Source organism: Macrotis lagotis, chromosome 1 (assembly GCF_037893015.1).
Source record: "Macrotis lagotis isolate mMagLag1 chromosome 1, bilby.v1.9.chrom.fasta, whole genome shotgun sequence".
In the NCBI taxonomy this organism is placed as follows: domain Eukaryota; kingdom Metazoa; phylum Chordata; class Mammalia; order Peramelemorphia; family Peramelidae; genus Macrotis; species Macrotis lagotis.
The window spans coordinates 904,693,259-904,947,912 of record NC_133658.1 but is presented as its reverse complement, the minus strand read 5'-3'; the positions used below and the strand labels follow the sequence as shown (position 1 = coordinate 904,947,912).

At 46.3% G+C, this 254,654-nt stretch overlaps 9 protein-coding genes and 1 non-coding gene across 19 annotated transcripts; 4 read left to right on the top strand and 6 right to left on the bottom strand.

Moving 5' to 3' along the window:
• Positions 1-19,118: 19,118 nt before the first annotated feature.
• Positions 19,119-139,450, top strand: IGFL4 (IGF like family member 4). Its single transcript, XM_074217389.1, is given in 10 exon segments — positions 19,119-19,123; positions 30,273-30,311; positions 30,313-30,430; positions 30,603-30,680; positions 30,682-30,814; positions 30,817-30,878; positions 30,881-31,090; positions 31,092-31,350; positions 76,949-77,120; positions 138,886-139,450. Coding segments are annotated over 10 exon segments (1,641 nt in total).
• A 593-nt stretch (positions 139,451-140,043) lies between these two features.
• On the top strand, positions 140,044-146,108 carry CALM3 (calmodulin 3). Of its 4 annotated transcripts, none has more exons than XM_074219203.1 (7): positions 140,405-140,429; positions 141,958-141,974; positions 143,837-143,867; positions 145,140-145,283; positions 145,404-145,510; positions 145,702-145,837; positions 145,928-146,108. In XM_074219203.1, exons 2-7 carry the CDS (start codon positions 141,972-141,974, stop codon positions 145,954-145,956), a joined length of 450 nt encoding a protein of 149 aa, XP_074075304.1. In that variant the 5' UTR covers positions 140,405-140,429; positions 141,958-141,971; the 3' UTR covers positions 145,957-146,108. The 4 variants fall into 4 exon arrangements, with proteins under 4 accessions (XP_074075306.1, XP_074075304.1, XP_074075303.1 ...); XM_074219202.1 differs by lacking the exon at positions 140,405-140,429 and adding an exon at positions 140,666-141,217; XM_074219205.1 differs by lacking the exons at positions 140,405-140,429; positions 141,958-141,974 and adding an exon at positions 140,044-140,233.
• A 2,899-nt stretch (positions 146,109-149,007) lies between these two features.
• PTGIR (prostaglandin I2 receptor) lies at positions 149,008-153,246 on the bottom strand. Its single transcript, XM_074219200.1, has 2 exons — positions 152,217-153,246; positions 149,008-151,173 (listed from the first exon to the last, which is right to left on the bottom strand). The coding sequence occupies exons 1-2, from the start codon at positions 153,003-153,005 to the stop codon at positions 150,940-150,942; spliced, it is 1,023 nt and encodes a 340-aa protein (XP_074075301.1). The 5' UTR covers positions 153,006-153,246; the 3' UTR covers positions 149,008-150,939.
• A 17,112-nt stretch (positions 153,247-170,358) lies between these two features.
• LOC141510587 (U6 spliceosomal RNA) lies at positions 170,359-170,467 on the top strand. The gene has a single exon (XR_012475043.1). It is a non-coding gene; the product is annotated as a U6 spliceosomal RNA (small nuclear RNA).
• A 10,072-nt stretch (positions 170,468-180,539) lies between these two features.
• Positions 180,540-185,302, bottom strand: GNG8 (G protein subunit gamma 8). The gene is made up of 3 exons (XM_074192641.1): positions 185,228-185,302; positions 183,196-183,304; positions 180,540-180,668 (listed from the first exon to the last, which is right to left on the bottom strand). Exons 2-3 carry the CDS (start codon positions 183,277-183,279, stop codon positions 180,540-180,542), a joined length of 213 nt encoding a protein of 70 aa, XP_074048742.1. The 5' UTR covers positions 183,280-183,304; positions 185,228-185,302.
• Positions 185,303-191,079: 5,777 nt separating this feature from the next.
• On the bottom strand, positions 191,080-204,258 carry DACT3 (dishevelled binding antagonist of beta catenin 3). The gene is made up of 4 exons (XM_074219199.1): positions 203,907-204,258; positions 197,676-197,772; positions 197,369-197,518; positions 191,080-195,191 (listed from the first exon to the last, which is right to left on the bottom strand). The coding sequence occupies exons 1-4, from the start codon at positions 204,195-204,197 to the stop codon at positions 193,807-193,809; spliced, it is 1,923 nt and encodes a 640-aa protein (XP_074075300.1). The 5' UTR covers positions 204,198-204,258; the 3' UTR covers positions 191,080-193,806.
• A 2,912-nt stretch (positions 204,259-207,170) lies between these two features.
• On the bottom strand, positions 207,171-218,832 carry PRKD2 (protein kinase D2). Its single transcript, XM_074219189.1, is given in 19 exon segments — positions 207,171-207,659; positions 207,798-207,883; positions 208,409-208,676; positions 209,151-209,249; positions 209,595-209,756; positions 209,899-210,005; positions 210,872-210,944; positions 211,557-211,609; positions 211,730-211,991; positions 212,264-212,341; positions 212,465-212,582; positions 213,704-213,857; positions 213,959-214,033; positions 214,580-214,802; positions 215,178-215,332; positions 216,633-216,764; positions 217,070-217,208; positions 218,607-218,736; positions 218,738-218,832. Coding segments are annotated over 19 exon segments (2,664 nt in total). The 3' UTR covers positions 207,171-207,404.
• A 683-nt stretch (positions 218,833-219,515) lies between these two features.
• STRN4 (striatin 4) lies at positions 219,516-232,162 on the bottom strand. The gene is made up of 18 exons (XM_074219190.1): positions 231,893-232,162; positions 228,325-228,428; positions 226,737-226,810; positions 226,542-226,620; positions 226,013-226,192; positions 225,460-225,601; positions 224,801-224,951; positions 224,154-224,267; positions 223,813-223,928; positions 222,904-223,079; positions 222,750-222,797; positions 222,318-222,439; positions 221,938-222,108; positions 221,611-221,751; positions 221,181-221,279; positions 220,973-221,059; positions 220,525-220,754; positions 219,516-220,319 (listed from the first exon to the last, which is right to left on the bottom strand). The coding sequence occupies exons 1-17, from the start codon at positions 232,145-232,147 to the stop codon at positions 220,585-220,587; spliced, it is 2,229 nt and encodes a 742-aa protein (XP_074075291.1). The 5' UTR covers positions 232,148-232,162; the 3' UTR covers positions 219,516-220,319; positions 220,525-220,584.
• On the top strand, positions 231,592-241,078 carry FKRP (fukutin related protein). Of its 7 annotated transcripts, none has more exons than XM_074219194.1 (5): positions 231,592-231,824; positions 233,575-233,622; positions 233,757-233,911; positions 234,241-234,379; positions 235,328-241,078. In XM_074219194.1, exon 5 carries the CDS (start codon positions 235,372-235,374, stop codon positions 236,860-236,862), a length of 1,491 nt encoding a protein of 496 aa, XP_074075295.1. In that variant the 5' UTR covers positions 231,592-231,824; positions 233,575-233,622; positions 233,757-233,911; positions 234,241-234,379; positions 235,328-235,371; the 3' UTR covers positions 236,863-241,078. The 7 variants fall into 7 exon arrangements, with proteins under 7 accessions (XP_074075295.1, XP_074075294.1, XP_074075297.1 ...); XM_074219193.1 differs by having other exon boundaries at positions 233,572-233,622; XM_074219192.1 differs by lacking the exon at positions 231,592-231,824 and adding an exon at positions 232,517-233,062 and having other exon boundaries at positions 233,572-233,622.
• SLC1A5 (solute carrier family 1 member 5) lies at positions 237,255-246,687 on the bottom strand. Its single transcript, XM_074219191.1, has 8 exons — positions 245,662-246,687; positions 241,375-241,417; positions 241,219-241,281; positions 239,668-239,834; positions 239,270-239,503; positions 238,704-238,898; positions 238,264-238,398; positions 237,255-238,095 (listed from the first exon to the last, which is right to left on the bottom strand). Exons 1-8 carry the CDS (start codon positions 246,162-246,164, stop codon positions 237,855-237,857), a joined length of 1,581 nt encoding a protein of 526 aa, XP_074075292.1. The 5' UTR covers positions 246,165-246,687; the 3' UTR covers positions 237,255-237,854.
• Between the last annotated feature and the right edge of the window lie 7,967 nt (positions 246,688-254,654).

Genomic DNA, 254,654 nt, shown 5'->3' with positions numbered 1-254,654 from the left:
GATAGGGGATCTCTGAATGAAGGACCATGTGTAAACCGGGAAAAGTTAGAGGGAGTGGGCGAGCTCTGGGCTCCTGGTGCAGGGAGAAGGATGGGTTCCCGAAGGACCCTGGGCCACAGCCCACAGAATGCCTTTCACTGTCGGGGTCCCCTGAGGATTTGGGCTGGTTACCCAAGCCTGGATGTGTTGGGACCAGAGCCCGGACATCCCCCCTCCTGGGTCTGGGTGTCCCTCTGAGCAGGTCCCTTCCCTCGCCTGGGGCCTGCCTTAACCCTGCCGCATTTCTCCAGCTGACCAGTCAGCCCCTGAGTGATGAGAGATGGTCAGCTAGGACCCACTGTGGAAGGGGTGGCATTCTCTCTATTCCTGCAAGAGAGCATCTGGCAGAGGCTGGGGGACTCCCTAGGGGAGGGGCTGGGGCTGGAGATGATGAGGCCATTATGCCCTTGTCCCCAGCAAGTCACCGTGGCCTGCATGGTTGGTGGATGGCATCTTGGAGCTTGTGGTCTGCTCAGCCTCCGCCTCTGCTTCAGGGCTCCCAGACAGGTGACTAGGTGGACCCTGTTGTCTGATTCCTTATCTGTGCAGGGAGAGGAGACCTAGACTATAGGATCATGGAAGGGAGGGCCTGGTCCAGACCCCTGTTTTCAGATGAAGAAACAAGGCCAAAGGCAGCCTTGGGACTCTGACTAGTGTGTGGCCGTGGGTGGGAGCTTCCCTTGCTGGCCCCCCCACAGGTCCTCTTCTGTAAAGTGACTGGATGGATTCCCTAACCCCCAAGCTCCTGGCCAGCTCCAAAATTGATGATTGAACAAAAAACATGGCTAGCATTCCATGCCTGAGCCCATTGCAGGGAGGAGAACACTGATTTGCCCCCAGGGTCACAACTGGTAAGGGCCTGGGGTGGAATGTGAACTCGGTCCTAATTGACTCTATAATCCAGTAGCTTTTGAGAAGGCCAGATCTCCTTGGACGGAAACTTGTCCTGATCTCAGACTTAAATAGAGCAAATAGGCAGGAGGGCAATTCTTCCTCCCAGATTGGCCTTTGAAGTCCTGGGAGTCTGTTAGTGTGGCGCTGCCCACTCCCACCCCCATTTCTGATTCAGGCTCCTTAGGGTCTGAAGATCTGTCATCTGACACCCCCACCCCACCCCCCAGCTTGTCTGGCAGCCTCCTACAAGGGACAGTTCGAGAGCCAAAGTCTGTAATTCTCAGATTTTTTTCTTAAATTGTTCCAGGGTCCTAGATCCTGTGACTTAGAGATTCCATAATCCTGTAAACTGAGCAGCATGGTGGGAAGCCGGCAAATCAGGCCCAAGAGGGGCATCATCTTAGAAAAAGGAATGTCAGATCTGGGGGACCTTAGAAGATGGAACCAGGGAGCTAGGGGGACTTAGAACAGAGAATGGCAGAGGTAGGAGGGGCCTTAGAATGGAATTTCAAACCTGAGGATACCAGAGCCAGAGGGGATTTCAGAGATCTTTTTGGGAGGGGAACCTGAGGCGAAAGAGCTCATAGATGAAGTTGGGCAGTCCTAGAACTATGACACCCTCCTCCCAAGACTTGGAAGTCCTTATCCCCAGGCAGGGATTGTAGAACTCCTGGCCTAGAGCCATTTAGAATTTTTTTTGTTGTTCACAATGACTATTTGGAAGAAGAAATATCCCAAACACCCAGACCCCTGAACATTCCTGAGTGAAAGGCAGGAAGGGGCACAAGAGCCACGGTGGGATCCAGGATCATCCTATGTCATTTCCAAAGTGCCTGAGAGCTCATGGAATCCAAGCCTCCAGTCCCCCAGAGAAGAAGAGGAGGAAAGGGGTGGACCCAAGGCACCCCTCTCTGAGCAGTCTCAGGTCTGACTTGTTAAGAGAGGGAGGAAGGAGGAGGAGGGGGTTAAATGAAGGGAGTAGGAGACCTCAACCCACGTTTATGAAGCCCCTCTTGCATGTGATGCACTTGGGTCGGTTGCTGGTGTGAGGTAGAAGCAAAGCCGGACCAGACCCTCTGTCCGTGAGCTTCCCGTCTGGCCTGGAAGGCCACAGGTCCTTGTGCATCAGCAGCTGAAGGGTAATGGGGAAAAGTCTCCCATGGCAGCCAGTGCCCCAGCTGATCCTTGAAGGAAATGAGGGGCACAAGGAGAAGAGTTGGGAATGTTTTATCTTTGTTGTGAACCTCTGGCCTCATCATGCCAACCCACGGGGAGGGGGGCAGTCGCCCCTTTTTGTGTCTTTGCTCATATGTCATTTGGTCCTTTCAGTCTTGTGCCTCCTTGACCCACTTGGGGCCTGGAGTGGTTTGCCATTTCCTTCTCCAATTGCTTGGGGTCATACATTAAGGTCAAATTTGAACTTGGGTCCTCCATCTCTAGGGCCAGCACTCTTATCACTGTACTGCCTAGCTGCCTTTCTTTGTATACTACAGGAGAGCTTAATAAGTGCTCGCTGATGGATTGAATTACCAGCGAATCTTGGCAGGACAGGGATGGAGACTGGGCCTCCTTCCCATGTTTTCAGCCCCAACCCTTTGATTCCCCTTCAGAAAGAACATGGCAGCCCTGCCCAGGCAGAGCCTCAGTGGGGCCCATGCCCTGGGCTGCCCATCTTTGGCTAATCTGATGGAAAGTTGGCATTTCCTTGTGTTAGTGTAGACAGTGAAGGTGGATCCATACCCTCCAGAATATCAAACCTGCAGGGACAGAGACCTCTGCTTGGAAAGGGTGCCCAATTGGGACGAAGGCCTCTGCTCCTCACTCTCTGACCAGAGCTCGCGCTTACGGAAGGCTTGGTGGTGTGCAGGAGCCTCTCCAAATAGACCCTCCTGACAATCCTGGGAGTTAGCGTCTTAGCTTCACAGATGGGGAAACTGAGGCAGGCAATCACAGCTGGTAGATGGAGTTGGATTTGAATTCAAATCCACCATCTTTCTTCTCACCCCGGTACTTGATTGATGAGAACGACTAGTACCAGAGATAAGGAAGTGGGACCTTTGATGTGTCTATACAAACATTCTCTGACTCCGCGTATCTCAGTGACCACGTTGGCTAGTTTTGCTAACAAGCTTTCTTCTCCAATTTTATTTTTGAAAAGACAGTGGGGCTAAGGGACTTGCCCAAGGTCACATAGGTAATTAAGAGTGAGGCTGGATTTGAACTCAGATCCTCCTGACTCCAGGACCAGGGCTCTATCCACTGCACCACCTAACTGCCCCCTCTAATTCTTTATTACAAGAGGTAGATAGGTGAGTGAGTGATGCCATAGTTTGTATCGGTCACATTCCACTCTTGACTCATTGGGGGTTTCTTGGTGGAGATACAGGAGAGGTTTGCCCTTTCCATCTCCAGCTTATTTTACAGATGAGGAAACTGAGGCAACAGGGTGCCATGACTTGAGCGGCTTAGTAACTGTCTGAGGTTGGATTTGGACTCGGGTGAGTTTTGCCTCCAGGCCCAGCCCCCTGCACAGCTATCAGCCACGAAAACACACACACACACAAACACACACGGAAGGCTAAACTGGTAAATGTTTCATAACCAGCTCTCCTCTCTGGAAGGAAAAAGGGACATACAACAAACTGAAGTTTCACCTGCATAGTGAACATTTTCCTTGGGTTCGAGCTGGCCCCTGGTGTGATGTGGGAGCTGGCAGCCCCATGTCCCAAAGAATGTTTCTTTAGTGCTCCCAAGGCACTAAACTGGGGATATAAGCACCAAGTTCCTGCCCTCTGAGAGCTTCCATTCTAATAGAGGAAGATGGCTCATCAGAGGGAAGTGGAAGGTGGTAGGGCCATGCTGTGGAGGTCAACAGGCAGGCCAAGAGGAAGGAGAGCCTGGTGGAGGGATGGCCTACGGTGAAGGCCCAGGTAGGGAATCGCCACCCTGGACGGAGGTTTCTCTGAGTGATAATGTAGCAGGTGAGGAAAGAGTCCAGGCAAGGAGAACTTGAGGGAGTGGGGTGGGGGGAAATCAATGGGATTCAAATGTCTAGATTAAAAGTTGTTTCAAACTAACATCCAAATTTGGAGACCGCCCTCACCTCTCTCATCACCCTCCCTTCCATTGTTCCCCCAGATCCCTTTAGGGCCAATCACCTTCATCTTCCTCCTATCGGCCTATCTCATCCTTCCATCTTGTTGCCATGTTGGAAATCTGTCCCTGGGAGACCACTCAACCAGCTTGACTCTGCCTGTTCTTAGCAACTTCACCCCTCAAGGTCCACTGCATCCGTCTCTAGCCCTCTGGCATCATCATCTTCCCAGCTCCCAGGTCTCTCTCCTTTCCCCAAGGAGTGCCACACTGGCTGCCTGCCTCCCTCTCCACCAATATCTTCTCAAACACCCTGTCCTCCATTCCCAAGAGCTCACCCTCCCTCCTGTCACCCCAGAGGGGCATCCCCTTGATTTTCACAAATGAGCCTACCATGTCCTCAGTCCTAAACCTCCTGGAGGCCTCTGGCCATCTCTTCAGATCCAGCAGTGCCTTGCCCCTCCACATCCTCTCTGGGTCCACCCTCCCCTCCCACCTCCACAAATCTCATTCTTCCTTTCCAGTTCTGATGCTTGAATCAATCACTTCAACTTTACCTCATCTTCAGGCCCTGAATCCGATGCCTCCTTTCCCTTGGCTGCTTGGTCCTTTTCTAACCCTGACCCTGGATTACTCCCATTGTCCACAGGCTCCTAAACAAGAAGGGGGCGCACAATCGCCTCTTGGGCTAGTTGGGCTACAACTCGGCCTCAAGCTTCTCTTCCCAGGACCAGGTTGGCCACTCATTAGTAACTTGGCCATAGTTTATAACTCATTTCTGTGCTATAAATGGGAGAAATTAGTCCAGTCCTCTGGAACCTGGTAGCTGTCTAGATGCCTGGATGGGCATCATGGGGATAGTGGGTACAATACTCCCTAGGAGTGAGGAGGAGCTGGGTTTGAATCCTGCCACAGCCACCTAGAGGGTGCCCCTAGAACCTCCTGCCAGCTCCAACTATGTGATTTGCTCTATTATCTGTTTCCCCAAGGGTTTCGGTAGTTTACAAAGCACCCTTTGCTTGCCTCTAGTTAGAGGCGAGAAACAGTCAGTCCCCCCCCCCCGCCTTTATAATGTTTTGTCCTTCATTCTCAAAGACCATGACATCAGAGAGGGTGATGCCATGACAAGCACATGAATTGGATATGAGTGAGGAGAGGTTGTGCTAAGTCCCCAGCCTCACTTTCTCCTCCAGAGCCATCTGGGTCCAGTGGCCAGATAGGAATCAGGACAACTGGAGATGGCCCTGGTTGTGAGGTATTCAGGTTTGAGTGACTTGACTAAGGTCACACAGTGTCTGAGGCTGTATTCGAACTCCCATCCTGAGCCAGTGCTCCTTCCACTATGTCATCTAGTTGCCCCCAATAATAATGCCTACAAATAGCATTTGGGTCTCAGCAACTGATGGTGGTTGTTGATTAGCTGTATCTGACCCTTTGGGATTTTCTTGGCCAAGATACTAGAGTGGTTTGCCACTTCGTTGTCCGATTCGTCTTATGGATGAGGAAACTGAGGTAAATAGGGTGAAGTGACTTGTGCAACAGGGTCACCCAAGCTAGTAAGTGTCTGGCTGGATTTGAACTTGGCTCTCCCTGACTCCAGGCCTAGGGCTCTTCTCACTGTGCCATCTAGCTGCCCTCAAACGAGACTAGGTTTGGATTCGGGAGAACCTCAAACCAAATCTCAGCTCTAGCCTCTCTGGCTAAGTCACTTCCTATCGCTGGACCCCAGGTTCTTCATCTGTTAAAAATGAAGGAATTGGATTAGGTGGTTTAGGTCTTTAGACTGTAAGCTCCTTGAGGGCAGGGACAGTCTTTTGCCTCTTATTAAAGTATTTAATTGAATTTCTAGCTCTAAAGTCCATGAACCCTGTGAAATGGGTCTCCATTTTACAGGTGAGAAAATTGAGTCTCAGAGAGGTTTAAATGTCCTTTTGGGGGTCTCAAAGGGAGCACATATCCCACCATAAGGATCCTCCTGGGACAATTTGGTCCCAAGGAGAAGGGATCACACTCCAAGCTCAGTCTCTGGCTAATCAGAACAGCCAGAGAGGAGTTTGTCTGGGCAAAAATGGGGAGCATGACCAGGTGATGAAATAAACTACATAGGAACAGGGACCCTGGGTTACAAGGAGGGAGCAGGGCCAGACCCCCTCTCGGGGAGGGCTGGGAGGGGAGCCTGAGAATCAAGCTTAGTCTTAGAACAGCACCCTGGGGCCTTTGCTGGCTGCCATTGCTCTGCTTGGCCCCTGAACAGTGCAGTCTGGCCGGGAGCTGGGGCTCCCACGCTTTCCGGGCCTATAAATAGCTCCTTTCTGGATGAGGAAGCTTGCCTGGAGAGTTTAATCTGACCAGATTCCTGTTCATCATTCCCTCATCTTAACTGCTCCCACGCAATGCTAAGGAGGAAACTGTAAGAAAGGAGAAGTGAGTTAGATTGTGGTTTGGCCATTCACTCTCAACCAACATTTATTAAGCACCTACTATGTACCACTGTTACAGTCATATCTGACTGACCCCATTTGAGCTAGAGATCCTGTAGTGGTTGGTTCTTTTCCTCTCCAGCTCATTTTACAGATGAGGAAACAGGCCAATTAAGTGACTTACCCAAGGTCGCTGACCAATAAGTGGTCTTCTGTCTCCAGGCCATGGCACCACCTAGCCGCCCAGTTCTGTGTCATACACCATGTCAGGAGTTGGGGACCCAGAGACAACCGAACCCATCCCAGGAGCTTACCTGCTCCTGACCAAAGAACTCATAGTCTACCAAAGGAGACTTTCATCAATATTTAGGTTGGGATTTAGAGCTCAGAGGAGGCCTCAGAGGCCATGTTGGCCAGTTCTCCTGCTCCCCTTCTATGATCCTCTGGAAGATGGGGAACCACTCCACTAAAGGTTTTTTGTTTTGTTATTACAGGCCTATAAGAAGCTTTTTGTTGACGTTCCTGGGCAGATCATTTCCTTATCAGAGGCTACACGTACAGGGGATGGTAGTCATTCACCTCAAATTGTTCAGTTCTGCTTCTGGAGGTCTAGTCTCAAAAGTCTCCTCTGACCAGCTGTGTGACCTTGAACCTCAGTCTCCCTATCTTTATGAAGATCATAATGTTTGCAAAACCTAACCTTGTAGGGTTGGGGAAAAGCTACTGGAGAAGTAGGAATTAGTTTGGCTTGGATTTAGGGGTTTTTAGCAAAACCCATGACTTTATTGATGTGGGGAACTCCTGGTATGGAAACTTCCTCACTCATTGCAGAGCAGCTCAGGAGTGCCATAGTGCATAGAGTGCAAGTCTAGAGGACATATCTCCCTGAGTTCAAATCTGGTCTCAGACATTAATTAACTGTGTGACCCTGGGCAAGTCACTGAACCTCATTTGCCTCGATCTTCTCATCTATAAAATGAGCAGGAGAAAGAAATGGCCAATAACTAAAGTATCGCTGCCAAGAAAACCCCAAATGAGGTCATGAAGGTTCAGGAAGGACTGAACATTTGTTCTCTATTTTACAACATTAGACATATGCCATTTTTTTTCTCCAGTTCATTTTCCTGGTGACAAAACAGACAACCTGGGTTAAGTGACTTGCTCAGGGTGACACATCTAGTAAATGTCTAGATTTGAACTCAAGAGGATGAGTCTTCCTGATTCCTAGCCACCTAACTCTAATAGAAGGCATAATTTCTTTCTTAGTTGAGTCCTCTCGTTCTCTCTTTATTGGTACAGTCTAATCAGCATCACCTCTCTAACTTCTCTTTACCATCTGCTTGAATAAATGGGTTCAATCACTTCATTATTTGTGATGGTTTTTTGTGTAATTAGCATTTTGTGGGAGTAAGACTGCAGAGTACCCTCCCCCTTTACAAAATAGTGACTAGGGAAGATAGAAGCTTTTCTGATTTTGTTTTGAACTTTAAAAAATACGTTCCAAGATCAGAAATATTTAGGTGAGTGTGTGGGTGCTGTGTGGGTATATATATATATATATATATATTATATTTAATATATATAGCTATAGATATAATTCTGTCCTATACCACTCTCTCAGATGAGAAAGCTTGTCTAGTAACCCCTTCTACTCCCCTTTTGGACAAATCACAGACACCCTAAGAGCGTAGAACAAAATTCCAGAGATAGCTATCCCTGCCTCCCTGAGCTACATTTATATTTTTATTATTTTTTTTACAAGCCATTGGGGTTAAGTGACTTGCCCAAGGCCACACAGCTAGGTAATTATTAAGTGTCTAAGGCCACATTTGAACTCAGGTCCTCCTGACTCCAGGGCTGGTGCTCTATCCACTGCGCCACCTAGCTGGCCCCAAGCTACATTTAAACAACCCATATGAACATATATAATCTACAAAGTCAACACACATTTTACATAAAGGAAAGTAAAACAATTAAAACTCCATGAGCATCAGCAGCACTACTAATGAGGCCTAAATGCTCAGTTTATCCATAAATTCATTTTCCCAAGGTGAACAGAGCTTTCTTTCCAGAATCTTCATCAGGGAAGAGTTAGCATCGTTCCGCCCCACTCATATCCTTTCTATGTCATAGAGAGAGAAAGGAAACAGGCCTGTGATCTTATTGGTACAGGACTCTTCTGGTTAAAACCATCAGTGTAGGGTAGCACCTTGTCTACAGCTAATCTTGGAGAGTTGACCAGAACAATGAGAGGTTGTGTAACTTGTCTGGGGCCACAGTGCCAATACTGTGTCTGAAGTTGGAATATTTTGAATTAGTGTGACTGCCCCACTGACCACTTCTACTCATGGAGGGGCGGAAACTCAAAAATCCCTTGGGGATCCCCAATATTTCCTAGTGTTTCCCTTAGGTCTGATGTCCCATGGACTGTTTGCCCAATCTTCATCCTCAGGCAAGGTTTCCTGGGCATTGTGCTGGCAGCTCCATCTTGGCTGGCCCCAAATTTCCAGTCAGCCAAGATGAAGGTGAAGAAGGTCATCTCTTTCTACGTCCCTGGCAAAGTTGGTCCCACCCAAAATCTCTGGGGAGTTGGCTTACTGTCATCAGGAGCTTTCTGCCCCAGCTGACTGGCTTGTTTCCCAGACTTGCCCTCTTGGCATGGTGCCACAAAGGCAGTCCAGTTCTTTGGATTTGCCACTACGTAATTCTCTTTGATGTCATCAACTTATTCCAGGTCTTTCCTCCCAACCTTTGCATTTCTGGTTCCTCAATTGTGATGTCTGGGTATCAGTATCCCTACTCCCCACTACCCACAGAAGTATCTAGGGCACAGAAATAGAGAGGGTACTACCGGTAAATACATTCCCACATCGGCTAGAAGAGCCTGCCTCCTGGTTAGCAGGAATGATTAGATAAAATGGAAAGTGCCCTCTAAGTAATCCATTTCCTCCCTTATGCCCTCTCCCCCTCCTCATGGGGTGTACCCCCATTGAGTTCCTCATTCCCCTCATCATCTGGGTCTCCAGTTCATTCTAGCCGAGGAAATCGAGGCAAGCAGAGGGAAATGACCTGCCCAGGGTCATACAGTTTAGTCAGATTAGTGGTCCTGATACTCTATGCGCTTTGGTGCCACCTAGCGGCCCCACCTTTCATTCATTCACTACTTCTCAGGTCCCGCCCACCCTTAGGAGAGAAGCGTGATGGCCAGGACCTTGGAGAGCGGCATCCAGAGAGGAGATGGGGCAGATGCTTCACATCGGGGAGAAAGCATCTGCCCCCCCCCCCCATTATCTGTCTGGGAAAAAGTCCTGGTTCTCCTGGGCTATTTCCAACTTTTCTTAGAAATTGAATGCTAGCTCTGGAAGAGAGACTTAGGACACAAAATGTTAGTGTTGGGACAGACTGTAAAGATTAAATCTAGTCATCTCCTCCCCTCCAATCTACAGATGAAGAAACTGAGGCCCATGAGCTAGGTGGAACTGGACCAAGATCTATAGGAAGAGAGAGAGAAAGCTTGGACAAGAGCCATCTCCTGGCTTTGCATCTTCCCGTTATACCAAATGAGCCAGTTTCTATAAAGTGCCTGACTCATAGGCTTATTAGATGACTGGTCTCCACCCCCACTTCCCACCAGCTCCATATGCTGGGCTCTACATCAACAGATGGGCCCCAAGAGAGAATATCTCCCTTCTCTCAGTGTCCAAGCTCTCATCTCCCTAAAACTCTAGGGAGCAAGTAGTAAATGTTTGAGAAAACATTTAAAGATAATTCAAGACACCTTTGTATATATTAGGACCCAGCATCCACCTGGCCAAGCTGGCAAATGCCTCTTATTGCCCCTGGGATTTGAAGAAGAGACTCTGTCCACCATCTTTGAGTATAGGAGTAAATCTGGTCAAGATAGGTAAGCCTACCTCAGGGAGCACAGCAAAGGGTCAGGAGTCAGTCTCCTAGGCTCTGCTCTGCTTGCAAAAGGAAGCATAAGATATTTCTATCTGCTAAGAGTGAGGGAGGTTGGGGGGGTACTAATTAGGAAGAAATTCAGTAGAGGAGAGATTGTCTTCTTCTTTGCCTCTCAGTCCTGAGGGTGTAGGACCCTCAGGATCACAGATGTTACAACTGGTAGTAACTTTAGAAACTATCAGTTCAATCCCTTTGTTAGGCCCGGAAAAGAAAAAATAATTTGTTTAAGGGCACAGATCATAACATAAACCCTGATTCTAAGCCCTACACTTTTCCCTCCTAGCTTCTAATTTCTTCTAGATTGGGATGATTTGATAATCAAGATTATTCATCCATTTTCACACACACACACACACACACACACACACACACACACACACACACACACACATACACACCCCTAGATAAGTTTATCAGTATAAATACTATCTTCCCCAGTCCCAATCAGAATTTCTGAAAAAACATCTCAATATTAATTTTCCTCTTTTTTCCAGGATGCTTCTCCTTAATTGCCTCCACCTGATCTCATTCCCAATTAATAAATAAAAACCAGCAAGCATCTATGGTTAACTGTTTGTAAAGACAAAAATAAATGTTTATAACAATCCCCTCCCAAAGACTTCTCTTGGGTATAGAGGGGAAAGGCTTCAGATTCTAATGAGAAAATCCAAGGAAAGAAAGGAATGAATTGCTGTGGGAGTTTTTGAGTAAGTTGAAGCCCAGAGGATCTATGACAATGAAGTAAGGCCAATGCCAGGGACCATCCTAGGACCCTGAACAGTGCCCGAAGTCATCTCTTCTGACTTTAATTGACTTGGACTCAAGAACCATGAAGAAGAAGAATCCCAGTCATTTTAAGCTTGAGGCTTAAGCCATCACAGCCTATGAGAAAAATCAGGCCACTGTGGCTTCAGTGAGGAGAATGACCTGTGTTGAGGTCCAAGGCAGAGGAGATCAGGCTGTGGAGAAGATCAAGGGCTCATTGATGAAACCAGGCAAGTTTCACTTGGAGAATTACCTGGGACATTTTCCTTTGACTTGGAGTCAGAAACCCTGGGTTCATATTCTGGCAGGTCATTTCAGTTCTCTGGACCTCAGTTTCCTGATCTACAAAATGGGAAAGGGGTAATGGATCCAATCTCTAAAGTCACTTCCAGTCCTGAATCTTAGTTACTGCCAATACAGTCGCTCAGGGTTTCTCTTTGCTGCATTTGTCTCCTTCACCCACAAGAGGGCACCTCATCCCAATTGCTCAAAGCAGGAGGTTCTAGCCAAGAATGAAACCCTTACCTTGCCAGAGAAGGGTTTGACCTGAAGGCTAAGTTTTAAGCAAGACTTCAAACCCAGATTCTCTGATTCCAAATGAACCTAAGACATCTTAGAAGTCACCAAGTTTCAGGTCTTCATTTTAGAAGTAAAGTGTTGTAATGGAGGACAAGGAGGAGAGGAAGGGATATGCTCAAGGTCATACAATGGATTAGCCCTAAAACCCAAATCTCCAGTTTGCCTGTCTTCCTCCACTGTCTCTCCTATGCTCCCTAAAGCCTCTCTGGCCCAGGGTCATAGAATTTCAGAGTTGGCAGCCAAGTAATCCAGCCCATATCCCAAATGTATCACTATCTCATTCTAGAGAGATTTGAGACACTTATTAAACATTGACTATTACACATTTGACACTATGTGAAATGCTGGGAATACAAAAAGAAGACAGCCCAGGCTCTCAGGGAGCTCACATTCTAACAGGGGAAAAGGTTTCAGCTGCAAGTCAGATGGAAAGATCCCATGATCCTCATAGGCCAGCAGCAAAGCAAATAGGAATGCTTCTTTTTTAAAAACTTTATTTTCACCCATACACACATGCATATTTCCAAGTTACAAAATTTTCCTCCACCCTCCCTTCCCACCTTCCTCCCCTCAGTGGGGAAACAGTCAAGTTAGCATTGTATATACATATTTTGATAAACATGTTTAAAAATTAGTAATTTTGGCATGAGGAATTAGGATTAAGAGAAAGGGTTACATGAAAGATGATTTTTATAAAGTGTTCAACAGATTCAGAGGGGTTATTTTTTTTTATTCTGTATGTTTTGTTTTATTTTGTTCCGCTAGATGGGGTTGCTTCCAACAAGGTTGTTCATCTCATAACGTTGATGTGTAAATTGTTCTCTTGGCTCTTCTCCCTTTGCTGAGCATCAGATCCCTAAACCATTCCATACTACTCCAACCATTCATGGTTTTTTTTTGCAAGGCAATGGGGTTAAGTGGCTTGCCCAAGGACACACAGTTAAGTAATTATTAAGTGTCTGAGGCCAAATTTGAACTCGGGTATTCCTGACTCCAGGGCCAGTGCTCTATCCACTGTGCCACCTAGCTGCCCCCATGGTTTCTTAAAGAGCAATAGTATTCCATAGTATTCATGTACCATAACTTATTTAGCCATTCCCCAACTGATGACCTTCCCCTCAATTTCCAATTCTTTGCCACTACAAAAAGAGCCACTAAAAACATTTTGTAATATGTAGAACTTTTCCCATTTTTTATACTTTCTTCTGGATATAGTCCTAGAATTGGAATTGCTGAGTCAAAGGGTATGAACAGTTTTATTGCTCTTTGAGCATAGTTCCATATTGCTCTCTAGAAAGGTTGGATCCATTTGCAACTCCACTAGCAATGCATCAATGTCCCAATCCTCTCACATCTCCAACATTGATTATCTTCCCTTTTTCCTCATCTTGGCCAATCTAATAGGTGTGAGATGAGAGCTCATTATTGTTTTAATTTGCATTTCTCTAATCAATAGTGATTTGGAGCATTTTTCATATGATTATATATAGCTTTAATTTCTTCATTTGAAAACTGTTCATATCCTTTGACCATTTATCAATTGGGGAATGACTTGTGATCTTATACATTTGATGCAATTTTCTATATATTTTGTTGATATGTTTAATTATGTTGAGTGTTTTCCTAATGTTGAACCATCCCTGCCTGCCTGGTATAAATCCAGCCTGATCATGGTGTATTATCCTGGAAGTAACTTGCTGTAGTCTCATTACTAAAATTTTATTTAAGATTTTTGCATCATTAGGGAGATTGGTCAATAATTTTCTTTGTCTGTTTCAATTCTTCCTAGTTTAGGTATCAGTACCATATTGGTGTCATAAAAGGAGTTTAGCAGAACTCCTTCCTCTCCTATTTTTTATTATTTATTTGTTTGTTTATTTATTTAGCTATTTATTTTGTAGGGCAAATGGGGTTAAGTGGCTTGCCCAAGGCCACACAGCTAGGTAATTATTAAGTGTCTGAGACCAGATTTGAACCCAGGTACTCCTGACTCCAAGACCAGTGCTTTATCCACTATGCCACCTAGCCGCCCCTCTTCTCCTATTTTTTAAACAGTTAATGTAGAATAGGAATTAATTGTTCCTTAAATGTTAGGAAGAATTCACTTGTAAATCTATCTGGACCTGAAGACTTTTTTCTTAGGGAGTTTATTGATGGTTTCTTCAATTTCTTTTTCAGAAATAGAGTTAAGTCATTTATTTCCTCTTCTTTTAATCTGGGCAGTTTGTATTTTTTAAATATTCATCTATTTCACTCAAGTTATCCAATTTATTGGCATACAGTTTGGCAAAGTAGTTCTGAATTATCTTTTTAATTTCCTCCTCATTGGTGGTTAGTTCACTCTTTTCATTTTTGATACTAGTAATTTGGTTATCTTCTTTTTTTAAAAAAAATCAGATTAATCAAAGGTTTGTCTATTTTACAAGCTTTTTCATAAAACCAACTCTTGTTTTTATTTATGAGATCAATGGGTTTTTTTGCTTTCAATTTTATTAATTTCTCCCTTGATTTTCAGAATTTCTGATTTGATATTTAATTGGCAATCTTTAATTTGTTCTTTTTCTAGCTTTTTTATTTGCATCCCCAATTCATTGCTATCATCTTTCTCTATTTTATTCATATAGGCATTTAGAGATATATAGTTTCCCTTCAAAACTGCCTTGGCTGCATCCCACAAATTTTGGTATGATGTCTCATTAGTATCATTTTCTTGGATATAATTATTGACCATTTCTATTATTTGCTACTTGATCCACCCATTATTTAAGATAAAGTTATTTAATTTCCAATTAGTTCTTGGTTTATCTTTCTCTGCTTCTTTATTGCATGTAATTTTTATTGCACTATGGTCTGAGAAGTGAGTATTTATTATTTCTGCATTTGATTATAAGGTTTTTTGTGCCCTAGTTCATGGTCAGTTTTGGTAAAGGTGCCATGTACTGCTGAGAAAAAGGTTTATTCTTTTCTATCCCTATTAAGGTTTTTCCTATCAAATCTAAATTTTCTAAGATTTCATTCACCTTCTTAACTTCCTTCTTGTTTATTTTGCTGTTAGATTTATCTAGTTCTGAGAGAGAGAGAGAGAGAGAGAGAGAGAGATGAGGTCTTCTATTATTAAAGTTTTGCTCTCTATGTCTCCTTGTAATTCACTCAGCTTTTCCTCTAGAAATCTGGATGCTATACCACTAGGTTGCATATATGTTTAGTAATGATAAAGCTTCATTACTAATGGTGCCTTTTAAGATGTAGTTTCCTTCCTTATCCCTTTTAATGAGATTGGTTTTTGCTTTTACTTTGTCTGAAATTAGGATCACTATCCCATATTTTTTTTACTTCAGCTGAGGCATAATATATTTTGCTCTGACCTTTTACCTTTATCCTGTGTGTATCTCTCTGTTTCAGATGTGTTTCCTGTAAACAAATTATTGTGGGATTCTGGTTTTTAATCCATTCTGCTATCTGCTTCCATTTTATGGGACAATTCATTCCATTCACATTTACAATTAAGATGACTAATTCTGCATTTCTCTCCATGCTATCTTTCTCCATTTATATTTTTCTCTTTCCTTTTCTCTTATTCCTCTTCACCAAAGTTTTACTACCTTTCCCCTTTGACTTTTCTTTAAGAAATTAACTTTCAGTTTATTTTCACTTATACCTTTCCTTTCCTTCCCTTCCCTTTTATCAGTCCCTTTTCCCCTTATCTTTCACTTTCCCAGTCTATACCACACCCCCTTCCTGACAGATTAAGTTAAATTTTTAAACCCAAGTGAGAATATATTCTATTCACTGGAATAAATCTATTGAATAGAATTTACTCAGCATTCACATTCTCCATTCTTTTTCTCTAAAATTATATGCCTCTTCCCTTGGTGTTATTTATCACTCATACTATTAATCAGGTATCATCAATCACAGTTTGATTATTTGACTGCTTGATAAGCTCAGGTCCTCTTGATTCCAAGGCCAGTGCTCTATTCACTGTACCATGTAACTGCCCCCAGAAGTAAAATTCTAAAGAATTAGAAGTGTTATATTTTCCATTTTAGGGTTGTATACAGTTTGATAGTCTTGAGCAACATTTGTTTTGTTTTGTTTTGTTTTTTTCCTTCCCCTTTTCATTCACTTTTTTTAAAATACAAATCTTGAGTTGTGTATTTGGTGATTGAATTCTCTATTTAGTTCTGGTCTTTGTATCAGGAAATTCAGGAACTCCTCTATTTCATTGAGCATCCATCTTTTTTCCCTAACAGTATATGCTGAATTTTGCTGGGTACTATATTCTAGGTTGTAATCCCAGGTCCTTTGCTTTCCAAAATATGCTATTCCAGGTCTTCCAATCCTTCAGTGTTGAGGCTAATTGTTACTGTGTGAGTCTGATTTTGTTTCCTTTATATTTGAATTGTTTTCTTTTTGCTGCTTGCAATATTCTCTCCATTATTTGAGAGTTCTGGAATTTGGCTATTACAGACCTTGGAATTTTTATCCTGGGGGTCTCTTTCTGAAGAAGTTCTGTGGATTCTTTCAAGGGTTATATTGTTATCTTATACTAGTAGATTTGGACAGTTTTCCCTTATAATTTCCTGCATGATATTTTCCAGGTTCTTTTCTTGATCAAGGCTTCCTAGTAGTCCAATGATTCGTAAATTGTTTCTCCTGGATCTATTTTCCAGGTCATTCATTTTCCTTAAAAGGTACTTTACATTTTCTTTAATTTTTTCAGCCTTTTGATTTTGTTTATGGAATCTTGTTGCCTTGTAGAACTATTGGTTTCTATTTGTTCGATTCTAATTTTTAGGGTTTTATTTTCTTCATTTAGCTTCTGTGTTTCCTTTTCCAGTTGGTTATTTTTACTTTTAAGAGAGTTGATTTCTTTGGTCAATTCTTCATAATTTTCCTGCATGACTTTCATTTCTTTTTTCCATTTTTCTTCTTCCTCTCTTCTTTGGATTTTTTAAATTCTTTTTTAAAACTCTTTGATGAGCTTTTGTATTTGAGTCCAATTTACAGACTGTTTTGATACTCCCCCTGGAAGTGATTTTTCACTGCTTTCTTCTTCAGATATGGCATTGCTGTCATCTTTGTCTATAAAGTCATTCTCTATAGTGACTGCTCTTTTAGCTTTTTTGTTCATCTTTGCTGTCTTAGCTCTGCTCCTGGAGTACAGGGAGTATAGATCTGAACTTTTGTGTATATGTGTGTGTGTGTGTGTGTGTGTGTGTGTGTGTGTGGCTAGGGTCTGATCCCTGTCTTGCCTTTGGCCAAGATGTTACCTATGCAATTGAGGTCTTGCCTTTGCAGAGATTTTATTTTTCTCCTTTTTGTCCAGGTTCTGACTCAACAGTTGTTCCCAACCCAGTCCTGTCTTTTACCTCAGTGTTCTCAGGGTTAAGACTTTGTTTGGGGCTGGAGTCCTCCCTGCTGGCTTGCTATCTAGCTGCTGGGGCCTCTGCTATTGTTAAACTTTCGGATTGCACTGTGGCTAAAAGCCCTCTATTGGTTTTCCCACTTTTCCACCTCCTGGACTTTACTGGCACTTTTCCCCTCAGAGACAGACCTTCATTGAAGATCCTTCACGATGTGTACAGTTGAAAACTTCTTTGAATCTTCTTTTTTACTTTGTGGGATCTGTAATTTGAATGTCAGAGTAGAGGCTTCATTTATCTTTGGTGAGGAAAAGCTCCAGGAGCATGTTTGCTTCATGCTGCCATCTTGGCTCCTCCCCAGAAGTCCAAATGCTTCTTCTTTAAGGTAATTTCCACTGAAAAAAAATCAGCCACTGAATATCGACAAAAAATAGCAGAGGTTCCAGCAGCTAGATAGCACAACCAGTTGACAATGCCGAGGACTACCAACAAGAAAAGCTGGATGGGGTGGGCTTCCCTTCTTTTAGGTCTTTTCTGAGTCTTCAGTAGCTGTAGCTGAAGCCTCTGCAGGGGCAATGACCAGACTGTATCTCCACAGGAGCTACTTCCCAGTATGATGGTTGAAGGCATTGGACTGGGAGCCTAGCTCCCAGGTTCTTGGATTCAGCATTCTGCCCTATTTCCAGGGGTCTGAAGGCAATGGTGGTAAAGGTGTACTGACTTGATTCACCTACCACATACTGCCTGCTGCTCTCTTGTTTCTGCTAGGAGGGCTTGTAGTTGGTGCTGGATGATTAATCCTTCTCCACAGATGGGCTGAGTGAGAGATAAGACTGTGGGGTGCTGCCATTCCCAAAACTCTTGTATTTATCTCCCTGTAGGTAGCAGTAGGTCAGCAGATGTCGTTGGTGGTGAGCCCCTTCTCCACAGTGATTTCTCCCCTCAAGGACGGCTGCCAAGACCTAAAAGAAGGGAAGCCCACTCCATCCAGCCTTTCAAGCTAGCACTTGGACAGCTCCGAGAGGCTGGGCATTTATCCAGACGCAAGTGTCTCCCTGCTACTCCCACCCATTGCTCTCGGTTCAGCCCTCTGGGGTCCTGGAGAGCTCTCCTGCAATTGCCATTAAAGGGATTGACCTGTCTCTCACCCTAAACAGAGGCAGTTTTATTTCTCTAATGATTTTCTCAGACGTAGAAAAGATGCCTGGAGGGAGTGGGCAGGGCTGAGAAGAGACACCCAAGGAAGGGGGAGAGGGGGAAAGCTGGGATGATTCAGGAACTCAAAACCCAGCCCTAGTTTGCTTTCCCAGCTATGAGCAAACTTGGCCACCTTTACCTATTATTCCAGGATATAACCATGTATATGTAATGAGGGTCTGATGTATATGCAAATCTCATCAGCTTTTTCAAATGAGGCATTCTTTCAACAAACTGTACCTAAGCACTGGGAATTCAAAAATATTTTTAAAAAATAACAAAGCACTGTCTCTGCCTTCAAGGAGCTTGCAGCCTAAGGAGGGAGACAACAGGCAAATGTATACACAAAGCATGCTATATTGTTGTTGCTGTTTGATCTTGGCTCTCTAAGATGCCCATGACACCAGGGAGATGGTGCCACAACATGTGTGCCAACTGAATTTGAATGAGCAGGGCTGTGCAAAGTCACCAGCCTCACTCTCCTCCAGAGTCATCTGGTCCAGTGGCCAGATATGGATCAGGACAATGGAGATGGGCTTTGGATGCCGAGGAAGCCTTTGACCTTTTGGAGCTAGGGGCTTTAATAGCTCTCAATTTGACTAAGACAATACTGATTCAGGATAAATCAGAGATAATTACCAAAGGGAGGAACTCAAATTGAGAGGGGTTGGGGATTTCCATTAGGGCTTAAAGGAAACTGGGGAGATCAGAAGTCAAAGTGGAGGAGGAAAAGAATGCTAGGAAACTGCTTCCAGGGAACCATGATGAATCTAAGGAGAGAAATTGGGAAGCATGTGTCGACATGCCGTAATTCTTCTGGTGAATGTGAGTTTCAGACAGGCCTCAGAGAAGTTCACAATTAACCTGACAGTATAAATTAATCCCTCTTCTTTTCACTGGAGGCAACTGGAGGCAGGCACAGGTGAGAGTATTGGACCTGAAGTCAGAAGATCTAAGTTCAAACCTAGTCTCAGATGCTTACTAGCTGTGTTACCTTCAAAAAACCCCTTAATTTCTCTCTGCCTCAGTTTCCTCAATTTCAAATGGGGTAATAATTCCAGGTCTCCCAGGGTAATTGTGATGATCAAATGAGATATTTCTTAAAAGCACTTACCAAAGTGACTAGTACACAATAGGTGCTGTATAAATGCTTATTTTGTTTTCTCCTTTATTTGGTCATTCTGCTCACAATAACTGGAGAATGCCCATGATATGAGGAGAGAAGCCCCTGATACCAGATGGAGTCCAAAAAATTGGGTCTTTGCCAAGACTTCAAAACCTAATGAGTTCTAAAGGCCATCCCATATTCTAGAGAAGGGGCAGGGAATGTCCTGCTTGAAATCATTTGATCTGGTGTTGCCATAGCAACCCCAAGTGGGACTCAAAATTTAAAAAAATCTAGTCACTTTTTAAGGGTGAATTAATTAAATGTTTGACCACGTACAGCAGGTGAATGATGTTATAAATATCCAATGGCCCTTTGCAGAGAAAAGTTCCCCACTCCTTTTCTAGAGCCTAAGTTCTAGGCTGAATAATGCAGCTAGCATCAAAACTACTTTTGAGTTACCTCCTGGTATCTTTACCTGCTTGGCTCTGGGAGAGAGGGCTAGAGTGATAGTGCTAAACCTTGATGCCTCTTGGCTCCCTGGAGGGATGAATGGTAACTTAATCTTGTGGGGGAGGCCTAATCCTCTTTCTTATTTAAATTCTGTGTAACTCAAACTAATCACAGGTATTCCCCATTGCCCTCATCCTGGTACTCTGCTGGCCAAGTGGATGAAGTGCTGGGGCTAGAATCTTCCTGAGTTCAAATCTGCCCTGAGACCAGCAGAGTGGCCCTGGGCAAGTCACTGAACCTTGTTTGTCTCTAGCTTCTCATCTGTAAAATGAACTAGAAAAGGAAATGAAAAACCATTCTAGTATCTTTGCCAAGAAAATCCCCAATGGGGTCACAGAGAGTCAAACAGAGCAGTACACAAATAAATTAAAGGCATACATCCTAAAGTCATCAAGATTGACCACAGATATTTTAATATAAAACTAACATCAGGAACCAGAACAACTTAATGAAATAGAGAAAATTATATATAAAGCACCTGTTAACTAAGAGCCACTGGGGAGCGGGAGTTGGAAGGAATTGACCTTTTGTGGTCAGATAATTACAGTAGCCTCTAGTCTCAGAAGTTGAAAAGCAGAGATCTTAAGAGGTTTTCTCTCTTTAATGTCTCTTTGATGCCTCCTTCTCTGCTTCTGGCTGTCACTGGACCAAAGTCCCAGTGCTCTAGCTTGAGAATGTGACTGTAAAGATTTATGGGAATTGTGATCCAAAGAGATAATAAGCATTTATTCTCAAGAACCACTTTCCACGTCTTAGATCACATGAGGCTCATATTGGCCTAAAAATGTTAGGTAAAGGAACTTGGAGGCTACAGGCCTAGAGGTGGGAAAGATCGTGAGAATGAGCCATTCACATTTAGGGGAATAATCAGTACCGGTGCATAGCCGTTGATTTTGACTTTGAATTCCTGATGATGGAGGAATGACCCTGCCCCGCCAGAGTTCATTCAGTAGCATGCTGTATAACTGGATAGAACAATTATAAAGAAACTGCGTGACATGTCTGACCAAAGTGAGACAGTGGAGAGTGTGTGCCCTGGGTGCTGGAGAGGGAGGAATGGAAATGTCTGGGTTTCTCTTCTTCAAAGGAAATATACCCCCAGTAAAAGCTAATCCATGGCAATCCATTCAATGGCACTGGGGCCTTATTATTGGCATCTAGGGGATGGGGGTGGGGAGAGAACCACAGCATAACGGAGTCTCAATACCCTCAGCCACTCAGGGGAACCCTTAGAACCCAGCCAAGTCTATGTAGCTAGCCTTAACTTTGGAAGAATGATGCCAGAGCTCATTCTACACTGTGACTTGGCAGGTTTCCACCAACTAGAGACCTATCCCAGATATTACCAGATCTCTGACTCATTAAATAAGTTGCAGAAAGTTGCCAAGGCAATAAGGCCACAGTGTTTTCCAGAATCCAAGTTTAGCATTCCATCCAACACACACACACACACACACACACACACACACACACACACACACACACCCCTATTTATGTTTATGTGAATATTTTGTTTCTTTTTTCTGTCTAGATTTCTCCTTATCTCTGTTTCTGTCTCTCTCAACCCTCTCTTTCCTCTCTCCTCTCTCCTTTTTTCTTTCTCCTATCTCTTCACCCTCTGCCCTTTCTTGTGTCTCATCTCATTCTCACTCTCTCCTCTTTCCTCCTCTCTCCTCCTCTCTCCTCCTCTCTCCTCCTCTTCCTCCTCCTCCTTTCCTCCTCCTCCTCCTCTTCCTCCTTCCTCTTCTTTCTTCATCATCATCATCATCATCATTATATCATTCTTTCTGTCTCTGTCTCTGTCTCTGTCTCTGTCTCTCTCTCTCTTGGGTTTATGGACTCCTACAAAACAGAATCCAATATCTCAAATAGACAAGACTGCCTTTCTACCCTAGGATAGCCTCTCTCCAGAATAGGCACAGGATCATAGATTGAGAACTGAAAAGAATTTTAGAGATCATCAAGCTCAACTTTTTATTTTACAGATGAAGAAACTAACTTGGTAAATGACTTGCTTAGGGTGACATAGCTGGTGTCTGAGACAGGATGCAAACTCAGGCCTTCCTGATCCCAAGTCTAGAATTCTATCTTTCTATAACCTAGCCAGTTCTTGCTATAATGATCCACTAGCGATTATCACAATTTTATACTAATTTGATTACATTATGCATTATGACCATGCATGTAGCAACATTATGTGAATATGTGGTATATTCATCAATCAGTCAATGTGGAGATTAAAATTGTCTCACCTGACTGAGGCAGAGCTCTGAGCCAATGGCGCTTTATGCAGGTCTGTGGTCCCCCTCTAAAGAAGTGAACCTCAGGTCTTCCTCATGGTCTAAGATTCCCCCTTCTTCAGGGACTTTGTTTTTATAGAATTTGATACCAAAATATGCAAAAGAGGCATGCTACAGAATCTCATTGGTTGATAGACCTTGCTCTTGAGGGTCAAAAATGACATATTAGCAGGGGGATCATAGATTGGGTGAAGCAGAGGGCATCTTCACCAACTAAGTGGTCATAAGATAGTCACAAGATGGATAGACTACTTCTTAGATTAGGAAGCAGGAAATGGCACAGGCTATATATATATATATATATATATATATATATATATATATATACATATATACATATATACTGTCAAAAAGTTGTCACTACAAAATTAAACCATCAAGAGATGGATTAGACAGTTGAAAGTTTGTCACTTGAGGATACTGTACTGCTGAAGAACCTTGCTGATAATGGGTGACTCTAAAAGGTCAAGGTCTCTAAATGATCACTAATCATCCTGATCTTATTATGTCAGATCTTTGAGTTCACATTAGTGAGAATGCTGTCTTTGCACAGTGCCCCTCCACTTTAATAAATCTTATGGGCAAGTCATGATATCACCTTCCTGATGTCATGGCTTTCTTTGAGATCAAAGGACTACCACTGCTACCACAACTACTACTACTACTGCTGCTGCTGCTGCTGCTGCTACATCTGACTAGGTAGTCAACTTACTTGGTCTGGAGGTACAAAAATAAATTGGGACTTTTCAGGCAGATGAGTCACCTCTGCCATCTGGGACTTGGTCACCAAGACAAGGAAAAACAAGGGTGGAGGGCCTCTAGTTAGCTTCCTGTGATTGCACAAGTGATCTTACCATCTGCAAGTCATAGCTCTAGGAGCCAGTACAGAGTTTAAAATCATATGAGACTGATTGATACTAAATAAAATTTGAGTAGGGGTCTTCATTCATTAAATCAACTTTTTCATCAACAAGTAATGAGTAAGCACACACTGGTTGCTGAGATTACAAAAAAAAAAATCAAATAGTCTCCAACCTCAAAGAATCTATATTCTATTGGCGGAGAGACAAGATGTAAATGTGTAAAGATAAACAAGAAAGATGTATCAGGAATAAATTGGACAAAAGAGGCTCTGGGGGTAGAGGGGGAGGATCAGAAAGATCTCATGGAGAAGAAAGGTTTGGAAATGAGCCTTGAAGAAAGCAAAATATTCCAAGAGGGTAAGGGGGAAAATATTTTAGGTACTTTCCAAGATTTTGAGGATAAGATTTTAAATGCACAGAATCAGGAAATGGAGTATCCAATGAGCAGATTTAAAGAGTTCAGAGTCATTCTATGATGAACCAATAGAACTGATAAAGGACTCATAGTCCATTACAGGGCTTGGAGCCAAAGCCTTGCTCTAACTCGTTTGAACCTATCAGAGGGTGAGCTTCTTTGTCCTAACCTGACAGAGTCAAGCATCCCTTCCACCCCATGGTGAAACATCAGAAGTCTAAGGTGACTGCTTCCATTTCTCCTGGCCTCCTTCAAGTCAAAATTAAAGGAAGTCTTTTTCAATCCTCCCCTAATCCTAGTACCTACTCTTTGAGATCAATCCTGTATCTAGCTTGTTTTTACAGTTATTTTGTCTCTAATGAAACTTGAAATAATTGATGACTTTGTGAAATTCTGCCTCATTTAAATCCAATTCATGACATCACTCAATAATGTCATTGATCCTTTTCAAAAATGAAGGATAAACAATTGAGAAAATAAAGGTTCCTGCTTTTGATTATATCAATTTATTAAACAATGTACTCCAATGACATTAATAAATCTGTACCAGACCCCCTCATCTTGGCAGTGTACCTCCAAATAAAGGAGACAGATTTTATACATGAAAAGAAAGCAATTAATGGGATATAAACCAGAATACAAGATTAGGTCATCAGATTTCTAATTGAAGAAAAGATTAGGATTTTCTGTTTTGGGAGATGGATGAGTAAGTTTTAATGATGATGTTAGTTCTTCATTCTCAAGAAAACCATGACAAGTAAGTAAGTTGGATTTTAGTAGCAGGGGAAAACCATGTTAAGTCACCAGCCTCACTTTCTCCTCCAGAGTCAGTGGCCAGATATGAATCAGGATGATTGAAGATGGCCCTGGAGGTGAGACAGTCAGGATTAAGTGACTTGCCCAAGGTCACACAGGTAGTCAGTTTCAAGTGTCTAAAACAGGATTTGAACTCCCCTCCTCCTGACTCCAAGGCCAGTGCTCTGTCCACCACACCATGTTGGAAGAATGAATAGGTGCAATTCCCTTGAATCAATTAAAGAACTATTCCTTTCCCTTCTATCTTGCAGATTTCCATCATCTCTTTTCTTAAGAGTAGTATGCTGTAACTAATGTTTATCTTTATGTTTTCTTTAATTAACCTAAATACTGAAATGTTGTCCAGCAAGGATCACTGTGGCTGGTTCAGAAATGACCTTCTCTTGAGGTCTTTATTCCTCTTACCCTCTCTCTAGTGGAGAGAGAAAAAAATATCTCAAAGGTCCCTGGCACAAATGTACCAGAATGCTTAGAAATAATAAGAGTAGGAGCAGCTAGGTGGTGCAGTGGATAGAGCACTGGCCCTGGAGTCAGGAGGACCTGAGTTCAAATCCAGACTCAGAAACATAATAATTACCTAGCTGTGTGGCCTTGGGCAAGCCACTTAGCCCCATTGCCTTGCAAAAGCTAAAAAAAAAAAAAAAAAATTTGAACTCCCAGGCAATCTCTCAATTGCCAAACCAGGATCATGATCTCCCAGTTAGGTGAGCTTCAATCGTCCAATAACAATTTATTAACCACTCAGATAAGTTCTGGGGACAAAAGGCTATCCCTGCTCTCAAGAAGCTTACAATCTAATGAAGGAAAGCCTCCATCCAATCTCCTTGGGTTTCCTTCCATCTTCCATTCTCACTTTCTATAGTTAGACAAACTCTAGTTGCCTCTAAAATGATCTTATCTTTATCAAGTCATGGTTAGAAAAAGTACACAGTAGGCAAAATATGAAAGGGATCACTAAAGATTAACCTTGTCACTTCAAGCGTCAACAAAAAGGAGATTCACCAGTTGTCGGGAATACAATCTATCTCTATAGAATTCTCTTAAATTGGGTTGGAGTTGCAAGCCTAGACAAGAACTGACTCCAGACTGTTAAGAGGTTGCCAAGTCTCCTTGGAAGACTCCCCTTTCCACTTTTTCTTTCCAGATCTTTGAAAAGTTTCCATTGAAATAGGAGCCCACAGTGAGAGTCTTCTCTGTTCAGCTTGGAAGACATGCAACTCCTTTTGTCTTCTGCAACTTGTGCCTCCAGGGAGGTAGGTGTTCTGGCAGACATTTGGATAGATGAGAAGATAGTCTAAATCCATACATACATGCATATATTTAATGATGACCTTTAAGAATTTGACTTAATCAAGAAATAAACTGACATGTGTTAGATTCTAGAGTTTGGTCTCAAGAAAGAACAAATGAAATTAGGCTCATGTACACATTTATTGGGTTCTCTAAGCTTGGGGATTGTGCATGAGTGGGGTCTGGTCTAACTGGACCTAAAATGGGGTTTTAGGGAATGATATTTATAAAATTCCATAATCAAAGGATGGGATCTGACAAAGCTGTTTCTAGGCTTGTCCATCAAAGCAGTGGCATTCAACCCAGATTGTGCTTCATGTCATTTCTCCTTCATTCTTGAAGAAGGTCATGACATCAGGTAGATGATATGGTGATGCCATGACAAACAAGTGAATTGGATTTGAGTGAGAAGATGTTGTGCTAAGTTCCAAGTATCACTTTCTCCTCCAGAGCCATCCAGGTCCAGGAGCCAGAAATGAATTGAGATGACTGGAGATGGCCCTGGATGTGAGATAATCAGGGTTGTGACTTGTCCAAGGTCACACAGCTGGTAAGTATCAAGTGTTTGAGGCTGATTTTGAACACAGGTCCTCCTGACTCCAGGGCCAATACTATATCCACTGTGCCACCTAGCTGCCCTCATATAGGACATAGCTTCATGGCATAGTCACTAGGAGTGAAGGGTTTGCTATCAGAAATTCCATTAGAAGGACTGCTTCCTCCCAACTCAGGACCTTTATGTCTTACAGTTCTGCTAAAGACCTCTCCCAAATATGGGAATCTTCCCTCTTCAGAATATCAGCACCATCCAGTGACCATCAATACAATGAGAAGAGTCATATTTGTGATTAAAGAAAGACAAACATCCATCCCCAGACAAACACACACATATGCCCAGAAACATACATACACATTAGCAAATCAACAATTGTGTTCCCTGTCTCCATAATATGCACGCTGATTTTTTTTAGATATATTTCCTACTACTACTACTGCCACCACCACTACACACACATATACACACATACACACACATTCTTAGGGGACCCCCTCTATCTTAGGTAGAACCTTCACAAATATCAGAATCACAGGATTGTTTTGTCTGTGTTGTTAATATTTCTCCTGCATTTTCTTGCTAAACTACTCTTGTGAAATGCAAGAGAAATAATCTGTCATTACTTTCCTCTTAAAGATATATTTTACTAATAGTCATTAACAATTAATAAAAAAGATTTCTTCTTGAATATTGAACTAATGAATTCTTAGAGGACACATTTCCTGTGGAGCTGGATGCCTTGCAATCTATATAATTTGACTTAGAAACTATTTGTATTAAGAAAAGAAAAAGTCTTCTGCCATCACAAAGGAGTCAAAGTAAGCCAACCCCCAAGAAAGGAACAGGCCATGAGACCTGGTGGGATGGGGCTTGGCTGAGAGTAGCTGGAGGCTCAATGGTTGGTTATACCCCAGATGTTACCATCACGGGGGCAGCACTTTGAAATTGATCTTGGACATGATTCACTCCACATGTCATCAAAACATACATAATTTTCTTCTCATCTGGATAATTTTTATTATACCACAATGCAACAATCTTAAGAATTAGCTTTGTATTATGTGGAGTCTGTCATTGAATGTGTCCTTCAGAGACCTTCTATGTGAAAATATTTATCTAGTAGAAGGTAATATGTATTCCAGAAGCAGTTTGACTTAAATTAGAAGAATGCGAAAAAGAATCTGGGATAAAGAAATTATCTAATGCTATAGAAACATATTGTGGGGGCAGAGCCAAGATGGCGACAAGAGAGGAAGGGGCTCTCTCATAAAACTTATAAACTAAGGACTCTAACTAAATTTTCAAGAGACAGAACCCACAGAGGGACCCAGTGAGGCAGTTCTCCTACTCAAGGTAACCAGGAAAAGAGCAGAAAGACTCTGCTCCCCGGGGTTGGAGGGGTGGCTGCCAGAGGGATGGCCCACCAGAGGGGTGGCCCACCAAAGCGAAAGAACTTCAGCCTCTCAGAGGCAGCCCCAGGGTGCTGGGAGCCATGACTCACAGCAGCAGGGGAGTTTCCTGAGCTACACCCCAAGGAGCACTGAGCACAACCTGGGGGAACAGTGGGGGACCTCTGCCAGAGAGAGCACGTGAAGCCCAGCCCTCAGGGCACACAGCGAGCAACTTGGTCTTGCCAAAGCCCAGATCCAGGAAACAGAAGCAGATGGAGCCAGTAAGCAGGAGCCCCCAGGGCATGAGCCCATTGATCCTAGGGAGGGGAGTGAAGAGAGAGACTGCAGAGCTCTGCCCCTGGAACAGGAATCTGGGGCTCTGACCACATTCAGATCCTGATCACAGTCTAGGCTTCCCCAATAGAACAGCAGGGGCCCCCTCCACCTCAGCCCCATAGCAGAGGGGGGCGCATATGGTCATCCACAGACCAGGAGAGAGGACAGAGCCTCACACACTGAGATCCTTGTGGGAATGTCCCAAAAGCTCAGGAAGCACCCCCCAAAACAGGCTTAGGCTGGGGAAATGAGTAAGCAGAGAAACAAGAGGAACACCATTGAGAAATATTTTGCCTGTGAGCCCAAGAAGGATCAAAACACTCAGTCTGAAGATGAGGAAGCACAAGCTCCTAAATCTAAAGACTCCAAGAAAAACAGAAATTGGGCTCATGCTATGACAGACCTCAAAAAAGACTTTGAAAATCAAATGAGGGAGATAGAAGAAAAACTGGGAAAAGAAATGAGAGAGATGCAGGAAAAACATGAAAATGAAGTCAGCAGCTTAGTCAAGTAAATCCAAAACAATAGCATACTAAAAACCAGCTTAGGTCAAATGGATAAAACAGTTCAAAAAGTTATTGAGGAGAAGAATGCTTTAAAAAGCAGAACTGGCCAGATGGAAAAAAGAGATAAGAAGGCTCTCTGAGGAAAACAAATCCTTCAGACAAAGAATAGAACTCAGGGAGATTGATGAATTTACGAGAAACCAGGACTCAATACTTCAAAACCAAAAGAATGAAAAATTAGAAGAAAATCTGTAACATCTCATTGAAAAAACAACTGATATGGAAAACAGATTTAGGAAAGATAATTTTAAAATTATTGGAATAACTGAAAGTCATGATCAGGAAAAGAGCCTTGACATCATTTTCAAAGAATTACTACAGGAAAATTGCCCTGATATCCTAGAAGCAGAGGGCAAAATAGAAATGGAGAGAATCCACCAATGCCCCCCAAGAAAGAGATCCTAAAAAACCAACCCCCAGGAATATTATAGCCAAGTTCCAGAACTCCCAAGTCAAAGAGAAAATATTACAAGCTGCCAGAAGGACACAATTCAAATACCGTGGAGCTGCAATCAGGATCTCACAGGACTTAGCAGCAACTACATTAAAAGCTCATAGGGCTTGGAATATAATATACCGGAAGGCAAAAGAGCTTAGAATGCAGCCAAGAATCAACTACCCAGCAAAAGTGAATGTCCGGGGGCAGCTAGGTGGCGCAGTGGATAGAGCACTGGCCCTGGAGTCAGGAGTACCTGAGTTCAAATCCGACCTCAGACACTTAATAATTACCTAGCTGTGTGGCCTTGGGCAAGCCACTTAACTCCATTTACCTTGCCAAAACCTAAAAAAAAAATGTGTGGATATGTAAAATAAAACCTGTTATTTGACCACACTTTCAGAAGTATGTGTGGAAAAGTATGCTATTAAGAAAAATCTTTTAAATTTGATGATTCACAACTGTCTGTCTAGCACATGAGATAAAAGAAGATGATGTTTTTGAATAGGAAGTTGACAATCAATTTCACAAAACAATGCTAGCCATTTTTTGATTACTTGGAAATCCACTTCACTATGGTAAAATATAATCTTATAGAAGTGATGAAGAAAATTGAAAACCTGATGACACCAATTATAAATTTGTTTAATTAATCAGTACCTATGTCAAAAGGGAAACAAAAATGTGCATACCCTTTGATCCAGCAACACTATCACTGGATCTGTACCCTGAAGAGATGATGAAAAAGGGTAAAAACATCACTTGTACAAAAATATTCATAGCAGCCCTGTTTGTGGTGGCAAAGAATTGGAAATTAAGTGAATGTCCTTCAGTTGGGGAATGGCTTAGCAAACTGTGGTATATGTATGTCATGGAACACTATTGTTCTATTAGAAACTAGGAGGGATGGAAATTCAGGGAAGCCTGGAGGGATTGGCCTGAACTGATGCTGAGTGAGATGAGCAGAACCAGAAAAACACTGTACACCTTAACAACAACATGAGGGTGATGATCAACCTTGATGGACTCGCTCATTCCATCAGTGCAACAATCAGGGACAATTTTGGGCTGTCTGCAATGGAGAATACCATCTGTATCCAGAAAAAGAACCATGGAGTTTGAACAAAGACCAAGGACTATTACCCTTAATTTAGAAAAAACCTGGTATCTTATAGCTGATCTTGCTATCTCTTATACTTTATGTTTCTTCCTTAAGGATATGATTTCTCTCTCATCACATCAATTTGGATCAGTGTATACCATGGAAACAATGTAAAGACTGACAAATTGCCTTCTCTAGGGGGTGGGGGACATAAGTAAGATTTGGGGAAAAGTTGTAAAACTCAAAATAAATAAAATCTTTTTAAAAAATTGATCAGTACCAAGAATTGATTCAAAATAAGCTAAATTTCCATGAAGAAGTCTTACTCATTTAGATCTGGAAATCTTAGTCAACTTTTTCCAAGGAAAGAAATAGAATTAAAGACCAGCCAAGATGGTGGAGTAGAAGTAAATATGACTGGGGCGGCTAGGTGGCGTAGTGGATAAAGCACCAGCCTTGGAGTCAGGAGTACCTGGGTTCAAATCCAGTCTCAGAGACTTAATAATGACCTAGCTGTGTGGCCTTGGGCAAGCCACTTAACCCTGTTTGCCTTGCAAAAAAAAAAAAGAAGAAGAAGAAGTAAATATGACAGTCAAGTTGTCTCCCATCACTATTCCACAAAGATCTAGAAGACATATCAGACCAAGTCCTGATTGGGAAATTCAAGGGAAAATTTACCGACTAGAGCTGATTGATTTAGTAATCAGTTTTGGGAAAGGTAGTAAAATGGCCCCTACCCATTAAACCTCCTTCAAGTTCAGGAAGTATCTCTTCAGGTAGTATTTTTAGTCCACAGTGATAAGATAGCCATATAAGTCACCACTTCCTCCCTCTACTTCTAAACCACCTGGCCTTTCTCAAGAAACCTTCCATGGAAGCCTTCTCTGGCTCATCTGTCACCTGTCAATTCATCACAAAGTTCTGGAACTCCTAAACCACCCATTCCTACACCAACCCCTTCCTCAACCTGACACCTTCCTGATGCTCAGAACTCAACTCCAGTTACCCTTTGTGCTCCCCCAGATTCACCCTCTCAGCCCACTTTGTTCACCCCATTTGCTCAATAGCAAATGTCTCTGAGCCAAGGCAATGCCTATGATGACCATCCTTCTTTCCACCATGGTAACAGGAACCCAAGTCATGACAAATCCTGCAGGATTAAACTTTCATCTATGTAGTAGCTCTGTGTGTGAAGCACACACATCTATGAGCAGTTCAAATGCCACACTTAGGTATAACACTGGTGCTGGAGCCCCTTAATGGTTACATCTGAGTGGCATTTTATCCTCAGGAGAGCTGGTATCAGATACACTGCCAGCTGGATTGCAATCAACCTCTCAACCAGGTTTAAAAATTAGTTCAGAGGGGTGGCTAGGTGGCTCAGTGGATAGAGCACTGGCCCTGGAGTCAGGAGTACCTGAGTTCAAATCCAGCCTCAGACACTTAAAATTACCTAGCTGTGTGGCCTTGGGCAAGCCACTTAACCCCATTGCCTTGCAAAAACTAAAAAAAAAAAAAATAAGTTCAGACCTAAAGCCCTTAAATCTATTCCAGCTTCCAGGTGGTTTACTCATTTTCAATCCAGGCCAGTAGCACCACCAGCAAAACAAGAGCAGAACCAAAAGCATCTCTCTCTCCCTCTTCTCAAGCAACACTCCCAATCCCTTACAACTGTCCTCAGTGGCCAAGAGAATAGAGTTCTGAACCAGGTGTAGCCAGTCCAGACCCAAGCCTTGTCTCCTCACCAAACAGATGTTACTAACCTGACTGGAGTTGGGAATTTTATACAGTCCCAAGAAGCTGAAGTAGAGCTTCTTAGAGCATCAGATGGTGATGAACACAAACAGCTCAGCAGCAGCCAATCAAAAAGTAAAATGACAATACATCAACTCCTCCAGAATTCTGAGATACGAATTATTTAGGTTTCTTTTTCTTTTTTTTTAAAAAGTCAGTATTTTTACATGGCCAGAGTGGAGGCAGAAGTATCAAATTAATCTGGGAACCCAGCCCTGAAATTTTAAAAGTTAGGGCATTCATTTAACAAATTAGGGTTGGTTAAGAAAACCACAACCTCTTAAACAGTTACTTTAGGTACATTTTTCCACTAAGGAATACTGTATGTGGTATAAGGAGGTAGCATTAGAAATTCCAGGGAGAGAAAAGGGATTTTGTAAATGTTGTACTGCTATTTATTTATTTAACATAAAAGATTTATGAGCACTGGAACAAATACAAATTTTACAAATCCAAAAAAAGACAAGAAAAAGTAGAATAGAGAAGTGGATAGAAAGTTGGGCTCACAGTAATATGTACTAATTCTCTACCTTTACTGTTTATCATCACTCACTCCAGATTTTTCCCAAACACATGAACTACATCCCAATCAGTGTAAAATCTTACCTTCCCCTTGTTTAGTTATTCTAAAGCTGGATTAAGCCCATAACTCACAAGTCTGGCCTGACTCCCATGACTCTGGAGGGACCATAAAGCATCAGAACACATTTTCTTTTACAAATCCCTTAATTCAGTTTACATGTATCTTTAGATTAGCACATTATAGAATCAATAATAACATAATAAAATTAACATTTACCTAGCAATCGTTTTCATATCAAACTTTTCACTTTATGGGGTTTATTACTTTTCTAATCAATTCATTGCCAAACTTGCAAAAAAGTACCAATTTAATGCAATTTGAAATCACCCCAACCTCATAGAAACTCAGATCTCCCTATAGACTTATAGTTCTATACTTTCTTTTTTTTTTTAACAATGATTTGTAATTCACAGGTTTCCAAAGTTCCCAAAATCCATCTTGGGTATACAAAGTGAAACCTGCTCAAACCTTCTGTCTACATGCTTTAACCAATTTCCGTACTTAACAAATGGTTCAAAAATCCCAATTGTCTCTATGTCTGGATTTTTCTTTCCAGTTCTTTCCAAACCTTTGACTCAGACTATACGGCTCCTCACAGTTTCCCTCGATATACTGTTCCACCATTCCTTTTCATTAACTCTTCTGAACTAGAATTACATAGCTTATACATCTATATAAACCACACATATGATTCCACTTTTCACAAAACATTTTCCATTCCAAGGTTTTAATATTTAACATTTCTTGATTATAACTGCTAAAATCCTGGAGAAGGCAGTCATTCAAAAATACTTCAGCCTAATTAGAATATTCCCTGTCCCCTCTTCTTCAAATAGAGTAAACAGTCATAGATCCTTTCTGGGGGGTTGAGCTTCTATTCTTAAATCCTTACATGTCCCATATCATTCTGGAAAAAGATTAACTATTTAGTTTCCCCTATACAGGCATATCTGGGTAACCACATTATATACTTTAGGATTACTCTCTCTTGTCTTTCTGAAATTTATTTTCCCACAACTTTTTTTCAAATTAAAATAACATTTCTTTCTATGATTTTTTTGTTTAACATATTTAGTAAATATTCATTGTGTCTTTCCTGTTTCTTTAACTACAAAATAAGGTCCCTTTTAACACTTACTTTACTAATTCTTCTTGATGTAACTCTCTCTCTTGAAAGGGGGAGAGAGGGGGAACACTCTGGCAGCACAGAATCATGGAGAATGAGGAAGAGAAGGGAACATAAACAAGGAATGAGGGGAGGCTCTTCTCATAATAGTAAAATAACAGGGTGACTAGTTTGGCCTCAGTCAATTTAACACCAAAATCCATTCCTTTTTAAATAAAAATTTTAAAAATCCCTCTTGGAAGTGCTCAAGAGACAATGCAGGGGTGAGGAGGGAGGGATCATATTATCCATTGTAACACAGGCAGAAAGCAGGTTCAAGGGGAGAGGCCTTGAGGGCATTAGATGAATATTGCCTAAAAATAAAGAGCAGCAATTTAAATGAGGAAACCCAAGGACATTTTTAGGAGAATTCACTGACTCCCCTTTTCCCCCTTTTAACAAATCAATAAAGGAACCACACACACAAGTAAATAGACAATCTAAACACATAAAGACAGACAAGACACAAACACAGACCACACAAATGCAACAGAACTTTCCAAACTGACAATTTAAGCATATATCAACAGACACAGGCCAATGGCAAGTTCCTGACGTCTCAAGAATGCCTTGAGGGGAGATTTCAGTGTAGTGTCCAACAATTTCTCCCTCCCAAAGGCAGACCAAATGTATTCCTTCTCCTATATCCTTATTCTCCCATACAAGACAACAATAAATCATTTTCTTCTTACTTTTCCCTTATATTTTAGTCTTATTTACCTTATTTACCACAGGGGAAGGCTAGGACTGAGCTCTTCCCATTTTAAATATTGACAGAGACCTCTCAGGATCAAGTGCCCTTAGATTCAAATCTCTTATATCCAATATGGCGGGGTCACCCCCCCCCAACTCTCAGTCACCCAAATAGTCCTGACCCTCCAGGAATCTAGCAGATTCCAAGGCCCCCGTGCACAAAGTTACCAACTGCTGTACCTACTGATCAATCAGTTTTTGCCTAGGATTTGATTTTCTCTTCCTACAGAGTCTCTCCTCCACTTCAGGTCACTTGCACCAGAGGAGAAATCAAGACTCCCAGGAAATGGCAAACTGCTGAATTTGGGTGGGTGCACCTTTTTGCCAAGTTCTCAGAAGGCAGTGGTCCCCAATAGGCATATAAATCTCCAAAACGAGCCCCCAACTGTGTGGGATGAGTCTACCCACTTAAATAAAACTTGGAGATTTCTCCAGGTATGAAGAGACCCCCCCCCACTCTGAGAGAGAGGTATGGAGCAAGGAATCCAAATCTCTTTATCCTAAAGCTATTCCCCCCCCCCCCACTGATTCATCCTCATTAGTGATGAATGTGGTCTTCACAGTCTAGATGCATAAATTAATCTAAAGAAAAAAGCATATAATTTAAATCTCAAAAAAAGAAACAGGTTCTACTCCCCCTCCAAGACAAGGAATGTAGAACCATCTGGACTTCAGTCCAGATAAGACAGGGTCAGTTTGCTCTTTACATTCTGGTCAAGGTAACATTAAGTTGCTTGTCAGGGGAGGAGGGGCAGAAGAGACATAACACACAGCTCAACTATTTCTACTCTATAATATTCTACTGAAGAAATCTCAGACTTTATCCCATTCAAACATTACAAACTTACAAACCTCAATTAAATGTTGATAGAATAACTTTTGATTATAAATATAGATCAGAAATATTTAATTCTAAATTGAAGAATATCAGAATGGGGGGAGGCTGTTCCATGTTTACTTATTTTTAAGAAGCAGAAAGAGAAATGGACCTCAAAGTCAGTAAGAACTGGATTCAGATTCTACCTATGACATGTCCAAGATTGTTGCTCATGGGAAATTTCCTCGGTATCTCAGTACTCTAAGCAAGTTTCCCTGTTGTTTTTCATCCTTCATTCTTATAGAGAGTAAATGACATCAGGAGGTTGATGTCTTGACTTGCAAGTGAATTGGATTTAAGTGAGAGAGAGCTTACAATGTCACCATCCTCACTCTCTTCTGGGGGTTCAACAGTAAGATATGTCAGGATGCCTGGAAATTACTCTGATGTAGTGGGAGACCTCGACCTTTTTAAGGTTTTTTTTTTCCACATGTCTCTATCAGTAATTAAAGTTAGGTAAGAAATGAGGCAAGAGATGGCCCAGTTTGCCTATTCAAGAGTATTTTTCTGGTAGGGAAGACCCTCAGGGTTTCTATTTGGAACAAAAAAAAAAAATTGCTATTTTACACTCACTCTGAGTCAACAAATCTGATGCAATGACTAAGTGAGGCTTGTGGGGGGAGGCTATTATTGACCAATCAGTGAGAACCATAGTGATTTAAGTTTAAAGACATATCCAACTGAATCCCAATGGACTCTTCCAAAACCTGATTTTCCAGAGTTGCATTTCAAGAAATGATAAACAAACACTATGCAAGACAAAAGAGATAATTGTCCCAATTTTTCCAAAAAACAATGATAGAATAAATAAATAGGAAGGAAAAAATCAAACCCCTTAATCCAAAGATATCTTGAAGCATATCATCCCCAATATATATACATATACATACATGCATATATATATATATACACACCCATATATATGCATATACCTACGTCCATATACAAAATATTTGGGAGATACCCTATTTCCCAGAGATAAGTCTCAGCAAGCAGACTCTGCCTGGAGCTTGGCATAACAATAATTCTTTGTGCTTTGGATAATCTCAATCCCTGGCAAAATACATTGCTTTAACCAGCACCAAGTGTTCACTGAGAAATTTTCCCTTATTTCCCAGGGACCTGAGAGTCAATGTGTGTCAGCACAATCCCTGTTCCTCAGAGTTGCCAAGTGAATCGAACCAGTTACTGCACTCCTGTTACCATCATGGAACTCTGGTTCTGTACCCCACAGAGTAATCAGGACCCCTGACACTTGAAACAATCAACTTAAGAACTGTTCCCATAGGACCCAGGAACACCAGCATTGAGCCTGCCACGGGAACAGCAATTCAAGTCCTAAAAATGATTATGCATAGTCCATCCCACTTGCGATTTCTGTATATAAACTCTGCCTTACCTTCCTCCTCCACCGAGATAAGCCCTCCTTCTTAGGAGATGGGGGGTGGGGGGCTCCTTTTGTAAGCTTTATTTTCCTCACTCTGAAATTCAACTTCTATTTGGTCTTGACTCTTCTGTCTCTGGTATACACACATACACACACATTTCTGGTACACATTTACATATATTCACACATATCTGGTATACATATATTTATTGTTAACCATTATTTCCCTTCAGATAAAATGAAACTACAAAGTTAATTTCATAAATGAAGTTTAATTCTCTAGGATCTTACCAAAACCCATGGGTGGATGGCATCCTTACAAATGCCAACACTGACCCAGCATTTGAGGGAATTTTTTTAAAGGTGGAGATAAGTTTATTTTGTTATTTTCCAATTAAGCTTTAATCTAGTTAGGACCATACCTTTTTTAAATTTTAACATTTTATTTGTTTTCCAATGATATACAACAGTAATATGTACCTATCATTTTTTGTAAGGTTTTGAATTTTACAATTGTTCCCCCCTTCCCTCTGTTCCCCCCCCACAGAAGGCTGTCTGACAGTCTCTACATTGTTTCCATGCCCTACATTGATGTAAATTGAAGTTATAAGAGTTAACATAAGCATAAACATAAACCCCCCCCCCGCCAAGAAGATGAGTAATCTCTGGGAGGCTAGGTGGCACAGTGGATAAAGCACTGGCCTTGGAGTCAGGAGTACCTGGGCTCAAATCTGGTCTCAGACACTTAATAATTACCTAGCTGTGGTGGCCTTGGGCAAGCCACTTAACCCCATTTGCCTTGCCAAAATCTAAAAAAAAAAAAAAAAAAAAAAAAAAAAAAAAAAAAAGATGAGAAATCTCAAGAATAGAGAGAGAGAAAAAAAATGTACTTCACTCTATGTTCAGCAATGGCTCTGTCTCTGGGGTTAGTTGCTTTCTTTATCATAAGTCCACCAGAGAAGTTGCTTTAATATTTTTCCCTTAGTTGCTATTACTAGCTGTACCTCCACTCTATTCCTCCCCACTCTCATTTATTCTATTCTCTCTCTCCTTTCATCCTGGCCTGTCCAAAGGTGTGTTGTATCTGAGTACCCTTTCCCTCGATCTTCCCTCTCTTTTATCACCTACTCCCCCCTTCCCTCCTCCCATTCCCCCTTATCCTATCTCTTTCTTCTCATTTTTCTCCAGGGTAAAAGACAGATTTCCTCACCCTATTAGGTGTGTATGTTATTTCCTTTCTGAGCCATTTCTGATGAGAATGGAGGTTCACTCATTTCCCCTTGCTTTCCCCCTTTCCACTTCATTGAAAAAGCTTTTTCTTGACTTTTATGTGAAATCTCTCAGCTTCTTCTTCATCTCCTTTCCCTTCCTCCCAGTACTTCCCTTTATCACCCACTGACTCCACCTTTTTACTATATTATACCATTATATTCCGCTCCATCCTATGTCCTGTCTATATATGTTCCTCCTAACAGCTCTTATAAATGAGGAAGTTCATATGAGTTATCAGTTTCTTCTTCCCATGCAGGAATACAAACAGTTCAATATCATTAAAGTCCTCATAGTTTGGAGGAATTTTTAATACAATTTAGACAAAGAGCAGTAAAACTTTAGGTGGCCAACCAATGAAAGTTCACATAGATGACATGATTTTACAAATTATAATTCTCTCCAATCTTATAATATTTACTGAAAATTCCTATTGACAAGAATTCCACTTTTGCTGAAGAGCAAATGTTTACAATAACAAAAGGATTTTCTCTCTGCTCATCCAGGATGTCTCTTATCTTAAAGTTTGTTGATCAAGGTACTAACATTGTGACCACCACATAGTAGTGACACAACTGTAGTCAACATTGTTTGGAGACAGGCCTTACATAGCAGATTGCATCATATAACCCTTAGTTAAAGTTTAAGAGACAAACTTCTGATCAGAAATATATTACTCAAGAAATATATTCAATTCAATCGTAAAGAATATCAGGTTAGACAGTATATGCATATACACACATATGTATATAGATTTATATTTATATTTTGTTCTTCAAAGATATTTTGCCATGTCCTTCTCCAGTTTATCTAAGGAAACTGAGGCAAATAGGGTGATATGATTTGCCTGGGATCACCCAGCTAGGAAATGTCTAAGCCCTGATTTGAATTCAGGAGGATAAGTGTTTTTAACTCCAGACCTATCGCTCTATCCGTCACAAGATTTAGCTGCCCATAATATACATAAAGTACATTTTTTGTGTGTATTTAATGTCAACTGGACTGAAATTGCCTCTAAGATGGAAAACTGGAGCTGAGCAGAGCAAGCAAGAGATAGGAGAGGCAGGAATCAAACTGAAGCTTCATTTCAAAGGGAAAGAAACAAAATTGCAGACAAGGATACTGCCAGTGACCCACCCCTAGTGATGGGACCCAAGCTGGTGTGGGAAGATCTCAGCACTCAACGTCAATGATTACGCAGAAAACTGTATCCCTGACAGTGAGGGATAGCAGCAACGATGAGACAAGTCTGATTGATAACCGGGTTTCTCAACTGAACATTGATAAAACAGGTGCTTGTCTGAGCTCAGAGATCACTTGGTGTGGGTCAAAGCAATACAAACAATTATGAGATTTTGCCAGAGGATGAGATTATCTAGAAAGTGAGCACAAAGGTTTGTTAAGCCAAGTTCAAATTGTTTACCGAGTCTTAGCTCTGGTTAAAAGGTGTCTGTCTCCTAATATCTTGACAATATATGGATATTGTACATATAAATATATATATGTACTGATACAATTATATCTCACTTACATTTATTATATGAATATCTATCTATATATAATTAAATTTGTTCAATAAATCTCAGAGTAAATGATAATGTAATATAAAATTATATCATATATAATGTATAATAAAATGCTTTGTACTTTTTTGCTTCTGTTCATTTGAAAATATGTTATTGATTTTTTTCATATATATCTATCACTCTCGCTCATCAACCACCCCCATCCCCTACTGCCTGAGGATTGGAGCACAAAGTCCGATCAGAGCAGTCAACAATAGTGACCTAAGATAAATGCATTTTTCTGCAACACATAGAAGAAAATGTAAAACTATTTTGTGGCCATTGTTCAAATCAAGTTCACTGGAGTGGGGGAGTGGGGAGGAAGCTTTCCTAAAGAAAATATCAAGTATTGTGATGGCAGAATGAACTTGGGGAAACTATAATTGATCTGCAGAAAGATGTAGGATATTATATCATTATATGCCGGGGGAATCACTGGAGAAAACTTGAAAACCACATCTAATACAAACCAGAAATAAAACATGAATCATCAGAATGGATTAAAAAAAATCTATCAGAAATTCTACATTTCTTCAAGGAGTTTTTTGACACAGTTGAAAGAACTTAGGACCTGTCATAAAGATCTGATCTTAGACACTAATTGTATGACCCTAGGCAAGTCATTTAACTTCTGGTTGCCTCAGTTTCTTCATCTGTAAAATGCAGATGATAGTAGCTATATTTAAATGTATACAACTTTAAAGGATGGTAAAAATTTCAGTTATTCATTCTTGAAGGGGACCAAAATGACATTACTATGTTGGGTTCAAGGTTGAGGATGTCTGACTGTGGTTGATCAGACCAATAAAAGTGCAGAAGTATCTACCACAAGTTGGGCAAAAATAGTCTATATATTGTGATATCAAATTTCTTTTAAAAAACTCATCAAAATTTTCAAAACAATATCCTGGTTCCATATTCCTGAGATTTTGTTGAGATGTGAACTTTCACAGAGTTAGCTGAATTAGGATCATAAGCCCGCTGTCCCTTTGAAAGTGGTCTTCATGAATTGCCAGGTGGCCATTCTGATGACACCCCTCCCCTCCCCAACTTTTAACTATACTAGTTCTACCTCTGTAGGCGCATAGTTTGAGACAGTGACTGTGACCCAAAGCCTTTCCAGTTTGCGTCAACCTGCTTGTGGGAACACTTCCTTGGACAACATCACCTCCGAGTCATCATGAGACAACAAAATACCTTATTAAGGACATGATATATTACAGCATGATAGCTGGTGAGTTTAAAAAAAGGAAGGCTCCTCTCCTTTCCTTCCTCCCTAACTTCCCTCCAACTCTCCCTGAGTCAAATGGCTGCCCCAGGGGCTACAGGCAGGTAAGGAAATGTGAGAAAATTCCTTCTCTTTACTTGTTAGCCATCATTTGTATGTCCTTTCAGTTTCCTCACCTGTAAAATGAAGGTACATATCTTCTTATAGACTGCCTAAATTGGGCAGGTAAATCAAGGGACTTTGTTCTATACTCAATATGTATCACATACATAATGCCACTGTTGTGCTTGTAATCTTGAAATATTTTATTTAGCCAATCCAGAAATCTTACCCAGATATTCCCTAGACCCAGCCAGACCCTACCACCAGAGCTCTCTCTCTTGACTAACCAGTGTTGTCCTAAGGACAGATATTCTGTAAATAAAGCCCATCTAGGTGGTGCAGGATATAAATCACTAGATCTGGTGTCAGGAAGACCTTGATTCAAATCCAGACTGATACTTACTAATGATGTAACCTTGGGCAAGTTATATCATCACAGTTTGCCTCAGTTTCCTCATCTGTAAAATTAACTCCTTTGTTCTTTTTTAAATTTTTTTTAATCTTTAAGGCAAAATGGAGTTAAGTGACTTGCCCAAGGTCACACAGCTAGGCAATTAAGTGGCTGAGGCCAGATTGAATTCAGGTCCTCCTGACTCCAGGGTTGTGCTCTATCTACTGCACCACCTAGCTGCCCCCTCCTTTGCTTTTCACAAAAACTTTGTGAGGTGAGTGCTATTACTATTCCCAATTTACAGATGAGTAAACTGAGGCAGATAGTCACACAATTAGGAAGTGTCTGAGCCAAGATATAAGGTTAGATCTCTCAGCTTCCAAATCCTACCCATCTATCCACCGCAGTCTAAGTTGTTAAAGTGCGACATCTGAAAGCACTGATGGGTTCCTGCTGTGACCACCAGGAGACCTATAAGAATTTAGTTTCACAATGGATGACAGGGATGATTCACTCAACTAGGCATCAGTGATTGGACTGATGTGTTCTCTTTTAATTAATTACCAATTCAAAACTGGCTGTGATCAGAGTCAGGTGAACTGCGGGCTTGCATGGCTACATAGGGACTGTCAGCTGAGGACTAAGAGATATCATTAACCCCAATTGTGACAGTATTCATTGTCTAATGATGCATCCTGGTTTCCTTCCAGGACACCTTTGTGTAAGAGGACCCAGGTTAAAATCCAGGCTCCACCACTCACTTCCCACGTGCTTTGGAACAAGTTGCTTAACTGCTCTTAGCTTCCTTAGGGCTATTCATCCCAGGGAATAGAGTGCCAAGCTAAGTAAAATTCATCTTCACAAGTTCAAATGTAGCTCCACTGACAAGCTGGGTGACATCGGGCAAGACACTTAACCTTGTTTGTCTCAGTTTCCCTAACTGTAGAATGAGCTGGAGTAGAAACTGCCAAACCACTCTAGTATCTCTGTCAAGAAAACTCCAGGGGGCAGCAAGGTGACCCAATGGATAGAGTACCAACTCTGGCTGGAGTCAGAAGAACCTGAGATCAAATCCAGACTCAGCCACTTAATAATTACCTAGCTATGTGACCTTGGGCAAATCACTTAACCCCATTGCCTTGCAAAAAACAAAAGAGAACCCCAAAACAGAGTCGGGAAGAAGTGGACCGGACTGAAAAAACAGTTGTGAATTCTGAATCCTCTGAAGTGGCTGTAAAAATTCATACACACTATTTAAAGTTATGATTATGTAAAATATGGTCTTTCATTCCAGTCCAGTGGAACAAATTCAAATAACTGGGACCCAGCTATGCATTAAAAGAGACCAGATATTATAGAAAAGCACTCAAGCTGATAAGATTTCTTGACTTGGCTACAAGGGTGAGACACAGTCACAGCGTTCATTAAGAGACTTATTGCTAATTTGAAACAAAGAAAGAATAGATGGAAATAGGATGCAATGCTCCTCAGACCCATATGAAATGTTTGGATCAAGTTCATAAGGCTTCAGGGGTTTGGTGTCTCAGATCAAGCTATTAAAAAGGAAGGAGGTAAAGGATAGAGGGAAAAATGATATCTTCTAGGTGAATGGTAACTCTTAGAGACTGCAAACCTAAAGATGGTTTTTCACCACCTATCCAGACAAGATTAAGCCCTTCTATCTCAGATCAAATGGTGACTTGGAGCTGAGGGAGAAGGTAGCATCTCAAAATCTGTACATGAGGGCAGAGCCAAGATAGTGGAGAGAAGCCAGGAAGTTGCCTGAGTTCTTTCCAGTTTCCCTTGGAAACAATGTTAAATCAAGTCTCTAAATGGATTCAGCTCAAGATATTTTAGAAGGACTTCAGGAAAAGTCTGTTTCATTTGGATAAAAAGGGAACAGAGCCCAGCATGGGGCAGGATGGATCAAAGCAGTGGAAAAATCTTAACTACAGTAAAGATCAGCAACCAAGACCCCTCAGTCCTGCTACAATAGGCCAGCAGCACAGTAAGTTAGATGTGAGGCCTCCAGACCCAGTAGAGAGGGTAAATTGGGAGCCCCAGAACCTCAACACAAAAGGCTGAGCTACCCCAGCCCAGTGAGCAAGCTGCCAGCACCTGAGACATCTCAGAGTTGCTTTAATTTGCATATCTAATCAATGTTGATTTGGAACATTTTTTCTAATGACTATAGATAGCTTTAACCTCTTTGTCTGAAAACCAACTGTTCATATCAATGACTTGTATTTTTATAAATTTGACTCAGGTCTCTATATTATTTGAGAAATTAAGTTTTAACAGCTACTTGTAAAAAAATTTTCCCGTTGTCTGCTTTCCTTATAATTTTAATTGCATTGGTTTTGTCTGTAGAAAATACTTTTGAATTTAATATAATTAAAATTATCTTTTTAAATTTTGTAATGCTCTGTATATCTCTTTAGAACTAAAGTTTTAATTTTTTAAATAATTTTCTCAGCTCTAGTAAAGAGGCCTATAGGGATTGGGCAGGGTTGGGAAGTGAAAGCCAAGGATGAGAGGGCAAGAGACCTGGGAAGAGATAGAATGATTCAGAAGCTAGACTCAAGGTCCTGAGGATGCCAAAGACCTGGGATGATTCAGAAGCTAGGAGGCCAACCCTAGTTCACTTTGCCAGAAAATATGATTCCTAAAATGCTTGAGCCACCAGGCAATCTGTGTGTGTGTGTGTGTGTGTGTGTGTGTGTGTGTGTGTGTGTGTGTGTGTGTCCCTCTCTCTCTGACTCTCTGACTTATCTTTTTCTCAGTCATTTAAATTTTTTTTTGTAATTTTTTTTATTTGAAACTTAAATATAAAATGAGAAAAGGAAAACGTTTCCAAGTACACAGCAACCATAAGTGAGAATTCAATATAAAATAATATATTTCCAATTCAAGAAAACCTATATAATAAATACCACACCTTATTTTCAGAGTTGCCCACCTTTTTCTTTTGTTCTCTGCTGTGCACTTGATCTTTCCCTTCCCTTCTCCACCACCCTAAAGAAGGTTACAATTAAACATGGGCATTTATATATGTATAGCTATTTTATTATGCATATTTCCTCCTATCATATTTCTCTGAAAGTGGATAGCATCTTCCTTCAAAAGTCCAAATCTTACCATGTTTATCTACATTGACCAGTTCATCATTTCTCATAACACAGCAATTATTCCAACCCAAGCACATCTATCTGAGAAACCATCTATGAAAGTTTTTTCCCCCAATTTTCTACATTCCATCTATTCTTGGTTACATTGTCTTTATTTATGCAATAAAATTTTAATTCAAAATAATTTAAATTATTCTTTTTACACATTAACAATGCTCTCACTTTATAATATAGTTTAAGGTCTGATACTAATAAATTATCTTCCCTTACATCATTTTCCCTGGTTTCTTTGAAGTTCCTGAGCTTTTGTTTTTCCAAATGAACTTGGTTATGATTTTTTCTAACAGTAAAATAATTTTTAGTAATTTAATTGGGATTACATTGAATTAAGAAATTTGCTAAGTAAAAATATCATTTTAAAAAATTATATTGGGGTGGCTAGGTGGTGCAGTGGATAGAGGACAGGCTGGAGTCAGGAGGACCTGAGTTCAAATCCAGCCTCAGACACTTAATAATTATCTAGCTGTGTAGCAACAACACATTCTTTGGGTACCCCTCTACCTCAGGTAGAACCTTCACAAATGTTAGAATCCCATGGAATTTTTTTGGCTTTGTTGTTAAGATTTTTCTGCTTTTTTGTTACACTAGTATTGTTAAATGCAAGAGAAATAAATAAAATTTCTTTTTTAATTGATATTTTATTTTTCCAGTATTTTATATTTCCAGTATTTTATTTTTTCCAGTATTTCATATTTCCAGTATTGTTAAATGCAAGAGAAATAAATAAAATTTCTTCTTTTTTATTGATATTTTATTTTTCCAGAGATACATGTTATAAAAGTTTTCCATATTCATCCACATGCATATGCATAATTTTAAGTTACATAATTTCTTCCACCCTCCCTTCCCACCCCCTCCCCTCAGCAACAACGGTCTAGTGAACATTGTATATTGTTAAATGTTTAACATATTTATATATTAGTCATTTTCAGTATGAGGATTAGGATTAAGGGGAAAGAAAGAAAACCACAGGATAGGAAAGAAATATATGAGAAATTTTTTAGAAAGATTTTATTTATTTTGAGTTTCACAATTTCCCCCCCCATCTTCCTTCCCTCCCCCCATCCCCCACAGAAGACAGTCTGTTAGTCTTTACATTGTTTCCATGGTATACATTGATCTAAGTTGAATGTGATGAGAGAGAAATCATATCCTTAAGGAAGAAAAATAAAATAGCAAAATTACATAATAAGATAAGTGGGTTTTTTCTAAATTAAAGGTGATAGTCTTTGTTTTTTGTTTAAACTCCACAATTTTCACTCTGGATACAGATGGTATTCTCCATCACAGACAGCCCAAAATTGTCCCTGATTGTGTCACTGATGGAATGAGCAAGTCCATTAAGGTTGATCATCACCCCCATGTTGCTGTTAGGGTGTACAATGTTTTTCTGGTTCTGATCATCTCGTTCAGCATCAGTTCATGCAAATCCCTCCAGGCTTCCCTGAATTCCATCCCTCCTGTTTTCTAATAGAACAATAGTGTTCCATGACATACATATATATTACAGTTTGTTAAGCCATTCCCCAACTGAAGGACATTCACTTAATTTCCAATTCTTTGCCACCACAAATAGGACTGCTATGAATATTTTTGTACAAGTGATGTTTTTACCCTTTTTCATGATCTCTTCAGATTATTGGCCCAGGAGTGGTACTGCTGGATCAAAGGGTATGCACATTTTTGTTGCCCTTTGAGCATAATTCCAAATTGCTCTCCAGAAAGGTTGGATGAGTTCACAGCTCCACCAACAATGTATTAGTGTCCCAGATTTCCCACATCCCTTCCAACATTGATCACTGTCCTTTCTGTTCATAATATAAGAGAAAGTTTTTTAAAAAGTGAATGTTGTTTTCATAAGATACTGAAGGGTTTTTTTTGTTTGTCTATTTATTTTGTTATTTTGTTTTTCCTCCTTTGGATGTGGACACCATTGTCTATAATAGATCTCCCAAGGTTGTCCTAGTTTTCTGAACTGCTGAGAAGAGCTGCTTCCATCAAGGTTGATCATTTCATAATGTTGTTGATGTGTAAAATGATCTCTTGACTCTACTCCCTTTGTTCAGCATCAGATCCCATAAGTCATTTGATGCTTCTCTAGAGTCTGACCATTTATGGTTTCTTATAAAACAATAGTATTCCATAGTATTCATGCACTTGCTTAGCTATTCCCCAATTGGTGGGCATCCCCTCAATTTCCAATTCTTTTCCACTACAAGCAGAGTTGCTATGACTATTTTGGAACATATGGAATTTTCCCCATTTTTTAATGATTTCTTCTGAATATAGACCTAAAATTGGAATTGCTGAGTCACAAGGTATGATCAATTTTATTGCTCTTTAGACATAGTTCTATATTGCTCTCCAGAATGGTTGAATCAGTTCACAGCTCCACCAATAATACATTAATGTCCCAATTCTCCCACAACCTCTCCAACATTGATCATTTTCTCTTTTTCTCATCTTAGTCAATCTGACAGGTGTGAGGTGATACCTTATAATTGTTTTAACTTGCATTTCTCTAATCAATAATAATTTGGGGCATTTTCATATGGTTATATATAGGGTTTTTGTAATTAAAGATTTTATTTATTTTGAGTTTTACAATTTTTCCACCAATCTTACTTCCTTCCCCCCACCTCCCCCCACAGAAAGCAATTTGTCAGTCTTTACATTGTTTCCATGTTGTACATTGATCCAAACTGAGCTTGATGAGAGAGAAATCATATCCTTAAGGAAGAAACATAAAGTATGAGAGTTATATATAGTTTTAATTTCTTCATTTGAAAACTATTTGTCCACATCCTTTGACCATTTATCAATTGGGGAATGACTTGTGACCTTATAAATTTGATGCAATTCTCTGTATATTTTAGAAATGAGACCTTTATCAGAACCTCCACCTGTGAAAATTATTTCCCTGCTTTCTTTTTTCCTTCTAATTTTGTCAGCATTGGTTTTATTATTTCAAAAACCTTTTAAATTTAATATAGCTGAGATCATCCATTTTGCAATTTATAATGTACTCCATTTCTTGCTTGGTCATAGATTTCTCTCCTTTCCATAGGTCTGACAGGTAAAATATTTCTTGGTCTGTTACTTGATCTGTGGTGTCACACTTTATGCCTAAATCCTGTACCCATTTTGACTTTATTTTGGTATAGAATGTGAGATGTATGTTTATGCCTTGTTTTTTGCCATACTCTTTTCCAGTTTTCCAACAATTATTATTAAATAGTGAGTTCTTATCCCAGAAGCTAATGTCTTTGGTTTTGTCAAACAATACATCATTGTAGTCATTTGCTATTGTTTCCTTTGAGTCTATCCTAATCCACTGATCCATTACTCTATTTCTTAACCAGTACCAGGCAGTTTTGATGACTGTAGTTTTAGATCTGGTGGTAGAGCTAGTCCACCTTCCCTTACATTTTTTCCCCTTCGGTTCCCTCGATATTCTTGTTGTTTTGATGCACCAGATGAATGCTGTTACTATTTTTTCTAGCTTGGAAAAAAAAAGTTGTTTGGTAGTTTGATTGGTAATTTAATTTGGGGAGAATTGTCATTTTTATTATATAAACTCAACCTAACCATAAGCAATTGTCATTTTTCCAGTTCTTTAGATCTGACTGTTTGGGTGAGAAGTGCTTTGTAATTGTGTTCATTCAGTTTCTGGATTTGCCTTGAGAGCTAAATTCCCAAGTACTTATTGTTGTCTGCAGTTATTTTAAATGGATTTTCTCTTTCTATCTCTTGCTCTTGGGCTTTGTCGTTCATATGAAGAAATACTGATGATTTATATGAGTTTATTTTATATCCTGCTAATTTGCTGAATTTGTTGTTTCAAGTAGTTTTTAAGATGATTTTCTAGAGTTCTCTAAGTATACCATTTTATCATCTGCAAAGAGTGAAAGCTTTTCTTCCTTATTGCCAATTCTGATTCCTTCAATTTCTTTTTTCTTCTCTTATTGATAAAGCTAACATTTCTTACATTGTATTGAATTGTAATGGTGAAAATAGGGGTCCTTGTTTCATCCCTGATCTTAATGGAAATGCTCCGAATTTATCCCCATTACATATAGTATTTGTTGATGATTTTAGATAGATACTACTTATAAAAACTCCATTTATTCCCATACTTTCCTAGTGTTTTTAACTAGAATGGATGTTGTATTTTATCAAAGGCTTCTCTAGCATCTATTGAGAGACATTTTTTCCTTTTTTAAAAAAATTTATTTATTTTTTTTGTAAGGCAATGGGGTTAAGTGACTTGCCCAAGGTCACAAACTAGATAATTATTAAGTGTCTGAGGCTGAATTTGAACCCAAGTCCTCTTGACTCCAGGGCCAGTGCTCTATCCACTATACCACCTAGCTGTCTCCCATGGCTTCCTTCTTTTTTTAATTAATATTTTATTTGTTTTCCAATTATGCACCATAGTAGTTTCTACCTATCATTTTTTGTAAGGTTTTGAATTTTACAATTTTCCCCCCACCCTCCCTTCCCTCCCCAACCCCACCCACTAAATTTTACATTGTTTCCATGCTATACATTGATTGAAATTGAATGTGTTAAGAGAGAAATCATATCCTTGAGAAGAAAATAAAATATTAGAGATAGCAAAATTATATAGTGCAGAAGACATTTTTAAAAAAAATATTGAAAGTAATTGTCTTTCATCTTTGTTTAAACTCCACAGTTCTTTCTCTGGATACAGATAATATTCTCCATTGCAGATGCTTTAAAATTGCCCCTGATTATTTCACTATCATTATTGCTTCCTTCTTAAAGGCATATTTTGCTAATAGTCACTAATTAATTAATGGATTCCTTGTTTAGTATTGAACTAATGAATTATTGGCGTCTGTACTCTCTATGGGCCTGGACAATTCACAATTCCTATTATTTGAATTAGAAACTATTTGTATTAAGATAAGAAAAAGTAGGATGGAGGAGTGGATTGAAAGTTGGCCCCAGAGTTAAGAAGACCTGAGTTCAAGTCTCACTTCTGACACATCCTGGTTGATGACTCTGGAGAAGTCACCAATATCTTGATGGTCCAGAAACTCTGAGTTACATTGTTAACAATGAATTCCAATGTACATTCTGTACATTGAATGGTAGTTGCTAATTTGCACTGGTAGAGAGGTTTTCTTTGACAACTTTCGTATTGTGACCTCCCCAAAAAATCATATATTTGTAATTATATGCGTGTGTGAAGTCCACAAATGTATTATCCACATATATTATCACACATTAATGGGCCAGGCATAGTGCTGAGTCCTGGGAATGCAAATATAGGCAACAAGAGAGATAATCCCCCCATATGGAAATAGGTTGAACATGATCGTATATGTACAATCTACATCAGATTACTTCTTATCATGGGAAAAGACAGTGATAAAATGTGGAATTCAAAAGCTTACAAAAAGAATAATGTTGAACACTATCTTTACATGTAATTGAAAAAATAAAATGACATTCAAATGTCAAAAAAGAAGACTGCCCTTGCCCTCAGGGAGGTTACATTCTAGTATGGAAAGAAGATATGAATGGCCTACATAGTCTTCTTAAAATGGTGGTTCAAGTTGGAACTAGACAATCAGAATCAGAGACTTCTTTCAATGGAGTGAAAGAAATAGTCCAGGGAAGGAGTGAACTTCCAGATTGGAGAGATATCTAACATGGCAAAGTCCTATGAGAATCAGCCTGCAGGAGTGTGTGTGTGTGTGTGTGTGTGTGTGTGTGTGTGTGTGTGTGTGTCTGTATGTGTGTCTGTGTGTCTGTGTGTGTGTCTGTGTGTGTGTGTGTGTGTGTGTGTGTGTGTGAGAGAGAGAGAGAGAGAGAAAGAGAGAGAGACTCTATTTCTCCTAAAATCTCTCTGTGCTCTTTTGTTAATGATTATTCTAAATCTTAGGGAACCTCAAGCTATGGCACCAAAGTTAGGCTGATTCCTCCTCTTAAATTCCTCCCTAAAAAAAAAATCCTCCCAGCTACCTTGAATCAGTGGGTATATATAAACTTATATACCTATACCTACTAGTATATTCTGAAAGTCCTAGGGATAGTTTCTTTGAAAATAATTAGTACAAATGCAACCTGAATCCCCCAACCTACCTCTACACAAATGTGGAGCATTCCTCTCCATCAGCAGAGAAAGAGTTCTGTATTGATGGACTTTTGGACTCTGATTAAACAAAGATGACTTTAAGTTTGAACCCTGAATTCCCAATCCCCACATAGTACTGAAAGTGAAGAGAACTAAGAAGAACAAGATAGTTCAAGTGAAGAGGCAAGTCTTATTCTGTATATAAAGAGGCAGCCTTAGGTTGCCTCCATATACCCTCATAGTAGGGTACACACCAGTTGGCCACATAGGCTGACCACATTGTTAGAATGACAAATGGAGGGGTGGCTAGGTGGTACAGTGGATAGAGCACTGGCCCTGGAGTCAGGAGTACCTGAGTTCAAATCCAGCCTCAGACACTTAATAATGACCTAGCTGTGTGGCCTTGGGCAAGCCACTTAACCCCATTGCCTTGCACAAAAAGAAACAAAAACAACCCTAAAAAAAAAAAGAATGGCAAATGTAGGCTTGCCAAAAATATTATCTTATGGAGAACTCATACAAGGAAAGTGCTCACATGGGTGTCAGAAGAAGCAATACAGGGACTCTCTGAAGGTCTCATTGAAGAACTTTAGAATTGATTGAACAGATTGGGAGACACTGGCACAGGACGTGCCCTCATCAGGGCACTGCACTCCATGAGGATGGCAGAACTGAAGCAACTCATAGGAAACTTGACAAAAAGTAAGTTTAGATTACCCACCCCAAGTGTTCATGTGGATTATTTGTACCCAACCTGCAGTAGAGCATTCCAAGCTTGTATTGGTTTGATCAGACACACTGTCATTTGTCTCTAACGCAGTGTTGATGTTATGGTCTTCTTCAATATCAAAGGACAAGTAACAATCCTCATAGGATCATTGATGACCTTAAAATCAGATGTGAAAGAAAGTATGAGAACCAGCTGTTTCTGCTCCTTGGTCCCACAACTCTGAAAGTTAGCTAATTTTATCCCAATGAATTGGTTTTTGGGAGGGGTTGTCATTTCCTGGTATGGTTGTAGATTTACAGTACCACAATAAACATTTACAGTAAGCACTGAGTACTGTGAAAACAAAATAAGAAAAAGAAATATTCCTGTCTTCAAGTAACTTACAATCTAATAGGAGAAGACAATATACAAAAAGGAGGAAAGAGATGAGGGGACGTAGGGAGTATCATATTCTACTGCAAATGGAAAGTGAAAAGGTTAACTTAAAAGTTCAAATACCTCCCTCTATAAAGAAAGGCACTGGGAGGATTTTAGGGATCTATCTTCTAGTCCTCTAATCAGAGAAAAGAAGAGGCTGAGGGAGATGGAAAGTCCTGAGTTAGTAGCTTGATGGGGAAATCCACCACAAAAAACAGTCATTTGGAACGGATCTGTTGCTAGCAAATTCAAATAGGAGAAGTTTATCACTTCTCTTTCCTCTAACAAATCCCTCCCACCCCCACCCCAGTTTCCCCCAAAGCAGTGGTAGCAGATTTTGTAGAGATCCTTTTGAGAAAAATTTCAGTGAAATTTACTGGAAAGGGGGGGGGGTGTATTGATTATTTATGGGCTATTATTTATGTTATTTCAGCATTTGGAGGGAGTAATAAAAATTGTCCTATACCTAATAGTTTTACCTTGAAGATTTATGTGGAAACTAAGGACCCTTTAACCTATACTTATGGAGACTTTGATTTATGAGGTATATTTGAGCTATATTCTGACATTTTCTAGGGACAATTCTCAGCAGGAGTAAAATGAGCTAAATAGTTATGATTTTTGAAGTCATCCCTCCAAGACTGGACCTAATCCAGGTAATCCATTGTCTAGTTTTGCCTATGAGTTACATTAACATTCATCTGTTTAATTTAATTTTCAGCTATATTTGGAAAGAACTGATATAGTAGTTTCTTATAATTTTTTTAAAATTATGAACTTGACAGATTTGATATTCAAAGAATAACAGAAAAACAAAAATATGAAATTATTACACACAATACATTTTAAATAAGTTTCATTCTCATTGATTTATTAGCTTAAACTCAACTTCTTTCTAAAATCTTAGGTAATTTCAATCTTTTCCCCTATCACTCACCTCTGGTTACTTCTCCTCTGATTGTGGTTTTCTTAGGGGATGGATTTCAAAGTGTCTAAATTTCCTCTCATGCTGTGCAACTCATGGTTCCTCAGCCTAGTTCTGCCTCAATTGAATTTTGGGTGGTCAGAACTGACCCTAAGTGAATGTATTGAATGTTGTGTTCTTTCACACACACACACACACACACACACACACACACACACATGTCCTGCCATGTCTTCTCTGTTCCTATGTTCTTTGGTAATCACTAGGATCCTGGAAATTTCCAGCCCTGGTGCTATAAAGCTATATTTTGATCTCTTCTCCAGAAAAAACCTCCTCTAGTTCTTCATCTTATTCTCATAGAATATCTTTCAGTTCCAGGCATTTCTTTGTCTATCCCTCATTCTGGAATAGACAACTCTCCTCCATAATCCTCTACAGACCTTCTTGGAAACTTTTAGTGCCAAGATACTTTCTAAATGATTGTTTTTGTGGTGGATCTTGGCATCTTTGGCATTTCAACTTTTTTTCTACAGGAATCCTTCCTCAGCCCCTCAATGCCAGTGCCTTCCCCCTCTTTTATTTCCTATTTATCCTGAATAGCATGAAGGTTGCCAAACCTTTTTCAGGACTGCTCATCCACCTTTGGTATCCATCTGGCCCTCAACTCTTAACTGTGGATCCATGAAGTTATAGCAATGCACAGCAGCTCCACCCTATATACTGGACTAAACTTAGTTAAGGGTAACTAACTGGTTAGAGGAATATCTACCCCAGACATATGAGGACTTCATCTGATGGAATGGATAGATCAAAACAATTTAAGCAGATGATGTGTAGCAATTAGAACTTAGACACAAAGTCACCCAACTGCATCCCCAGGACCATCTACTGTATCCCAGGGCCAGTCATCCTGACTTTTATCTTGCCACTAGACTTTGATGACTAGAAGAATGAAGCTAACAACTTTGTACAACTCTACCTCACTTAAACACCAGTTCTGACACTCTTCAAAAATGAAGGATGGGGGCGGCTAGGTGGCACAATGGATAGAGTACCAGCCCTGGAGTCAGGAGGACCTGGGTTCAAATCCAACCTCAGACACTTAATAATGACCTAGCTGTGTGACCTTGGGCAAGCTATTTAACCCCATTGCCTTGCAAAAACTAAAAAAAAACAACAAAAAAGTAACTTTAAAAAATGAAGGATGGGCATCAACATCTTGTTTTTAGCTCACTTTATATTTGTGTATGTGTTATAATGTGTTATAAATAATGTGTTATAATCTTCCATTAGATTATAAATTCCTTGAGGGCAGGAATTATCTTTTGTATCTTTTTGTATCCTCAAGTCTTACTACCTGAGATATTTTATGTTTTTATCCTTCCTTTTCAAAGAAGACCATGACATCAGGGAGGCGATGCCATGACAAGCACATGAATTAGATTTGAGTGAGGGGTGCTATGCTAAGTCCCCAGCCTCATTTTCTTTTCCAGAGCCATCTGAATGCAGTGGTCAGATATGAATCAGGACAACTGGAGATGGCCCTGGATGCGAGGCAATCAGGGTTAAGTGACTTGCCCAAAGTCACCCAACTTATAAGAGTTAAATGTCTAAGGCTAAATTTGAAATCCCATCCTCCTGACTCCAAGGTCAGTGCTCTATCCACTGCATCACCTGGTTTATTGATTCATTTATTGATTGAATGGTATGAAACTCTGAGTCACTGAAGTGTTATGTTTCAATGGAAAGCCCCAAGCTTGTCACCCTCAGCCCCCCCATACATATCAGCACCACCATGGAGTCTTCAGACCAATGACACTGACCTCTTGCTATTTATCAAACAAGACACCCCATTTCTTACCTCCCATCATTTTCACTTGCTGGAGACAGATTGCCTTCTGTGTACCTTCTCTCCATTCCCATCCCCTTCTCTTCCCCAAGATACAGGAGACAGTAGAGTATTTAAAATTCATTTGTTAGTATTTAAGCCAAAGAAAAGAAATCAATCAACAAAGAATTCCTTTGAGATTAGTCAGTCACTGAACACTGGAACATTCTCCCAGGATATCCCACAACTCGCCTCATGGAAAGAAGCTAATACTTCTGGACAGAGGGAACTCAAGGCTTGGAGAAAGGCCTAGGCAATCAGAGATGGGATCAATTCTGAGAAAGTAAATGATTATGGTCATGGAGGAGTTTCCATGAGTTTCCACAACTCAGTTATCCAAAGGAAAGGAAGGAAAGAAGGCATCTTGGAGGGAAGTGTAGTGTGGTACAAAGATCCCCAGATGTAAAAATCAGAAGTCTTGTCTCAACCTCTTAATGGCTGTGTGACCTTGAAAAAGTGAATTCCTTTTTTGGCCTCCAAAGTATCAGAGTGGCGCCTAGGAAGCCAGCTACCCAGTGCCCTTCAACACCCAGATGGAGAAACCAGGACTTTGGGAAGCATCTTGGCCAAAGCAACACAACCAATGTCTCCTAGCACTTAATCTAGAGTTCTTTGCCCCCAGGAACGCACACACATACAAGCAAACACACAGACAGACACATTCACACAAACAGACACATACAAACAAATAGACACATACACACAAAAAAAAACACATCTACAAATACCAATGTACACATAAAAATATAATATACACACCCAAATGCACACACTCATACACTCCCTCTTATAATTTTACAATAACAAATGAATCATAAACTGCATAGAACTCTAACCAGAGGAAACAGAAGGAGATTTCTTGACACCATCTGAGAGCCATTGATGTCTGGAGGAGCCATCCCTTTATTCCCAAAGAATGACAGCTTTTCTCTTTACCTGGAGACAGAGAACCCTCATAGTTACTCTCATTTGAAAGGCCTCTGGGAAAAGGACTTCCCAACCCTCCACCCCTCCTGCTGCCACCACCACTACATAACCCTGGGAAAGGAGAGTTTAAAATCATCATTGCTTGAAGGAAATCTTAAATCAGGGTCTGGGCTAGAAGAGGACCCTAGAACAATGACTGTCAGAGCTGGAGGGGCCTTAGATCTTGACCTGTTAGAGTTGGGAGGGACCTTAGAACAAGGAATATCAGAATTGAGAGAGACTTAAGAACAGGGAATGTCAGAGCTTTGGACAACTGAATTGTGCCCCCACTCCCCTCTGGGAGGCATCTTCTAAAATCTATGCATTCTAATCTTTTCATTTCATGGATATTAAACCTGAGGCCCAAGCAGGGGAAGATACTTGTCCAAGATCATACAACTCAAAATGGCAGAGCAAAGTCTTTAAGCTTAAGTCCAAATCCAGGTTTGATTCCACAGTGCCGGCCTGCCTTCCATATTCTTCGGGGAGGGATGGGAGGGGGCCATAAGCAAAGAACTCTACAGGGGATTGGGTGTAATGAGCCAGATCCTTTACCTTATCATAATATCTCATACAATCGTCATGCTCATTCTTCATCTCATCCTTCCAGATGACAAAGAATTTCTTCTACTTAGGGTGATAGCAGCATCGTGGATGTCTCTGTTGAAGATGAAATGACCACTCCAGGACCTCTCAGGGGTGGGATCCCTGCCACAGCACTGGTGGGTTTGAACATTGTAAGCCATGCTTCCACAAAGCCTCCACTTCTGTATTAACCACACCAACTTAAAGTCTGTGAGAAATATGGGAGAAGCTTGTCAGTCCTTAACTGGACCTTGCCATCTAAGAGCAGAGCCTCTGATTTCCTGCCTTCTGATTTTTCTAACTCTCCCCACCCCATAAGGGGGGAGGGATAGAGACTGTCAGAGCTAAGAGGGTCCTTAAAAATCTACTATTTCAGTCTTGTCATTGTACAGATGGAGAAACTGAGATCCAAAGTCACTGTTGATCCTGGCTCCCTGGCCCCTCCTACTCCTTATCATTCATCCCATTGACCTGTATCCTTAGGACTTCCTGTAGAAATTTCTTCCTCAAAATCAATCAGATGACCCTCTAAGAAAAATGAGAAGATGCATCCAGCTAGAAGGGAAAGAGAAAGGAGTGAGGACCAGGATGGTGAGGTGTTAGAGTTGGTCCTCTGGGGATAGGGAGTACCAGGGGAAACCAGGTAATTAAAGAAACAAAAGCCTTTCAATGCACATAAAGTAAAGTGGACTGGGGGGGGGACCCCCACTTCAAAGAAACAAGCCCTGGATTTCAGTTGATTTCAGTTTATTATCTGTTCTACTGCTTTTGATTTGACAGCCAATGAGCCCCTTCATCTCTCTATTTGAATAGAAGAAAGAAAGGAAGAGAGAGGAAATCTATGATCACAGCAGGATCCTTATTCTCTTCCTCCTCCTCCTCCTCCTCCTCCTCCTCCTCCTCCTCCCTCTCCTCCTCATCATCCCCCTCCTCCTAGTCCCCATAACCATCTCAATAATTTTCTTTATTGAATTGTGGTGCATGTGAGCAATGTTTGGCTCATCTTCTCTAAGGATCATAAAAATTCTCAAAGACCATCGAGTCCAACCCCCTCCTTTTTAGACAAGGAAGCCAAGACCCAGAGAGGTTTGTCCAAGGCTTCCTTGGTATGTGGCAGACCTAGGATTCATAACATCATGGAATCACAGCTTTAGAGCCCAGAGAGAACTCAGCGGTCATCTCATTCAACCTCTCCCTTTACAAATGTGACTCTTGCCAGAGAGGTTAAGAACCTGCCCCAGGTCACACAGGCTCTCTGACTCTCAATCTAGCCTTCTTTCCATCACACCACCTTATTTCCTGCCTAGCTCACCACAGTCCCTACATCTTGAGTCCCAAATCCAAGACCACCAGAGAAACACCTTCTACTTTTGCCTTTTAAAAGTTGCCCCCCTCTACTATGGAGTGTACTACAACCAAACCCTAAAATCTCATATTCTCCTGGACATCCCCCCCACCTAGATCCCCCAAGGCACCAGGTAAGACATCCCAAATGTCACAATAAACTGCAAAATGAATCATGCAGCCCATAATCCAAATTTTCTGTAAATGGTCAATGCCTGCTAGAAGTCCATTCTGACCCCAATCCCAGAACTCCTTAGCTTGCCAAGATTGAGAAACCCTGGAATGAGTCCCTACAGCCCTAGTTTACCCAGGAAAATAAATGGAAGAGCCATGGAACTAGGAAGAGGATCCACCACTTCAGCTTGTAAAGACACCCTTGGATTTAGGCCCAGATCAGAGCATTCTGCCTGAACCACTTTGAACAATGCTTTTACAGCTTTCCCCTTCTTCCAAGAAATCATCTAATTCCATCTAAATTCTGACGTTATTACCAATCCCCAAACTTTGAGTCTGGCCTATCTACCTACACATCTCAAATATTTTTAGAAGGAGAAGGAGGGAAGATTATGAAAGATCTACCAATTGTCATAACTAATGACTATTCCTTAATCTTTATCCTTCTTGAGTCCCTAGAGTATTTAATATTATCCTCCTCCAATACAACCTCTCTTTATTGGACTTGCTTGACACTTTCTGCTGGTTTCCCTCCTACCCAATCTGGTCGTTCCTTCTTAGTCCCTTTTGGAATGGAACATCATTCAATCTCAACCCCCAATTATAGGTGGAGCCCAGGTCCTGTCCCAGCTCTCTTCTTTATCTACATACTTTCTCTCAGTGATTTCTTTATAGAGACTGAGATATTTATAACCAGCTCTAATGTCTCTCCCGTAACATCTACTCTCTTTTGGATATGTCCAACTGGATATCTTGGAGAAGTCTCAAATTCAACATGTTGAGAAAAACAACAAAGTCTTTCTCCAAGAACACTTCCAACCTCCTCCTAAATTCTCCATTTCTGTTAAGGGTGCTACCAATATTTCAGTCACTCAGTTGATAACCTCAGAATAATCCTTGATTCTTCCTCATTTTGAACATCCAATCTTCCTAAACAATATATCTTGCATCCAACCCCTTTATTTCAGTCACTCCTCAACAACCCAAATTCAGACCCTAATTCTGTCTACACTGTTTCAATAGCCTGCTTATTGGATTCCCCCTAGAAACTTCCATATAGCTGCCATCCTGATATTCCTAAAAATTACAGTGGGGGGGGGACAGCTAGGTGGCAGCATGGATAGAGCAACTGCCCTGGAGTCAGAAGGACCTAAGTTCAAATCCTACCTCAGACACTTAATTCCCTAGCTGTATGACCATAGGCAAGTCACTTAACCCCATTGCTTTAAATAAATAAAAATTTTTTAAAAGATTACATGTGACTATGAACTCCCTAGTTCAATTACATTTAATGGCTCCTGTCCTTCTAGAATGAAATAAAAACCTCTCTAACTTTTAAATCTCTTCTCATCTGGCTCCAGTTACCTTTCCTTGAATCCTATATTCTAACCAAATTGGTTTGCTTACTATTTTCAGACATTTTTCATTTCCTACCCTCATGCCTTTGATGACCTGTGAGCAAAAGGGGGAAAAGGAATTTTACCAAGAAAATGAATGATCAAAAAATGAAGTAGGCCTGTCATTTGTCAATAATGAGAGATAAAGGTAGAAAGACTGATCTGTTTAAAAAAAAAACAGAGGTGGCTAGGTGGTACAGTGGTTAAAGCACCGGCCCTGGAATCAGGAGTACCTGGGTTCAAATCTGGTTTCAGACACTTAATAATGACCTAGCTGTGTGGCCTTGGGCAAGCCACTTAACCCCATTTGCCTTGCAAAAACCTAAAAATAAAATCTCAAGGAAAGTCAGTATGTTGAACAAATGTTCTCTAGAAAACATTCTTCCCTATTCTCTTATGGAAGAATGTGGACAAGAACTATATAGGATGAGAAAGCCCATTTAGGTTAAGAACTATACCTTAGAGATAATCCTTTAATTGAAATACACTCAGGACAAGGCTTGTCACACATTTGGGTGTGAGATGTAAGAATGTGTTTGGGGTGTGCAAAACTTGGAAAATATGAAATGTTCCTTAATGAAAGGTGGCTTGAAATTTACTTCCATTTTTTTTGGTCCCCCCTTGGAATTTAGACTTAGGGTTCCTCGAGGCTGAACTGATTCATTAGTTTGTTTACTAAGATAAGACAAGAGAGATAAATGGTTGTCTTTTCAGGATGATGCCAAGGTCTAAAATAAATATTTATTCATAGACTAATCGTTACTTTTGGGAGCCAGCAACTAGAGGTAACATGCATGAATTAATGAATTAAAAATATTTTATGCTTTATATCTTCCTGTAAAAGGCAGAACTAGATAATATGGACTCATCAGTTTGGGCACTTGCTCATCAAAATAGTGCAACTCATCCTTGGCTTCCCATGCAAAAGGATGCCCATCCATGGCCTCTCACAAATTCTCCTCAACAAATCCATTTGTGCTGGGAGCCTTCTTCTAGGGGCTCCTACATTACATGAATATCCATGTTACACACGGGTCCCCTGTCTATCACTGCTCTTTTCCATACATGACCAGTCCATCTTCAAAAACAACAATAATAACAGTTTTGTGGCTATATTTTAAAGTGCTCTCCCAATCATTTTCGTTCTTCCTATTTAAGTTCTTTTGTTCCATCTGTTCTAGAAAGCAATTTGGAGCTATGCCCCCAAAAACAATTTAACTGAGCCTATATTTGTGTCCAATGATACTATTCCCTAGATCTATACCCCAAAGAGATCAAAGAAGAAGAAAAGAACTCATATGTGTAAAACATTTATTCCATCTCTTTTATGTGAACAAAGAATTATAAACTGAGAGAATGCCCATCAATTGAGGAATGGTAGAACATGTTGTGATATGATAGTGATGGTGCTATAAGAAATGAGGAAGGGGATAGTTTCAGAGGAGCCTAGGAAGGAGAATGATTCATAGAATAATAGCAATATTGTAAAGATAATCACCAATGAAAAACTTAGGAAATCTGAGCAACACAGTAACGATCCGCAGTTGCAAAGGACTAATGATGAAACTCCAGATAGAGAGCTGATAAACTCAGAGTGCAGAATGGAGCAGATTATTCTTTCTTTCTGATATTTTTCTTTCTTTCTTTTTAAATTTCTCTTTTTTCTTCTTTCCTTTCTTCCTTCTTTTATTTCTTCCTTCTATCCTTTCTTTCAGACATGACTAATGCAAGAATATGTTTTACATGACTATGTTTGTGATGGTTTTCATATTTATTATCTTCTAAATGAATGGAGGTGGGGAGTGAGAGAGAGAGAGGGAGGGAGGGAGAGAGAGGGGGGAGGGAGGGAGGGAGAGAGAGAGAGAGAGAGAGAGAGAGAGAGAGAATCAGACAGTGAAAGTAAAATAAAATTTAATTTGCAAAAAAAGAATTTACAAGTGAGGGTCTTTTGTTCTTTGAAATTGCATCCCCAGAATTTGTATAATGCCTGGCATATGTAGTTACTTAGGCAATGTTTTTCAATTAATTGATTTATTAATCCAACAAAGTCCTATTTCAGAGCATCTCCTTAATGTTGATGCAACAGAGAAGAGTTGATACAGAGTAAGAGAAACCCAGAACTTATTTTTAGACTTTATTAAAATTTCTCCTGGAGGAACAGACTCAAGATGATGGACTGGATGCCAAATTCTCCCAACATTACCCTCCAAAAAACTTTTAAAAAACTCCTTGTCAAATTTTGGAGTTACAGAGTCAACAAAAGGTCAGAGTAAGACATTATTTCCAGTCTAAGACAAGCTAGGAGATCTGGAGAAGATGTCTGTGACACTGGAAAGGAGCCTGGCCCAGAGTATACATGGTGGAAGCATCAGCAGCAGGCTTTAGAAGTTACTGAAACAGAAGCTACAGCAACTTTGAGATCTCTAAACTCAAAGGTAGTAAAATGACCAAAAACTTGGTCAAAAAAGAGATTACTAGGGACCCATCAAAATGGAAAAAATGGGGCAGTTGGGTGATGCAGTGGATAGCACACCAGCCCTGGAGTCAGGAAGACCTGAGTTCAAATCCAGACACTTAATAATTGCCTCAAATAACAACAATAAAAATTGCCCCTAAAGATATACTGTGATGTCAGGGTAGATCAAGACAAACTCAGAAGAAGATAACAATGTGGAAACAGCTACAAACAAAGCTTGCAAGAAAATTGTTAATTTAACATAAGCCAAATAAGAATTTCTGAAAGAATTAAAGAAAGATATAAGAATGGTAAAGGGGAAAATGGGAGAAAGTGAAAGTTATATAAGAAAATTATGAAAAGAGAATTAACAGTTTGGTAAAAGAGGAACAAAAAATACTGGGAAAATAACACTTTAAGAAACAGAATTGGTCTAATGATTTTTTTAAAGGGTACAAAAATAAAGAAAAGAACATAAAAATCAAAATAGGCCAAATGGAAAAGGAAGTCTAAAAGCTCACTGAAGAAAATAATTCCTAAAAAAAGTAGAGTTGGCAAATGGAAGCTTAAAAACTCCATGAGACATTAAGAAGCATAAAACAAAATCAGAAGAATGAAAAAAAAAAAGTAAATGTGAAATAGCTCATTTGAAAATCAACTGACTTAGAAAATAGATAGATCTAGATGCGATAATTTGAGAAGTACTAGACTACCTGAAGTCCATTGGGTAGGGGGGGAGAGCTTAGACATTGTATTTCAAAAAATTATCTTAGATCCAGAGAGCAAAATAGAATTTGAGAGGCGGTTATGTAGCACAGTGGATAGAGCACTGGCCTTGGAGTCAGGAGTACCTGGGTTCAAATCCAACCTCAGACACTTAATAATTACCTAGCCATGTGGCCTTGGGCAAGCCACTTAACCCCATTTGCCTTGCAAAAAAAAAATAGAATTTGAAAGAGCCAATTGGTCACCTCCTAAAAGAGATCTCAAAATTAAAGTTCCCAGCAGTTTCATAGACAAATCCCAGAATTCTTAGGACACAATGAAAATATATCAAGCATCCAGAAACAATTTAAACAATGTATTGCCACATTAGCATCATGCAAGAATTTTCAGTTTCTGTTCCAAGGGCTTGGAACATGATATTCTGCAAGACAAATAAACTAGGATTATAACCAAGAGTAATCTACTCAGGAAAATTGATTATATAATCCTTTGGAGAGGAAATAAATATTTAATGAAATAGAAGATTTTCAAGCATTCCTAGGGAAAAGCCCAGAGTTAAATGGAAAATTTGGCACTCAAAGACAAGACTCAAGGGAAACATAAGTAGATAAACATGAAAGAGTAATCCTAAGGGTCTCAATAAAGTTAAACTGTTTAAATTTGTCTATGAAAGGTGACACATGTAACTCCTAAAAACTAAGGAATTAAAAGAAGTTTATATAGACAGAGACTATGGATGTAAGTTGATTATGTTGGAATGATCTACCCCCAAAAAATGGCAGGGTGAGAAAGAGGGCTATATTGCGAGAAGGGGGGGAGGGAAAGGTAGAATCAGGCAAATTTTCTCACATAAAGAAGATGTACAAGTAAAAGTTTTTTAGAATGTAGGAGAAAATTGGAGGGAATGGTTGGCAATGTTTGAGACTCATTAGAATAAGATCAAAGAATTCAAAGAAGAATTTATATAAAAATTCAGTTTTATATAGAAATATAACTTATGTAATAGAGAAGTGGAACAGGAAGAGGATAAGAGAAGGGCTAGAGAATGATAAAATGGAGGACAGATTAAGGGAGGCAGTGGTGTGGAGCAAAATGATTTTTGAAGGACACTAATTGTAACCGTGAATGTGAATGAGATGAACTCATCCACAAAACAGAAGCAGATAACTGAATGAATTAGAAACCAGAATCAAACAATATGTTGTTTACAAGAGATATACTTGAAACAGGAAGACACACAAAGAGTTAAAGGGCTGGAGAAGAATCTAAAAGGTATCAGTTAAACTAAAAAAAAAGGCATGATCTCAAACAAAGCAAAACAAAAAGTAGATGTAATTAAAAGGAATAATCAGAGAAATTTAGCAAAATTAGCATTTTGCTAAAAGGTGCCATAGACAATGCAGTAATATCAAAAAAATTATGGCAAATTTTCTTGATAAAAATTCATTTCTCGGGCGGCTAGGTGGTGCAGTGAATAGAGCACCAGCCTTGGAGTCAGGAGTACCTGGGTTCAAATCTGACCTCAGACACTTAATAATTACCTAGCTGTGTGGCCTTGGGCAAGCCACTTAACCTCATTGCCTTGAAAAAATCTAATAAAAAAAATTCATTTCTCACATGCATATATAAACAGTTTAGAATTGAATAAAATTTATAAAAATAAGAGCCATTCCCTAATTGATAAATCATCAAAGAATATAAACAGGCAGTTTTCAGAAGATAAATCAAAGCTATCTGTGATCATATGAAAAAAAATTCCTTAAAAAAAGTCTCTATTAATTGAGTTGTTATTCAAAAATCTCAGAGATTTCTGACTCTTTGTGACTTCATTTGGAGTTTTCTTGGCAAAAATACTAATATGGTTTGCCATTTTTTTATCCAGCACATTTTGCAGATAAGGAACTAAGACAAACAGGATTGAGTGACTTGCCCAGTATTACTCAATTAGAAAGTGTCTGAGGTCAAATTTGAACTTGAGTCTATCCACTACCCCACAGAACTGTCCAACACTATTGATTAGAGAAAGACAAAATAAAACAACTCTGAGGCACCACCTCACATCTATCAGAAATGGCAAATGCGGGGCAGCTAGGTGGTGCAGTGGATAGAGCACCGGCCTTGGAGTCAGGGTTCAAATCTGGCGTCAGACACTTAATAATAATTACCCCTAGCTGTGTGGCCTTGGGCAAGCCACTTAACCCCATTTGCCTTGCAAAAAAAAAAAAAAACCTAAAAACAAAAGAAAAAAAAAAGAAATGGAAAATGCTGGAGAAGAGAGAAACAACTCCATTATTGGTGGATTATTAAACTGATCCAAATATTCTGGAGAACAATTTGGAATCAAGTCCAAAGGGATACAAAACTGCATTTCCTTTGACCCAGCAATATCATTACATCTTTATCCCAAAGAGATCAAAGGAAAAGAGGGAAAAATGCATATGTACAGAAATATTCATGGCAGCTCTTTTTGTAGTGGAAGAGAATTAAGTATTAGGTAATAATCATCAATGAGTGAATGACTGAACAAGTTGTTGCATATAATTGTGATGGAGTACGACTCTGTTATGAGAAATGATCAGGGGGCTGGTTTCAGAAAAAGATGGAAATCCTATATGAACTGATGAAAAAAGGGAACTGAGAAAAACCAGAAAATCATTGTGCACAATATCAGTAACATGATAATCAACTTGGCTACTCTGATCAGTACAATGATCCAAGACAATTCCAAAGAACTCATGATGAAAAAAAAAAATGCTGGCCACCTCCAGAGAGAAGAACTCTAAGTGAAATTGAAGTATAATTTTCTCACTTTTTTCTTGTTTAAGAAAATGACTAATATAGAAATCTGTTTTGCATGATTCTCATCTATAATTGACATATTGTTTGCTTTCTCAAAGGATGGAGGAGATGGTAGGAGGGAGGGAGAGAATTTGGAACTCAAAATTTTTTAAGTGTTAAAAAATAAAAATTTTAAAAATTAATAAAAGGAGAAATTCAAAGCATCCCCAATCATATCCTAAAAGAAATTCAAAAATAAAAACTTCCAGGAATCATATGATCAAATCTAGAGCTTTCATGTCCGGGAGAAAATATTGCGCACAGCCAGGGAGAAATCACTGGATGTCCACTCTGTTCCAATCAGTATCAATCAATCTGATATGATTCCATAAAGATGCATCCCAGAGCTATGAATGCAGATAGTAAAATCACTTGTGTAATCATAGCAAGCTAGCTAGAAGCCCTCCACCCTTGTTTTTTCTTGTCTTGGTAACAACGTGGGAGTGGTGATTCAACTACATGGATAGTTCTCCAATTTATTTTTTTAATTTATTTATTTGATATTTTAATTTTCCCTAGCCACGTGTAAAAATAATTTTAATGTTTATTTTTAAAACTCTGAATTCTAAATTCTCTTCCTTTATTCCTCCCCACCCTACCCTTTACTGAGAAAGCAAGCAATGTGATGTTATTAATGTCGTCATGAAAATTTTATTTCTGTAATAGTCATGTTGTTAAAAACATAGACTCCCCCCCAAAAAAAGCTTCGAGTAATAATATTTAAAAAAGTATGTTTCGATCTGTATTTTGAAAGTCATCAGTGTTTTTTTCCCTCTGGGGATAGATAGCATTCTTCATCATAAGCGGTCATTGATTGCTGAGAAAAGCTAAGTCATTCACAGCTGATCGTCCTACGATATTATTGTTACTTTTGTACCCAAGACATTTCACTCTGCATCACTCATGTAAGTCTTTCCAAGTTTTTTTTAAAGCATCTGGCTCATTATTTCTTAAAGTAGTTTAGTATTCCAACATAATCACATGCCACAATTTGTTCAACCATTCCCCAACTGATGAGCATCCCCTTGATTTCCAGTTTTTTTGCCACCAGAAAAGAGCTGCTTATATACTTATGTATTTTTGCGCATACAGGTCCTTTTCCTTTTTTGGTTTTTTTAATATCTTTTGACATACAGACCTGGTAGTGACATTGTTAGGTCAAAAGATGTGCTTCCTTCAATTTATGTTTGTATCTTCAAACCATCCTCTGGTGTCCATCATAAGCAAGTAAACATCGTATGATTATCTTATGACCACTGAGTCCGTATGTATAGTCCATGCATCTACTGCAAAGATATTTTTGCCTTGCATATCTGGTTACCCTGTTGAAATACTTTTCTTATTTTAGTCTATGCACTTTATGTAAACTAATGGAATTAATCTTTGTTTGAGATATTAGGGCTTTTAAAGTAGGACCTGGAAAAAGAGGGGATTTTGTGGGGAAGATCTGAGATCCGCTTCATTAGAGGGGATCACAGACCCTTTAATAAAGTGCCATTGAGGGGCAGCTTGGTGGCGTAGTGGATAAAGCACCGGCCCTGGAGTCAGGAGTACCTGGTTTCAAATCCGGTCTCAGACACTTAATAATTACCTAGCTGTGTGGCCTTGGGCAAGCTACTTAACCCCGTTTGCCTTGCAAAAAAATCTAAAAACAAAAAAAAATTAAATTAAATTAAAATAAAAACAAAATAAAGTGCCATTGGCTCAGAGCTCTGCCTCAATCTCTTTTTAGTGTAGGTGGGACAATTTTAGTCACCGCATTATTCACACTCTGAGGTCAGATAGCAATACATGGACCTCAACGTCTCTTGGCCAGCTCCTACAAGAAACACAAAAAGGCCCATTTCTTCTCCACAGACACCAGCCCTGAGAGTTTGAGTCTACTCTCCTTCTCTGTAACCAAGTTCTCTGAGCCTGAGGTAGGGCTCTTCAAGGTCGGTGAATCTACTTTTATTTACCCTAAATCCATTTTCTTTAAAAAGGATCCCTGATTGGGCTAAAAGGGGCTGCTTGAATTTGTGAAGAATCTGTTTAAATTTATAAGTTCTGGAGAACTCAAATTCTATTTTCATAAAAATTATATGGCCAAAATTTTAATTTTTTTAAACATAGGTAACTTTCCCCAACTCCTCTTTTTTCTCACTTTTATTTTTTAAGATCAGGAAGACTCAGCAGTGGAATTGCTAGTTTCTCATTTTCAACCAGCTTAAAACTTCTGATGGAAGGATTAAAGTAGATTTTTTTCCCCTTTAAATTCTTTTAGCAAGGAGTAACTAAATCATTTTTGTCATCAGGAGAGAAATCTCCTAAATTGGTTGAGAGGGAACTTTCAGTGACTCACAACAAGCAAGGAACTCATCTAGAAGACCCCACGACCAGTCTATGAATGAGTAAGTAGGGCTGGGGGAGTGATTTCCCACTCAAGTGCTCTGTTTATTTTTTTTAATTTTCCTATTATATATAGAGATGATTTTCAACATTCATTTTTTTCTGAAGGAAAAGATAACTATTGTTTTTAGAAATCAAAAAATTGGAACAGGGTAAGATTTCCAAATTCCATTAATATTTCAGTAACCAAATAATAAGAAATATTTCTGGGTCTAGGCACAATGAAATTCTCTTTTTTATATTTTTATTTATTTATTTACTTTTTTAAGGCTTTTTTTGCAAGGCAAATGGGGTTAAGTGGCTTGCCCAAGGCCACACAGCTAGGTAATTATTAAGTGTCTGAGACCAGATTTGAACCCAGGTACTCCTGACTCCAAGGCCGGTGCTTTATCCACTACGCCACCTAGCCACCCCTTATATTTTTATTTAATATTAACTTTTAAAAAAATTTCTCCAGCTACATGCAAAAACAAATTTCAACATTTACTTCCAAAATCTTGAGTTCTTACATCCAAAGGGCAACAAAAATGTGCATACCCTTTGATCCAGCAATACCACTACTGGGTCTATACCCTGAAGAGATGATGACAAAGGGTAAAAACATCACTTGTACAAAAATATTCATAGCAGCCCTGTTTGTGGTGGCAAAGAATTGGAAATCAAGTAAATGTCCTTCAATTGGGGAATGGCTTAACAAACTGTGGTATATGTATGTCATGGAACACTATTGTTCTATTAGAAACCAGGAGGGATGGGAATTCAGGGAAGCCTGGAGGGATTTGTATGAACTGATGCTGAGTGAGATGAGCAGAACCAGAAAAACACCATACACTCTAACAGCAACATGGGGGCAATGATCAACCTTGATGGACTTGCTTGATGGAATCATCAGGACATCAGGGACAATTTTGGGCTGTCTGCAATGGAGAATACAATCTGTATCCAGATAAAGAACCATGGAGTTTGAACAAAGTTCAAGGACTATTCCCTTTAATTTAGAAAAAAATAACAGATATCTTATTGTCTGATCTTGTTATCTCTTACACCTTATGTTTCTCATCACACTCAACTTGGATCAATGTACAACATGGAAACAAAGTAAAGACTGACAAATTGCTTTCTGTGGGGGGGGTGGGGGGAGGGAAGTAAGATGGGGGAAAAATTGTAAAACTCAAAATAAATAACATCTCTAATAAAAACAAAAGAAAATCTTGAGTTCTAAATTTTCTCCCTCCCCCCACCCCTCTTCCCCTCTTTGAGAAAACAAGTTACTTGGTATAGGTTACTACAATAGTCATGTTATAAAAGTACACATAAATCCCACCCCACAAAAAAGAAACCTCAAGAAAAATAAAATGAAAGAAAAAAAAAGTATGCTTCAGTCTGTATTCAGACACCATCAGCTCTGTCTTTGAGATGGATAGCATTCTTTATCATAAGTCCTTCAGAGTTGTCTTGCGTCACAGCATTACTGAGAAAAAGAAAATCATTGATCATTCTGCAATATTGCTGTTTCCCATCGTATCTTCTCATGTAAGCTTTTCACTGAAAGCATGTTGTTCATCATTTCCCATAACAGAAGAGCATTTCACCTCAATCACATAGCATAATTAGGCATCCCTTCAATCTCCAGCTCCCTCCCACCAGAAGAGACCTGCTATAAATATCCATATATATACATATATATATATGTATGTATGTATATATACATATATATATATGAAAGTATATTCTTTTCTTCCTTGTGCTTTGCTCATATTCAGACCCTAGTAGTAGTCTGGGACCCTCATTGCAATAGAGCAGGGACCCTCTTCACAGCTCCAGGGCAGAGGGGTGTGCTTGTGATCATCCACAGACCAGAGTATAGGCAGGAGAGTAGTCAGAGTCTCTCATAAGACCTTGAAGTAACTGAGGTCCTTATTGGGGGGGGGGTCCCAATAACACTCGAAAGCTTAAGAAACATCCCAAAACCAGGACACAGGCTGGGGAAATGAGTAAACAGAAAAAAAAAAGAAACCTGACCATAGACAATTACTTTGGTCCCATAGAGGATCAGAACACATACTCAGAAGATGACAAAGTCCAACCATCTGTATCCAAAACCTCCAAGAAAAATAGGAATTGGGCTCAGGCTATGACAGAGCTCAAAAAAAGATTTTGAAAATCAAGTAAGGGAGGTAGAGGAAAAATTGGGAAGAGAAATGAGAGAGATGCAGGAAAAACATGAAAATCAAGTCAGCAGCTTAGTCAAGGAGATCCCAAAAAATGCTGAAGAAAAACACATGTTAAAAACTAGTTTAGGTCAAATGGAAAAAGCAGTCCAAAAAAGTTAATGAGGAGAAAATATCCTCAAATCAGCTTAGAACAGGTGAATTATTGATATTATTTATTAATTTATATTTATTAAGATTATAAATTCTTCATTGTTCTTAATTTCATTAAAGGAATGCAACTTTAACCAATTTTTCTATGTATTAGGGACTTATTCTAATTATAAAATGCCCTTTAAATTGGTGAACTCAATTGGCAAATTAGATCAAAGTGATTTGTATTGTGACTGGAAGAAATGATGAATGTTATTAATACAATGAAGCATGGAAAGATCTCTACAAACTAATTCAGAAGGAAGAAGACAGAGCCAAGAAAACAATATACACAATGAATACAATCATATAACTGGAAAGAACAACCACACAAAAAAATCAAAAGTGAATATTGCAAAACTATAAAGAAAAAGCATAAGGGGCAGCTAGGTGGCACAGTGGATAGAGCACCAACCCTGGAGTCAGGAGTACTTGAGTTCAAATCTGGCCTCAGACACTCAATAATGACGTCGATGTGTGGCCTTGGGCAAGCCACTTAACCCCATTGCCTTGCAAAAAGCCTTTAAAAAAAGATGTCAAGTAAAATCATAGTTCTAAAGAAAACTATAAGAAGACACTTTCATCCCCACCCCTTTGTAGAGATGAAAGGTCCATAAATTTCATACACCCTGCCCATTACCCAGGTTTGAGTCTGAAATGATTCTTGCCTCATCTTCCTCTCTGCAATCCAAGAGTTTCCAGAGGTTCTGTGGTAACCCCAAATGCTTCCATCTCTGCTCTGTTTCTCGCAGAGAACACTCCCAGGTTTCACCTCAATCCAACAAAGGCTTCCTCAAGAATCTCTGTCCACTAATTGGTGCAGGGAACATTAAATATATATATATAATATATATATATATATGAATATAAATGTATCTTTAATGCTGTTAAATCTTGTTAAGGGATGGAAGATCTTTGCTCTTGAGAATACATTGACTTCTATTCTTTCATTGTTTAATATAAAATTTATATCCTGTCTCCTCATTCCCAACCCCCAGCTTCCAATCTTCTACCTGTTTCAGTCATGTAAGGGGCAGAGGGATTTCTCCTTTTGCCCTCAGTGCCCAGATAATGGGCAAGGCTATAAAACTTGAGCTGGACACCCACTGTATCCCAACATTCTCCCTGATTGTCTTGCTTCTTCTTTTTATCTCCCTCTCTCTGTGTCTCTGTCTCCTTCTCCCAAGCAACCTCCCCTACCTTTTGTTATTCACCCTGTCCTTAAAGGGATTTCTGACTCTCAGGGAGGAGGAAAAGTTTTAAACTGTTTACTTTGTACTAATTTGTAATAAAATTCTGAGTAGTTTTAAAACCCCAGGGACCACACTATTCCTTTGTCTTTCAGTAACCCTTGATTTCTATCTTAATTCGTGATCCCAAGATCCCAGTGGCAATATAATGTGGCAGCAGAGTATAATGTTCTGTCAAACTCAACTAGAAATGAATCCCTACAGGCAATATACTGACTTCTTGGAAAACTATATTAGCATTATCTGCATTGTATTGTATTTCTATTTATTTTGTTAAACATTTCCCAATTACATGTTAATCTCATTCAGGAGTTTGGCAGGATGAATGAGAGTTTGACACCTCAGTTGTAGTGGGCAGACAACTGACCTTGGAATCAAGAGGGATCTGGGTTCAATTCTCCTTCCCGGTGCCTTACTATATAGGACCTCAGACATGGACCTTATGTCCAGAGGAAAGGAGGTGATTTGGCTCCTGTGCTCAGACTTCATCAGACCCATCTAGCATATTGTATTTCAATCTGGGAGTCACACTTTAAGTTGGAACATGCAGTTATGCCCTACAAAGCTCAATCATTCAACAAACATTTATTAATACATTCCAATCACTGTACTAAGTAAGTACTGAAGATTCAAAAACAAGAAATCGCAGTAACTTTCTGATTGATTTCCCTGCCTCAAGTTTCTCCCTCACATTAGTCCTCAGTTTGTCAAATGAACTGTCAAATGAACTGGAGAAGGAAATGGCAAACCACTCCAGTATCTTTGCCAAGAAAACCATGGAGTCAGACACAACCGATAAGACTAAAAGACAACAAAATTAAGCTGGGGGCAAGAGAGCAGTTAGAAATAACTTTCTCAAGGTCACAAAGGGAGTTGGGAAGAACTTGGATGTTTATTCCAGTCTCCTAAACCCCAACACAGGACACATTACACTATACCAGAAGACCAAAAAGTGTCCTAAGCCCCCTTTTCCTCAGTGGAGTCAGATTAAAGTGGTGGCATTCCCCACTGCCAGCCTTGGGTCCAGACTTTGTCCAGACTTTCTCCAGATGGTGCTTTGTTTAACATATCAGGCAAGAGAGACCTAGGGAAGACTTAAAGGAACTTATTTGAAGTGAACAGAACCAAGGGAGCTATTTATCTAAGAACAGTCACATAATTAAGGAAAATAGTTATTTTTAAATTTTTATTAATATTTTATTTGTTTTCCAATAATTTACAATAGTAGCTTCCACCTATCATTTTTGTAAGGTTTTGAATTTTACAATTTTTCCCCAACCTCACTTCCCTCCCTTCCACCCCTCCACAGAAGACAGTCTGATGATCTTTATATTGTTTCCATGCTAAACATTGATCAAAATTGAATGTGCTGAGAGAAATCATACCCATGAGGAGGAAATAAAACATTAGAGATAACAAAATTATGTAGTACATAATACACTTCTTAAAAAAATTGAAGGTAATAGACTTTGGTCCTGTTTAAACTCCACAGCTATTTCTTTGAGTACAGATGGTATTCTCCATCACAGGCACTCTAAAATTGTCCCTGATTGCTGCACTGATGGAATGAGCAAGTCCATCAAGGTTGATCATCACCCCCATGTTGCTGTTCTTCTGGTTCTGCTCATCTCACTCAGCATAAGTTCATACAAATTCTTTCCAAGCTTCCCTGATTCCCATTCCCCCCCTGGTTTCTAATAGAACAATAGTTATTTCATCACATTCATATACCACAATTGGTGGTATTTCCCCAATTGATGGACATTCACTCAGTTTCTAATTCTTTGCTACCAGTGATGTTTTTACCCTTTTTCATGATCTCTTCAGGGTATAGACCCAGTAGTGGTATTGCTGGATCAAAGGAGATGTACATTTTTATTGCCCTTTGGGCATAATTCCAGAAAGGTTGGATCAGTCCACAACTCTACAACAATGTATTAGTGTTCCACAGCTCTACAACAATGCATTAGTGTTCCAGATTTTCCACATCCCTTCCAACATTGATCATTGTCCTTTCTGGTCATATTGGCCAGTCTGAGAAGTGTGATATGATGGAAAACAGTTTTGAAAGACTTCAGGGGGGCAGCTAGGTGATGCAGTGGATAGAGCACTGGCCAGGAGTACCTGGGTTCAAATCCAACCTCAGACACTTAATAATTACCTAGCCGTGTGGCCTTGGGCAAGCCACTGAACCCCATTGCCTTGAAAAAAAATCTAAAAAAAAATACTTCAGAACTCTGACTAGAACAGGGACCCACCAAGATTTCAGAGGTCCTGGAAAGGAAGCATGTCATCTATCTTCTGACAAAGAGGTGAGAGTCTCAAGGGGCAGTTTGAGACAGACCTTGTCAAAGGACTACTTATCCTTGTTTGCTATGACTTTTTAAGTTGGAAAGTAGGAATTTGAAAGAGAAAGGAGAGGAAAATAATGATAGTAATTCCCCCAGTATCTTTGCCAAGAAAACGTTAAATGGGGTCTTGGAGAACTGAACAAATCTTAATCAAACAACAACATATTAGTTAAATTGCACCTAATTATAATAATTACTGGACCGGCTGTCTCAAGATACACAGAATGTCAGCTCTGTAAGGACCTTAGGAGAATATGGGAAATGGGAAGGTCTTTTGAACAGCGAATGCCAGAGCTGGGAGAAACCTTAGGCAGGGGATATCAGAGCTGGGAGGGGTCTTAGGACAGTAAATGTCAGAGCTAGGAGGGGCCTTGGGACAGCTGATGTCAAATCTGGAAAGAGTCTTAGGAGAATGAATGTGAGAGCTAGGAGGGGGCAATTAGGGAATCTATATCAGAGCTGGGAGGGCTCTCAGACCAAATCATTCCCCTACTCAAAAAATCTTTAGTGGTTCCCACTAACTTCTAAAATAAATATAAATTCTTTATTCTGATATTTTGGGACCCTTCAATGCTATTTCCATTCCCTGACTTATTTCCAATCACTGCCCTTGTGCCTTCTAAGTTCCGGCCATACTAGATGACTAGCCTCCATACAGGCCATTCCTCATGTCTGGTTGGGCATGAGTGCCCACTTCCTTGTCTTCTTGCTCCATCCAGACCATTTCTCCTCCATGAAATCTTCCCTGATTCCACCAACTGAAAGCCTTTTTCTCCCTCTTTGTTTTCCAAGAATGTACTGAGGTCTTCCTTTCCCTTGGCTATTCCATGCTCAGTCTTACATGGTACTGCTCTGTGCATGTGGTCAATCCATCCCCTTCTCCCCCAGCAGGAAGGAGCCTCCCTGCTGACCAGCATCTTTATCTTTCCATCCCTGGTCTGTATGACAGTGTCTTACACATAGTAGGCACTTAGTCAATGTTGAATTAGAGTCCACTTAGCCCCAATCTCCCAATTTTACATCTGGTTAAAATGAAGCCCCCCGAAAGCAAATGGTTCAGACATGAAGCAGCCAACCAAAGTGCGTCCCTTCCCAGGCTGGCCTCTGGGCTCCTGAATCCTGTTGGCTTTTCTCGTGGGCCCTGTCAGTAACTTCTGATTCTACTTCTGGGCTAGTATCCATTGTCCTGAGGCACTGTCTCCCAAACCAACATCTCTCCTCAGATCCAGGGCCCTATATTTTTTTCCTTGCAAGGGCTTTCCTTGTCATCCCAAAATTCCATACCTTTGGACTCCCTACCCACCTGAGCTCCAGATTCAACCTGAAGTCATAGAAGGTGGAAAAATTTTGACTTAAGGAGCCATAGAGGATAAGATTAGTCAAGGAGAGTGGCAGAAATAATTCAAGGGGAATATGGAATAGATCCTGCTGAGGGATAGGGAGAGGGTCATGATGCTTCTCTCTTTCTTGGAGCTACTAGCCAACTCAAGGGGTTGGATAGGTAAAAACTTATTAGCAAAGAAGAGGTTTTCTCCCCTTCACCTCTCTTCTCTTCCCTCCTCTCTAGATTCCCCTCCTTCCTAGCTTCTCCCCTATCCACTACTCTATGCTCAACAGGGCCTGACTAGTCTCTACTAGTGAGGACTCTTACTTCACCTACATCCAATACTGATAAAAGCCCAAGATCCCTGAGTTAAGAATATATCCACTATCAAACTCTCAAGCAAGTTAGTAGCTGTGGCATTGGCACCAAATCTTCTGAGCCCTATTCAGACAAAAGCCATGGCATCAGGAAACTACATCGGTAAGACTCAAGGGAATCTTTACCTCCTAGGCTCCAGCCCCATTATAGCCCCCTTGCCTCCCCATCCCTCACCTTGATCTCAACTCCCATTCTAAATCTATCCTTGCTATTTCCAAGCTGCCTATACCAATCTTATCATCCCCCCTACTCTCAGCCCTAACCTACAGTCTCCAATACTCATCTCAATTCCAACCCCAACCCAAAGAGGACCTTGCTGCCTTCCCAATGCAACCCAAATCTAGACTGTGATCATTACACCTGTATGCTATCTCTTTGACTTCTCCGGGACTCAACTTCTCACTTGTAAAATCAGAGAGTAGGACTAAAGCACTGTCAACTGTGATCCTATGACAATGCCCCAAATGTCATTCTAACTCTTATCTTCCCCATTCAAATGCTAGACTAATCATCATCTGATTCTCACCTCAAAAGCCTGAGCTTGATGCTAATGCTATCCTTAGCCCTAAATCAAAGCCCTCCACCACTTCTGCCTTGATTTGGATTCACTCTGACTCTAGGTCCCCCAAAGTTTCCTTCTAAATCCTCCTAGAATCCTGAGAATAAAAAAAGGAAGGAACTCCACATACCTGCTTATTCTAGGGACCTAGTATTGCCATCCCACCTCCCCCCAAACTCAGGTATTTAGAGATGGAAAAAGTCATAGCGATGATCTATTCTAACTTACTCATTTGATAGAAGATGAAAGTGAGGACCAGGACAGTTAAGACATTTGTCCAAAGTTTTAAAAAAGAAAGTCCTAGGGGCAGCTAGGTGGCACAGTGGATAGAGTACTGGCTCTGGAATCTGGAGGACCTGAGTTCAAATTTGACCTCAAGACCCTACTAATTACCCAGTTATGTGACCTCAGGCAGGTCACTTAACCCCATTTGCCTTGCAAAACCCTAAAAAAAAGTCCTAAGATGTTACCCTATGAACCTAGATTCCCATATTCCAGACCTCAACCTACCATAACTCACTTGTCACATGGACCTAGGAATTTGACCTGAGCCCCAGACCCTGCTTGGTCCCAACCCTATCTAAAAATGTCAAGGCTGCCATTTGCATTGTAGCCCTGAGGAAATCATGGAGCTAGAAAATAGCAGGTTCTCCATCATCTAGCCCAGGCCAGTGCTAGCTCCCAATCATTTCTAATTGCCAGGTGCCAAGAGGCAGGAAAGGACACCAGAAAATACCCTGGAGTTGAAGACTTGGGGTTCAATTCTAGTTCTGCCAATTACTAGCTGTGTGTCCTCTGAAAAGTCCCTTCTCTGGGGTTCATCCTTCCTACAAAATGAAGGGATTGGACACTTCCAGCTTAGGTGGTCATGAAAAGACCCTAGTGCCACCCCTTATTGGCACCTTGGTGTCACCAAGTGCTGCCTTCCTTCCTTTGTCATTTTATAGGTGAGGAAACTAAGGTTCAGAGAGAAGTAAGGACTTCCCTAGCCTTTGACTCCATTTCCCCAGCTTAGGTCTCTTTTTTCCCTGCACCCTAGTCCTTCTTCTCAGTCTCCTGAGGTAGCCCACTCTGATGCCCACAGGTCACCACAATTGCCTATACCTTCTGTCTCCTGATCACAAACCTAATCTGAATGATCCCTAATCCTCCAAGAAAGACTAGAAATTCAAACCAACCCATATCCTATCTATCTCCATCTTGGTTCCAAGTCACCATGTCCAGGCTTGCCTTATTCTTTCTCTTTCTCCTCAGGTCTCACCTTCTTCATTTTCATCATGGCTATCCTCTCCTCCTTAGGTGCTCCAGGGAAGGAAGAAGAGGCAAATCATGGAGGAGCGTTGTAGAGAAGAGGAGAGGGAAAGAGTCAAGGGAGAAGGGGAGAGGGAAAGATGGGGGAGCAGGGATTGGTCAGTTCTGGGAGCCTTCTTCCTGAACCTGTAGACCTAATAGTCTGTATAATTCCCCCTGCACCCAGTGACCCCCACAGACTCCCAGGTGATCGTGTGCCAGCCCTGGGTTCTGTGTGGTACTGTGGCTTACAAGCCTGAGAAGGACCAGTACTGTGATGATGGCAGTGTCCAGTCCTTGATCCAGTGCTGTGGTTCTACCATGTACAACCCTTACTTCCAACATTGCTGCACCGAATCGTACAAGAAAGAGTACAATGTGGTTGATAAAATCAAGGGAGGCACTGAGATAACAGACTGTCAAAATGCCAAACTCCAATGAAGAGCTGACATCAGGTAAGGATCTTCTCCCTCAACCCTTGAGTCTCTTGTCTGCTCTCCTAGAACACTAAGTATCCTGGGAGGCTGGAGTGGGGGACACACCGGAACTCTGTCCTTGGGGTCATACCTGGCTACATAGAACATCTAAATGACATTGAATCCTGAGAATCCTAAGAACACAGTGGTTCTAAACACAGTTCTCCCTCTGACTCCCTATGAGAGCCTGGGTAAGACTTTACCTTCACTAGACCTCAGTTTCTTCATTGATGAGGGTCCTCCCAAGCTCTGGCATTCCATGTTCTAGGTTCTGAGATTTCTTTGAGTTCTAAGTTCAATGATAAAATTTTCTCCTTCCAGGTGAAAGTTGGTCAGAAGACTTCTACCTCCAAAGGCACTTCCAAGTCCCCAAGAGATCAAAGGACTTAATGATGACCTCAAACCTAAGGTTTCTTCAGTGGATAGAGTTTGAGGAACCATGGGAGGGAGAAAACAGGGAGAACCCTTTTTGGGCAAGGACTCTTGGCTGTACTTCTCTCCCCCCAATGCCTTTGCTGGACATTGGCAAAGGGACTTTGGGGGGGAAGTGTGCCCTCAGGGAAACTCTCTACCTCATTACTTTCTGGGTTGGGAAGACCAGGTGCTGAGCTCTCTCTTTCTTCTCATTATGAGTATTAATAATTAAACATAATCACCTCTTTATTTGAGGCCACATCTCCCATTCCATTTACACTTTCATTAGAGTCTTCACAAATAGCCTTGAGGGGGAGATAGTGCAGGGCAGATCCTTTTTACACATGGGGAAACTGAGACACAGAAAGGGATCAGGACTTGCCCAAGGTCACACAGTGAGTCAGTTCACATTACATATATGAAATACAGTCACCCACATTCACTTGCAGAGCTTCCTGGCTTTTCTACCTCTTTGAATCCTGGTTCACAGCTTGGTATATGCCAAGCCCTAGATTTGGGGGAATAGCAAATTGAATTGTGAAGCCTCAGAGTCCCTGGGAATGGAGGTCCCTGAAGACCCTATATCTCAGGCTGGTTTCGCTCTGGGTGGGAGGAAGACAAAAATAAAACTGCTGCCTTAGGTTTTCCAGTTTGACTTCTTTTGTCACCTTTGTTCCCAAGGACTGGGAGGAACTGGGGTCATGCCCCTTGTAGGAAGGGATTTCCCTTAGTTATTTGAACCCTATCCAATAGCCCTAATCCTGGCTGAGAGGCTGGTTTCACCATTAGCCCATATAAAATGAGCCCAGAGCTCCCTCTTGAGGGCATAGAGGGAAGGAGCAATCTGGTCACTGAAAGGGACTTGGTGAAATTTAGTCACTGGAAATAAGAGTTGATCTTAAGAGCTCCTATTTATAGAGGATTTTCATATTTTACAAGTGTGCTCAATATATCATCTCATTTTCTATGGAATCTATTTCTGGGAGGTCCTTGAGAGGTTGTCCAACTCCTTTATAGAGAAGAAAACCAAGGTTCAGAGGGAGACAAGAGCAGAGAGGGGATTTGAACCCACAACCTCTGTCTCCAAAGGGAGCTCTCCTTTTACTGCCTCTGCACCATCTCCCTTCAGAGAAAATGAGCTGGGGGCGGCTAGGTGGCACAGTGGATAAAGCACCGGCCCTGGAGTCAGGAGAACCTGGGTTCAAATCCCGTCTCAGACACTTAATAATTATCTAGCTGTGTGGCCTTGGGAAAGTCACTTAACCCCATTTGCCTTACAAAAAAACTAAAAATAAATACATTGTTCCAGAGAAAATGAGCCTCAGGAATAGGAAGGAATTAATCCAAGATTAGCAAGGGCATCACTGACCAAGCCACAACCAACCCTTCCTTTCTGGTGCTGTGCCCTGAAGTCAAGAAGTCACTCAATCAATAAACATGTAAAAGTCTACTGGGGCTACTAAGAAACAAAAAAAGTCTCTGCTCCTCAGGAACTCCCAACTTATAGGAGAAGATGGCATGGAAACAACTGTGGGCATAGTTCATTAGCTAGGAAGGGGAGGAGGAAAGGAGGAAGAGGAGAAGGGATGGGGGGTGGAGAAAGTGATAGAGAAAGGGAGGGAGGGAGGGAGAGAAAAAGGAGGAGGGGGAGGGAAAGGTTAGAAGGAGTGAGAGAGGGATGGAGGGGAGAGAAAGAGAAAGGGAGGGAAGGAGGGAGAGAAAAAGGGGGAAGGGGAGGGAAAGAGGAAGAGGGGGAAGGGGAGAGAGGGATGAGGGAGAGGGAGAGAGAAAAAAGGGGGAGAGAGGGAGGGGGAGAGAGAAAGAGAAAAAGAAAGGAAGGGGGAGAGAAAGAGGGGGAGGAGGGGAGGGAGAGATGGGTGGAGAGGAAGAGGGGAGAGAGAAAGAGAGAAAGGAAATGAGGGAGGTAGAGGGAGGGGCAGAATAGGAGAAAGATGAAAAATGACTCCTACAATGTGGGAAGATAGTGGTAGCAGTAATAGTAATAAGGGATGTTCAGAAGATGGGAGGGTTGGGGAGAGGGGTGAGAGAATTTAGTTTTGGGAACATCGAATTTAAAATCTGTTAAGAGATATTCATTCAAGATATAAAAGATGGGGTTGGAGATGTGAGGAGGCAGCTTTGGTGACTCAGTGGATAGATGCTCCAGATTCAAATCTAGAGACTTCCTTCCTGGGTGACCCTGGGCAAATCACCTCACTCTGTTTACCTCAGTTTTCTCATCTGTAAATGAACTGGAAAAAGAAATGGCAAACCACTTCAGCATAACTGTCCCCCAAAAAAACCATCACATGGAGTCAGCAAGAGTCAGACATAATTTGAAGAATGATAGTAGAGATAGGAGACTTTATGACTACCAGTCTGATGAGTAGTTTTTGGAATCAATAACACTGAGATGAGCTGATAAGATCATCACAGGAAATATTATAGAAAGAAAAGAAAAACAGAATGAAGTCCCTTCTGTCTTCTACATCAACAGCCTTTGGAATTCAGTCAACCAACCTTTAACACCTCCTGTCCTCTATAGGCCAAGGGTCTTCCCATTTCCCACTTAGATGCTCATCTAATATTTGTCCTTCATTCTCAAAGAAGACCATAGTATCAGGGAGGTGATGACATGACAAGCAAGTGAATTGGATTTGACTGAGGGAGGGACTGTGCTACGTTACCAGCCTTACTTTCTCCTCCAGAACCATGTAGGTCTGGTGGACAGATATGAATCAGGACAACTGGAGATGACCCTAGATGTGAGGCAATCAGGGTTAATTAAGTGACTTGACCAAGGTCTTACAACTTCTACTTATCAAATGTCTGAGGTCAAATTTGAATTCAAGTCCTCGGGTTCCATATCCACTGCATCACCTAGCTGATCCTCATATTGTATGATCTTGAGACTCTCCATCTTGGTTACACATCCCTAAACCATCTCCAGGTTTCCCATGGCCTTCCTAAAGTGTAGTAGTGAGAACGAATCAGGACATTCCAGTCATGGTCTGAACAATAATCTTAGCTTTCTTCCTTCTGTACTCTCTCCCTTTTCAAATATAGCCCAAGATCACATTCTTTTTTTTTAACATACCATATCATTCTGTAGATCTTTTTGGAGCTTGCAGTCCACTAACATTCCCAGATCCTTCTCTATTGCTTAGTTTTACCTTTTACTTGGAAAGTTGATTTTTTAACCCTAGCTGAAGATTTTCAGTAGTCTGTTAAATCTTCTTGGATGGGTAGTTGGTTGATGCAGAGGAATATGAAAGCTGTTAAGACCCCACAGGTCATGTTTGTCCCCTGGGTTCCTCTAATGGAGAAGGTAAAAGGACATATAGTCAAATTGATACTGAATCACCTACTCAGGAAAGGAAACTTGGAGCAGAGAAGGCAGCAAGGGGCCCAAGCACAAGTTTAATTCCTTAGATACTTTATCCGTGTGACTGGAAACTATCCCCCTTTCTCTCAAGGGAATCCAGAGACAACTCACCACTTCCCGGGATGATTCAAACCCATAAAGAAGGAAATGGAGGTATCTGTTACTCAATTTGCTAAACTGAGCCATGAGCTCTTCTAGCTCAGGAACTAATCAGGGGATTCCTGATCATCTCATAGATGAACTCAAAGTCCCACAGGAATCTGAGAAAAACAGAAAGGGCAGTTCTGAGTATGCTCCATATCAAGAGTTCTCAAACTTACTGATTTCAGGACATCTTCATACTTAAAAATTATTAAAGATCCCCAAAACGTTTGCTTATGTGGGACATATCTACTGATATTTGCCTCATTAGAAAGCAGAATGTATTAGTATTGTTTTAGAAATAACAAATTGTGGCCCTTCTAAAAGGTCTTGGAGGCGCCCTAGGGGTCCCTGGACCACACTTTGAGAATTGTTGCCCTATGGGATGTTCTAATTATAGACCCAGACACCGAATTAAATGTAACCTGTTACTAAGAAAAACACTAAGCAAAACACAATAGAGAAAGTGAGGAAATCCAACAGGCACATGGAATAGTCTGCCCCCAGAGAACATGGCTACATTTTATTTACTATCCATAAGGCCATAATTCTTCCCCAGACTTGCGGTTTGACTTGAGATTGCTATAGCTTTACTCCAGATACTGGTGTCCTGGTAAATTTAGAAACTTAGCTGATATCATGCAACAGCCTGGGGAATTGAATCATTTCAGTTCTGGATTTGTTTGGGGTTTGATAAATTTAGTGAGGGACAACTACTAATTATGGTCTAATTGATCTGTCCAATGGATATGCCAACCTGGTAGCTGTGAAATTAAAAGTGGCATCTACTTTATTCTCATTTCTGATTCCATCTAGCATAGGAGGTTGCATAGAACATCTTTGCTTTCTGTATGGATGACTTTCAGACCCATTCGAAGGGATCTTAGTGATTAGGTCAACAATGAGTTTTCTTTCAGATTTTATATTTTAAGGTCATTGCATTTTATAAGTTTATAAATCACTGGTATTATGATTTTAGAAAATCTCATAGACAAATGGCAGTACTGTTATTCTTTAGGAATGACTCGAATGTGGAACATTTATAACAGCAGGACCCTCAATTCCCTCCAATCTGAATGTTGGGATTGATTGACAAATGAGTGCTCTCACAAAATAGGCACATTAGGCTGGGAAACATGGCACTCTTCCTCTGGTTAATGACGGTGTTAAGTATGGCAATGTATATTTATATTTCAGTGTGTCAAGACTTTGTCAAGAGTTTCCTGAACAGTACAACAAACATTGGGAAGTTAGAAATTCTATTATTAGTAAAGTTCCCAAAGACAAGGAATATGTGGAAGGTAATCAACCTGTGAAACGGGCTATCTCTGCTATATTTAAGGGATACAATTGAGTGATTCCTAGAAATATGAATCACATTTCTACCCCCAGCCAAGAGCCTTTCCTGGATTTTCTTTTTTGTTGTTGTTGTTTAGTTTTTTGGTTTTGGGGGTTTTAGGCAAAGCAATGATGTTAAATGACTTGCCCAAGGTGGCACAGCTAATTAAGTATTAAGTGTCTGAGGCCAGATTTGAACTCAAGTCCTCCTGATTCCAGGGCCAGTGCTCTATCCACTGTGCACCTAGCTACCCCTTGTATTATCTTTAGGTAGTATTTACAACCTTTCAGAGTCCACAAGGTCTCAACCTAATTTGATTGTCCTTCACTTAAGAGTAGTACAGAACAAACCCAAAGAGATCAGAGAGCCATCTTCACAGATGACATGTTAGACTGGGTGTAGATAGTATAGTTCAAGACTCCTCTCCGTGCCCCAATGTTTAAGTGCATCTTACTCACTGAAACTATTCAGGAAAGAAAGAGAATTGAGTAATCTAGCTCATGACTTTCCAGAAGCAGACTCTCCATTTTTTTCCATGAAGGTCAGCAGTAGGCAGATCAAGCCCAACATGGTCTGGTCACAAGATTCCCAATGGTCATTTGTCATTTCCATTGTTTGCCTCTATGGTTTTTAAGTGATACATTTGATGATTCCTAGAAATCTGAATCACATTTCTGTCCCTTAGCCAATAACCTTTACTGTATTACCTTTTTTTTTAATTGAGGTAATTTCATGGAGTGGTGCATAGATTTTTGAACTTGAAAATCAGGAAGACCTGAGTTCAAATCCTTGCTCAGACACTTGGTTAGCTGGTTCTTGCCCTTCATTATCAAAGAAGACCATCACTATCTAATATCACTGTGTTGGAGATGAGTGACAGTGTGTCCAACTGTGATTGATCAGACCAATAAAAGCTTGGAAGGCTCTTCCACAGGTTGGGCACAAATAGTCCATGTGAACACCTGGGGTGGGTACTCTAAACTTATGTAACTCATGTTTCCTTTGAGCTGCTTCTATTCTGCCTTTCTCATAGCACCCTCTCTGATGAGGGTACATCATGCTGTGCCAGTGTCTCCCATGCTGCATAATGACTTAGGAAATTCTTCAATGAGAATTTCAGGATCTCAGTATCATTTCTTCTGCCCCCTTGTAAGCATTCACCCTGCATGAGTTCTCCATAAAATAGTTTTTTGGGCAAGTGGACAAGTGGCATTCTAACAACATGACCAGCTCATCATAGTCGCATTCTCTGTAGTGATTTTGGAAAGCTAGACATTTTAGCTCAAGAAAGATCTTCAGTTCCTGGTATCTTCTCCTACCGGGTGATCTTTAAAATCTTCCTAAGGGGCAGCTACGTGGCGTAGTGGATAAAGCACTGGCCTTGGAGTCAGGAGTACCTGGGTTCAAATCCGGCCTCAGACACTTAATAATTACCTAGCTGTGTGGCCTTGGGCAAGCCACTTAACCCTGTTTGCCTTGCAAAAACCTAAAAAAAAATCTTCCTAAGACAATTTAAATGGAAACAATTCAGTTTCCTTGACAGGGTTTGTCATGTATGTCAAAGACATACAACAATGAGGCCAGCACAATGGGCTCTGTAGACCTTCAGTTTGGTAATCAATCTTCTCTCCCACACTGTTTTTTGAAGCCTCCCAAATACTAAGGCAATGCTTGTATGAACCCCATTATCATTGTGTACCTCCCTGGAAAGTATACTGCTAGGGTAAGTTATATGATCCATGGTACTCAAAACTTCTCCATTTGCTATAATCAATGGTTCCACATCTGGGATGATGTGGTGCTGGCTGATGGGTTTTCTTAGTGTTAATTGTAAGGTCAAAATTAGCACAATCAACAGAAAATCTATCCATACCTTTTTGCATCTCAGTTTCAGAGGCTGCATTGAGTACACAATCATCTGCAAACAGAAGATCATGTACCAATATTCCCTCCACTTTGGTCTTGGCTTGTAGCCTTTTCAAGTTGAAGAATTTACCAGCAATATGATAGCTGACTGAGGATGCCGTGATTATCCTCAGTGAAGGCATTTGATAACATGATCGAAAACATCATGCTAAAAAACGTAGGAGTAAAGACAGTCTTGTTTCAGTCCACTGGTGACCCGGAAATCATGAGAGCATTATCCACTATCCAGAACCCAAGTAAGCATGCTGTCATGCAATTGATGTACAATACTGATGAACTTCTCCGGGCAGTCAAATTTTGACATAATTTTTCATAAACTCACGACTGACGGTATCAAAGGCTTGGTCAAATCTTCAAACGTTGTACATAGACCTCTGTTCTGCTCTTAGCATTTTTCCTGGAGATGATGAACAGCAAATACCCTATTGATTGTTCCTTGACCCTCTCTGAAGCCACACTGGCTCTCGGGGAGGTGACCATCTTCCAGGTGAAGGATCAGTCTATTAAGAAGGACTCTTCCAAGAATCTTATCAGCAATGACTAAAAGAAAAATACACCTTTGATTGTCACAGGACAATCAATTCCCTTTACATTTATAGAGAAGGATGATGGAGGCATCCTTGAATCCTTGGGGGATAACTTCTTCATGACAAATACAAGTATTGGACCCCACACCTTGTAAATCTCAGCTGCATTACGATCTGTTAAGAACACTATGGAAGCTTTCAGCCCATCTCTCTAGGATCTTGTCCCCATCACTAATCAATGAAGCTCCATCAGCATTGAGTAATTGAGATGTACTATAGGTCTTTGACCTATAAATAGCCCTTGGGGCATCATAAAAGCACCTTGGTTTGTTACTATTTGCATAAAACTAAATTTCATCCACTTTTTACTGAGCAAAGAATCCTGCATCTCTCTAAGCTTCACTTGTACTTTATTTTAATGGAATTAAATACTGCCCTCTTAGAAATGGATGAATTATTCAACTGGTAAACCTTGTAGCATTTTCTGCAAGCTGCCCACTCCTGTTCTGCTCTACTGTTTCCACCTATATGTGGACTCAGTTTTCCCTCCAAGTTAGCAGCAAACAGTTCCTGCTCAGAGAAGCACTCTAATCTCTTGACATTAATTCTTCTGGTAATCACTTTGCCTTGGGGTCACTGCTTCAGTTGAATATGAATATTTAACTTGGAGAGGATGAGTCTTTGATCAGTTCAGCATTCTGCACCACACATTGCCTTTGTCACTCTCGTTTCTGTCTGTTTTTTTTTTCCTTACAATCACATAGACTATTAGATGCCAATATTTGCTAAGAGGGTGCACCCAAGAAGTTTTACTGCATTTAGGTTAACAGAAGACCATGTTTATGATAAGGTCATTCCTCCCAAGGACTCCCTATCATATCTGTAGTCTGAGCCTACTCTAGATTTGAAGTCACCCAAAATTATAAGCTTATCCTCTTTCAGTATGTTGATGATAAGTATGTTGATAATAATGTTTATTCTCATTAGGGTTCATTATGGTGAGAACATAGGCACTGCTGATGATGGCATGGCAGTTTTCTTTCAAGTACCAAATGCATTGTCAAGAGACTGTCACTCACTCCTTTTGGTAAGCATTCAGGTTTATTGACTGGATTAGTTTTGATGGCAAAGACTACCCCAGTTTCACAGCAGTCTTCTTCACTGTGGCCACTCCAGAAAAATGTGTGTACAGCTCCAACTTCAGGAAGCTGGTCTTCATTTGCCAGCCTTGTTTTACTCAGGGCTGCTGTTTGGATATGCTGCCTTGTGGCAAAAGCTGTTCATCTTTCAGGTCTATTGGATCTTGTGTTTTCTATGAGTATGCACACATTCCACACACCAATGGTGAATGGAATCTTCTTTGAAAAAACTTTTGTACTTTTTTTGTCTTTTGAGCAGTGTGGGATTCCCACCTGCTATGGTAATCAGGTCAGGGTTAAGTGAGCAGACAATTTTTAGGACACCTTTTCTAAGCCCTTCCTCACACCAGTAGTTGAGCAGTGTGATCCTTAAAAGGGCTGCTTAGACACCCAGAGGGCTGCTCAATTCCACCACTGCTTCCAGTGAGGAAATGGCCCTGTGACCTGGGCAACCTGTACACAGGTTTGTGACTACAGCTCCCAGTGTATTCAAACCTGTGGCTTCATCATTTGCTTGTCACTACAGGACTTTGAGATAGGAATGGTAAAGTGGTATGGGTAATGTCTTTTGATTCGTGCATAAAGTGGATTTAAGTGAGGCAGAGTTGCATAAAGCTGTCAGCCTTACTCTCTCTTCCAAAGTCATCATTGGCCAGTGGCAAGACAACTGATGATGCAGTGGATGACCTTGGGGTCTTCCATAGCTAATCAAGCTCTAGCCTCTCCACAATGTCTGCTTCGGTCGCCTTCATGATCATTGGAACAGATTGCTCTCATCTGCCCATTCTGCCAGTGGAAGACTTCACATCCTTGGAGTAGACACCCCCACAACTCACTGATGGGTTTGAGACCCCTCAGTTTACCTCACCTGATTTAGCCCATCTACTGAAATGGTTTACTGTAGTGTGGCCACTGTGCATGCTACAGTTTGTTGGAGCCACAAGTGAGAGTTAGGTGGCTCAGGTAAACATCAAAAGTGGAAAGCAACTCTGAAGGACTTAGCAACCCTCATACCAGAGATTCTAGTCTTCCTTGAACATACTCTACATCCCTGCTCAGACCAAAAAAGTTCTGGACACTGATGATCTGAAGGGACTAGGAGCATATTACCTTCTAATTTGAGAATGTAAAGCCAGGAAAGAAGGTAGCTGCTTGGAAATGCAATACCAAGCATTCTTTAGTAATCTACTGTTTCACAAGCTCTCTAAGAGTTAGCTGTCTGATTGGCATGACTTGGGACCCTGGCTAGGATGAGACTGAGCTTCCTGCCTAAGAGAGGTGAGTAAGATTAAATAGGGTACCCCAGGTTAGTGGGGAGAGCCAAGATAGACAAGTATCAGAGAGAAATACAGCAGAACTCACCAATACAGTGCCTCCACAATGATCTAAAAAATGCACCAGATCAAATTCTGCTTGAGAAATCTAAGGGAAAAAATCACAGAGGGTTATGTTTCCAGCCCAGGTCAGTATAGGGAAAATAGAAAAGCCTGCAGATACTGGGGATGGCATCTGGCCAGGTATGTGCCTCAGAACATTCCAACCCACAGGGACTTAAAGAGGATTAAGATGATATCAGGTTCCAGACCCATACAAGAGGACTCTGACCTTGTGAAGGATGCAACAACAGGTGTCCACTGGCAGCTCTGTTCCACTTCTTTTGTTATTCCACTTTTTATAGATGGAAAAACTAAGGTCCAGAAAAAGGTCAGAACTTTTCCAAGGTGAGTAAAAATTGAGACTGGAACCCGGATCTCCTTATGCAAAGTCACATATTCTCATGCATACAGATCCAGAAACACACACACACCCAAACACACACTCTCACCCACAGATCCTCCCTCCCTGATGCTACTTAAGAGTGTGGCAAAATGGAAGTGGAGTGGAAAGAAGCAGAAATAAAACTCCTATTCTGAATTTGCAGATTCAGACTTCTTCTGTTAACTGTTGCCTTGGAACTGGAGCCCTTTCACAGATGGGGAAGGAAACTGAGGGGGGAGTCTTCTGAGGTTCCTTTTTCTATCTGATGGTTGAGACCCTGGTTGGAGGGCAGGGTTGGAGTGGGCACAGAGCTCCCTCTTGTGGGCCCAGAGGGGAGGAGCAACTCCAACAGTCATGTTCAGTCATTTCCTACTCCTATCCGACCGACTCTTCATGACTCCATTTGGGATTTTCTTGGCAGAGATACTAGGATGGCTTGCCATTTCCTTCTCCAGGTCATTTTAAAGCTGAGGAAACTGAGGCAAATAGGGTTAAATGACTTACTCAGGGTCCCACAGCTAGAAAGTGTTCAAGGACAGACTTGAACTCAGGAAAATGAGTCTTCCTGATTTCAGGCTACCACCTGGCTAAATATCAAACATTTAAATATTGAGCAAACATCAAAAGAACTGAGTATGTTTGACCTGAAGCTGAAAAGACTGGAGAAAGAGTGGAAGTATATTAGTTGACATCACTGATTAGGAATCATCTGGTAATCTTTACTAGAACAGTTTCAGAACCTTTGTGTGGACAGGGACAAATCAGGAGATGACTACAGGATCCATCCATCTCTATTGCTCCCCAGTTACAAATAGATGACCACATTCTGAAGCCAAAGTCAAGAAGGTGTCTAGGTGGAATTCTCCTTTAGCAGGAAGAAAAAGCCAATTAATAGACAGCTGCTAGTACAGCAGATAGAATGCAGGACCTAGAGTCAGGGAGACCTGAGTTCAAATATGAATTCTGATACTAACTGCATCCCTAGGGGCATATAATTAAACCTCTCTTAGCCTCAGTTTACTCTTCTTTAAAATGGGAATAATAACAGTACTTACCTCTCAGGTTGCTGGGAGGATAAAACAGGATAATATCTGTAAAGCATTCCAAAAACCATTAAGCTAAGAGGCTTAACTAATACATATAAACGTATATATATAGTGTGTGATTGAATATTTAATTATATATTATCTTAAATGCCAGGGATCATTATTATTATTATTATTATTATTAGCTACTCAGCTGTGTGAGCTTCTTCCCTTCCCTGCCCATTCCCTCCAGGTCCTTTTATTACCTCTAAGGAAATCTCATTAAATCATTAAAACCACAACAGTCAGGATGAGGTACAGTTTAAGCAAATTAAACTCTTAATTGCAATAGCAGAATTTGTTCTGCTTGGCCTCTGAAGGTAGAATCAGAAGCAATGGGAGAGTTGTAAAAAGATCCACTTAAGTCTGCGGTCAAGACAAGCAGTCTAACAATTAGAGTAGTCCAAAAGCTATTCAAATGATTGCCTTCGGTCTCCCTCCAAAAAGGTCTTCACAGAGAGGTTGAATGAATACTGTTAAGATTTTATAGTGGATATTTGAAAATGTAAGTTAGAATAATTTGGGAATACGGGCCACTTAGTGGCACAATGGAGAGAGTGCCAGGCATGAAGTCAGGAAGACCTGAGTTCAAATCCAGCCTCAGACTCTGTGTGATCCTGGACAAGTCATTTTACCCTGTTTGCCTCAGTTTCCTCATCTGCAAAATGGCAAAATTCCAGTATTTCTGCCCAGAAATTCCCAAATGAGATCACAAAAGAATTAGACACCGTTGAAAAATAACTGAAGAACAATAAGAAAATTGTCTGATGAGGCCCCTTCCAGCTCTGAGATTCTATGAACTTGTCCAAAGGAGATTACAGAGAAAATGGGAAAGATAGTCCAGGCTGAGAGGCCTGGAGGAAATCTGGATTCTAGAAATGAACTTAGCTTCACTTAGCCAAGTCTGTATCCCATTCTATAAAATTAGGATCTTGATTGATAGAATCCTGTTTTCTTTGTTACTGGAATATGAAATGCCCCTTTTACTTAAGTTCATAATTTTTAATATTTAATAATTTTGGTAATGAAGGACTTGAACTGGATTGGTTGGTTTTTGACCTTCATAATCAAAGAAGACCAAAATGACATCACTATGTTAAAGACAAGTTATAGTATGTCCAACTGAGGCTGGTCAGATCAATAGGAGCTCAGAATGTTCTACCACAGGTTGGACACAACTAATCCTTGTGAACCCTAAACTTACACATTTCATGTTTTCTTTGAGTTGCTTCCATTCTGACCTACTCATAGAGTGCAGCACCCTCTGATGAGGGTCTACCACACTGGGCAGTCTTGTGCCAGTGTCTCCCATGCTGCACATTCCAAAGTTCTTAAGAAAGACCATTAGGATGTTCCTGTATCACTTCTTCTGCTCCCCTCCCCCAGCGTGACTACTTGCCCTATATGAGTTCTCTTTGGCAAGCTTAAGTATGGCATTCAAACAATGTGGGCAATCCATCACAATTGTGCTCTGTATGGATACTGTTAACAGATGGGTGGGGGAAAAATTGCTAGCTCCATCATTTGAGGGAGGAGAAAGATGATGATGATGATGATGATGATGATGTTTGTCCATTTACCAAGGTGGTATAGTGGATATAGCACTGGTCTTGTAAATCAGAAGGACCTGAGTTTAAATCTGGTCTCAGACACTTGACACCAGCTGCGTCAAGTCCCTTAACCCTGATTACCTCTCATTCAGGGCCATCTCCAGTGTTCCTGATGTGTATCTGGCCACTGGACCTAGATGACTCCAGAGGAGAAAGCACAGCACCCCCCTCACTCAAATCCAATTCACATGCTTGTCATGACATCACCTCCCTGATGTCAAGGTCTTCATGGAGAGGAGAGAGCTGTGTCTACTAAGGCCAGATGATCAGACTATTCAGACCCAGCTCCATCCCTCAGGACTCCCTTTACCTTACCGTCCATTCCCCTAGTTCAACAACTGGCTTATGGTTGTCTGTTGGGACAGATTTATCTCTTTTCTCCATAGTCTCCCCAACCCTCCTTGGTACCAGAACAATCCACCACCCTCAAAGCAGCCAGGACCCAAACAAGGCTTTATCTATTGATCCCAGACAGTTTGAGCTTGGCCTCAAGCTATTTAGAGGCAAAACTGCTGGTGAGGAAGGTGCACCCCCTGGTGGGGAAAGGAGGCAGGTGCAGGGAAGAGGTGCTTCTCTTTGGGGGTTCCACTCCTGTACTCTTCATTCCCAGGCTGTCTCAGTTCTCCAGTGACACTCCCCGCCAGAGATTAAGGACTGCAAGGGACTTAGTCTATCCAATCCACCTCTTCCAACTTCTAATGTACAGATGTGACAATCTTAAAGAAAGTAATGATGGACTCATCCCAGGGCCTTGCCACAAGAGAGGCTTAATAAATGCTTATAGACTGACAGATGAACAAATCTCAGTCTGCCGTTTGACTCATTGATTTTATTATATATATATATATATATATATATATATATATATATATATATATATATATTTAATCTTATCCTTTTGAGCTCCATAGAGATCTAGGAATATGTTGAATAATTTAGAGATTCTGCTTGGAAGTGTTATAGGCTCATTTATAAAACTCAACTCTAACCCAAGAGTCCCCAGGGAAGTCTTTTAACCTTCCACTTCAGAGAGGGGATGAAATAATACATAACTGATCAAGGCTGCCAAGACCAGGCAGATCACTCCTTCAGTGGATCAGGAAGGCAAAAGAGGCTCATTACTATCTTTAGTCAATATAGTGATATAATTCTCTTGCAATCCATTCAACCTGGCAACTCCCAATCCTCCAGTCCTCTGGAGAGCTCCCCCAGCCCATGACATCCCTACCTCCATACCCCCAACATCTCCAAGCACCTCCTGTCTCTCACAGTCATTCAGCCCCCCCCCCCTTTTTTTAGTTTTTTTTGCAAGGCAGTGGGATTAAGTGACTTGCCCAAGGTCATACAGCTAGGTAATTATTATGTGTCTGAGACCAGATTGGAACTCAGGTCCTCCTGACTCCAGGACTGGTGCTCTATCTACTGTGCCACCTAGCTGCCCCATTCAGCCCCTTTTTCTACCTAAAAAAAAACAAAACTATGTTTCTGATTTTCCCCTCTGTTAAGATGCAGCTACAGAGGTCTGGTTCTCCCTTTATGACTCCCCTTCTGCAGAGCACCTCTCTTTAACTCTCATCACCGGACACACCAGCTAACCAATCTGCTCCCCACTGGCCTTTCTTGACCCTTCTTCTCCTGCCGCCTCCCTACAAACTCTCCTTCTTGGAGAGTCAGTATCACTTGGGTCAAATTCTCTTGGCCATAATCTACTGATCTTCAGGTCATTGGTCCTCCTTGATGAAGAATTCATAGATCTGATTTCACAGTCTTCTCTTCCCCATCAATATTGCCAAAATAGCAATAATAATAACATCCTGGGCAGGTCACTTCATTTCTGTCTGTATCAGTTTCCTCACCTGTAAAGTGAGGCTAATACTAAAGGCACCTAATGCCCAGGGTCGGATGAGAGACTGTAAAGTGTTTAACAAAATATGAGGCGCACAAACGCTCGTCATTCACAATATACTGCAGAGCAATAGTAATAAAACAAGTGACGTGAATAATGGTGATTTTAGATTGGCTAAGTCCTACACTGTCTTGTTTGCTATTTACACTCTACATTACCTATATATTATCTCATTCAGTCCTCATCATAACCCTGGGAGGTGGGTCTTCAGGATCTCTATTTGACAGATGGGGCAAAACGAAGCTGAGAAGGTTTAAGTGACCTGCCTAGGATCTTCCATGTGGCCAGGAAGCAATCTGAAGTAGTATTAGAAGTCAAGCCTTCCCAATTTCAGATCCAACACACTGTCCACTTCCCCATCAAACTACACCCTGATAAAAGATTGATTTCTTTAGAGGATACTCCAAAGAACTCTACCCTTATAAATGGTTGATATATTTAGAGGATACTCTGACTTCATATCAGTCACTTTGCCAAACTCATAAGAAATGAAGACTCCAAGGAATCTCTTCCTATGTTATTGGATAAGCTTAGGAAGACAATGAACAGGAGGCTAAGGCTGTCTTTTCAAGAAAAGACAAGAGTTTCAGATAATATTGTATAAGGATATTAATCTTTGAAGAGCAGTTTTAAGAATATCATGCAACTATTCATGGTTAGATTAAAAAAGATTAATGATTTTCCTTATTCTCTATTTTTTGGGGTTTTTTGCTTAAATGTTCAACAAATTCCCAGTCCGAATGTGGTCATTACCATAATGGCCTCCACCTTAAGGTTTAGAAGATCTTAGAAAATAAAACAGAAAAATGTCTAAACTATCTTTTCCTCATTTTATTGTAATCCTATATTGTTTAGGTTTTAGGGTCGACAACTTTGAGGAATGGGTATTGTCAAACCCTGCAGCCACTGAAACGGAGAGACTTTCCAGCTGTAGTTGGGATAAGTCATCAGAGGCAGGTTGGCAGAGAGATACAAACCAGAGGGGTGGCAGAGTCATAAAATGTTGGTCAAGGGGCAGCTAGGTGGCACAGTGGATAAAGCACCGGCCCTGGAGTCAGGAATAACTGGGTTCAAATCCGGCCTCAGACACTTAATAATTCCCTAGCTGTGTGGCCTTGGGCATGACACTTAACCCCATTTGCCTTGCAAAAACCTTAAAAAAAATGTTGGTCAAGACTGTGGGGAATATTGCTATCGAGGCAAATCCCAGCTGGCCAGTCTATCAATTCTCTGATAACACAGAAAGAAAATGGGGAGCAGAGGATGGGGAGACAGGCCCTTTATATTTGCCTCACACTTACCCTCCTGTTTAAATTCCAGGGGATCAGACCAACAATCACTTCCTCTCAGCCTTTCCTAGTCCTGGAAGACAGAGAGGACTCTGAGAGAAGTTTCAGTCTGGTAGAAACATTATAATGAAGTTCTCCTTTCCTGGATAGGTTTTCCATGCAATTTTGCTGTGTTTATTAAACCAGATAATCACATCAAATGTCACTTGTCTCATGGATTTGGGGGTTGGTTTGAAGAGAACAGGAATTCCCCAGATATGGTCTTGATCCATAGCAATCTGTAGATTTTAATCATCCTTAGCCATTTCACCTCATATTACTTCTAGATTAGTCATGAAGCTGGTTTGGTGGGGGATTATCTGAAGTGGATGACTGGCACAAACCAGTAGGGAGCGTCTCCTGGATTGGTTAATTTATAGAGTCTCTTTTTTTATTTAACGTTTGGTTTTTGGTTTTGGGGGTTTTGAGGTTTTTTTTGGCAAGGCATTGGGGTTACGTGGCTTGCCCAAGGCCACACAGCTAGGGAATTATTAAGTGTCTGAGGCCGGATTTGAACCCAGGTAGTCCTGACTCCAGGGCAGGTGCTCTATCCACTGCACTACCTAGCTGCCCAAAGAGTCTTTTTGTCTCTTTTTGATCAAAGGAATGGCCTTGGGACATGTCCCTTGCCTAGTACTTTGAAACCACACCTTCCCCATGATGTATTTATTGCTAGCAAACAATGTTATTCACTCACTGGAAGAGGCATCAAAATTTAAAAGACCCCAGAAGCAGGTGGCGCTGGGGAAGTAGCCAGGCCGAGCTGTCAGTCTGTAGCCCTACGGAGCATGCCAGGACAAGTCACCGCCTCCCTTGATGTGGGTACACTTCCTTATACATCAAAACCCTTTGGGGTGCTACTTTTCCTTTCTATACAACTCGTTGCCTTCCTCTTTGCGGAATAAAGCTTGCTTCTCAGAAGTTTACCAGGGGAATTAGTCAATACCAAGATAACAGAAAGAAAAAGGAAACACAATATTCATACTTTACTCTCCCCCTAAAGCCTTCCTGGTTTCTTAACTCCCTATTGCTGTTATTGTTTGTGCTTGTCATTTTTCCAAGACTAACAATGACATCACTAGGTGATTCTTGACTTGACGAGTTGAATTGGACTGAATGAGGTAGAGTTGCAAAGTTTTCAGCCTCACTCTCTCTTCCAGAGTCATTCAAGTCCAGGGCCGGGACATCAGGACAGCAGGAGATGGCCCAGGATGCAATGGATGACTTGGCATCTTAGATAGCTGACCAAGCTCCAGGCACTCCCCGGCTTCATCTTCAGCCACCCGAAGCTACTGTAAGAAGTTGTTCACAAGCATCCATTCAGGCAGGGGAAGTCTTCACAGATTTCTTATTGGTGCCATATTACTGTCTCTAGCACACCACCATTCTTCCAGTGGCTCAGGCTCAGGGCAAAGAAACATCCTGAGCTCACCAGGGTCAGTTACCTGGGACCTGAAAGTTCCAACTGATCAAAGTGATGGTAACAATCCTTTATCTGTCTTCTTCGAGTCCTGAGGGATGACAGAGAAGGCCCCACTCTGGATACAGTATTGATAGGTCCATCTGTACAAGGTTTGGTGAGGCCCATAGCAGAGCCTATCTTGGGGCAGCATGGAGAGGAGTCCCAACCAAAGTTTGTTTAACCACATCCCCAGATATTCTCCATCTTTGCAATACCCAAGGCATGATAGAGATAAAGAATCGAGAAAGTACCTATCAACTATAACTAGACCCGGATATCCAAGCTACCAGTCTGGGCTGCCCTGGGTCCTGCCACATTATCCTATGTCTCTAGGCCTGTGACTCTCCTGAGAGATCTTAGAGCAGCAAATAAATCAGAAATAGGAGAGACCTTAGAATAAGGAATGTTTGACCTGGGAGGAATCTGAGAAGCTATCTTTTAAATCTCTACATATTTTACTGTAACACTAACGACCAAGGGACAAGGTCAGAAAGACATTTTATTCCAGGTCTATGTCCACCAATCTCCTAACCCTCCCATTCCCCTTACCACTTCCCTCACCCTGCTTCAATGGTCTCATCATGAGCAACCTCCTGGCTGGCAGGAATAGGATTCTCCTTTGAGATCGGTATGAACAGGAGGCCTGCAACTACAGGGGAAGAGAAGAAAAGAAAATGCCACCTGGATGTCACTTGTTTCTACTCATCCAGGAGCACTATTCAGAATTTGCATCCTTGGATCAGTATGGTCCTCCTAACCTGAGTCCTGGACCATACCTCTGTCTCCCCCAGCCCAATATGCTGCCTGTTATTTTTTCCCTTTCAGCTAAAGCTATTGACTCATAGAACATGGAATGCCTGTTCTGGATGGTATCTTAGAACAAAAGATCTAGAATGTTATTGCTGAAAGACATATTATATGAAATGTCTAGACTAGAGATTATTTATTCCTCTCATTGGAAAACTGAACCCCAGAAAGGGGCAGGTCTTCACCTAAGGTGAGAAGGCTGATAAGCAAGAGAAATTAGGCCATCTAACTTTCTTCCCACCCTAGCCTTGACCTCCTCTACAATTCCAAATTAAACCATAGGAAGTATTGAGGGATAGCTGAAGAGGAGGCTAGGCATGTGGTTGAAGTTTATTCTAAAAGACAAGTTGAATAGTGATGAGGTCAGAATTGAGTCAAAGCTGAAACCAGAATTGTAACCTTTACCTGGAAATTAGAACCAGTATTAAAGATTTGGGGAAATGGAAGATTTCTCTTTTCCCTTGATATTACATTGGAGTTCACCCATGACTGAGGTGTTATTCTCTAATAGAATTTTCTAATAGATTTTCTGTCATCTTTTGGCTTCTTATATGAATAAAAGAAAATCTATTTATTCTGTAGAGTAATGTTGTTTCTTTCTCTCAGGTTACATTAATACCAAGGCTTGATGTGTTGTTTATTCATTAGTCATACCTCAAAACAAATTACTTTCTTCATTTGCCAATACTATCATATTTATGTGATACCTGGCAAATAGTAAAAGTACCGAGAGGCTTCTCTTAACTCATAGGGTCTATCCTTCAATGAGTCTTCCTCCCCCAACCTCTTGTTCATGAGACCCTACCAATGTATTCACTTTTAGCAGTCAACCAGAGGACACAATTAGTTCAAGATAAATTCAATGTAATAGCCTAGTAAGAAAAGCAGAAGCAAAGTTGAAATACCATAAAAGCAGGCAGTATTCACCCCAAAATAATAACCAGTATGTATCTAGCACTTGAAGGTTTGCTCATCTTTTACCTCACTGGATCCTTACAACAGCCCTGAAAGGAAGGTGGTATTATTGTCTCCATTTTACAGATGAGAAAACTGACTGATCAGGGTAAGTAACTAATAATGTTTCAGTCAGTCTTGGAACTCCGGTCTTCTTGATTCCAAGTCTAACATTCTATATTCTATACCACTTAGTTATCTCAATATGTTTTTAGAAAATATGTGTGACCAAGGTCCATGCAATGGAGAGGAAATTCGTGTCTCAGTGCTACAGGGCCCTTAATATCATACTACACAACCAGTTCACTTCTTTTTCTTCTACTGTGAGTGGTCCTCATTCAACATGCATTTCTTAAGCTTCTAGTACGTGTCAGACTCCTCAGTCCTAGATCGCTATATCTGAGGTCCTTTTGAGCTAAACTGCCTAGCATTCCAACTTTACTACAGAGAGGGCAACCACGATGGGATGGTCACGTTGTTAGAATGCCAGACATACGCTTGCCCTAAAAAACTATTTTATGGAGAACTCACACAAGGCAAACACTCATAAGGGAGTCAGAAGAAGCAATACCAAGACATCCCAAAGGTCTCATTGAAGAGCTTTAGATTTGATTGTACAGCATGGGAGACACTGGCACAGGACCACTGAGCCTGGCATGCCCCCATCAGTGAGGGAGATGCATTCTATGAGGAAAGTAGAATTGAAGCAGATCAAAGTAAACATGATATACATGGAATTACAGAGGAGGCCAAGGCTAGAGTGGGAAGAAAGTTAGATGGACTATTTGTGCCCAATGTATTGGTCTGATCAGCCACAGGACACTGTAATTTATCTCAAACATAGTGATGTCATTTTGGTCTTCTTCAATAAAGGACAAGAACCAACCACCAACCAATATGAAAGACACATAACAGCATGCCAAACAGACCTTTTTATTCTAAAGGCAATGGAGAGAGGCTGAACATTCAAGAGAGAGGGAGGACAATTGTGACAATCTGCTGGAGAAGCTGGAAAAGAGTGAGATTAAGCGCACATTTGTCAAGGAGAAGGGCTACCTCTGTTGGATACTGGAGAAAGGAGGAGAGAATGTAGAATTTTGAGTTTTTGAGTTGAGAATAGAAAAAAAGAAACAGGAGCTCTTGACAAATGGGATCCATTTTCTCAACTGAGGGAGTGTGGAGCTTGAGGAAATCTCTTCAGAAGATTTGGAATAGCAGTCTTCTCAGTCGATCAAAACTTCCCACTATGGGGGGTTTTAATTTTGTTTTGCTTTTTTCTAATTTTTGGAACCATGTAAAAGCAATAATCTAATCTGTATAAGAACAGAGAAAACTTCAACTAGATATGGAAGCCATCACTGCATCTTGCAACTTGCTCAGACCTGTACTTGAGGAAAATTACCATGGCACTTGTGTGGAAGGTATCCAACAGACTGGAAAGATTGGAGATGGAACCCAATGGGGAGACTGTGCTAGAAGACTAGGTAAAAGTTCTGTGGTATATACCTAGATAGAAGCAGATGGGTGGTAGGATGGTTGAGGTATAGATTTAACAAGATTTAGCAACTACATCCTTGGATGTGAGACAAGAGTCAGAATGAAGAGGTTATGAGCTTGGGTAACTGGAAGGATGAAAGTTAGGAGAAGGGTGTTTAGAGGGAATGGTAGTAAGTTTTGTTTTGGACATGTTGACTTTGAGGTACTTTTAGAACATCAACATTGACCTCATAGGGCTAAAAATAAAGAGCTACAAGGGACTTCAGAGACCATTATGTCCAGTGCTTTCAATTTAGGGATGCTGGAAACTTTGCATAACACTGCCTACACATGTCTTCAATTCTCCCAATAACTCTGTGAAGTAAATACCAGAGGCATTACCACTTTCCCTATTTTCCTGATGCTGGAAGATGAGGCTCATGAAAGGAAAGTGTCCTTCCCATCATTATACAGTTAGTAAACTCTCAGACTCAGGACGACTAAAACCCAACCTCTCTTTCCCCTACCATGAACTGCCATTCATAGAAATAGGGATGGAGTCAAGGATAAGACTGGGTCTTTCTTTTCCTCATTTCTATATAGATATAGAGAGAGCTTCCTGTTTTAGATAACTATCCAATCTGGGACTAGATTCTCTCTCTCTCTTTTTTTTAAGGTTTTTGCAAGGCAAATGGGGTTAAGTGGCTTGCCCAAGGCCACACAACCAGGTAATTATTAAGTGTCTGAGGCCAGATCTGAACTCAGGGCCTCCTGACTCCAGGGCTGGCACTCTATCCACTGCACCACCTAGCTGCCCCTGGGACTAGATACTCTTAAATATTCCCAAGACCTTCTCTGAATTTGAACCAAGACAAATCTTATATTCTTATTAAGAAGGCTAGGTCAATATTCTCAACCAATCTAGCCTCCATTTCTATTGCATGTTCATCTGTCCAATGAGGATAGTTCATTAGTACCTCCCAGGGTTGTTCTGAGGATCAAATTAGATAATAATTATAAAGTGTTTAGCACAATCTCTAGCAGTAGTAGAAGCAACAGTACTTGTCAAAAACAAACTGCCTTTGTTTTGGTGCTCTGTTTTGACTAGTGGAAAAAATTCAGTCTCTGCATATGTCAATTTGGCCAAAGAGGGATATTCTTGGGAATATCCTTGGACAAGTAATTCCCCCAACAAGGGCAACATGCTCCCTAAATGATATTATCCCAAACTTGGGACAGACTTCTTCCCCACCCCAGAATCTAATACAAAAGACCTAATTAAATATAACACATGACTTGACCCATTAAGCATCTGATCTTTTCATCTTTGCATAAGCCAATAGGAAAACACACAGATGTCTCTGTTTCGTCACTTAACCTTAAGGGAATTGGAGCTGAGCTCACAGGGGTTGTAGTCTCACATCATTTCCTATTCTCTACCTAGGTATTCAGTTCCTAGATGGGATTAAATATTCTAATTAGGGAGATTGGGCTTCCCATTCTCACATTCACTGACTCATTAACGAGTCCAATCCTAGTAAACTAAGGATAACAGATTCTCAAAGATGAGAAAGTGAAGGGAGGGGGGAGGAGAAGGGAAAAGAAGAGAAAGGTACTCATCATGGAAATACGACTTGAGAAAGTGGCAGGCAATCAATTCTAACTCAGAAAGAAATAATAAACATGGAAAAAATCACAGTGTACATTAACTGAACAATTAGAACAGAATTCGATAACAGCTTTTAAGCATGGTTACAACTAGATAGGAGGCTAATATTTTAGAATCATCACAATGTTAGGCAGTTTGGGGAAATGGCTAAATCAGGCATTTTACATGTTATTTCATTTGCCAGCTAATCAAATTACCAAGCTTGATCTTGCTAGCAGCCTCCCATTCTAATGCTGAAGCTTCCCTTATCAACAATCCTTTCCTGCTGGTGCCACAATGCTACTAATTTCCCCAGTGGAACTTGCTGCCACATTCATGGACATTTCAAACTCACAAGGCTAAGACTGAAATTAAGGCTCCCTTTTTGGTGGTGATCCTTTCCTGGTCTTAGGTGAATGTGTATCCTGAGATAGGAGTATCCAGGCTTGGAGTTAACCTTATGAGTTAAAAAAGTACAGAAGTCATGGAGTTCCAAAGGGTTGAAGTTGAATGGTGACAATGAAAGGAATCCCTAGCACCTACTCAAATATTCTTGGAGAAGAAGATGGCCACCAACAAGAAAACTGGTCCAAGACTGGCCATTTTAACGGCAGACATATTAGGAGTTGTTTGGACAATGCAATACAAGAAGCAACTATCAGAGTAAGTTAACATATCAGGATGATAATAAGTATAAATATGTTAATAGATTATAAATTCAAATGTGTCCTTTCTTATCCCTTTAGGAAATATTATGTTTTCCCTAATAGAATTAAAGGGAAGGTGATCAGTGATTAAATAAGAAGGGTCAGGTAATCTCATTATTTACCAAGTCAGGGTCCTAATAGTAGGGCAACTTTGAGGTGGTACAATGAATAGAGTGCCAGGCCTAGAGTCCAGAAGACTTGAGATCAAATCCATCCTTAGACACTTATTTGCTGTGTGACCCTGGGCGAGTCACTTCACCCTGTTTGGGTTGTGGGACACACAACTAGTAAGCATCTGAAGTCATATTTGAACTCAGATCTTCCTTATTCCCAAGCTTAGTGCTCAATCTCCAGAGTCACCTTGGTAGGTGTTCCCTATATTAATAAATAAATAATAAAATATTAATATATTTTTGTACTCACTTTCCCATGAATTCTCTGTAAATTTCTGAAAGAGCATAGCCCCATTTGGGGTGGGGAGGAGAGATGATGTTTTAATGCTTTACTATACCGTCTTAGTGAATACCTTGAAACAACCCAAAGGAAACGTGAGATGCATGAATTTAGAGTAACCAGGTGTTCACATAAGATTATTTGTACCCAGTCATCAGCAGAGCAGTTGGAGCTCTGCAAGTCTGATCATCCACATCGAACACTGTAATTTGTCTCTAACATTGTGATGTCGTTTTGGTTTTCTTTAATAATGAAGATTTTCTTCAAAAAACAACCAGTTTTTACAAAGGATACCTACTTCAAATATATGGATATAGCAAGAATAAAATATATACATTTTCCCCCGATACTTCAGGAGTATATTGTCCCCCACATGACTCTTAAGGGAACAGACTTAGTTCCTACATAGCACTGATCCTACCATGTTGACATACAAAGGTGGAAATGTTTCCATATGAATCCTTGTCTCCATTACTGACAAATAATACTCCCAAAGGTTACTCTTGCTCCTCAGGGCTTCAATGCTAGATTCCCCATGGAACCTAGCTCCTAGAACAAGGGACCCTAGAGCACCTTCCTGACCTTTCAAACTCATAAGGCTTGAGGTTCCATCTCCTTTGTCTAAAAAGAATATATGTAGAAGCCAAAGACTCAAATCCTTTCAAAAGATTATATGTTCCTGTAAGAGAGAGTTCTCCAAAGCCACTCCTACAGCCTTGTCTCCCATTGGATACCATGAGTGAAGGGGTCACCAAGAGCCCTCAGAAGCAAATGGATCAAAGAGGACATAGTCAATGCTGAGAGTCTTTTTTGAATGCCTCCACAGTCCTAGAGTCTCCTCTTTATTAAATAATTAACCATCCAGAAGCAGTTGCAAAATCTACACATCCTCCATTGTGTCTCCAAGGCCTTTGGTCAACCAACCATCATGACTCTCCCTGGTGTAGGCACCCTAGTCTCTTCCACAAGGAAAGACTCCACATGAAGCAATCATTGAATATTCATTACTCTATTCCCATAGTTTGAAAAAATTTACATTCTTGAATATACAGTCATGCTACACCTAGACCTGAACTTGATGGAATCAGTACTATGTAGGAATTGAGCTAAGTTGTGAACCTACTTTCCCCCAGAACTTACAGTGATTTAGAGGAAAGCATGCCCCTGAGGTATTGAGGAAAATGTTTGTTCTTTTTTCTTGACTTATTTTAAAAATAAATATCTCTTTGTAAAAGTTGGATGGAACATGTGTAGTCAAGATGGCAGCACTACAGTGAGGTCCATCCTGCAAATTTCTCCAAACAGATCTAAAAAATGTACCAAACTGAATCCTGATGGGGTCATCCAGGAAAAAGTCATAGTATAAGAAGATAGACAGGGAGGTCTGAGGACACTGGGATTGAAACCTGACCAAGAATACACCATCCACAGCATGCCAGCATCTAGGGAGACATTGCACACCAGGTCAAGAGGAGATCCTCGACCCATGCTCGGAAACTACCAAACTCACATTGGGTCACTCTGCAGCAAGGATAGGTATGAACTGGCAGCTTTTTTATCCACCACCCAGTTCCAGGTCCAAGATCCAGGGTAGAACAAAAAAGTAGCATTCTGTCCAGGAAGCCTGAATAGCATGGGAAAGGGAAGAAGTTCAGAAACTAGTAACTGTGTGGTTCAGATACCAGAGACAGATCAGGGTCTCACTGCCAGCATCGGCCTAGTTTACAAAAGAACAACTAAGGCAAGAATCTCAGAGCAAAGGGGGGCCTACAATTCTGCCACTTTAAGTAGCAGAGCCTCCCCGCAACAGATTTAGAGTCCAGTCTTGCTCAGACCCAACCTCAGATCAAGAGCATGTTCAGATCAGCTCAGACCCACAGGATAGCAATCCGACTTTTGCCTGGATCAGATCATTTGGGGAGCATTGCTAATTTACAGGTCTCTGAGGACTAGAATAACACAAAACTTGAATCCTCAAGAAAATAGCAATAGGATGAGTACAGACCTTCCCTCCAAATATGTGGAGTGGCTAGTCCCAATATTCATTCCAAAGACGGGAAGTAGCCTGGAAAAATGAGAAAACACAAATTGAATCCCTCCAAAAAGAGCTAATATCATGTCAGGAAAATTAAAAACTAACCCAGAAGAGAAGAATGACTCACTCCAAAATATCTAAAAGCAAAGCCTCAGAGAAAAGCAACTTGGGCAAAATTCAACTGGACTTCCTGAAAGGGAAAAAGATGAAGCAAGAATTTATTTTTTTAAAGTTTAAATATTTTTATAAATGAAATGAGTGTGTTTGATGGGGAAAAAATAGAAAAGAAAAAAATCCATGGAAGGAAGAATTAGAAAAGGTATTAACAGTTTGACACAAAAAGATGCCAAACTTTGCCTAAGCAACAAACTCTGAAACTTAGGGTGGACCAAATAGAATGACTCAATGAGACAAGAAGAAATATTAAAATAAAACCAAAGGCTGAAAATATACAAGAAAATGGAAAGCATCTCATAGCAAAACAAATGATCTGGGAAATAAATCAAGAAGAAAAAATTTAAATATGCTCCCAAAAAGAGCCTAGACATCTTTTTTTCTTTTATTTATTTTTTCTAGATATATGCAAAGGTAGTTTTCTATATTCATCCTCTAGCAAGTTTTTGAGTTTCTACTACCCTCCCTCCCCTCACTCCTTCTCATGGCACTGAACAATCTTATATTGATAGGACATGTATATAACTGTGCTTAACATATTTTCATATTAGGTAGACAATTTTTTTCAAGCAATCTTAAGAGAAAATTGTTCAGATCTCTTAGAAAGAGAGGGCAAAGCGGGGCAGCTAGGAGGCACAGTGGATAGAGCACCAGCCCTGGAGTCAGGAGGACCTGAGTTCAAATCCAGCCTCAGACACTTAATAATTACCTAGTTGTGTGGCCTTGGGCAAGCCACTTAACCCCATTGTCTTGCAAAAAAAAAGAAAGAAAGAAAGAAAGAAAGAAAGAAAGAGAGGGCAAAGTAAAAATAGAAAGAATCCACCAGCACCTACTGAAAGAAATTCTGAAGTGATTCAAACAAATATTTTTTTAATTTAAACAAAAAAAATTAATTCATAATATGTGGTTAAGTAGAACTGCATTGTTTAGTCATTGGTCTCTAGCAATGGAGAAAACATGAGCAGTGAGGATTAAAGCTGTTAGAAGCAGAAAATAAGCATCCCACTAACTTCTCAGAGTACCCTAGACCTATGGGCACATGAACTAGCATGACTAAAAGATGTGCTTATTTTACATACACACTCATATATATGCATTTACATGTAGCAAGGACCATTCATGTTCACACCCAGAAAGTAAGCTCAAAGATTCCTCATTGGTTCCATTCGATAGATTAGGAACTTTGAGGCTGACTTCCAGCCTTGTATGACTCAAAGTTAAAGAGTTTGAACTCTGAGATGACAAAGACTCCTCTAATTGGCTACCAAACTGGAAGAATTGATGGCTTGGTGGATACTCAAAAAGGAAACAGTGTAGCCCCCCCACCTTCTCTCTTTCCTGTTATGAATATAACAAGACTATTTCAAACTGCTTTCTCCAAGAGTTGGATGGGGTGTGGGAGGCAGCACAAGAATGATAGCCCAAACTCAGACTCAGACTTGCCCAAGTTGGACATATGTTTTAACTGATCTGTGCTCATAGCTACCATATGGATGAATGGGGTAGAGGCTAATCTCCTGAGATGTAGCTTGAAAATAATTCAGTCATAATTTGGCCAGAAATGGAAAGGGCACAGATAGGATGAAGGAAATGTTGACAAGATGCTCATAAGTCATTTCTCCAAAGGTCTCATGATTTTAATAGGGAATACGTTTCAACTTTGTTTTCAGAACTTATGGAGTAGGAAGAGACTTGGAGTAAAGTGCCTCAGGTTCTAATCCTATCTGTGAAATATGTAAGATATGTAAGTGTACCCATGAAAGATGTGAATATCCACATGGAATAGAGGCAGCCCAAAAGGAGGAATTGATATCTCCCTCTGGAATCTTGTCTCTTCCCCCTCCATGGTAGATTACAAATTCTACCTTGAAGGGAACCGGACATAAGACTGCTCTGATTTCTTCTCATAGAGGGATAGAATTATTTCTTTCTCTGCCATCAAAAAAATAGATTCAAAATAATAATTAGCTTCCCTAATTGCTAAAGAGGGGAGGATAGCCTCCCCTTGCTGTGAGCTCTTTGAAAGCAGGGACTTTTTTTCTGTCTTTCTTACAAAATAGATTCTTAATAAATTCTAATTTAATAACTGATTCCTACCTATCTAATGCCAGTGATACAAAAGACCATCATAAATAGGGAATGGTGATCACGTAAACCCATTTATTGAAGAAGATATCAAATGGAAAGTGGCAGTGCAGTTTTGTTGTTCAATCATGTCTGATGCTTCATGATCCCATTTGGGATTTTCTTGGCAGAGATACTGAAGTTGATTGTCATTTCCTCCTCTGGTTTACTTCACAGATAAGGTAGCTGAGGCAAACCGAATCAAGTGACTTGCCCAGGATCATACAACTTATAAACATCTGAGGTCAGATTTGAACTCAGGAAGAGGAATTTTCCTGACCCCAAGCACAGTATTCTATCCACTGTGTTATCTAGCTATACAGATTAGAATGTACTAGGGAAAAAACAGACTAGGCTCTGCTCCAGGAGCAAGATTTCTTGGCTCAAGTTGATCTTACCCCAAGAGGAAAGTCCCTGAAGCACATGTTAGAAGTCAGAGACATAATGAAGAGCTGACTTTCTTCTACAAGAGAAGTGATGCACCTGTAGGAATCAACACAGTGACAAAATCCAGTAAAATGCACAAATGAAAAAGAATTCATAAGGGTTTATAGAAATAAACAGGATATATCTGTTATGATCTTCATAAGTAAAGAAAATACACATATTACAAGTCATTTTCCATTAATTCCTCAAGGTCTATTCATAGCTCTGCAACTCAGTAATTTTCCTTTCTATAATAGGGAAATAATTTTTATATTAAAGAAACCAGAAACAAAGTTGATACACATTGACTGGAGAATGACCAAATAAATTGTGAACCATGAATGCAATGAAATGTTTCCAAGTCTTATCAAAAATCACACATGTGAATAATACAGCAAAACATGGGGAAACGGGTAGGAACAAATGCAGAATGAAAGGAGTAGAATCAGGAAAACAACAAAAGCATCACAAATGGAAAAGGCAGCACAGGAAAAGGAACTGAACATCAAAAAAAAATCATTCTTATTCCAAAAAAGAAATGAGAGGGGCAGCTAGGTGGCGCAGTGGATAGAGCCCCTGCCCCAGAGTCAGGAGGACCTGAGTTCAAATCTAACCTCAGACACAATAATGACCTAGCTGTGTGACCTTAGGCAAGCCACTTAACTCCACTGCCTTGCAAAAAACCTAAAAAAGAAAAAAAAAAGAAATGAGAAAATGGACCCCTTCCCTTCTTTGCAGAAGTGAGGAACTGTAAGTATGGATCTCTAGCTATTCAATAACACTCAGTTGATGTGTTGGTTAGTTTGGCAATACTGATATTTTTTCCTTTTTCTTTTTTCTTCTTTGCCAAAGGAGATGTTAAAGGGTAGCAAAGGAGGAAGGGATATATTTGGAAATTAAGGCTCTAGGATTTCCAGATAAGATGTAAATGTGAAATGTCCTAGAGGTGTCCAAGACCTTCTCCAACACCTGAACAAAGATTTAAAAGGCACCAAATGAAACAATATTCAAGAATAGGGGTCAGCAAACTGTAGCTAAAGGGTCAGATTCAGCTCATCATCTATTTGTACAACTCCTAAGCTAACAATGGTTTTTAATTTTTAAATATGACAAAACTTTATTTAAAATTTTAGATCACAACAAAAACAGATGATGGTACAGATTTGGCTCAAGTACCATGGTTTACCTACCTCTATAAAAAAATATCAAACAGAAAAGCCAATAAGCTCTTCCATTCACTCCTGGAAATCACAGGAAGTAAATAAGAAACCTTTGGAGGTTTAGAGACTTCTAGCTGAGGTCTGTTAGAGGAAGCGTCAGAATTAGAACAAAGCTAGTCATGTTGCTTGTCTTCAAAGCTCGTCAAAAAGTCCCTATTACATTCAAAGGTGCCGTTCATAATGAAATGTCAGTACCTAAAATACATACACTAAATGGTATCAAAGTACATAAAGGAGAAGCTAGCCAAATTTTAGGGAGAAGCAGTCAACAATACTATAATGTTTGGGAACCTCTATGTGGTCCCATTAGACCTAGACAAATCTTTAAAAATATAAATAATGAAGAGGGTAAGAATCTAAAGAGATTTTTAGAAACAAACAGGATACATCTCTAACTACTATTTAATGGCAATCTAAAAGAGCATATCTATTATTCAGATGTCTATGGTATCTTTACAAATGCTATGGAATAAAAGCCTCATAAACGAGCACAGAAAAGTGGATACCCAGCCTTTACTGACTAACATGCAATAAAATGTATAATCAATAGATGTATCTGAAGAAAAGATTCAAACAAATGAAAACTCAGTACCACAATATTAAAGAATACAAAGGTTAAAGAATAAATCATAGCAACAATAACTTCAGCAAATAAAATGACATGGTGAAAATATACTAAATTTTTAAGACGCAAGTAAAAAATGTTCATGGGGATAATTATAACACTAAACAATTTCATCAACAAAAGAAAGAATACCATGAAATTAGGAAAGTAATAAAATGCTCATTTGCAGAAGTGTAAAGTACATGGATGTGGAACAGTTTCAGATTTCTTTAATATATTAGTTGGTTTTGCTGATTTTATTTCTCTTCCTCTTTTTTCTTTTTTCTTTAAAAATACTATTAATACAAGAAAGAACAATGATCATTGTTGGAAGGGATGTGGAAACTCTAGGACACTAATACATTGTTGGTGGAGCTGTGAATTCATCCAACCTTTCTGGAGAGCAATCTGGAATTACACCCAAAGGGCAACAAAAATATGCATACCCTTTGATCCAGCAATAACACTACTGGGTCTATACCCTGAAGAGATCATGAAAAAGGGTAAAAACATCACTTGTACAAAAATATTCATAGTAGCCCTGTTTGTAGAGGCAAAGAATTGGAAATTGAATGAATGTCCATCAATTGGAGAATTGGCTTAACAAATTGTGGCATATGTATGTCATGGAACACTATTGTTCTATTAGAAACCAAGAGGGATGGGAATTCAGGGAAGCTGGAGGGATTTGCATGAACTGATGCTGAGTGAGATAAGCAGAACCAGAAGAACACTGTACACCCTAACAGCAACATGGGGGTGATGATCAAACTTAATGGACTTGTTCATTCCATCAGTGCAACAATCAGGCACAATTTGGGGGCTCTCTGTGATGGAGAATACCATCTGTATCTAGAGAAAGAATTGTGAAGTTTGAACAAAGACCAAAGACTACTATTACCTTTAATTTAAAAAAAAAAAAAACATTGTCTTATTATGTAATTTTGCTATCTCTTATACTTTTTTCTTCCTTAAGGATATGTTTCCTCTCTCATCACATTCAACTTTGATCGATGTATGCATGGAAACAAGGTAAAGACTGGCAAATTGCCTTCTGTGGGGGGTGGGGGGAGGGAAGCAAGATTAAGGGGAAAATTGTAAAATTCAAAATAAATGAAATCTTTTATTTAAAAAATACTATTAATAGGTGATGGGTTTTTTGGTAATGGAAGAGAGAATACCTAAAGAAATTTTGATGATATAAAAACAAAAGTTATCAATAAATTTTTTAAATTTAAATTTGATTTTAAAAAGAAAAACAACAAATAAAAAGTACCCATTGTGATACAAAATTCTAGCAGGGAATTTTGCAAAAGTTTAGTTAAATAAATCCTAAATGAACAAAAGGACCCTCTTGTTTTCAGATATATAATGACCTCTTAATGAACCCAACCATTAGAAACCCCTATTTATCCTTATGTGTTATATAACATTCAAATGCCAAACCAGTGAATGATGCCAACTGTGCACAATTCAATTGCTGAACTGGTTCCCAGACAAAGAATTCAATTTTATTTTTTTTAAATTGTTCCAGACTAGCTCAGTGAGGCTTTTAATGTAATCAAGGCCATGACGCTAGGAGTTCCCTGTACTGTTCGGCTAGGATGCTATCTTAGTCTCCCTTTGCAATTAAAGGTGTAAGCTCCCATTCAATTATCTTTTCTAAAGTTTTAACAAACTTCTTTTTATTACAACATTATGGTTCACATTGTCATGGTGCTCCTTACAGTCCCTCCAATTTGACTGTACATGACTCTTACACAATAAAATACTTGAAAAGAAAAACAAAAATATTGAAATGATAAATAAAGCTAGATCCTTATTTTTGCAATAATAAAAAAGCTAAAATGTTCTGTAAAAGAAGAAAATAAATTGATAAATTAAAAAAACAACAAAAAGAGAATCTATAATAGACGAAGAAGAAAGGAAATTGTAAGAAATTGTTTTATTCTAGCTGATGAAGCTAGAAAAGAGGGACCTACCTACGGGTTGTGTCCAAATTAAACAGAGGTCTCATGTGTGGCAAGGGTATTTGAGTGTATGCCTTGAAGGGAGATAGAATAGACTTCTCCCTACCACACTTCTCCAAGGAAGACTTTCTTTGCTCCAAGGAGGATTCTGGAGGTCTCTGCTCTCCTCAAAGAGAGGTGGGTACCAGGCTAGAATTCTATCTATCTTCTACTTTAAATATCACTAGTCTAGAGGGCCTGATTAGATTCCATTTCACTTCTGATTGCTTTATCAATGGTATACCCTAAGTTTCACCTCTTTCCCACTCAATACTAGGTCCATCATTAATACACATGACAAATAGCAAAGAACTTTATTTATCCAAATGCTAGCAAAATAGAAATCAGAGAAGTTATACATAGGAGAGTATATACCATGCAATACAAAGTGAAGGAGCTCAACCATTGGGAGCAAGATGACTCAGATAAACCAAGAGGGAGTATCTTGGATCTCACCCAAAGGGAAACTCCCCAAAGTCTCTGGTGTAGCAAGCTGGGAACTGAAACATGATAGAAGCTGCCCACTCCTCTCATACTGGTTTCTTTCCAGAATCAGCAACCTAAAGGGGGGTTGGCCCCTTTCATCTTCCTTCTCCACAATGGAAACCAGAAATGTTCAAAGTGACTCAACTCTTGAAGAATCTCACAAAAGACTTGAAGCCTGATGAGTCCCAAAAGGGGAACTCTAGAGGAATGACTCTGAAGACTTCTGAGAGGGGGAAATGATAAATTCTGGCCCTCTCATACCTCTCACCAACTCTTCCAAAGCATTTGTCACCAATAAGGAAAAAGTCCCATGCCATTTTGTTTTGGCACAGGGGGCTATACCGGAAACTACTTTGAATCCTGTTTTCAAATCAGGGAAGGCTGGGGGAGAATCTCATCTATCTCCTTTGTGAGTGGGAAAAAAAATCCCTCTTTTCTCCTTCAATTCAAGTCCACATGCTCATACTTGGGAATTTTCCCCAACCACATATAAGTTATGATAGGAAAGAGGACTCAAATGAGTCAATTAGTCAAATAGCTTTTATTAGGTGCCTATGAAGTACAACTCACAATGACAGGTACTAGAGATACTAAGGGAAGCAAGAGATAATCCTTGCTTTAAAGGACCTCAAAATCCAATGAAAATAAATTCATGTAAAAATATATATGCAGGGGTGGCTAGGTGACACAGTGGATAGAGCACCAGCCCTGGAATCAGGAGTACCTGAGTTCAAATCCAGCCTCAGACACTTAATAACTGCCTAGCTGTGTGGCCTTGGGAGAGCCACTTAACCCCATTGCCTTGCAAAAACCTTAAAAAAAAAAAGATATACAGCACAAATTAGAGATTATCAACAGAGGAAAGGCACCAACAATAAAGGTGTGGGGGAGGGGAGGTCAGGAAAGTTTTCTTGAAGAAGGTGGAATTTTAGAAGGGAAAATGTTCGGGAAGCAGAGGTTTGAAAGGAGTGTATTGAAAGCTTGAAGAATGGCCAGAAAATAAACACTTGGAAGATGGAGCATCTTCTTAGAGTAATGGCAAGGAGTGAAGGGGAGTTGAACATAAAAAGACCAGAAGGATAGAAGGGAGCAGGTTTTTGTAGAGCTTTAAACGACAAATAGAAGATTCCACATTTGATCCTGGAGGTTAAAGAGGAACACTGGAGTCTATCAAATGGGAGGATGATGTGGTCAGAATTGCATTTTAGTAAGATTATTTTGATAACTGAGCAGAGGAGAGAATGGAACAGGGAGAGACATTAAGGTTCTCTTTGGCATGGAGATGGATTATTGCCCTCTGATATGAGGTGATAAGGGAGGAATGAAAATATCCCAGAAGAGAAGGAAGTAAATATGAGATCTTATAAAGGTGAAATCCAGAAGTCTTGGCTATAGATTGGATTTAGTGGGTGAGAGTGAGGAGTTAAGGATGGATAATGACCACCTAGATAGCTAAAGAAAAGGTGGCACCCTTGACTGTAATAAGGAAGAAGAGGCAGAGGCTGTGGAGACATATAATGACCTTGGGGTTTGGACATATTGAGTTTAATATGCCAATGAGACATCCAATTTGAGATGTCCAGGAAATTAGAGACTGAAGATCAGGAACGAGGTTAGAGCTGAATAAATAGATTTTAAAATCATCTGCAAATAGATTATAATTGTATCCATGGCAACTGATTACAGGCAAAATAAGATAGAAGAAAGCCCAGGACAGAGTCTTATGGAACATTCTTGGTTAATAAGCAGTATGTAGATGCAGCAAAGGAAACTGAGGAGTGGTCAGAAAGGTAACAAGAAAACCAGACGTGATTGAGCAAAGTTATGAAAACCTAGAAAGAAGAAGACATCAAGGAGAAGGGTATCAAAAGTTTCAGAGAGGTCAAGAAAGATGAGGAATGGCAATCAGAATTTGGAGATTATGAGATCATTGGTAACTTTGAAGAGAGCAATTTCAATTGAATAAAGAGGTGGGACATCAAACTGTAAAGATTTTGAAAAGAGAATGAGAGGAAAGAAAGTGAAGGAAGGGGGCGGCTAGGTAGTGTAGTGGATAAAGCACCAGTCTTGGAGTCAGGAGTACCTGGGTTCAAATCCGGTCTCAGACACTTAATAATTACCTAGCTGTGTGGCCTTGGGCAAGCCACTTAACCCCATTGCCTTGCAAAAATCTAAAAAAAAAAGTGAAGGAAGCAGTTGTAATGGCTTTCCCAAGTAACTTAGCCACAAAAGCAGGGAGAAGATCATCATTATTATGGTTGAATGAGTGAAGTAAGTATTCTTTAGAGATGGAGGAAACCTGGACATATTTGTAGGCAGCAAAGAAGTAGCCAATAGGCAGAGAGTAAAGAGTAGGAATTATAAAAGAGGCAATTTGCTGGAAAAAGACAGAGTAGAATGGAATCAAGGGAGCAGTTAGACAGGTTTTCGTTTGAAACAGGTGGAGAGAAAGTATCTGAGGAATGTAAGATAAAGATCAGGAGAGAAGAAGGAACTTTCACCAAATGACTTCTACTTTGAGACAAGGTTGTCAACCAAAAAGATAGAGGGAGGAGAGGTTTGGGAAGGAATAAATAGGACTATAAAAACTGCTAAAGAGAGTGGGAAGGGCAGCTAGGTGGAGCAGTGCATAAAGCACCAGCCCTGAAGTAAGGAGGACCTGAGTTCAAATTTGACCCTAGACAGTTTTTACCTAGCAGTGTGACACTGGGCAAATCACTTAACCTCACTGTCTTACCAAAAAAAAAAAAAAAAAAGAGAGAGAGAGAGAGTTGAGAAAGTGAATCAATCAGGGAGGTGTAAAAACCACAGTTGAGGTTATGCAACATAAATTTGTCATAGACCCAGGGAGCAAGGTTTCATGATTTTCTTCAATTTTGTTCGGCAGCTCAGGAATAAGGACAAAAATGCAGAGGGTGGGAATAATCTGGGGATAGGGTTTGGCAGGGCAAGTTTGTCAAGAAGATAATAAGGCAAGGGACTTTAAGGAGAAAATAAAATGAAACTGGTTTACCAAGGGATTAGGATGAGAAAGGTAGGAGACTGTAGCAGTACAGGGATGATGACCTGAGAAGAGGGTAGAGAAATAGAAGGTCATAGTGAGGATGAAGAGCAGGGTTAGGGGTTTCTAAGTGCTGGTGACACAAAGAAAGGCAAAAACCATCCCTCCCCTTGAGGACCTTATAGTCTAATGAGTGAGCAACATGAGAATAAAGAGATACAGGCAATGGTATAATGGTATAATGTCACATGTGTTTGCTCAGCTGATACAATAGTTCCATATGGAGGATGCTAGGCTTTCTGGGGAAATCACAATTACCTACAAGGGTGAGGTGACTGCAAAAGTGCAGAGCATTTTGGGACATTCTATAGTGGTTCAAGTTGGCCATCCATCCATATTCCATTGGCTGTGTAGTGGAGCATGTCAACACCTTCAAAAAGATGGATTCAGCTCTTGATGGCCCTCGCTTTTTTCTGAATTCACATAGAGGGCTGGGGGGATAGGTGATTCCTCTACTCCCATATCCTGGAAAACACTATACTATGTTTCATTTGAAAATTAAGGTAAATTGAGGGACAAGGATTCAAGCAGGATCAATTTTTTTGCTACAAAATAAAGAACCCCTTTATTAAGACAATGCCACTTAACTATAATCTTGAAACAGCTTATGTGGATTACAAATATACCTAAAATGACTTTTCCCAACTATCTTCTACATATCATCTGCCATAGTCAGTGAGCCCCACACACAATGCAACAGGCAGTTTAAAAAAATTTCTAACCCTTAAAAAAACTATCCATCCAACACCCTACTTATTAGTGATATTTAAGGGCTTGTTTTGCGGCAGTTTAACAAAGCTGGAAAATTCCAAGAAATCCATTAATAGGGATATTCATCTTTTAAGGAAGCCTGTCAGATTTAGTTCTAATATTCCAAGTTTTGGTTCTAAAGTGAACTTGAGGTAACTTACTGTAAGAGGTAGTGAAAAACTCCTTAGAAAGAATGTTATCTTTCAGTGCTAAAATTAATCTTCTAAGTTGGGAACTTTATTGCTATCACATACTAAACAAGAATTAAAGCACTTTGTATGAACAAAGTAGTTAGCATGGCAGTTTTCTGCTAGCGGCACCATTTATAGCTTTAACTTAATTCACTAAATTACCTTTACCCTCCTAGACACAAGCATAAACAATTTATCAGTTAGGTTAGCAGTAACCAATAAATTGAGTCAATGGCCTCTCTCAGTAACCCGAGTCCCCAAGGTTGGAATCACCAGCCTTCATATAGTTTTGAGTATAGAAACTGGTATTTGAACATAGAATGGGGAAGACAATGTGATTGGTTTGAAGATAGTCAGCATCTTGGGGTTGGGGACAATATAACTGGTTATACCAGAGAAAGCAGGCAACACCCACAATAGGCACTACCCACCCTTCTCCATCATTAAGGAACGCTTGTGCTGAGGACACTGTTAGTTGACCTGGGTTAGCAGACTTCCTGGCTCCTGGAAGACCCTCCTTCATTTTACAAGGACAGGCAATGATATATAATATTCCTTGTTTCCAGATAAGCTTGTAAGCCTTTAAAGATAAGGCATGGTAGATAATAGTTTTTCTTATAATTATAACACTAAGTTAAGAGAGAAAATTAAATTCCTGAGCTCAGTTCAAAGATAAAGCAAGATGGATTTAGGCAGCTGCAAACTCGGTTATAAAATAAATATAGCCTAAAGTCAAATACATTAATACAGTAGAAATTCATATGGCAGAAACTAGATGGTATTAATTTGGATTTTTTTCTTTTGAGTGATAAAAAGAGACTTCCCTTGGGGCAGTTAGATACTGCAGTGGATAGAGCACCAGCCTTTGAAGTCAGGACCTCAGTTCAAATCCCAGCTGAGACACTTAATAATCACCTAGCTGTGTGGCTTTGGGCAAGTCACTTAACCCCATTGCCTACAATGTCAAAAATAAATAAAGTTTGTTAATTTAAAAAAAAAATGAGAACTTTCTCTGGCCATATGGCCCCTAAGAAACAAGTCTGACTAGTTGAAATTTTTACTCATTCTCTTTCTAAGTGCAGTCTCCAAGCAAGGGAGAGAGAACCACTAGAACTCAGAAGTCAGAATCCAGGTTGGGCATTACTGCCAGCCCAAAAGAGCAAGGAGCAAGCCTCAGGGTCCCAGCTCAGTGAAAGTATTCATCTAGCAGAAGTGCCACAGCTGGACATGAACTTGGTGGGACCAATTCTATCTAGGAATGGAACTAAGTTCTGAGCCTACTCCCCAAAGTGTGGGGTGATAGAGATGAGAGTTTGACCTAGAAATATTTGTGAGAATCTTATACTTTCATCTTTGCTACATTTAAAAAAAAAACAACTATTCAATATAAATTCATTAAATGGAAATGGGTGCCAGTCACAGTCCTTTCAAACAGAGTGGTACATGCCCATGAGTGTCTGACCCAAGTACAGCTACACATCTTACACACTCTGAGTGCAATCTGAGGAACAAGGTAGCAGATCTGGCTCTGAGAAACTGGAGCTAAAGCATGTCATCTTACAACACAATAGACAGACATCTGGAGCTCTAGGGGATGGCCCTGACTCTTCTGTAGAAATAGAAGTATGGATAAAATAAATGGATAAAATGGGCCCCACAACCTTCCCTGTGTCTCCTTAAGTTGTTAGACATTCAGCTTAGGGAGCTACTAAGAAGGCACTTAAGCTTCATTGAGATGAGTCATGTCCATGGAGGGGGAGGATAGCCCAGGTCAGAACTCATAGGGATCTGGGCTCCATTTTAGGAAGGACATTGATGATCTGAAGCATGCCCAGAGGAGAGTACCCAGGATGGTGATGGCACTGGAGATCATCCCATTCATAGATTTGCTCAAAGTCTTAGCAATGGTTTAACCCGGAAATGACCAAACTGTATTGTTGCTGTTGTTGAATAAATTAGTTGTATCTGACTATTCTTTCTACAGATGAGGAAACTGAGGCAAAGAGGGTTAAGTGACTTGTCCAGGGTCACTCGGCTAGTAAGTGAGGCTTCATTTGAACTCAGGAAGGTGAGTTGGCATGTCTCCAGGCCCCACACTTTGAATACTATGGTGCCACCTGGTGGCTTATATTCCTAAAATAGCTGCTACTGATAAGACTTAATGGAAGGACACAATTATCAACTTAATTATTGGAAAGGGGGTCACATGAAAGGATTAGATTTGTTCTCCTTGAAGGACCAATGCAGTGGACAAAGGTTTCAGAAAAACATTTTCTAGTTCCAAAATAAAAACAAAAACCTGCCAACCATCAAAGTGATCTTACATTAGAATAGGTTGCCTTGGAAAGAGGTGAGTTCCTCATTACTAGAGGTATTCAAGCAGAGGCTAGAAGATCCCTTGTCATCAGTTTCCACATAGAGGGCATGCTTAATGAGGCACAGGTAGAAATAGATTCCTTCCCAGTTTTCTTCTACCTCTGCTAATTTATCAATTCTCCTGTCTACTTGAGTTCTCCAAAATCCATAGCTATGAATTATATTGTAAACTTGTGTAACTGCTTCTGACTCTCAAGGTCTCTTGTTTGCATTTCTTTGTATCCAACCTGCTTAACCCTGTTATCTTACACGTGGTAAGTATTTAAGAAATGCCCAATGATTGATGGACTGATTGAATGATTGATTGTTCTCTTCCTGTCTCATCTGCTCCCTATAAAGACTGATTACTCAGGAAGATTGCCTTATACTGGAATCAGGGCTGGCGCTGCCTTTAGCCCTAGACCTGAGAACTCCTCTAATGGGAAGGCTGCCCACCATACTCTTTTATCAGGAGGATCCAGGAACTACTCAGTTGGATCAGCAGCTGGCCCACACTTCTGAACAAATACCCACCCCCATTTAGGGAGGAATGTTCAAGGTCCTGGAAGTCCTAAATTTCTGGCTGTCTGCTCAAGGAGGCAGCAAGCCCTTGCCCCAGGTAGCACTGATTCCCTGGAACTTAGTAACTAGACAAGTAAAGGACATCCCCGGGCTCCTGACTCATTGCATAGGTTCCTATGCCCAGCTGTTTCTCACGTGAAGGTGACTTTCCACCAAGAAGACAGAAGAGGAAGGAAAGAAGGAAGAAGAAGAAGAAGAAGAAGAAGAAGAAGAAGAAGAAGAAGAAGAAGCACTGAGCTTGGAATCAGGAAGACTCATCTTTATGAGTTCAAATCCAAGCCTCAGACACTCCCTAGCTGTGAAACCCTGGCCAAGTCACTTAACCATGTTTGCCTCTGTTTCCTCAGCTGTGAAACGACCTGACAAACTGAAAATGACTAACAATAAAATATTAATAATTAACATCTATATAACATTTTAAGAATTGCAAAGCATTTATGTAAAAAATTTATTTCATTTGATCCCTAATACCTACTCTGTGTAAAGTATTATGATGATCCCCATTTTACAGATGATGAAACTGAGGAAGAGAGAAGTTAAGTGGTTTAGAGTCCAAGGTCCTGGAATATAATCCTAGCTCTGCAACTGAGAATTACCTAAATTATAAGGAATTATAAGAAAATTATAAGAAAACTTTAGAGTATAGGATTAAAATAACATAATAGAAAAATATAGATTAGACATGAAGTTTTATTCTCTGGGAGTTACCAATAAACCTATAGGTGGAGACCATTCAAGATGGTCACACATGGCAGTGAGACAGGCAAATTTATCCAAAAACAAAGAATAGAGAAAAATCGTTAACCATCCTTAGTGGCCTAACCATGGAAGTTGAACAATATCTCTGCCCAAAACTGTTCAAAAATTAACATAAACTTTTGGTTATCTCTTCCTGGGAGGGCAGGCCTCCTAGCATCCTGCCTATAGTCCTCCTAAGTTTGTAATATAAAAAGGGGAGATACCTTGGAGTCTTAATTTCTTACTACATTTGGCAAGGTGATTGATATAAAGCCTGGATAGCTCTAAAGGAAATTAATCTTTTATCACAAAATAGCTTTTAGAAGTTATTCTTTCACAGAGATTACTTGTAAATGAGAGAATTGATCTAAATCTCCTATTCTAGCTCTAAAATTATCATCCTAAAACTGACCTCTGGGCTGTTCCCTCACACTTTGATCATCAAACCTTTTGTGATCATGCACCCAAATAGTCTAATATTTAAATATTATAATATTCTAAGTCATGTATTCTTTACCTTTTCAATAGTCTGGTGAAGTCTATTAACTCTTTCTCAGGATAACATTTTTAAATATATAAATGAAAATATGCCAGATTAGAAAGAAAACTAAATGTTGTTGAAAATAAAGCTGTAGGGTGGCTAGGTGGTGCAGTGGATAAAGCACCAGCCCTGGAGTCAGGAGTAGCTGGGTTCAAATCTGGTCTCAGACACTTCATAACTACCTAGCTGTGTGGCCTTGGGCAAGCCACTTAACCCCATTTGCCTTGCAAAAACCTTAAAAATAAATAAAGCTGTAAATTTCTTTTCTCTTTCAAGTTCACAGACCCCTGGAAATCTATCCAGGGAACCCTTTTTGTAGTAGTGAGCCTCATGTTAGAAATTCTTGACCTAAGGATAGCAAAACCAGTCAGTTAATGGAGGGGGGGATGAAATAATAGGAAGAGCATAAAAAAGAAAGTTTTTTAAAATTCAAAAATAAAATTTCAAGGTACAACCATTTCCAATTCTAACAGCAATAGTGCAGGGGGGGGGGAATCTGTTTAAAAGGAGGAAAAAAGAACAAAAATCAGCAATTAGACTCCCAATAAATAAAAATGAAAAGTTAAGGGGAAATTATCCTAAAAGAAATCTCCATTTGTAACCAGAGCTGAGGTTAGAGGTGTGTGTGACTTAGCAAGGGACTGTCCTTTCTCCTCTCTCCCTTTTTTTCCCTCCCTCTCTCTATTCCCTTTTTTCTTCCTTTCTCTTTCTTCCCTTTCTCCCTTCCTTTTCTTTCTTTCCTCCCTCCCTCCCTCCCTTCTTTCCCTCTCTCCCCTCCCTCTCTTTCCTCCCTGCTTCTGAATAGACTCCAGCTCTTCATCTCCACAGATGAGGGGTCTTCTGGAGCCTGCCACAAAATGGAACAATAGAAAGCGCTATGCCTGAGGACACCAACCCAACTGCCTCCAAAAAGAGTTCTTCCATCTCCTTATCAATTCTCTAAGCTCCAAATCCCAGGGGAATAAATTTATTCATAAATCGTCCTGGAAAATACCAGCTGGTCCAGTCCTCTGTCCCTCACCCTTCCCCCAAGGTCCAGGGATGGAAAAGGATCACTTAGCAATCTGAGATATTATTTCCTCCTTTGTAAAATAATATCAGACCTCTCAAATCATGTGAAAGGTTTTTTACCTGACCATCTCCCACCCCTGCTTCTCGTTGCTGCTAGTGTCTTCCCCCTCTGGTATTCCTTTCTATAGACTCTGTATAGACTTTCTTTTTTTTTTAAGGTTTTTTTCAAGGCAAACGGGGTTAAGTGACTTGCCCAAGGCCACACAGCTAGGCAATTATTAAGTGTCTGAGGTACGATTTGAACCCAGGTCCTCCTGACTCCAGGGCCGGTGCTCTATCCACTGTGCCACCTAGCCACCCTCTGTATAGATTTTCAATGTACCTCATTGCTTAGCTGCTGTCTCCCCATTATAGAATGTACTTTCCTTGAGGACAGGGACTGTTGTACCCCTTTTTGTACCCTCCCAATCCTTAAGCATAGAGCCTGGCTTATGTTTGTGTCCAGTCATTCAATCATGTCCCACTCTTTGTGACCCCATAGACCAGAACACGTCAGACCTTTCTACCCCCCACTGTCTCCCAAATTCTGTCCAAGCTCATGTTCACTGCTTCCATGACACCATTCACCATCTCATCCTCTGCCATTCCCTTTTTCTTTTGCTTTCAATCTTTCCCAACATCAGGGTCTTTCCCAATGAGTCCTGTCACCTCATCCTATAGTCAAAGTGTTTAAGTTTCATCTTCAATATTGGACTTCCAGTGAATAGTCTTTTGTTAATATTGACTGTTTTGGGGGCGGCTAGGTGACACAGTGGATAGAGCACCGGCCCTGGAGTCAGGAGTACCTGAGTTCAAATCTGCCTCAAACAGTTAATAATTACCTAGCTGTGTGGCCTTAGACAAGCCACTTAACCCTATTTGCCTTGCAAAAAAAAAAACCCTACAAAAAATATATTGACTGCTTTGATCTCTTTACTATTCAAGGGTCTCTCAAAAGTCTTCTCCAGGACCACCATTTGAAAGTATTAGGGGCACTCAGCTTTCCTTATAGTCCAACTCTCACAGCCATACATTGCTACTGAAAACATCATAGCTTTGACTTTATGGATCTATGTCCATAAGAGGTGATGTTTTGACTTTTTCCTATGCTGTCCAGATTGGACATAGTTTTCCTTCCAAGGAACAAGCATCTTTTAATTTCATGGCTGCAGGGGGCAACTATGCAGTGCAGTGGATAGAGCACCGGCCCTGGAGTCAGGAGTTCCTGAGTTCAAATCCGACCTCAGACACTTAATAATTGCCTAGCTGTGTGACCTTGGGCAAGTCACTTAACCCCATTGCCATAAATTTAAAAAAAAATTTCATGGCTGCATTCAGCATCTACAGTGATCTTTAAAACCAAGAATATAAAATATGACACTATTTCCATTTCTTCTTCCTCCATTGGCCAAGAAGTGATAGGGCCAGTTGCCAAGATCTTAGTTTTTTTATGTTTTCCAGATTTCACTATCATCTTTCCCCTTCATCAAGAGGCTTCTTAATTTCTATTTACTTTCTGCCACTACTCTACATCAACTGATGCTTTCCCTAGGGACAGTGAAATAAATTCAAGTGAGCCAGGATACTGACTTCCCAGATCAACTGTCACAGCAAGATGGAGAGAAGCCTACAGTGGTGGAGATGCTGGTCCACTAACTGAGGCTGCTACCAAAAAAGGAAAAAGAAATAGGGGGACATGAAATCCAGGTGCCTTCTAATGAAAGAAAGAGGCAGGGATGGAGGGGAGAGGCAGCATCTGGGAGAGGTATAGCCCAGGTCCAGTCTAACAAAGGGACCTCAGGGCCAGGGCCACTAAAAATGACTCACCTCTCCAGGATTCCCTCCATCCTTCACCCAAAACCCTCCTGTCTAGCCTGATGGCCATCTCCAGAAGTAATTCTGAGAGTCCTCTAGCCATTTGTTTACTGGGCCTGATGATAATGGTTCAGACCAGCAAAGAGACCATAGAGATCATCTCCTCCAGCCCTCTCATTCTACTGGTGAAGAAAACGAGCCCCAATATTTCAGAGACTGCAATTGCACCCAATTTGATTGGCTAATTGGGATCCAGGGAGATTCAGAGCTGAACAGAGGGGCCACAGAGAAGGGATCCCTCTGAGGTCAGCTATGAATGAATGAATGAATGTTAAAGGAACAGCAACAACATCACTGGATCATAGAGTGTATGTAGTAGAGTAAGGTGTAAGAAAACTGGGAAAGTAGGAAGGGGCCAAGTTAGGAAGACTCTAAAAACCAAAGAGCACTTTATATTTGATTCTGGAGGCAATGGGGAACCCCTGAAGTTTATTGAATGGGAACTTACTGCTAACATAGCAAGACTTGAGCTTTAAGAAATTACTTTGGGGGCAACTAGGTGGTGCAATGGATAGAGTACCAGCCCTGAAGTCAGGAGGAACTGAGTTCAAATCCAGCCTCAGACACTTAATAATTTCCTAATTGTGTGACCTTGGGCAAGTCACTTAATCCCATGGCCTTATTAAAAAAAAAAAGCCAAAATCCAAAAAAAAAAAAAAACAGAAATTACCTTGGTAACTAAACGAAGGAGGACTGATGTGGAGGGAGAGAGATTAGAGACAATAGCAGTTGTCCAGGTGTGAGATGGTGAGGGCAGGACTGGAGGAGAGAAGGGGGCATATTCAAGAGATAGTATGAACTGATTGGGGGGATGGGGGAGGGATGAGAGAGTGAGGCTTTGAGGAATTGTCTTCCACTTATATTGATGACCCTGGCACAACGTAGACACTTGATGAACTCTTGGTGATGGACCAGTCTAGCTGTACTTTCCCTCTTCTCCCATACACTACTATAGGGAGCTATCTGGAGAGTCAGATTCAATGGGGGCTATCTCAAAGCCCCAAAAAGTTTCCCTCTAGAACAGTCCACACCAGCAGAGTTGGTTATAAAAGGTCTTCTAATGCAATTCGCAGTCATTTCTCTTCAACTCCTTCCATGACCCTTGGCATCTAGGATGCCAAATTACTCCTAGGAAATGAATGTCTGGTCTTTAAGCAACACTGGAGAAATATGATAGAACTAGCTAAGTCCCCTTTGTCCTTCATGACTGAAGTTATATTCAGATTGTTACCATCTGACTTTACCACCAAAAAAATCTCATTCAAGAAAATATCTGTGACAACTAATCCATAATGCCCACTTTCTCAGATCTTCCATTAAACTGCAATCCCCCAAGATCAAAGATTACCTTTTGCCTTTCTTTGAATTCCAAGAACTTATCATATAGCATGAGATTAATAAATGTTTTTGACTGACTCCATAAAATAATTATAAGCTAAATCTACAAATGTTATCAAGGGCATCATTGATGAAGTTATAAGAAGTGAACAATTCATTTCTACAAAAGATATTCTATGGGAGCAGCTAGGTGGCGCAGTGGATAGAGCACCAGCCCTGGAGTCAGGAGTACCTGAGTTCAAATCCGACCTCAGACACTTAATAATACCTAACTGTGTGGCCTTAGGCAAGCCACTTAACCCCATTGCCTTAAATAATAAAAAAAAAGTTTAAAAAATAAAAAATAAATTATAAAACAAAAGATATCCTATGGCAGACATCTTTTAGTCACACAGTTGAGAGAAAAGTACAGAAAACACAAGACTGGTGTTGGCTTCTGTGATTGTCGTCTGGTTATTATTTTTTAAAGCATTGGATTTTGTAGAGCAAGATGCTATTTTAATGTTCTCCTCCAAGAAGGCGTCCTTGAAAGATTTAATAGAGAGAACTTTGTTTGATTTCTCTTAGGACATTTACGTCAAGTGAGGCCTGGAAAAGAGAGAGATATGTCCACCAAAGGTGTTAGTCCACCATCATGTAATACAGAGCCCAAATAGAGGACAATGAAGTCCTGCAGATGCTTCTGACTGAGCTGATTGTATCCAGACCCAAAACATAATAGAGCCTCTTATGATGCTTGTCCTTCATTTTCAAAGAAGTCCACAACATCAGGGAAACGATGCCATGACAAGCACATGAATTGGAGTTGGGGGGTGGGGGGCAGTGCCTGTGCTAAGTCACCAGCCTCACTTTCTCCTCCAGAATCATCTAGGTTCAGTGACCAGATCAGGATGACTGGAGATGACCCTGGATGAGAAGTAATCAGGCTTAAGTGACTTGCCCAAGATCACACAGCTAATAAGAGTTCAGTGTCTGAGACTGCATTCAGACTCCCATCCTCCTGACTCCAAGGCCATTGCTCTAACCAGTGTGCTGCCAGCTGCCCTAATAGAGCCTCATAAATGAGATCCCTAGTTATTCAAAAGTTTGACCCAACAGGTAGGAAGGTGGTACAATGGATGATGATGATGATGATGATGATGATGATGATGATTCTCAAAGAAGAGCTTGACATTAGGGAGGGGAGGCCATAACAATCAACCACCCCACTTTCTTCTCCAGAACCAACTGAGTCCACTGGCCAGAAATGAATCAAGACAACTGGGGGCAGCTAGGTGGTGCAGTGGATAGAGCACCAGCCCTGGAGCCAGGAGTACCTGAGTTCAAATCCAGCCTCAGACACTTAATAATTACCTAACTGTGTGGCCTTGTGCAAGCCACTTAACCCCATTTGCCTTGCAAAACCCCCCCCCCCCAAAAAAAAAGACAACTGGAGATGGCCCTGGATACAAGGCAGTCTGAGAGAGAGAGAGAGAGAGAGAGAGAGAGAGAGAGAGAGAGAGAGAGAATGAGCACAAGCCATAGAGTCAGGAGGAACTGATTTCAAATCCAGCCTCAGACACTTGCTAGCTGTGTGACCCTAGGCAGGTCACTCAACTCTGCCTCAAAAAAAAGTGCGACCTAACTATCTATACAGAAGAAACCAAGTGGATGAAGAATATCAATTATGCACACTATATTATTCAGTTTGGATGGACAGTCCAGAGAGCTGGTATATAAGTACAAATACCTTGAATATGCCCAGCATTGAATAGGGAGAAGACAAAGATTTTCTTTTTAACATCACTATTCTTCCTATGTAGTTAAAGACCATGGAGCTAAGTCTCTAAGGAATTATTTGCAAGTTATTCAAAGGGTAATGGAGACACTCTACAATTCAATCATTTTCCACACAGCTGCCAAAATAATCTACTCTGACCATGTTGTTCGAGTGCCAAAGACTTTCAAAGGCTCCCTCTCCTTAAATTAAAATACAAAGTCCATCAACTCTGACATTTAAATCCCTCCACATTTTGGCTTGTCCCCACCTACTTTTCAAGATATTTTAATCCCCTTAATGTATTCTACATTCCATCAAAGTAGGCCTATTAGCCTTCCCATACCCATAAATATATATATATATATATATATATATGTATATGCCATTCTTAAAAAAAAACCTTCACTTATCCCTACCATAGATCAACATTTATTAAGCACCTACTATATGTCAGTCACAATTTTAGACAACAGGACTGCACTCACAGAAAAGTAAATTATCCTTACTAATAAGAAATCTCCATAGTTTTTATAGGGAGGCAACATGCATATATATAAGAAAACACAGAATATCTACAGAATAAAGATCTACATGTAAGATATTGCTCCTTTCTTACATGGACATTTTTTTTTTACTGAAAGAGATAAAAAGAAACCTTTTATGCTACAAATATAGAAAAAAAAACAATTTGAGGAGGAACTAAGGCAGTTCTGAGAGAATTTGACACAAAAACAGTACTTCAAAGGTAAAAGTATTGACTAGTGGTTCCTATGATTGCAATATATTGTTCCCCAAATGCTAAGGTATCCATTACAATTTTTGGACCTGTGAATTTTGTAAATGGGAAATTCTGGATCAAAGAATTCTTTGGAGACTATAAGACAATTGTATAGAGACTATTTGTGTTATATGTGACAGAATGTGAAGCTAGAGATGGGAAACCAGGCTTTGTGAGAGGAGAGACATTTGAAGTCAACAAAAGAAGCTAAAGAGTTAGAGGCAGAGGCATCAGAAGACTGTAGCACACAGAGGCTGATGGAGTTGAAAAGCCAGTATAAACAGAGAAGCTATGTGGAAAAGGAAGATTACTGCAGCTACTTCAAGTTAAACTTAACTAAGATCAGATCACTAGAGATAATCAAGTTCTGAATTTGATGGTAGAGAACTGATCTGATTGGAGGGAAAAAATGTTGCTGATTGAAAGAACTGATTGTGGATAAAAAGAGTTGGCTGGACTTATCTGTCTTGTTTTTTAGCCTCCTCTTTGGCTTAAAAGAGGGAAAATCCCTCAGAGCTTTGCCTACATTACTCATTATTATCCTTTTTGTATGGAGAGAGGGAAATCCCTCAAAGCCTTAAATAGTTCTGAAACCTCTTCAAACCTGAATACTTTGGAGATCCCAGGCTTGTGACTGATTTATACCTCAGGTTCCAAAGAATAGAAGATATATGACTTCACCTAGTAGGAGATTAGAGAAACTCAGAAAATGGTCCTATGTAGCAAGTGATCCATGATGTGGGTTGTTTCTTACAGAGATCAAGGACATCAAGGCCTGTAGTCTGGAGATATGGTTTGCCCCAAGTACATGTGTTTTTTCTACTCACTAGACTCACTTTTAGGTTCCTTTGAGTTTGTGCCTACTTCCCCCCACCATGGAAACTGTGTGTATTGGTGGGAAAAGTTTATAAATATATTGTAAATGGACTATTATGCTATGATTATCATTATTTTAATTTTATTAGTAAATGTGTGATAGTTAATGGCGTCATTTTGACTAGTTCTGAGTAAAAGATCCCCCACACTAGGATTACTCATATCCCCTGAAGTTTAGTTGCTCAGACTCTTCTGAGGAGCTACTTGGATAGTGTGGGTAGAACCAAGTCTAAAGAGGGAAAAAAAAGGCCAAATACCAGGGCCATGGATATACCCATGTTGCCTACAGAGTAAATACTAAATAAATATCCATCAGTTACTACAAGGTAGTTGGAGACAGAGGATACTAATAACTTGGGAGAGCAGGGAGGGCTTCACACAGCAGGTGGTCCCTGACCTGTATCTTGAAGAGAGGGATTCTTCAAGTCATTACAAGCATATGAATGGCCAGTGAAAGGCATGGATATGGAAGATGGAGAACTGTGTGTGAACAGAGAGAAGGCCAGTTTGCTTGCAAGATGTGTGTGTGTATGTGTGTGTGTGTGTCTGTGTGTCTGTGTCTGTGTGAGAAGGGGAGTAATGTACACATTATATAAATATACATAAAAAGGTATATGGAGGTCAGATTGTGAATGACTTTAAAAGTCAAATGGAGGAGATTTTACTTCATCCTAGAAGCAACAGGGGGCCAGTGAAGTTTGTGTATTGAGAAGGGACTAACATGGTCAGATCTGTGCTTAAGAAAAATACATTTTGCAGCTGCATGGAGGGTGGATTGAAGTGGGGACCAACTAAGAGGGCATTGTAATAGTGAGGTGAGAGTTGACAAGGATCTGAATTAAGTTGATAAGTTGTATGAGTAGAGAGAAGGGATCATATTTGAAAATTATGAAGGTGAAAATGATAGGGTGAGAGAGTGAAAAGTTGAATATAATACTAAGATTATGAATTTAGGAGATTATTAAGAATGGTAGTATTTTCAAATGGAATAGTGAAGTCTAGCAGAGGAGTGAGTTTGGAGAAAAGTAAATTCTATTTTGAACCTATTTAGTTAGAAATATCTATGTGTCATCCTTTCAAGTTACTCCCCTATATCTAGGGGTGTGCTCAAACCAGTGAGTCAATTGTTAAATTTTCAGTAGGAGCATTTACACCTTGGAAATCAGCAAATGCTACAAAGCAGGACCTGATTTATTGGGGTTTTTTGATTGTTAAGAGTTAGGAAGGTGATGAAGAAAATGTCAATGATGCAAATTAAATTTAAAAGTGTAAAATCTCTCTCTCTCTCTCTCTCTCTCTCTCTCTCTCTCTCTCTCTCTCTCTCTCCTCAGACTACCTTGTATCCTGGGCCATCTCGAGTTTAAAAGTGTGTCATACATTTTTCTTCAGAGAGCCTGTTGTTAAATATTTGCCAAAATATCAGTGCCTACATCTCTCCTGTTTCCTTTCCTGGTCAAATTGCTAAAGGAAAGAAGTTATCAATAATACACTCACTGGCTCCATTTCTCAACTCTCATCCACTTGCCAATCTCCTACAATTTGGCCCCCCACCATTCAAATACATCTTCAAGGGCTCTAATGCTTTCTTTATTGATAAACTAAATGGTCTTGCAGAAATTGTGATAGCAAAGACCTGAAAAGAAAGTGGGTTCCCACACAAAATTTTTTTTAAAAAACTTTCTTGGGGCAGCTAGGTGGCACAGTGGATAGAGCATAAGCCTGGAGTCAGGAGGACCTGAGTTCAAATGTGACATCAGACACTTAATAATTACCTAGCTGTGTAGCCTTGGGCAAGCCACTTAACCCCATTTGCCTTACACAAAACAAAAAACAAAAAACAAAAAAAAACCTCTTTCTTGGCCCTACTATTAATCAATCATCCTTTATTGAATTTCTACTAGTTATCAGACATTGGGGATTCATGGATCAAAAAAAAAATGCTTTAATGGAATAGAATAGCGGTATACAATAAGAAATGATAGAAGCAAAAAAATTCAAAGAAACATAGGAAGAGTTGTTTGAATCGACGTGAAGCAAAGCAGAACCAAAGGAGCAATCTATGTTAGGACAGGATATGATGTAAATGATAGGTTTTATAAAATGCAACTGAACTACGAGTAGTGGGGAAAATCAAAGGTAGAAAGAGAATGGAATAAACCTCCCCTTGCATGACAAAGGGCTGGGGCACTAATAGAAGAATATTATCATCATCATCAGAGTCTGTGTCTATAACAACTATTTTTAATGACTTGCTTTTCTTGGCCACTTGGGAGAACTGGATCTGGAGCAGAGCGGGATGGGAAATGACTGTGATAAAAAAAGAAATGAATAAAACTTATTTTTAAAAATAAACCCAGTGATCTTTTCCCAATCGTTATCCTTCTTGTTTTCTCTTTGACATTTGGTCTTTTCTCTCTAGGTTTCTCTTAGAACACTGTTCTATCCTGGCTTGTCTCCTCTCTCTCTCTCTCTCTCTCTCTCTCTCTCTCTCTCTCTCGTGACTTCCCCTGCTCTCATGGGGTTAATTACCATCTCTATGCTGATACCTCTCAGGTCTATCCTGCCCTTTGCTCTCTCCTAAGTAGTCCTGCCTGCTAGACATCTTCCTAGATACCTAAAAGTTAAAATGTCCAAAGTGAAGATTATTACCTTTCTTTGTTGTTTTTTTTAAATTATAGTATTTTATTATTGTCAATTTCATATATATCTTTTTTTTTTAGGTTTTTGCAAGGCAAACGGGGTTAAGTGGCTTGCCAAAGGCCACACAGCTAGGTAATTATTAAGTGTCTGAGACTGGATTTGAACCCAGGTACTCCTAACTCCAGGGCTGGTGTTTTATCCACTGTGCCACCTAGCCGCCCCCATATATATCTTTCAATATTTGTTTTTTGTAAGGTTTTGAGGTACAAATTTTTCTTCCTCCCTCTCTTCCCTCCCCTCCCCAAGATAGCAAGCAATCTGATATGTCATATATGTACAATCATGCTAAACATATTTCCACATGAATCGTGTTATGAAAGAAGAATCAGAACAAAAGAAAAACCTTGAGAAAGAAAAAACAAACAAATTTAAAAACATAAAAACAGAGTACTTCAATCTGCATTTAGACTTCATAGTTCTGTTTCTGGATTTGGTTAGCATTTTCTATCACAAGTCTTTTGGAATTGTCTTGGATCACTGTACTGCCAAGAAGAGCTACACCTATCATAGTTCATCATCATCACACAAAGCTGTTGCTACTGTGTACAATGTTCTCATGGTTCTGCTCACTTTACCCAGCCTCAGTTCGTGTCTTTCCAGGTTTTTCTAACCTGCTCATTATTTCTTATAGTACAATAGTGTTTCATTACATTCCCCAATTGATGGGCATCCCCTCAATTTCCAATTCTTAGCCACTAAAAACAAGCTACTATATTTTTGTACATGTAGGTCTTTTCCCCTTTCTTATGATCTCTTAGGAATACCAACCTAGTAGTGTCATGACTGAATCAAAGGATATGCATAGTTTTACTGAACTTTGGGCTCAGTTCCAAACTGTTCTCCAGAATGGTTGGATTAGTGGAGCTCGTTATCTTTCTCCCCAAACTCTTTATCCTTCTAACATCCCTATTTCTGGCAAAAATGATATCAACTTCCAATCATCCAGGTTCACAGCCTAAAAATTATTCTCACTGAGTTGCTTCAATCCTTATATCCAATCAACTGTCAATCAATCAATATATCAGTCAATAAATATTATTAAGCACCTCCTTTGGGCCAGTTTCTGTGCTAAGGACTGCCCAGTCCTATCAGTTCTAGTTACTCCATATCTATCATTTAACCGACCCCTCCCATAAATCCCTCACTCAGGGCCTCATTAGAGAAGCCATCCTCCCGGTGCCCCTATATCCAGTCTCTCTCTTCTCCAATCCATTTTCTACACTGTTGTCAAATGAATATCATTTCAGTGGTCTTGGGAACTCCCCAGGTCAGAAATCTGCCTGCACTTTTTCTGCACAGACCTTAGAGAACTGCTTAATGACATGGCCAGGGTCATGGAGCCAGTATATGTCAGAAGCAGCACTTGAACACGGGACTTCCTGGCATGTCCCCAGTGTCCGGCTGCGTCTGACTCTAGGTTCAACTTCAGAATCCTCTGATATTTAAATGCCCTTCACAATCTGGGTCCAGGCCATCTTGCCTTCGCAGTCGTCTCAAACTGGCTTGTTGGCAGTTTACCATTCAGGACAGTTCATCTCCAGCCACCCTGCCTTTGCACAGGCTTCCTCTCCCCCCACCCACCCCTCTTCCTAGAGTGCTTTCCCTCCTCAGCTCATTGACTCCCTTTAAGGTTCAACTCAAGCACTACCAGAGGCCTTTCCAGATGCCCCCAAGGTGTTGGCCGGGCACATTCCTTTACCAAAATCACTTCCTATTTATAATACCTTCCAGGTCGAATTTGTCTTTTCTTTGGCACATCCCTCTATTTTTCACACAGAAGGAGCCTAAGGGACAAAAGAATCTGTGGCATGTGCTGCCCTCGGGGATTAACATGCCTGGAGTTGCCACAACGGAGTCTAGCTGCTGAGCTCTGGAAGAACGTATTTTTAAAACTGAACCTTTCTATATAGGGCTGGACGTTTTTTTCTCACCTGGGGCAAGTGGCCTAAAAATCAGAGTTAGCAGAAGATGGATGGATACCCTAGGATGACCCTCCCCCAAGTCCTTAGAAATAAGGCCAATACATTAATTATTCTTGATAATTAGGTCCTAAGGTCAGTTGTTTCTTCATATTTGGCATTCAATTAAGAGACTTGATTTCTGGAAACTGGAAAGAGACATGGGGGTGGGAAAAGAGAAACAGAGAGAAGCAGCGAGAGAAATAGAGACACAGGCAGAAAGAAACAAAGTGAAAAATTAGGAAGAAGAAGAAAAGGAGGAGGAAGAGGGGAAAGAAGAGAGAGGAGAGATGAAAAAAGGAGAGGAGAAAGTTAACTTTGATAAGTAACAGATAAGATGCTTATGTCTCAAGATAAGCACCTGAAAAAAAAGGGGGATCCATAGCCATTCAGATGCACTCTGGCATAAAGCTCAGCCCCTCTCATCTTCCAAAGGAAAATTTGAGAGTTGAGTATTGAGAGGGAAAATCATCTAAGAGAAGAAAAGATTCTTGGTGGGGGAGGCCCTCCAGGAGAGGTTGAGGCTCACTCTTCCGCCTGTCCCCTCAGACCTCTCTCCAGGAGTCAATTGTGAATAAGTGGTTGATTTTGGTTTGGTTTGTTTTTGGCAGGGGTTCACCTTTTCTCCCTGAGGAAGAAGTGCAAGGCAGCCCTTGACCATTATGGCACTTGACCGTATTTCCATCCCAAGTTACACCTTTGACTTTATGGATGACTCCCTCAAGAGAGACAACGTACACAATGAGATTGCTATGGTAAGAGTGGCTCTGTCTATTAAATAGGAGAGGCTCTGCTGAACCTCTATGAGTCAGAACTAGCAGCTTTCTAACTAATAATAATAGTTAGTAATATGGGATTTACAATTATTATTTCATTTGATCCTCACACTAATCCTTGGGAGGCAGGTACTATTATTATTCCCATTTTACTTATCAGGAAACTGAGGCAAACGGGTTAAGGGATTCACCCAGGATCACACAGCTAGTAAGTATCTAAGGCTAGTTTTGAACTCAGGTCTTTCTGTTTCCAGAATACACTTGGAAACCTAGCTGGCTCTGAGGCAACAGAGGGCTGGACAAAAATCACACTGGCTGAGTCCTAGAGGAAGACCCAGGTTAGAGAGTTGCCCAACAAAGCCATAGTTCCTTCCTCAGAGTACCTGTCCACCAACACTAATTTGGGAGAAGGCCCTGGCCCTGGAACAGGATGGAACTAACTGTTCCAGCATGGAACAGGAGTCTTTTAGACAGTGACAAGCCAAGGTGAAATGTGTAATGTCTATTCAGAAGGCTCACAAACTGTTATTGTACTGAGGAGGTCAAGGTTATTAGCCTCCTGAGAGAAGATAAAAGTAGTTAAGTTATGAAGGTCTGTTTTAAGTCTTTCTGCCAATGTACCCTTGTGAGTCTTTTGTCCTTTAATATTTATTTATAGAAAATAAATACCTGTCCCATGCCTATTTTATATTGCACACTGAGCTCCTCTCTATTCTCTCCTCTTGGCCTATACTTTAAACAATTTTTCCACATGGAAGCAGTGTGGAGATCTAACAGGCCAATTAGTATGAGAAAAAGAAACCTAAATCCCCTTTCCTTCAAAGCCAAGCTCCCTCAGACTGAACCTGGTCCAGTCATGTGGGTCCAAAGCAATAAGCTTCCTTAGGGAGAAGAATATGAAAGGTGTCCCTAATCCTTTAAGCCCTGCAGCAGGGTTTTTGTTTGTTTTTTACAAATTAGCCATGTCAAAGAAGCTTCTTAAGGGCGGGGACTACTCTGGTTTTGTCCTTTTGTGAAAAAGGACTGGTTAATAAGGGCCTAGTCCCAGAAACATGAATGAGTTTGCTTTTCCACATGGGTCATAAAGAACATTAACAAAATCCTCTGACTGTTGCCAATTTAACACCTGGATCTTTTTGGAAGTTAATTTCCCATTTTTTTTTAATTTTTATTTTTATTTAAGGCAATGGAGTTAAGTGACTTGCCCAAGGCCACACAGCTAGGCAATCATTAAGTGTCTGAGACTGAATTTGAACTCAGGTCCATCCTGACTATAGGGCTAGTGCTCTAAGAACTGCGCCACCTAGCTACCCCCTAATTTTCAATCTTAGGTGACTGAGGAGCTGTAACTACGGTGATGAGTGATTGGCCTTTGAGTTAGACGAACTTGTGACTGAGTTAGAACTGAATTAACTCACAGAAAGATATGCATACACACAGTGCTTAGCATAAAGTCTGGTAAAGAAAAGGTGCTTCATAAATGTTTATTGACTGACTGGCAGAGATTAATATGACCCTCCCCTGATGACTTTGGGGTGAAGCAGAGCTACTATAACTCTCTCAGTGGGGAAAGGACAGCAGTTATAGCAATCTTATTTTTCACCCAATTGCCACATGTCCCTGAACACATGATACCTGTTTCTTTTGGTTTTATTCTGTCATCATCTTAGGTGAATACAGAAGAGAACAAGTTATAACCTTATTAAGCTTACAAGACCAGAACCATAAAAGATCAGGTTTTACTGACTCCAGGATACACTTGGAAACCCAGCTGGCCCTGAGGCAGTGGCTGGCAATCAGAAACAGTAGCAAAGACTACTAGAGCCAGCCAGTACCCTCAATACCAGAGTTGGGTAAGAAGCCCCTGAGGAGCAATTTGGCCAAATCCAGTAGGCTGATCATCAGCTAAGGTGCTACGTCCCACAAGGAGCTAGAGTATATGAACGAGGATACGACTCATCCATTGGTAATGCCACATAGATCATCAATCAATCAATCATCAATTAGAAGCAGACAATAGAGATTCATTGATAAAAGAAAAAGACCCCAAAGCAGCTTTTCTCCACATGTTCCCTACATGTGTGTCTCAATGTCTTTGTGTTTTAAAGTTGAGCCCCCTCTCCCCAAGGACTGAATACATACAAATGAGAGAGCGTACCCTGGGGCTTAAGGGAATGCTTTCGTACATATACCTTCTTACCAAATATCCTTCTGTAAAGGCCAATTGATGTCAACTGGTAAAGGTCAACTGGGGGAAGCACCCTAGCTAGAGACTCCCAGACTCTTAGTCTTATTCTCTAGACCGCTAAGGAGAGCAATAGTCAACTGGCCTTATGGGAACCCAAAATGGCAATAAATGGGAAGAGTTGAGAGAGAGAGCCCCAAAAGGAAACATGTGCCTCCTTAGCACCAAGAATAATGCCTGATACTGGAAAGGAGCTAAATAAATGCTGATTGATCCATTGATAATAACAGATGGATAGGCCATGTCTTCCATTGGTACTCTTGTCAAGAGATCTAAAGTGGGACTAAACTACAACAGATGGATCTACAAAGGAGTTATCAGGATAATAGGCAAGTGTGACTCAGGATGAGGTATGGATGGGCTTCTCTCCACACTAATTGAAGGACATTTCCCCATGGATGACATAGGAGAACAATGGGAAAATGCAAGTAAAAGTAGAGTCTCTGAAATCTCTTATACCTCTGGTAGCTTTTTTAAATGAATTTTTCTTAGTATCTTTTGTTATTCAAATACCCAAATTTTTGCCTACAATTTCCCCTATATTCCTCCTCTTCCTCTTTCCTAGAGACCCATCCCATATAGTAATTAAGGAAAAACAAAAAATGAGGAAGAGGAAAAGGTGAGCAAAAACTTATCACCACACTGGAAAAAAAAAAACTGACAAAATGCAGTGCTTCAAATTCATGGACCCTCCACCTCTGCAAAGGAGTGGGGGGGAAGCAATTTCTCCTATCTTTTCTCAGGAGTCAAGCTTGTTCTTTGTAATTTTGCAATATTTTTTTAATTAATGGTATTTATATCCTTAAGGCTTTTAAAAAAACATCATTAGAATTTCTCCCAGTATCCTTCTCCCTCCCCCTTCTCCTCCATACCATATAACATAACAAATGATATTTTTAAATAAGAAAAAAAAACAGAGGGAGGAAAAGAAACAGTAAAAATAACCAATACATCAAAAATATATGCAATATGCCACACTGTTGGACCTCTCACCTTTGCAAAAGAACAGATTTGAATTTTAGGAAGATCAGACTGACAACTGAGAGGAAGATAGACTGAAGAGAGATTTTGGGTAGGCCGAACTAGAATGGTGGCAGTGGCAGAGGAGAGAAAGGGGCATATTTGAAAGATCTTAGGAAGGTAGAAGGGACCTTAGAATATGGAATGTCAGAGCCCAGGGTACACTCTCCCATTTGTATATATTCAGTCCTTGGGGAGTGGGGGGGGGGGCTCAAATTTAAAACACAAAGACACTGAGACACACATGTAGGGAACATGTGGATAAATGCTGTTTTGGGGAGTCTTTTTCTTTTATCAATGAATCTCCATTGTTTGCTTCTAATTGATGATTGATTGATTGATGATCTATTTGGTGTTATCCATCTTTGGGGCTATGCTTTTCTTTGTAATTTTGCAACATTCACTTTTGTAAAGATTGTTTTTTTCCCTTTGTTTCCTTAGCTCTGTTTCCTTCTCACTGCATCTGATTGTGTAACTCTCTCCACAATCCTCTTAATTCCTCAAATTTGTCCTTTCTTACAACACAAAAGTATTCTAATACATTCATGAACCACAATTAATTTAGCCATTTCCTAATTAATAATCATCTATTTTGTTTCCATTTCTTTACTACCACAAAAATAAAATACTGCTATAAATATTTTGTATGTGTAGGACCTTTCTTTTTATCAATGACTTCCTTATTTCTGTTCCCACCAGTGGAATCTCTGGGTCAAAGAGTTGGAACATTTTAGCTAATTTATAATTTCATAATTCCAAATTGTTCTCCAGAATGCTAGTATTAACCAAGTTCTACCAAGAATTCATTAGTGTGACTGGGTCTATACCCTGCAGAGATGATGAAAAAAGGTAAAAACATCACAAATATTCATAGCAGCCCTGTTTGTGGTGACAAAGAATTGGAAATCAAGTAAATGTCCCTCAATTGGGGAATGGTTTAGCAAACTGTGGTATATGTATGTGATAGAACACTATTGTTCTATTAGAAACCAGAAGGGATGGGAATTCAGGGGAGCCTGGAAGTATTTGCATGAACTGATGCTGCATGAGATGAGTAGAACCAGAAAAACACTGTACACCCTAACAGCAACATGGGGTTGATGATCAACCTTGATGGACTTGCTCATTCCATCAGTGCAACAATCAGGGACAATTTGGGGCTGTCTGCAATGGAGAATACTATCTGTATCCAGAGAAAGAACTGTGGAGTTTGAACAAAGACCAAAGACTATTACCTTTAATTTAGAAAAAAAAACTGATACCTTTAGTCTGATCTTGATCTCTCTTGTATTTTATGTTTCTTCCTTAAGGATATGATTTCTCTCTCATCACATTCAATTTGGATCAATGTATACCATGGAAACAATGTAAAGACTGGCAAATTGCCTTCTGTGGGGGGGTAAGATCGGGGAAAATTGTAAAACTCAAAATAAATAAAATCTTTATAATTAACAAAAAAAGAATTCATTAGTGTGCCTACCTTTCCACAGCCTTTCCTGCATTGACTAGTCTCATCTGTCATTTTCGCCAATTTTCAGGGTGAAATTTGCAAAGGTAAAATCTGTAGATAGTTTTTGATTTTCATCAAACCCTTTATTAGTGATTTTGAGCACATTTTCAAATTAGTGTTAATAGTCTGACATTCTTCTTTTGTGTATATGGGATGTTGGTATGGGACTCTGTCCCTACTGGCGGAGATGAATGCCCTATAAGGGGACTGAAAGATTTGGTAAGAGCTGAGAGAGCTTCAGTTCTGGGCCAGTTCCCTCTGAATCCCTTTCGGGCCTCATCAAACTTCAAGTACTCTTCAGGATTCTTCAAATTTCAAGTTCCTTTGGGTGTTTTTGGCTTCTAGTTTCAAGAGAGAAGATGGAAGAAGACAACCCTACTTCAATTTGGTGAAGAGAAGTAACCAGTCCTGTCCTTGATTTTGCTACTCTAGAGTTAGTAGGGCAAAAGTTTCCCTTTGAGGAGATCAAAAACTATCTCACTCCCAGTGAGAGTGCTCCTTCCTTCTGTATTGTCTGATGTATAGTCCTTTGTATACCTTCTCTTGTTTCTACTTTGCTATGATTTGGATAAATGAATTTCTTTCCTATTCACTATTTTTGTTCATTATGGAATTGGTATTAGATGGGAAAGCTTTGGTTGTGTAGGGTGCCTCTCTCTCCCCAGAAATGACAAAGTGAAAAAAAAAATGAGTTTGAGTCCAATCCTTTCCCCTAGACTATTAAAATTTAAGGGAACAGATAAATAGACCTCTAACCCTATACTCTCCCCTCTGGGACTCCAGCCCAACTTCCTGATTCCTTTCTTGGCAGGAATTGGAAAAGGGTCAAGTCATAGGATGACAGGCCTCAATACATGTGAGCCCCTCTCCATACAAGAGGCTCGACCTCTTTTTCTCCACATATAAGTTATTTGTTCATCATGCTGTGTTTTAAGAGCCATCCCAGCTCTGACATTCCATGTCCTAAGGTCTCTTATACCTTCCTAGGATCTTTCAAATATGCCCTTCTCTCCTCTGCCACTGCCACCATTCTAGTTCAGCCTACCCAAAATCTCTCCCCACTCCAGGCTATCTTCCTCTCAGTTGTCAGTCTGATCTTCCTAAAGTAAATGTCTGATCATGTTACCCTCACACTCAATAAACTCCAATGGCTCCCTATTGCCTCCAGGATCAAATATAAAATTGTCTGTTTGATGGACTAAAGCTTTTTCTAGCTTGTCCCACCCACCTTTCCAGTCTTCTGCTTTACCCTCTTCTTGGTACTCTGCAATCTAGTGGCATTGACTGGTGTCCATAGTGAGTTCTTGTACCTTAACCATAGCCCTCCACCTCCCCACCCATTGCCTTTATATGGGCTGCCCCCAGGCCTAGAACGCTTTCTCTCCTCATCACCACCACCGATTCCTTCAGCTCCAGATCAAATAACATGTTCTACAAGAAGCCTTTGCCATCACCTGTAATCCTAAATCCTTCTATCTGCTAAGCATCACCAGTTTATCCTGGACATGGCTTGTCTGTACATAACTGTTGGCATGTTGCCTCCATTAAGAGCAGGAATTATCTTTTTTTTTTTATACACTCAGCAAAGTATAGATTTAATAAATGCTTAACGACCAATAACCAACTGAAGAGATTCTCTACTCTAATAAACCCTGTTGCAGACTTGTCCCTAGCCCTGACACTACTTGTTCTAGGCCCTCCCAGCTCTGACATCCCCTGTTCTAAGGCCTCCCCCAGCTCTGACATTCCTTATTCTAAGGCCCCTCTGCCCTGACATCCCCTCTTCTGAGGTCCCTTGCAGCTGACATTCCTTGTTAGGACATTCTAGTCTCAGTTCCCTCTCCCCAGCTCTGTCTGGCATCCCACAATGTCAGCTGTGTGACATCCTACAATCTCAGCTCCCCACCCCCAGCTCAGACATCCCAGTCTCTGCTCCCCCCCACCAGCTCCGGCATCCCAGTCTCAGCGCCCCCTCCCCCAGCTCAGACATCCCAGTCTCTGCTCCCCCTCCCAGCTCATCTCTCAGTCTCTGCTCCCCCCCCCCATCTCGGACATCCTAGTCTCTGCTCCCCCCCCCCCAGCTCCGACATCCCTCAGCCTCTGCTCCCCCCCCCCAGCTCCGACATCTCTCAGTCTCTGCTCCCCCCCCCATCTCGGACATCCCAGTCTCTGCTCCCCCCCCCCCCAGTTCGGACATCCCAGTCTCAGCGCCCCCTCCCCCAGCTCCGACATCCCTCAGCCTCTGCTCCCCCCCCCCAGCTCCGACATCTCTCAGCCTCTGCTCCCCCCCCCCCCAGCTCGGACATCCCAGTCTCTGCTCCCCCCCCCCATCTCGGACATCCTAGTCTCTGCTCCCCCCCCCCCAGCTCCGACATCCCTCAGCCTCTGCTCCCCCCCCCCAGCTCCGACATCTCTCAGTCTCTGCTCCCCCCCCCCATCTCGGACATCCCAGTCTCTGCTCCCCCCCCCAGCTCGAACATCCCAGTCTCAGCACCCCTCCCCCAGTTCGGACATCCCAGTCTCTGCTCGCCCCCCCAGCTCGGACATCCCAGTCTCTGCTCCCCCCCCCAGCTCCGACATCCCAGTCTCAGCGCCCCTCCCCCAGCTCGGACATCCCAGTCTCTGCTCCCCCCCCCCAGCTCGGACATCCTAGTCTCTGCTCCCCTCCCCCAGCTCCGACATCCCTCAGCCTCTGCTCCCCCCCCAGCTCCGACATCCCAGTCTCAGCGCCCCTCCCCCAGCTCCGACATCCCTCGGACATCCCCGCCCCGCCCCCACAGGACCACATCAGATCTGGGCTGCGGGAGCGCTCTGACGCCCGCGGTGGAGACTCTGGACCGCACAGGCCGCGGGGGGCCGGGGGCGCCGCACAGAGGCCTCAGAGGGCAGGGGGGAGGGGGCATCCCTGCCGCCCCCTCCCCTCTCTCCTCCCGGGGCGTGGTCTTCCCCGCGCACTGGCTCCTGTGACCCCGCCCCTCCGGTCCGAGCCCGGGCTGGGCTACGTGATGACGTCATCCTCCCGGTCAGACCCAATAAGTGGCGGGAAGAGGGCAATGGGGGGGTCCCTCCCCGCAGCACCGCCCCACTCTCCCTGCGGAGGGTCGATGGGAAGGAAGAGGCGCTTGTCCCTTCGACACGTAGAAGCTCCCTGCAGTCTCTTCCCTCCCAGGACAGGCGACCCCTCCTCCCAACTCTTTCTTTTTCTTTCCACGTCTCCCTTTCCGGTCCCACGCGGTGGCCCGTTCCGGTTTGACGCATTGCAGGGAACGTCGGACCAATCGGCGATCCCCTCTCATTTCCGCTTCCACCGCGGGCCAATCATGGCTTGGTTCACACGGTACGGCGTGGGGGGGCGAGAGCAGCCACTCAACTCAGCACCTGCTGGTATCCATCCGCCAAGCCCGCTGTGACTAAAAGAGAACAGGAGAAATAGTCCCCGGGAGTAGATCCGGCTCGGGCCGCGGCTGCCGCGGGCTGCCATGGGGAGGGCGGAGGGATCCCGCGCCGCAGTGCGGCGCTGCGGCGGGCAGGGAGGGGGCCCGGCGGGGGCGGGGCCGCGGCACGGGCGGGGCGCAGGCGCAGGCGCAGGCCGGGCGGCTGTCGGCGGCGCGCGCTGCAGTCTCTGGTGGCGGGAGCTGTGCCCCCTGCTGCGCCCGGAGCCCGGTGCCCTGCGCCGCGCGACCCCCGCTCCTCCTCCTCCTCCTCCTCCTTCCTCTCCTCCTCCGGCGCCCGCAGCCCGCGCCCGCCATGGTGAGTGCGCGCGGGGGGAGGGGACCGTTAGGGTGGGGGAGGGGAGGCCCGGGGCGGGGGGAGGGGAGAAGGGCAGAGTTGGGTCTGGGGGCGGGGGGGCCCAGGGAAGGCGCCGCCTGCGGGCCCGGGGGGCGGGGAGGAGCTGGGGTGCAGCGCACACGGGGGGGCTCTCGGGGGAGATCCCAGCCGGGCACAGGTGGGGGGGCCTGAGAGGAGGACCCCCAGGGAGAGGGCTGGGGGGGGGCTGGGGGGCCTCGGGGCTCGGAAGGGCGGCTCCGACCGGGGGGCCCCCGATGGGGCTGTGGGGGGAGGGCGGCAGTGGCCCCGGCAGGACCCCTGAGCAGGGCAGGTGGCTCCCGAGGAAGCCGGCGAGGTGGCAGGGGAGAGGGCAGGCCGGGGGGGGCCGCCGGGGCGGGCCGCTGCCTGCCGCGGGGGGGGCGCTTGGAGGACGCCGGGGCCTTCTTTTTGTTGCCAGGAAAAGAGGGTCATTTGAACCCTTAGAAAGAAGAGGGATTGTTGGAGGGTCAAGGTTGGGTCACGATGAAAGGAGGGCTCGGCCCTGTTTGTTGGGGGGGGTCGGCAGGCCGAGCCCCCATCGGCTGAGGCCTGCCGGATCCCCAGGCCCTGGGGCAGTTGGTACACGGAGGGGCAAGAGGCCGGAGTGACTCCTGCAGGTAGAGGCCGGGTGGCAGTGAGGGCCTGGGGGCGGGGGAGAAGGATCCCGTGCCAGGCGGGAAGATGGGGCCAGGGGCTGGGCCGGGCCGGGCAGGCCAGAAGCAGAGAGGGAAAGGTGCTTGGAATTGAGACGGAGGCCGGGAATGGGGTGGGCTGCGCAGTTCTGGTGGGGGAGGCACAGGGAAGGTGAAGTCGGGAGGATCTGGGGTCTCAGCCAAGTGAACGAAGACGAGTCGCAAGTTGTTAAGACAAAGGTAAAAACTGGGGGATGTGGGAAGAGAGACCTGGGAGAAGATTCCAAGGTTTCAGGTGGGTTCCAGAGAATGCAGTGGGGGTGGGGCCTGGGAATTGAGTTTGTGCCCCTGGTGGGCATCCTGAAGCAGAAGCCTACCTGCTAGGGTGTGGAAGGTGAACAGGTCTGGCTTTGATCCAACGTAGTGGAATTTAAAATTGACAAAAGTGGGGTTGAGGTTGGGGGAGGAGGTTGCAGGTGGTTTTTCTGGAAGGTTAGAACAAAGGATTGGGGGGAGGGGGGCAAGCAGAAAGGAATTTGGCCAAGGGAACCCAAGAGAGCCGGAGCTGGTGGGTGAAGTGAAACTGAGGTTTGGGGGTGAAACGAAAGAGCCCGTGGGTCAGACAGGAAGCCCCCCCCCGCCAGCATACTGACCCTGGCTCCTTCTGCAGAAGGGGAAGGGCTGCTGGAGCCAGCCTGCAGCATCACAGTCTTGGCTCTTTTCTCCAAAACAAAGCCCTATGATGTGGAATCTCCTTTCTCCCGGACGTGGCAGTCTTTTGGGAGTCGAGTACCCATCACTTGCTGGGGTGTTGGATGCCTTTTTCCAGAGAGCCCTCCCGGAAGGGGGGTTATAAGGGTTTGACCAGTGATGGCTTTGATAAGAACCCCACTCCCTCCCAGTTGACTTAAGGAACAGTCATTCCATCCCTGAGGCTTTTGCCTCCCAAGCCAAGCCCCCTTGGCTCCTCCTGGGGCCTGGTCCTAGAATGTCAGACCTGAGAGATGATGATCATCCAATTTCTCCATTTTCTAGCTGAGGAGACCAAGATGGTGAGTGACTTGTCCCAGATGTTTGTTTCCTCCTTGGCACAGCTCAAATTTGGAGAGAAAAAAGGAAGAATCGTTCTTCCCTACTCTGCGACTCACCCCCGCGCCCTCCCCACACACAGACCCAAAAAAAAACCTGCATTACCATGACTGCTGGTATTGGCTGAGGGAGAAGCCTGGACCGCCTTGGCTCCCATCTCCCTCCAGCCCTCACCTCCCAGTACTGTGGTTCAGAAAGATGCCAAGCTATAGGGTCTCCCACCTCAGGGGGCACAGCATTGGTTGGCTGTTTTTAACTCATCACACTTGCTTCCACTTGGGATCCTGGAGTAGGGGGTGGGAGGGGAGGAATCCTTTCACCCTTGGTGGACTTTGGCCTAGACTGCTGAACGACTCCCTGGATGGCATGGGGGCCCCACCCCAGTGTCAGATCTCACCAGGACCATTGTGGAGCATGGAGCCAGCCCTGGGCCAGAGAACTAGGACTTGGTATTGGCTCACCTCCCCATTTCTCAACCCTCTTCCCCCAGCTTAGGGACTAGAATATGGAAGTGGGGGATAGCAGACAGTCAATGCTGTTGACAACTTAACCCCCATCCCCCAATTTTGGCCTTCCCCTCTCCCAGCCCCCCTGAAACCCTGGCCCTGGTTTGGGGGGGGGGGGTTGGCCTCCCAGCTGTAAGACATTGTTGGATGAATATGGAAGGGGGTATCCCTGTCTTTGTTCCCTCCTTTCTGGCATGGGCCCTGATCTGCAGCCCTGCTTCCCTCTCTCCTTTCCATAATCTGTCTTCTCAGATGTCATGATGGAGGGAACTGGGACAGATTGTCTTCTAGAAGCAGGATCCCATTGAGAGAAATTACAGGTCCTTTTAAAAGGGCTACTGCCCCCCAACTCAGCTGCTGGTCCTGCTGCCTCCATGCAGAGGCAGGGGAAGGGAGGGGGGCTTCTGGTTAGAGAGGCTGGAGAAAGACAGGGGCTTCTTTTCTGAAGGGGATTTTTGTTCCTCTTTCCTCTATTACATTCTTTTGGGCCTGGTTCCTGTGGGGTCCAAAGTTTCCCTTTCCCAAGGGGAAAAAATAACACAAGTACTGTCCCCACAGGAGTCTTCTTAGCACTGATGTTGAGAGGTTTGACAAGAGTAGGTAGCCACCCCCAGTGACCCAAGGGGAGTAGTGGCCTTCCCCTGGGGATGACTATGCTTCATTGGTCCTCGCTCCCATTCTGAGATCTGGTTGGATTTCCAGCTCCCTGCACTGCGTCCCTACCCAGGGAGGAGGCCCCTGCAACACAACCCAGACCAGTCTCTGCCAACCTGTCCTGTGGAGTGGGTGGCTGGGAAGCCAGGCTGCCCTCCAACAAGTGACCTGGGGTCTGGGGATCAGGAGCCGAGTTCTACCTGGCCCCTCGGGCTTCCTGAGAGACTGAGGGGCCGTGGGACCTGATCTGGGTTAATGATGCAGGCCCTGCTCCAGAACTGACCTGTTTCAGTTTGGCAGAACCCTCTAGTTCTGCTTGATGAGGCCTCTGGGAAAGAAGCTCCCGCCTCCTCAATGACACCAGAAAGACACAAACCCACAGCCAGGGTGGGCTTGTTGGAGGAGGGAACCCTTGTCCCCCACTACCCTCCACCACAGGGGTGGCAGAATCTGCTGCCCGAATCTCAGGCCGCCTCATTCACCAGACTTCTCCATTCTATACACCTGAGCCGGCCCTGCCCTTCCAGCCCAGCCCTTTTTGTCCCCAAGAGGGGCACTGTCTTGTCTCTGCCCAAAGCGCCGTTTCCTCCTGAGGTGGTGGGATCTTGCGGGACTGCTCATGATGGCCGGATGGCCCACTGACAAACTTCTCCTGACTTTTCCAGGCCGACCAGCTGACTGAGGAACAGATCGCAGGTGAGCCTCCTCCCTTGCCCCTGCCCCCTCCAGGGACGCCTTGGCACAAAGTCAAGCGTCTCAGGGCCCTGCTCGATTCCTGTAAACTTGTTATCATTTGGCTGCTGGCTCTGGGGAAAGGGCAGCGATGCCCTCTTGGGCCTTGGAAAGGACACAGAGTGTGTGTGTGTGTGTGTGTGTGTGTGAATGTTGGCACCTGGCACAGAGGGCCGGGGGGGTGGTGGTCATGGTTCACATTGCCAGGGGCTGAGCTCTGTCCAGAGAGGGCCTGGATTCAAGCCCACAGCTCCCCACTGCCCCTTTGCTGTCTGCCCTCTCTCACCTGCTGAGGGGAGTGAGAATCAATCCTGGCTTAGATTTAAGAGGCTTCCTGGCTTAGGGGCATCCTGGCATCAGCTTCCAGGCTTCTCATTCACTTAGACAGGACTCAGCTGAGCTGGTGTCTGTTTGGAGATCTGACCCAAGCTGATTATTCTTCTCTGGTCTTTCTGGCCAAAGTCACCCCGGGTCCATGTGCTCAGAACACAGTGTACCATCTTGTCTCATGGAGCATTCCCTAAGAACAGGGTACTTACAGAACGTGGGCTTTGCCCTAGAAGAAGCAGTGAGGGGTGAGGCAGAGGACAAAAGCCAGCAGGCACATGGGAACGCCGCTTGAGGGTTGGCCTGCTGCCGCCACCACTGAACCTCCCTAGACAGGACCCTTAGGGGATTGGCATCTGGATGTCTCCTGTCCTCAACAGCTCTAAAGAGGAATTGGGATGTGGGAGCATCTGGTGCTAGAATGAACTCGGGGGGAGTTGGAGCCATGTGCCCGCCTTCTGAGCAGCAAGCTGGGCCTCCTCCCTGCTTCTAGCCTAACCGTGACCGAGGCCTTCCCCTCCCTCTTCCTCCCATCAGCCATGCACCACAGTTGCCCACCCCCACACCTCCTGACCCAGCTGCTCAGCCCCAGTGGCAAATGGGGGGACAGAGCCAATTCTTGGGGACTGCTGTCCCTTTTGTGGCATTTCCTCCCAATTTTGGGAGAGGGGCTAAAACCAATGCACCCAAAGTGGTTGGGGATTGGCTGCCTTTCCCCCATGCCTCAAGTCAGTCAGGCCTGCTTCTCAGGCATGGAAGAGTCGATCACTGAGCGGGGTCAGGGGTCCTTCCAGAGGCTGGGTTCAGCTTCTCTTCCTCTTGACCCACTCTTGGGGGTGGGGAGACAACCTTGCTGACACAGTTTGGGAATGAATGTCCCTTTCCATTCTGTGTGGTCTCACGTTTCAGAGTTCAAGGAGGCCTTCTCCCTGTTTGATAAGGATGGTGACGGGACCATCACCACCAAGGAATTGGGCACTGTGATGAGGTCTCTGGGTCAGAATCCAACTGAGGCTGAGCTCCAAGACATGATCAACGAGGTGGATGCAGACGGTGAGCTCTGAGGAGGGAGGGTGGGTGGGCCCCTCTGCTGGGGAGCTTGGTATTGCCACCTTCCTAGCCTCATCTGGCATGGCATCCCAACCCTCTCCTAATCTGGGCCCCGGCTTCCAGGAAATGGGACCATCGATTTCCCAGAATTCCTGACCATGATGGCAAGAAAGATGAAGGACACAGACAGTGAGGAGGAAATACGAGAGGCATTCCGCGTCTTTGACAAGGTGAGCAGCCGGCTCTGCAGTGGGTAGGGCCCCCTTGTCTCCTATGTAACCTTTCCCATCTTCTGGGGGGATGCCCCATCGGCTTTCTGGGCCCTGGAATCTGAGAACCCGTTGAGGTGGTGGACAGAGACCGTGGGGGGGATGTGGGAAGGAGGCACTGACCTGAGGCCTCTCGTGGCGTCCTTCTCCAGGACGGGAATGGCTACATCAGTGCCGCAGAGCTGCGCCACGTGATGACCAACCTCGGCGAGAAACTGACCGACGAGGAGGTGGACGAGATGATCCGAGAGGCCGACATAGATGGCGACGGCCAAGTTAACTATGAAGGTGGGTTTGACCCTCGGCCGGGGGGGGGGGGCTTGCCCCTTCCTGATAGATGTGCCTAACAAGCTCCCTCTCCCCGTCTTGTCTCTGCAGAGTTTGTACAGATGATGACCGCGAAGTGAAGGCCCCGGGCAGCTGGTGATGCCCGTTGTCCTTTGATCTCTCTTCTCGCGCGCGCTCTCTCTCCGACACTCTTACTCGCATAACCTGGTTCTAAGCCAACCCTGACTGATGACTGAGAATCCGACATAAAGCAACACGAGATTTGTCCCAAGCTGCATGACTGCTCTTTGATCTCCCCCCTTCGTTCTCCCCTCTCTGCCCCCAGCCCCCCCAGACAGACCCTCCCCCACCCCAGCAGGACCTCGGCCTTCATGGCCTTCTCGGGTTCCTCCTCTCCCCGAGATCCCTCACCCTTGTTTTCGGAGGCCGGTGCTGGCCCCGAGCCAGGAGCTGCGGCCGAAGGGGGTGGGGGAGAGGGTCCCTCCTAGGGCAGGAAAGCCAAACCCTTTAGATGTTTGCATGCGTCTGGCACTGTGGAAACCTGGGGGGGGGGGCAGTGAAAGGTCGAGAGGAGTTCCACCACAAGGTGGGGCTGGGGGTGGGGGGGCACGAAGAAGATGGGGCCGCCTCGTGCGGCCTGGCCTCAGACCCCGAGGAGGAGGCACTCCCGGGCCCCGGGTGGGGGGCAGGACAGGGAAGAACAACATTACAGACCCCATCGGCTTCTATTCCCAAATAATCAGCGATTGGCTCTACCAAGTTTTGGCCTGTGGGAGAGGAGGGGAGAGAAGACCCCGCTCCCTGGGCACCATGTACAAACTGTAAATGTCCCCCTCCCAAAGCAAGCCTCTGTAAATATCTGGTGCTAAAGCCCCCCGCGCTTCCAATGCTCCAGTCCCGCAGTTTGAGTGGATGTGTCAATGGTCGCTTGGCGATGTGCTCGAGTCTTGGATTTCCTTTTTCTTTTTCAGGCAAAATCCACCTATATATGTGTGTGTGTGTCTAGATCTACATATGCATATATATCCACATATATAGATAGCTTGGGGGGTGGGGGGTGACCCAACTACCATTACCGATCCTAGCTGCAATAAGCAATGTAGGAGACCCCGGCCGGGCCCCCCTCGCATCTCTGTAGCCACTTGCCACGGTCCTAGGCTCGCCGTCTGCTTCGTCTCTGCTAGTCAGCCTCTCCCTCTGCCGGTAGCATGATCAGCAAACTTCTCGCCGACGACGTCTGGGCCCAGGAAGGAGCCATGGGCAGACTGGTCTTCCTCCCTCCTTAGGTTCTTCCTTCCCTCCTCGATCGCCCGATTCCCCGCGCCCAGCTGGATGGCACTGACCCCGCTCGGGCCTGGTGAGGAGGCGAGGCCGCCGGGCACGAGAGAGTCGTCTCTCTCCGCCAACCCCTGGTGCCCTCCTCCCCGGGGAAGCCCAAGTGGAGACCCGGCCCTCTGTGGCACACGGGCAGGCGAGGTGGGAGGGGGCTGTGGCTCTTTGGGGAGTGGCTTGAGTTTGTTTTGTTCTATTTTTTAAACCGGGCAATATTGTGTTCAGTTCCAAGCTGTGAAGAAAAATATAGATCAATGTTTTCCAATAAAATACAGTGACTACCTGGGCTGGCTCTCTCCCCCTTTTGTGAGAATTCAGTCAGGGTGGTCCGTGAGGGACACCGGGCACGCTGCCCCCCTCGGCCTTGGCCTCTGGCGGGGCCTTGGCTTCCCTGCGGTCTCTGGGATGGCAGCCTGTGCCCCCATCTGGACAGATGGGAGCCCCTCGACTCTGCAAACAGCTGCTTGTTGGGGGCTTTCTCAGCAAAGACCCCCATCCTTTAGGTAAGGAAACTTGAGACAGGTAAAGGGAAGCCTTGGCCGGGCTCACCCAGCTGGGAAGTGTCTGCGGTTGGATTGGAACTCAGGACTTCTGACTCCAGGGCCCGCTGCAGCCCCCGAGGGCTCCCAAGGCCTTGGGCTCACTCCAGATTGCTGGGGAGAGTTTGGCTCTTGGGGCCACGGAGCCGGCTTGGGAAGTCAGTTTTCAATTCGAATGTTGAATGCCTGCTGTACGCAGAGACCTCCCAAACGGGGCTTGTCCTGGGAGCCGGGGGACAGGATGCGGGTGGGGGGCGCCGACTGACCCTCGCCCGGCACCCCCCAACGAAGCTATATGAAGACTGGGAAGGATGGGGGCGGGGTGGGGATCCCCGAGCCCCTCTGCAGCCAGCAGGGGGCGGCAGCCGCCAAGCGCAGGGGCGGGGGGGGGAGAAGGGCTCCTGGTGACATCAGTCCCCGTGTCCGCAGAGGGGGAAAGGACCGTATCAGGGTCACCCCAAAAGACAGGCCGCCTGGGGGGATGAGCGTCTGTCCGCAGCCCCCCCTCCCCGTAGGGCCCTGAAGCCAGAATTGGACAAATGAGGAAACAGGCTCACAAAGGTCCCCCCCCATGTCAAAGGTGGGACTTGAACTCGGGGACTCGACTCCAGCGCCACCAGGGCCCCACCCGGCATGCCCAGGAGCTGTGGGCAGGGGGTTTTCCCCGTGCCCCTCCTGGGCTAGGTGACTTCCCTCCCAGCTTCCTGTCATCCATTCCCAGTGGGCCTTTGGGCTGAGACCCCGGCCGCACCCCACCTATCCATCTTCTTCCCTGTTGTTCCCCAACTTACAATCCCAGAGACACCATCCAGCCCAAGCCTCCCATCCCCCAGGTGGCAAACTGAGGCAGAGAAGGAAGGGAGGGTCCACGGGCGACCCTGTAAAATTGATCAGCCCCTAGCTTGAGGCGGTCTCTCCGGGTGCCCACATTCATTCTAACTTCTGCCCAAACATCCCCAGTCATGGAGAGTGAAAGAGCCCCTGGATGAGGGGCCCCAGGTGTGCCCCAGCGTCCATCCCAACAACCTTTACATGGAAGTTGCACCCCCCCCATTTTACAGATGAGTAAAAAAATAGGATCAGGGATTTAGTGGCATCTTGGAGGTGGAATGTGAATCCAGGTCCATCATTACACCATATCCAGGACTGAAAAGGTGGAACCCCCTATTCTAAGGCCCCTCCCAGCTCTGACACCCCCTATTCTAAGGTCCCTCCCAGCTCTGACACCCCCTATTCTAAGGTCCCTCCCAGCTCTGACACCCCCTATTCTAAGGTCCCTCCCAGCTCTGACACCCCCTATCCTAAGGCCCCTCCCAGCTCTGACATCCCCGGGTCTAAGGACCTTTCCTACTCCACTATATGCTAGGTCTTCTAAGATCTCATTTAGCTTGACTTTTGAGACCTGAGTAGCTATCTAATCCAACTACACAAAGGAACCAAAGAAAAATGACCCACCCAAGGTCACACAGTGGATGACTTAGTCACAAAAGGGCTAGGCCCACACTTCCAGGTTCTTGGCCTGGGCTTCCTTCTTCTACCTCCCTTTCCCATTCCCCACCTCCATCCATACAGCTTCAACTTGGCTGGCCAAAGTGACCCAAAGGAGACTTGTCCTGCAGAATCCAGCAGCCCTGGTCTGAATGACAGCCCGTGTTAGCCAGGCTGGAGAGAACTAAACACATCACAGAGGGTGAGGCCATGGTCAGGAAAAGGGAAGTGGCATTTGCCTGTCAAGCTGCCTTTTTTCTACTCACCCTCCAGCCAAGATGCCAATTCATCATTCCCTCTGGTGCCCCAGATTAGGGATTGTACCTCCAGCCCTCTCCTTGACCCCTAGAAGCTTGCAGAGGCCTAGAAGGGGCCTCACCCATTGGATTGCGAACTTGGGGGAAAGAATAGAGGACTAGAAAGACTTGGGGAGACATTAGAGCAAACTCTGGTCCAAGATTCCCGATAGTAGCCTACATGCCACCTCCATCAATCACATGTTACGTCGAAGGACAAAGAGAAATGGAGAGCTTTGAGAGCCTAAGTGGTTGACCCTATAAATAGGAAGCTTGCAATCCTCATTTATTTAGATTTGGAGGCATAGTGCTTTGGGGCCCTTGGCCCATTTCCTGGCATTTGGCTGGGAACATGCTTCTGCGACTAGGCGCTATCCTCCCTACCCCACCCCCACCATCATGTTGCCCCCCACCCCTGCGTTTCCTTCTCTACCATTCCCTTCTTCATCCTTGCCAAGCCAGCACTCCACCACCCCAGCTCCATCTTCTTTTGGTCATTTCCCAGATAGTCCTCCCACCTTGGGGTGCGTCATCTCCCCTGGCGGAAAAAACTTGACTAGGGCCTGGGGAGGAAGGGAAGGGAAGTATATGAGATGATTTGGGTTGGGGGGAACTGAGAGGGGCAACTTGTCTGATGGAAAAAGAAGTCCTTGAGATAGAGGTCTCCTATACTGATAAGAGGAGAGATCCACCACCGGCAAAGGTAGCAGGGATTGGGCACCAGAGTTGGGGACTTAACATTGAGGATCCAGAAGCCACCAGACCTTGGCTACTTTCTAAATATTTAGATAATGAGATGGATAGGGGATGATGGGGGGGGGGGTTGGGCTGGGCTGAGCAGGGGCAAGGGACCAGAATGCCTAGTTATTTTGAGATCACTGTTCTTTCTGGGTTCCAGGACAAACTTTCCTTTCTCTCATGTCTGGCAGCTACTTAATGGGGTGGTTCCAAAGGCGTGCTGGGGTGAAGCCCCTCCCCTCCCCCCAGCCCAAAGAGATTGGCAAGCCAGTTGCCAGGGTTCCTGGGATGCCACTAAGAAAACCAGATATGTCTGTCCTCTCTGCTCCCCTCCTTTGACTGAGCCCCACCCAGGCAGCTGGCTGTAGCCCTGAGATTTCGTCCCCTTTTGAAGCTGGAAGGGTCTTTGGAAGCTATTCTAATCCCTTCATTTTACACTTGAGAAAACTGTAAAATGGGGCAGGAGCTTGGCCAGATTCACAGAGATGAAATGGAGAGTTGGTCCATCTCTGGCATCATGGGGTGGGGGTGGGTGGGTAGGGGGCAGGCTCTGCCTTTGGTATCGGAAGGAGAACGTGCTTGGCCCAACAATCTGTCCTTTCTCCCATATTCCCATGAGCCATAGCTCCCCTCCTTCACCCCACCTCACCTAGCAGGATCTGAGATGGCAAACAAGCTGGGGGATCAATAAAGGCAGGTGAATGCTGCCTCATCCTTGGGTTGTGTCGGGAAAGGGGAAATTATGGACCTTAACAACTGGTGGTCCCATGGGTGGGGCCCCACGGAAGCAACAGAACACATGCTGGAACTTTCGGAAGACAGCCTTTCTGAAGAGGATGAAAACCCAGGGGTCCAGGATCGGGTTGAAGGCACTAAATCGGAAAGCAATGAGGTCCTCCAGGTCCATGGGGTCAGGATTGATGGCCTGTCTGAAGCCACGAATCTGGGGAAGGGAAGAGAAGCAGGGGACAGGTTAGTGGGACCTTTCTTCCCTCCTTGTCTCTCCTCCTCCTGGGGATCAGATCTCCAGCTCCCCACACTCTTGGGGAGCCAGGAGCCCTGGTTCCCTGCCCCCCCCAATTCCACCCATTCTGAGGGGGATCTCTGGCCATGATCTCTCCAAACACAAAAATCAAGGAAGAGTTCCAGGCTTCTAACCCTCCTGCCCTCCCCAGGAGCCAAAGCTAGGGACCCATAGCTTCCCAAAAGAAGCCAACTGGATCAAAGGGTTCAAAGGGTGGAAGCAATGAACCAAAGGTCACCAGAAAGGGGGAGGAAGAGGAAATTACAAAAATTACAAAACAGATTTTTAAGCCCAGATCTTCTGACTAAAACCATCCCTGAGATACTTCCTCTCTGCCTTCTCTCTACCCCAGTGACTGCTTCAGGCGAGGGGAACAAGAGATGGGGGAGGGCAACAAAATGAGGGAAGATAAAGATAAAAGGAAGGAGGGGAGAGTGCTGAGAAGGCCTAGGGGATCTGGGATGGGGAGTGAGCCGGGGCCCTTCATGGGATTTGAGTCCATGATCATAGAAGAGACCCGGATGCTATCCGGATGAGGACAGAGAGATACACTCCCACCTCCATCCCAAGCAAATCACCTAGCCCTCCCCAGCACCATCCCTTTCTACAAAGTGAAGAAGAGAAGGCCAAGGAAGTTTGTCCACCATCACAAAGGAGAGACCAGTGAGCAGCAGAGTCTCAACTCTATCTCAGGGCTGGGGGAGGGGGTCTATATATTGGACATGAGGGGAAATGAAAGGGGGTGATGGGCTATAGAATAGGGAAAAGAGGAGGAGGGACAAGGGGAGAAGAGTGGTAGAGAATCCCATTCATAGGATGTCCTCCCTGAAAGGGACCTTTAGGGGAGCCTAAGTGACAGAGAACCCTAGACAGCCCAACAAGAGAGCAGGAAAGGCAAAGGAAAGAAGGAAGGTGCTGCTCCCTTGCCCCCTTCTGGCCTGGCCCCACTTTCCCCTCCTCACCGTGAGAGGCAGCGAACAGATGGCCAGGATGCCCGTCATGAGAGCCAACAGGATCAGATGGTCCACCTCATCTTCACCCTCCCTGGGCCCTGGGCCAGCTCGACCAGGAGCCAGGGAGCCCCTCCGCCGCCTCTGCTCCCGATACATTCGACACAAGCTCAGGGTGACAGAGCCATTGCAGAAGATGATGGCCCCCACCAGCAGTGCCACTAGGCTGGCATAGGCCAGAGAGAAGGCCCTCACGGACACCTCCTCGGAGCGCATCTGGATGAAACACCAACTCCCTGGGCAGTACTGTTGGTGGCGGCCCAGCCCCAACAGAGGCAAGGAGCAGAAGAGGGTACAGAAGGTATAGATAGCTGGCAGGGCCAGCTTGGCATAACGACGTCCATTGAGCTGAGCGTAGCGGTAGGGGTGGCTGAGGGCCAGGCATCTCTCCACAGCCATGGCACAGAGGATGAGTGTGGAGGCCAGGCCAAAGAAGGTCATGGCGAAAGCGAAGCAGTGGCACAGGCCTGGCCCCTGGCTCAGCCCCAGGAGGGAGCTGTTCTGTGCATAAGCCACAAAGACGGCCGGGCTCAGGAAGCATGTGCCCAACAGGTCGGTGCCAGCCAGCCCTGTGACCAGTATGGCGAAGGCTGAGGAGCGCGCCCGGAGAGCCCGCCGGTGGGCAGCCAGGATGCCCAGGGCCAAGCCGTTGCCAATCACTCCTGCCAGAAACATCAGCGTGCTGGTCACCGGTCCCCCGTTGCCCTGGACGTAGGTGAGGTTCTCACACGGCTCAGACATCCCTGGAAGAGCTGGAAGCTGTCCCAAGGCCAAAGGCTCTTCCAGAGGGGCAGCAAGAGCTCCGGGGCCCTCCTCCCAAGCGCACCCTTCAACCCACTCCCTCTTCTTGGCAGCTCAGATTGCCCCCCTGAGCTCACCCTCCCCTCTCTCCCAACATTTCTGGAGGTCTTCAGCGCCCCATGGTCCGATCTGACTGACTCTGACTCAACTCTCCCTTGTGCATCTGTCTGCTGCCTCTCTAGCTTCTGAACGCACCTCCCCTCCTCCCCCTCCCTCTGCCTCCTCCCTCCCTCCCTCCTCTCTCTCCTCTCTCTCTCTCTCTCTCTCTCTCTCTCTCTCTCTCTCTCTCTCTCTCTCTCTCTCTCTCTCTCTCCTTTCTGTCTCTTCCTCTTTTTCTCTCCCTCTCTTTGTCTCTCCCTATCTCTTTCTCTCCCCCTCCCCACCCTCCCTCTCTCTCTCTCTCTCTCTCTCTCTCTCTCTCCCCCTCCCCTCTCTCTCTCTCTCTGTCTCTGTCTTCTCTCTCTCCCTCTCTCTCTCTCTTGTTTTTCTCTCCCCCAGCTCCTGGCTGCCTCATCCGCCTCTCTGGGCTCTGGATTTGCCCCTTGCTCTCACAGACACCCTCCCTTTCTCCCTTACTCATTCCCCATCTCACTTGATCTACTCCCCACCGCTGTTTTTTGTTTCCTCTCCCTGCCTCCGCCCCATCTCCCTCCCTCCCTCCCTCCCTCCATCTTCCTCCTTCCTCTACTCTCCCCCTCCATCATCCCCATCCAGCTCACTCCCTCCATTGCTTCCTCCCCCACATCTCCTGACTTCTGCCATTTCTCCCAAACTCTGATGTCTCCTCTATCTCTCCCATGCCACCTCTGTCTCCTTTCATGTTTATCTAACTCCCCAGCCCGCATCTGTCTCCCCCACATCTCCATCTTTTCGCTCTTTGCCTCACCCTTAATTTCTCCCCCCATCGCTGGAACTGGCGGACCTCCCCCTCTCTCCTTATGCCCCTCCCTCACTGTTTCTTTCCGCTTTCCCAAAGCCCCATCTCCTCTGCATCAGTCTCTGCTCCTTGTTCCCACTTGACCCTGCTATCACCTAGATGCCCCCATCATTTCTCACTTCCATCACAGCTCCCCCGCCCCCATGTCTGACTCAAAAGCCCAGGTTTTCCCCCTCTCCTGACCCCAACCAACCTTCCCCACCTTCCCTTCCTCTCTCACTGTCCCCCCAGAACCCTCTCTTCTCTCTTCCCTCCCATCCTCGCCAAGGGGAACTTTTAGCCAATGAGCAGCCAGTGATTCCTCTTTGGGATAAGATCAACCAATCAGAAGGAGATGGTGGCAAAAGACCCAGCTGAAGAGGGAGGTCATGGCTCCTGGATCTTTTCTGGGCTCCAGCCCTGGGGGTGAGGATGCTGTCCAGGATTGGGACATAACCAGGAAATGCCTTTCTGATTTAATGTTTTCCAGGGGCCATGAGCTCTCTCAGCCCCTTTCACCCCAACCAGGGAGGGAGTTGGAGTGGGAAGTTCAAGAGAGATTGTTGATTTCTTCCAGCATCTGGAGATTCCCTTTACAGAGCCTCAGAAGAAAAAGTTGCCTAAGGAGGAGAGGTCACAGATGGAATAGATTTTAGTCACTAGTTTTCTTGGGGGAGAGAAATGAAACCTTCCATAGAAGTCCCAAAATATGTCTCCCCCTTCTTTTCATGTCTCCCAGGCCACAAGCCAACACTCTGCCATGGAGTTTCCAAAAAAAACATTTGGGGCACAGAAGGTCTGAAGCTCTCTCACCACTCACTTTCTCATTGCCCTTAAGATGGGGCTAGGGGAGTGGGGGCCCACAACTGGAAGAGCCAAGACAGTTGGGACACGCTAGCTCCCCAAACTTCCCTCTCTTGATGGACAGAACTGAAGGAACCCAGATTGTGAAACTCATTCCCCATCTAGGCCTTCCTGTCAACTAAGGGGGTTGAACTAAGACTAACTGAGTCCTCAGCCTGTGTCCATAGGAAGAGAAGGATCCTCGGTCTGGATCCTCGAGATAAGAGGACATCCTTCCCCACATTGGAGTCTAGGCTGGGAGACAACCAACACATGAGCTCCAGGCTCTAGATTGTACCACAGTCTTGGGCTGCAAATATAGTCCTATCTCCCCTGCTTGCTGTCTCCTTCTCTTCCTATCTTCTGGCTTCAGCTGTTCTTCCATGCCTCCAACAGAAACTCAGAAAGAGTTAGTCATTGTCCCAAAGACCAACATCTCTGGTTTGGGAAAAGGAGAGGGAACCTGGAAGTCTTGGTCTCTCTACTCCACCCCACCCTCTAATTGAGGACCAGAGTAGATTTCCCCACTTCAAGAATGGCTATCTGAACATACTCTGGGGAGCTAGGGGGTGCGGTGGATAGAGCACCAGCCCTGGAGTCAGGAGGAACTGAGTTCAAATTTGACCTTGGACACTTACTAGCTGTGTGACCTTGGCAAGTCATTTAACTCTGATTGCCTTGCATCCAGGGTGGTCTCCAGGCATCCTGATTCATATCTGGCCACTGGACCCAGATGGCTCTGGAGGAGAAAGTGAGGCTGGGGACTTAGCACAGCACCCCCCTCACTCAAATCCAAGTCACTTGCATGTCATGGCATCACCTTTCTGATGTCATGGTCTTCTTCCAGAAGGAAGGACAAATATCACTATCACAGACAGCTCATCCTGATATTTGATACCTTCAGATTTCCTTCCCTCCCCAGACAGGCCAACCCAGAACTAAGAACTGTTGGGGGGGGGGGGGGGAGACTAACAAAATATAAAAATGGAGTGCATTGGAGATTCAAATTTTCCAAGTCCTCTCAGAGCTCTAGGTCTCCCCTTGAAGATCCCTAACATAAGAAAGGAGAGGTCCATTACATTACCTCTCCAGCATTCATCATTCAGTTATCTTCTGTTTTGCAGGATGAATAGGCAGAAGGTGGGCAGATCAGAAACCTGAGGTCTCTCCTAGCCTGGTCTGCTGCCAGCTGTGAGTGACACTAACACATAGCCTTTCCCCCTTCTGGGTCTCTGTTCCTCTATAATATGGCCCTAAATTTGGTCTCTAAGGCCCCTTCCATCTCTGATAGTCCAGGCTTTTCTCATTGCAAGGTTTAAAGGATATTTTTGGACTCATTTCTAATATTCTCAAATCCAAATCTCTGAACAGCCTTTGAGTCCTCAAAGTTCCTAACATTTTGTCACTCTCTACTCCTCATATTTGGCTCCAAGCTGATAATATCCAGGGATTCTGTAAGTGGTACTGGGAATACTGAAGAGATGAGCCTGGTTCCTGCCCCCCCCCTCTCTCTCCCTCTCTCTCTCTCTCTCTCCAAAGCTAATGGGTCCAGGGGGAGGAGGGGGCTCTGACTCCAGCTGGGAAGTCTGAGTCTCAGCTTCCTGGTAGTCTTTGGTCCCCTGCCAGCCCCCACCCCAGTCACTTTCTCTTGGAAGTCCAGGATTAGGGTTTTCCCCAATCACCTCCATCCTCCCCCCCTCTCCTGGATCATCCATTTCTTCCCAGACAGACTAGGGGGCAATTGGACTTGCTAACATGTCCAGCCACTCTCTCACCTCAGTTGAGCAACCAGGGGGCCTCTGCCCTTTGGGTGCCCTCAGGAACCTGGTGGCTGTCGTGTAGGTGGAAAGGGAGGGGAGATTTCCGGAGGAGCTGGGAAAAGGAAGTCCTTGGGGACAGTGAGTCAGCAGAAGCAATGGTCTGAGAAAGGCCCCGTCTTCTTCTGTGGTCCTCTATCAAGGAATTGGACTCAGGCATTCTGGGTCCCTAGTCCAAAGGGGGATGGGCAGAAGAAATCCTTGGTTCCCAAAGTTGATTGGGGACCCTGGTCCAACCAAAATGGGAACCAGAGATCCTCCTTCTAGTCCAGGGAGGGACCAACTAACTGAGGCAGGGTGGTTTAGTGGAAAGCCCCAGGACTTGAATCGTGTTCTACTGTTTATCACCTGTTTTTGTGTATTTCTTGATCTCTGGACCTCAATTTCCTCATTAGTCTAAGTCCTCTCTCAGGGACCTTCCGGAGTTGGAGCCTATGATTAGCCCAGTCCGTTAGGCTCAGAGCCGCCTTCTCTTCCATCACCCTCCCCACTTCTTCCATACCAATAAAGATCCTATACAGTGGACTGGCGGCTCAGTCTGCGATCTGACACCTTCACAGTTCCACCAGCCTCCTGTGCTCTTCCCCCAAAGCAGGAGCTCTCCCTGTGCTTGCATTCATCAAGTTGTCATAGCTTCTCTATCCTGGGTTAAAATGGCTATCTCTCTTGGTCTATCCCAGCTCTCCACCCATGGTCCCCCCTTCCTCTGAGCCAGCATGGCCAACTGGCCACCTGGAATTGGAGCTCTTACCCCATGGGATCCATGAACTTAGATGAGAAAAAAATGACACTTTCATTTACATTATCATTTGGCTAAAAATTAGCATTTCTTTCCATCATAATTATACCTTGTCCTCATTATAGTGAAGTCATTGGATCCTCTTGAAAAACAAAGGACAACAAACAATCAACTGAAACTCAAGGCCTTAAATCGCCAAGAAAAATCACAGATATTTTCATAACATACATGGTCACAAATTATCTCAGGATAATCATTTCTTTTCAACGCTGCTTCAAAATGACTATGGCTATTAGACCTGTCCTAGACCCTATGGAGGGAAGGAGGGGGAGGGGGAGATGCTAGGTGACACGGTGGATAGAACACTGGTCTTGACGTCAGGAGAACGAGAGTTCAAATCCAGCCTCAGACTCTTAACAGTTACTAGCTGTGTGACCTTGGGTAAGTCACTTAACCCTGATTGCCCCCTGCCCATCCGGTGCTATCTCCAGTGGTCCTGATTCATAGTGGACCCAGATGACTCTGGAGGAGAAAGTGAGGCTGGTGATTCAGCACAGCCTCACCTCCCTCAAATTTGATTCATTTGCTTATCATGGCATCACCTTCCCTGATGCCATGGTTCTCTTCAAGAGCAACCCTACTAGTCTCCTAATCTATAGATTGCATTTCAGATTATATGCAATTTATATGGGTTTCCTCTATGATCTCAGGAACTTTATTCTCTGCATTTAAAAATATGATTCTGAAAAGAGTGTCAAATGTCGAGCCTCCTTATTGTCCTAGTGTTGAATGGAATATTTTAGTGCTTGAAGGAACCACAGAAGTTGTATAGCTCAGTGATGTCAAATTTAAATAGAAAGGGGGAGTGGGGGGGGCGGCTAGGTGGTGCAGTGGATAGAGCACCCACCCTGGAGTCGGGAGGAGCTGAGTTCAAATTCGACACTTCATAATTACCTAGCTGTGTGGCCTTGGGAAAGCCACTTAACTCCATTGCCTGGCAAAAACTAAAAAAAAAAGGGGGGGGGGTAGGTGGGGCTGTTTGAAAGAGGAGGAGGCCATGAAATCATTTGGATTCTTACAAGCCTCAAATTGACTTAGAAAACCACATATTAACATTATCTATGTTTTATTTTATTTGTATTTATTTTGTTATATATTTTCCAATGACATTTTAATCTGGTTCAGTCCACACTGGGGAGTAGTTTGGGTTGCATGAAGTATTTAATATCTGTTCTAGCCCACTTTTCTCATTTAATAGGTGAGGAAACCCATCTATATAACCTCCACAGAAAGGAAGGGATATGCCTTGATCCCATAGGCTATCAGTAGTAGAACCAGGATTCAAAACCACATACTCTGATTCCAGGTCCAGCACATTTTGAACTATAACATAGTGATTCAAAACAGAAGACTTGTGATTAAGCAAGGTGGGTACACCAGGAGAGATATTTCTTTTCTTTTTTTCTTTTTTTTTTTTTGGTATTTTTTCCATTTATATGTAAAGTTAGTTTTCAACATTCATTTTTTGCAAGATTTTAAGTTTCACAGGTTTCTTCCTCCCTCTCTCTCTTCCTTTCTTCCTTCCCAAAGTGGTAAGTAATCTGAGATGTATGTGCAATCATGATAGACACATTTCCATATTAGCCATATTATGAAAGAAGAATCAGTACAAAAGGGAAAGCTATCACAAGAAAGAAAAACCAAAAAACAAATTTAAAAAAAGTAAAAATAGTATGTTTTGGTCTGCATTCAGAATACAAAGTTTCTCTGGATGTAGATGGTACTCTTCATCACAGATCTTTTAGAACGGTCTTTGACCTCTGAGAAGAGCTGTATCTATCACAGTTCATCATTACACAATATTGTTGTTGCTGTTAGGTATAATCTTCTCCCAGATCTGCTCACTTCACTCAACATCCGTTCATGCGTCTTTCCAGACTTTTCTGAAGTCCAACCGCTCATGATTTCTTACAAAACAATAGTACTCCATCACACTCATATAACACAACTTGTTAAACCATTGACCAATTGATGGACATGCCTCAATTTCCAATTCTTTGCTATCACAAAAAGAGCTAGTATAAATACTTTTGTACATGTGGGTCTTCTCCCCTTTTTTAAAGATCTCTGTGGAATACAGACCTAGGAGTGATATTGCTGGATCGGTAAAGTTCCAAATTGCTTTCCAGAATGGTTGGATCAGTTCACAACTCCACCACCAGTATATTAGTGTCTCAGTTTTTCCACATTCCCTCCAATATTGATCATTTCTCCTTTCTGTCATATTAGCCAATCTGATAAGTGTGAGGTGGTACCTCAGAGTTGTTTTACCTTGCATTTCTCTAAGCAGCAGTTATTTTAGAGCATTTTTATATGATCGCGGCTAGCTTTAATTGATCTGAAAATTGCTGCTCATAACTTTTGACCAATTATACAATAGGAAATGATTTGTATTCTTATAAATTAAGTCCATTTTCAATATATTTTAGAAATGAGGCCTTTATCAGAGACACTGGCTATCAAAATTGTTTCCCAGCTTTCTACCTTCCTTCTACTCTTGACTGAATAAGTTTTGTATGTGAAAAAGTTTTTAATTTAATGTAATCAAAATTATCCATTTTGCATTTTGTAATGCTTTTGACCTCTTTTTTGGTCACAAATTCTTCCTCTCTCCATAGATGTAACAGGTAAACTATTCCTTATTCTAATTGGCTTATGGTATCATCCTTTATGTCTAGATCATGTTCCTACTTTGACCTTATCTTGGCAAAGGATTCAAAGAGATACATTCAACTTGCCTAGTAGGGGTTTACTCCCCATTTTGTTTTGTTTTGTTTTTGCAAGGCAATGGGGTTAAGTGGCTTGCCCAAGGTCACACAGCTAGGTAATTATTAAGTGTCTGAGGCCGTATTTGAACTCAGGTCCTCCTGACTCCAGGGCCGGTGCTCTATCCACTGCACCACCTAGCTGTCCCTTTACTCCCCATTTTGAGAGGACTCCTCTCCCCCCCAGTCTCTCAAGAATCTGAGTATCAGAGGCTGGGGACACCTAGACCCTAGAGACACATGCAGAAGCCCAGTCAGAGAAGAAGGCAGAGAGTCTGGGTTAAAGAGAGAAATGGAAAGTAACAGCCCCTGGGAGATGACCAAAGTGGCTCCTGACCCTAAATTCCCTGGTTGCTTGCTTCTTGATCCACTGAAAGTCATTACGGATGTTGGCAAGACAATTCTTTCTCTTTCCCTAATGATTTTGAAAATGGAGAACAGCTTTTTGTGATAACAAAATAGATACCCACCAACTGGGGAATAGCTAAACAAATCGTGGTATATTAATGTGATGGAATATTACTGTGCTGTAAGATACAACAAATATAATGAATACAGAGAAGTTTTGAAAGACTCATTTGAATAGATGCAAAGTAAAATAAATAGGACCAGGTTAATAGTATACACAATGACTCAATCAATAAACATTTATTAGGAAGTGCTAAGTTCCAGTCACTGTTGTTTTAAGAACTGAGGACACCAAGAAAGAGAAAAGATAGCCCCTGCCTTCAAGGTGCTTATGACCTAATGAGGGAAACAACATGCAGCAAATTATTCAGGATAAACAAGAAATAAGTAACACAGGAATGACAGGCAAAAAAGAGATTAGAAAAGACTTCCTCTAGATTGTAGAAGGTACTATTTTAGCTGGGACTTGAAGAAAGTCAGGAGGCAAAGATGAGGAGGGAGAGCATCTCAGGTATGGGGGACAGCCAGTGAACATGACTGGCACAGAGAAATGGAGAGATGAATGTCTCCTTCAAGAAAACCTGGAGACCAGTGTCACTGGTTCAAAGAGTGTGTTTGGGAGGAAAGATGGGATCAAGATGGCAGTAAGGTTTAAGCAAGTCAGATTCTGGAAGCCAATTCTAGAAGTAATAAGGAGCCACTGGAGTTTATTGAGAGAGGATGTGGTCAGGACTGTACTTGAGGAAAATCAGTTTGACAAATGGTAAAAAATAAACTGGAGTGGGGTGAGACTTGCGTCAGACAGACTAACCAATAGGTTAATGCAGTAGTACCTGTGTGAAGGACTGTGCAGGCAGTGAGGGAGAAGAGAAGTGGTTTTTAATCACAGATGACAAAAAGAGAAACTCAACAGGCTTTTGCAACATGTTGGGAAAAAAAGGAGATAAGAAGGAGTCAGAAATCAAGAATGACCCCTAAATATCAAACCTGGGTAAATAGGAAGATGGTGTTTCTCTGAAAAGTAATAGGAAAATTGGGGGAAGAAAATATGATAATGAATTCAGTTTTGGATGGGTTGAGTTTAAGGTGTCTCTAAGACATCCAATGCGTGATGTTAAATAGATGGTTGGAAATGTGAGACTGGAAGTCGGCAGAGAGTTTAGGACTGGATAAGTAGATTTGAGAATCATAAGCATAGAGATGATCACTGAGTGTAGATTAATGAGATCACCAAGTGAAGGAATGGAGAGAAGAGAAGACCACCCAGGACAGAGCCCTGCAGAAGCCCAGTCAGAGAAGAAGGCAGAGATTTTGGATTAAAGAGAGAAATGGGAGAAGACCAAAGCGGCTCATTGAAGGTCATTATGGATGTTGGCAAGACAATTCTTTCTCTTTCCCCCAATGATTTAGATCTGACCTAGCTGAAGATCCAGAAAAGCAGTGCTTGGGTAAGTAGGAAGAGAAACAGGAGAGACTAGAATCATGCAAATCTAGAGGAAAAGACAGCATCAAGAGAATGACCAGTAGTGGCAAAAAGGCAGTAGATGGGTCAAGAAGGTTGAAAATTGAGAAAAGACTATTTGATTTGGCAATTTAAGAGATCATTAAAGAGAAAAGTTTGAAGGATGAGGTCCGAAAGTCAGACTTTATAGAGAACAAGAGAATGAGAGGAAAGGTTGTGTAGGCAATCATTGTATATGATCTCAAGGAGTTTAGGCACCAAGGGAGGAGAGATACAGGACAATATAGTAGAAATAGATGCATCAGCTAAGGGTTTTTGAGAATGAAGGAAACATGGACATGTTTATAAATAGCTTGTACACAAAGAGAGTTTGAATATTAATGAGAGAGTTGTCAAGACAGAGGGGCAATTTGTTTTAAAAAGATAGAAAGAAATGGGATCATTTGTACACATAGAGGGATTTGGCTTCCCAAGAAGGGCCACCTCATGGGAGACTGGGGTGAAGGAGGAGATAGCAGAAGAAGGTCTCTGGGTAATATGAGATATTGAAGAAGAAAGGAAGAAGGCAGAATTCTTGGGGAATGGCCTCCCACAATATAAATGGAAAGAACAATGATAAAACAATAGCAGATGAATGTTTTCCTTAACAGAGAAAGAGTGGCCCAAGCTCTATATTCTGGGCTTGACTGTCTTCTCATCAAATACGTTTCACTAAGAATAGCATTTTTAGTTTGTTCAGTCACTTCTGTGGTGTCCTGCTCTTCATGATCCTATGGGGGTTTTCTTGGCAAGGATACCAGAGTGGTTCGTCATATCTTTCTCTAGTCCATTTTATGGTTGAGCAAACCAAGACAAATTGGACTAAGTGTTTTGTATCTGAAGCTAGATTTGAACTTATGTCTTCGCACCTCCACTACACCGCCTAGTTTCCCAATAAAGGTGAGTGTTGTTATTGCTTGTTCTTCGTTCTTGAAGGTCTTGACAACAGGGAGGTGATGCTATGACATGAAATTGAATTGGATCTGAGTGAGAGGGCGCTGTGTTAAGTCAGCAGTCTCACTTTCTCCTACAGAGTCCCAGATTTGGATGAGGATGACTGGAGATGGCCCTGGATTCAAGGCAATCAAGATTAAGTGACTTGTCCGAGATCACACATTTAGTAAGTGTTCAGATTTGAACTCAGATCTTCCTAACTCCAGGGCTGGTGCTCTGTCCACTGAACCACCCAGCTCCCTAGTAATGGCTATACATAAAGAACAGAAAATAAACCCAAACCTATAGCAAACAGAAATCAGAGGGGAAAAAAAAAAAAAAAATATATATATATATATATATATATATATATATATGTCTGTGTGTGTGTGTGTCTGTGTGTGTGTGTGTGTGTGTTTGTGTGTGTGAATATATACAGAATGAATGAACTCTCTCCCACTAGGAGCAAAGATAATTCAGCTCAACCAAGAGAGAGTGTCAGATTTTACCTAAGGGGAAATTGCCCAAGGTCTCTAGTGCAATAAATTGGAAATAGGAACATAACGGACATGTTAGGTCCTCTACATGTCTGCTTTTTTAACGAGTCCTCCCTTCTGGAACCTGAAAAGAGTTTGGAGCCAATGTCTTCTTTCTCAAAGATGGCAGCTCAAGACCAGGTCCTCTGTTCTCTCAAGCTCTCGCCAAACTCCACCCCAGAAAGCCGGGAGCATTGAGTCATCAAACTCCACTAATGAGAAGTGCCTTCTGCAAATGGCTCCAAAGGAAGTATAAAAGAAGACACCTCCCTTTGCTCTCTCGAGTGGATATGGCAATGTAGGCAATGTAGGCAATGTAGCATCATATTTTTCAATGTATTGATTGTTGATTTGTTTCTTTTCCTCTCTTTTTTTCTTTATCTAAAAAAAAATCTTTTTTTATATAAATAATGATTCCCGAGGTAGAGAGAAGGATATTAAGGGGAATTTAAAGTGAAAAAAAAATTTTAATTAATAATAAAATTCTTTTCTTTTCCTTTATCTAAAAAAAAATCATTTTATAATAGATAATTCCCAAGATAGAGGAAAAGATACTAGAGGAAAATGAGGTGAAAAAATGTTTTTAATTAAGAATAAAATTCTAACAGTAATTAATAGATATTCATGTTTTTGCATACAGTTTTTCTATTCTTTCATATGGAAATATTTCTTGATGATTGTCAAATTCAGAATAATAAAATTAAATAATAAATAATAAAACAATAATTAAATTAGTTTAGTTAATTAAAACTTAAAAATTTAAATTATCTTTTTTCAAGTGGAGTACAATAATGAATAATTAATAATAATAATAATGGCTTATTCAGGTATACCAGAAATACTTGTAATGATAATAAGGTTTATCCAGGTATACCAGGAATACCTAACCTAAGAATGAACCAGTCCAAAGTGGGAATTTCCGAGCCTTTAATGAATAGAAATTCTCATGTATTTTATAAACTCCAATTTCATTTAGCATATGGATTTTAATCTATAAAATTGAATGTGTATTTCTTTTATATAATATATATATATATATATTATATAATAAATATGAGGCCTAAACTAGTAACTCAATTTTGGAGCACCACCTGGTGGCTTATTCTGATTATTCCAGGCCACACCCTTGGGAGGAACATGGGCACTGCAACCTGTCTTTCCTCTTTCAATTACCAGGTAAGGAGTGAATGCTTTTATATGGAAAAATGTTTCCAGTGTCCAACACATCCCTTACATTTGGGTACTCCTCTGGATACTTTTTTTTTTGCATCCAAGATTTTTTTAAATTTTGAATCTTGGACATTTTATACTTAAGAATATTACTTTTAGGCTTGTTTTTTCCCTCACTTAACTGGAAAAATTGTTTGAATTTATTTTTTAAATGTTGTTTCTTCCCTAAATTTCTTTCTTTCCACTTTACTATTTGGAGTATTTTCCCTCCAGTATTATCATCCCTGTTTCATTGGGAAACATCTTTTTTTTTCCAGTTTTTTGAATCTTTCTTTTGACTTACCTTATTTTTTTTCTTTCCTTGCTGTAGATATTTTATTTCTAGCTTACAATTTTCTGTTCATTTTTCTCATTGGGATTCATTCTTCTGCCCAATTCTGCCTCTCCCATAGGATTCCAAATGCAAACTACTTTGTGTTCTGCAGTACGCTACTCGCTACTCCTTAAAAGAATGCTGACTCCTCTTAATCAGATCTCTCTGACATTTGTTCTTGATTTCCCAGCACTCATTGCACAGTGGTATTGAATTCATTACTATTGCATGCCTTTTCATATCCTGTCGGATACTTTATGGTTTTGTTTACATTAAAATGAAACTTTAAGGTTTTTTCAATATGGTCTCATTTGATTCTTACCACCCTGGGAGGGAGGTGCAATTTTTATTCCCATTTTACAGATGAGGAAACTAAAGCCTTGGTCAAAGCCACAGGTGGGATTTGAAGTCAAGGCTTATCTAGTTGCCTCCAGGGCTATATATTTTGTCTGTATTAGTGATTTGCTGGATATCATTTTAGATTTGAATACAGTGGAACTTGAAATGCCAGCAATGAAGTGCAAAGCAATAGATAGAAAACATTTAATTCTTTTTTTTTAAGTTTCTGCAAGACAAATGGGGTTAAGTGGCTTGCCCAAAGCCACACAGCTAGGTAATGATTAAGTGTCTGAGGTCGGATTTGAACTTGGGTCCTCCTGACTCCAGGGCTGGTGCTCTATCCACTGTGCCACCTAGACTCCCCGAAAACATTCAATTCTTAATATTTCTTAATGATCAATTATTTAAGTCATGTCCCACACTGTGACCTCATCTGAGGCTTCCATGGAACACATTTTCTTCTTTGGCTCAAAGGCAAACGAGGTTAAGTGACTTGCCCAGGATCACACAACTAGTCAGGATCTGAATCTGAATTTGAACTCACACCTTCCTGACTCCCAGCCCAGTGCGCTAATCACAGATGAGAACATGATTAGAAAAATGAAACCTTGGGGGAAAGGTATCAAATATTTGTGATGAACAAGAGTGATAACTAATCAAATCAACCCAGATTTCCCAGCCAATTTTAGGATCCTAGATGAGAAACTGGAAGAGATCCTAACGGCTAAATCCAACCTTTCATTTTCTAGATGGGATCACAAAGACCCAGAGTCACATAGATGGTAAGTGCCGGAAGCGAGATTGGAACCCAGGCCTTCTTGTCTCAGAGTTCAATACTCTCTCCACTGTATCTACTTCAGGCTGGGATTTTGTGAATTATCAGACATCCTTGATTATTCAAAAATCTCAGATGTGGTGAGAATAAGGAATAGGACTTGGAAATTTATCACTAAGAGAAAGAAGGACACATGCATTTATTGAGCACGTACTATATGTCCAGCTCTATAAATAAAGATAAATGTGTCTTATCCTCCCAACAATCATGAGAGGGAGATACTGTTGTTGTCCCCATTTTACAGATGAGGAAACTGAGGCCAACAGAGGTGAAGTGACAGGGGCCCCATAGCTAAGTAGTGTCTAAGAACTCAATTCTTCCTTACTCCAGGCCCAGTTCTCCATCTGGCTGCCTCCCTCTGAAAAGAAGCAATTACTGAAATGATTGAAAGTTTTAATAGAAAAACAGGATCTGCCATTTGACAAACTAAAAAGATTGATTGGGGTGGCTAGGTGGCGAAGTGAATAGAGCACCGGCCCTGGAGTCAGGAGGACCCGGGTTCAAATCTGACCTCAGACACTTAATCATTACCTAGCTGTGTGGCCTTGGGCAAGCCACTTAACCCCACTGCCCTGCAAAAACAAGAAAAAAAGAAAGGATTGATTGGGTCTTAAGCTATCAATCCACTCACCAATTATGGATCCCAAGAAGATCAAAGAACTGGAAGAAATCTCAGAGATCATCAAATCCCAAGGTATCCAAGCCTCCAGAACTCCCGAATGAGGACCGAATCTGATTAAAATGTAACTGAAAAACATTTAACAGGATAAATAAAAAATAAATTAAAAAAAACATAGATAAAGTCAATTTGTGGTTTTCTAAACCACAAATTTCTTCCAGCCAGTTTGAAACCACTGACAATCTTCTCATTTTACAGAGGAACATTTTGGGCCAGAAAGGTAGGCCAGATCACATGGATGTTAAACCTCAGGATTCAAAACCAGACCCTCTGCCTCTAGAGTGCCTGACTCCACCTCCCTGTCTTCTTAGTGTTGGAGTCAAAATCTCTCTGAACCAATTTAGTTCTCAAAAGACAACTGATTAAAAAAAAAAAGACAACTGATATCCCCTTAAGAAAAAACCAGGAAAAATTATATAAATCACAAAACCAAATTACAGTACTTTAGAACTGGCAAGCTACTGAGGTAGAAAAAAGGCAAGGAGGGGAATATAAACATCAAAAGAGGACCATCTACTACATATGTTTCAATTCTGAAGGTATCAATCTTGAAATCCCTTGATATGAAGACTAGGATATGTAGGAGGCAGGGGCTAAGTTCCAGAAAATTCCATTCAGCAAGAAAAGAGAAGGGGGGCTAGGTGGTGTAGTGGATAAAGCACCGGCCTTGGAGTCAGGAGTACCTGGGTTCAAATCCCTCCTCAGACACTTAATTACCTAGCTGTGTGGCCTTGGGCAAGTCACTTAACCCCATTTGCCTTGCAAAAAAAAAACCTAAAAAGAAAAAGAAAAGAGAGAAGATTTCTGACTTTGTGATAGAATAGGTAGGCAAGGATGGAGAGGAACAGTGCCAAATGCAGAAATGATCAAAGCATGAATGGTGCAGATGGACAAAGGCCTACAATACCAAGGAGCTTTGATGGCATCACTTGGATCAAGGGATCTCAAGAACAGAGATGAAGGGGGCAACTAGGTGATGCCATGGATACAGCATTAGCCCTGGAGTCAGGAGAACCTGAGTTCAAATTTGACCTCAGAAACTTAATAATTATCCAACTGTGTGACATTGGGCAACTCACTCATTGCCTTGCAAAAAAAAAAAAAAAAAGAACAGAGATGAATTATTTGTAAATAGGTGCTACAAAAGTCAAAAGATGGACAAAAGGAGGATCCCCTTCAAAGAGGGGATTAAATACAGAAAACTTAGAACATCTGGTCATGTATAGACTACAAAAACAAGATGCGAAACTCCCACTGGTCACCCAGACTTCAAGGCATGGCCTCACAGAAATCCTTCTAATAAGTGGAACCATGAGCAGACCCCCTCCTCCCCCAAGGATAAACAAACAAACAAACAAAATTGGCCCCATTGGTGGAGACAGCCACAGGGAGAGTGTAGCTGAAGCAACAGAGTGATCTTCTGCCCCACAAGTGGACAAAAGGACCACATGGATGCTAAGTGCCCTCAATGGGAGAGTCAGCCATAAGCTTATCAGAGACTGAATGAAATCATCCTAGCTTTGGGACACAAGGATAGGCTAAGAGGCAGAGGTCACCCAAGTCCTGAAAATCTTAACCCTGACCTCATTACCAGTGATTTATGACTCTGAAAACTGAAGATGTGGAGTATCCAGATATGCTAGACTACAAATCCCAAGTGACTATTTTTCCCAAGACATTCTATAAGAATAAGCAACAAAGTCCAGATGAAAAGCCTCATCCCTCACAGAAATAGCTTTAACAAATTTTATTGCTGTATTGTTTTTGTTCCTTCATTTTGGAAGTGGACTAATGACACCATGAGTGAAATCTTGCCTTGTGCATGAATTGGGTTCAAGTGGGGCAGAGCTGCACAGTCATTAGTCTCCCTTTTTCTTCCAGAGTCATCAAAGTCCAGTGGCAGGATAAAAGACAAGATTCCTGGTAATATTCCAGGTTTCAGTCGATAAGCTTGGCATCTCCCATGTCTGACAATAGTCAGTGGTCCTCTGGTTCACTTGCTTTCATGGTCATTGGAACAGGTTAGTCTCATCCACCCAATCAGCCAGGGAACGTATACAAGCTTGGGGCAGATAATCCTCTAACTTACTTACTGGTTTGAGGCTTATTAATTTAAACCTCAATCTGGTTTAATAATTGTCTTATCAAGATAATTTCCTGGAAATTCTACAACTTCTTGGAGCCCCTGGTGAGAGTTGGGTGGATGAGTAGCCCTGAAAAAAGTCTCAGCAAGCTTTCCCAGCACAGGTGCTAGTCCTCTATGAACATACATGCATTCCTATAAGGGGAAGAGGAGAATGAATGTTATCAGGGAAAGGCTCAAGGTATGATCATCACGCCTCATACCTGGGCAATATACGGAGTAAGGGTAAGAGGATGGATCCATCACCCCTCAGATTCAACCTTATATATCAATCATTTCAGACAAAGAACCAGTATGATGCCTTTTTTATAGGATCAGTAAAATGAAAATATTTTCTAAATTACCTAATAGGGAAGGAGGAAGGAAAGAGAAGCAGAGAAATATGTAGGGTACAGGGGAATCCAAAGCTCAACCATACCAATCAAATCATTTTTTACCAGTTGACAGAGATGCATTTGAATAAAGAGCCTTGATAGATTAGGAAAGGTCAGGACTTTGTAGTCTAGGTGATGAAGACTATATTTAGAATAAGCCTAAAATTTGGTGTCACCAAGTATACATCAAATTATAGGTGTGTCCTGAACCTGGTGACGATGATGATGTTTGCCCTTCATCCTCTTTTTTCCCCCCACAAGGCAATGGGGTTAAGTGGCTTGCCCAAGGCCACACAGCTAAGTAATTATTAAGTGTCTGAGGCCAGATTTGAACTTAAGTCCTCCTGACTCCAGGGCCAGTGCTTTATCCGCTGTGCCACCTAGCCTCCCTGTCCTTCATTCTCAAAGAAGGCCATGACTTCAGGGAGGTAAGGCCATGGCAAGTAAGTGAACTGAATTTGAGTGTGTGGGGGGTGCTGTACTAAGTCACCAGCCTCTCTTGGAGATGACCCTGGATGTGAGGCAATCAGGTTAAGTGACCTGCCCAAGGTCACACAGTTAGGAAGAGTCAAGTGTCTGAGGTTAAATTTGAACTTAGGTCCTTCTGATCCAAGGCTGGTGCTCTATCTACCATATCAACTAGCTGCCCCAAAATATGAAGTACTTGGGGCAGCTAGGTGGTACAGTGGATAGAGCACAGGTCCTGGAATCAAGAGGACCTGAGTTCAGGCCCAGCCTCAGACACTTAATAATTACCCAGCTGTGTTACCTTGGACAAGTCACTTAACCCCATTACTTTGCAAAAACCAAAAATCAAAACAAAAGAAACAAAAGAAAATGTGGAAATGCTTTACAAATTTGTGTGCTCACTTTGGCAACACATGTACTAAAAATTGGAATGATAAAGAGAAGGTTAACATGGTCCCTGAATAAGGATGACATGCAAATTCCTGAACCTGGTGGCCATATTTGGAATGTCAGTTTTGATTAGGACCAACTCCAGTTTTCTCATGGTCTTAGACTAACATACTGGAATTTGATGCCTGAACTCCTGGTTTATCCACGTATCTTATATTAAAAACTTATACCACAAGAGCACTGGATCTTCCAACTCAGACTGGATCCATAGAAATTTGATGCTTATAACCCTTCAGTTCCTTAAAAACAAAAGGTCCACAGGGTGGCTAGGTGGCGCAGTGGATAGAGCGCTAGCCCTGGAGTCAGGAGTACCTGAGTTAAAATACGACCTCAGACACTAAATAATTACCTAGCTGTGTGACCTTGGGCAAGTCACTTAACTCTAATGCCTTGCAAAAAAAAAAAAAGATGAAAGGTTCAGTTCAGAGAGAAGCTCACCAAGATCATAGGGATAGGCTTCTTACAAAATTGTTGTTGTCCATCCTTTGTTCTCTAAGGCCAAAAACACCAGGATGGTGATATCTCGGCTTACAAGTGTCTTTAGATTTAAGTGAGACAAGCACATCAGCCTCACTCTCACCTCCAGAGTCATTGGAGTCCAGTGGCAAGACATGGGTCAGGACGACTGACTGTGACCCCAGATGCAATGGGAGACGATGACCTTTTAAGGTCTTTCCCACATCTCAGTTTGTCTAAGGCAATATGTTTATTCAGTAATTACAGGTTAAGTAAAAAATGAAGCAAAAGGTGTTCTAGTTTACCTTCACATGACAGTCAATCTGGGGGGGGGCAAGAGCCTTAGAAATTTTTCTTACAAGAATGAGTGTGGAATCATTACTGATTAGAGAAATGCAAATTAAAGCAACTGAGGTATCATCTCACACCTATCAAATTGGCTAAGATGACAAAAGGGGGAAATAATCAATAGTGGAGAGGTTGTGGGAGAATTGGGACATTGATGCATTGCTGGTGTTGTGATCAGATCCAACTATTCTGGAGAGCAGTTCGGAACTATGTCCAAAAAGCAATAAAACTGTTTATATTCTTTGACCCAGCAATTCCAATTCTAGGCCTATATCCAGAAGAAATCATCAAAAATGGGGAAAATCCCACATGTTCCTCAATATTCATAGCGGCTCTTTTTGTAGTGGCAAAGAACTGGAATTGAGGGGATCCCCATCCATTGGGGAATGGCTAAACAAGTTATGATATATGAATATTACGGAACACTATTGTTCTATAAGAAACCATAAATGGTTGGACTCTAGAGAAACATGGAATGAGTTACTGGATCTGATGCTGAGCGAAGGGAGCAGAACCAGGAGAACAATGTACATATTAACAACCAACATTCTGAACTGATCAGCCTTGAAAGATGTGGCTCCTCTCAGCCGTTCAGAGAGCTGGGACAACTGCATTAGACCACATATGGACAACGCCATCCCCATCCAGAGGAAGAAAAACAAAACGGTGAAAAAAAACATTCTTCAGAATCTGAATGAACACTCCATTCACTTTTTAAAAAGTTTCTCTTATGGATTTTTCTCCTATCTCATGATTTTCTTTCTTTTCCCTTAATTCTAATCCCTCATAACAGAAATGACTAATCTGTAAACATGTTAGCACAAATGTGTATGTAAAACTTTCACCTGATTGTTTACCACTGAGGGGAGAGGGATAGGAAGGGAGGGCGGAAGGATATTATGTAACTTGAAAATAGGCATATGATGTGGATGAATATTGACAAACTATCATAACACATAACTGGAAAAATAAAATATCAGTTAAAAAAAAAGATTGAGGGGCAGCTAGGTGGCGTAGTGGATAAAGCACCGGCCCTGGAGTCAGGAGTACCTGGGTTCAAATCCAGTCTCAGACACTTAATAATTACCTAGCTGTGTGGCCTTGGGCAAGCCACTTAACCCCGTTTGCCTTGCAAAAAAAAAAGCTCGAGTGTGGGACCCGTTCAAGGTCCTCCAAAATCCATCTTCCTGACTCCCTACCTTTTCAATAAGGATCTCAAGGAACATTTTCCTGTATGATAGAAGGTTATGGATATCATTTCCCCACCCCGGCCCTCCATCATCAATATTTATTGGTTTTTTTAGCATTTACATTTATTGAATATTTACAGTATATATGGCACAAAAAATACACCTTTCTCTTTTTTTTTAGGTTTTTTCAAGGCAAATAGGGTTAAGTGACTTGCCCAAGGCCACACAGCTAGGTAATTATTAAGTGTCTGAGACCGGATTTGAACCCAGGTACTCCTGACCCCAGGACCGGTGCCGCCCCACCTTTCTCTTTAAATAGTGTTTGGTGTTTGTTTTCTATTTTCATTCCCATTTTATATTTATAGCATTTTTTCTCCAATTACATGTAAAGACAATTGTTTTCTCCAATGATAAGGAGGGAAGTTCTTGCAGTGTGAGCTCTTCCATCACTTGGGGAAGACAATAACAGACCATTCAGGATAGGAATTAGAGTGAGTTTTTTTTAAAGTCACTATCTCACTAAATTAAACAGATTTCTCCTTAGACCTCTACCTTTTTTCCCTTTTCTTTTATCTTTTTTAGACAGTTAAGTGACTTGCCTAGAGTCATATAGGTCATAGTAACAAGTGTCTAAGGTCAAATTTGAATTCACATCCTCTTGATGCTAGGGTTGGTGCTCTATCCACTTTGCCATCTAGCTACCCCTTTCATTTGTTTTAAAAGAGAAACTGAGGGGGCGGCTAGGTGGTGCAGGGGATAGAGCACCCGCCCTGAAGTCAGGAGTACCTGGGTTCAAATCCAGTCTCAGACAATAATTACCTAGCTGTGTGGCCTTGGGCAAGCCACTTAACTCCATTTGCCTTTCAAAAAAAACCCTAAAAAAAATAAAAAAGAAACTGAAAATCAAGGTGGTAGTGAGGGAATGTTTGGAATAATATGGGACACATGAAACTTTTGCCATTTGATAATTTTATACTTAAAATTATTTTTGAGCCCATTTTAACTCCCAAGTGGGAAGTAAATCTTCAAACTGTGTAATTTCCTTTAGTGACATTATAGAATTAAAGATTTGATTTACATGAAAAGCTGTAGGAAAAAAATAGTTGAAAAGGTTGTTCATAAAACTTTGATTCTACTCATACCAAGTGAATACACACATTCTTTATAATTATACTTGGAGTGTTCATAAAAATTTCATAAGATGTTAAACAAAGTAAGCCATCATGTCAAGTTATTTCCCTGCTAATTAATTTTTATAATACATGAATGTTAGGCAAGTATCCAAAAAAGCAAAAAACCTGAAAAAAAAGTGAAATACATGAGTTTGATATTTTTATGGCTTTTCTTGATATACAGTAACTTTATGAATACCAAGCAATCCATCTTTATTGCATTTTTACTTGTTTCTTAGGTGGCCTAAAAAACAGGTTTGAGGCCATCAGGGTTAATCAACTTGCCCAGTGTCGCATAGCTAGTAAATGTCTGAGGCCAAATTTGAACTCAGGTCCTCTTGAGTCTAGGGCCAGTACTCTGTCACTGCACCATCTAGATGCCTCCTAAGTCATTTAAATACCAATAAAATGTGCAAAAATAAGGAAATTGAATAACTGGTAGCTTTGCAAATAATAGAATGTGAGTCTTTTCTGACCTCCAGAGTAAATCGACTGGGCTAAAACTGTCTTAAGGAAGATTTTTGGTTTAGGTTTAGGTTGTATGTATTCTATAGATTCACATGAAATGGCATGTGCTATCTATGGCTCCTATGTTTCTCTTATAGTCATGAGTGTTTCACCCCTGAAGTATTTCCAGTAACTATACCTGTGACTGACTCTAATTAGTCCTTCCCCCCATCCCCACCTGGACCATGACAGGCCAACGTGGAGGCAATTTTCTTAGCTTGGACATGGAAGCTATTTTAATAATGACCTTGTGAAATCACATTGTGCCAAAAGTGCTATGGCAAAAATGTAAAATGTAAAACATCCCCAACTTGGTCACCTCAGATGAAAACAGCCAACTCTCCAAATGTTAACTGGCTCTACTCCCCTAATATTAAATATAAAAACCACGTGGGATGGGGCGGCTAGGTGGCGCAGTGGATAAAGCACCGGCCCTGGAGTCAGGAGTACCTTGGTTCAAATCCGGTCTCAGACGCTTAATAAATACCTAGCTGTGTGGCCTTGGGCAAGCCACTTAACCCCACTGCCTTGCAAAAAAAAAAAAAAAACACATGGGAATTATAAAACTCCAAATGGAAATAACATAAACCCATCATAAATTGTAAACAAAAACTATTTGTGGGGCAACATGGATAGGGCAGCTAGGTGGCACACTGGATAGAGCACCAGCCCTGGAGTCAGGAGGACCTGAGTTCCAATCCAGCCTCAGACACTTAATAATTACCTAGCTGTGTGACCTTGGGCCAGCCACTTAACCCCACTGTCTTGCAAAAAATCTAAAAAAAACAAAAATAAAAATAAATAAAATAAATGGCCTACCATATAAATTTTAGGAAGTGATATACAAAAGTTGGAAGGCTGGTTAACCCTCCCCTCCTCCTTGGGTGTTAGATGTCCAAGTCTCAGTAATTGCATTATTAGCACAATGTCTTTGTTTGATTCTTGATTTAATGTATCAAGTTCAGTGTCAGCTTCAGCCAAAACTGTCTTTGCAAGGAAGCAGGCTGTCTCTGGAGACTATAGAACCCAGAGACTTCAAGGTCAGATCCAGTCTTCTAGAATATGTTGCTTGCATTTTCCTTTCTACTGATCTCAGAAACCTTTTGCCATACCGATCGAGAGTGATCGACCATTCCACTCTTGTCATTGCCAGCCACCACAGTCAGAAAACAGTCTCCTTTCATTTTCAAATAGAAAACTTTATTTTTCCTGCTTGTGAAGCTTTAGGAAACAAGAATTTTCCCAAAAGAGACATTACATCATTGCAGATGTCTCTTAGCTTGATATCAATTTTCTCTCTTTATTTTCCAGCCCGTGTGCTGATTTTATTCAGAAATCCATACTTCAAATGACCTCCAAGATAACCTTTGCATCCCTATGACATATTTAGCTGGTTCTGGTCCTTCCTTATTGAAGAAGGCCAAAATGATATCACTATTTTTGAGACAAATGATAGTGTGTCCTGCTGTGGCTATCAGCCCAATATGAGCTCTACTCTAAACTTACATATGTCACATTTTCCTTGTACTATGACATATTTAATAAGCAATAGAGAGGGGCGGCTAGGTGGCGCAGTGGATAGAGCACCAGCCCTGGGGTCAGGAGGACCTGAGTTCAAATCCAGCCTCAGACACTTCATAATTACCTAGCTGGGTGGCCTTGGGCAAGCCACTGAACCCCATTTGCCTTGGAAAAAAACCCTAAACACAAGAACAAAAAAAAAAAAAGAATGAAGGACAAAGGGGCAGTTAGGTGGTGCAGTGAATAGAGCACTGGCCCTGGAGTCAGGAGGATCTGAGTTCAAATCAGACACTTAATAATTACCTAGCTGTGTGGCCTTGGGCAAGCCACTTAACCCTATTGCCTTGCAAAAAACTAAAAAAATAAAATTAAAATAAAATAAGCAATAGAGAGAAGATTCCTCTCCTCATTGGATAATTTGGCTCCTTACCCAGTTAGATTTTCTACTCGTTGCCATGTTATCATGTCTCCTAGCTTGCTTGGCCAGTTTGACCAAGTTCACTTTTAACCACAACTGAATATTCTGCTCCTGGAATGGTGAATAGATGGGGTGGTCTTTGGGTTGCAGCCGTGGCAGCAGCTGGGCTAAGACTCCAACCCTCTTTGTTTCAGTCCCTATAGATAATATCTGAAAACCTGTCAATTCATAGTCCAAACATTGTATTCCTATGTCCTGAGAACACACACACACACACACACACACACACACACACACACACACACACACACCACACAAAATCAATAAAGGAAATTTCAAGAAGCCCACAATCTAACAGCTACTGGTCAGCCATTTTAGAGGCCCCAATGGATATGCATTACTGATGGCAGCAGCCCTAGCTGTATAAAAGAAGACCAAATGTTCAAATACTAGAGGACTATGAATAGGAGATCTAAATTGTTCTAGGGCAACAGATCAAATGCTAAAGTGCTGGATAATCTGCTAGGCAGTGGTTCTCAGTGTTAGATTTATGGAGACTGGATCCTGACAGATAGCTGCATCCTATCTGGTTTCCATAGCCAAAGAAGACAAATAGAATGTGGTTTTTCAGTTTGAGTCTCTGCCCCAAGGGGTCTTAGGGGCACCTGTCACTTTTCAGTGACTTATGTAGGGAGTTGTTGGAGGCATGAACTCTGTGAATATAATGACTTGTATCTGGATGATTTCATTGTCTTCAAGACTGTCCTAGAAAACCTGAGAAAAGACAGATGGAAAAATTGGTCTGAAACTGTGACAAATGTCAGACAGCAGAACTTCTAGTATGGGAATCATAGAATAAATCAGCAAGAAGAGATCATACAGAGAAAATAAAAGTGCTCAAATGGCCACTTCCAAAGGATCTTTGGGAACGAAGAACTCCTCTAGGATTTGGTGGCTAGCATCACAAATTTCCAGATTGTTCTGCTATTACTGCTACACCCCTGAGGGGCCATCACTTCATGAAGTACCAGGTCAGGAGGTAGGAAGACGTATCTTCTTGAGTTCAACCTAGCCTCCGACACTTAGTAGCTGGATGATCCTGGGTAACCCTGTTTGCCTCAGTTTCCTCATCTATAAAATGAGATGGAGAAAGAAATGGCAAACCACTCCAGTATCTCTGCCAAGAAAAACCCCAATGGTATCATGATATCAGAAATGACTGAACAACTGAGAACCAGAAGGAGGTGGATATGAAAGGTCACTTTGGTTGAGCTGGCAGAGACCAGTTGGAGATGATTAGATTGACAAGTGTGAACAAGCTTGTAATAACTTAGCATGCTGCCCTCAGATACACTGTTGTTGGTCTATGCAGACCTCAGTTTGTCTTGATATGTTTGCAGATAGATGTCTAAATGGATTGGGAACAGTCTTATACCAACAGAGGGACTGTGTCACTCATTTGCCAACAGAATGAAACTCTAGGTGAAGAAACTTGTCCTTTATAGGGTCTCGAATTCTTGGTTTTAATGCAAGCTATCACTGAGAAGTTCAAAGATTATGAGTAGAGAGGGATTTGGGTGGTGCAATGGATGGATCACTGGCTCTTAGAGAGTCAGGAGGACCTGAGTTCAAATGTGACCTCAAACACTTAATACTTACCTAGCTGTGTGGCCTTGGGCAAGCCAACTTAACCCTATTGCCTTGGGAAAAAAAAAAAGACTGTGAGTGGTGGGGAGTGAAATCCCAACTGTAGCTGGACACCCATCTGCTGAACCATATTTTAACTAGCACCAAATTAGATGATGGTTTCTAGAGATGGGCAGTCCTCTATGATTTCAGACCAGGCTCCCATGGGTCAGAAAAGACTAATGAGAATGCAAGTGTTCTGACCCACAGTCTAAAATGATACAGATGTAATGATGATACTTGTAGTGATGAAGGTGATTTTTGATACCCAGCAAACTTTGCCATCTAATGTGAGTGTAGCAGAAGGTTTGGAATTCTCACCAGAGTTCATCACTGGTATTTTTGAATCCTCATTGCAGGAGGAAAAGAGCCAGGCTGGAGTTCTGTGCTTTCACCCAATCAGTAATGAGATCAGTGGGGCCTGGCCTCAGAGGACATCAGGTTCCTGAGGCCTCCAGGGAACTACCCTGTCCCTGACCTCTTGGGTTCCTGTGGGAAGGAGCTCCTCCCCGGGTGCCCAGCTTCCTGACCTTTCTCCTTCCTAGGCATTTCCTCTCTCTGTTTTCAGTGCCCATTCTCTTTCTTTCCATTTTCATCAATCCCAACTCCCCTGTCTTTCTTTAGCCAATCCCTCAATTTATTTATAAATCCAGTCAATTCCTCAATCTGTCCATTTCTCTCCACCCCCTTCACTTAAACGTACTTCAGCCTCCAGGTATGGAATTATAAAATGTTAGAACAAAAGGACCATCTCTCTGTCTCTGTTTCTGTTTCTTTGTTGAGAGAGAGACAGAGACAGAGAGAGAGAGACAGAGAGAGAGAGAGAGAGAGAGAGAGAGAGAGAGAGAGAGAGAGAGAGAGAGAGAGAGAGAGAGAGTTGAAGATGTTGAAGATGTTGAGATTCCCCGTCTGGAAGGCTCTTTCTTAGCCCAGTCTCCCTACCTAGCCTCACCTCAGAACAGAAGTTTGAGTCCAGGGCTCCCCGAGTCCCAGCCTCTGCTCTTGCCACTTCCCCCGTCCCCCCGTCCCCCCAGTCCCTGATCTCCAGCCCCTTTTCTCCAGCGTCCATTCCTCATAAATCAGCACGGGACACCTTCTCTTCTTGGAGCTGATGGGATTCTTAAATGTCCACGACCCTGGGCTTTATGGACTCCAGGTTCCACGTTCTGGAATTCCCCGGGTCTCGGCCCCTGCAGCTCTTCCCATTTCTTTCTCCGCCAAAGGATCCCTCCCATCCCCCAGCCGTCCCCCCGCAGCCCAACCCCCCGGAATCCTGCCTGGGTCGCGTTCCCCGGGGACTCCAGCAGACATGATGCAACCTGGGCTCGGAGCCGGCGGCGGGGGTGCAGCGGTGTATTTACAGCTCCGATGTCCTCCCGGCAGGAAGGAGCGGGCCCTGGGGACCCTCATCTAATGGTTAATAACTGAGCAACGGCCTGCCCCCCCCGCCGCTGCCTGGCCCCCGTCAGCGCGGTGGAGACGGAGAAGAGTGGGCTCCCTCCCTCCCGGCCCCTCCCGTTGGCGCAGCTTGAGCCTCCGTTCCCCCGCTCCCCCCAGAACCCCAGGAAGGTGCCCACTGGCCCGGAGGCGCCCTGTCTCCCAGAGACAAAGATTGGGGACAGGGATGTCTGGGTCCTGGTCGCTCCCCCCACCTGCGAGGGCACTGGCAGCGAAAAGGAGGACGTACCAGGACCCCCCGGGGGTGCAATACAGGGGAGCAGATGGGGATCAAGACAGGGGCGTTTATTAGAGCCCTCAAAGGGGCAGCGTGAGCAGGTCGCCCGCCCGCCCACATGCGGCGGGGGATCCGGAGGATTTGGGGCAGAATGGGAGATGGCTGTGGGAAGAATAGAGGGGCGAAGGAAACAAAGCTGGCCTCGGGGAGCGGTCCAGACCGACTGGCGGGGGGCCGGGATGCCTACGGGCGGTCAGATGCGGGGGGTGATGGAGGAGAAGGCGGCCAGGTGTGGGAGAGGGTGATGGAGACCAGGGAGGTCAGGTGTGGGAGAGGATGATGGAGACCAGGGCAGCCAGGTGTGGGAGAGGATGATCGAGACCAGGGAGGTCGGGTGTGGGAGAGGGTGATGGAGACCAGGGCGGCCAGGTGTGGGAGAGGATGATGGAGACCAGGGAGGTCGGGTGTGGGAGAGGATGATGAAGACAAAGGAGGTCAGATGTGGGAGAGGGTGATGGAGACCAGGGCGGCCAGGTGTGGGAGAGGATGATGGAGACCAGGGCGGCCAGGTGTGGGAGAGGATGATGGAGACCAGGGCGGCCAGGTGTGGGAGAGGATGATGGAGACCAGGGCAGCCAGGTGTGGGAGAGGATGATGGAGACCAGGACGGCCAGGTGTGGAAGAGGATGGAGAAGAGAAGGGGAAGAGATAATGGCAAAGAGGGTGCCAGATTCGGAAGATGATGGAGATGAGGGAGGCCAGGTGGATAGAGACAAAAGAGGCCAGATGTGGGAGAGGATGGAGAAGAGGAGAAGGGTGGGGGATGGTGGAGGAGAGGGGAAGAGGAGGGGAGGGGGAGGGGGAGGAAGGAGAGGGAGATAAGATGCGGGAGATGATGTAGACAAGGGAGGTCAGATGTGGGAGATGATGAAGAGAAGGGGAGAGGAATGATGGAGAAGAGAAGGGGAGGGGGGTGATGGAGAAGAGGGGAAGGGGGCAGGGAGAGGATGAAGGATCCCTGTCTCAGCATCTCCCACCGCCCGAGGGGGAGACGCGGGATTTCGGGGGATGCAGAGACCCCCACCCCCACCCTGCCTCAGTGCCCCCACAAGGCCAGGAGGCGCAGAAGCCACTGAACGCATTTCTGGGGCTTCAGAGCAGGACGCAGAAGAGTCTCTTCTCGCGGAAGGGGTTCTCGGCCGCGGGCACCGGCGTCACCAGCGGGTCCTCCTTCACGTGCGCCTCGCAGAAGGCGAGCAGCTCGGCCGCAGCCTTGGACACCTGCGGCGGGAGGGAAAGGGTTAAGCGCCTCGCCAGCCACCGCCCACCCAAGCCCGCAGAGGCCCCTCTCCGGCGACACCCCCTGGTCGCGTCTGGAACTACACCCAGGATCTCGCAGGGGTCGCCGGGGCGCAGCACCCCCACGTGGCCACGGCTGTTACCGCAGCGCTAGCGGCGACCCCTCGTGGCCGAGCTTGGGAACGCGCCCTCACCCCGCCTCTCTCAGGGACGCCGAGGCCCCGCCCAGTCCTGATCCCCATAGCGCCACCTTTTGGTCAAATCGGGACTCTCCTCCTCCCTCCTTCCCGGCAGCGCCACCCGCTGGCCGACCCCCAAACTGCAGCGGAGCTGGAAGGACACGAGTCTCCCCAGCCTGACTGCCACAGTGACAACAACACCGGCGGCCTTACGATCCTTTCGACCCGACCTACAGGTGTTTTGTCCCATGATTACAGTATTTAGGGGTGGAGGAGATCTGAGAGGGGCTCTTAAGCTTGTGGAATCAATGATCTGAAGATGAATGGGGGACCCCAAGTCAAGCCCCTTCATTTTGCAGATCAGAACAGTAAGTATAGGGAGCAAGAGAAGGAGCAGAATTCAAACCCAGGACCTCTGATGCCAAATCTGGCATCCCCCCTCCAGGCTCCCCGTGCACAGCACGATGCTGACCATACCAACTGCCCATTTCACAAGTGGGGAAACTGAGGCTCAACAAGGGGAAGGGTCTCAGCCATGTCACACAGCAAAAACCAGACTCTCCACTCCACTCCACTCAACGTCCCTTCGCTAGAAAGAACCCATATTTGTATTAAAAAATTTCCAAATTGGAAGGAACTTCAGTGATGAGTGGTTAAATCTAGGCTCATAAAAAGTATCCTCCAATACAACCCACCCTACAAATGGCCATCCAGCCCTTGCCAGAAGACTTTCAACTAGGGAGAATCCACTGCCTCCCATGGAGAAGTTTTTCCTTAGGTTTTCTTGTTTACTACCTTAAAGTTCTCAAATGTAATTATGCCCCTACTCACTCCTAACCTCTTTTCCAAGATAGATCATCGCCTGTTCTTCAATTTAGAGCCTTGAAGAGTTGCCTGGGGGCTGAGAGGCTATGAACCTAGACCTGGGTCACATAGCCAGGATATGCCCAGAGGCAGGACGGGAACCAGATTGGAGAAAAGAAGAACTGAATTCAAATCCTTCTTCAAACCCTTTCTAGCTATGTGACCCTGGGAAAGTCATTTCCCTACTCTGTGACTCAGTTTCATCATTTGAAAATTGAGGAATTTGAATCTAATGAGTGATATGGTCCCATGCAGGTTTTAAATCTATGCCCCTTTGATCACAGTTCTGAAACCAGCTCTCTATAAATATGTCTACATGGAGTGTGTTTTAACCCCCAGTTATGCTTTTCTTAATGTGCTTCATGTTCGTATTATTTCCTCTTTCCTTTATTCTTTCTTTCTCTGTTTCCTCTTCTTTTTTCTTCCTCCTTCTCCTCTTCTTTCTCTTCCTTCTCTTCTTCTTCACTTTTCTCCTCCTCCTCCTCCTCCTTCCTTCTTCTTTTTCTTTCATATCATACTGTTGATTCATACTGAATTTACAATCCACCAGTTTCCCCAAATGTTTTTTCAGCCAAACAACTATCTAACCATCTTAGATTAGTGAAACCAATTTCTTGATTCTATGTGCAAAACTTTCATTTTTATCATTAAAGAATTAGACCTAGGTCCTGATTAGTATGAATAATGATTCCCCTGAATTGGTCCTTTATTTGAATTCACACTGCATATTTTCAAAGCAGTCATAATATTTTACACAATTATACCTTCAAATAGTATGAATTCAAACAAATTCAAGCCCCTCAAGAGATTTGTTCTTTTTGCTCACTGGGATCTGGCTACCTATCTTATTAAACTGAACCCAATGCTCCTGTCTGTCAAGATCTTTGAGAATCCTAACTCTTTCATCCAGGATCAACTTTCACTCCCAACTTTGTATTATATCCAAATTTTATAAAAGATGCTACCTATGCCTTTATCCAAGTCATTAAAAAAAATTCAGCATCACAAAGCCAGTTACAGATCCCTAAGGTACTCCACTGGAGACCTCTTTCAAAGTTGTCTGGGCCATTAAAATCCATTCAGTTATACTTTCATCTAGCTCGTTTTATGCCATCTTTTTCTTTTTTCCCATAAAAATTGAGATACTTTGCAAGATGCTTCAAGGCTTTCAAAACATTTTTCTCTGCAACCCTGCAAGACAGCCCAGATATTATTATCATCCCCATTTCCAGATTTGGAAACTAAGACTCTGAGAGTTACCACAGAGGAGTGTCTAAGGTAACCCATTCTCCTGACTTCAAATTCAGGAATATATATTTACTACTCTGAACACCAGGTGTTGTTCCTTCTCTTCTTTACTCTGATTCCACTGGACAAACAAAAGTCCCTAGCCTGAGGAGTGGCTCCCCATGTTCTCTATTTCCCTAGTCTCCATTCCCACCTCCCAATTCCCAAATGGTGCATACCTTCATGCGTTCTATGTTGACCTCCAACTTCAGCTGCTCCACCGTCTTGCGAGCCTCAGCAATCTTGGCCATGTTGTTGGACATTGTTGTGAGGAAGGGGTTAAAGCTCCTACAGATGCCCAGAGGGAAAAAGACAAAGGGATAGGGAATAGAGAACAGGGATGAATTGGAAGGAGGAGGTCAGGGGAATGGAGGGAAATTGGAATGAAGGACTAAACAGAGAGAAAAGAGACAAAGATGAAAGAAAATAGTCATGAGGAAATATAGGAATAAGACATAGGAGTAAAGGGTCAGCAATAAGGAATAGAAAAGGGTATGTGGTTATGGATTAAAGACTACATAAAAGGACAGATGGAATGAAGAGTCAGCAATAGAGAACCAAGGGATGATTGAGGGAAGTGGGAGGAACAGGAGCAGATTGAGGGGCAGAAGCATGGAAGAATTGTGGAACAGAGGGTCAAGAGACAGAGCTGAAGGAAAATGAAATGTAGAGAAGTTGAGGTGGTAACAGAGGGACAAAGGCAAAGAGGATGGATAAGAGAAAATAGACTTGGAAGGACAGTTTGGTGAGATGCTGGGATGAAGGATCAGGATTGGAGTAATGAGGGATAATTGAGAGAAGTGGGAGGGACAGGAGCAGATTGAGGGGCAGGGGCATGGAAGACAAGAATTGTGAAGCAGAAGGCCATAGGACGAGGTTGAGGAAGAATGAGATGTTGAGAAACTGAGTTGGGTAACAGGAATAGAAGCAAGGAGGAGGATGAGAGAAAACAAGCATGGGTGGGCAGAGGGTTGGAAGGAAAGGATGGAGGACCTAAGGATGGGGTATCAGGAATGAGGAACAAGGGACAGAAAATGAGAGGAATAGAGTTGGAAGATAACAATGAGGGATGGGGGCAGGATAGGGATAGAGGAAACAGGAATGGAAAAACCAAAGGATGAGGGATCACTATGTAAGAAAATAAACATGGGGGGGGAAGGATAGAGAGATAGAGAATGGAGGTGCAAGATGGGAAGAAATCAGGGATGGGGCCAGAAGGATGGAGGGACAGGGAGTCCAATGATAGGGATAAAGAACAAAAGGATGGAGGAAAATGGGACTCAATGAGAGGACAGAGGAAGGGAAATGGCACAAACCAGAGAAATGTAGAGAGATGAAGGGACAAAGGAGTGAAAGAGAAGGGAAGGGATGGAAGAAAAGATGAAGGCAAGGGAGTAGAGGGATGGGGAAATAGGAATGAGGAATAGAGGGCTAAAGGGACAGAAGGACTAGGACGACTGAGGATATGGGAAGGGAACGGTTAGTGATGAAGAGAGAAAATGGTGAACAAGAACAGGTTCAGAGGGAGGAAGGGAGTAGGACTGAGAACATGGAGGGGAGAGCAGGTGGGGGGTGGTCTCTGTAGCAGTTGCCCCTCACCCTGGTTGTCGATTTCCTAGCATTCCCCTGGAGCTGAGGAAGATGGGGATGACTGGTTGAGTGTCAGGGCCAAGGTGGGGAGAAAGGTGGAAAGGAGGGGGGGAACTCCCCATGCCAATTAGCACCAGCTTTAGAGCAAAAGGAAATAAGGTCCTGGTGGGAGAGGAGGGGGGGCCTGGGGAGGGGGGCTAATTAAGAGCTAAGCACCAGCTGCCCCCTCTTCTCCTCACCAGGAGGCCCCCCATTCTTCCTCAACCCCCAGCTCCAAGTCACTGAGTCATTAGCCAACACTAAGGGAAAATAAGGGTCCAGACATCCAGGCTCCCAGCCCCCAGCTCACACAAATCTTAGGCTTCCACTCCTGAGAGAGAAGGACAGAGAGACAGAAGGTTGGGGACTAGAGAGATTGAGAACAATAATGGGGAACAACTAAATGAAGAAACAAAGGGAAGGAAAGACAAGGAGATGGAGATCTGAGGAGGAAATGAAGGGGTGAGAATAGAAGGACCGAGGAACAGGGATGGAGGGACAGATGATGGGTGGTTGGGACTCAGAGATGCAGGGACAGACAGAAGGCAGATGAAAGGGAAGAGGGCAGGAAGAGGCGCTTACCTGTTGCTCCTTCTCTGCCTCAATGGCAAAGGCTGAGGCTGGAGGGAGCAGCTGCCAAAGCACCCTGGGGGCAGCCCCGCCCCTGCCCCCCTCCCCTCCCCCACACCCTCCCCTGCTCCCAGTCCCTAGGGCCTCTTCAAGGCCAGATCTCACACACACACACTGGAGCGTGCACACGCAGGCGCGTGCATACACACTCACACTCCCCGAGTTACAGAGACACCCCATCTCGGTCTCTGCTCTCTCTACCTCTGTCTCTCTCTGTGTCTGTCTCTCTGCTGTTGTTTCTCTTTATCTCTGTCTTTGTCTCTCTGTATCTCTGTCTTTGTCTCTCTGTATCTCTGTTTCTCTGTCTCTATCAGTCCCTCTGTCCTCTTTTTCTGTCTCTTTTTCTCTTACTCTTTTTCTCTTTTCTGTCTCTGTCTCTCTCCCTCTCTATCTGTTATTCTTTATCTGGCTCTGGCTCTGTCTTTCTTTTTTTCTCTCTGTCTCTATCCCTTATTTCTCTCTATCTCTGTCTTCTGTCTCTATCTCTATTTCTATTTGTCTCTTTCTCTATCTGTCTTCTCTCTGTCTGTCTCTGTGTGTGTATGTGTGTTTCTCTCTCATTCTCTCCATGTCTCTCTGCCTCTGTCTCTGTCTCTGTCTCTGTCTCTGTCTCTGTCTCTGTCTCTGTCTCTGTCTCTCTCTCTCTCTCTCATTCTCTCCCTGTCTCTCTGCCTCTGTCTCTCTCTGTCTCTCTCTCTCTCTGTCTCTCTCCCCTATATAGTTACAGAGACCACCACAGTCATAGCCTGAACAGCCATAGACACACAGCCGTGGAGCCCTACATCCATAGGTCCACAGTAACATGGTTGATTCATGCTCAACTAATAAACATTATGAAACACAGTTAAAGGCAGTCAGTCACACACCTGGTGTTTGTCACACACACACACACACACACACACACACACACACACACACACACACACACACACACAGTCTCTCAAAGCCAGAGTCCAGGATCTTGCTGTTATTATCAGATAAAGAAAGTCTCCCCATCCTGGAACGGACAGTTCTGAGCTCCTCTGTGCCTTGGAATGACCCCAGATTCCCCAGAGCCCAGACTGTAATACTTGAGGCAGCCACATGGAGGTGTCAAAGAAGCAAAAAGGAGTCCTCCAAAATCCCGAGAAGGCCAGGCTCAGGCTCTCCAGGCCCCTTCCTTGGCCATCACTAAGGGTCAGATGGGAGCTCAGCGGCCTAAGAACTCTGGAGAGAGGAAGAGAAGGCTGAGCCCTCCACCACCCTCTGGGTGTGTCTGTGTGTGAGTGTGTTTGGGGGGGGTGTTTGATGACTCAGTCCACACAATTCCCAGAATATCAAAGCTGAGAGATAGCTTAAATCTTTGAGTTTTAGCCCCCTCATTTTACACCTATGGAAACTGAGGCCCAGAGGAATGGTAACTAGACCAAGGTCAGAAGCAAAGTATTAAATATCACAAACACTTAGGGAGAATGGACAGCTCTCCTGCCCCAATTCACCACAGCTTCCTGTCCATTCCCTATCTCCCCTTTTTCAGAAAGCCAAGTCTCCATCCAGGGACCCCTTCACTTCTCCTTCTGTGTTGTAGCCTTTGGAGATCTCATCAGCTCCCAAGAGATCAGGTACCATCATGACCTACGTACCCTATCCTAATCTGTCTCCTGAGCTACAACACTGGTCACCTGCTAAACACCCCTTAGCTAATCTAGAGGCATCTCAAGCTCAACATATCCAAAATGGAACTCTTCATCTTCCCCCTAAAGTCATCATTCCATTCTCCAAACTTCCCTTTGTTCTGTTTAGGGTTCCACCATTCTCCCTGTCCCCCAGATTAGTAACACTGGAGTCAATCTTGAATTTTTCTCCCCTTCACTTCCCATGTCCATTCAGTTGACAAGTCCTATCCATCGCACTTGACCAATGCCTCGTGTATAAATCCCCTTCTCTTACTGCTAACCGACCAGATCAGGCCCTCCCCACCTTACCTGGACTGTGTAAGAACATTCAGTCTTTCTCTTCTCTAACCCATTTGTAGATGCAGAAACAATCTCCCCTAAATCATAGGTCTGATTATGTCACCATCTTACTCAAAAATCTAAGTGATTTCCTATTAATTCTACCGTTAAATAGGGGCTTGTGAGCCAAGCTGATTTTCCTGGGCCCTTTTAATTTTTCTTTTGGAGGCAAATGGGATTAAATGACTTACTCAGGGTCCTACAGGCAGATTTGAACTCAGGTCTTCCTGATTTCAGGACCAATGCTATATCCATTTTGCCACCTAGCTGCCCCTATTCAGGGTCCTTTCTAATCTGACTGGGGCTGACTTGTTCGCTTACTCCCATTCCTGGCTATTTTTCAGTTGTTTTCCAAGGAACACAAGCAACAGAGGCAGTTAAGTGACACAGTAGATCAAAATGGTGTCAAATCCTAGCTCACTCACCATCTCCCTGTATGACCCTGGGCAAGTCACATAAACCCTGCCAATTGTTTCCAGAGTTATAAGGGTCAAATGAAAATATTAGTAGATGACTTAGCACACACCTGACTCTTGCTTTCTCCAACTTCTAGAGTCCAGCTGTTCCCTAATAAACAGAGGCAATAGAATCAAGCTAGGTGGCACAGTGGATAGCATGCTGGAAAACTCTGTCTCCTACACTTTCCAGCAGTGTGACCCTGGAAAAGTCACTTAATCTCTTCCTCAGTCTCATGACCTGCAAAATGAGGTTAATAAAAGTATCCCATTCCTAGGTCGAAGAATAATTTGAGGCAATATTTACAGACTTTAACATGCTCATTAAGAGGAAGAGAAGGAGGGAGGGAAGGGCATAAGCCCTTACTTTGTCCCATGAACTATTTTATAGATTTTATAAATATTATTTCATTTGATCCTCATAACAATCCTGTGAGGTATTCCCACTTTACAATTGAGGGGGGCAGCTAGGTGGCACAGTGGATATAGCACCGGCCTTGGAGTCAGGAGCATCCAAGTTCAAATCCAGCTTCAGACACTTACTAGCTGTGTGACCTTAGGCAAGTCACAACACTGACCACCTCACATCCAGGGTCATCTGCAGTTGTCCTGATTTATATCTGACCATTGGACTCAGATCAGGAGGAGAAAAGTGAGGCTGGTGACTTAGCAAACCTCCCCTCACTCAAATTCAATACACTTGCATGTCATGGCATCACCTACCTCCCTGATGTCATGGTCTTCTTCGAGAATGAAAGACCAATATTGTATTGAACAAATGAGGAAACTGAGGCAGAGGTCAATGTTTAACCTGCTTTCTGAGGCCCATTTTCATTGCACATACAAGCCCTCCTCCATCCAGGAACAATCTTACTCCTTGGGGGAGGCTAGGTGGTACAGTGGAAAGAGCACCAGCCCTGGAGTCAGGAGTCCCTGAGTTCAAATCCGACCTCAGACACTTAATCACCTAGCTGTGTGGCCTTGGGCAAACCACTTAACCCCACTGCCTTGCAAAAACTAATAGTAATAATAATAATAATAATCTTACTCCTTAACTCCCATTGCTTGGATCCTTGTTTCCCCTCTAAGCTCCAATCCTTGATTTCCCTGTAAGCTCACCTTAGGGATCACCTCCTTAGAAGTCCCCTATTCCATTTTAACAGATTGCTACTGTGGATGTGTGGCAGATCACCTATTAGAAGGCAAGCCCTAGGAGGGTAGGGATTATTTAATCACTGTCTTTGGACAGCTCCTGCGATGGAGGATGGTATCAACGGTAGAATTCAAATGAATGGCAATTGATCCCTATTAATTTTCTCTCTATGCGTGGGCATCCTGCCAGTGGCTTCTTATTCTTCTTTGCTCAGGGAACGTTGCTTTCCCTGTCTCCTTCTCTTCCTCCCACACTCCCTCTTCTGTCCTAAGGCCTGTGCTTGGCTCTGCTCCTATTTTGCTGTCTTTCTCTCCGAACCTCTAGGCCTATCTCTTACATGGCTATGACAAGCTGGAAATAGTCCAAACACGAGGGTGACTGGAACATCTAGATGATGCCACCAGAAGAACTGAGGGTGTTTAGCCTGGAAAAGTAAAGAGCCAGGGAGGACATCAGAACGAGCTGGAGAATGTGAAGGACTGGCTGTCGTTGGGAAGCAGTGGGCTTGGCTTTATTGGACTCAGCCCCCAACTTCAATGCGTGGAGGTTACAACCAGACAGATTGAGATTTGAAGTAAGGGAAAACTTGCTATCTATTAGATGCCAGGCTCGGAAGATGAAGAGATTGCCCCAGGAGACAGAGAGACCTCCTTCACTAGAGGTTCTCTTGCAAGAAAAGACTGAGTTATTACTTGTCAGAATTTCTATGTGGGTTCATGCTCAAGGAACAGTTGCTTGGATGACCTCCCTAAAGATTCTGCTTCTGTATTTCCAGGCAGAGTGGTAGGTGGCTGACTTAGGAGTCAGGACCCGGACTGAAAGGGCAGAGCACTTCCACCTCTCTGGGCCCCAGAGGGGTTTCCTCACCTGAAAAATACTGAGGTGGAACTAAGGCCTCTTCCAATTCTATCTCTACTTTTCAGGGTGTCTTTGTGTCTTTCTCTTTGTCTCACTCTGCCCCCCCATCGCATGTGCCCCACCTTCAGCTTATTCCCCCAGTCTCCAGGGCAGGTGCAGAGCTGGGCCTCCAAATGATCTCGAGCCCCCCGGGGAAAAGAACTGGCCCGCAACCACTTGGGGAAGATAAGGGTTTGGAGCAGAGACCAATCAAGCAGGGGCCCTGGGGCTGAGGCATCTGGGAGGAGGAGGTCCCCGAGGGCCTGGGAGAATCTCCACCAATCGGGGGATACCCTGGAGAGGAGGCGACAATAGAAGGTGGGACCATCTGGAGGGGAGGAGTTTAGAGAAGGGGGAGGCACCTGGGGAGGGCCGGGCCCAAAATTAGGGGTGGGAGGGATGCACAGAGAAGGGGGCGAGAGTTCTCAGCTCACCCAAATTCAGTGTTTATTTATAGGGGCTGAGTCAGCCGGCGCCAGGCCGGCTATGAAATGGGGAGGGCAGAGAAGAAGGGGGGGGGGCTGGGGGATTTCTGAGTCCCTGGTTTAGTCCTCGGCTTGGGGAGTTTTTTGTGTGTGGGGAGGAGTGAAGCCTGGCATCCCCCCAGCTCCAACAGTTCCAAGCCTGGGCAGGAGGAGGGGGGCAGAGAACAGAGGGAATAGAAGGTGCCGGCACTGGAGGGGGAAGGGGCAGCGAGTCCAACATCTGGAACACATCAGGGGCGGCTGGAGCTGCCAGGAGGGAGCAGGGCCCCCCAGTCATTGTGCGTTCTTAAGGAGAATTCGGCGCCAGGACCCTGAGAGAGGAGGAGGGGAGGGGGGGAGAACTGAATTGAGAGGAGAAGGGTAGGGTCTCCTTCCCCAGGCCGGAGGAAGGGGCTGCTCCGTTCTCCTCCCCCCCTCCCCAGCCCCTGGCGCACTAAGGGGGGGGAGGCAGGCCTCTCCCCCCTCACTGGGAGGAGAAACCAGCGCCTGGGCGCGGGCGCAGGGTGGGGGCCGACTCCCGGCTTCCCGGCCGGCCCCGACATCTGCTTCTCATAAGGCAGGAGATGGGAAGCTGAGCCGCCGCGAGAGGACGGCCTAGCCCAACTCCCCATCCCCCAGTGCCGGGGAAGGGGCAGGGACAGAGGGGGGCAGGGAGTGAAACCTCGAAGCTTTAGAGAGATGGGATGGTCTGGAATGAGCTGCAATCCTCCCAGCCGTCCCACAGCACCCTGCAAGCTCCGCTAAGCTATTCTGCACCCTCTGGGCCGCATCCGAGCTGCTCTGCCTCCTCATCTTCACCTCCCCGGAGCCCTCCCTTCCCGGGAGACTCAGCCCAAGCGCCATCTCGGCCGTGAGGCTTGAGGCTGTAAGGTAGACAGACTCTGGCCCGAATCGAGTGTGAGCTCCTTGAAGGCAATCAGTCAGCAAGCTTTTATTCTGTGCCTGCCTGTGGGCTAGGCTCTGTGCTTAGGCGGAAGGGACACAAAGACAGAAACAGTCCTGCCCTCCAGGAGCTTCCATTCTTCCAGGGGAGGCAATGTTTACATAAATAAGTATATACAAGATATGTACCAAATATTTACAAGGCCTTGGGGGAGGGCCACTAGCAGCCTGGGGGTGGGGGTGGGGGGTCTGGAAAAGGGGGAAATTAGGAAAGAACCCGTCAGTGGGGTCTTAAAAGAAACGAGGGGTTCTGGGAGATGGGCGAGTGAGAAAGGAGAGCATTGTAGGCACTGGGAACGACGTCTTGGTCTCCTGGTGCCTATCACAGTGCCTTGGAACATCAGAAGAGATCAGTAAATGTTTGTGGAGGGCAGCTTGTGTGCCTGTTTCCCGGCCCTTATCGGACACAGTGGCCTCAAGAAGTGGTCACAGGGGGAGATGGATGGCAGGACCACAAGCCTTAGCACTTCCAGGAACACTGGGGATACCAGAGACATAGAGGATAATCCAATGACAGGGTTGGGAAGCGTCCTGAGAGACCCATCTCTTCCCTTTTTGTAGAGACAGAGGAAATGGGGCTTGTTTCAGGGACTTCCTACAATAGGCCTTTCCCAGTTCCCCCAATTATCTGTGCTCCCTGCCCAAATTACCTTGTATGCTGTAGGAGAGGCAGCCAGCCAGTCAGAGTGAATAGGAACTTGGGCTCCCAGCCAGGAAGACCTGGGTTCAAGTCCTCCCTTTGACACTTCCTTGGCTATGTCACTTTTACATTCTCCAATTCCCAGGCAACAATAATAGAGGGAATGGCCTTATCTGAATATTTCTGCCCATGACAACCCCATCTCTGGGTCCTCAGCCAATAGTCCTGGGCAGGGTACTAACTAGGCACTTGATAAAAGACAGTTGAATTGAAAATGCTCTCTCCTCCCTTCTGCCTCCTGGAATCCCTAGTTTCCTTCGAGGTACAAGGCTGATCAGATGACTCCCCTGCTCAACAAGTCCTATGGCTCCCTATTGGCACACTGGTGCTTCTCTTACACGAAGCCTACAACTCTCCTTGCTGTTTTTAGTTATTGATGCGGTTCCTCTTCACACTGTCAAGTTTAGATGGTTCTTCCCATTCTCCAGTAAAATGGCAGCACCTTGAGTTCAGGGATTGTTCGTTTTTATTTATATCTTCAGGGCAGGAGGTAAGGAGGCTAAAGAATAGCCAGAAGAAAGAACCACCTAGTTCACTGACCACCTCCAAAACCTCCTCTCTGTGTGAGCCCCGGCAAGACTGAACTTCTCAGTATCCCAGGACCCTGAAACAATTCTCGGTAACTAGAGGTGGTCCAGGTTTTAAACCACAAAGTACTGAGTTCATTGGTGCAGGGAATTCCCTCCACCAACAGAGAACACCAGCATTCAGAAGTGGACTTGTCCAGAGTCACACTCCGTATATAAGTCAGAAACTAAATTTGAACCTAAATTCCTTTGACTCTGAGGCTGGCTCTCTGTCCCACTCAGCTGTAGAAAGCGCATTTTAAAAAAATGCTTATTGGATTAATTGGAAGAGAGTAAGCCAAGGCTGCCATCTCTGTACAGCTACCCACGTCAGGACCAGGGCCAGAGGAAGCCACCAGCCGGATAACACTGTGAATTTATTTACAAAGACAATATAGAAACAGACAGGGTCTGGCTCCCGTGGGGCAAGGGTGGGTACAGGATAAGATCGGCATCCTCAACCTTCTCTCACACACTCTCCTGGGGAGTCGCCGTCGTAATAAATACAGCAATTTAGGAAACGAAACTAATTAGGGATTGGTGCCCCTCTAGCCTTCTCCCTTCTCGAAGCCTGGAATTCTTGTTTCTTCCCACCCCACAGCCGGCTTTACCTCTCCCCCCAAGGTCACCCAGAGTGAGCTAGGAAGCACCAGGGAGCTCAGGCCCCCGTGTTGGATAACAAACAGAGCGATCAGAAAAGATCAGCAGGAGGTTATAGTCCTATTGGATTCTTCTTGGACCCATCAGCAGTCCACAGTGGTACCCGTCGGAGTTTGGGGGAGTTTTCCCACGCAATCATGTACTGGCCATCTATGACATCTTGGTGCTGGGGCAGGCTTTGGAAGGGAAATGGAAACATGACCCAACTGGATGGATTGTAAACGGGTCAATGAACGTGGGCAAGGGCGAACACCGCACCCAGAAGGACCTTGGGGGCACCTGCCCTTAGGGGTTTTCCTTGGCCAGAAAGGGTTAGGAAAGTAGAAACCCCTTCAGAAGAGGGCAGGGGCTCCTTATCGAGGCTCATAGGTTCCGAGAATGTCAGAGCTGGCAGGGACCTTAGAAACCGGATGTCCAAGCGCCTCACTTTTCAGAAGAGGCGACTAAGGCCGCAAGAGGGGAAGGGACCTGGTCACCTGGTGAGCGGCAGAGGCAGACCTTGAACCCAGAGCTCTTCTAAGTTTCTTTACACTGCCTCACCCAGTCAGTCCTTCTCCAGCCGGGGAAGCCAAGGCCCCGGATTCGCCCCAGCCCACGCCTCGAATCCGTGGGCGAACCCTGGCGTTCGTGGGTCCCAAAGCCGGGCTGGACCGCCAGCCCGGGCGCCGCGCCCACGGGCTCACACTGTGGTCATGACCTTCAGCGACCCCGAGCGGAAGCGTAGGATCTTCTTCTTCAGCGCGTGGGAGGCCTTGATCTTGACGAAGACCTTCCCCTGGGCTCCCCCGGGGCCCCCGGGCCCGGCCGAGGCGGCCGCCAGCTGCTGGGGCCACACCAGACCGCCGCCGCTGCCCTCCGAATCGCTGGAGGCCGAGCTGAAGGCCAGGGACTCGCCGTCGCTGGCGCTCGACTCGCTCTCCGCGTAGGCCGGCCCGTAGCTGCCGCTGCCGCTGCCGCCGGCCCCCAGGGGAGGGCCCCGGCGCCCGACGGCCCCGCCGCGGCCGGCCGAGCACTCCGAGTCGCTGCCGGCGCAGCCGTAGAGGAGGCGGCGCGGAGGGGCGGGCGAGGGCCCCGGGCCCCCTCCCGCGGCCCGGCCCCCGCCGGCCCCGGCCCCGCGGGGAGTCGCCTTGGCCCGGCGGCCGGCCTCGGCCTCTTCGCCGCTGATCTCGGCGGTGGAGCGCCAGCGGCGCGAAGAGGCCGGGGCGGCGCCGGCCGGGGTCCGACGGGGCCGGGCCGGCCGCGGCTCCTCCCGCTCCACCGTGTGGTACTTGGGCTCGCCCGGCCCCGCGCCCGGCCTGTTCAGGAGGCTGTTTTCCGACTGGGAGCGGGCGGCCTTCTTGCCCCGCGGAGAGCCGCGGCGGGCCGCCCCGTCGGGGAAGCGCCCTTTCCTGGGGCCGCCGGGCCGGGGGCGCTCCCTCGGAGGCGACAGCTCCACGCTGCGGCCCCGGGTGAGCGGGGGAGGCGGCGGGCCCTTGCGGCGGGCGGCGCGGGCCACGGGGGGCCCGCGGACCCCGGCGTGAGCCGCGGGGATGTACTGGGCCTTCACCAGCCGGCCCTCTCCGGGGCTGGGGGGCGAGGAGCTCAGGGCGGGCGCCGGCTCCGCGGGGGGCGGGCTGGAGTCCCAGGGCGGCCAGCCGCCGGGCCCGGGAGAGCCGCCCAGGCCGGGGTGCGGCTGCTCCTCCGACCGCTGCCGCGCGCTGTTCTGCCGTCGGAGGGCGGCCGGCGGCTCAGCGGGCCCGGGGCCGGGACTGGTGCGGGGCTGGCCGGGGCCTGGCCGCCCACGGAGGCGCCGCCGGCGCCGCAGGAGGCCCGAGATGTAGCTCTCCAGGTGGCGGCCCGGGGCCGTGCCGTCGGGGGGCCCCGCGCCGGGAGAGTCCGGATAGAGGCGGCCGCGCAGGCGGGGGCTCTGCAGGGCCACCGCGTGCAGCGGACTGGGCGACAGGAAGGAGCTCGCGCCTCCGGGCCCGGCCTCCTGGGGAGCCGTCGGGTAGGGAGCCGAGAAGGAGCGGGGCACCGCTGCCCGGCCTCCCGCCGAGGTCTCCTGCGAGCTGGGACACGCTTCTCCTGCAGGGAGAGAGGAGACCACAGGGGCTGGGTGGGGACGTCTCCTCCTCCCATCCAAGGACACTCTCAGTTCCCCATCTCTTCCTCACCCCATTCCCTCCCCTTCCCTTCCCTCCCTTCGAGTGAACCCATAAAATCAGAGCTGGAAAAAAGGGTTTTAAGAGACCATCGATTCCAACTTCATTATTTTACTGACAGGAAACCACTCATAGGAGATTTAGCTTTTTTAAGTTTTTTGCAAAGTAATGGGGTCAAGTGACTTGCCCAAGGCCACAAAGCTAGGGCATTATTAAGTGTCTGAGGCCGGATTGGAACTCGGGTCCTCTTGACACCAGGGCCAGTGCTCTATTCATTGTGCCACCCAGCCACCCCCTGGAGACTTAGCTTTGGAAGAAATCTTAGTACTTGCTCTCTTCACTTTGCAGATGAGGAAACTGAGGCACTGCAAGGACTTGTCACTACAGAGCCAGAACTCCCAGAATGCCAGGTGTCGACCCCATACTCCATAAAGGACTTAAATAGGAGACCCAGCAATCAGTGAGGGAATGGTTCCCTTTCCAGGTAGAGTGGCCACTGAAGACAATTCTCCAAAGTTCTCTTTACTCCTTTTCCTATTTACTCTTTAGAAGAGCAAAATTGTGAGGCAGCTAGGAGGTTCATGGTTAGTGCTCTGAGAAGACTTGAGTTCAAATCCCTCCTCAGATACTCACTGGCTGTGTGTGATCCTCTGGACAAATCACTTAACCCTGTCTGCTTCAATCCATTGCGTAGGAAATGTAAACCAAGATCAGTAAGATCGTGATATGGTTCACAGGGGCACAAAAAATCAATAAGAGACAGTATGGCACAGTGGGTAAATAGCTCCTAAGCCCTGTGTCCAGGGCTCTGGGCAACTCCTCAAAAGGGAGACCAGGGCTGACAAGGTTGTTATCAATGAAATCTCAGGACCAGTCCCTATTCCTCTACTCTGAAGACCTGAGTTCAAATATTGCCTCTGCCATTACTGGTGACCTAGGGTAGGTCAGTCACTCTTACTGGCCTCAGTTTTCTCATTTCTCAAAAACGAGGGGGTTAGATAAGATGGCCTCTAGGTGTTATAGAATGTTGGAATCAGAGAGACTTGGAAAAATTTAAATACCAGTTTTAAGACCCTGGGCAAAGTCACATAGCATCCAAATCTCAGTTTCCTCCTTTGTAAAATGAGAATACCAAGAGCAACTCTCTCACCGGTATGAAAAAATGAGATAAGTGCTTTGCAAATCTCAAAGCACTGAAATGTTGCCATTGTTTTGGGGGTAGCTGGTTGGTTCAGAGGACAGAGTGCTAGGCTTGGAGACGGGAAGATTCATGTTCCTGCATTCAGATCTGGCCTCAGACACTTATTCACTGTGTGACCCTGGGCAAGTCACTTCATCCTGTTTGCCTCAGTTTACTCATCTGTAAAATGAGTTAGAGGAGGAAATGGAAAACTACTTCAGTATCTTTGCCAGGAAAATCCCCAGTGGGGTCACAGAGAGGGAGACATGACTGACCAACAAAGTGCCTTGCAAATCTCAAATTATTAAATTGTTACCTGCTGTTCCTTCCAGTTCTAGGCAGATGGTCTGCTTTCCACTAACTTTCCCCAATTCCTTTCTCTGCCTGTAACCTTGCTTCCTTATCCAGGCAGAATGTAAGAGTTCTGAGGGACTTTAGTTCCAGACCCAGCCCTTCAATTGGGATATTGGGCAGAGAAAAGAAAGACTTACCCAAGGACACACAGCAAGTGAGGGGTATGGAATAAAAGCCAAGATCTATCCAGCTATTCAACCTACACCACTCCCTCCATCTAGGCCTGTGGACAAAACTCATCCTGACTCCCTTTCTTCATTTGTTCTCTTCCCTCCTCCTTTCCTGCTTCACCTCTCTCCCTACACACACACACACACACACACACACACACACACACACACACACATCACATTACACATACCTCAATCATACATATACACAAACAGCACACACACCCCCACACCACATACAAACCCACCCATACACATATACCCACACTTCCTTCAAATACCCTCTGCAAAGTTCCCTTCCAGCTATGAAATTCTTTGAATCAAAGATCCCATTTCCCAGGTCCCTCCCCCCCCCCCACTCAAGTTATTCAATTGGCCCTTTCTTGGCCTTCTTACCCAAAGACTTGGGCCTCTCACTGGCAAATACTCCCCGGGGTTCAGAGGGGCCTAGCCGGCTGTAGGACCCAGAGCCAGAGAAACCACTGTCACCTCCAAATGTTGAAGGAGGGGAGTCTGGAGCAGTGGGGGAAGGACCTTCATAGAAACCTAGATGAGGCACAGAAGGGAGAGACTGAAGGAGAGAAAGGAGGATGGGGGAGGCAGGGCAAGAGATGGATGAGAGACAAAAAGAAGGAAGATAGTCTGGGGTCTCAGCTTTGAGAGGTGAGGGGATTTAGATGGAGGTTGCTGCGTTTCCTCTCACCTGAGCTTAGCCCAACATCTTCCTCCAGGCCTTCTGCATCCAAGCTCAGCTCTCCCAGATGCTGACCCAGTTCCCACATCAACCCAGGCAGGGCCTCCTGGAACAACAATGGGTGTGAGGGGAAGGGAAGAGAAAGGACCCGGGAAAACACACTCATAGAGACACAGTTGCACCCTCACCCTGAAGCACAGGGTCTCAAGTTCACCTGCAAAGAGCCCCAAGAATAAACAAGATTACAAGTAAGGAAGAGAGAAGGAAAAGGGAGACTTCCTGGGGGAACTGAGGGTAGATCCTTAAACATCCTTCAGAACATGAAGCCTAAGTTGAAGGAATCTTGGAATGTGAGAGCCCATCATTCAAAGCAGGAGGTACCTTTACCTACATTGATCATGTTATTGTCCTGCTGTACACAAGTGGTGGTGGCTCCCTTTTGCCTCTAGAATAAAATACATGTCTCCGATGGCAGCCTTTCTGCATCCTGCTCTGGGATCTGTTTCCAGGCAGATTCTCCATCATGTTGTGCATTCCAGACAAAGTGACCACTTGCTATTCCCTAGGACAGGACACCTCACCTCCCACCTCCCTGTTAGTCTGGGATGCTCCCCTCCACTCCTATGTCTAAACTCCCTTTAAGGCTCAGACTTACACGTAGTGTATTCCTCCCCTCCTCAACCCACCACCATGATGTAGGCATTTTGAATTCACTTTTCTGTTTGCTCATAGTTTCTCCCACAGGAGAATGTAAGCGCCTTGAGGGCAAGACACTTTTACTGTTGTCGTCGTGTTCTCAGCACCATGGATAGTGCCAGATACCAGTAAGTGCTCAATGAATGCTGGCTGAATTGATGTGGAGAGAGGCTGGCCTGGAGCCAGGAAGAATCTGAGTCCTTTCTCTGGCACATACTGGCTTGTGTAACCTTGGTCAAGTCTCTATACTCAATGCTGGATTAGTTGGAAATTTCGTTGAGAAGAGTTTTCACACCGGGAGTTCCCAATTTGCCCAGATTGGGAGTGTCTACCCTAAGGGGGAAGATCAAAATGAAACTCGATTTCCCTATTGTGCATTGGCCTCTCCTACCTTCATCTCCCCTTTGAATTTAGATAGGAATTTTCAAGTCAGCTTAATCAACACCCTCTTATCAGGAGGCTTCTATGGCTTCGGGAAGCCACAAAGCTATTTAACCACCAGTGCTGCCACAGAAAGCTCCCTGGATCAAGAGTGAGAGGGCTTGGGTCCAAATCCTGATCCTGCTGCCTAATAGCTCAAGTCTCCTGAGCTTCAGTCCCTTAAATGAAGGGAGTCTCCAAGGTCACTTCACCTTCACCAGCCTCGGTTTTTCCCCCTGGTAAAAGACAAAGGGGTTGGTCTCAATGGCCTTATGGGCCCTGCTAATTTAAAGTTCTGATCCCTGCCCTTAGGAGGTTTCCAATCTAGTGAGAGGTGACAACAAATCCACAAGGGTGTTTGGGGTCACTGACAGCCCCAATACAAAAAGATGACATAAACGTGTCCAAGGAATCTGAAGGGCTTCGGGGAGGAACTTGAGGAGGAGAGCTTGGACTTGACTTTTAAAGGCCAGAAGGACTTCAGCGGGTATGCTGATGTGACCTCCTGAATGCAGAGGTAAAGCTCAGCCTTGATCGCCAAAAGCTGCACTCAGACTTTTGGGACACCCTGGAGCTACACTCTTGGGAGGGAGAAGAGGACAAAGCTTGGGTTATATAGCAGGTCCACCTTCTTCTACTTACTCTGAGGCTGAGTGACTGAGGCTCAGATATCAAAGATGAATTTGATTGGGCTGGAGTTACTGTGCTGGGTCAAAAAAAAAAAAAAAGGTGGGAGCAGTTGCAGAGACTAAAAATCCCAAGAGACCTTAACTGACCAGAAAACCCAAGAGCTGAGAGGGATTTGCAGGGATGCAGTTGTGTTTCGATGGATTGATCCCTGGTCCCAGTGTCAGGAAGACCTGCATTTGAATCCAGGCTCAGATACTTCATAGCTATGTGACCCTGAGTAATTCGATTTACCGCTGTCTGCCTCAGTTTCCTCATCTGTAAAATCTGGATAATAATAATAACACCAGGGTTTTTGTATCAACTGAGATCACATTTGCACTATTGTACATTGCACACTGTAGGTGCCATAGAGATGCCAGTTATTAGGATTATTATCAATAGCTGCCCTGAAGCAGGAGCACATGGAAAAGGTAAGTATTATCAGCCCTGAGACCCAAGAGGGGACTTTGTGACCCTAGATTTAGATTCTTGGGCAGAGTGGTGGGGATATGCTTGAGTATTTAAAGTAGTTAAAGAATTCAGGGACCCAATCTTCTAGAGAAAGATGGAAAAGCCCCAACCTCCTCCTCCCTATAACCTCTCTGTCCTTCAGTTAATCTCTTCTGTACTTCATTCAGGTTTCCATGAAACCCTTCCTTTATTGGACCTGATTCCCCGACATTAAAACACACACACACACACACACACACACACACACACACACACACACACACAGACCCCTAGAGGAATGGAAAGCTGAAAAAGGAATAAAAACACAACATAAGGAAAGAATACCTGAACTTTTTCCCGAGTTATTTTGGTGAGTGATTCAGGTAACACAGTTTCAATGCAAAGGGGGGGGGGGGTGCCTTTTTAGTCACCTGAAGTATCTTTCCTTAGTGAGAGAGGCCCCAAGAGAACCTAAGGGTCATGCTAAAAAGTTGGTACCACCATGGATCCCCCTAAGGTGAGAGCAGGGCTTAATGGAATGTTAAACCAAGTTTATATTTCTTCTTGGCCAAATTCAACCCCTTAGGATAATAAAACAAGGCAGGAGGCCTTGAAGAAGACCCTTGGCAGTATTAGATTCACCCAGTTGTCCAGGGGAAGGGGGATGTCTCAGAAGTTCCAATTTTGTTTGTTTGTTTTCTGATGAATTCAAACCATGGTGGTACCAAGAGTCTGGGAAGATTGAGAGGAGACTCACCAGAGGAGAATGGGTCTTTGTTTATGCTCGACTGGGAACCTTTTATATGTTTTCTGTAGGGAAAAATCAAGGCTGCCCTATAGTGATCCATGCATTCTTACCTCTACTGCTTTCATGAGAGTGGAGGACTTTACCTGCTCCTGTAGAGACCCAGACAAAAGCTGTGTCAGGAATTATATTTTGAGATTCTCCAGAGGAAACTGGGTGGGGTAAAGTGAGCCAATAAGTGATTCTTTCCTCTGTGACTCCCCATGATTAAATCTGGTCCATCTAAAGCCCAGAGTTTGGGGTATGTAGGTCAATGTTTGCTCATTAAATCTTTCACTTAGAAACTTTGAATAGTCAATGTTTACATCCTGAGCAATTTGTAATATCGGTCCTTACACTCAGTTTTAATGATCTCAGAATAAGATAATGGCAAAGCTAAAAGGGAGGCAAGATTTAAAGAAAGAAATGGGATCCATAGGTAACAAAATGATAATAGCAGCTTTTGTGGCGGGACAAAACTGGCCACTGGCTGGGGTGCCCATCAACTGGGGAATGGCTGAGAAAATGAAGCTATATGAACATAATAGAAGGCTACTGGGCCATTGTTTGTCATAGGTTTCCCTCATTAGACTGTGAGATCCTGGAGGGCAGGATGTCTTTTTGCCTTTCTTTGCCAGAGTTGGCACATTGCAGATTTTTAATAAATGTTTATAGACTGTCTGACATTAAAAAAAAAATAACGAAAGAGATGGATCCAGAGAAACCCAGGAAAGCTTTCTGAACTGATGCTGAGTGACCTGATGAGAGCCTTGAGGACAGTTTATACAAGTCTTTGAAAGACTTCAGTTCTCTGACCAAGACAACGAACAACTAGGGATTGATGGTGGTCTAATTCATCTACTTCCTGCAGAGAAGGGATGGATTCAGGATGTAGAATAAGACATATTTGGGGGGGTATAATATGGGAATTTTTTCTTCTTGATCTTGTATTTGTTATAAGGGTTTTGTTTTTCTTATTTTTTCCTTTTAAGTTTAGGTTGAATAAGAGAAGTAAAAACATGCTTGTTCATTGAAAAAATAAAATTAAAAAGTGAAAAATGCAGATCAAAGATAACTTTCTCCAATGCTCTCTTTTGGGAAACTGAGTGAGAAAAGGTCATGCATGGTCTCTATCCAAAGTCGAGATTAGAAGCCAGATTTGAGTATTGCCAGTCCCTGGTCCCTACACTACTGATTCCTGATCCTCAGACGAAAGTTTCCTGTCTGGGTTTTAGGGGGAAGAGGGCAGGGAAAAAAGGGGAGATTGACTTCTCTCCTCCAGGGGAGGGGAGGAGGGGCAAGGGGCAGGGCTTCAGCACAAGAGTCAGTTCCTTCCCTATTTAGGGCAGAGAGAAGGGGGCCTTCTTAAGAAGAGATTCTCTCCACCTCTTCTCCCCAACCCTCTCTCCAACTCCTTCAGGGCCAGATGCCAGTAAACATTGTTGAGACACCCAAGATTTCATAACAGAGCTTCCAGCTTATTTAGCCCCACCCCTTCCTTTTACAGAGAGGGGAAACTGAGACCCAAGGTTACACAGAGAGCAGGATTCAAATATAAATTGATTTTTGCCCACTGTACTCCACTCCTCTTCTGGGCAGTGGCCCTTCACTCTCACTGGAAAGCCCATTCAGTACAAACTTTGGTCCTTCCTGTGGCAGGGCTGGGAGGGCCCAGCTCCCCAGAAGGGGACCATTGCATATTCGGGGCTCAGGCTGGAAGATGGGTTTCCCCCACTATCCCCTCCTCACCCTCCCCACAGAGAGTATATTTAGTCTTCCTCCTCCAGCCCCTGCTGTCTCTCCCTCCCTCCTCCTCCTCCTCCTCCTCCCCTCCCCCCGCCCCCCTTTCTGCTCTGCCTGGAGACAGCTCTGACTGGGGCGGCCTCTCCCACCTCCCCGGCCTCCCCACCCCCCGCAAGCTTCCTGACCCCAAGCGGGTGAAAAAACCTTCTCCTCTGAGGCTCCCCAGGGTGCCCAGCCCTCCTCGCGCCCACCCGCGGTGAGAAAACCTTTTCCTTCCCCCACCCCCTCCTCTCTCCCTGCCGGATATCGGGAGGCACAAGGGAGAGCCAGAGAGAGAAACGTGGGGATGAGGAGGGATGGAGACATGACGAGAGGGAGCCAGAGCCAGAGAGAGCGCCGCGGGGATGGGGAGAAGCCTCCCCCCCTCCCCCAGCTTCCCAGGGCACCGGGCTCCGCAGCCCCCAGTGCAAGTTCACGGCTGGCCTGGGTTACCCCTCCCCATCGCATCAGGCCCTCTCCTCTCGGCCCCCTCCCCTTTCCCACCCCCATCCCCATCCCCATGCTTCTCTCTTCTCCCGGAGAAGGGCCGAGGCGGAGGCCAGGAGGGGCGGGGCCTCCCACAGCTGTTTCTGCTTGGAGAGAGGAATGTGGCCAGGCCCTCCCGGGGGGAAAGGGGGGGTTGCAGGAGGTCTGCAGAGCCTTAGGCCTGTTCTCCCCAGCCCCCGTGGGTTACAGCCCACCTCTGCCCCCTAAAAAATAAGGGCTCTCACCCCCCCCCCCGAAAGCCAGGGCTGGGCTCGAGGAGATTGGACCAGAGAGCATCAGGTCAAGAAAATGGGGGCCTGAAGGGAAGGACATGGGATCGGGGGGCAGCACGGGAAGGAGAGGGATCTGGATGGTCCAAAGGGGACGCAGTGAAGAGGGGGAAGCAAAGGATACACAGAGAAGCCAAGAAAGGGAGCCCGAGGGACCAGAGGGGGACAATGCCCCGCCCCCTCCCCGGTTGACCTTCGCATCCCTGGCCAGGCTCACCCCCCCCCCCGAGGTCTGGGAGCCCGGAGAGTAAACTGAAGTCGGGAGAGGGGGGGAGGAGACCCCCCAAGTAACCCTCCCCGGATGCCTCCAGCCTCCAAGCGAGCCCCCCCAGTGAGATCTCCGAGTCTTCCAGCAGGAGGGGTGCTTAAGAAAGAGTGGGGACACGGAGCCCAGGAGACCTGGGGGCGGGGGGGCGGGTACCTCAAGTCCCCTCACCGACACTTCTAGCCCGGACCCCCAGCCTCAGCTCCCCTGGGATGGAGAGAGACAGGCACTTCTTGGGGACGGAGGGGTGCCCCCTGCCTCCCGCTCCGACCCCCCTCAGCCCCAGGCCTTTCTAACGGATCCGCGGGCAAGGGAGAAGAGACGGCCCTGGGGCGGGGGGCTGTGAGCCTCGGGGTCGGCCGGGGGAGGGGGGACCCCCGGGCGCCCCCGGCACTCACCAGCTGCTCCTCCAGCGCGGCCGCGGCCCGGCGCGCCGCCGCCTCGTCGTCGTCCTCCTCCCCATCGTCGTCGCCCAGGGCCTCGTCCTCCTGGTCCCGGCCGTCGTCGGCCGCCCCGCCGGGCCCCGCGCCCGCAGCCGGCGGCTGGCCGAGCCGGAGCGCCTGGCGCACGCGGAACTCCTGGCGCTCCCGCAGCCAGTGCAGCTCGCAGAGCCCGGCCAGGCTGCCCTCCAGCCAGCCCCGCAGCCGGCCCCGCTCCGGGCTCACGGGGAACGAGAAGGCCCGGATCATGGCCGCGTCCTCCCCTCCGCCGGGCCTCGGCCCCCGCTCCCGGCTTCCCTGGGGGCCCCCAGCGCCCCGCCGGCCGCGCGCCCGCCCGCCGGTCCGGCCCGGCTGTCACCGTCTCATCTGCATAGGCCGCAGCCCATTGGGCCCCCGAGCCGAGGCTGATCTGCATGGCCCCGCCCCCCGGAGCTACCAGCGGGCCCCCCATTGGTGGCCGGCCGTGACGCCCCGCCCTTCGGCTGCCCCAGCCGCGGGGCCATTGGTGGGCCTCAAGGGCCTAAGCCGCGAAGATCTGCATGGGCCACGCCTCCCGTCCCGCGGACCCCGCGGTCACGGAAGCTCGGTGGGGCTCCGGGTTCGGCAGCCCGATCGGCGGCTTAGCCACGCCCTCCACAGCCCCCTTCCCACTGCCCTCCGGGGGCTGCCGGCCATTGGTGAGATTTCCTAAGGCTACCTAAGCCCGCCTCCTCCTCCCTGCTCCGTCTCATTCTGCCCATCCCGCGCCATTCGGCCTTCCCGGATTCGCCACGTCGCCCTGTCTTTCAAGGGCATAGTTCCACCCCCTCCGGCTCCCTCTTCTTCCTGCGATTTGCCACTCGCTCCCCGGCGCCCGTTGATTCGTCTGTCCACGGTCCTGGGCGGGGCGGCGCTCTTGGCCCCGCCCCACGGCAGGCGGGCACCCCTAGCCCAGGGTCCGGGAATTGAATATTATAATTAGAGAGCTGGGCGGGGCCAGGAGAGCGGGCCGAGCGCCCTTTCTCTGCTTCGCTCAGCCAATCGGGGGCGACGACTAGGGAAGGAAGGCGGTTCCTCCCCCCCATCGGGCCGGACCCGAAGCTCCACCCCCTCTGGGAGGGTGCCCCGGGGGCAGGGGGCGGCGGGGCCCGATGGGTGTCCTCCCGGCTGAAGCCCAAGAGCGGAGCCCCGAGGCGCAGGCGGGGAAACTGAGGCAGGCGGCTCCTCCCGACTCCAGGACCAGGGACATCCCCGTCCTAAGCCCCCAGCTGACGCCCCCAGTCTAAGCCCCCAGCTCTGACACCCCGTCCTAAGCCCCCAGCTCTGACACCCCGTCCTAAGCCCCCAGCTCTGACACCCCGTCCTAAGCCCCCAGCTGACACCCCCCCAGCTCTGACGCCCCCAGCTGACACCCCATCCTAAGCCCCCAGCTCTGACACCCCCCCAGCTCTGACACCCCGTCCTAAGCCCCCCAGCTCTGACACCCCCCCAGCTCTGACACCCCGTCCTAAGCCCCCAGCTCTGACACCCCGTCCTAAGCCCCCCAGCTCTGACACCCCGTCCTAAGCCCCCAGCTGACACCCCCCCCCCCCAGCTCTGACGCCCCCAGCTGACACCCCATCCTAAGCCCCCAGCTCTGACACCCCCCCCCCCAGCTCTGACAACCCCCCAGCTCTGACGCCCCCAGCTCTGACAGCCCATCCTAAGCCCCCAGCTCTGACACCCCCCCAGCTCTGACACCCCGTCCTAAGCCCCCAGCTCTGACACCCCGTCCTAAGCCCCCAGCTCTGAGCTCTGACACCCCCTAAGCCCCCAGCTCTGACACCCCGTCCTAAGCCCCCCCTAAGCCCCCAGCTCTGACACCCCGTCCTAAGCCCCCAGCTCTGACAACCCGTCCTAAGCCCCCAGCTCTGACACCCCCCCCAGCTCTGACGCCCCCAGCTCTGACACCCCATCCTAAGCCCCCAGCTCTGACACCCCCCCAGCTCTGACACCCCGTCCTAAGCCCCCCAGCTCTGACACCCCGTCCTAAGCCCCCCTGACAGCTCTGACACCCCGCTCTGACACCCCGTCCTAAGCCCCCCAGCTCTGACACCCCGTCCTAAGCCCCCAGCTCTGACACCCCCCCAGCTCTGACACCCCATCCTAAGCCCCCAGCTCTGACACCCCGTCCTAAGCCCCCAGCTCTGACACCCCGTCCTAAGCCCCCAGCTCTGACAACCCGTCCTAAGCCCCCAGCTCTGACACCCCCCCAGCTCTGACACCCCATCCTAAGCCCCCAGCTCTGACACCCCGTCCTAAGCTCCCCAGCTCTGACACCCCATCCTAAGCCCCCAGCTCTGACACCCCCCAGCTCTGATGCCCCCAGTCTAAGCCCCCAGCTCTGACACCCCATCCTAAGCCCCCAGCTCTGACACCCCCAGCTGACACCCCCAGTCTAAGCCCCCAGCTCTGACACCCCGTCCTAAGCTCCCCAGCTCTGACACCCCATCCTAAGCCCCCAGCTCTGACACCCCCCAGCTCTGATGCCCCCAGTCTAAGCCCCCAGCTCTGACACCCCGTCCTAAGCCCCCAGCTCTGACACCCCCCCCAGCTCTGACACCCCATCCTAAGCCCCCAGCTCTGACACCCCGTCCTAAGCCCCCAGCTCTGACACCCCGTCCTAAGCCCCCAGCTCTGACAACCCGTCCTAAGCCCCCAGCTCTGACACCCCCCCAGCTCTGACACCCTATCCTAAGCCCCCAGCTCTGACACCCCGTCCTAAGCCCCCCAGCTCTGACACCCCATCCTAAGCCCCCAGCTCTGACACCCCCCAGCTGACACCCCCAGTCTAAGCCCCCAGCTCTGACACCCCATCCTAAGCCCCCAGCTCTGACACCCCCCAGCTCTGATGCCCCCAGTCTAAGCCCCCCCAGCTGACAACCCCAGTTCTAAGGATCTTTCTTCAGTGATCCTGGGAGGCTCAGGGTGGGCCCCCTCCAGGGTCTCCTTCCACCTCACCAGGCTCTGCTGGGCCATCTTCATGGCTGCACCACACTCTTGCCCTCTCCCTAGGACTTCGACCTTGGTAGTCCAGTTCTCCACCCCTACCCCCAAGGTCCTGCCCCCATCGTCTCCTGCAGTAGCAAAGCCAGGGAACCCCAGAGAAAAGAGAAGGCACCCCACAAGGAGTTTCAAGAGGACCCTCGGAAAGCCCCCCCCCAGAGAAGGACCCAGCATCAGACCAATGGACACAGGGCAGGCTCAAAGACAAGGTCCCTTTACTGTTTCGGGGAAGGTGCTGGGGGGAGGGGCAGAAAGGCACTATGCTGCACCCTTCCTCATAACCGCTGCCTGGGCCTTCCTCATTCCCCCGGAGGGATGAGGAGGGGGCCTGGGGTAGGGGCAGAGGCTGGGACAGGCCAGTCAGGTCCATAAAGAAAAAAGGTGGCCCTCCCTCCACCTGAGGTGCTTGGAGATGCTGGTACCCGAGCGGCCTCAGAGGACACTGACCCGCTCCGCCAGGCCCTGCATCTCATGGTCCTGAGATGGGAAGGGCTCCGCGACCCTCCCCAGGCCCAGGGGCCCATCTCCGGGCTCCCCGCCCTCTCCTGTCCCGCGCAGGTGGGCCGGGTAAGGCAACATGTTCTCCGTGGCGAACTGCTCCCAGCGGGTATCGTCACTCTCGTGGGTGATGTGGCGCTCCCCCATCTTGCCCTCGAGCTCCCGCAGATCCAGCCAAGTCTGGTAGTCCTGGGAGAAGAAGAGTTAGCCAGGAAGGGGATCAACCATTAGGCCCCTCACCAATAGGATCTGGAAATCCCACCCCCTTGACCAGGGATCAGTGGGGGAGGAGTCCACCGTGGCCAAGGGGCCCGTCCCCGCACTCACCTGGAGCCAGGGGTGGCTGAGCGACTTGTCTACACTGTAGCGCTTTCGCATCTTCACCTGGAGCAGGTTGTTAATCAGGTCGATGGCTGCAAAGGGAAGGATGTGGGGGGGACTGTCCAGCGGCTCTAGGAGAGCCCCAAAGCAGATGCCTCCCTCCCTAGACCAGCCAGAAATCTGGCCACTCACTTCCTCCCTCATTCATTTATTCATAAATACATTCACTCCCTTTCCTCTGGCCTCCCATCGGGGCCTAGCTGGCACCTAAGACGCACCTTCCATGAAACAATGGGTACGGATCGCCTCTTTCTGTGTGATTTGCCTCTATACTTGGATGACTCCAAGAGGCCAGTGCTCTGTCATTTCTGGTCTGGACCTGGGTCCATCTGGAGTAAGCCCCCCCCCATCTGCACCTTCAAGGCTTTGAGGGTCTCTGAGGGCATGGGGAGGCCCACACTGGGAGTACCCAGCAGAGGCAGGTTGGGCAGCTTCCCAGGCCCATTCCTCTTAGACTGCATCCCATAAAGAAGGCAGGGCTGACCAGCCTCCAGTGTGGGAGGCTCAGGACAGACCGGACTGAGCCTTTGGCCCCAGGGGCTGGTCCCAGGGGGTACCTCCAGCAGAGATGTGGCTCCAGGGGCTGGCAGGGTACATGAAGGCCGCGTTCTGGATCTGGTCATTTATGTCCTCATCCTCATTAAAGGGGAAGGTGCCGCTGAGGCTGACGTACATGATCACACCCACAGACCACATGTCCAGGGAGCGGTTGTAGCCCTGGTTCAGCAACACTTCAGGGGCCAAATAGGCCGGGGTCCCCACCACTGAACGGCGGAAAGACTTCTCTCCAATAATACGGGCAAATCCAAAGTCACACAGCTTCACCTGTGGGCGGGGGGGGGACTTAAAAATCCCCTGAGCCAGGCTCCCCCATTTTCCTTCTGGCTCAAAGGAATTAGCTGGGTGGTAGCTTCCTGGGGTCCCACTCCCCCCAACCATGGCTTGCTTCATCCCCTTTTATCAACCTGTCCTGCCTCCCCAACCTTCAGCGGGGCCATGGGGAAGGCACCTTTAAATCCTCAAGGGATCCAGGCCAGCCTCTCTGGGGCACCCATTCCAGGCTGGGGCCCCCAGCTGACTTGAGGATCAGGAACCCAATCAATTCCTCCTCCTTCACTGCCCACTCCTGGCCATCACTCCCCCAATATGTGTCAGACTATAAGCTTCCTGGGGGCAGGGCTTGTCCCCCTCTTGTATGGACCCAGGACCCAGGACAATGCTTGCTACATAGTAGGCACTTAATTTCATTCACTCATACTCAGGCAGGCAAGGCTGGAGAGGGGATCCCCAAGAGCTGACCTGGGGGAAGGGGTCCGCTGAGGCCAAAAGCACATTCTCTGGCTTCAGGTCACAGTGAACAATGTTCTTGAAGTGCAGATGTCTCAGGGCCACCAGGATCTGGGGGGGGAGAGAAACCAAACAGGGGGCTCAGTGAAGAGGCCCTGCCAACCAATTCCTCTAATTCCCTGGCTTCTTCCTCATTCTCATCACTTTGGATTGGGAAGAGAAGAGGGACAGGATGGGGGGGGGGGAATAGATGAAATGGAAGGGGGAGGGGTAGAATGCAGAGGGGAGGGGATAGAATGGAGAGAGATGGAATGGAGTGGGGAGGAGGATATGCAAAGGGAAGGAGGGATGGCCTAAAGGGGAAAGTGGGGACAGAGGTAGGAAAATGGGAGCTGAAGCGGGGCCATGAGGTTGGGGGAGAGGATCCATTGGGCTGGGGAAGCACAGAGGCGTCACCTGAGTGATGAGGAACTTGGTGAGCCTCTCTGGCAGCCGTCCCTTCTCACTGGACAGAATCATCTCCAGCATGTCCCCATGAAGCTTCTCCATCACCACAAACACCTTCTCAGGGGTCTCAAACATACACTCCAGGTTGACGATCCCTGGGTGCCGCAGACTCTGCCAAAGTCACAGAGGGTCAGGGGGAAGGTTCAAGTCCTTCCGTCCTGATCCCTTCCTACAGACTCGCCCTCTGCCCCCCACTCCCTCCAGATGGCAGCAGCCAGGCAGGGGCCAGGGTGGGGCAGGCCGGGGTCCTCACCTGCAGGATGGCCACCTCGTTCCGGAGCTGGCTCTCCTGCTTGGTGGGGAAGCGGAGCTTGTCGATCACCTTCACAGCCACATCCCTGCCTGTCTTCCTGTGCTTCCCTGCAGATGGTGGGTGTGAGGTCAGAATCTTCTCAGATAACAACCATTTGCCATCATCCCCCCAGCCCTAGCGGGCCACCAGGTTGACCTGTGAGGCTTCCAAGGGAGCCAGGCATGGGTCTGCCGTGAACTAGCTGTGTCCTCTCTGAGCCCAAGGTCACACAGCTAGTCCAGTTTTGAGATTTGAACTTAGCTCTTCCTAACTCCAAGCCCAGAAGTCTAACCCTTGTAAGCACCTATAGCTGCCCTATCAACTCCCTTGAACCTTATGACCTCACAGACCTGCCTGGGAACACTGAGAGATTACAAGAGTAATTACAAAGAGTAATAAATCAGAAAGACTTGGACCCAGATCCTCCATCATCTGAGGCCAAGATGAGAGGAAACCCCTCATTACAATGCACTAAGACTTTTGGGACACCCTATATATGAGCTAATATTATTAACGTAGGAAGACACCGATAATAAACATTTGAAACAGGCTTGCAAATTAACTCATTTGATATGTTAATGTATTTGATCCCTCTGAAATGTGAATTATTTGTTATTATCCCCATTTTATAGAAGAATGTGAGGACTTGCCCCACTTCACATAGTGAATAAATGCTCCCACTCACACAGGATTCAAACTCGGATCTTCCTGACTCTAAGTTCAGCCCTCTACCGCAGCGCCACCTAGTGGAATCACTGAGGAAATGGGACAAGAGTCTCTAGGGGAGGGGACTGAGGGGGTCTTGAAAGGTGAGCAAAAAGAAAGACCCAGCTCTGAGGGAAGTTCTACCAAAGGGGCCTTTAGCCTATGGCAAGTGAGTGTTCAGAACATGGCATCTCCATCCCAATGGCCCAAAGGCTCTTTGTGACTTTACCTCCATAGACAACTCCAAACTGTCCAGAGCCGAGCACCTCGTCAGGGAAGATCTGGTAAACTGTGGCAATGTCCTGGTGGGAGGCAGAGTGTCCAGGGAGGTAGGAAGGGCTTTGGGGGAACAGCAGAGCAGGAAAGACAGGATGGAGGAGGGGATGGAGGGATAGAGATGGAGAGAAGGTGGGAGAAAAAGAAAGGGAGGTGGAGAGAAATAAGACGGGAGGGAAAGAAAGGGAGAAGGAGAGAAATAAGGTGGGAGGGAAAGAAAGGGAGAAGGAGAGAAGGTGGGAGGGAAAGAGGGAGAAGGAGAGAAATAAGGTGGGAGGGAAAGAAAGGGAGATGGAGAGAAACAAGACAGGAGAGAAGGAAAGGGAGATGGAGAGAAACAAGAGGGGAGGGAAGGAAAGGGAGAAGGAGAGAAGATGGGAGGGAAGGAAAGGGAGGAGAGAAACAAGAAAGGAGGGAAAGAAAGGGAGGAGAGAAATAAGACAGGAGGGAAGGAAGAGAAGAAAGGGAGGAGAGACAGGATATGGGGTTTGAGAGAGAAGATTAAAGATAAGGATGAAGAATGGGAAAAGGGGGGCTGATGAAGCAGGGAGGCAGGGCTTGGGGAGGGACAAGGAGAATGAAGGCAAAGATGGGGTTAAAGGGAGAAGCACTGGGAGGGAGCAGGGGCAGAGTCTCACCACATTCTCCTGAATCTGGCTGTTCGACACAGAGATGCTTAGAGAGGCCTGCCCTGAAAAAAGTGAAGGAGAAATAAGGAAGTCCGTATCACCCCCTGGCCCAGTCACCAGCCCTTAGAAGGGTGCCCCTCACCCACCCAAACTCCCTGCACTTTGGGGAACCCGAGACTCACTGTGGGGTGCGTGGCCAGGAGTGCTGGGAGCATCCTGCAGGATGACTGGCATCAGGGCCTGGCGGATGGCTGTTTCCCAGCCCCTAGCGGTCTCGGCCCCCTGCCCACCACCTGGGCCCCCAGGGGCCAGGATGGGAGTCTCGCCCACAAAGTAGGTGGTGTTGGCGGTGACAATCTCAAAGCAGTGAGGGTTGGTGCCCGAGGGCACCAGGGAGAAGTTCTGGGCCGGCTCCACTGCCAAGATCTCAGACAGGGGGATCTCCTGGTGGAACACAGGAGGCCACAGGTCAAGATGCCTCAAGGGACAAAGTACAAAGACTGGGATTCTGCAGCCAAGGAGAAATTGGATTTTGCTTCTAGGGCCAACCAGTACACAGTTTTGGCTCCCCATCATGCTACCAGCCATTGCCATCACCAACCCCTAGGTGGCCTCTCCAGGGAGCCCAGGGCCAGTCCCAGATTCCAGTCTCCCCTCCTGAAGAGGCAAGTTGGGGTAAAGTACAGCTTGGGGAGGGGCAAGGGCCCAGGATGTACCTTGTAGTATCGGTTGGTTGTGTCATTCTGGAAAAGGGTAAGGCACTTGCAGTCAAGCCGCCAGTAGTGACGCTTCCTCTGTAAGGAGGGACAAGTGGTCAGCCCCGGGCAGCCCACCTCTCCCTTGGGGCCCATAGCCCACTTCTAGATGGAGCAACATCAGGAAAAGGCAGTGGCAGAGCTGAGGGGAGGTCCACTCACCAGCGTATCTTTGTTGCTGTAGTGAACCACCCAGCCCTCTCGGAGGGTCGTACTGGACTTTCGAGTTGTGTGTCTGACCGACTGGACGACTCGCATCAGAGGGATATACCCAAGGGAACTGGAGTGTGGCAGAGTCAAATGGGATAGTTAAAATCAATTACAGACATGTCAGAGACAGAAAGGAAGGGAAGAATCGATGCCCGAGAGGCTGGGGAAAGATGGGCACACTGGTGCATTGTTGGTGGAGCTGCGGGGTGGTCCAGGCATTACGCAAAGTAATGGTGCTTAAAAAGGGAGGAGAGACAGAAAGGTCTAAAAGCCATCACCCAGAATTCGTACTGCTAGACAGATACCCAGGGGAGGCCCCCAGCATACCCAGGTGCTCACTGCAGCAAAAAAACAGCAAGCAATGCAGATAGATGCCCATCAGCTGGGGAATGGCCACACGGTGTCTATAAAGAACCATTTCTGCCCCGTAAGAAAATGCAGAGAAATTAGGTAAATATGGGAAGATACATGCAGCGAAGAACAGTAGAGGAAAGAACATGACAGACAGAAAGGCTCAGACAAGGCAAAAGAAAACGTAACGGCATGTAACTACGACGAAAAGGGAAGACTCGATCTCCCCAGTTCTAATCTGGCCTCAGACACTTGCTAGCTGTGTGACCCTGGGCAAGTCACTCCACCCTGTCTGCCTCAGTTTCCTCATCTGTAAAATGAGCTGGGAAAGGAAATGGCAAACCAGACCAGTATCTTTGTCAAGAAAACCCCAAATGGTGTCACAAAATGTCAGACTAAAAATGAATGTACAGCGAAAAAATTATAGTGACCAAGGTTGGCTCTGAAGAGTTGAGAAGATGGACCTGCCTCCCTCTTTACAGACACTGGAGTGAGGGGCCGCAGGGGCAGAGTACTACATACACTGTCAAAGATGGTGAATTGTTGGTTAGTTTGAATGAACTATTATATGGCGGGGCATGATGGGGAGTGGGATGGGGAAAGAAAAAACAAACAAGTTAATTTAAGATTTTAAAAAAAAGATAAAACATAACAAGAGGAACAGAGGATGTCAGGACTGGACAAGACTAGAGGACTCGACTCTAGAGGACTCCATCTGGTTCAACCCAGATAAACTGAGGCCCAGAACAGAAGGAGAATCATTGGAGGCCCGACAGCAGCTCAAAGTCCTGGGCTAGACAGCAGGGAGGGAAGGACTTGGTTGGACATTAGGGTCAATACCTCTGGGCTTTGCCGGCTTCACCTTCCTCCTCCTCTCCGGCCCTCAGAGCATTTTCGGCGTGGGAGCCAGGGATGACCCCAGAGTCATCGGACTCATCCATCATAGAACTTTTGTCAGAGTCCCCAAAGTCACTCACCTCATCCATGGACACATCTGTTGGAGAGACCAAAGGGACCCCACAGCTCAGGGATCCCTGGAGACCTCGCCTTCCCCTGGGCCCGGCCCTCCCCCCCGCCTCGGCTGGCCCATCTCACCGCCATTGAGCGCCTCTCCTAAGCAGTCATTGGGGACCCGGGTGGCACAGCGCTTGTGACAGTTAAATTTGCAATCTGCAGGTGGAGAGGATGGAAAGCCTCATCAGCTTCGGTGTTTTCCTCTCCACCTCCCAGGGCCAGCCCCACATCTGTGGGGGGCCGAGGATGAAGCAAACATCCACTTCATCAACTTCCCTTCCCCAGGACTGGGGCCTAAAGTTCTAGGCATGTGTATTTCTAAAGTTCTCTTCATTCTAGATATCTGCTTCTGCCATCCTCTGTTCTAAGCCTAATGTTTGAGGGTCAGATTCCAGGGTTCTTTATCCCACGTCTGAGGTTCTAGACATCACTTTCTGCCACCCTCTGTTCTAAGCCTAACGTTTGAGGAGTCTGTTTCTACAGTTCTCTATGCTGTGTCTGCCTCCAGGGTTCTCTGCTATAAACTGAAGTTCTAGGTATGTTCCTGAGATTCTCTAATGTTCTAAGGTGTATTAGGTCTGACGTTCTAGAATCTAGATGCCAGTTTCCCGGGACATGTATTTATGCATTCTAGGTACCTCTTCCTAAGATTCTGAGCTTCCCTGCTCTCCTGGGGATTCCCTCCAGCCTCTACCTACTGACCTTTACATTGGAGGCCCTGTCGAAAGAGGCCCTTTAAGAGCTTCTTGCAGGCCTGGCAGACAGTAGGACGCGTATAACTGTGGATGAGGAAGGTGTGCGGGACCTTGACCTTGGAGAGCAGCAGTTTGTCCAGCTCAATGGGGCGGCCCATGTAGGACGCGGAGGAGGAGGAAGAGGAAGAGGAGGGCAGGCGGCGGGAGAATGTGTCATTTGAGCTTCGGCTCTATTCAGAAAGAAAGGAAGTTACAGTCCCCTCTCCCCGCTCCTGTGATCCCCTGACCTGAAATTCAATTATTTGGGAAAGGGGATGAATATTGGTAGAAGAAAGAATCCAGGGGCAGCTAAGTGGCGCAGTGGATAGAGCACGGACCCTAGAGTCAGGAGGACCTGAGTTCAAAACTGACCTCAGACACTTAATAATCACCTGTGTGGCCTTGGCCAAGCCACTTAACTCCATTGCCTTGCAAAAACAAAAAAAGAAAAAAAAGGGAGGAAGGAAGGAAGGAAGGAAGGAAGGAAGGAAGGAAGGAAGGAAGGAAGGAAGGAAGGAAGGAAGGAAGAATCCAGTACCCCATCACCACCTGCACCCAGTCCTCACCAGCTCATCAGGAGTGCAAGGCAGAGACTCGGACGTGCCCAGCCAAAGGGAATGACCGCTGGCCAACGAGGTGGAGGAGAGGCGGCGCTTCCGGGCCCCACTACAATTGTTGGGGATGCTGAAGGCGCAGCGTTTGTGGTAATTCAGCCCACAGCCTGGAAGGAGGGGGAGTGGAGGCGGGAGGAACAGGATCAGTGGCCGTGCCCAGATCCTGACTAAGGACTTGGGCACCCCAGACCCCCCCCCTCCCTCTCACGGATGCTCAGCACCCCTTCTGGACAGCATCCTCAGCCCTCTTGCCAAATTACCAGATTTCATTCAGCTATTCCCCTGGATCTGAGGTCAGCCTAGCATCTTTCCTAGATTCCTTCCTAGAACACCCAAGATTCCCCCATGTCATGATAATTCCTGTCAGCTTCAAAGCCAGAAACACTCCCAAATTTCCTCTTCTTTCTAGGTCCCCCCAGGGTGCTTCCCATCTCTTCAGTTAGCAGTCCCTACCTCTCCTTGTCACAGAACCCAGAAAATGTTCCACCTCCGAGGGGCTCCCCATTCAGCCTTCTCCCTTAATGCAGTCTCACCTCTTGCATTCTCTCTCTCTCTGTTTTTTTAGGTTTTTGCAAGGCAATAGGGTTAAATGGCTTGCCCGAGGCCACACAGCTAGGTAATTATTAAGTGTCTGAGACCCGATTTGAACCCAGGTACTCCTGACTCCAGGGCTGGTGCTTTATCCACTGAGCCACCTAGCTGCCCCTTGTGCCACCTAGCCACCCCTAGCATTCTCTCTTCTAAGAAAAACTGTACCCAACAATTTTGGTGACTAGCACAGGCAGGGCAAAAGACCTTCAGTTTAACCTTTTCAAGAGGCAGTAAATGGTAGAGGGGAAGGGACCCTACTTGAGTCCTAGGACCTGGATTCCAATCCTGTCACGATGTAAGATACTAGCTGTATGCCCTTCAGCATGTTGCTCTAGCTTCCTTCTTCCTGCGCTTGTCTAAAAGGAATGAGTGTGACCGGGTGGCTTTGCTCACAGGTATTTTGCTCTTCTAATGAGCTATTTTTCCAGAGTGGACCTCCAAGGGAGGGACACTTGGGTTTGCATCTCCTCTCTACCTATTACCTGTGTGACCCTGGAGACGTCACTAACCTCTCAGTGCCCTAAGACAACTTTCTAAGGCCACAAGCTGAAGAGCAGATACTGGTCTGTCCTGGTAGGGGCACTTGCTGACCAGGAGCTACCTACACCAAAGAAATCACGTCTGGTAAAAAAAAAACATCTAGCTAATGAGGTATAAGCTCAGTTGTTTCCTTCTGAAAAGCAGCTCCAAAATTTCAGCACCTCAGCATGAAGGCCAGTTTACCCTGCCCTAGGTATACCTCTGCCCACCAAACCTGGCCTGATGCCCCAGGTGGCCACCATTCATTCCTTCCCGCTAAAGCCAACACCGGCTCACCATCACACTTGAGGCCCTGGCGCACCAGGCCGAACAACATCTCCCCACAGTGGTCGCAGAAGGCTGGTGCTCGGTAGGAGTGCACCGTGAGCGCGTGCGGACGAATCTGGAAGTCCTCAAAGGTGGCAGAAGCTGAGGGAGGGTGGGAGATTCATGGTCAGGGCTGGGGAGGAGGCGATAGTGCAGGGGAAGGGAGTCCCAGGGAGATCCCAGGAGCAGGAAGCAACCCCCAACCCTTCTTCTCCACCATCAATTCACCGTATGACCATGGGCAAGTGAGTTTCCCCCTTTGTCAAACACGGCAGACACCCAAAGGGTCCTTTCCAGATCTGCCCTTTGAAGATTCTAGGATGATCATTCTCAAAGTCAAAGGATCCTCTAACCCTTGTCTGCTTCCCCGGGGCTCCCTGGCGGAGGCTCGCCCCCAGCCTCCTTACCGGACAGCACCACCTCCACCAGGTCTCCCTCCTGGATATCTCCAGCAGACCGGACCAGCTGCAGGAGGTTGGCAGAGCTGGGGTCATGCTTGAAGAGTAAGATCTTGTCATAGAGGCCATAGAAACCACACTCGGGGAACTGGGCGGGAGAGAGGAGGCAAGGGCTTGGTGAATCTCCGAGTGGGAGGCTCCTGACGGGCCCCAGGCCCCTAGAAATACAAAGACCCCCAAGCCCCTGCCCTGCCCTTCCTTCTCCACCTCACCCCCCCAGAGTCAGAGACACAGACGCCAACACCGACACAGAGACAGACATACAGTCAGAGGCACAGACACAGACACAGACACAGACACAGACACAGACACAGACACAGACACAGGCCCAGGTGTTCCCAAGGAGAACCTGGCATGGGTGGGGTCGCTGCAGAGCACAGGGGGGAGGGGGGCTGGGACACCTGGGGTCTGCTCTAGATTCTGACCTCTACAGGAAAGGGTGGGGATCCCGGCCCCAGACCCCCGTCCCCACCCCCACCCCAGCTTCCTTCCGGAGCCTATTGTTCTCCTAACACCTGGCCTGAAGCCCGGCCCGGGAGAAGTTAGGGCGAGGAGGCGGCCGGAGCCCGGGCTCGAGGCGGGGGGCAGGGGCTCTGGGCCCTGGGTGAAGAGTGCATGGGAGGGGCGCCCCGGCCTCCCCGGGGCCCCGAGGCCTCGGGCACGCAGGGCCGCCCCGAGCGACCTCCCCCCACGGCACAGCTCTCTGGGGGGGTCAGGAAGTGAAACCGGGCTGGAAACAGAAAATGAAACCAAGGCAGGTAGAGGATGGAGGCGGAGGAGGCGCAAACACGCCCCGGGGCTGGGCCCGGCCCCACTGGGGGCGCGCGGGCCCCCGCCCCGGCGCCCCCGGCCCTCCCGGGGCTCCCAGCTCTGCCCCCAACTTCCCCGCCTCTTTCTGCCTTCTCCGGCTCCCACCCCCTCCCCGTGCTCGCCGCCTCCTGGGAGACCCCTCCCCAGGCAGCGGAGACACAGACAGACCCACGGGGTGTGGGGGCTTGTGCAGGACCCCCGGCCCCGGCCCCCCGGGCCCCGACCCCCCGGACCCCGGCCCCCCGGCCCCCCGGCCCCGGCCCCCGCACCCGGCCCCCCGGCCCCCGGCCCCCCGACCCCCCGGACCCCGGCCCCCGCACCCGGCCCCCCGGCCCGCGGCCCCCGGCCCCCGGCCCCGGCCCCCCCCGGCCCCCGGCCCCCAGGCCCCCCCGGCCCCGGCCCCCCGGCCCCCCGGCCCGCGGCCCCCGGTCCCCGGCCCCCCCGGCCCCCCCCGGCCCCCCCGCCCCCCCCGGCCCCCAGGCCCCCCGGCCCGCGGCCCCCCCGGTCCCCGGCCCCGGCGCCCCCGGCCCCCGGCCCCCGGCCCCGGCCCCCCCGGCCCCCCGGCCCCCCGGCCCGCGGCCCCCCGGCCCCCCGGCCCCCGGCCCCCACGGCCCCGGCCCCCGCCCCCGGTCCCCCCGGCCCCCCGGCCCCGGCCCCGGCCCCGGCCCCGGCCCACCTTCTGGTCCACGATGGAGCACGCCAGCTGCTTCACGTGGGCCAGCTCGGAGGCGGGGGGCAGCAGCACGAACTCGCGGGTCAGCCCGATCTGGATGTGGAAGGAGACCCCCGCGGGGCCCGGCGGCGGGGGGGGGCTGCGGCGGGTCGGGCCCCGGGGGCGCGGGGGGCGGGGACCCCGGCCCGGGGGGCGGCGGGAGCCCGGCGGGAGCCGCGGGGGCGGCCATGGGGGCGGCGCGCCTCACGCCCGCATCCGGCCGCGGGGCGGGGGGGGGCGGACGCCCCTCGAGGGCGCGGGGGCGCGGGGGGCTCCCGGGGGGTCTCGGGGCCGCTCTCCCGCCCCCGCCCCCCGCGCTCGGAACTTTGGAACTCGGCGGCGGCGGCCCAGGAGGAAGTGTCCCGAGCGACGGCGCGGCCGGCCAATCGGCGCGGCCCGCGGTGACGTCACGGCCGGGAGGGGCGGGCCCGGCGGCGCGGCTGGCGCGGGGGGGGGGGCCCGGAGGGGCCCGGGGCCCCCAGAGCGGCCCCTCCCGGGGCCCGGAAGCCCCCCTCCCCGGCGCGCGGAGCCCCACGCGTGGGCGTGGCCCCCGCCCCGGGAGGCGCCCCCACACACCCGGGGCCCGTCCGTCCCGCCCCTGGCCACCCCCGAGACCCCCGGCCCCCCTCCTCCCCGGACTGGCCGGTCTGACCCAGACCTTCCCGACGTGGGGGTCCCCCACCTCACCCCCCGGGCCGGGCCGAACCCCCGCCACGTGGGGGGCGGGCCCGTGCCGGTGCCCCAGCCCCCTCCCCGGGCCGCGGGGGACACAGGAGCCCCCCAGCTGCCGGCCTGGGGGCGGGGAGATGGGGCAGCTTGTGGCCACCCCCCATCCGGGGGTCCCCGGGAGCCCCCCAACTCCAAACACGAGCGTCTTATTCCAAAGGTTTTATTGAGGCAGGTTGTCACATACAGGGGGTGATCAGAGGGGGCGGGGCCGGGGGGCTGGGGGGGCCGGGGGGCGGGCGGGGGGCGGCTGAGGTGAGAAATAAATATACAAAGAAAAGCTCCGGAGCCCTGACTGGGGGGCCGGACCGACGGCTATCACACAGTGATAACGGGGGGCTGGGCTTCCGGTGAAAAGTGTATGGATTTATACAGAATATACAGTGTGGACGGGGTGGGGGGCCGAGGGATTCCACACCCCGCCCTCAAGCCCCCCTGCCGCCCCCCACCTGGGCAGTCCCCCCATGGTGGGGAGAAGTGTGTTTCTCAGGGGCAGCACAGGCCCGAGGGTGGTAACCCAGGAGGGGGGTCCTGGCCCCCAACCCTCGGTCCAGAAGCATCCTCACCCACGTGTCCCCCTGCCCGGGCTCCTCGGGTCCTTCTCCGCTGCCCCAAAATAAGGGTCAGTGAGGCGGATGGAGGGGTCTAAGGCAGCGGGGGGCTGCACCCCCCAGCACGACGGCTTCCCCGGCCCAGCCCTGTGCCTGAGGCTCCAAGGTGGATGGAGAGCCCCACACGGGGAGGGGAGGGAGAAGAGAAACAGATTCCTGAAGCGGGGGAGGCATCGGGTCCCCAAGGCCAATGAGGGGCTCCCATCTTCTTCCCCACCCCCAGAGAGAGCCGGGAAAGTGACAGGAGAAGGCCGGCCCCACAGGCCGCTAGCACCACCAGGGTGGGGAGCTGAGGCGTCGTGCTCCCCCAGACCAGGCGCGGAGTGGAGAAAGTCACCGGCTGGAAAACAGGAGACCCGTGGTTGGGCAGAGCTCCCCACAAATAACCTCCCACCACCCCTGCCAGTCAGACCCATGCCATTCCAACCACAGGAATGCCAAGCTGCCCCTCCCCACCCCCACCCTCGGCCCTCCCCCAGTCATACTGGCGGGGACCTGAAGCGGGGAGAAGGCCCGTCTGGTCACACACAAAGCTGGCCACTCACCTTGGACAGCCGCCTGCCCCGCCCCACCCTTCCTCGGGACGAGGGGGAGGCGGCGGGACGTCATACAAACACCTTGGCCAGGGCATCGGCCCCGGCGCTGGCGATGAGTGCCTTGCTGGGGTGGCAGGCCACGGCGTGAATGGCTTCCTCGTGCTTCTTCCGATGTGCGGTGATCTCCTGCACGCACGTCTTATTGTCCAGGCTCCAGAGGCGGAGGGAGCAGTCGTGGCCTTGGCGGGAGGAGTCACCCGGCTGAGTCTCAGCCATGGGGGGGGCCCACAGCCACCAGACCCACAGGACCCAATGCTGGGGAACATCGGCCCCTTGAAAAATTGGGGCCAGAGCAAGGGGCCACCTGCTGGGCTCCTCTTCCTCCCTAATCCTCCCAGCCTGCCAGCCTCCTGCCCCACCTCAAGCGGCACCCTGTCCTGCCCTCTCCCAGACTCACTTCCGGACATCAGGAACACACCATTTGGGTCCACAGCCAGGCAGGTCACCGCATCCAGGTGGGCAACCATAGAATGCACAGATTTCCCTGTGTGGGTGAGAGCAGGTACAACTTTGAGGTGGCTCCCCTGAGAACGTCCCCCTCAGGGGGGAACGTACCTCCCTCAGGGTCTGGCCAGGAGGGGGGAGCATATGCCATATGTTCCTACCTGTCCGATTGTCCAGAAACCGGATGCCTCTGTCATCGTGGGCAGTAATGGTGAGGGGCTGGTTGGGGTGGCTCACCACCTGGTTGATCTGGGAGGGACCTGCCAGGAAGGGGAGGAGGTGTGAAGTGCACAAAAGCCCAGGCCCAGACACGGTCACTTGCGAGGTCTCCGCTTTTCCCAGCCCACTGGCCATCTGGGCCCTCGACAAGGAACTACCGTCAGGACAGTGGGCATGGCTTGTGGCCTGCTTCAGCTCCCCCCCCTCGTTAATGGGGATGAGAATCCTCCCCTCCTTATAATGAAATGGTCAAGCAGGTGGGATCTCGTCCTGGATCCAGTTTGCCCTCCCAGAGTCCCTTTCAGCTGCCATCTGCCCCTCCCCCGTCCAGGGCCCCACCTCCCCTTTCCTGCCTCCAGGGCCTCTGCTCACCACCGCTCCCTCGGGACTCCAGTGTGAGCAGGGCACTGCCAGTCTCTAGGTTGTAGAGGACCGTGTCACCTGAGCGGAAGGAAGCAACGGCCTGGGCTGGCTCTGTGCTGGTGAAGGCCACGGAGGTAGGGATCCCATGTTCTGTCCAGGGCGAGAGGGGGAGAAAGATTGCACTGCCTCCTGCCTCCCCTGGACTGAGAGCCCCAACTTCGACCCCAAGCTCAGTCCCTGAGAACTGGACTGCGGCAGGAGCCCTTCCCCTCCAGGGCACCTCGAGTCCAGGTCTAGCTCCCCAGGGGTCTCCCCCCCACCTTCCAGCCCACTCACCACCAGCCGTGTGGAAAGTGCACAGGCAAGTGGGGCTGTTGCCACTAGGGTCCCAGATACGAATGGTGCCATCTGCAGAACAGGAGGCCAGACGGTGCGAAGTGGGGCTGAAGGCGAGGCCCCACACGGCGTCCCCGTGGCCCTCCAGAACACTGCTCAGCACACCAGGATCTAGGCCCAACCCACAGTAGAATTCCCACCTGTCAGAGGGGCCCAAGGCCGGATTCCCCTCACCAAGGAGGGGTCCCCTAGCCCCACTGCCCACAGCACAGCCCCAACACTTTAGCCTAGTCTCTGAGCCTCCAAACTGCCTCCCCCAGGTGGGTCCCCAGGAAGGGGCCTCCCAAGGTGGGGAAGAGAGCCCGGGGGTCCACACTCACCATAGCCATCATAAGGGTCCATGTTGAGGTCTGGGATTCTCCAGCAGTGGATGCGGGCATCTGCCCCACCACTGTAGCAGTGTTCACTGTGGCTCCCCATGGCCACTGCCAACACCGGGCCCCTAGAGAGGGGAAGGAGGGGGCAGGGCAGCAGGGACTCAACACAGGCCAACCAGCATTCCTCCTCCAAGTCCCCCCACCCTGGCCCCTAGTGACACAGTCTCATTCTAGTCCAGGGTGGCCCTGGCCATGGCACTTCCCTGGAACTCGGGGGCCATGAGCCAACTTCTCAGAATAATGACAACAATCCTAATAATGATGCAAGCAGGTGGGCAGTGACTTGGCCAGGGTCTGATTTCAGGCCCAGTGATCTGGGCACTGCCTCCCCCCCCCAACAGTGACCTCACACTAAACCTCCTGCCCTTTGCCCACCTGTGAGCCCGGAAGGCATGGATAGGCTCCACATCCAGAGCAGCATTCCTGCACAGAAAAGAGGACAGGGAAGCAGGGGTCAGCAAACAATGCCCAGGGTCCCCCCATCCCCCTTCCAGGGTCTCCCCATCCCCTTGTCAGGGCCCCCACACACTTCTTGGCCGTCACAGTCTTCTGCAGGTTCCAAAGCTTCAGGGTGCCGTCTTCAGAGGCCGTGAGCAAGGCCGACTCACTGTGATGAAAGGCCAGTGAGCGGATGCCATCATAGTGGGAGCGGAGGGTGAATTTGGGGTTCCAGGTCTTCTTGAAGGCATCTTTGCTGTCAGAGAGCTGGGGGGAAGGGAAGACAAGGCATCTCTCTTCATTGCCCCTGCACACTCCCCTCTTCCAGCCCTCCAAGGGGGTGCCCAATAACTGCAAAGACATCTAGGACTCTCTGAGCCACTCAACTTCCTCGACCTGGCTGGGCCGAGGGGATCCCCCAATCTCAGAGGTCATCCAGTCTGGCCCCCTCCTGGAGGAAGGAGAAAGACATAAGGGTCCTTCACCTTTCCTGAGTCCCTCTTCAGAAGCTTTTAAAAGGAAGCCACACCCCTGAATATACATATATTTGGTAGGAGAGAGAGGCTGGGGCTGGAAGTGCAGTAGCTGCCCCCAGTCTTGGGGAGACAGACTTTGACCGGCTGCTCCAGATAGACATGTGGGGGCCAGACACCCCATGGGCTATAGTCCAAATACAGCTCAGACTTCCCCCAAACTCAATTGATCCAGTAGCCTCAGCTTCCCATCAAGACCTTTCCAAGGCAAATTGATGGACCTGAGGATCTCTGCCCGGCTTCTTCCAGAAGTCTCCAGAAACAGGGAGCTGGCTTCTTAGGAAATCACCCCACTGTACTTGGGGACCCACAGCCAGGCTAAATGACTGGTCCCAGGCCCCCACCTCCCTGTTACCTGCCTGCAGCTGAGAATCACCCTCCTCCCCCAGTCTAAGCTTCCTCTCAACACTGTCCATTCTGGGCTGCCCCTTTCCAGCCTCCCTTCCTCCCACCCTCTCTAGACTCACGTCACAGCTGAGGTCATTGTCGTTGCTGACGGTGAGGTCTGCCAAGTCCCCCAGGCTCACCTCTCCTCCCCCAATTGTGTCCATGATGAAGACCTCAGAGGAGAAGCCCAGGGAGCCTGAAAGCAGAGCCAGCTCATGGGGCGGGGGGGAGCCCTGGATTCTGAGCCAACCCCCAGCAAGTGCCTCTGATCCCTGGAAGCCCTCCAATGACAAGGCGCTCACCACTATCCCAGACACAAAATCAGCTTGCTGGAAGGCACTACTAAGAGCCTAAATCCTCCTAATGAGCTGAAATCCACCCCCCCCCACCAAGACCCTCCCCAGGTGCCGGGGATCCTCACCATCATGGGGTCGAGGCTGTGGTGTGCCAGGGGGTGGCCCGGTCCCTTTTGGGGGCAGCCCATCAACATCCCGAAGATCGGCCAGCATGCCCTGCAGCTTCACCCGCCGACTCTCTGACCAGGGGGAAAGGAAAAGCACCAAGGGGGTGAGCTGCTTGGTTCCCTCAGGGGTTCCCCACTCCAGGGAAGAGGCAGGAGCATGGGCTCATCTACCCCCCGAGGAGCATAACCATCAGTGGAGGTCAGAGGCAGAGCAGGGGGGCAAGGACCAAGCAAGAAGCAAGGGAGCAGGGAGCTTGGGGACCTGAAAGACAACTGGCCCTCCCCAGCCCCAGCCCATCCTCAGCTTCTTCCGGCTCTCAGGCTTTTCTTAGCTCTCGGAAAGGCCTAGACCTCGGCTCTCTCCCTCTCCTCGAGGCTTCCTCCCCCTCCCCGAGGCTTCCTCCCCTCCCCCCCCAGGGCAGAGGTCAAGCCTGCAGGCTTCCTCATGGCCTGCAGAGGGAGGTCCTTTCAGGAAGCCTGCCCGCCGGTCCATCGGAGGAAGACCAGCCCAGGGCAGGAAGCAGCTGCAGGTTGGGATGAGGAGATGGTGCCAGGCCGGGCTTGCATCCTCTGGGGAGATGGGTGTATGCCCCACCTCCGCTTACCCAGTTCAATGCCGTCCCCACTGCGGCGAGCTTCAGCAGACCCATCCCCGTCCTCCCCGGAGCCCAGAAAGTCAAACTCATTGATGGCGTCTTCAGAGTCTTCGTCATCCTCCTCCTCGTCCATCTCTGGTACCAGAGGCTTAGATGATAACTGAGGGAACAGAAGTCAGGAAATTGGGGACAGAGTTCTGGCAGCCCCAGACCCCCAGCCCACCCCTATCAGCCAGGGATGTGCCACCTCAATGCCCCCTCCTGAGTCTATCCAAGCCCCTCTGGTCTCAGCCCCCCACCCAGGCCTCAGCTACCCTTGCTCTGCCTCAAATGCACCAACCACCAGTGCTACAAGACCAGAATAAAGGCCCCTCCGCCCCTCCTAGTTCAGGCTTCCAGGCCCTTGAAGAAGAAGCCAGAAGCCAGGAAGACCACCTCATCTGCTCAAGCTCACAAAGCTAGTCAGCAGAAAAGCCAAGACATGAATCCAGGGCTCTGCCCCAATGGCTCCTCCTTGACTCTCATCATTCCTGCTCTATCCCCCCTCTCCACACAGAGACTGCTGTTTCCCCCTCTCTCCTCCACCCACAAACTGCTATCCCCTACTTCTCTCTCATCACCTCCTGCATCTTCTGTTTCCCTCCAAAGAAACTGCAGCCCCCCCGAACCTTGACACGCTGCTTCTTGGGCTGCAAGCTCTCCAGCTCCTCCTCCTCATCACTGTCTTCATCCTCACAATTCTGCAGGAACGGAATCTTCTCCAACACGGAGCTGCTCAGCCTCTCTGCACCTTCCTTCCCTGCTGCATTCCTGCCCAAGAGATCCAGAGTTTCAGACTCAGGTTTCACCCAATGTCCCCCAATTGAGGCATAGGGGGACCTGAAGCCTGACTGCTAAATCCCTGATGGACATGTCCCAGGAGGAGACCTGGGGAGGCTGCGGGCCAACATTCCCAGCAGAGAGGCATCTTGCCCTGACTCGGCTGGCAGCCCGATGTGTGAGCAGAGGACAGTCTCTCCAAGAGTTCAATCCCCACCTGTAACATAGCCAAGCACACCCATGGAAACAGAAAACCTGCAAATCAAATGAGGCGCAGCCCATGCCTGCCACATAATAGGGTCTATTGGTCATCAGGGAAGCCACAGGATTCTGGGCTACCACATGGGAAGGGGCAGACCCAGGCCAAAATCAAGACCACAGGGTCAGGATGGCAGCCTTCACCTCTTGATCTGCTCCTCAATCTGCTTCGCCAGTACTGACTCCCCTGTGGGCAGCCCCCCAGGGCCGCTGTCGCCGGGCTCGGCTGCGCCATTCAGCTCCACAGAGCGGCCGAGCAGGGAGCGCACACGCTTTGAACGCATGTCCAAGATAGTGTCCGTGTAGCCCACTTCTTCCAAGTACCTTTGAGAAAGAAGGGAAGGAAGGTGGTTGGGGAAACCTGGAAGGCTCTTGACCTATGGCACTGTCAAATAAGGGAAGATGAGCCTTTCCCAGGATGCTCCTCCTGCAAACCAGAGGCTCTCTCAGCAAAGTGGGAGCTCAAGGGCAAAACCCCGACTCCTCTCTCCCCCCCAGAGTCAGCTCTCCTTTATGCTCAAAAGGCAGGCTCAGAGTATGATCTTTTGGCTTTCAGAGCAGGGTCAACCCCAGAGTTCATAGGGAGTTGTGGGAAACCCTCTAGATTTATCATCAAAGATCCCCCTCTGCAACCTCCAGAGGTCTTGTGCCCTGTGCCCCCAGTGACACTTACTGCCGCAGCAGCTGCCGACCTTCCTTCCACACCAGCTGGCTGCTCTCCAAGGAGACTGGCTCCACAGGCCCATTGGGGACTGACCAGAGAAAGACAGAAACTAAGGTGGTGGCCCCTGATAGCAGCCAGGCCTCCCAGAGGGGGCAGGGATCTGGGGAGGAGCCCCCGGGTTCCCCCCAACCTCCATCCACACACCTTGTTCCAGCACATCCGATTTCTTCTCTCCTTGGTTGGATTCAGTCCCAAACTTCAGTTTGTGATACTTGGCTCTGCAAGAAAAGGAGGCCATCAGCGAGGGCCCTGGCCAGCCACAGAATCCATTTCACATAGACTGACTTGCTTTCCTCTCTCATATGTCAAATATCAAGATAACCCCCCAAAACAAAAGCCTTTGGGAGGCTCCTCATCATTTTAAAGAAAGCCAAGGGGTCCTGACACCCAAAAGTTGGAGACCTGCTGGACTAATTCAGACTTGAGAGCCGGGAGGGACCTTGGAGAGTGGCAGGAAGGTAGTCAGCAGCAAAGACCCCAGGTGAGTGTGTGTCTGAGACCCTGGGCTTGACCCCCAGATGGGATGGTGTCTGGGTGACCCTGGACAAGTTCTAAAATCAAATAACAATGTCCAGTCCAGATAAGGGGTTTTAATCCAAGGAGCCATGGACTCATGTTAAGGGAAAAAACCTTCCATCTTCTTTCACTCTATCATTTCAGACACTTTCAGCCACAATCCACCCTGGGCTGCTTCAGACTGACTGCCCAAGGGAAGCAGGACCAAAAGGAGGTCAAGAGAATCCAGCTCCACCTTTGAGGTCACCCAGGACTTTGCCCTGCTGCCATCTGGGCAGGCGACAATGGCAGACCAACAGGTGGCTGGGTGGAAAAGAGGACGCCAGCCTGGCCGGCAAGGTGCCTTGGCTAGAATCTGGCTCCTCTACACAACGAGGTCTCAAAAGCCCCGCAACCTCCTGTTGGTAACACTGGTGGCCCTGCCTGGTAAGGATGCCCTCAGAGAGCCACAGGCACCATCTTCACAGAGGGCAAGGGCTGCCAAAGGCAGAGTGAAGAGCAGTGCTTGGAATTGTGGAGAAACTCACTTCAGGTCAACGTGAAGAAAATCTCCCTGACAACCAGAGGTCCACAAGTGCTATGCCAGGCTCCCCTCCCCGGAGACTGGGCGACCACTTTGAAGAAGTTAATGATGTCACAGAATTGGAAGAGGTTCAAACAGTCACCTGGACTCTAAAGGTGAGGAAATGGAACTACGCAGCCTCCCAAGGGGAGATGGCTGGCCAGAGCCAGAGTCAGGATTTGCAGCTGGAACCCCTGCCCCCCGAATATATGACTTCAACAGCCTGTCCTGGGCAAGGCAGCTCGCCTCTGTGGCCCTTGAACTGTCCCTGCAGCTTTAGAGTGACCATCCTCTAGGCACCTGTGCTCAAGTCACTTCTATTTCTTGTTCCCATATTTCCATGTTGTTTTGTGACATTCTAGTTGCTTCGTGCTTCAATGTTTGGACTCCCCAAGCGGCTGCAGAGCCCTCTGGTAACATGGACTTCTAGTGTCTGCTCTCCGTGGGGCCTTGGCCACAGTTGTATACTCAAGACAGGTCTCCACATTTCTCCAAGCAAGCCTTGCCAGCCAGCAGGCCCACATAGCCCAGGAAGCCCCAGGCAGCCTCCTGGCAAAGCCAGCCCAAGAGCTGAACCACATGCCTTTACTGCGCTAAGGTTCTGCCCAAGAGCCCCTGGGGTGGGGGGCAGCAAGGAGGGGACAGCTCACCTACCGTTCTTGCTTCAGTGCAAACTCTAACATTTTGATCCGCCGCACCAAGTCCGTCTTCAGGTTCTCCTGTCCCTTCCTTTCTCCTTGGAGAAAAGCCACCTGGGCCTGAGAGGAAAAAGAAGGAAAATAGGGAGGTCCAGGTCAGGGGGCAGGAGATAGAACAAAGTCCTTCATAATCAGAGCTCCAGTCTTCTCCAATGAGAAGGACCATGGCCTTCCCCCCACAAACAAGGGTCCAGGAGGCCAGGAAGCCCTCAGTCACCAGCCTGTCTGCAGACACCTCTAGCAACATTGAGCAGAGCCCATAGGACATTATCAACTAAAGATGCTCCAGGGGAGGCTAAAGGAGAGGACCCCACCTTGGGAGGGGCTCCACCACGGCCTCCAGCCTCAGGCCCTGAGCCCACCTCTCTCCCACTGTCACACTCTTCTGCTATTTCTCCTCCTTAGTTTAGGAGGGGACACCCAGGCAGAGGCACTACTTCCCCCCTCCCCAGCACCCTAACCTCACATTCATGTGGCTACTTCAAATTGTCAAATTCATGTGTCCCCATCCCCCCACTTGGGCCCCCCACACACACACACACTCCAGCTCACACTTCCAAGGCTTCTATTCTAGCATGGCCTTAAATACCTTTCATGATTTGCCTTGAAGCAACTGCTTTTCAACCCAAACTCAGTATCCACACCCCCAAACTTCCCCTTCAAGGAGCTTCCTAGTCTTCTCCAGACCTCAATTTTCCCACCTGTAAAACTACTGGCTCGAACCTGACATCTTTCTAAAGCTTCTTAGAACAGTAACGTGTAGCCCTCCCTGACTCAAGCCCCCAGCTTCCGAGGGTCTGCACCACTCACAGGACCACAGTGGGCAAGTAGGAAGAAAGTTTCTCTGTAGATCTGACTCTATGAGATCAATCTCAGTTCTCAAAAGGGTCAATGAGCTCTGCCAGCCAACCCCTGAGCCCTGAGCTGAGGGGATAAGGAGGAATATGGCAAGGAAAATGGGCAATGGGAAGAAAGAGAGAAGCTCATCCCTACCCGGGGATGCCACACACACACACACACACACGCACACACCACCCCCCTGCAGGGTCCCAGTTTTCCAGAACACATCCCCACACTCCCACCCACCCAGTCAGAGCTGAGAAATCTCTCCCCCTTCCCATCCGCTGTTCCTCTCTCTCTCCTTCCTATATGAGACACAACCAGCTGGTTAGTGACTAAGCAAGGCTGGTCCTCGGGCGCAGGGTGAATGAAGCCTGCTATCTCTTCATTCACAGCAAAATGTGGTCACCACCCTCCTCATGCCCTGGGTCTCCCCAGCACCCAGAAGGGAAGTGGCCTCCTTCCTTCAGACTCTTACAGTCTTTTTCTCCCAAACATGATGGTGCACTTCTCTGGCCTGGGTCTGACAGACCCTTCTCAGAGGCAGTGCTCTCTCACCTGGAAGGCAGGATTTCTTTCCTTCCCTACTGGCTAACATGTAGTAGGTGCTTAATGTTTGATTGTTCCTCAATCCCATTCAGTGGGATTCAGAGATTAACTGAGGAACTGAATGTTCCTGGCCACAAGGCCAGGGAGTGCCTGGCTGGGGCTCCTGAGTCCAGGACTCTTACCCCATCACTTTGACTTTCAGATGCCAAGACATCTGCCCTTCTTGGAGAGGCTCTCTCCAGCAGTTGGGTCTGAAGCCCCAGGAAGGGCCTCAGTGCTCACGGGATACCTAGAAGAGTCCATGTGGCCCTTGGGGCTGCCAGTCCCAGAGGGGCCTGAGACAGAGGAGCTCTGGATTCAGATTCTACCAGGGCCTCTCCTATTATCTACTGCAGACAAGGCATGACACTGGCAGCCATCTATTCCCTTGAGCTTTTGGGCTCTCTAGCTAGCTCGCCCACCTCCCTTTAGAGGCTCAGGGAGGGCTAGGAACCTTGACATCTTCTCATCTCCTCCAGGTGGCCCTGGGTGGATCTCAATCTCCCCCTCTAGGCGACGGACCCCTGGACTCACAAGTGACCCTGGTTCTGTACCTTGGGCTAAGCTGAGCCAACTCTCAGGCCTCCACCCCGATCTAGAAGCACCTGTACATGAGCAGCATCCTGGGGAAAGCCTCCTGTGGAGGCATGGGAGGAACTCCACGTAGGAAATGGGGCCTTGGGTGAGTGTTCCCATTCCCTGGGGGCTCCCCAATCACGGCTGGAAAGAAGCTTGGCAGGGATTCCCAGCCCTGTCCCGTGTGACCTGGAGGAAGTCATGGAACCCCTCAGCCTCACTTTCCTGGTCTTCACAAGCTACAAGCCCACAGGGGACTGCCTGAAGCACCAGACAGATGCCAGCCACCTGAGGGGCAGGGGACTCTTGCTCAGCCCCTGGGGGGCACAGCGACCAAGACCCCCAGCACTTCTTGCTCTGCCACATTCGCTGTGGCCGCTCCTCAGTAAAGAGCAAGGGGCCCCAGGCTCCAGCCCCAGCTCTGCCTGGGGGGTGAGCTCCCCTCCTTTCCAGGGGAGTCAGAGCCCTGTGGCAGACCAAGAAAGGGGGGAGAGGGGCTGCACAGAAGTGACCCCACCACCAGCAGGAACAGGGCGCAGAAGATCCTTCGGCCTGAGACAAGCTGCTCCGGGCAGGTGCCCCCAAAGGTGAGGCCCCAACAAAGTCCATCAGCGGCATGGTGTAAGTGGCTCCGAATGGCTTCAGTCAGGGAGGGTTACCCGTTACTGTTCTAAGCGGCTTTAGAAAGACGCCAGGCTGGAGCCAGCAGGAATAAAAGTTTTTGACAATAATCTTGAAAAGTCCCAAAAGGATGAATTCTGTTGGGGGGGGGGGCAGAACTTTTTCTCACCTAAAAATAGTAAGTTGTTTACACAACTGTTGGGGCTAAAATACTAAGCGGCCTGTCGGGCTGGCACGTCCCGTCCCGTTCCCAGTAAGGGGGTGGCACAGAGCATTCCATGCAGTCTCTCTCCAGCCCCCCAATTTTGCCCACGTTGCCTCCCCCAGAGCAGAAGCGCATTCATGGAGGTGCTGTCAGCCCAGAGCCCCCCGCCCATGCTGGGGTGCCCACGCGCCCCGTTCTGGGTTCCTTCTGTCGGCAATGCCCGCTCAGCCCCCCGGGGGGCCCACACCGAGCCACGCCTTCGAGACTGTCGGGTGCCCCCTCCCCCTTTAGAGATGAGGAAACTGAGGCCCAAAGGGGGGCCTGCCCGGGGCCACGGACGCCCCGCCCCCCGTGCCCACGCGGGGTGACCCCGCGCCCCCTCACCGGCAGCCGGTGGCGGAACTGGGGACCCCGATCTGGGGCGGCCCACCCCGGAGGGCCCGGCCGCCCGCTCCGCCCCCACCACGGCGGGGGTCCCCGCCTTGCCCCCCCCTCCCGTGGGCGCAGGAGCCCCGCCGGGGGTCGCTCCCCGCTCCCCCTCCCCTCGGCGCTCCCTCCCGCGGGGGGGCGGCGGCCATTGCTCTCCAAGATGGCGGCGGCGGCGGCGGCGGCGGCGGCGGCGGCGGGTGAGGGGCCCGCGGGCCGGGGCGGGGGGCGGAGCGGGCGGAGCGGGCGGGGGGCGGCGGCGGCTCACCTGCAGCTCGGCCCGCTCGGCCTCCCAGCGCGCCTTCTCCGCCTCGAAGCGCGCCCACTCGTGCTGGATGAAGTGCAGGATGCCGGGCAGGCTCAGCGGCTCCGGGCCGGCCCCGGGGCTGCCCCCGCCGCCGCCGCCGCCGCCGCCCTTGGCGGGGCCGGGAGCTGGCGGGCGGCAGGCGGGGGCGGCGGCGGCGGCGGCGGCGGCGGCGGCTGCGGCGGCGGCGGCGGCGGGGGCCGCTCGCTCCTCCATCATGGAGGCCGGCGGCTGGAGCGCGCGCGCGCCCTCGCGGGCCGCCGCCTGCCCCGCGCGCCTCCCTCGCCCTCGCGGACGGCGGTTGCCCGCGCGCACGCGCGCTCGAGCCCGCGGCGGCGGGGGCGGGGGCGGGGAGGAGGAGCCTCGCGCTGCTGGGGCCGCGCACGCGCGCTTTGGGCCCCCGAGGGAGGCGCGCGGGGCGGCGGCCGCGCGCCGGGAGGGCCGCCCGGGGCCCCGGCCCTCCCCATCCCGCCCTTGTCGCCCCGCCCCTCGCGCCGGTTCCTATAGCGACCGACGGACCCTTGGCCCCCCCCCTCCGCCCCCCCCCCCCGAATCCGAGCCCCGCCTGGGCCCGCCTCCCCGCGCCCCCTCCGTTCCAGCCCCTCCCGAGGCTCCTCCCTCCCTGCCCGCCACGGTCGTTATGGCGACGGCGCACTTCGGCCCCGCCCCCACGCACGCCGGCTGCTATAGCGACAGCGAGCCGCCACTCCACGCCTTGTCCCCGCCCCTCGGGTTGCCATAGCAATCCTGCGGGCCTCCGCGAGCCTCCCCTGCCCCCCCCCACCCGGCCCGCCTGCTTGTCGTGGCAATGACCCGCTTCGAGTCCTCTTCCCCCCCACCCCCTCCGCAATGCCAGGACTCCCGGGGTCCGGATCAGTGGCCAACCGTAACCCGTCATTTTGTCCCCCTAGGCCCTCCTCCCCATTCCCATCGGCCGGTTGCCACGGCAACCACCTTAGAGCCGTTACTATGGGCACCTTAATCTTGCCCCTTCCCAGACAGCTGCTTAGTCCATCCCCAGCTAGGCAGGTTGCTATGGTATCCAGGCCCAGTACCACCTAGACCCCGGTGAGCTAATGCCCAGAGAAAGGGTGATGGCCGCGCCGCTTCCCCTCCCCCCTCAACCACACACAGGTAACAAGCTGGGGAGGAGATTGGGGGGAGGGGGCCCTAATTAGGAATAATGGTTGCTATGGTTACAGGCCATTCTGCTCAGTTTCTTTGAAGGTGTCCAGACCCACCCAGAGACGGGATGCTGGGCTTGGGTTTGCACTTGGGAGGAGGGGAGCAGGTTGCTATGGTTACTGGACATCAGGCTCCCTCTTCTGCACTCACCCCTCTCCTAAATCTAGACAGATAGAGGAGAAAGGCGTTCCAAGTTACCAGTGGTTACTCCACCCCTTCTAAGGGGAGGCCAAGTCTTTTCCCTCCCCCATTCACTGGCCCTCCTTGAGAAAGGCAGAAAACCAGCCCTGCCCCTTCCTAGGGGACAGCTCCACCATTCACTGGAGTATACTATGCAAACCCGAAGGGGGGCCATGTCAAAGCTGCAGAGCTGCGCTCTTTGGTGAGATGCCAGTCCCCTGAAAGGGGTCCCAAAGTTGCATCTGATTCAGGCTTCTTCTCTCTCCCTAACCCCTCAGCAGGAAAAGCCATCAGCCTTGGGGATTTCTATACACCTCTCTCCTAAAAAGGTAAGCTCCAGGGCCCCCTTCCTTGGGGGGGGGGGCTTTGAGATGGCCTACTGGGTTGGAATAGGAACTGGGGTGAACTGGGATGTGGGCTGGGTTACTCCCCTTCCACCCACATGCCAACGCTCATTTCTCAGAAATCTAGACCATCAGAGAACCAGAACATCCCTTTAACAGATGGGGAAACTGAGGCCCAGAGAAAGGAAGGGACTCTCCCAGGGTCAGAGCTAGGATGGCAAGCAGGGCCTTGGAGATGACATCCAATATCCCTTCTCAACCCAGCAGTATACTGGTACGGTAGCGATCTGTCTGTCTTGTCTCCCCTCCTAGAGAGGAGGCCTGGGACTATGCCTTACCTCTCTCACTTTTCTTCCTCCCCCCACCCCCATCTCCATCTTCCTGAACCCAGCCCAGGGTCACATTCCCAATAGGGCAAACCTTTGAATGGTAGGTTCACAAAAGGGAGGCTGCTACCCACTGCCCATGCCACTTTGCCCAGAATCCTCCCCCTCCTATGCGTCAGTCTCATTGGTAAAATAACCCAGGTTGAACTCAGTGATCCTGGGATGCCGTCTCTAGGGCCAGAGGGGACCCCCAAACCTAGCTTTCTTCCTTTTACAGCTGAGGAATCTGAGGAGCCACAGGAGGACCATTGGGTCAGCAGGGAGATTTGAACTCAGACCCAGTAGTCAGTGAGCTTGCCACCACACTGTGCTGCCTTCTTCTACAAGGCCTTTCAATGCCTATGTACTGTGACTAGGTAGGCGTGATAGAATTAAAGGTCTGGAAAGGAAGCTGTTGAGTTTGCTGAGGGCATGTTTGAGGGGGGCCAGTGAAGGGAAAGGTGGTAGAAGAAAGACAGGAAATGGAAACCTTCCTGGAGCTAGCTCAGCCTGCCAGGACCAGTCTGGGCAGGGCTAGAGGAGAGCCTGAGTTGGCAGCAACGGGACAGATCCTCCTTTTAGCTCATCTTTATTGAGTCTGTCCTGCCCAACTGTGGTGGAGACAGGAGCCCCTCAAAATCGCACGCCAGGCCCTGCGTAGGAACAGAGGTTTGCCCTGCATCATCCAGAACTTGAACTGTGGCTCAGAACTGGTCTCTGTCCCTGGGATCCATGGATGGGCACCAATCAACCTCTTAGAGCCTAAGACCAGGGAGCTAGATGTTGACCCCCAAGGCCCCTTGAGGGGAGCCTGGGTTCTTCCAGGGCCAAGAGAGAAAGAGGAAGGGGGCAGGAGTCAGTCTGGCTGGAGGCTTGGCTTCCCCCACATCCCACTGAGAGGAGGACTGAGGCCCTAGTCTGTGGGACCCAAAGCAGAGACAGAATCAGGTTTCCCAACTCTGGGACAGGTTAAGCAGAAATGCTCAAGCTGGTCACCACCAGAAGGAAGAGTCCAGTGGAACAGGGAGCCCAGTTTAGTGCTAACAGGATTTTCACTGAATTTGAAGGCAGATAATCCAGTTTTATTGCCTGGAGAATCATGACCTCTTGGCCCTCTTAAACCTCAGTTTTCTTCTTTGTAAAATGAGGGGTTTGGACTAGTTGAGCTTTTATGGTCCTCTCTTCAAGACAAGACGTGGAAGGGTGGAAGTGAAGGTGATTCCGGAGGGAAGAAAGGGAGTGGGGGGGGGGCATAAAGGTCTGAGGAAGCGTCCAAGGGACTCCAGCCTCATGGCTCCTTGCCTTTCCCCACCTCCCAAATCTAGAGGCTGCCAAGGATCCCCTGGACAGCCCCATTTTGGAAATCCAGATGCGTCTTACCCGTTGCCAGGTCGCACTGGCGGCCGCTATTACCGTCAACCTCCTCGTCTTCTATGTGTTGCGGCTGCAGCAGCAGCGTCGGCGGGGAGGTCGGGCCCGGCCTCCCCGACTCCCTTACTCAGCCCCAGACTCTCGGGTCACCGTCCTCATCCGGGAGTTTGAAGCCTTTGACAATGCCGTGCCCGAGGTGGTGGCCTCCTTTCTGCACCATGACCCCACCCAGCCCATCGTGGTGGCTGCTGACACTCTCCCCTACCCCCCCCTGGCCCTGCCTGCCGTTCCCAACGTGCGACTGGCCCTGCTCCAGCCTTCCCTAGATCGGCCAGCTGCTGCTTCCCAGCCTGAATCTTATGTGGACACGGAGTTTGTGGCCCTGGTGCCTGACGGGACGAGAGCAGAGTCCCCCGGGCAGCTCCAGCGCATGGTGGAGGAGTTAAAGGCCACCCATGCCCGCTTGGTGGCTGCCCCTGTGGCAACAGCAAACCCCCCACACTGCCTGGCACTAGAGGTGAACCTCCGTGAGTGGACAGCCAGCTACGGCCCTGCTCCAGACCCTCCCTTTTGTGATGCCCTGGACGGAGAGGTCGTGGTGGTGGTCAGGACACGGGATCTCTTCAACCTCTCTGTCCCCCTGGCCCGGCCCATGAGCACCGGCCTCTTCCTTCAGACCTCGGTCCGAGGTTGGTCCGTGCGACTGCTGGACCTGCCTTTTGCCCCTGCCCGGCAGCCTCCCTTGGCCACAGCCCATGCCCGCTGGAAGGCAGAGAAGGAAGGGCGTGCTCGGCGTGATGCACTCCTGCGGACGCTGGGCATGCGCTTGGTCAGTTGGGAGGGTGGGAGGCAGGAGTGGTTCGGCTGTGGCAAGGAGACAACCCGGTGCTTTGACACAGTGGTGGGTGATACCCCTTCCTACCTCTACGAGGGCCGCTGGACACCCCCGTGCTGCCTGCAGGCCCTTCGGGAGACCGCCCGCCACGTCATTGGTGTCCTCGAGGCTGCCCGGGTCCGCTACTGGCTGGAAGGAGGGAGCCTGCTGGGAGCGGTACGGCACGGTGACATCATCCCTTGGGACTACGATGTTGACCTGGGCATCTACCTCGAGGACGTGGCCAACTGTGAGCAGCTGAGGGGGGCTGAGCTTGGCTCGGTGGTAGACGAGCGAGGCTTCGTGTGGGAGAAGGCTGTGGAGGGAGACTTCTTCCGGGTCCAGTACAGTGAGACCAACCACCTCCATGTTGACCTGTGGCCCTTCTACCCCCGCAATGGTGTCATGACCAAGGACACGTGGCTCGACCACCGCCAGGACGTGGAGTTCCCTGAGCACTTCCTCCATCCGCTGGTGCCGCTCCAGTTTGCAGGCTTCTTGGCCCAGGCACCCAACAACTACCGCCGCTTCTTGGAGCTCAAGTTCGGGCCGGGGGCCATCGAGAACCCAGAGTACCCCAACCCAGCCCTCAAGAGCCTTGCAGGCAGCGGATGATCCTGAGGGGTCAGTGCCTGCCCACCAGGAACCCCCTCTCCCAAGAGGCCAGACCAGCTCCTAGTCCTACATGGAGAGGAGCAAGGCTGTCCAGTAATGTGGGGGTCCTGGGGAGGGGAATTCGGCAAGGGTAGCAATAAAAGACCCCCTGCTTTGGGGCTGGCCCAGACCGTCTGGTGTGTGGTTCACCAATCCCTTCAACCACTAGGGGGCACTTTCCCCCAACTATTGAAGTGGGGGGCAGCTGGGAAGAGGGGAACTTTGTGGCCAGGATCTCAGAATCTTCCTCCCTCCCACCCCAAGGTCAGGAGGGCTTGGTCTTCCCTCCCTCCCCCACCAGTTCCAAAGGGCTCCATCCTTTGACCCATGTCCCCAAAAGAGTACACGCCCTGTGAGGTTTACACGTATTTATTGCCTTGGACCACACCCCCTCCCCAACCTAACAGGGAACAGGCTGGGCCAACTGGCCAGGAGTAGTTTGGGGGCTCCCCTCTCCCCAGCTCTGAGATGCTGCTGTCACTCTGGCTCAGTCGGCCCAAGAACAGGCCAAGGTGATGTGTCCTGAGGACGGGGCACCAGACACGCATCATCAGCCCGAAGAGGGGACAGAGGTAGGTGGGAGAAGATCCCAAAGAACTTTGGTCAGCAAAGGGACTGAAGAGTCCAGTTCAGGGTCCCCAAGTGGTCTCTGCCAGGCCAGCCCTCCTTCTGGATCCCAGAAGCCACTTCCAAAACACCAGCAGTCAGGGTTTCAAAGGGGACACTTCCCACCCCAGGAGATGATGGGGGAGAGGCCATGGCTTGGAACCCATCATCTCCTGCAGTAGTCAAGTGCTTCTGTAGCCCAGAGAAGCAAGGCTCATGCCCCTAGGGCACTGGAGTATGGGAAAGGGGCCTCCTTCCAAAAAGGATCGTCTCCCAATCTTTGTGGAGCCCGACAAAGAGTCCAAGGCCTCTTAAGTTTCCTCTGGGGTAGAGCTCGGGCAGCAGCTCTACATGACAGACTCCTTCTCACAGGTGTGGGCATTCCCAGCAGGGTCACCGAACTTGACTGACTTGAGAATGAGAGGATCGGCCTCAGGGGACACGGGCACCATGGAGGCAGCGTCTTTGACCTCTGCCAGCTCGGGCCCCAGACTCCCCAGACCTGTCTCATGATGGTCCACGTAGCACTGAAGCAGGCCAGCTCCAAAGGCATCCCCTTCCACATTGATGACCGTGCAGAAGCGGTCCCTGTGAGTAGAGGAGAGAGCTAAGAGGCGGCGGGATGAGAGCCAGCAGGAAGCTGAGTTGAATTCCCCAGGGTTTGCTCCCACCAATTCAGGAAAACCTGCCCCAAGCACATTAACACCTTCAACCTGTGAATTTTGAGGTAGGAGAAAGGAAACCCAGAGCACTCACACCAGCCAATCCACAGCCAGGATGAAGGAGATGTCTTTGGTGGGCAAACTGATGGCTTCCAGGATGATGGCCAGGGTCAGCACGCCACCAGCAGGAATGCCCGCTGCACCCACACTTGAGGCTGTGGCGGTGATGCTGCAAAAGGGAAGGAGTTCATAGGTCAGAGGCAACTCCTTACCCTACCCTATCCCAGGTTGACCCCCCCCATCCCAGCCCTCTGTCCCAAGTCAACTCCCCATCCTTCTGTTCTGAATCAACTCCCCCATCCCATCTATCTCAAGCCTTCAAGGTCTCCCTCACCGTCCCTGCCCCCATTTGGAATCATTCCAATGTACCTCCATTTGCTCTGATCCACGTTGGCTCCACTCTCCACATTCACTCTGTTCATTCCCACCCCCAACCCCATGCTGGGTGCCCGGCCTCCCCACCTCCCTGCTCACAGGATCGTGATGACTTGGATGAATTTGAGAGGCACGTTGTTTAGCTGGGCAATGAAGACAGCAGCCACACACTGGAAGAGGGCAGCGCCATCCATGTTTACTGTGGCCCCAATGGGAAGGATGAACCGGCTGATGTGTTTGGAAACCCCATTTTTCTCCTCTACGCACTCCATCATCAGTGGGAGTGTGGCTGAGCTGGAGATAATTAAGGACATCGGGGTGTGACTGGATTCTGCTCCAAGATGCTCCCTCAGGGACTAAAGATGTCTTGTCCCATTCCTTCATTTTAGGAGGGAGGGGCCTAAGGGCTCCAAAGATGTGAACCACGAAAATTCAGATGAAATACTAGATACTAGGCTGAGATAAAGGGTGAATGGGAAGACTGACTCAAGGGAATGGGAAGACTGGACTCAAGGGTTCCAGAGTGTCCAAGAACATGTTAAGCCAACAAACGGGAGGCCTGGGTCATGCCCCATTCCTTGGAGATAAGGAAGCCAGACCAGCCTCTCAGAGACCCTTCCTATTCCAAAGGTGGCTCCTGGACAGCTCCCTGGGCAGGTACCCACCTGGAAGAGGTCCCAAAGGCAGTGGCCAAGGCTGGCACAATGCCCCACAGGAAGTGGTAAGGGTTCTTGCGAGTGATGACCAAGTAGATGAGGGGCAGCACCAGCAGTCCATGAATGATATGTCCCAGGACACAGCAACAGACATATTTGCCCAGACTGGCAAAGAGCTGGCCCACATCTTCCATCTCCACAATCTTGCCCGCAATCAGGAACATAATGCCCACGGGAGCATACCTGCAAGGCAGAAGAAGCCTTGGCCTTGACCTCAGCTCTCCAAGCTGGCTCTCAGGCCACCCACTCACCCACCCTCTTGGCCTCAGAATTTCCAAATGAGCAACACCTCTCTCCTAGCCTCCAACCTGAGGAAGGTCCAGAAAGCCCACTCCCTGAAGACCTACCACATGATCCAGGACACCATGATCATCGTGGCCTCATTGAAAGAGTTGAAGAAGCGGATGAGCAGCTCCCCTTCGGCCCCCATCTTACGGAGGGCAACCCCCAGCACCATGGCAAATACCACTAGACCCAAGATGTTCATTCCCTCCACTTCCCTCCCAATGGGTTCCTAGGACAGGGAGGAAATATTTGTCAGGAAAAGTCAAGACAAAACAAAGATTTATGTTGCCTATTGTGTGTAGAAGTTCAAATAACAGCTTATATTTGTAGAGTGCTTTTTGGAAATTATTTCATCGCATCCTCCAAACAACCCTATGAAGAAGATACTATTACCATTGCCATTTCACAGATAAACTGAATTTCAGGTAAGCTTAATGACTTGCCCAGGGTCACAGATCTAGTAAAAGACTAGGGCAGCATTCAAATCCAAGTCTTTATCAGCCATCTACCCTAAAACCCACGATCAAGGTTTCACTACAGGATAACTCCATTAGAGAGAAAAAAAAATGAAGCTCTCCAGGAGATCCATAGGGGTGTGTCTAAGAAACCACCTTGGAGAAGGTGATATTCTAGTTGCCTTTTGAAGGATGAGTGGAAATTTTAACTGTGGTTCAGTGGAAGGAACAGCAACTCTGAAGTGTGATCTTCCAGAATCCCAAAATCCTTAGCCACAAAATGAGGGCTTGGGCTCAATATGGCCCCTCTGGCAGCTTCATATTCCAAATCTTGGAAATAGGTCAAGAGAAGCAAAGAATGCATCTGGAGAAAGATTCAGGCAAAGAAACCTGAGATGAGCATACTAGTCCAGTTTGGCTAGAAAGGAGCAATGTTAAATCATGTTGAATTGTAGAACATCTTGAATGTCACCGATAGAAGGTGACTTGGTTGGCAATAGAGGCTGAATCAGATCCATACACAAGAGACAATCTTCTAGCTTGGGTCAAAGGAAGGATTTGGAGAAGGCTCGAAGGCCCTGCCCATGGTGGTTTGGACAGAACAAGTCAACAACCAATGCCAAGTTTCCACCATCCAAGTGGCTGGATTGGCCAAAGCTTGTGGAAGTGATTTAACCTGGATCCTTGCTGGCCACTGCTCAGCGGGTGCCCCCAGCTTTCTGCTGCCTCCTAGTGGCTCCCTGGCCTCTACCCTTCCCTGGACTGCTTGGCCTTCCATTTACGATTCAAAGGGTCAGAAGAGAAAGTTTGGTTCTTTTTCTTCAACTCCCCCTCCAAACAATCCTTTTCTCAATTGCTTTGCTCTGCTTTGCTCACAATTACTGGTAAGCCCAGTCCAAGACCAACTGGGTGAGAAGAAAGTGAAAAGAACTAGAAAAGTCAGATGAAGGGGAGGGTGGAGGAAAAAAAGGAAGGAAGAGGGAAAGAGGGAGAAAGGAGAGAGAGGGAGGACAGGATGTAGAGGGATGGGAAGGAAGAGGGAGGAGGAAAGGGGGGACAGGAAGGAGGAGGGTAAGAAGGGAGAGAGAAGGGACAGGAAGGAAAGGGGTGGGAAGGAAGAAGGAAAAAGGTAGCCTTCCAGAACCCGCCAAAAATTACCTTCACTGTGGTCACATTGGTCTCATTCAGCTTGTTCTCACTCAGCTCATACTCGGTGGAATACTGAGGTGAAAGGAATTAGGGAGAAAAGGATTATTTCCTAAGGTTTGCTATAAGCCCTCCTTTCCAATCACTCAACCCTTTAGTAAGACTTACAGAGCGGAAGGCCGCTGATACCAGGTTATCAGGAAAGATATTCCTATAAAAACACAAGACATTAATTCACACCCCTGTCCAACATGACTCTAGGTCCTTCCAGCCCCCCCAATCAAGTCTCTGCCCAGTCACCTAGTTATGGGTTGGTTGGGGCAGGGGACCTTGGTGGCCCTTTAATACCAGGGGAAGGGAAGTGGGAAGGGCCAGAAGAGAAGAGAGGACAAGCAGTTCTTTCTGGCCTTGGAATTAGAAGATGGAAGGAGGGCAGAGTTCTCAGAGGGATCATGCTCAGATCTAGTCCTTTCAGCCCAAGAGATGTATCAGTCTGTTTAAAGGGAGGGAAGGCCTGTCTCCAAGACAGGGTGGAGGAGGCCAGCCTGGATCCCTTGGTCCTCCCCACCAGCTGGCATTGCTACACCATGAAGCTGGGCAGACTGTGGATACTGAGGAGGGAAACTTGGGGTGTGGGGCCGAGAGCAGGCAGGGAGGGATCAGGGTGGTGGCAGAAGCAGGAACCTTTCTGGAGGGAGGGAAGCACATGATTTCAAATCTGAGGATCTGGATTCAAGTAGAGCTTCTGCTGCTCCCTGTGAGCCTTCAACTACCCCCACCCCACCCCCTCTGGGCCTCCTGCAAGCTTCTGATTAGTTGTAACTTGGCAGGAAAGGGAAACATCCCCCCTGCCCCAGGCACACACACTTCAGCAGTAGATAAAAGCCAGGCCCCGAGGACGAGAGGAAGTGTCCTCGGCCCACCAGGCTTCACGTCTCCTGGTAAGCTATCCTGCCCCACACTCAAGTCTGCGGGAGAAAAGCCACCTTTCTTCCAGTAGACATCTGTGGGTCTATGTGATACATGGACATTAAATACATACAAGACCTGCCTTGTGCACAGACTTGTTTCTGTAACTCATCAGAGACCGTCACACAGCAGCTGCATTTCCCTGTGACACACTTGGACAGATGGCTAGGCCAGATACAAAGGTTGGGGGGGACCCAAGCACTCTTTCACCCCGTGGTTGATCCTCCCTCTTAAGCACCTGCTCCTGGACAGATGGTCACCCAGGCAGACATTGCAGAGGTTGCAAATGTTCATCATCCCTTGGGGGGGGGGGATTGTGTCAATCGGTGAAGTTGTTTGGAAAAGCAAAGGGGATGTGAGACCCAAGACAGAGGCTGTGTGTGAGTTTGTGTGTGTGATAACAGTGTGTGAGACAGAAAGACAAGTGTGTGTGTATGAGAGAAATTGTGTGTGTGACAGTATGAAAGAGACAATGTGTGTGAGATACAGAGAAACTGTGTGTGTGAGAGGGAGAGCCAGACAGATGACTGTGAGAGAAACTTTGTTGTGAGAAAGGGAGACAAGACTCTGCGCGTGTGTGTGTGTGTAAGAGAGAGACATATATGTGTGAGAGATGGAGACAGAATGTGTATGTGTGAAAGAGATACAGAAACTCTGTGGGGGAGGGGAAGAGAAATGTGTTGGAATGAGTAAGTCCCTGCCACATTCAAGTGTCTATGTGTCTGGGTATGGATCCTCTGTCTGTTTGAGAACAGAGTATGTGTATGGAGTTAAAAAGGGTCTTGGGCACTGGCCCGTGAATGTGAAGTCAGTGAAGCTTCACTACCTGCACTGGCTTCTCCTCCTTCCTCACCAGGTTAAGGCTTATCAGAGGCTGGCAGCAGGTCCCCCTCGGCCTCCAAGATTATCTCCCTGTCCTGCCACAGGTGGGAGGGGAGGAAGCAGCCCTCCCTAATGGGCCCATCCCCCTGACACGCCTAACAGTGCAAAGTCAACACAGCCCCTGTAAACACAGTCCCAGAAGCCCAGAGAACTCAGGGTCCGGCCCTAGTCCCAAAAGTTCAACTATAGATGAAGGAAAGGGGATAAGCATTTATATTTCTAAATATTTTGCAGATAGAATCTCATTTGATCCTCATGATGAAAGATGCAAAGTAGGTGCTGTAACTATACCTATGCCAAGGCAGCCCAGGCAAATGGGGGTTTGGTAAGTGACTTGCCCAGGGTCCCACAATTAGTAAGCGTCTCTGGGTACAGCAGTTCGCCTCCCCACCTGGCAGAGGAAACCAGTCAAGGAGAGAGTGCCCTGGCACTGGGAAATAGCCCTAGCCCTGCAGTCCACAGGCCTAGTGACTGTGGTCAAGCCACTGGGGCTGCTCATCTCTCAGATGGAGGTTGGAAAGCCATTTCTGCTCTTCCTAAGTCATAGAGACACCTCAAGGTGTCTGGGGCTTGTAGCCCTGGTCGGCTCAGGTTCAGCCAATGACTCTCAGCCCTGAGGTGCCAGTCAATCCATCATCTCACAGAACCTCGGCCTCCCTCTCTGTGCAAATGAACTGTGCCCCCTGAAGGGTCCCCCCGAAATGGAACCTTTCACTTCGCCCATTGAGGTCCTGAGAGGTTAAGTGAATTAATTGCTCATGATCTCAGATTGTTCCAAACATTCCAGTTCCCTAAACAGAAATATTGAATCATCTACGCGGGGGTGGGGACGGTAGAAGGAACATATCTGGACACAGCTGTCCACCCAAAAGCCAGATCCTCAGCCGGGAATGGGCATGGCTTTTCAGTGGAAAGCTGAGGGTAGGGAGGGGAGGGTCAGCTGAGGTGGGAGTAGGTCGGCTGGGCAGGTTCCCCAGAAGCTGGGCTAGGCGGGACTCAAGAGGAACACGTTTACCCCTATACAGGAAAAAGTTTCAGCCTCCCCAGAGGTTTCTTGGGTGGGGAGCCTCTCCTCCCCATCCAAACCCACCCGAGGGAGGGCAGAATCTGAGAGAGAAAAGCCCTGGCCCCCTCCCCATCCAAACCCACCCGAGGGAGGGCAGAATCTGAGAGAGAAAAGCCCTGGCCCCCTCTGCACCCAAACCCATCCGAGGGAGGGCAGGATCAGAGAGAGAGGAGACCCGGGCCCCTCCACACCCAAACCCACCCGAGGGAGGGCAGGATCAGAGAGAGGAGACCCGGGCCCCTCCCCACCCAAACCCACCCGAGGGAGGGCAGGATCAGAGAGAGGAGACCCGGGCCCCTCCCCACCCAAACCCACCCGAGGGAGGGCAGGATCAGATAGGAGAGACCCGGGCCCCTCCCCACCCAAACCCACCCGAGGGAGGGCAGGATCAGAGAGAGGAGACCCGGGCCCCTCCCCACCCAAACCCACCCGAGGGAGGGCAGGACCAGAGAGGAGAGCCCCGGCCCCCTCCCCATCCAAACCCACCCGAGGGAGGGCAGGATCAGAGAGAAAAGCCCTGGCTCCCTCCCCATCCAAACCCACCCGAGGGAGGGCAGGATCAGAGAGAGGAGACCCGGGCCCCTCCACACCCAAACCCACCCGAGGGAGGGCAGGATTAGAGAGAGGAGACCCGGGCCCCTCTGCACCCAAACCCACCCGAGGGAGGGCAGGACCAGAGAGAGAGGAGCCCCGGCCCCCTCCCCACCCAAACCCACCCGAGGGAGGGCAGGATCAGAGAGAGGAGACCCGGGCCCCTCCCCACCCAAACCCACCCGAGGGAGGGCAGGATTAGAGAGAGGAGACCCGGGCCCCTCCGCACCCAAACCCACCCGAGGGAGGGCAGGATCAGAGAGAGAGGAGCCCCGGCCCCCTCCCCACCCAAACCCACCCGAGGGAGGGCAGGACCAGAGAGAGAGGAGCCCCGGCCCCCTCCGCACCCAAACCCACCCGAGGGAGGGCAGGACCAGAGAGGAGCCCCGGGCCCCCTCCGCACCCAAACCCACCCGAGGGAGGGCAGGACCAGAGAGGAGCCCCGGCCCCCTCCGCACCCAAACCCACCCGAGGGAGGGCAGGACCAGAGAGGAGCCCCGGCCCCCTCCGCACCCAAACCCACCCGAGGGAGGGCAGGACCAGAGAGGAGCCCCGGCCCCCTCCGCACCCAAACCCACCCGAGGGAGGGCAGGACCAGAGAGGAGCCCCGGCCCCCTCCGCACCCAAACCCACCCGAGGGAGGGCAGGACCAGAGAGGAGCCCCGGCCCCCTCCGCACCCAAACCCACCCGAGGGAGGGCAGGACCAGAGAGGAGCCCCGGCCCCCTCCGCACCCAAACCCACCCGAGGGAGGGCAGGACCAGAGAGGAGCCCCGGCCCCCTCCGCACCCAAACCCACCCGAGGGAGGGCAGGACCAGAGAGAGAGGAGCCCCGGCCCCCTCCGCACCCAAACCCACCCGAGGGAGGGCAGGACCAGAGAGGAGCCCCGGGCCCCGCGCATCCCGGGCGCCCACGTGGCAGCGGCGGCCGGGCCGGGCGGGCGCTACCTGAAGAGGTCCAGGAAGGAGTCCAGCACCTCCTTGGGCGGCGGCAGGCGCGCGGCGGCGGCGGCGGGCGCGGCGGTGCCCAGGCCCGGGCGCAGCGCGAAGGCCAGGCCGAGGCCGAGCGCCGAGGCCAGCAGCGTGGTGAGCAGGAAGAAGAGCAGCGCCCAGCCGCCCATGCGGCCCAGCGAGGCCGGGTCCAGGCTGGCGGCGCCGCCCACCAGGCTGCACACCACCAGCGGCAGGATGACGAGGCGCAGCAGGCGCAGCAGCAGCTCGCCCGGGAAGGCGAAGGCGGCCCGCTGCGGCGGCTCCAGGCGCGGCGCCCAGCGCGCCACGGCCAGGCCGCCCGCCGCGCCCGCCGCCACGCCGCCCAGCGTCAGCAGCACCAGCAGGTTGGCGCGCAGGCACCGCCGGCCGCCCGCGCCGCCCGGGGCAGCCTCGGCGCCCGCCGCCGCGCCGTTGGCCGCGCCGCGCTTGGGGCTGCCCGGCCCGGCCTCCGCCGCCATCCCGGCCCCGGGCCTCGGGGCTCCTCCGGGGCCGCCGGGCGCGACGGCGGGCGGCCGGGCTCCTTCCCGCGGACCGTTAGCGGCCGCCGGGCACCTCGGGGCGGGGGGCGGGGGGCGGGGGGCGGGGGGCGGCCTGCGACGGGGGGGGGGGGCTCCCGGCAGCTCGGAGCGCGCGGCGGCGGCGGCAGCGGCGGGAGCGGGAGGCGGCGTCCCCGAGCCAGTGAGCCCGGCTGCCGGAAGCCCGGAGACTACACCCGGGCGGCGGGGCCGCCCCCACCCGCGGGGGGGGGACCCCGAGCCCCGGGGGCGCTGATTGGCCGAGTCTGGCTTCGGGGAGGGGGAGGGGAGGGCCGAGGAAGGCAAGGCGCGGGGCGGGGCTTCGGCGGGGGCTCGGCGGGGGAGGGGCCGGGGCCGGAGCGGGGCGCCTTCCCGCCGAGACCCCCCTGCGCACGTGGGAGCGGCGCATCCGGGAGAGGGGCCCCGGCGGATGTTGGGGGGAGGGACCTCGGGGAGCCTCGGGGGATGTTGGGGGAAAGGGACCTCGGGGAGCCTCGGGGGATGTTGGGGGGAGGGACCTCGGGGGATGTTGGGGGGAGGGACCTCGGGGAGCCTCGGGGGATGTTGGGGGGAAGGGACCTCGGGGGATGTTGGGGGGAGGGACCTCGGGGGATGTTGGGGGAAGGGACCTCGGGGGATGTTGGGGGGAGGGACCTCGGGGGATGTTGGGGGGAGGGACCTCGGGGAGCCTCGGGGGATGTTGGGGGGAAGGGACCTCGGGGGATGTTGGGGGAAGGGACCTCGGGGGATGTTGGGGGAAGGGACCTCGGGGTATGTTGGGGGGAGGGACCTCGGGGGATGTTGGGGGAAGGGACCTCGGGGGATGTTGGGGGGAGGGACCTCGGGGGATGTTGGGGGGAGGGACCTCGGGGGATGTTGGGGGGAGGGACCTCGGGGGAGGGGGGGAGGGACCTCGGGGAGCCTCGGGGGATGTTGGGGGGAAGGGACCTCGGGGATGTTGGGGGGAGGGACCTCGGGGAGCCTCGGGGGATGTTGGGGGAAGGGACCTCGGGGAGCCTCGGGGGATGTTGGGGGAAGGGACCTCGGGGGATGTTGGGGGGAGGGACCTCGGGGAGCCTCGGGGTATGTTGGGGGCAGGGACCTCGGGGAGCCTCGGGGTATGTTGGGGGCAGGGACCTCGGGGAGCCTCAGGGGATGTTGGGGGAAAGGGACCTCGGGGAGCCTCGGGGGTTGGGGGCAGGGATCGGGGAGCCTCGGGGGATGTTGGGGGGGGGAGGGACCTCGGGGAGCCTCGGGGGATGTTGGGGGGAGGGACCTCGGGGAGCCTCGGGGGATGTTGGGGGGAGGGACCTCGGGGAGCCTCGGGGGATGTTGGAGGGGAGGGGCCTCGGGGGATGTTGGGGGAAAGGGACCTCGGGGAGCCTCGGGGGATGTTGGGGGAAAGGGACCTCGGGGGCCTCGGGGGATGTTGGGGGGAGGGACCTCGGGGAGCCTCGGGGTATGTTGGGGGCAGGGACCTCGGGGAGCCTCAGGGGATGTTGGGGGAAAGGGACCTCGGGGAGCCTCGGGGGATGTTGGGGGGGAGGGACCTCGGGGAGCCTCAGGGGACGTTGGGGGGGAGGGACCTCGGGGAGCCTCGGGGGATCGGGGGATGTTGGGGGGAGGGACCTCGGGGAGCCTCGGGGTATGTTGGGGGGGAAGGGACCTCGGGGGATGTTGGGGGGAGGGACCTCGGGGAGGGACCTCGGGGAGCCTCGGGGGATGTTGGGGGAAAGGGGGACCTCGGGGAGCCTCGGGGGATGTTGGGGGAAGGGACCTGGGGGGGGGATGTTTGGGGGGAGGGACCTCAGGGAGCCTCGGGAGATGTTGGGGAAGGGGGGGGATGTTGGGGGGAGGGACCTCGGGGGATGTTGGGGGGAGGGACCTCAGGGAGCCTCGGAGGATATTGGGGGAAGGGGCCTCGGGGGATGTTGGGGGGAGGGACCTCGGAGAGCCTCAGGGGATGTTGGGGGAAAGGGACCTCGGGGGATGTTGGGGGGAGGGACCTCGGGGAGCCTCGAGGCTCCCTTGGGGAGTCACAAGGGAAATTGGGGAAAGGGACATTGGGGAGACTCGAGGGATATTGGGTAGAGGGATATTGGGGTGCCTCGAGAAATGCTGAGGACGGGCACCTTGTAGAGCCAGGAGGGATGTTGGGGAGAGGGACATTGGGGAGCCACGAGGGATACTGGGGAAAGGCAGACCTTAGAGAGCCTTGAGGGATGCTGGGGAGAGGGGAGCTTGGGAAGCTTAGAAGGACGCTGGGGAACTCAAAGAATGCTGGGGACAGGAATTTTGGGGAGACTTGAGGAATGCTGGGAAAAGGGGATCATGGGGAGCCTTGTGGGATGCTGGGGAGGAGGGACCTTGGGAAGCCACAAGGGATGTTGGGGAGAGAGACATTGGGGTGCCTCAAGGTTATGCTGAGGACAAGGACCTCGTAGAGCCAGGAGGGATATTGAGGACAGGAACCTTGGATTGGGGAAAGGGACATGGGGAGGCGCAAGGGATGCAGGGGATGGGGAGACTCTTGAAAGCTTGCCTGGAGGGGCGGCTAGGTGGCGCAGTGGATAGAGCATGGACCCTGGAGTCAGGAATCCCTGAGTTCAAATTCGGCCTCAGACACTTAATAATGACCTAGCCGTGGGGCCTTGGGCAAGCCACTTAAAGCCATTGCCTTGCAAAAAAACCTAAAAAAACAAAAACAAACAAAAAAGCTTGCCTAGGATTCCTTCCACTGTATATTGGGTAGAATGTTGGATCTGGAGCCAGGAAGACCAGAGTTTAAATTTTCAAAGATCTGTTACCTTTCTGAGCCTCAGTCAATCATCAAGAATTCATATGGATCTGACCCTGATAATTACTGGAGATGCAGGAAAAGGCAAAAAGCAAGTCAGATTCCTTTTTTCTTTTTTACAAATTTAACTGATTTTTTTTTTGCTTTTGCAAATCACTTAAGTTTCCCCATGTACCTTTTCCCCCCTCCAAGAGAGCCATCCCATAGAAGAAGGAATTTTTTCAAAGGAAAAGAGAAAAACATTTACACAGAAGATGAATATCATAAAATTGTAAATATGAAAATCAGTCCATACTAGTGGACACACCTATCCACACTTCTGCCAAGGAATTCTGGGATTTGTCTTTTCGTATCTCCTCTTTGAGGCCACACTTATTCTTTGTGATGTGGGAACATAAGCTTGCTCTTGTTTTGTGGCACCTCCATTTGCTTCACTTCACTTCCGTAATTCCCAATATTTGTCATTGTTTTTATTTCTTCCTGCACAATAATATTCCATTATATAAATGGACCACAATTTGTTCAGCCATTCCCCAGTCCATGGGAATCAACTTTGTTTCTTCATCTCACCAAAGTACTTACTATAAATATTTTGATGTCTGTGGGGACATTCTTGTTATTAATTATCCCTGGGATATATGCCTAATAGTGAAACTCCTGGGTCAAAGAGTTTGGACGTTTTAGTCAATTTATTGGCCCGATTCGAAAATCCTTTCCAAAATGATTATACAAGAATCCACAGCTCCACCAACAATGCCTTAGTGTGCCTATCTTCTCATAGCCCTTTCACTATTGACTTTGTCATCTTTCCCATTTTGTTGTGTGGAAGGTGAAACCTCAGAGTTACAATCAAAGTAACACTATAAAACCTTATAAACATAAAATTCACATAAAACTGTGTGCTAGACCCTTGTGTTAATTTCTAGAGATACAAAGGAAGACATAATCCCTGCCTTCCAGGAATGTATAATCTAATGACAGAAGACATATAAGAAGCTCCGAGGATGGGGTTGTGAAAAGGACCAGTGGAGGGAAGGATGAAGCCCTACAACCAGGGAGAGAAATGATCCAAAAAGGTATCAATTACATAGTTGAGCCATTTTGCAGGACAATGAGATACTGGAAATCATGAGGTCCCGCAAAGTAGCAGGATGGGAAATGATAAGGGTTCTTTTGACTTCTCAGGCAATTTCTCATTAGTGATTTGGAATATTCTCTTATTTGGTGGCTAATAGTTTGAAATTCTTTTGAGAACTGTTTGTCCTTATCTTTTCACCACTTATCTGTTAGGCAGTGGATTTTGTTCTTATTTTGGTCTTCTGTTAGTTGTGTCTCATATCTGAGAAATATGATACAAAGATTCCTCCCCCCCTTCAATGGGTTTCTAGCCTCTCCTAGATGCACTCATTTTGTTTGTGCAGAAACTTTTCAGTTTCACGTAACTATTTTCTCTCTTGTCATTGCCTCTATATCTTGATTACTGTAACTGTGAAAGAGATATGACTTGACTCTCTTCCAATTTTTTTTATAGAGTGACCTCTAATCTTCGAATTGGGGCATTCGCATTCTGAAGGGAGAGTCAGCATGTAAATAACCAGATTCCCATAAAATAAATGCAAAGAAAATGGAAGGCAATCTGAGAGGAGAAGGCATTAGCATCTGGGGAGGACCAAAAAAGATTTCCTGGGATAGTTTCTTCATCTTTAAAATTCGGACAACAATAGTAAACACCTGATGGGGTTGTTTTGAAGATCCATTCAATCCATTCAGAACCTCCAGTCCATAGGTCTTTGCTATTATTACAGCTATTTTGTTTTAAATCTCCATATTAACTTAGAGATGGAAGATAAGCAGAATGCTTTCTAGGACTTTACAATCAACAAAGGAAGAAAATTCCTCAGACTCCCAGAGCTATTCATTCTAGGTGAATTTCTAAGCCTGTGAACCTCACAGAAGCCACCTCAGAAAGTTCCTGAACAGAAATGACCCCCAGACCTACTCTACCCAAGGATTGAAATATTCCAAGTTTGCTTTCCACTCTTGACCCTGTTCTAAAGCACCCCACTAAGGTTTTCCCCAACTTCTTTTCCTTTCTCTCTCTCTCTCTCTCTCTCTCTTTCTTTCTCTTTCTTTCTTCTCTCTTTCTTCTCTCTTTCTTTCTCTCTCTTTCTTTCTTTCTTTCTTTCTTTCTTTCTTTCTTTCTTTCTTGGTAAGGCAATGGGGTTAAGTGACTTGCCCAAGGTCAGACAGCTAGGTAATTATTAAGTGTCTGAGGCCAGATTTAAACTTGGGTCCTCCTGACTCCAGGGCCAGTACTTCCCAAAGATCTCTGACTTTATCCAGGTTCTCATTTCTCTCTTCCTTCACTTCTAAGCCCTTGCAGGCTCCCTGAGCAATCTCAGGAGAATCTAAGCCCCCAGGAAAGGAAGGGACTTGGATTTTCCCCCACTTTGGATGTCCAGACAGTAGACACTTAATAAATGGGCGTTGATTGATGTGTATTCCAGCCTCTCTATTGTGGAGTAGTTTTTCAGTCTTGTCCAACTCTTGATGACTCCCTTTGGGATTAGCTTGGCAGAGATACTGGAGTGGATTGCCATTTCCTTCTCCTACCTCTTAACTCATTTGAAAAAAAAAAATTTTTTTTGGCCCTGAACTATGATTTCATTTTCTGACCTTGAGAGGTACCTGGGGCACCTGTGAAGTTTTGTAAAGTCCTATATCATCTGGAGGACCCCAGTCTAAGGCATCTTGAATTCTAGGCTGGCTTTCTCCACACCCAGCACTGACTGACTTGAATCAATTGTAAAATCTATAATGGGCTCGATTTATTGTTCAATTGATTTCTAGTCTTAAGAAAGTCAGTAAAATAGTTTAAATTTAAACATGTGTGGGGTTCATTTTTTCTCCTGGAGAGATAGTTGCCCAACATCAGTATATCCCTGAATCCGGGGAGCTCTCTCCACAACACCCCTTAACTTCCCCACTCCCTTTCTTGATTTTTTCTTTCATCATTAGAACATAAGCTCCTTGAGGACAAGACCTTTTTTTTGTTTGTTTGTATTTTTATATACACTAAGATATTTTAATGCTTGCTGCTTCCCTCCTTCTCCTGGTCTTGGATTTCTCCACCGATTGGCTACCCCAAATTTTTTTTCTTTGAAAAATATTTACCCCAATTACATATAAAAAGAATTTTAACATTTGTATTTTATAGTGTTTGAGTTCCAAATTCTTTCCTCCCCCTTCCCCCAGCCAACAAGCCATCACACAAGACATATTTCCATATTAGTCTTGTGGTCATTCCAACCAGGATCCAGTGAGCAACCACTGGACTCCATCTCCCATCTCCAAGCCCCCAAATATGGAATTCACTCCTTCCTCACTTCCAGCTTCCAGAATTCTTGACTTTATTGGAGTCTTGGATCAAACTCCACCTTCCACATTTCCAGATCCCCTGATAGCCTGCCAACAAAAACTACCTTGGATTCATTTCTTCTGTGCTCTTGATTCTCTTCTGTGTGGACAGGTCATCTCTTCCTTAGACTGTAAGTAAGCTCTTTGAAGGAAGGGACTTTAACTTTTGTCTTTGTGCTTAGGACAATGATTGACATGGGTGATTAAGTAGTGAGAGTAAGTGATTGTTGATTGGTTTACCTGAAGACTGGGGCTTGTTCCCTATAAGCCTGAGAATAGGGGTCCTCCAGCACAAGCCTCAGACCAGGAATTCCCTGAGGTCAGGGCTGACTCCCCTTGCTCAGTAATGGGGGAACCTTCAGTCCATAGCAGTTGATTGTTCCACATTGTCTGCAATGTGAATTTGAGCAGTTCTCTAGGGCCCCAGGGAGATTAGGGGAAGGCAAAATGCCCCTCCTGCTCTCCAGAAGGTCCTACACATCTTCTTTCCCCCTCCACAATATAGCTTTGTCCTAGAGGCAGAACGTGATAGATGCTAGAGAATTAATTTTAGGGGGTTACAGGGGAAAGGGTTCATCCATACATCCAGGCAGGCAGCTGGGTGGCAAAGTAAATAGAGCACTGGCCTTAGAGTCAGGAGGATGGGAGTTCAAATTCCACCTCAGACACTTGACACTTGACTAGTTGTGTGACCTTGGGCAAATCACTTAACCCTGACTGTCTAGCATTCAGGGCCATCTCCAGTCATACTGATTCATAACTGGCCACTGGATCCAGATATCTTTAGAGGAGAAAGGGAGACTGATGATGTAGCACAGCCCCCCCCCCCCATCCAGTTCATGTGCTTGCAATGGCATCACCTTCCTGACATTGTGGCCTTCTTTGAGAATGAAGGACAAACATAATTACATTATGACAACAAAAAATTGGGGGGTAGAAACTCTCAGGCTATGCAATCCAGCTGTCCCTGTGGGTCCCATAGTGTCTATCAACCAGCATTTATTTAGGACCTACTATGTGCTAAACCCTAGAGATACAAAGAAAGTAAAAAAAAAAATCTCTCCTGGGCCCTAGAGAACTTTGCTTCAGTTCACATTGCAGACAATGTGGAACAATCAACTACTTTGGACTAGAGTTTCCCCCATTTCTGATCAAGGGGAGTCAGCCCTGACCTCAGGGAGTTCCTGGTCTGAGTGTTGTGCTGGAGAACCCCTATTCTCAGGTCTAGAGGGAACAAGCCCCAGTCTTCAGGTAAACCAATCAACAATCACTTCCTCTCACTACTGAATCACCTATGCCAGTCATTGTCCTAAGCACAAAGACAAAAGTGAAAGTCCCTTCAAAGTGCTTACAGTCTAAGGAAGAGATGACCTGTCCACACAGAAGAGAATCATCAGAAATGAGTCCAAGGTAGTTTTTGTTGGCAGGCTACAAACAGATAATCTACTACTCTCTCTCTCAAGAGGGAGAGTCTGGAAGGGAGGAATTGAGATGAAGGCAAACTGAGGAAGGCTTCTTGTAGCTGAGACTTGAAGGAAACCAGCAAAGGCAGGAGGCAGAAATGTGCAAGAAAAGTGTCCCAGGTGTGGGGAACCTGTGCAAATGCTTGGAGGCAGGAGATGGAGGATCTTGATAGAAGAATAAGAGGGTGAATCAGAGAATATTGCACAGCTAGAAGTAAACTTCAGATGTGGGTTGAGGACCTCAGTCATTTTCCTAAACCTCTCTGGGCCTCAGTTTCCTCATTTATAAAATGAGATCATCATACAATTCCTTCTAGTTCTAAAGCTATGAGCCAGTCTTGGTTTCAAAACAAAAAAAGACCTTTGGAAGGAAGCAGCATAGCTTGGACTGATTCTTGAAGGGGGGAGTCTGTTAAGAGGGGAGGCCATTGGAGGTATGGGGAACAAGCCCACTGGAAGCAAAACAATAGTATGTTGCAGGTCAGAGTTTGGGGAGAGCAAAGTGGAAGAAGAGGGAATCAAGCTATGAAGGGCTTTACGTTCCAGAATGATCAAGTCATCAACACACTTTGCCAGGCTCTACAGCTGCAGATAGCAATTGTGACACCAAATAAAGAAAAGAAAGGCAGTCCCTGTCCTCAAGGAGCTCACATTCTAAAGGGGGAAGACCACACACCAAAGGAAAAAAGTGGAAGGGGGGTTATTGTTGCTGTTGTTTGTCCTTCTGGAAGAGAACCTATGACATCAGGGAGGTGT

Excerpts from the sequence above, each read along its gene's own strand:
- PTGIR (XM_074219200.1), bottom strand. The coding sequence starts at position 153,005 with ATGTCTGAGCCGTGTGAGAACCTCACCTACGTCCAGGGCAACGGGGGA. Across the intron at positions 151,174-152,216 it reads TCTGTTCGCTGCCTCTCACG|ATTCGTGGCTTCAGACAGGC; the intron begins GTGAGGAGGGGA and ends TCCCTTCCCCAG.
- SLC1A5 (XM_074219191.1), bottom strand. The coding sequence starts at position 246,164 with ATGGCGGCGGAGGCCGGGCCGGGCAGCCCCAAGCGCGGCGCGGCCAAC. Across the intron at positions 239,835-241,218 it reads CCAATGTGACCACAGTGAAG|GAACCCATTGGGAGGGAAGT; the intron begins GTAATTTTTGGC and ends TCCCTGTCCTAG. Across the intron at positions 238,899-239,269 it reads GCCTTTGGGACCTCTTCCAG|CTCAGCCACACTCCCACTGA; the intron begins GTGGGTACCTGC and ends AATTATCTCCAG.
- FKRP (XM_074219198.1), top strand. The coding sequence starts at position 235,372 with ATGCGTCTTACCCGTTGCCAGGTCGCACTGGCGGCCGCTATTACCGTC.
- CALM3 (XM_074219202.1), top strand. The coding sequence starts at position 141,052 with ATGGGGTGGGCTGCGCAGTTCTGGTGGGGGAGGCACAGGGAAGGTGAA. Across the intron at positions 145,284-145,403 it reads CAACGAGGTGGATGCAGACG|GAAATGGGACCATCGATTTC; the intron begins GTGAGCTCTGAG and ends CCCGGCTTCCAG. Across the intron at positions 145,838-145,927 it reads CGGCCAAGTTAACTATGAAG|AGTTTGTACAGATGATGACC; the intron begins GTGGGTTTGACC and ends TTGTCTCTGCAG.
- GNG8 (XM_074192641.1), bottom strand. The coding sequence starts at position 183,279 with ATGTCCAACAACATGGCCAAGATTGCTGAGGCTCGCAAGACGGTGGAG. Across the intron at positions 180,669-183,195 it reads TCAACATAGAACGCATGAAG|GTGTCCAAGGCTGCGGCCGA; the intron begins GTATGCACCATT and ends CTCCCGCCGCAG.
- DACT3 (XM_074219199.1), bottom strand. The coding sequence starts at position 204,197 with ATGATCCGGGCCTTCTCGTTCCCCGTGAGCCCGGAGCGGGGCCGGCTG. Across the intron at positions 197,773-203,906 it reads CCGCGCTGGAGGAGCAGCTG|GAGGCCCTGCCTGGGTTGAT; the intron begins GTGAGTGCCGGG and ends TTGTTGTTCCAG. Across the intron at positions 197,519-197,675 it reads AGATGTTGGGCTAAGCTCAG|GTTTCTATGAAGGTCCTTCC; the intron begins GTGAGAGGAAAC and ends TGCCTCATCTAG.
- STRN4 (XM_074219190.1), bottom strand. The coding sequence starts at position 232,147 with ATGATGGAGGAGCGAGCGGCCCCCGCCGCCGCCGCCGCCGCAGCCGCC. Across the intron at positions 226,811-228,324 it reads TTTGCACTGAAGCAAGAACG|AGCCAAGTATCACAAACTGA; the intron begins GTAGGTGAGCTG and ends CTTTTCTTGCAG. Across the intron at positions 222,440-222,749 it reads CATGCCTTCCGGGCTCACAG|GGGCCCGGTGTTGGCAGTGG; the intron begins GTGGGCAAAGGG and ends TCCCCTCTCTAG.